General features: G+C 38.0%; 4 protein-coding genes and 2 pseudogenes across 6 annotated transcripts; 3 read left to right on the forward strand and 3 right to left on the reverse strand.

Annotated features, from left to right (window-relative positions):
* Positions 1–13,070: 13,070 nt before the first annotated feature.
* PNN (pinin, desmosome associated protein) lies at positions 13,071–22,496 on the reverse strand. Its single transcript, XM_036751641.1, has 9 exons — positions 22,299–22,496; positions 21,284–21,355; positions 20,313–20,381; positions 18,900–18,972; positions 18,716–18,810; positions 18,438–18,513; positions 16,849–17,004; positions 16,627–16,765; positions 13,071–15,572 (listed from the first exon to the last, which is right to left on the reverse strand). The coding sequence occupies exons 1-9, from the start codon at positions 22,409–22,411 to the stop codon at positions 14,221–14,223; spliced, it is 2,145 nt and encodes a 714-aa protein (XP_036607536.1). The 5' UTR covers positions 22,412–22,496; the 3' UTR covers positions 13,071–14,220.
* Positions 22,497–50,170: 27,674 nt separating this feature from the next.
* Positions 50,171–67,160, forward strand: TRAPPC6B (trafficking protein particle complex 6B). The gene is made up of 6 exons (XM_036748767.1): positions 50,171–50,517; positions 54,900–54,967; positions 55,914–56,031; positions 57,970–58,053; positions 65,055–65,148; positions 66,181–67,160. Exons 1-6 carry the CDS (start codon positions 50,437–50,439, stop codon positions 66,210–66,212), a joined length of 477 nt encoding a protein of 158 aa, XP_036604662.1. The 5' UTR covers positions 50,171–50,436; the 3' UTR covers positions 66,213–67,160.
* A 247-nt stretch (positions 67,161–67,407) lies between these two features.
* On the reverse strand, positions 67,408–90,658 carry GEMIN2 (gem nuclear organelle associated protein 2). 3 transcript variants are annotated; one of them, XM_036748764.1, is made up of 10 exons: positions 90,449–90,658; positions 89,991–90,075; positions 84,956–85,045; positions 84,431–84,490; positions 83,624–83,737; positions 80,219–80,263; positions 79,222–79,290; positions 69,220–69,330; positions 68,364–68,422; positions 67,408–67,748 (listed from the first exon to the last, which is right to left on the reverse strand). In XM_036748764.1, exons 1-10 carry the CDS (start codon positions 90,568–90,570, stop codon positions 67,709–67,711), a joined length of 795 nt encoding a protein of 264 aa, XP_036604659.1. In that variant the 5' UTR covers positions 90,571–90,658; the 3' UTR covers positions 67,408–67,708. The 3 variants fall into 3 exon arrangements, with proteins under 3 accessions (XP_036604659.1, XP_036604661.1, XP_036604660.1); XM_036748766.1 differs by lacking the exon at positions 90,449–90,658 and adding an exon at positions 90,169–90,253; XM_036748765.1 differs by lacking the exon at positions 79,222–79,290 and having other exon boundaries at positions 90,449–90,626.
* A 1,423-nt stretch (positions 90,659–92,081) lies between these two features.
* LOC118841992 lies at positions 92,082–95,920 on the reverse strand (annotated as a pseudogene).
* Positions 95,921–108,841: 12,921 nt separating this feature from the next.
* Positions 108,842–174,820, forward strand: SEC23A (Sec23 homolog A, COPII coat complex component). The gene is made up of 20 exons (XM_036749419.1): positions 108,842–108,991; positions 122,422–122,660; positions 126,915–126,972; positions 128,650–128,736; positions 129,495–129,731; positions 133,656–133,735; positions 134,771–134,915; positions 136,343–136,501; positions 138,742–138,857; positions 143,472–143,595; positions 146,778–146,858; positions 148,586–148,675; positions 151,378–151,484; positions 154,718–154,871; positions 158,670–158,747; positions 159,691–159,852; positions 160,869–160,955; positions 163,154–163,309; positions 168,249–168,314; positions 173,437–174,820. Exons 2-20 carry the CDS (start codon positions 122,440–122,442, stop codon positions 173,524–173,526), a joined length of 2,298 nt encoding a protein of 765 aa, XP_036605314.1. The 5' UTR covers positions 108,842–108,991; positions 122,422–122,439; the 3' UTR covers positions 173,527–174,820.
* A 58,391-nt stretch (positions 174,821–233,211) lies between these two features.
* On the forward strand, positions 233,212–234,194 carry LOC118844737 (annotated as a pseudogene).
* The last annotated feature ends 54,164 nt before the right edge of the window (positions 234,195–288,358 follow it).

Raw genomic sequence — 288,358 nt, forward strand, 5'->3', positions numbered from 1 at the left:
TAAAACATGGCAGGAAAAAAAATTTGAAAAACATTAGATCTGTGGAACTAAATAGAAGTACAGTGCCATGTTTCAATATCTGGGAAATGTTTTTAAAGACCCATTTTTCTTGCAAGATTTCAATATACTTGCTCAGGCTCTAACATACGAAATCAAAGTTTGTGGGATATCTCCATTAGTGTCTGAGAGAAGTAACTCATAAAGCTACAGTTCCCTCTAGCGTCTAAAACAGAACAAAACTACAACCACAAAAATGACAAATATAGTATTAGAAAAGCTAGGTGAGTTTTGTTTTGGGCTGAAAAGCTTGCAAGCCGGAAGTTATCTTGTTATATGTACAACCTCCAGTGCCACCAAAGGACCAATCCGTGACAAAGAGAAATAAATAATCCCAAACACCACCTACAAGTTCATCCATTTCCTGCTAAGGAAGAAGCATGTAGGTGAAGTCAGAAGCTTTTCAGGATCTGTGGCAAACAAAAAAAGGGCTGTGTCTTAAACAGGTAAGCTGCTTTTCTCCCCACAATGAAAAGGTAAACAACTTGATTGTGAATTCAATTCTAGGAACCATAGTCCTGAAAAGAAAAAATTCTGTTTTTCAAACTTGGGAAAGACTATTACAGGCTCCAAGTTGGGGCTAGCAGTGCTGCCATTCCAGGGGCTTTTTGACTGATTTGCAACAAAAAGAAGAGAGACAGGGAATCAAAGAGGGAAATTAGACACTTTGCACTGTTGTTTTGACATTAGTAGCAGCTCCTGAGGAAACAACTGTTGGTAGCTAAATTGCAGAGTAGATATGGATCCCTGGACTTGGAGTTAGGAAGACCTGAGTTCAAATTCTGCCTCAGACACTAACCAATTGACCCTGAGCAAGTCACTAAACCTCTCTCAGCCTCAGTTTCTTCATCTGTAAAATGGGATTAAAAATAGCACCTACCTTACAGTGCTGGGAAGATCAAATGAATGATATATGTAAGGCACTTTGCAAACCTTAAAACTCTACATAAATGCTAGCTTTTAAATTATTTTTATTATAACATACCAGGAAGCTAAATGCTGCAATGGATTGAGGGCTAGGCTTAGTGTCAGAACAGACCTGAGTTCAAATAGAGTCTCAGACACTTATTAGCTGTGTGACCCTGAGAACGTCACATAATTTGTTTTTCTCAACTCTAAAATGAGGCTAATAATAGCATCTACTTCCCAGGGTTGTTTTGAAAATCAAATTATCTTGCATAAAAGTGGCAAAAAAAATGCAGTTCTGTGGGAAGAGAAGAGAAGGCAGGTGAGGGGGAATGAGTGAATCTTGCTCTCATCAGATTTGGCATGAGGAGGGAATACCATACATACTCAATTGGGTATCTTACCCCACAGGAAAAAAGAAGGAAGAAGATAAAAAAAAAGGGGGGGATGATAGAAGGGAGGGTAGATGGGGCTGGAGGTAATCAAAAACAAACACTTTCAAAAGGGGACAGGGTCAAGGGAGAAAATTCAATAAAGGGGGATGGGTTAGGAAGGAGCAAAATATAGTTAGTCTTTCACAACATGAGTATTGTGGAAGGGTTATACACAATGATATGCATGTGGCCTATGTTGAATTGCTTGACTTCTTAGGGAGGGTGGGTGGGAAGGGAAGAGGGGAGAGAATTTGGAACTCAAAGTTTTAAAAACAGATGTTCAAAAACAAAGAAAAAAAGGGTTTTTTTGCATGCAACTAGAAAATAAGATACACAGGCAATGGGGTGTAGAAATTTATCTTGCCCTACAAGAAAGGAAGGGAAAAGGGGATGGGAGGGGAGTGGGGTGACAGAAGGGAGGGCTGACTGGGGAACAAGGCAATCAGAATATACGCCATCTTGGAGTGGGGGGGAGGGTAGAAATGGGGAGCAAATTTGTAATTCAAACTCTTGTGAAAATCAATGCTGAAAACTAAATATATTAAATAAAAAAAAGAAAAAAAGAAAATAAAAAAAAGAAAATCAAATGAGATAATATTTATGAAGTGTAAGCAGTGACTGGCACATAGTAGATGCTTAATAAATGTTTATTGGTTGATTGTTCTTTAAGTGTAAATATAACTCCTGATTTAATTTGCATCTTTGAAGACATCTTGCCCTTTCCAAAAGCTATTATCAATCATAACCATTTTGTGACACAGGAGAGGGAAGGAGAGTGTAATGGAGGAAGCTAGTGTCTAGTTTGGTATATACAGGAAAAAAAATAAGTCAAGGGATTAAAACCCTGTCCATATAGCCAGGATTTAATCTGGGCTTGGTTGATTGAAAGAGAATCTTATGGTTTTGGTTATTAGTCATTTTCAGTGTCTAAATGGCAGAGAAAGATTATCCAAGTCATTTCAGGCCTAGTGTGTGGATGAGAACTAGTGTCTCTGGGGAAAACTCCAGCTTCTGACACAATAGGGATGGAATAGCAGTGTGGACTAATTAGGTATGCCCTGTGGGAAAAGAAAGACTAAATCTTGTCTCACAGTGAAACCAACTGGTTCTAAGTAGGAAGTATTCTGGAATAATTTTTTTCCACTTGGGATTTTAGGTAATAATAATAATTAATAATAATGGCTAATATTTATATAATGCTTTAAGATTTGCAAAGCACTTTACAAATTGTTGACCAGTAAAAACCAATTTGGCTAATATGGCCAAATACCCCTAGAATGCAAGTATGCAAAAGCTAATAAACCCAGAATCTGGGCATTACTGCAAAGTACGTCTGCATCCTTATTGTATATCCTTGTTTTTAGAGCAAAGTAAACCTCCTTTGGTTAACTGTTCAATGATTGTAAGTGCCTCATTTTGTCCCGATATCTAACATGAAATGAAGATGCTAGCACTAAGTCCACCCCTAACAATAACCAAACAAGTATAATACAAGGAAAATTAGGAACCCCTGAGAAACCCCTAGCTACTGACAAGCACTCCCAGAAAGAATGGACTCAGATATCTTTGGCATTTAGCAAACCCCCTGGGACTCCATGACTCTACCAAGGAACGTCAATAGATAGGACCATCCCACTGAAGGATAACCTGGCAGACCCTTTCTAGCAGATATCCCTGGGGCTCCGTGACTCCACCAAGGAATGTAAATGAGATTATCCCACTAGTATGATAACCTGACTGAATCTTTTGATCAGCCAGGACCTTTGTTCCTGTTTCCCCCACCCCGTACCCCCACATATCCTATATAAGCCAACCTGTCACCCCAACACATTGCCATTGATTTGTGGTGCCGTACCCCAATGGCCGCCGGTTAATAAATTCTCCACTTAAAACTTATACTCTGTGGTGTGTCTCGCTCGCTTCTGGTACAACACAAGGGATAGAGAGGATCACAAAAGACAAAATGGACAATTTTAACTGAAATACTAAAAAAAATTTTTTTGCACAAACAAAACTAACATAGTTAAAATTAGAAGGAAAACAGGTTAACTTGGGGAAAAAATCTGTACAAGTTTCTCTGATTATATCCAAGCAAGACACATAAGGATGATTCAAATTTATAAGACTAAGAGCCCTGCCCCATAAATGATCAAAGGGTATAGGCAGTTTTCAAAGGAAGAAATTCAAGCTATTCCAAATCAATGATAATTAGAGAAATACAAATTAAAGCAACTCTGAGCTTCCATCTCATTCCCATCAGATTGGTAAAGACGACAAGAGAGGAAATAGACAAGTGTTGGAAAGGTCTGGGAAAAAAACCAAAATAATGCACTGTTGGTGGAGTTGTCTAGCCATTCTGGAAAGCAATTTGGAATTACTCCCCAAAAATCACTAAACTCTTTATGCTCTTTGATTTAGCAATACCAATGCTAGCTCTACATCCCAAAAAGATAAAAGAAAGAAGAAAAAATCCATATGTACAAAAAATAAGAAGAGCCACTTTTTACCTAATCCAAAAAAAAAAAATCAGTCTGGGAGGGGAAGACCTTCAGGGTTCCTGGCCAAAACAGAAACATTTACTATTTACATTCACTCTGAGCCATCAATGATCACTAAGTGGTGCTTGGGCTGGGACCTATTGATGGCCCATTGATGAGAGCCAGGGTGACTTGGGTTTAAGGCATGGTGTTTAAGAGAGAAATCTAGCCAGTAAACCCCAACATACCTTGCTAGTTTTCGGCCATCAAAATTCAGAGAAGGGAAAGGAAAAGAAAAGGGAAGAAGTCTGGAAAGAAGGAAGGAAGGAGGGAGGGAGGGAGGAAGGAAGAAATGAAGGAACGAAGGAAGGAAGGAAGGAGGAAGGGAGGGAGGGAGGGAAGGAAGGAAGGAAGGAAAAAAGGAAAGAAGAAGGAAGGAAGGAAGGAAGGAAGGAAGGAAGGAAGGAAGGAAGGAAGGAAGGAAGATATAAATTAGGATGACTGGAGATGGCCCCACCTACCCCCAGGTAGAGAACGAATGGACTCTCAGTGCAGTCTGGAAGATATTATTTTTTCTCTTTCTTTGTTTTTCTTACTTTTTTTTTCTGTAACATTGCTAATGTGGTAATGTTTCACATGATTTCATATGTATGACAGATATATTTCTTGCCTTTTCAATGGGTGGAGAAAGGGTGGAAGGACTTGGAATTGAAAATAAAAATTTTTTAAATTCAAAAAAATTATAGTACCTTCTTTCTGTTTTTCCTATTCATATAGCTTGCTATATAGCTTGTGTGCATGTTGTCTTCCCCATTATATAGTAAGCTCCTTAAGGGCAGAGGCTGTCTTATACCTCTTTTTGAGTCCCCAGTCTTTAGCATAGTGCTGGCACATAGAAGACATAGAAGGTGCTTAATGAATATTTGTTGATTGACAGAGCCTTAATTTGTGTGTGTGTGAAATACAAGACAAGATTCTCATTTTCCCCCCAACTCCGGAATGGTGGGGTTAGAGGGAGCTATTTTCATCTTTTTTTTGGTAATTTTTAAACTTTAAACTTAAATACAAAATTAAAAAAGGGAGAAAATATTGCCATGTACACAGCAGACATAAGAAAGTAAGTTTCCATTTCAAGAAAAACCATATAGGAAGATAGGTATGGACTTCATAATAACCTGGAAAGACCTACATGATGTGATGCTGAGTGAGAGGAGCAGAACCAGGAGAACATTGTACACAACCACAGACATACTGATTCTGTAATGACTAACTTTTATAGACTTGGCTCTTCTCGGCAATATAAGGCTCAAAGACAGCTCCAAAGGACTCATGATGAAAAAAGCTAGAAGAGAAAATGTGGCTGGTAACCTTGCACAGCTTTCCTTCACTTAAATCCAATTTACTTGCAAGTCATGGCATACGTTCCTGATACCATGGTCCTCTTAGAGAATGAAGGACAAACAAGAGCTGGGTGTCTTTCATCAAGAGTCCTATGGAATTGTGGATCAGTGAATTGATCAGTTACTGTCTTTCAGAGTTGATTATCATTACAATTCTGCTGTTACTGTGTACATTGGTCTACTCACTTCACTTTGCAACAGTTCATAGAATTCCTTTCAGGTTTTTCTGAAACCATCCATTTCACCAACGAGAAGACACTAGAATTAAGAGGGGTTGGGAAAAGCTTCCTGTAAAAGATGGGATTTTAGTTGGGACTTAAAGTAAGCCAGGGACATCAGTAGGTGGAGTTGAGGAGGGAGAGCATTCCAAGGCATGGGCAAGGGGGGGTAGGGGGGTGGATAGCCAGAGAAAGAGCTGGAGTGTGGTGCAACAGCCAGGAGGCCATTGTGGCTGGATTAAGGAGTAAGGTATAAGAAGACTGGAAAGGTAGGAGGGGCTTAAGTTATGAAAGGTTTTGAATGATAAATTATTTTGTGTTTTCTCCTGGAGCCAATAAGAAATCATTGAAGTCTGAGTAGGGGAGAGACACGAGACACAGCTGAACCTGTGCTTTAGGAAAATACTTTGGTGACTGAATGGAGAATGGATTGAAGTGGTGAGCGACTTTGGATAGTATTTTTTTTTTCTGATTATATGTAAAGACAATTTTTAGCATTCATTTTTACAAAATTTTGAGTTCCAAATTTTTCTCCTTCCCTCCCTTCCCTCCTCTCTTCCTAAAATGGTAAGCAATTTTACATAGGTTATTTATGTATAATCATGTAAAACATATTTCCATAGCTGTCACAGCTGTGAAAGAAGAAAGAAGTGGGGAGAGACTTAAGGCAGGCAGACCCACCAGCAGACTATTGCAATAGTCTAAGCATGAGGTAATGAGGGCTTGCACTAGAATGGTGGAAGTGTCAAGAGGAAAGAAGGGGGCATATAGGAGAGATGTTACAGAGGTGGAATAGGTAGGCCTTGGCAACAGCTTGAATATGGGGTATGAGGATAGGTTGGGAGACCAAGAGACTGGGAGGATACTGTTAGCCTCTACAGAATAACAGGTGGTGGGTTTAGGGGGCAAGAATAAGTTCTGTTTTGGGCATATTAAGTTTAATATGTCTACTGGACATCCAGTTTGAGATGTCTGAAAGCAGTTGGAGATGAGAGATTGAAGGTGAGCAGAGATGTTGGGGCAGGAAAGGTAGATTTGAGAATCATCAGCACAGAGACGGTAATTAAATCCATGGTCGATGATGAGATCACCAAGTGAAGTAGTGTAGGGAGAGAAAAGAAGAGGGCCCAGGACAGACGCTGAGGAATAGGGTTTTGTTCTGGATGGTGTGTGATCTGGATGAGGATCCAACAAAGGAGACTGAGGAGTGGTCAGATAGGAAGAAGAACCAGGAGAGAGTGGTGTCCTGAAAACCTATAAAAAAGGAGAACATCGATGAAGAAAGGATGATCAACAGTGCCAAAGGCTGCAGAGAGGTTGAGGAGAATGAGGCTTAAGAAAAGCTCATAGTAGGGTCAGCTAGGTGGTGAAGTGAGTGGAGCACCAGCTGTGGAGTCAGGAGGACCTGAATTCAAATCCAGCCTCAGACACTTGACATACTTACTAGCTGCATGACCTTGGGCAAGTCACTTAACCCCAATTTTCCTGCCTTCCCCCTCCAAAAAAAAAGAAAAGCTCATAGTATCTGACAACTAAGAGATCACTGGTAACTTTGCAGAGAGCAGTTTTGGTGGAATTAAAAGGTCAGAAGCCAGTGTGTAATAGGGGTGTGGAACCTGTGGCCTTGAACCTTCTAGGTTGTCAGTTGTGGCCTTTTGACTGAGTCCAAGTTTTACAGAACAAATCCTTTTATTAAGGGGATTTGTTCGTGAAGTTTGGATTCAGTCAAAGGGCTGCACTTGAGGACCTAGAAGGTTCAAGAGCAGGACTGTTTTTGCTTTTTGTCTTATATCTTAGCCCAATGCTTTGTACATAGTAAGTACTCTAAAGTATGTCTTTTGATTGGTTGATATATAGGATGAAAGCTCTGAGGGTGGTACTTTTGCATTTCCTCTTGTATTTATATGTAGCTAGCTACCTATCACAGTTCCCATATCAATTAGTATGAAGAAAGAGGAGGGAGGTAAGGAAACAGACATGAAGCTGTGATTAATGTGGCAGGGCTGGATGGCAAGATTGCTGGGGTGGATGGCTAGAAGCATGGTCTGGGACCAGCCAGGTCTACTGATTCACCAACTAAGACAGCTGAACTCTAGAAGAGAGTCTCGAAACTGAGAGATTAAGTACCTAAGGCCATACAGTACAATATAAAAAGTGACTACTATGTAGCACAGTGCCTAGCACATACTAAGTGACTAATAAATGTTTATTGAGTGTTGATTGACAGACATTGTGCTAAGCACCAAGGCTACAAATGACAAAAGGAAAGACAGTATCTACCATCAAGGAGCTTACAATCTAATGGGGGAAGACAACATACAAAAGGCTAATCCAAAGAGTACAACTGATAGGAAATGAAGAGTTCCCTTGGCTTCAGAGTCCTTTTTATATATAGGATTTGGAAGTTTTTTCCTCTGCCCACCAAGCAGAGGGGCAGAAACTACTGAGGGTTTTAATAAGGTGTGGGTACCAAAGCTGAAGCAATCTCCATGATGATGAGCTTTTCTGGGGAGTGGGAGAGGGTAGAGGTTTGTATTTGTCCGGATCATGGTGGAGTAGAATCCAAAACTGACGAGATGAACATAACCTTGTGGGGATGGGCTCAGAAATTCTGTTCACCAACACTCATATTAAGGAGCAGGCTTCTCAACCCATGGCTGATCCCTTTTCATAAATTTCCTGAGTCCAAAGAGGCAGAAAATTATACAAGAACTGCCCGTCTTACCCATGACTATAGTGAGCAAGATTGTGAAATGTGTCTTCATAGTTACCAGCACATTCCAGATATCCAGCTACTGCAAACCTCCCATCCATGGTCCCACACTGCATGCTGCTCTCTCCTATCTAGGTCTCCCATTGAATCTACCCATCCATACAGCCATATATTTTGTGTTTTCCAAAGAAATAACTCATCAACTTGGTAAGTTCATTTGAGCTAATAAGCAGAGGCAAGAAGATTCTCTTGAGTCTATTCTTCCTAGAACAGACCTTCAGGAGCTAACATTATATTCTCCCATATTCTCTAACCCAATGGTGACTTTAATAGTGGAAATAGAAGGAAAAGCTTCCAAACAAGGAGAGCCATTCAAAAGTGGAACAGGTTGCCTTAGGAGTGGTGGTCTTCAAGTAAAGATTAGACCAGGCATTTTGTAATTTCCTTGTGTTGGACTAGATGACGTCTGAGGTCCCTTACACCTGATATTCTGTGAAATAGTGATAATGAAATGTCTTGACTAAATAGTATTGGTAATGTACTACATAGTTTAAATTAGGTGACTTCAGAGGCCTATGACAAATTGAGTTTCTTATAATATAAAAATAGCTAGCATTTATATTGCACCTACTATGCGCCAGGCACTGTGGTAAGCACTTCACAAATATCTTTTCATTAGATCCTCAAAATAGCCCTGGGAGTTAGGACGCTATTATCTCCATTTTATAGTTGAGGAAACTGAGGCTAGCAGAGCTTAAGTGACTTACTTGCTCAGGATCACAATATATCTAAGGCTGGATTTGAACTCTGGGCTTCCTGACTCCCGGTCCAGCACTCTATCTCTGTGGGGTTTTTAAATTGTCCAGCCACTGAGGCAGAGCTCTGAGCCAAGGCACTTTATTAAAGGGTGCATGGTCCCCTCTAATGGAGTGGATCTCAGATCTTCCTCATGATCTGAGATGCCCCCTTCCTCCAGGGCCTTGTTTTTATAAAGTTTGATACCAAGTTTGATACCCTGAACATTCTAGAGGGGCTACACAAAATACAGGATCCCATTGGTTGATAGATCTTGCTTTGAGGGCCAAAAATGATGTATTAGCCCCCCAAAAATGGTTTATCGGCAGCGGGGTTTTGGATTGGGCAAAGCATGGGGCATTTCCACTGACTAAGTGGTTATAAGATGATGACCTGCTCAAGTTGGACAAAAGAGAGTGGTCCAAAGACACAAAAATAAGTTGGGGGACCTTCCATGTAATTGAGCCATCTGTGCCAAGTTGGGCTTTCTATAATTAAGCAAGTGAATTTACACTCTGTAGTTCATAGCTCTGGAGCTTAATATACAGAACTTATAATCACTAATCCTATGGAATCATATCAAACTTATTAATACCGATTGGAAGAGAGGTCCAAATGAATCATTTCTCATATCTGCCTCCAACAGTTCTGACAACAGAACATTGATAATCATTGGTTTCCAACCGGCAAGCTATGGATCTCTGGAGGGCTATGCAATTTCAAGGGGTCCCCAAATCCACTGTCACCCAGGGGTTGTCTTCTGTAGACAGAAGCAATGTCTAATATATATTACTTTTCAAATAAATGTATAGATGCTCCTGTGATAAATAAAATTGTTATTGAATTCATAGTACCATCATATATTTTCTCAGTTAACAGACACTACCAACAATTGACTTTTATATAGTATTTTAAGGTTTAAGTGTCCTTCATACATTATCTCATACGATCCACAACACTCTGGGGCAGCGGCTATTATCACCTTCATTTTATGAGGAAACACACTGGGAGAGGCAAAGTAACTCACCCAGTGTCACTCAGCTAGTACTTGTCTGTGATTATACTTGAACTCCTATCTTCTTGACTCCAAGCCCTGTATTCTAGCCATTAAGCCATGCCACTTCTCTAATAGGATACCGTCATGTAGAGTTCTGCAAATTTTTTACAGTAAAATGGGGATTCTTGGGAGTTTAAAAAGTTGGGAACCAAAAGGCTAGAGACTATGTTTGACTTTTATGTATCATTAAAAATTACAAACATAATAGAAAAATGGAATCTACTTGCCGACAAACAGTAGCTTATACTTGGTAGGGTGGCCTCCACTTAGTAAAGGGAAAGAGCCAAGCAAAGAATTGGTAACAATGTTATGGAATCCAACAGAGAAGAGAGTAATCTAGGGAAGCTGTTTGAAACGCTCCAAAGGTTATTAAACTACTATGAGTCAAGTGCTTGGGATACAAACACAAAGAACCTTTACTCTAAAGGAGTTAATATGAAAGGGAGACAAGTATGGATAGAAGTATATCAAGAATAAAGAGAATATAAAGTAGCTAAATAAAAGGGAATCTGAGAGCAAGGGTATTAGCAGTTATAGGGAAATCAGGAAAGGTTTCATGTAGGATTTAGCATCTTGAAGGAAGAGAGGAATTCTATGAAGTGAAGAAGTGCATTCCAGGCGTGGTGGACTGTTAGTACCAAGGCATAAAGAGAAATAGAGTATTGTGTGTGAGGAACAGAGAAAAAGCCTGGTTGGCTGGATTCCAAAGTGTATGATGGGAAGTAATGTATAATAGTACACTGAAAATAAAAGTTGGGAATAGGTTTTGAGGGCATTTAAAAGCAAACCTTTAAATTTTATACTATGGGCCACTTCGAATGTTTCATGTATAAAATTAGGGTTTTGGACTCAATGGCCTTCTTTCCTGCTGTAAGTGATAAGTGGGGAGGGAAACCAATTAAGCTGTTGCAATAATTTAGGTGAGATGTGATGAAAGATTGAAGTGGTAGCTTTATGAGTAGGAAGGGTCAGATGTGATAGATATTTTGGAGGTAAATAAAAGATCTGGCAACTGATTTAGATGAGTTAAAGGTGACTAAATTTGATAATTTATTGGTGACCTCAACAAAAGTTTTAGAATGGTAGGATTACAAGCCAGATAAAAGGAGTCAAAGTTTATAGGCACTGAGTGTTATCTATATCTTGACCTACCCAGTTTTAGATAATCATAGCTTGAGTTTGAAGCTTCCCAAGAAACATTGTGCCAACTTGTATCTTTATTTAATGCTGTTCTAATTGAAAATAACTGACATGAAGTAGGTTTAGATTGAACTACTCATTCATGACACAATTTAATACCAACTCATGTATATTATACTTTACATACACATATCATTTGGTCCTTAGGAACCAGTTTTATGGACAAGGAAATGGGGCCCCAGATCAGATTTATCAAAGTTCTAAATGAAAGCAGTTAAGTCCTTTAACCTTTCAGTCTGTTTTCTCATCTATGAAATAGGAATAATGGGAACTGGCTTCTAAAAGAATTATATAAACATAAAGGTTATTCTTGACAGTGCGGATGGACTCTTTACATGAGGAGGTCCAAGGTCCACGTTCAGTATGAAACCCGAAGGATTTCATCCTATCCGAAAACCAAGTGCTGGCTAGGATTCTGAAAGCAATTATGGTTTTGATAACGTAAAGTAGGTGAATTACAAAATTATAGATTATTGGTGCCGAAATCCAACCTCCCATCCAATGCCGAAATCTCTTCTAAAAATAACTGGATTTTGGATTTGGAGTCTGAGAAACTGGGTTCAAATGACTATACTTCCTGTTTTGAGAGCAAAACCACTCTGAGCCTGATTCTTTCATGTGCACTATGAGAGGTTGGACATGAAAATTTCTCAGATCCTTCCAGCTCCGAAGACAGTTAATTTATGGTATTCCAGCCTCTGCTTGAATACTGCCACTAGTTTACTGCCTTAACACTGCTGGAATGTAACCTTCTTTAAAGGATTGTTTCATTATATTGCAACTCCAGGGCTATCGAAATAACTTGGCATACAGGCGCTTAATGATTGCTTTGCTGCCAAGTCCCTAGGTATAAAAATCCAAATACTATTAGCTAGCTATTCACTTATAAATGAACATAATCTAAAGACCAGCACTCTCATCTTAATCTTCTCCTGACCATTTCCTTCAAGTCTTTGGCATGCATGACATAATTCACAGACCCTTTCAGATTTATGGCCCTGCTGATACACAGGATTACATTCAAATATCCCTCTTAAAGTACCTCCAGAAGTAAATACAATACTCCAAATTCAACCTGATGGAAAATGAAAATCTTTTTTTGAAAAGTGACTACCTTGGAAACACCCTGAAAAATAACGTATTACCACTACTATCAAAGTACATGAATCACATTTATCCCAGTATTACTCTCAACTGTCATTAATTTAATATAGGGAAAACATCTAATTCTTTTTTTGTAATTATGTAGCTAACTTGAAAATTCAGTGACACCTTACTTCATGAAAGAATTCAATGAAAAGCAAATTTAAGAATCTAGCCTACTTGAAATTCATACCATTCACTATGTTAAGACCAAATTAAAAAGCATAAATTACTTTTGTTATACATATATTAAATCTAATTCAATTCAAAGTGAATTGAGACCAAGATGCAAACAAAACACAGCAAACCACACACACAAACCATCAAATAGAGCAATTTATCTTAATGCACTCGATACTTTTAAGGTTATTTTTATGGCCCCTGTTAATTTTGTAATTTTAATTTCTTTTAAAGGATGTTCATTTCTTTAATGTGTTTGCTAATCTTATAAAAACAAACAATTATACAAACAGAATTAGAAACCAAAGAGATGAAAATATACAGAGCTTATTAACATTTCTATTGTAGCCTAGTTTTCCTTTAGTGATCTGACTCATGTTAGGCCTGGTTTCCAATAAGTAACACGGAATGAACTGTTAGAATCATTTGCACAATTAGCTATTTTAAGTTATATAAACCATTAAAAGAGAAGAGTTAATACAAACACTAGTCACATTAAGTCTAAGTCACATTTATTTGCACATGAACAGTATTGACCAACAGATACTAGGATCATACAAAATTATAAAATACAATTTGATCATCACTGTGTATTACCTTGTTTTGCATACATATTCAAGTCTAGACCCGAGTTCCCCTCATTTTGTAAACCTTCATACAACATGAAGAAAATTCTCAACACATATTGGCATTTGTCTTAACTATAGCCAACACAAGCCAGTCATATCCAATCTCCAAGGTTACATCTTAGACCACCATATCCAAAAACCAAGTTTAGAGGCTACTTTTGGTTCCTTCCCGCAGGGGAAATAAAGAAATAAATTTTTTTCTGCAAGAGGTATAAATTTATCATATGGATCACTAGAGGCAAGTGATGCTACCATGCTTGGGAAGACAAAAGTCAACCAAGTAACAATTAGCAGTATAATGTACCTAATGACACCTCATATTTGGTTTGAGGATCAGAAACAACAAAAAAGCTTGTTAAAATAAAAAGGGGGACAAAGAAAAGAGAAAAAATTATTTAAAAGAATGAGGAGAATGAACTACTTTCTTCCTCAAATTTTTATCTTCAGTGGTTTAGTCAAACCAAAAATAACCACCTAAAGGGGTAGGTTAAGGTTAACAGTTATTCATGTAAATAAAAACGGGGAAGAAAAAAGTGTTCCCCTAAGCACCTCCAGTAGATAGTGGGTAGTAGTTTGAAACTGATTCTGAGGAGATTACACAAGTGTCAACCAGGACATCTCAAAAAAAAATTCTTTAATGTACATTTATTTCTACAAAAACAATGTATGATACAGAATTAGAAGTGAACTCACAAACTTAAAGATTTACCTAGTAAAATATACAGATTCTTAATGTAGAGCATGGGATATTTAAAAAAGATGACAAGGGTTGTTAATCTTTTTTATTTTTTTTTACATGTTTTTTGGAACCTCACATAATTTTGATAAATAACTTTTACAAAATTATGTAAAAAGTACAAGAATGTCTGGTAAACAAAGTCTGTATTTTTCCAAAAAGAATTTTACAACATGCAATTCTTAAGGCAGCATTCTCCTTAAAAGGAAAGGTATCCTTTTACACATCAAGACATCTTCTGCTGCAAATAGGCTAAGGAAGCCTGTTTTCTTCCATTAACGCCTTTTGTCTTTCCTGTCTGATTTACGGTCTCTTTCACTTCTTGAAGATCTTTTGCCTGACCGACTACTTTCTGATATAGACCTTTTTCTGTCAGACCGAGAACTCTTATCCTTTGATCCTTTTGTATCTCTGCTACTACCTTTTGAAGACTTGTGATTGTGACTTCTTTCTAGTCCTGATGTATCCCTCCGCTTCCGATCCACACTCCTCCTGCGCTTTCTATCCCTGTTATGTCCCCGACCTCGGCTTCGACTCCTACTCTCACTGCTACTGGTGCTGCTACTACTACTGTCTCTGCTGCTGCTTCCACTAGTGCTAGTGCTGCTACTGGAACTACTCCGACTGCTACTGCTGCCACTGCTGGAGCTACTGCCACTACTACTACTAGTGGAACTACTACTTGAAGTGCTACTGCTACTGCTATGACTTCTACTCTTGCTAGTTTTGTTTCTGGCTCGACCCCTGCTTCTGCTCCTTGTTTTGGTTTTGGTTTTCCTCTCTGTAGGCATTGTCAAGATTGGCTCTATTTGCACCTCAGGAAGTCTGACAGGCTCTATAGCAAACTCTTTCCTCTCGGTCAGATGCCTTGGTTCCTGCATGACCTGAGGTGGTGGCTCTATAAGTGTTAAGGGTAAAGTCTCAGACTGAGGCAAGGACTGGGGCTGGAGTGAGGGCAAGGGATGAGACTGGGGCTGGGGTTGGGATTGGGGCTGGGGTTGAACCACAAACTCTGGCTGGGACTCAGGTTCTCTCTCTTGTTTCTCTTCAGATTCATTTTCAATTTCTGGAACATTAGCATTCTCCTTCACAGGAGAAATAGGCTTATACTCTTTCTTTGGCTGAGCCTCACCCTCCAACTCTGGTCCTATTTCTTTGCTATTCTCATTTTCTGAAGGCCCTACACTTTCACCTTGATTAGTTTCCATTTCCTCCAGTTCTGTATCTACATTTTTGACACTTTCTCCCTCCTCTTTCACATCCATAATTTCTTCAGGCTGACTATCCTGTTGCTTCTCTTTTTCCCTCACCTCATTCTCCTCCTCCATTTTAACCTCCATTTCCTTTTTATGATCCTCCTCCTGTTCTTTCTCTGTATCACTATGAACTGCACCTACTTCTTTTTCCTCTTCCTCTCCTGCATCCTCTATTTCTACATCATTGTGCTGATTACCTGTCTCCTCCATCTCTTCCTCACGCTGAGCCACCTTACCCTCTTCTTGCTCCGCCTTCTGTTCTTCATTATGCACCACCTGAGGTTCTTTTTCCTTCATTGATTGTCTTCTAGGCCTAGCCTCCATTTTATTTATTTGTTCTGCAAACTCATTTCGTCTACCTTCAAACATAGCTGAAGAACAAAGATATTTAAGTGTAAATTTAACACCTATGAACAAATACAGTTTAAACTACAATTTTACTTCATTTTCTGAATAAATTTTCATAGAACTCCTTCATTTATTTTAAACATAATTTACATTTTAAAAATTTATTTATAAATTTTAAAATTTTCTTCATTTATTTTAAATACCATAGGGGAATAGAGAACTGATTTTGGAGTTGAAAGACCAGGGTTTGCATCATGTATCTGACATACCTTGGTTGTGTGACCCAGGGTAAGTCACTTAAACTCTAAGTACCCCAGATAATTCTCTAAGACTAAGCAGCACTGGTAGAAGCAACTCCTCCCAGGGAGCTCCCTACAGCAGTGAAAATGCAAATTGAGAAGAAAAAGAAAATGTCCATATACTGGTATATAGATACAGGTTCATATTTTTGAGGGGGAAGAGGGTCAATAGATGGTAACAGATTGTATAGCAAAGAGTTATATATCAATGCACATGAAGTAAAAGACCCACTAAAATTGATTACAACGAAATTAGCAACATGGGCAAAATTAATATCACAATCTAAACGAAGGGAAAAAATTCTTTTGCTATGCAATTTTATGCTAGATGTGATAAACACCACAGCTTCTGTTTAACTGAACTAGTTCTGTGACAACACATATCGTGCTCTAGTTGTTCTGTTCCCAGGGAGACACAAGTCACTTAATCACCACCTTGGCAGTGTCTACATTTCCATAAGTACTCCCTCTATGCAATCTGTCTGCTTGCTCCTGGAACCCCACCCCCCAGTTTCATTAACATTCATAGGACCTGACTACTGGTGATAGGAGTATCAAGCAAAAAGATACAGGAATATACACAGTCATAATACATCAAGTTTCGGGTAAAATTCTGCATCAAATAAACCCACTTCCATTTCCAAACTCACTGTCACCTTTGGTAATTTTGGATATATCAATATCAAATCAAATTGTTAAAGGAAGCAAAATATACCAAATACACGTGTAAAGTTTCCCCAATGAGAAATTTTCAATTGGATTCTCCATGATAACCTACCGTTCATTTTTCTCTGTGACTCTTCTATCAGCTTTTGTGTAGCTGGGCACATTCTTCCAGGAATGTAGAACAAATGGGGCTTTGTCTTAGTTCTTATATATTTAATTATTTTGGAATTATGCTCATTCCATTCTTCTTGCTAAAGAAAGAGAAGGTAAACATCAGTATTTCTGAAAACATATAAGAACTCTGAGATCTGCATATTTTTCTGACAATACTCACCAACTGAGCAAGTTCAACCTTTTGTTCCAAAAGTCGCAGTTCTGTCTGTTTAGCACGCCTTTCTTCAAAAAGTTCTCTCCTTTCATTTTCAACTTGTTTTCTTTCTTCTTCTGCTTGCACTTCAAGTTTTTGTTCAATTTCTTGACGCCTCTTTTGCTAAAAATGAAGAAATTGTTTTAATATTTTTATTTTACAATGATACAAAGAACTAAGAAGGTTTCTGTTTCAACAAACAATGACAGAAGTTAATTTTAAGTAGCTGAAACTTGACATTTGAACTACGCAAGTAAATTTACAAAACTTACCCATGGCTACTAGCATCATTTTAAGTTTCTGAAATCTCTATTACTAAACAGGACATACTTGGAATTGACAACATTTTCCTATAAATCATGATTAAATATTTAATAGAAACTTCCACTTGGTTTTGCCATTCAAATAAAATACACTATTAAAGGGTACCTACACTTGCATATCATTCTCTTACCACACTGATAAAAATTACAGAATTTCAGAGTTAGAAGAGATCTCAGAGGTCATCTGGTCCAACACATCTGAAGTAGAATCTTTTCTAACACATCTCCAACAAAGTCATTTAGTCTCTCCTAGAAAGACCTCCAGCAAGGAGGGGGCCTCACTCCATTTTTGGACAGCTCCTTTTGTTAAGAAATTTTCCCTTAATCTTCCTTTCCTCTCTGCAGCTTCAACCTAGTTCTGCTTCCACAAAAATTAACCAGGGAGGTCAGTGTCTTCCTTTGCTATCTTTGAGACCTAAGACCAGACACTGAAAATCAGCCCCTAATCTACAAGACCCAAAAGGCCAAAATCATAAGCACCTCCCCTAATCAGAAATTCTTCTAAATGTCTCCTGGAAAATTCAAACTAGTCTCAGAGTGAGGAGACCCAACAACATTAGTCCAATTCTATCCCCTAATTTTTCCTACCTATAAAATGGGGTGTCATAACAGCAGCATCTGTGAGGATTAAATAGGATAATTAATATATGTAAAGTATTTTGCAAATCCTAAATCATTATAGAAACTGAGGCAGAGAGGCATAGTAGACATAAGGCCAGTCTCAAGAGTGAGGCTCTTGTCTCACTGGGCTCAGTGTCTCACACAACTCTGTAAGACCAAGTGGAAAAATAAGTGTCATCATACATTGGTAGAAAGAATGAACATTTTGATGGTATATAAAGCTCTACTAGTTGATGCTAGTGACTACCCCCCACAAGCACTATTTAGCAAAGCATTTCTCCAGGAACCATTTTGTGGTTTAAACAAACTTATCCTAAAGGTCAGAAATAAATTTCTTAAAAAATTTCTCTTAGATTCTTGCTTACCACTATATCCAAATAATGTCAGAAATAACTGACATCACCGCAGCTTCACAGAACAATATGATAAAAATCTTCACAGGTCAGTTCAACAGACATTTTAATCAGTTTTCGGTTACATTTTAAATTTGCCACAAAGTGCTTTCACTTAAAAAGTAACAAGAATCATATTCCAAATATTTTTCAATAAATAAATTATTATATTGACAATTCACACAAGATGAAATAATTAAAGAAAGAATTGTATACATACCCTTTCCGTAGCTACAGTGGATTCCTGTTTAAATTTCTGAAGGGTACCCATTAACAAGCCAAATATACGTCGATTCCTAAATGCCAGAAACAGTAATAAAATTTTAATTTAAAAGGATCACATTTATTAAATCCCCCCAAATCACACAAAAACAAAAAGCTAATTCTGTCCCCTTGAAATAATTAGAAAGAACATTTGTATTCCTCAAAGGAAAAATGCCAAGATATTTTTCAATGGAATTAATGCGATCTGGTCCAGTGTGCCAAGTAATTTAATACCTTTGCTTTCCCTTTTCATCCATATTTTGATCCTGAATAAGGTCTCGACGTGTACGCTCTTTGGAGGTAGCTACAACTGAAGACTGCAACGCTGGCTAGGAGAGAAAACAAAAACTTATCACAAATTACAATAACTATATACCTACTATATGTCCATTAACACAAATTCTTTCCATTGCAATACCTTTTTAACATCATCATCCTCTGCGTCGCTTTCTTGGCGTGATTCTCTTCTTGTCCGACGCTCCCCTCCCAGCCTAATTTTGAAGAAACAATTTAGGATGATCATTATTGAAACTGAGTTAAGTGAACACCAAAAGCCAAGATTTACATATTCTTCAGCAATAGCACTAGAATACCATTACTAATCGTGTCATTTCTCAATACCAATTTACCATATTATGAAAAGTCTCCATATGCTTATTTCACCTCCACATAACTATTCAAAACATTTATTCCATTTTGGATAAAATTTTTTGGTACTAACAATATCATCTTTTAAAAGAAACTTTTGAATTACTGATTTAAATATTTAAGTCTCCAAAAGAAAATAAAATTTTTGCCTATGCTCTATTCAATTTGTCTGTACTTATACAATGTTATACAACAACAAAAAACCTTAATGGTTAATCATCGAATTAGAAATGATTAATGAAGTAACATTTCCCCCTCCATTATCTTTCTTATGTAACCTCTTTGACGGTACAACACTTAAAATTGAATTAATGTTTATTTAAAGGTTATGGTAATGTTTCAGTAATAAACATTAAAAGACTTAAAAAAACAAAGCAAAGAAGTATTCCAGGTATTATATAATAATGAACTAGAAAAAAATGCCTTGATAAGCTCATGAACAACTATTACTATCTACAAATTACTTTTTATCACTCAGGCCCAATAATCAGAAAATTTTGGGGAAGAGACAGGAACCCAAGTTAACCAACTCAAATAAATTGATACTGAGAATTCGAGGGTTCCCACCCTGATAGTTCAACCAAGAAAGCAAAAAAGTGGGTAGGGGGCAGAAACATTTGAAAATATTTGTTTTTTTTTTTTTTAATATTTCAGTTTTTTCCAGGGAGTAGGTACCTCAAAAGGACTAGAATTTCTAAGGAATCCTGGTCAGAGGTTGCCTGCCTAGGTTCACTCAGACTCTTAGGTCTTAAAAGCAGCAAAGGGTACTTTGGAAACGTGTATACCAGGAGTGGGAAAACTGTGGCCCTAAAGCCATGTGGCCCTCTAGGTACTCAAGTCCTTTTGACTGAATCCAAACTTCACAGAACAAATCCCCTTAATAAAAAGATTTGTCCTGTAAAACTTGGACTCAGTCAAAAGATCAAACCTGAGGACTTAGGCGGCCATATGTGGCCTCAAGGCTGCAGGTTCCCCACCCCTGGTAAATACCACAAAGTCAATTCACCAAATAATAACAGCTGCTATTTATTTAGCCAAATTTATAAAGGCTTCACACACATTTCATTTGATCTTCAAAACAACTCTGATAATACAAGAATACTGAGCATCTATGACTAGTTGAAATTGATTTGGTATCGTATTTCGAGAAAATGGAATCTACAACTATCACTACTAAACATACCTACTGACTGCCCCTTCAAGGTCTCTCTGTTTGGCTGGGGGTCCTCCTCCACTATCTGAGAATCCACGCCTAAAATGGAAAAATACCAAGGTAAGTAGACATATGCCAGTTTTTATAATTTACAATAATTAGTTGAATAGATTATTTTAAAAATGTCCTTAGAATGGCCATACCTTTACCCAAGAAACTGCAAGAAAAAAGTCCTTACATAAGGTGAAGAGTGAAATATTTAATTCTAAAAAGTGAGATCTCTCCCCTACCAAAAGATGGTGGTAGAGAACCCCCAAATCTTAAAATGATATTGCATTTCATATTAGCTATTTCCATTTCTCATCAAACCTAATTTGTTATGTAACAGAATTTAAAGAGCTAAATCTTACTAGTTGTAAATCTTACAAAACACAGTTTCAAACTTCAAATACATTGAAATACCTGAAAATTTCACCACAGTGTTAGTACTCTTTTAAAAACCGCTCTAAATTTTAGTAAGTTCTATGTTAAACTCTTAACTAGTCTTTTAAAGACAAGAAGTCTAAAAAAGTGCTCATGGCACCTTCACTAGATATCTTGAGAGAATTTTAAAAATGAGATTTAAAGTATAAAGGATAGGGATTATACCAGTGATTTTACAAGTACAGGGAATTCGCAGGTGAGGAAACTCCCTCCCATCAATGCAAGTTGGCATCTTATCTGCAATTTACCCTCTTATAAAATTGTCTAGAGAGCAGAGAGGTTTAAGCAATTTGCCCAGGTTGACACAGCCAGCATTTGTCAGAAACAGAACTTGAATCGCTATCTTCTGGGTGTTGAAGCTAGATCTCTATCCACTAAGTCATGTGGCCTCATAAAACCAGACATAATTTTTTTTTTACATGAGAATCCACTTTGAATTTAAAACTTTAATGGCTATCATTTTTTTAATAAGGGCTAATAAATACTTCAGTTCAAGAGACACTAAAGGTGGCACTTACCTTAGCAATAAACTACCACGACCCCTACCTCCACCAGGGCCTGAGAGGGCCAGCAATCGAGCTTGGATGGGTCTGTAAAGAGATTAGGAAATTGGTATGTTGTGAAACAACGCTTAGAATACACATCGACGATAAAGGACCACTGAACCAATTGTAAAAGGAAACAAATTTTAAAAGAGGAAAATCACTAAAGTGAACCTTTTACTCGTCTTCGGTAGATGTTGGTGATTTTTGGCTTAAGTTTGGCCCATTAAGTATTTTCTTACAGATGTTAATTAGGGAGATGCATGGGTTGGAGACAACCTCGAAAACCCACAAATTCCAATGTCTGGGATGGCCTAGGCCAACTATGGTTTACAAATTCACCTCAATTAACATATTACCCCCCCATCCTTGTTTTATACAGGCCAAGGATTGGGCTGAAATGTCTTTTTATACACAAGGGTTGAGTCGAAAAATACCCAAATCTTCTTCATACACATATAGTGAGGTCAGGGAGGAAAACAAGCCCCTGCCGCCAACCTGCAGGAGAAACAGGAAGCCAAAACGTGGTCTGGAGGCTTCGCCGTGGACCGCCCAGCCCAGGGGTCCCGGGGACCTCCGGGGGTCTCTCAGCCCGGGGCGTGGACGAAGGACGAGGGAACGCCGTGGGCCTTTATGGCGCGCTCGGCGGGAGCTGCAGCACACCGTGGGGAAGGAAGCCGGGCCGGGAGCGGGAGGCAGGAGCACCGGGGCCTGGCCTTTCCGCAGGCCTCTCCTGCTGCAGCTCCAACATGACCCGCGTTCTCCTCACCCCTCTCCCTCCCCTGAAGACCCACGAAACCAACGCAGGGCAGCGACGGTCCCCCAGGGCCGCCCCTGCCCAGGGGGAGGAGGCCCTGCAGTCGCCCCCCAGAAAAGGTCCCGCTGCTCCTGCCCTCCCCCAGATGCGGCCCAGATTCGCCTCCTCCCCTGCCCCCACTTCGCCAAGGCCCCGCGTCCTCATGGTGCCCAGAATCCCTTAGGGGAAACTCACCTCACGTCATTAGGATCCCGGCCGGTGAGCTTCCGGATATTCTCGTCTACATTTTTTAAGCTCTCCTTGGCTTTTTCCAGCTGCTCCTGCAAAGTTCTCACTGCGACCGCCATCTTCTCCACCCGCGGCTGGTGCGGAGGCAGCTCTAAAGCCAGGTCGTCCCGCGTCGCGAGATCAGGCTGGGAGTGATAGTTGGGATTAGCCAATCAGGACGGGGGTTGCTCTAGGCTGTCGACCACTTAGAGGCTTCGGGGGCGGAACTAACTCTCTTAGTGAGTCTCGACCAATAAGTAAAGCCACAAGGCGTGAACCCGCGCAGCCAATGGAGCGACTTCCTTTTGGGAATAGTGATCCGGCCAGAGTTCGGGGGGAGGCGGGGCTGGAGGTCTTTTCATTTACTGGAGAACGGTATCTTCCAACCCCTAGAGGTTTCAAGTTCTCCAGACCCTTCTCCTTGTCCCCAGCAACATTTGATTTGGATGGGGGGTTATTTTCTTTATCATATTGTTATATTCTTTATTTGTTTTTTTCGTATTATTAAGGAGGAAGGACAAGTTGCCTTTCTATTATCAAAATAATCGAATGGGAATGAAGGCTGGAAGAAAGAATGGGACGGGAAAAGAGTCTGTACATGTGACTCAGACCCACATGCCCATCCCTCGTCACTCTCCTAAGCTTCATGTGAACATTTATGTTTCAGCAGGGGGCTAGGCTGTATGAAGAAAAGAAAAAGAAATTACCAGCTTTCAAGGAGGTTACGCTTAATGGGAAGACTATCACACATACAAGTATGGCTGACTGTGTCCATTGCACTGCCTTTGGGGTTGGCTGGGGGACAGCCCCATGAGCCTTCATAACTTTCTGCCATCATTGTCTGTTCATTAAAATCTCAGGGTTCAAAAGTAGTCTAGATGTACTCTGGAATGTTATCAGAAACGACCAAAATCGCAAAGACTTGTTAATTGGCCCTCGTTAATTGGAAATATCTTGTGCTTGATCCAACTTACGGACTTTGAGAAAAATCATTGCTAATGGCTACGTAATTTATTAATAGTGTCAAATAAGATGAATGTAGACCAAATCCACGTCATTTGGGTTTAGTGTTTTGATGAGTTTAATTTTTTTTAATTGAGTCAATCAGAACTTGTGAACAAGGCCTGTATACCCTGAAATAGTCAAGGCCATTGTGTGAAAGACTTGGGTCATGATGATAAAAGGGAGAAATTGTCTTAAAATTGCAGAAGACCTTTTTTTTTCTTAAATTAAGATATTTTGTTTTTATAACACTCAGTTCCGCATGATTTTGAGTTCCAGATTTTCTTCCCCTCCCCCTCCCTCCCTTCCCGCTCCAAGGGAAGAAGACATTTGGTCTGGATTCAACAGGTTGAAGCAAGGGCGGAGCCAAAAGAGTGATGAGCTATGGCAGAGAAGTATCGAGCAGGGAATATGTGGAGCAGAGAATATATTGAGTAGAATCCCCGAGTTCTACAGGTGTCACAGAGAGGAGGATCCAGGCTGAGAGAAGTTCTAGGAAAGGATGAGGTCTTTCCCCAACTTCCCTTTCCAATTCCTGATTCTTCGTAGATAATATATAATCTTCTGTTTCTTACCCAAATGTTACAGTAAATTGAATTTTGCCTCAACCACAAAAATGGCAGTGATTAACTAGACACAGATATAAACGTAAGGTTTGGCAGAGTATCTAGCTTCTGCCTAACATTTTAGTAACTTTTCCTGAGGTCTCAAAAAGATTATGACTGAAATCAGAACTTTTCATCTCAAGTAAACTCCCTGAAACTGAGCAAATTATTATAATAGGGTGTTACGTGAAGATGAATATATACAACAAAATATATGTCTGCAATGAGGCTTACAGTTAAGGTCACCTCTTTTTCCTATTCTCTACCCTAATCCCAGCTTGTGAAGGTGGGGGAGTCATTAAACAAAGGGTTCAAATTTGAACTTTTGAGTGAAATTTTCCCAGTACTACGTTCTAGAAAAAAAAGGTGAAGAAACCACTAACTCTACTTCTCTCACCAATTGCCATAATTTCCAGTGCAGCATGGTCTCAACTCCTCCTAGTCTCTGGTCCATATGCTTATCTACTTATATCATTCTTGCTTCTCTGTTGCCCCAAAACTTAAGCAGACATCTCTTAGTCAAGGCTATTAGACACCCCCAAACAAACAGCTCTCCTAAATGCCTAGGAATAGTCTAGCTCTAGGATGCTATTATCAAAGGAAGGTCCTCCAAATTCTCTATAATCTTAGAGAGATATTCCAAAGGCTCTGTGATCCTAGAAAGGATCTCCAAATTCTCTGTGATTCTTGGTCTTAGTTACTTGGGGCTACATAAGTTTACATAAAATAAATACATATAATGACACTTCCAGCACTGGTCCAGGGTGATTGTTTTCACCCACCAAGGGGTTCCTAAGTCTAGAACCATATGTACAAGCCAAGTGCAGTCCTGAGATGATCTCAACCTCTAAAGAAAGGGCTTAGACTCTTTGTCTCAAACTTTCTAGCTCTTTATACCCCACTTTGTACTGTGTGGGAAATTAAAGTTTTGGTTTGGCTTTTCATAAAAGAGAATAGGGTTGGAGCCAAGATGGCATATTAGGTGCAGCAAATCAGCTGAGACCACCCAACATTCCCATCTAAATAACTTTAAAATAATGCCTGAAATAAAATTTTGGAGTAGTAGAGCCAACAAAAGATTGGAGTGAAACATTTTTCCAGTCATAGAAAACCTAAACTGTTAGCAAGAGAAGTCTGTAACACTGGAGTGGAAGCCTGTCTGGAACCCACACACACGGTGGTGGCAACAGCATCTACAACAGCAGAAGCTTTGTGAACTCTCAGCCCAGAGACATAAAGGGGGTCAGAGGAATGCTCAGAAAGAAATTACAGGGACCCTTTGCTGGCACTGGGTGCAGCTAGTGTTGATCGGCAACTCTATGTCTATATGCAGTTCTGGTTCACAGTTCCAGGGCAGAGAGGAGGAAAGCTAGAGGTCAGACACAATGGAGCAGGGGCCTGGCTCACACAGTTCCAAAGCAAAGAGGAACACTAGGCTTGTAATTGCAGGGGACCAAGGACCATTCCTGTGTAAAGATCAGAGCCCTGACCAGGGAAACAGTGAACACACCTTTCCCAGGATCATACCAGCTTTGGGGGAACATTGTTGTTACAAGAACTGAGTTAAGATTATAAAAATAATAGCCAATTCCCTAACTGATAAAGGGCTCAAGGATATAACAGGCAGTTTTCAGAAGAAGAAATCAAAGCTATCTATAGTCATGTGAAAAAATGCTCTAAATCACTATTGATTAGAGAAATGCAAATTAGGAGTTACACTAATGAACTGCTGGTGGAGTAGTGAACAGGTCTAACCATTTTGGAGAACAATTTGGAACTATGCCCAAAGGGCTATCTATGAAGCTTTGACCCATAAATATTACTATTAGATCTGTATCCTAAAGAGAGCAAAGGAAAAGGACCTATATGTACAAAAAATATTTATAACAACTCTTATTGTAGTGACAGAGAATTGGAAATTGAGGGGATGCTCATCAATTAGGGAATGCCTGAACCAGTTGTGGCATGTTATGATGGAGCACTATTGGGCTACAAGAAATAGCAAGAGTATGGCTTCAGAAAAACATGGGAAGACCTATATGAACAGTGACATGAGCAGAACTAGGAGATCACTATACACAGTAACAACAATATTGTAATGATGATCAACTGTAAAAGACTTAGCTATATGGATCAATACAGTCATCCAAGATAATTACAAAGGATTCATGAAAAAATGTTATCCACTTTCAAACATTCACTTTCAAAGAGAGAACCAATGAACTCTGAATGCATCCTGAAGTATAATTTTCTCACTTCGTTTTTCTTACTTTTTTGTGATAAGGCTAATATGGAAATATATTTTACATGACTTCACATGTATAATTGATATAATACTGCTTTCCTTCTCAATGAGGGAAGAAAAGTACATGGGAGGGAGGGAGAAAATTTGTAACTCAAAATTTAAAAAAAGTTAAAGATAAGCAATAAATGTTAAAAAGAAAGAAAAAAATCAACAACATCTAATAACATAACCCATGAGGCAATAATAGAAAGGGTAAACCCATAAAATGCATATAGCTAAATGAAATATCTAATGATTAAACTAACAAAGGACACAAAATAGTTACAAAGATCAAATTACAAAGTGCTCCTTAAAGAAATAAAAAGCAATTTAAATAGCTGGTGGAAGATTCAGGCTTTCCCAAGTCCTAATCTACAGTAGACTATATCTATTCTACTGGTTGGTCTGCCTGCCACAAACCTTTCCTCACTCTAATCCTTTCTGCAATCCACTATGATTTTCTCACTTTCTTTGTTTTTCTTGCTTTTTTAAAGATGTGGCTAATATGGAAATACGTTTCACATGATTTCACATATGTAACTGACATATTGCTTGCTTTCTCAGTGAGTGGGAGAAGAGGTGGGAGGGAGGGAGAGAATTTGGAACTCAAAATCTTAAATGTTAAAAATAAATAATGAAATGTTTTTTAAAAACAAAAAAAGAGAAGTATAAAAGTATTTACTATTTAATGTACATCAAGTATTTCCTCCACACAAAAGAAATATGCAAAACACATGCAATAGGGGCCTGGCCAATGTGGGTCCAGTCTTTGGAGCATGCACAGTATCTCTTCCTAGTAGATGTTAACCATTAGCCTAGCACTGGGGATACAAAGAAAGGTAAAAAACAGTCCCTGTTCTCAAGGAGCTCACAATCTAATGGGGGGAAAACAATGAGACAATATTTATGTACATGTGTATTAATGTGATTAAAGATCTTCCCCACCCATTCAATAGGGCCTTTACTTACACCCTTTACTTACTAGGTGCAAAGCCCCAGGCCTACACCCTTTTGCTAATTATGTCACAAGAGGTGTGATGCCTTCAGGGCCCTAAGGAGAGGTGCTAAGACCAGAGCCAATTGTATGTGCACTGAGTTCTAGCCAATCAGATGTGCATGAATTCAGCCAACCAGAGACCTTAGTTCTAGCCAATCAGATGCCAGCTAGGACTGTATATAAAGGGACCCCAGAGTGTGAGAGCAGCAGAATTGAGAAGCAGACATCAAGAAGACATTGAGGCAGCAGACATTGAGAGAGAGCCAGCATCGAAAGAAACTGCAGAGCAGAGAGTGCAGACCAGAGAGTTGCAGAGATCAAAGAGCTGAGAATCTACAGCATTAAGAGATTGGAGAACTGAGAATCCAGGAGACAGCAAGGACTCTGAGAACTGCAAGGGCTTTCAGAACTGTGGGAGAGGATGCAGGCAAACAGACAGGATTCATGAGTGATTGTTTAGGGGAAGGCCCTAGCAGGGGGGAAAGTTATGGGATGACTTGGTTACTTGCTATAATACTGTGTTATAATTTTCTTGTTGCTACATTGAGGTGGGCTTACTGGTTTTAGAATATAATTACTACTATATGAATTGAAGTCATTGGTCTTGGAATTGGATACTCTGTTGTCTAAATAAATGTTGTACTTCCTCTGCCTTCTACCTAGAAGTTTGTCATACTTTGCAATTCTGAACCATACAGGCATGTTTCATGGTCATCCTTGAGGTCATGAATCTTGCCTTACTGATACAATACACATGATGAGAAGGGAGAGGATCCCAGGCAAGGGGTGTGGGGGGGTCAACTAGTGAAAATTAACAGAATCAGAAGATGAATTGTTTAATCTGATGAACAGCAAGGAGTGCAGTATCACTCGATCACTGAATACATAGAAAGGAGTAAGGTGTAAGAAGACTGGAAAGGTAAGAAGGCGCCAGGTTATGAGGGGCTTTGAAAGTCAAACAGGATTTAATATTTGATCCTGGAGGTAATAGAGGGACTTTGGAGTTTATTGAATAAGGAAGTGATGTCATCAGACTTCTGTTTTAGGAATATTAATTTAACAGCTGAATAGAAGATAGACTAGAGTGAAGAGAGACAAGACAAGGAAATCAACCAAAAGGCTATTGTAATAGTACAGGCATGAGGTGATGAAGCCCTGCACCAGGGTGTCAGGGGGGAAAAGGGAGCTTGTACTAGGGACGCTACAAAGGTGGATGTAGATATGAGGAGTGAGACACAGCCATGAGTCAAGGCTCAGTGAGCCCTCATCCAGATATGTGTGATGTAATGGAGGGACTCTTCCTAACTCAGAGCAGGAACTCAGGTATTCAACAACCGTTTCCTATCAGCTTACTGCCAGGTGATGAAAAACCTTTTAATTTCTTGCTAAACTAGAACTAAGTATGCATAAAAAAGTCACAAATAGATGAAACCTTTCTCTTCTCTCTTTCTCCTCTCTCTATCTCTCTCCTCTTTGTCTCTCTGTTTCTCTCTCTTCCCTTCCTCTCTGTCTGTCTGTCTGTCTCTCCCTCTGGTGATGACAGATAAAGAGTATGCTCTTGTTTTGGCGGTTTTTGTACTTCATCTCAATAAATATCCTTTAGTAAAAGTTAACTGATGTTATTAGTTAATCAATATTGAGGAGATAGCAACTGGTTATAAATGATATTGAAGAGATAATTGGTCAAATTGGTATTGGGGAGATGGTAATTGTAGGTGATACTAGGGGAATGCATTGTATGAGGCTTGTGAACTATAGGATTAGAGAAACCTCCTACAAGACCTACCTATCAGAGCTATCTTTAGAACCCTGAGGGTGAGAAGTGTCTTTGCTTTGGGGATCTGAACTTCCAATAACAGGATTTGGGAGGGTGTGCCCAAAGCCTATATGTATTCCACAAAGGACTCACAAGCACACTGACAAAGGTTTAAATATGAAGCAGTAATTTATAGCCATTAATATGCTCTCCTGGGAGGCTGATAGTTAAAACATCAAAACATGAGCAATTTAAAAAAGATTGCTGAGTCAGCATTTCATATTCACTCTCGGTCCTGTACTGTCCAAATGTCTCCAGCTAGTCCAAGCAGGGGTTGAGCTCCTCTTGTTGATGGTCATCTTTTCCAAAAATCTTTGTTAGTTAGTTGTTGTTCTTTGTTTTTGAAGAGGACCAAAATGACATTCCTATGTTGGGATCAAGATACAGTGTGTATGACTGTGGCTGATCAGGCCAATATGAGCTCAGAAGACTTTATCGCAGGTCATGGACTAATAGTCCATTTGAACATTTGGAGTGGAGAGATGTCTCTAAATTTGCACATCTCACGTTTCTTTTGAGCTATTCTAATTCTGTTTTGCTTATAGTGTATAGTACCAGTGTCTCCCATGTCTCACAATCAGTTCCAGAGTTTTCCAGAGAGACCTTAAGAGTGTTCTTGTATTGCTCCTTCTGACCTCCATGTGAGCACCTGTCTTGTGTAAGTTTTCTGCAAAATAGTCTTTTAGGCAATCATACTTTTGGCATTTGAACAGTATGGCCAGCCCATTGGAGTTATACTCTCTACAGTAGAGTTTGAATGTTTGGCAGTTCAGCTCAAGAAAGAACCTCGGTATCCAGACCCTTGTCTTGTCAGATCATCTTCAAAATCTTCTTAAGACAATTCAAATGGAAGCTATTCAGTTTCTTGGCATGGTGCTGGTATACTTTTCAGGTTTCATAGGCATACAACAATGAGGTCAGCACAATGGCTCTTTAGATCTTCAGTTTGGTAGTCAGTCTAATACCTCTTCTCTCCCACACTTTCCTTTGGAGCCTCCCAAACACTGAGCTAGCTCTGGCAATATGTGCAGCAACCTCCTCATCTATGTGTACATCACTGGAAAGTATACTGCCAAGATTAGCGAATTTATCCACAGTATTCAAAATTTCTCCATACATGGAACTCATGGTTTTACGTGTGTATGGTTGTGGTGCTGGTTGGTGGAAAACCTCTGTTTTCTTGGTGTTAATTATTAGGCCAAAATTAACACAATCAGCAGAGCATTGATCCATACTTTGTTACATTTCAACCTCAGAGGCTGCATTGAGAGCACAATCATCTGTGAACAGAGCTTGCACACCAACTCTTCCTCCACTTTAGTTTTGGCTTGTAGCCTTTTCAAGTTGAATAATTTACTGTCAATGTGGTAGCTGACCTTGATATCATTTTCATCCTTGTTGAAGGCATCAGATAACATCACAGAAAACATTATACTAAAAAGCATGGGAGAAAGCACACAGCCCTACTTCATTTCATTGGTGATTGGGAAAGCACGAGAGCATTTTCCATTATCCAGAACCTGGGCAAACATGTGATCATGAAACTGACAAACAATATTGATGAACTTTTCCAGGCAACCAAATTTTGCCATAATTTCCCACAAGCCATCACAACTGACAGTGTCAAAAGCTTTTATCAGATCAATGGATGTGGTGTCCAGACCTCTGTTCTGTACCTGGCATTTCTCCTGGAGTTGGTGAGCAACAAACACTTCTGCCCTTTCTGAAGCCACTGGCTCTCAGGCAGAAGACTATCTTCCAGGTGAAGGATTAGCCTATTAAGGAGGACTCTGGCAAGAATCTTGCTGGCAATAACTAAGAGAGAGATAGCTTGCCTCCCTCCCCACCCTCCCAGCCCTGTAATTGTCACAGGACCACCTATTTCCCTTTCCTTTAAAGAGATGGACAATGGAGACATCCTTGAATTCCTGGGGGAATAACCCCCTCTTGCCATATAAACTTGAAAATTTCTGTCAGCTTTCATATGAGCAGTGGACTCCTGCCTTGTAAACCTCAGCTAGAATAGAATCAGCACCAAGCATTTTGTCTAATGGGATTCAAAACCTCTTCTTCAGTTGGAATTTTGCCTAGAGAGGGATTGCATCAGCATTGAATGATGATGGTCTGTTGAGAAAACTATGGAAGTGTTCAACCCATCTCTCCAGGTTCATGTCCTTATCACTGATCAATGTGACTCTTTCAGCACTGAGTATCTGAGATGCATCAATGAACTATCTTGCTGGTAAACCCTGTGCAGTTCTTGTTTTTCATTTGGCAGCTTCTGAATTTCCCCATTTTTGTCAAACCAATCTTGATGTTTTCAAGTGTTCTGGCCCGGATGAGTAAATGCAGTGTTGTCACCCATATATGTTGGCTCAGCTTTTCCTTCAAGTTAGCAATGATCTGTTCACACTCTGAGAAGTACTCTAATCTGTTGATATTAAGTCTTCTGTAGTAGTCCTGCCTTTGGGCCACTGCTTTTGTTGAATGCGAATATTCAGCTTGGAAAGTAAAAGTCAATGATTGGTCCAGCACTCTGTTCCATACATCCCCTTCGTCACATTTACATCCTGTCTGTTTCTTTTCCTTATGATGACATAGTCTATTAAATGACAATATTTGCTGCAAGAGTGCATCCAAGAAGTTTTATTACATTTAGGTAAATGGAAGACAGTGTTGGTGATGAACCATGGAGACCTGGAATAAGAACAGGCTAAATTCATTTGGGAGAATCATATAAAGTAGTATGAAGCAGGGAAAGCAGCTTTGTGCTTAACAAACTATTTGCTCCCACAGTAGCTGCTGTTTTTGACCCATGTTTACCCATGGGTGGAGACCTGGAGAGCTGCACCTGTATATACTTACTGAATGTATTTAGTAAAGAGGTGGTTTTAAAAAAAATCTAATCACTTATAAATGAAGAAATTGAGGCTCAGAGAGGATAAGTAATATGCCTAAAGTCACAGGCAGGATTTGAACCCAGATCTTCTGAAGTCCAAGTCCACCACCTTATCAGCTATGCCACACTGCCTTTCTCTTTCTCTTTCTCTTTCTCTTTCTCTCCCTCTCCCTGTCCCTCTCCCTGTCCCTCTCCCTCTCCCTCTCCCTCTCCCTCTCCCTCTCCCTCTCCCTCTCCCTCTCCCTCTCCCTCTCCCTCCCTTCCTCCCTCCCTCTCTCTCTCTCCAAAAACCAAAGATTTAATTTATGTAGAAATATACATTTATAATTGGCTCTCTTTTAAAATAAAATAAATTTTACACAGAAATAAAAGAATATTTACATATCAAGCAACTGAATACATTACCTCAAAATATGAAAATACCCCTGACTGTTTTTATATAATATTATATTTTCCCCCAATTACATATTAAAACAATTTTTAACATTTTTGGGAGGGAGGTTGAGTTCTAAATTCTGTCTCTCCCTCCCTTTCTTCCTCTCCTCCACCCTCCTTGAGATGGTAAGCAATCTGATATGTTCTACACGTGAAATCATGTAAAATATTTCCATATTAGTCATTTTGTACAAGAAAACTAGAACAAAAAAGGAGAGGAAGTAAAAAATAGCATGTTTCAGTCTGTATTCAGACAATATCAGTTCTTTCTCTGGAAAGCATGGATAGCATGCTTCATCATGAGTCCTTTGGGATTGTCTTGGATCATTGTATTGATGAGAATAGTAATGTCGTTCACAGTTCTTCATCATACAATATTGCTGATATTCTGTACAACATTCTTGTGGTTCTGCTCACTTCACTTTGCATTAGTTCATGTAACTCTTTCCAGGCTTTTCTGAAATCATCTTGCTTGTCATTTCTTATACCACAATAATATTCTATCACAATCATATACCACACTTGTTCAGCTACCCTCCAGTTGATGGGCATCCTCTCAATTTCTAATTCTTAGCCACCCCAAAAAGAACTGCTATAAATATTTTTGAACAAATAGGTCCTTTTCCTTTTTGGGGGTATATTTGGGATTATAGATCTAGAAGTGGAAATGTCTCATTGTGAAAAGTAAGATAGTTATAAAAGCATATTGTCTTTGTCATATGAATAGCTGCTGTTTAATTCTCTAGATTTCTTAATCAGCACTCCTGTCTCTCCAGATCATGAACTTATATAATAAATACAAGACATTTTGGTGGGAGAAGCCCTAGAAACCGGGGTTAAGAAGGAATGGCCTCATGTAGGAGGTAGCATTTGAGCTGAAGTTTGAAGGAAACTAGGAATTCTAAGAGGCAGAGATAAAGAGGGAATACATTCTATGCCAGGGGGATGATAGCCTGTGAAAAGGATTAGTGACAGGAGATAGAATGTCATATGTGAGGAACAATAGAAAGATCAATTTGGCTGGAATGAAGGATATATGAAAAAGTGTAATAAATAATAAGCCTGGAAAGGTAGGTTGGAGCCAGCTTGTATAAAGCTTTAAATGCCAAACAGAGAAGTTTGTATTTGATTCTAGATGAAATAGGTGTCACTGGAGTTTACTGAGGAGGGATTTGGTCAGATCAGCACTATAGGAATATTTTTTGGCAATTATGTGGAGAATAGATTGGAGAGAGGAGAGACTTAAGACAGGGAGACTAGTTAGGAGGGTTTTGAAATAGTGAAGGTGAGAGATAATGAAAGCCTGATGTTGGGTAGTAGCCATGTGAGTGAAAGGGATAGATGAGGGAAATGTTGTAGAGGCAGGACTGATTAGACTTTTTTGCCATTTAAATCCAATTACTTTATTTTTTTAATATTATTTTATTTTTCCAATTTTATGTAAAGACAATTTTAGCACTCATTTTTACAAAATTTTGAGTTCCAAATATTTCTCCCTCTCTCCCCTCCCCTCTTCCTAAAACTGTAAGCAATTTGATATAGGTTATATATGTGCAATCACGTAAAGCACATTTCCATATTAGTCACAGTTGTGAAGAAGAAAGAGACCAAAAGGAAAAAAAAACACACAAAAAAATAAAGTGAAAATAGTTCAATCTGCATTCAGACTCCATCAGTTCTTTCTCTGGAGGTGGATAGCATTTTCCATCATGAGTCCTTTGGAATTGTCTTGGATTATTATATTGCTGAAAAGAACTAAGGCATTCACAATTGATCATCACACAAAGTTGCTGTTACTGTGTACAATGTTTTCTTGGTTCTATTCATTTCACTTTGCATCAGTTTATACAAGTCTTTCCAAGTTTTTCTGAAATCCACCTGCTCATCATTTCTTATTAGACAATAGTATTCCATTACATTCAAATACCACAGCTTATTCACCATTCATTGCCCAATTGATGGACACCCCCTCAATATCCATTTTTTTTGCCACCACAAAAAGAGCTGTTATAAATATTTTGGTACAGGTGGGTCCTTTCTCCTTTTTTATGATTTCTTTGGGATACAGACCTAGTAGTGATATTGCTGGATCAAACAGCATATCCAGTTTGGTTGCTCTTTGGGGATAGTTCCAAATTGGTCTCCAGAATGGTTGGATCAGTTCATAACTCCACCAACAGTGCATCAGTGTCCCAATTTTCTCATATCCTTTCCAACATTTATCATTTTCCTTTTTTTGTCAGGTGTGAGGTGGTACCTCAGAGTTATTTTAATTTGCATTTCTGTAATCAAAAGTAAGTTAGTGTACTTCTTTATATGACTAGAGATAGCTTTGACTTCTTTATCTGAAAATTGCCTGTTCACATCCTTTGATCATTTATCAATTGGGGAGTGCCTTTTATTCTTATAAATTTGACTCAGTTCTCTTTATATTTGAGAAATGAGGCCTTTATCAGAGATACTTGCTATAAAGATTGTTCCCCAGCTTTCTGCTTTCCTTCTAATCTTGGTTGCTCTATGCAACCAAGTTTTGTTTGTGCAAAAAAAAATTTAATTTAATATAATCAAAATTATCTAGTTTACATTTTGTAATGCTCTCTATCTCTTGTTTGGTCATAAATTTTTCCCTTCTCCATAGATCTGACAAGTAGACTATGCTTACTGTTCTAAGTTGCTTATGGTATCACCCTTTATGTCTAAATCATGGACCCATTTTGACCTTATCTTGGTACACGGTTGTAAGATGTTAGTCTATACCTAGTTTCTGCCTTATTATTTTCCAGTTTTCTCAGCAGTTTTCGTAAAACAGTGAGTCCTTATCCCAGATGCTGGGGAGTTTGGGTTTATCAAACACTAGGTTACTATGGTCATTTACTACTGTGTGTTGTGTAACTAATCAATTCCATTGATCCCCCACTCTATTTCTTAGCCTGTACCAGATAGTTTTGATGATTAATGCTTTATAATATAGTTGGACATCTGGTGTTGCTAGACTACCTTCTTTCACATTTGTTTCATCAGTTCCCTTGATATTCTTGACCTTTTGTTCTTCCAGATGAATTTTTTATTTTTTTCTAACTCTATCCAATAATTTTTGGTAGTTTGATTGGTATGGCACTGAATAAGTAAATTAGTTTAGGCAGAATTGTCATTTTTATTATATTGGCTCAGCCTACCCATGAGCAATTGATATTTTTCCAAGTGTTTAGATCTGAATTCATTTGTGTGAAAAGTGTTTTATAACTGTGTTTATATAGTTCCTGGGTTTGTCTTGGCCATTGTGGTGTTAATGTGATTAAAGATCTTCCACATCCATTCAATAGGCCTCAGGTGGAGCTAGTTAAGGAAAGCTTGATTAGGAGAGGCTTGATTGTAGGCAGGCCTACACCCTTTATTTATTAGGTGTGAAGCCACAGGCCCACACCTTTTGCTAATTAAGTCACAAGATGTGTGAAACCCTCAGGCCCTAAAAAGACTATGTATACCCAGAAGATAGCCATTGAGGTGTGAGAATTCAGGAGTCAGAAGAGAAGCCAGAATTCAGAATCAGCCCAAGGAGAAAGACTAAGAACTCCAAATCAACAGAGCTGCAGAGAGTGTGCAGAGCAGAGAGTGGAAACCAGGTTGATGTGGAGACCAGGGAACTGATGGGGGAGAGAACTCAGGCAAGCAGACAGTCAGGATTCAAAAGTGTTTACAGGGAGGCCCAAGAAGGTGGGGAAGGTTACAGATGACTTGGGTACCTGCTGTGATATTGTGCTTTAAGTTCTTTGCTGTTATGATGAAGTGGACTTACTGGTTTTGGGATATAATTGCTATATTGGATTGGAGCCATTGGTTTTGGGATTTGATCCTCTGGTGTTTGAATAAACGTTTTACTTTTTCTGCCTTCTATATGGAGAGTCTCTTATACCCTGCTATACAGAACTATACAGGCATATAATCACAAACATCATAGATGTTGTGTTTATTGCCTTAATGATACACAAGTAGACTCCCAGGTATTTTATATAGTTTACAGTTATTTTAAATGGAATTTCTCTTTCTATCTCTTGCTGCTAGGCTTTGTTGATAATATATAGAAAGGCTAATGATTTATGCGGATTAATTTTATGTTCTTCAACTTTGCTAAAGTTGTCAATTATTTCAACTTGATTTTTAGTTGATTCTCTAGGATTCTCTAAGTATATCGTCATTTCATCTTTGAAGAGTGATGGTTTTGCTTTCTCATTTCCTATTCCAATTCCTTCAATTTATTTTTCTCCTTTTATTGCTATACCTAACATTTCTAGCACAATATTGAATAATAATGATGATAATTGGTATCTTTGCTTCACCCCTGATTTTATTGGGAAGATTTCTAGCTTATCTCCATTACAAGTATTGCTTACTGATGGTTTTAGGTAGTTGCTACTTGTCATTTTAAGGAATGTTCCCTTTATTCCTTATGCTCTCTAGTGTTTCTAATAGGAATGAGTGCTGTATTTTGTCAAAAAAGCTTTATCTGCCTCTATTGAGATAATCATATAATTTCTTTTTTAAAAGATTCATATTTTTATTATTTAATATTTTTAGTTTTCAAGATTTATTTCCACAAGATTTTGAGTTACAAATTTTCTCCCCATTTCTACCCTCCCCCCACCTCAAGATGGCATATACTCTGATTGCCCCTTTTCCCAGTCTACCCTCCTTCTGTCACCCCACTCTCCCCCATCCCTTTACCCCTTACTTTCTTGTAGGGCAAGATAGATTTCTATACCCTATTGCCTGTACATCTTATTTCCCAGTTGCATGTTAAAAAAAAACCACTTTTTTTTTAGCACTTGTTTTTAGAACTTTGAGTTCCAAATTTTCTCCCTTCTTCCCTCCACACCCACCCTCCTTGAAAAGCCAAGCAATTCAACATAGGCCACATATGTATCATTATGCAAAACATGTCCGTAATAGTCATGTTGTGAAAGACTAACTATATTTCCCTCCATCCTATCCTGTCCCCCTTTATTCAATTTTCTCCCTTGACCCTGTCCCTTTTCAAAAGTGTTTGCTTTTGATTACCTCCTCCCCCAATATACCCTCCCTTCTATCACCCTCCCTCTGCTATCCCCTTCCCCCCTACTTTCTTGTGGGGTAAGATACCAAATTTAGTTTGTATGTTATTCCCTCCTTAAGTCAAATCTGATGAGAGCAAAATTCACTCATCCCTTTTCACCTGCCCCCTCTTCCCTTCCAACAGAACTGCTTTCTTGCCACTTTTATGCCTTTCTCCTTCTCCCAATATATTCCTTTCTCACCCCTTAATTTTATGTTTTAGATAACATAGATATTAGATAGATATTAGATATTCAACTCACTGTGTACCCTCTGTCTATATATATGTATATTCCCTTCAACTACCCTAATACTGAGAAAGGTTTCATGAGTAACAAATATCATCTTTCCATGTAGGAATGTAAACAAAACAGTTCAACTTTAGTTAAGTCCCTTATGATTTCTCTTTCTTGTTTACCTTTTCATGCTTCTCTTGATTCTTGTGTTTGAAAGTCAAATTTTCTATTCAGCTCTGGTCTTTTCATTGAGAAAGCTTGAAAGTCCTCTATGTTATTGAAAATCCACATTTTGCCCTGGAGTATTATATTCAGTTTTGCTGGGTAGGTGATTCTTGGTTTTAATCCTAGCTCTTTTGACCTCCAGAATATCATATTCCAAGCCCTTCAGTCCCTTAATGTAGAAGCTGCTAGATTCTGTGTTACCCTGATTGTGTTTCTACAATACTCAAATTGTTTCTTTCTGGCTGCTTGCAATATTTTCTCCTTGACCTGGAAACTCTGGAATTTTGTGACAATATTCCTAGGAGTTTTCTTTTGGGGATCTTTTTCAAGAGGTGATTGGTGGATTCTATCAATTTCTATTTTACCCTCTGGTTCTAGAATATCAGGGCAGTTTTCCTTGATAATTTCTTGAAAGATGATGTCTAGGCTCTTTTTTTGATCATGGCTTTCAGGTAGTCTGATAATTTTAAAATTATCTCTCCTGGATCTATTTTCTAGGTCAGTGGTTTTTCCAATGAGGTATTTCACATTGTCTTCTATTTTTTCATTCTTTTGGTTCTGTTTTATAATTTCTTGATTTCTCATAAAGTTACTAGCTTCCACTTGCTCCATTCTAATTTTTAGGGAAGTGTTTTTTTCAGTGGTCTTTTGGACCTCCTTTTCCATTTGGCTAATTCTGCCCTTTAAGGCATTCTTCTCCTCATTTGCTTTTTGGAGCTCTTTTGACATTTGGGTTAGTCTATTTTTTAAGGTGTTATTTTCTTCAGTATTTTTTTGGATCTCCTTTAGCAAGTCATTGACTTGTTTTTCATGGTTTTCTTGCATCACTCTCATTTCTCTTCCCAATTTTTCCTCTACTTTTCTTACTTGCTTTTCCCAAGCCTTTTTGAGTTCTTCCATGGCCTGAGACTAATTCATATTTTTCTTGGAGGCTTTTGATGTAGGATCTTTGACTTTGTTGACTTCTTCTGGCTGTATGTTTTGATCTTCTTTTTCACCAAAAAAAGATTCTATAGTCTGAGTCTGAGTCTGTTTACCCTTCCTCATGTTTCCAGACAACTACTTGACCCTTGAGCTTTTGGCCAGGTTATGACTGCCTTAAGAGCAGACACTGCCTTGCCCTAAGCTTCAGGGGCCTTGCGTTGCTGTTTTCAGAGCTACTTCTAAGCCACACTAGTGCTCTTCCTCCCCCAAAAACTGCCAACCAGGACTGCTACCCAGATCCAAGCAGGGCATAGCAAGAGAACCCTGACTCTGTGCTCCCTGCACTCCTGCTCTAGTCCACTGCTTCATTCCTCTCACTGGGTGAGCCAGGGACTCTGGAAGCAGCCTCAGGAGCTTCCTGCTTCTGTTGCCACTGTCCCCAAGGCTAGGGCCAGACCTGCACTTCTCTTCCCCAGATTCAGAAGTTTTCCCACTGCCCTGCTCTGTGGTCTTTGGCCTTTGTGGGTTGAGAAGTCTGGTAACTACAGCTCAGTGATTCCTGGCCCTGAGGGCCTGCTGGCACCATCTCCTCTGCCCTGGTCTATCCTGGCATGGACCACACTTGGCTGTGCTCTGCGCCAAACATGATGTGAAAGACCCTTCTCAGTGACCATCCAGGCCATCCCGGGCTGGAGACCTGCTTCCCTCTGTTATTTTGTGGGTTCTGTAGCTCTAGAATTTGTTCAGACCCATTTTTCATAGGAGTTTGGAGGGATTTGTGGGAGAGCTTAAGCAAGTCCCTGTTTTCTAGCTGCCACCTTGGCTCTGCCCCTGATGATCATATAATTTCTGTTGGTTTTATTATTGATATGGTTAATTATGCTGATAGTTTTCCTAATATTAAACCAACCCTGCATTCTTGCTATAAATCCCACATGGTCATAGTGTATGATCCTTGTGATATATTGCTATAATCTCCTTGCTAGTTTTTTATTTAAAATTTTTGTGTCAATATTCATTTGGGAAATTGGTCTATATTTTTTTTTCTCTGTTTTTACTCTTCTTGGGTTAGGTATAAGCACCATATTTATGTCATAAAAGGAATTTGGTAGGACTCCACCTTTTGTTTTTCCAAATAGTTTAATTTCTTTTTTAAGATAGGTTATTTAGGTATTCTATTTCCTCATTTGTTAATCTGGGTAATTTATATTTTTGTAAATATTCATTGATTTCACTCAGATTGTCAGATTTATTAGCAAATAATTGGGTAAAATATTTCCTAATGATTGTTTTAATTTCTTTTTAATTGGTGGTAAGTTCACCCTTTTCATTTTTGATATTGGATATTTGGGTTTTTTTTTTTAAATCAAATCAATGGCTTTTCTATCTTATTGGTTTTTTCATAAAGCCAGCTCCTACTTTTATTTATTGGTTCAATGGTTTTCTTACTTTCAATTTTACCAATCTCACCTTTGGTTTTCAGGATTTCCAATTTGGTGCTTAATTGAAAATTTTTAATTTGTTCTTTTTCTAGTTTTTCTTTTAGAGAAATAATTTTTCCCCTAAGTATTGCTTTGGCTGAATCCCATAAATTTTGGTATGTTGTCTTGTTGTTGTCATTCTTTTTAATGAAAGTACTGATTGTTTCTATGATTTGTTCTTTGACCTATTTATTCTTTAGGATTAGATTATTTAGTTTCCAATTATTTTTTTTTTTGCAGGGGAGAAGACTGGGCAATTGGGGTTAAGTCACTTGTCCAAGGTCACACAGCTAGTGTGTCAAGTGTCTGAGGCCGGATTTGAACTCCAGTCCTCCTGACTCTAGGGCTGGTTCTCTACTCACTGTGGTGAGTAGGTGGCTAGCTGCCCCTCCAATTAATTTTTAATCTATCTTTTCATTGCATTATGATCCAAAAATGATGCATTTAATCTTTTTGCCTTTCTACATTTGATTTTGAAGTTTTTATGCCCTAATATATGGTCAATTTTTGTATACGTGCCATATACTTCTGAGAAAAAGGTATATTCTTTGCTAGTCCCATTTAATTTTCTCCAAAGTTCTGTCATATCTAACTTTTCTAACATTTCATTCTCTTCCTTAGTTTCTTTCTTGTTTATTTTTTGGTTGGATTTATCAAGTTCTGATAGAGGAAAGTTGAGGTTCCCCACTAGTATAGTTTTGCTGTCTATTTTCCCCTGAAACTCACTTAACTTCTCCTTTAAGAATCTAAATGCTATACCATTTGGTGTATATTTATTTAGTATTGATATTGCTTTATTATCTATGGCACCTTTTAGAAAGATGTACTTTCCTTCCTTATCTCTCTCAATTAGGTCTTCTATATTCAATTGATTAAATATGTTATTACCTCTTTGAGCCAATTCTGATGAGACATGGTTCAAACGATGCCCACTGCCTTTCATTTTCCTCTTTGCTGTAATAGGTCTTCTGTGCCTCTTCATGTGAAACAATTTACCCCTTCCTACCTCTCCCTTCCTTTTGTCCTAGTGTAATATTCTTTCTCATCCTTTAGTTAATTTTTTCATGTCATTCCCTCAAATTCACCTAATACTCGTACTCTCCATTTATGCGTAGTCCTTCTAACTGAGCTATTAGTGGTACAATTTTTTATTTTTACTTTAATTAATTTATTTATTTTTAGTTTTCAGCATTCATTTTCATAAGATTTTGAGTTTTAAATTTTCTCCCTCTCCCTCTCCCTCTCCCTCTCCTCCCCAAGAGGGCATGCAATCTGATATAGGCTCTACATATACATTCATTAGTGATACAATTCTTAAGAATTAAAAGTATTATCTTCCCATGTTGGGAGGTAAACAGTTTAGCTCTCCTTATATTTTCTCTTTCCCTTTTAGCTTTTTATGCTTCTCTTGAGTTTTGATATTGGAAATCAAATTTTTTTTTCAGTTTTCTTTATGAAAGCTTGAAATCCTATTATATTGAGTGACCATTTTTTCCCTTGAAGGATTATGCTCAATTTTGCTGGGTAGGTGATTCTTGATTGTAGTCGTAGCTCCTTTGCCTTCTGGAGTATTATGTTCCATTACCTCCAGTCATTTAATTTTACAGCTGCTAAGTTCTGTGTAATCCCGACTTTGGCTCCACAATATTTGACTTGTCTCTTTCTGGCTGCTTGCAATATTTTTTCCTTGACCTGGCAGTTCAAGAATTTGGCTATATATTCCTTGGAGTTTTCTTTTTGCAATGTCTTTGAGGAGGTGATTGGTAGAGTCTTTCAATGTTTATCTACCCTCTGGTTCTAGAATATCAAGGTAGTTTTCTCTGATATTTTCTTGGAGTACGATGTTCCAATCCTCCTTCTAATTGTGGTTTTTAGGTAGTCCAATGATTCTTAAATTATCTCTCCTGGATCTATTTTCCAGTTCAGTTGTTTTTCCAATGAAGTATTTTACATTTTCTTCTATTTTTTCATTCTTTGATTTTGTTTGATTCATTCTTGATGTCTCATAGAGTCATTAGCTTCCACTTGTCCAATTCTAATTTTTAAGAAATTATTTTCCTCAGTTGGCTTTTGTATGTCCTTTTCCATTTGGTCAATTCTACTTTTTAAGGACTTGTTTTCTTTTTCCAAACTGTTGACTCTTTTTTCATGATTTTCTTGCATTGCTCTCATTTCTTTTCCCAATTTTTCTTCTACCTCTCTTAGTTTTAAACTCCTTTTTGAGCCCTTTCTTCCATGAGTTCTTTTTGGGCTTGAAACCAATTCCCATTTTTCTTTAGGGCTTTGCCCATAGGTATTTTGACATTGTTGTCCTCCTCTGAGTTTGTGTCTTGATCTTCCCTGCCACCATTATAATTTTCTATGGTCAGATTCTTTTTGGTTGTTAGTTTTTGCACATCTTTTCCAGCCTTTTCCTTTACTTTTAAATGTGGACTCTTCCTCTGCAGTGAAAGGGGCCCTGTCCCAAACTTCTTGTGCTGGGGGTTGTTTAATTGGTGCTGCCCTGAGGTCCATGGGGAATCCTCATATCTGGTGCTGTGCTGAGCAGATAGGGTGGGGGGCGGGTGGCTGGTATTGCTGGAGGTTGTAGGAGTCTGACAAATTACCTGGTTCTGAGCCAAGGTATGTGAGGGGTACCAGCACTAGCATATGCCTATTTACTGAGACATGTGTAGGGTCCCTGTGTTGGTGTCTGCCCATATGCTGAAGTACCTGGAAGAGAACCAAGAAAGAGTAATCCCATGAAATGCCATAGAAGGGGTAACCAGGAAAAAGTGTTCAATTAATCAATGAACAAACTTTTATTATTTTATTAAATAAATAAATTTCTATTCAGCTCTGCTCTTTTCATCAGGAATGCTTGAAAATCCTCTATTTCATTAAATACTTTTTTTCCTCTGAAGAATTACACTCAGTTTTGCTGGGTAGGTGATTCTTGGTTGTAATCCTAGCTCCTTTACCCTCCAGAATGGAGGAGCCCTCTGTTGCTTTTATATGGAAGCTGCTAAATATTGTGTGGTCCTGACTTGTGGTTCTACAGTATTTGAATTGTTTCTTTCTGGCTGCTTACAATATTTTCTCCTTGCTCTGAGAGCTCTGGAATTTGGCTATAATATTCCTTGGAGTTTTTATTTTAGGACCTCTTTCAGGAGGTGAGCAGTGGACACTTTCAATTTCTATTTTACCCTTTGATTCTAGGATGTCAGAGAAGTTTTCCTTGACAATTTCTTACAATATAATATCTAGGTTCTTTTTTTGATCATGGCTTTCAGGTAGTCCAATAATTCTTTAATTATGTCTCCTTGATCTATCTTCCAGGTCAGTTGGCTTTGCAATGAAATTTTTTTTTTTTTTTTTTTTTTGCTTTTTGGCAGGGCAATTTGGGTTAAGTGACTTGCCCAAGGTCACGCAGCTAGTACATGTGTCAAGTGTCTGAGGCTGGATTTGAACTCAGGTCGTCCTGACCCCAGGGCCAGTGCTCTACTCACTGCACCACCTAGCTGCCCCGGCAATGAAATATTTTATACTATCTTTTATTCTTTTCATTTTATTGTTTCTTGATGTCTCATGGAGTCATTAGCTTTCACTTGTCAAATTCTAATTTGATTAAGAAATTATTTTCTTCAGTGAGTTTGTTTGCCTCCTTTTCCATTTGACCACTTCTATTTTTTAAGGAGTTCTTTTTTTTTCAATTAATTTTTGTACCTCTTTTTCCATTTGGCTAATTCTGCTTTTTAATGAGTTCTCTTCAGTAGATTTTTGTGCCTCTTTTAACATTTGGCCTATTCTGTTTTTTAAGGTGTTATTTTCCTCAGTATTTTTTTGTACCTTCTTTACCAAGCAGTTGACTGTTTTTTTCCATAATTTTGTCGCATCACTCTCATTTCTTTTCCCAATTATTCCTCTTCCTCATCTCTTTGATTTTTAAAATCCTTTTTGAGTTCTTCCAGGAATTCTTTTTTTGGGTCAGAGATCATTCCATTTTTCTTTGAAGCTTTGCATGTAGCTCTTTTGACATTGTTGTCTTCTGAGTTTCTATTTTGATTTTCCCTATCGCCATAGTAACTTTCTATGGTCAGTTTTCTTTTTTGTTGTTTGCTCATTTTCCAGCCTATTTTGTGACTTTTAATTTCATGTTAAAGTTGGGCTCTGCTCCTAGGGTAGTGTGGGCACTGCCCCAATGTAAGGCCAATCAGTAAGTGAAAGATCTTTCCAGCCCATTGAATAGGCCTCAAATGGGGCCAACAAAGGGAGTCCTGATTAGAGGCATGCCCACACCCTTTCACTAACTAGGTGAGCCCCAGGCTCAAACCCTTTTGCTAGTTAAGCCTATGGGGGCATGAAGCCCTCAGGGCCCTAAGGCAAGTTGCTAAGACCAGAACCAATGGCATGTGCACGGAGTTCTAGTCAATCCAATGCCAGCTATGACTGTATAAAAAGAGAGCCCAGAACTGAGAGCAATAGAACTGGGAGCAGCGGAACTGAGAGCGGCAGAATTCAGGAACAGACATCAAGAAGACATTGAAGCAGCAGACTTTGAGGGACAGTCAGCATTGAGAGAGACTGAAGAGCAGAGAGTGCAGAACCAGAGAGAGTTGCAGAGATCAAAGAGCAATATCTGCAGAGAGCTACAGGAATTGGAATTCAGCCCAAGGAGACGGAGCAGGAACTTGGAGTCTACAGAGCTGCAGAAGAGAGAGAGTTAGGATTTGTGAGTGATTGTTTACAGGAAGGCCCTAGCAGGGGGGAGGGTTGCAAGATGGCTTGACTCCTCGCTAATAATATTGTGTTATAATTTCCTTGTTACTATATTGAGGTGGGCTTACTGGTTTTGTAACATTATTGCTACTATATGGAATTGGAATTACTGGTCCTGGGATTGGATTCTCTTGTGTCTAAATAAATGTTATACTTCCTCTGTCTTCTACTTAGAGAATTTCTTATACTTTGCGATTCTGAATCATTCAGGCATGCTCATGGTCATCCTTGAGGTCATGAATCTTGCCTTAATGTCAGGGTTTTTGTGCTGCTGTTTTCAGAGTTTCTTCTAGGTGTTTGTGAGTTTTCCAAGGTGGTATAATCTAAGGAGAGGTGTGGTCATTGCTTTCCTGGCCTGTGCTCTAGCCTATGAATGATCACAAGCAAAAGGTGTCCAGGTTCCCCACTTCTATTAGTGCTCCTTTTCACTCTGGGACAGTGACCCGGAAGCTCATATGGGCTATGCAACAGAGTCCTGCTCCCAGTGCCAGCAAAGGGTTTCCTGTAATGTCCTTATGACCAGTTGTCTGACCCCTTTATGTTCTGTAGGATGAGAGCTCTGGAAGTTCAGTCCCTCCCAAGGCTTCTGGCTAGCTTGCCCAGAAGCAGCCTTCCCCAGACTGTGCTCCACTCCACTGTGAGACAGATCTTTCCTGCCAACCTTCTAAGTTGTTTTGGGCAGAAAATTGTTTCACCCCTTACTTCTGTTGATTCTTCTGCTTCAGAACTCATTCTGAGGCATTATTTTAATGTTATTTGAGAGGAATTTGGGACAGTTCAGGCAAGTACCTGCTTTTATTCCCCCACTTTAGCCAACTAAGTTTTCAGGATGTGTCTCACTGATAACACACAAGAGGCACTGAAGTTTCTGGACTCCAACCTCTTGATCTGGTCAGATAGGCAGGCAGCTTCAGAGGGGTTAAATAATAAGTTTTATTCTAGTTTAGTCTCTTCACACCAGGGTTGCTGATAATGGAAGCCCTAACTCCTACAGCATTCCCTAATCACCCTTCTCACAAGAGTCTGCAAGAAGCGGGAGGCAACTACCCCTACATCTCAGGGTCAATCGAGACAGGAACAGTTTGTGCGCTCCCCTAAGTCCCCTAAAGCCTTGATGGGGGCCAGTCAAGGCACACACAGATTCCCCTATGGGTTCCCAGTGGTTTCCCCCCACTTGCTGACCAGTGTCCACTTGCTTTATAGGGCAAGAGACAAAGAAGGCATCTTGTCAATATTAAGCTCAAAGGTTAACTTTAGCAATATCGTCATTCTGTGCAAGTGTAGTAAATATCAATTATGTCATCCCCATATCTCACGGCGCAGCCTCAGTAGGACTCACTATGATTCTGAGAATTACTCTCTAGGATCCTTGGGGCTATTCTGGGAGTTACTATCTAACACCTGGAAACTAGACGTTGCCATGGCCGTGGATCCTGAGAAACTAAACTCTAAAAAGGATAACAAAATCCTCCTTACATACAGGATGATTTCAATAACTTTTAAAGAAAAGAAGTCTCTCCTTTTCCTTACCCTACACACATACAAACACACTCAGTAGGGGACTCTGATAACTATTTCTCCTACCAGAAATAAGAAGCCAAATTGGAAGGAGTTGAGAAGTGAGAGGAGAGAAAATGGAGGTAATACATTTGGAAACTTTTCTATGAGTTTGGTTTTCTTTTTTTTTTTTTGAGGGGGGAAGGCAGGGCAATCGGGGTTAAGTGATTTGCCCAAGTGTGTCAAGTATGTGAGGCCGCATTTGAACTCAGGTCCTCCTGACTCCAGGGCTGGTGCTCTACTCACTGTGCCACCTAGCTGCCCTTAGGAGTTTGGTTTTCAAAGGGAAAAACGAGGGGAAAAGTGAAGGTTTATTTTGGGCATATTTTTAGATTGTAGGAAAGAAGTCAATAAAAAGAGAATTAATGAAGATTTGAGAGAAATGGGATGATTGTGGTCTGCTTGAAGTTATTTAGGGGATGGAATCAAATGAAGATTGTCAGTGATGAAGGGAAGGGCTACCTACCACATCATCAGAGACTGGAGTAAAGGAAGAAAGAATGGAAGCTGATGTTAAGGTATTTTGAGGTGTAGAGTAAGGAAGGAATGGGAGTTCTGGGCAAATGGTCCCCATTTTCCAAATAAAGTGTGAGGCAAAGTCTTCTGTGGAAAGGGAATGGGAAGTGATAGCATGAGAGATCTGAGGGAAAAAGAGAAGGTTTGGAATAAATAGCTCATGTGGAAAATGGGATAGAGAGTTAATCAGGTAAGAATAAAGAGGGCCTAGTTGTAATTAGACAACATAATTTTCTTGTGGAACAAACCAACATGGTTTGGTGGCTTCCTTCCCCACATTTCCTCCTTAGAATGTAAGTTCCTGGAGAACAGAAACGGTTTCACTTTTCCATTTGTATCTCCAGGGCTTACTTAGCACAGTACTTTGAACAATGCTTTATTCATGCATTCTTAAATCATACTCTCCCAGTTCCTAGGGCCTGGGTACTTTACCTTCATGCAATCTAATGGCTGTTAAAAGCCTACACAAACTAAGCAGACAGCCATTATCAAATGGTGCCTGCTTTTTAGAGATAAAGTATAACTGTTTATCATCCTTGAATTGGATACCCCTTGGTAAAGTTCAAATATTAGTATCATGTTATCTTTTTCCCATCCATGCTGGGATGTTTGTCTCTTGACTCTATTTCTATTTGAATACTTGACAGGGGTGGGGGGTGGAGTCTGGGAGTGAAGGATGGAGAAGAGTCCTGCAGCAAGACAGTAGAGACAACCAGGAGAAGAGAGAAAGACCTAAAAAATAATTTCTACTTCATCTAAGATTAGAAGATACTATAAAGGGGAGATCTGGCTATCTGAAGAAACTGAGAATTTGGTGCCTGGATTAAAAAAAACAAAGCTATAGGAAGAAGGAGAGAGACAAGAGAAAAATACTCTTTCACTCAAGTGATAAGGAGTTAAGATGGGACTTTTTGGGAAGGAGTTCAATAACAGAGGAGTCTTCATGGGTCTATGACCCTGGGGATTTACATACATTTTGGGTACTAATGGTTGCGATTCCATGATTTTTATTTTATTTCTTCCCTTTTAATAAGACTTTCCTCTGTGATATTGGGAACTGTGTCCTTGCAAATGGGAAGTAGGCCTCAGTATTTTGAGGAATGAATACATTTATTACTATTATTAATATTATAAAATGTTATTATTGTTGTTTATTAAATTTATTATATGCTAAACACTGGAAGGTCCAGGACAGGAGTTTTGTGGTGTGTTAACCCAGGGGTGGGGAAGGAAGAAGTGATTTTCTCTCCTTCCCTGAATTCTGCCATGGTGCAGAGGGAACTATGGAGAACAAGAACTATGATTAAGAAAAGAAACACATGGTCTCCAGAAAGGTAGCAGCTCAAGGAAGGAAACAGCTCTAACCATCAGGATAATCTGAAGACACCAAGAAAGCCAACTATGGATTCGAGGGAAAATTAGTTCTTCCTGATGGGAGCTGATTTCCTGAGAGGAACAGATTGAGGAACTCCAGCTAGGTGACTTGACCAGAAGTGATACTGCAACCAGCTTGAGGACTCTCTACCGAGGGATGGGACACTGGTAAACCAGAGGAATGAGTTGCCTTAGTTATGTGTTTCCTACCACTGTACTCTGAGTTTGTAAGTTCGTACTAAGTCTTCCTACAGATGCAGCTTGTATTTGTGGGGGAGTGTGTTCCAGGTTCATGGAGCTGGAAACGTTTCGTAGCCACTGTTTTTACTATGATATCTTAGTAAACATCTTTGCTTTGAATCAGTTGTTTCTAATGGCTCACCAGGGGATATCATAAGTTATAAATTTAGGACTGCAGACCCACAAAGTATACCCTTGAACCTGAGGGTAGTAGCTATCTTTTAGGAGAGCTGACCACAGGGGACCTTACAAAATAACAGCAATGACATACTCTCCAAAACCACTGTAAAACAGAGGAAAATTAAAATTAAGCGGAATTGAAAATTAAAAAATTTAAGCTATGCACAAGACAAAGAGCTAGTTTTTTTTTTTTTTTTGTAATTGACTAATTTGATAAAAAGATACAGGACAAATTAGAGGTAATTTAAGAAGAAAGGCATTAAGATTAAGGAGCATTGGGAAAGACTTCCTGTAGAAGGCAGGACTTTACCTGAGACTTGTAGGGAGCCAGGGAAGCCAGGAGGTGGAGATGAAGAGGAAATTTCCAGGTATAGAATTTGGCCATTGGAAATGCCTGGGCTTGGACAATCTACTGTCACCAAATCACTGAGTACATGGATAGGAGTAAGGTACAAGAAAGCTGGAAAGGTAAGAAGGGAACAGGTTATAGAGGGCTTTAAAAGCCAAGCATAGTATTTTATATTTGATACTGGAGCCTCTTGGAGTTTATTGAATACGTGTGCACGTTATTGTCAGACCTGACTTTTAGAAAAATCCATGTAACGGCGGAGGGAAGATGGATTGGATTGGGGAAGCCACTTTAGCGGGGGGAGATCACCCAGCAGGATATTGTAATAGTCCAGGTATGAGGTGATGGGATCCTGCAGGGTCAGAGAAGGGGGCATGTAGGGAGAGGTATTGCTAAGGCAGAAACAGCAGGACTTGGAAGTTAATTACATATGGGAATTGAGGGTGAGGAATCAAGCACGCCGCGTGGGTTTCAAGCTTGGGTGACTGGAAGGATGGTGGTACCCTCAACAGTAGGGAAGACTGGAAGAGGGGAGGGTTGCAGGGGGCAGCGAATAATGATTTCTGCTTTGGACACGTGGAGTTTAAGATTTCCGTAGAAGATCCAGTTAGAGATGCCTAATGGGCAGTCGGAGATGTGACACTGGAGGTCAGGAGAGAGCTGGTTGTTGTTCGGTCGTGTCCAACTTGTGACCCCGTATGGGTAAGGAGGGAGAGAAAACAATGCTTGATTGAAAAAAACCAAACGATGACAACAACAACAAAAAGAAACAGCTGCAAAGAAGGGGAAGAGGACTAGCGGAGCCGCGGACCATAGAGCCGGCGGAATGCGGGGCTAGAGGCACCGGAAGTTGTTCCCTATTCGGGGCGGGGTCGGTCCGGCCGGCGGGGTTTGGGTCCGGGTGGTTTTTCTGCGCCTCGGGTCTCGGCCGCGCTTGCGGCTGGGCTTCCCGGCCGGGTGCCGGCACCTCGGAGGACGCGGTGACGCCCCTGCCCCCCGGCCGCCCGCGGGACCGGCCTCCGGCGCTGTGGGGCCGGACGGCGGCTCCGGAGGCTGCCGCATCCATCGCGGGGGCGGCCGTGCACGGGCCCTGACCTCCGCCCTCCCGGGGTCCCCGGAGCCCTAGAGAAGCGGCAGACATGGCAGACGAGGCGCTTTTCTTGCTCCTCCACAACGAGATGGTGACCGGCGTCTACAAGTCCGCCGATCAGGGGGAGGTGGTGAGTGACCGCTGCCCTGGCCCGGTGCCCTTCTGTCCCCGAGGCCCCTCTTCTTCCAGGCGTCCCCCGTCGCTCCTTTTTACTCCTTTCCTTTATGTTCTCGTTTCTCGTCCAGTCCGCAAACTTTACCCCAAATAGCCTCTTCCTGCGTCCTCCCAGCCCCTTCCTCGACTCCTCTCACCCCCGCCCCAGTCACTTGCCGAGTCCTACAGAGCCTCCCCTCGTAACATTTGTGGAGACCCGACCCTGCGCCCGCCGCGGTGCGGGCCCCCCCTCCCCCGCTCGTGGGTCTCCTCGCCTCCAGCCCCTCCTCCACTCGGCTGTCAGATTCATCTTTGTACAGCTCAGGTCTGACCGTGTCATCTCCCCTTATTCAGTCAATTCTAGTGGCCTCCGATCACGTTCAGTATCAAATACAAAAAGCCCCTCCTACGTAACCTCTCCAGTCTTTTATCCCCTCTCATACTCTGTCTCTTCCCGGGTCTCAGAGTCCGGGCACTTTTGTTGCCCTCCTCTATGCCTGGGACTCCCTCTCCGGCTGGCTTCCTTCAAATCTCAGCTAGAGTCCACAATTTTATGGGAAGCTTTTCTTGCTTCTTCTTAATCTTGGTTTCTTCTTTCTGAGACTGCCCCCAATTTTCTTGTATATATCTTGTTTGTACAATTTGTTTCCGTATTATCTGCCTTGTCAGATTGTGAACTTTTTGCTTTTTTTTTTTTCGTACCCTAGTGCTTCGTAGCACTTAGTGTGCATGGCACATGGCATGCATTTTAAAAAGTCTAGTTAATTCGCTATTTCCTCTTGTGGATTTTGCTTTAATGCCTCAGTCCATTCTTGATCCCACTCATTCTTGACATGCATGCCAACAAGACTCTGATTTTGAATTTCATTTCACAAGTAGTACTGTTATACCAGAAGCGAGTGAGACACGCCACAGAGTATAAGTTTTGAATGGAGAAGTTTATTAGCGGTCATTCGGGGAAATTATCCCAAATCAAATGACCACGTTTAAAGGGAGAGGGTAGTTTTTATAGAGAATACAGGATTCAGTGCTTAATTATCTCTTGAAATGTCATTTTGCAGACTCGGCACGCCTGTACCTTTTATGACCATGATCAAAGGAAACTCCTTAATAGATTGTAGATACAACATATCAGACAGCTGACTAAGTGTCAACTGAATTACAACCCAGAATCTCTGTGTCCAGTTTGCCATACATCCCACAACATGACTCATGAGATAAGAGCTAGGAACAGTCACATAATTCAAAAGAATATCTGGGGCTGAGGCTTTCATCCTTCAAGGCCATAGGCAGATTGAGGGATGCTCCAGCTGGCTTTGTTGAGATGAGAGATAGAGTTGTCTCTCAGCCCAGGACACTCACCAAACGGCAGGAACTCAGTCTGTTTTTTTTCTTATGCAGACTGGGGTTTGCAGTTAGTGGCTGGGGGCAGGGTTTTTCTAGCAATAGCTGGCTACTCAGGTATCACAGTACTTTCTTTCTAGTCAGTCAGCCATTATTTATTAAACACCTACTATGTGCCAGGCACTGTACAAAGTGCTGGAGATACAAAGAAAGACAAAAAAAGACTCTTCCCTTAAGGAGCTCACATACTAATGGGAGAGACGACATGCAAACAGCTATGTATATATAAGATATATATCTTTATAGAGACACAGATATAAGTAGATTGGACATAATCTCCATAGATAGAAAGATAAATAGATATAAATGTGGTATATTGGACAAATCTTAGAGGGAAAGGTACTAAGCACTGAGACAGATTTGGAAAGACCTCTTGGAGAAATTAGTATTAGAGTTGAGACTTGAAGGAAACCAGGAATCAGAAATAAGGAGGGAAAGTATTACTAGAATGGTGGACATCCAGTGAAAAGGCAAGGAGTCCTCTTTATACAGCCACTACTTAGTTGAGTCTCTCACATCTCTCTCTCACAGTAGTCTCCAGATTTATACCTTTGCCTCAGATCTCTCTGCTACAGTACAAGTGTGACTGTTATTCTCAATAAACTTCAGGGGCTCCTATTAAGTATAAACTTTATTTGACATTTAAAGCCCTTCACAATCTGGCCTCAACTCAGCTTTCCTATCTTATTAAACATTATTCTCCTTCTAGCACTCTATAGTTTGGCCAAAGTGTCCATTTTACTGGTCTTCTTACATCACATTACATCTCTGGTCTCCATGCTTTTGTACCAACTGTCCCCATGACTAGAATACATTCCCTTCTTACCACCATATTGTGAAAAATGGAAATAACATAATCCCTTGTTCTTTAAAAACTCTGTTTTGTACTTGAAGCCTTTCTTGATCTCTCCAGATGCTAGTACTTTCCCCCTCACAAGGACCTTGTATTTTGCATATATTTTTAACTATACATATATGTTGTCTCCTCTTTATCGAATATGATCTTCCTGAGGGCAGGAACAGTTTCACTTTTGCTTTTGCATCCCAGCCATAGTCATCCATATAGGATATTCCTGAGGTAACCAGGCACACCTTAATATCTCAAAAAAATGGTATTTTGGGACTCGTTTTGAAAGTTTTTATCTTTTAAAGTTTAGTTAATAAGTTAATAAATAATTTTAGTCAATAAATACATTTAGTTAAATTTTAATTTGAATTATGTATCATAATTCAATATATCTCTATGTAGTGCCAGAGTTGATGAGGCCCTGAACTTGGTGATAGATATGAATAGAGAAAGGGATAGATGTGACAGATGTTTAGAGGTAGGGTTAACTTGGCCACCAATTGGATATTTGAGGTTGAGGATGACAACAAGGTTGTAAATCTGGGTGACCACAAGAATGGTAGTACCCTTTACAGAAATAAGGAATGAGTAAAAGGAGTGGGGTGAGTATGGGGGGAAGGGAGGAGGAAGATAATGAGTTCTGTGTTTAAAAATGTCCAGTAGGCAGCTACAGATGTGTCACAGGAGCTCAAGACAAAAAGCCTAGGGCTGAATGTATAGGTTTAGTAGTTATCAGCATAAAGATGACAGTTAAATCCATGGGAGTTGGTGAGGTCAGTAAGAGAGAGATAGTGTAGAAAGAAATGGGAAGAGAGCTAACGACAGAGCCTTGGATATACTCACAGTTATTGGTTTTTTTTTTAAATTTTGTCAATGTCATCTTTGTTTTTTAAGATTTCTGTTTTGGTGTTTAATTGCTGTTTTTAAATTTGTTCATTTTCTGGTATTTTTTAGTTACAGTTCCAGTTCATTGATCTGTTCTTTCTCTTTTTTCATTAATGATAGTGTTTAGAAATAAAAAATTTTCCCTAAGGACTGCTTTGGTTGCATCCCAAAAATTTTGGTATGTTGTCTCATTGTTGTCATTATCTTTAATGAAATTAGCTATAGTTTCTCTGATTTATTCTTTGACCCACCAATTCTTTAGGATTAAATTATTTAGTCTAAAGTTGATTTTTAAAACTTTTTTCAGTGATGCTTTATTTAACAATTTATATTGCATTGTGATCAGTAAAGGATGTGTATGTTTCAGCTTTTCTGCATTTGTTTTTGAGAGTTTTGTGTCTAAAGGTACCGTGCATAGTTGAGGAGTGTGTGTGTATGTGTGTGTGTGTGTGTATATATATGTTTGTGTATATGTATGTATATACACATGCATATGTACATATATGTGTGTATAGATAGATATATACACACACACACACACATACTGGATATAAAAATTTCCATTCACTTACCATGAGAGGGCTATTGTATCTAATTTTCCTAAAATTCTATTCAGGTTCTTAACTTCTTGTTTATTTTTTAGTTAGATTTATCTAGGGCTGATGGATAAATTGAGGTCCCCAGTCATATAATTTTAATATTACTCTTTGTATTTAGAAGTGATACCATTAGGTTCATATATGTTAAGTTTTGAAATTAATTTATTGTGTACCTTTCAGCAAAATGTAGTTTTCTTCTTTATCTTTTCTAATTACATATTTTCTCATTTGGGAGATAGGAAAGAACTAAGGATAGAAATGAAATAGAGTAGGGAAGGGGAATGAGTTCATTCTGTTGATAGTTATAGGATATTATAATAGTTCAGAAAGGTAAGGTATTGAACATAAGTGCCCTTTGTATGTCAATGGCTAATGAAAATTATTGGAAATGTGAATAATAGAAAATCCCCTTTTGATAATTTTCTATAACTAGGTTCATTTTTAATTGAGAGGGAAAAATTAAAAACTTGTTCATAGTTTGAAGATACGGGGAACTATCATGAGTTTTGGAAGGGATTAACATTTTTAATTTTGGGGATTAGTTCAAAGTTCTGGCCTTCTGAAACTTGGAAATTAGATTTTTATTAATTAATAAGATTCAGAATCCTTTTTTGTATTTTATAGGAAAATGGAAGATGCATTACTAAGCTGGAGAACATGGGTTTTAGAGTAGGACAAGGATTGATAGAAAGGTAAGCTCAGTTTGAATAATAATAATAATAGCTGACATTTTACATTGGTTGGTTGTTGTCTTCTGTTCTTGAAGAGGACCAAAATGACATCACTGTGCTAGAATCAAGTTTCAATGTGTCTGACTGTGGCTGGTCAGACCAATAGGAGCTCAGAAGGCCCTACCACAGTTTGGGCACAAATAGTACGTGTGATTCTTTGGGGTGGATTCTCTAAATTTGTGCATCCTGCGTTTCCTTTGAGCTACTTCAATTCTGCTTTGCTCATGGAGCGCAGCACCTTCTCTGATGTGGGCACACCACGGTGCTGGGTGGTCCTGTACCAGTGTCTCCCATGTCACACAATCAATTCCAGAGTTCTTGAGAGAGACCTTTTATGTAGTGTTTTCAGGTTTGCAGCGTTCATTACCTGATTTCATTTGATCCCCACAACAGCCCTCTGAGGTCTTACAGGTATTACCAAAAACAGGTTCAGAAAGTTCAAGTGGCGTGTCCATGTTCATCACCTGTTCTTTTTTATATTCCTTATCTTGAAATATTTAATATTTATAATATTCTTTGTATCCTAATTCTGTTGTCCTTCTAAACATTTTTTTTATTTTAAATATGCCTAGGAATAAATAATGGCTGAATGTCAAATAGATTAAGCCATAAAATCAATACAGTATGACTTAGAAACATATTTGGCTTCCAGTTTTCAAAATTTCACCCATATTATTAAAATTTTAATTGCGATGTAAGTTGGGATCAGGATATAAATTCATTTTACCTGATATCTATCACTATGACATTTAAAATATTACATTATAAATAACTGTAACCTAATATATAATTATAATGATTAAATATATGCAATTTTTCCTTTTGGAAGTTAGATTTTTTATTTACATGTCTCGCTTACTTTGGAGGAAAATACTGTAAAATTATAACTTCTTTTTTATCTTTTTAGGTTTACAAAGGACACTGCAAGGTTCAAGGATGAATTAGATATCATGAAGTTCATTTGCAAAGATTTTTGGACCACTGTTTTCAAGAAACAAATTGATAATCTAAGGACAAACCATCAGGTATTATACAAATTAAGATTTGCTTTGTATGTCACTTTTACCTTGTTAGAGTAAAATTATTTCTGCTATTTACTTTTATTATTAAAATGTTAAAATGATGTTTTAAAGAGTTGTTTCTTTTAACTTTTAGATTGTGCTTTTCACTGAGTCATGATTTTTGTCATAAGTACATAAGCACATAAGCACATATACCAGATAAGAACAAAAGGGAAATCTTTAGCTGTAACAACTAGGTATTTTCTTTTTTAATTGAAAATAATACCTTTCCCTGCATAGTTTGTGGAACGTTGCATGTGATGTCAAATTTTTTTTCAATGTATTGATTGGTTTTGTTAATTTTCTCTTCCTTTTTCTTTTTTTACCCTTTATTATTAAAAAAATTGTCACTATATAGGATGTCTCTTTTGGAGAGATCAAAGGAAAGGATATAGGGAGAAATCTAGGCAATATGAAAACAACTGATATCAGTAAAAATCTACTTAAAAACATAATACTTTAAAAATGCAGCCAAATTCATTGTCAGAATTACTTTGGTGTTAGAACGTTTTATTGCTTAGTTATTATATTAGTTGTGGTAATATGTAAAATCTCAAATAAGAATCTTACAATTTCAGGTCTAGAAGAGACCTTAGAAACATGAATCCAAGTGTACCATGGATAGGTCACTTAACCTCATTGAGCCTCAGTTTTTTCAACAGTAAAATGAGGAGCAGTTTGCAAACCATAACGGGTTTATATGAGTTATTAGCCTAGCTATACATTTATTAGATATCTCATTTTTATGGGTGAGGAAACAATTATTGCCATCTTTATTGTTCATGTTTAGGGGTAGGGAAGTAGAATCAGTGGAAAATATTTCGATACATCTTCAGTTTTCTCCTTCCATACATCTTAAGTTTTCTCCTTCCATTCTCATAAATGAAACATTGTGGAGGGGTGAGGAGGGGGAGAGAATTGTTTTGAGACAATTTGAGAGAATTGAAGGCTTTTCCTCCTATTGTGTTTTAATACGTGAGATTTTTCATTTTAGGAATGTTTTATAAAAAGCTGATTAGTAAGGTAGAGCATATTAAAGAAGACTTTAAAACACTCATTCATTTTCTGTTCACCAAACTTTGTTACTGTAGCTATTAACCATATGTGACAAAGCAAGATTGTGTCTCCATTTAAAATAAACTCATGCTATATTTCATGAAATGTAAGAGTTATTAAACAGTAGGGTTGGCTTATTTTCTTAATTGGATAATATATATAACCAGTTACCTCAAAGTTATAGTAGTGTGTTTAGCAGGTATTAGAATATCTTAATATTCTGTCATTAAATATTGCCTACTACTTCCAAATCTTCAATTGTATTTTCATATATTTTACTTTGAATTGAAAAAGAAGGTGCATCTTTTGAATATACCTCCACAAGGTAATTAATGGATGATGAGTTGATGAGCATTAAATGACTAGTTATGTATGAGAGGCAGCGTTACTTTGGATAGAGGGCCAGCTAGCCTTGGAGTCAGGAAGGACTGGGTTCAAATGCTGCCCAGAGGACTTGAAGCCACATTAGCTGTGTTACCATATGCAAATCACTCAACATCTTGTCCTAGGCAACATTCTACAACCTATCAAGGTAAAGCTGATTTGCCAGTCTGTATCATTGTGGGGAGTTCTTAATACCATTGAAATTAAAGATCCAAAACAAAAATAAAATTAAATTTATGTGGATATTAGCACTGATATTGTGTGTAATTATAAGTAGCTAGTCTGATCTAGCTGTCAATCAGGCAACTGATATTTTCTGACCTGCTTTCTTGCGACAGATTTTTTTTTTATTAGTAAATGTACTTTGAATATAAAATATTTTCTTAAACTTTTAAAAAGTGTGATAATTATTTATTGCATGGTTGAGAATGAACAGAGGTTTCTTTTATTTTTTGGGGACAGGGCATATATGTGCTTCAAGACAACAAATTTCGACTCCTGACTCAGATGTCGGCAGGAAAACAGTATTTAGATCATGCTCCTAAGGTACTTCATAGAAGACTAATGATTTCTGTTGAAGTAAAAAATAATACAATTGGATGGACATGTTCAATGCTGGTCATGATGGATTTGTGAATTTAAAATAGGATAAAGATAACTTAGTCTCTAACACTTGAAAAAAATTATCACTTAAAGAGGTAATTCCCTGCAAAATAATTTGCTTTAAAAAAAGATTCACCACTGGGTGTAACTTGGGAGCTCAAGTATTAATTAGCAGAACTTTTCATGATGTTGCATAAAATAACGATTTCTGGAATCCTCATGGAAAATTTAGTAAAATGGGCAAATGCTTATCACTGTCTACATATTAGATTTCTGAAATATGTTCTTCGAAAATTTAATTCAAATTTTTCTTTTGAATGAAATGATTTTAAAAGTTGGGAAATAAAATTCGAGCTCTCATTTTATGTATTTGTCTCTAGAGCTCTCATTTTATGTATTCTGACCAAACAAGTCTAGAGAGGTCAAATGACTTGTCCTTAGTGTAAGATAAGGAGTGATAAGTAATTCTTTACACCTTGACTATTGTGTAAGTAAGTTTAATGCGAAGTTATATGTAGAAATGTATCGGATCCCATGCTGGAGGAGGGAGGAAGGGAGAGGGAGAAAATCTGGAAATCAAAATCATGTGGAACTGAGTGTTGTAAACTAAAAATAAAAAAATCTTAATGTAATTAAAAAAAAAGGAATGATAGCAGAGCCAAGATTCAGTCTGACTCCAAATTCAATATTCTTTCCACTGAGTCAAGCTCTAAAGTATAATCATGACATAGATATAATCCTGGATTCTCAAGGGTAGTGTTAGTGGAGCACAAACTCTGACAGGTCTTCACCAAGCCAGAAAGTCCTTGAGTACAGGTCTGGCACCTGGAGTGAATATTTGTTTTCTGAGGGCCAGGTTATCCAAATTGAGTGAGACATATAACTTGCAGGCTGACCAGCAGTTAATGAATTTTCCAGACATAACAAGTCTTGTTATGTATAGAATTTGAAATGTATAGAAGAGGATAAAAAGAGCTAGAAGAAAACAGAAGCAAAATAGCTCAGATTCATAGTTTTCATATACAGTCCTCTTTATCTGTTTTCTTTATATATGGAAATGTTCATTTAATGTTTAAGTTCAGAATAAAAAACATTTTTAAAAAATAAGTGTCACACAAATCTGATGTTAAAGTAGTCCTTTAGTACCAGAAATTACATCTTATCTTTGAAGTAAAATCAAGTCCCAGTTTTGAGTGCCACTAATTCAGAGTTTGCAGTGAACATAATATACCTAATTTTTTGTCAGTATACCTGATTAAAATTTGAAATAAATAGTACAACTTAGTAATTAATTGACATTTAAATAGGATTATTGTGAATTGACTTAAGGTTTTATTGATAGCTTTTTATGAGCCACAGTCATTTCTCCAATTATTCTTCAATAATTCTGTCCTCTAATAAAGAAAAAATTAAGCAAAACCCAACTTAAAAAAGTGACGACTTTGTCTAACATAATTGCTGTAATACCCACCTCTGTTTTCCAGAACCAGGATTGGTCAATGCAGTTTATTTAAGTTTAGTTTCTTTTTTGTTGCTTTTTGTGTAGTTTTTATTTATATCATTGTAGTTGTGTTTTTAATACTCTTAATTATACTCTTTACTCTGCATCATTTTGTACATCATTTTGAATTCCTAGTTTTTGTCATTTCTTATGGTGCTGTAATATTCTGCTGTGTTCATCCACCACAATTTGTTTCAAGTTACTTTTTTTTTAAACTTCATTTCACTTCTAAGTGCCAATTAATAATACACATTGTTGAGGGTCGAGGAAGATGAGGTCCAGAAACCCCAAGACTGGAGTTCCCAGATGGGGTCGTTGAGGGGGAGTGCCCCTCAAGGACCCGAGTACTGGAGAGGGTTGGGGCCGTGTGGAATGAATTCACAATCTCAAGCATTCTTTAAGTCAAGGTGGCAAAGATTTATTACGCTTTACAGCTGGTAAGCATTCTTAGGAAACCTGTAACCTTATAGGGATGCAGGAAAAGTTTTTATATGATACTTTGGGGGTGAAACATGTCAATTAGGTGTTTTGGCGTGGGATTAGGGAGTGGTTAAGGGGTGGTCAGTTCTTAAAGGAACATGTACTTTTTGTATCTACTGCACAGGTATCTTACCCAGAGTTCACTGGGAAATAGGTCAAGGAGGTGGGTGACCTGGAGGTGTGGTTTTGATTATGAAATGTCACCAAGTCAACTAATGGTCAGTGACTGGAAATATCCAGGTGGCTCTCATCAAATGTCTTGTTAGACAAGATGAATGTAAGGGAGTATACATTTGACTGTGTCTAGGATACATATAAGTAAGGTCAGTAAGTAGTAAATATCGTTATGGCCCAGTGCACAGCCAATTAGCACGTACACAGGGAGTCCAAACTAATAAATACTATAGGTGCAGCTGGCCACAGTATCAGGAGGAGAGACAAGTATTTTGCTAAGGCGCCCTTGAACTGGAGAGAAACTGCCTGAGACAGCATTTTGAGGCTAGGGAGAGATGTGATTTTGGAACTTGATGTGGTTTTGGAATTGGGGTCCAGGCACAGGCACCCAAGCAGAAGCTAAGGAAAAATGTGATGTTAGAATTAGCATCCAAGCACAAGCACCCCATCAACATTATTCTTTGTGTTAGCCATACTGAACTACCAGCTGTTCCCTAGAGTATTACATCTCTTACATCACAGAGATGGAATGCCTGGTTTGGAAAAGTGGAAGTTTGCTTTAAGCCTGTGATCAACTTTGTATCCTCTTCATCTCTCCTGTTTCGGATTTTTATCTTCTTTTAAGGGCTAATCTATGGAAATTGTTTCCCACTCCCCAGTGTTGTTGATACACCCTTTCTTCTCAAATTAGGTACTTCTTTTTAAATATTGTATACCCTCAGTAGGATGTAAATTCCTTAAGGGCAGAGACTGTTTCCTTTTGTCTTTGAATCCATAGTGCCTCACACTTGATAGGTTTGTTAAAGATGCTTATTAAATGAACAGTAGAGCTCCCTCCTGAAGTAAAGCTTCTTAAACCCCAGAATTTTGCTCTCCCTTCTAATTAGTTTCTGTTATTGATCCATTCTATTGTGTCTCACTTTGCAAATATCAGTACATGAGGGAAGTAAGGTAGATAGAAGCAGTGCCCCATAGTAGATATTATCCTGTTTTCCAAATTGTGTGATTAAATTCTACCCTTTGCCCTCCCCATGATCATTCTTTCCCGTGGTTATCCCATCTTATCTCTGTGATGCCACTTGCCTGTAGAGCTCTGAGGGAGATACAGGACATTATCTATGGAAGCACCTCCCACCATAGTTTTTTCCTGCTGGGAGTGCTCCTCAGTGGGACCTTCTTGACCTTAAACTGAGACTTTCCCCTTTCATTTCTCTAGTTTCAGTCCCTCTCTTCTGTTATCTCCTCCCATTCTCTTGCAGCTTCTCATCTTTTTGAGAGTTTATATGAATCATAAGACTTGATTAGGGTATATCACACCCCCGTCCTGTACCTTCCCTATGCCCATTTTTGTGTCTTCTGGGGTTTAGTCTATAGTACATATTGTTTAATTAGAGCTTATCAGATTTGGGGATTAAAAAGTATTGTAGTAGCTGAAGTCAGCATATTTCTTGTTCATTTTAGAGTGCATTTTTGCTTCTATCTCTTTTGAATTCTGCTTACATTTTTATCCCCTTGTGTACGTTAAAATTTTTTTTCTTAAAGGTTTTTTTACCCTATGGGTTAGTCTTTTTCTTTCTCTTTTTAAAATAATCTCTGGAAATGAGACAATTTTATTACTTATTCTGTAGTAATTATACATATTATCCTTCTTGTGTTTCTTTTGTTTGGGGGAGTGTTTGCAAGTGAAATATTTTTTCTGTCTTTTTTTTCCAGGCATGCCTCAAAGGCTCTTCTTTGTTTAAAGTACTGTTTTTTAGAAACTGCTGATTAAGCTCAGATTTGCTTATGCCATTTTGGTTTGCAACTTGAGTTTTTTGCTTTTTGGAATATATTTTTCCATTTTTTTTTCTGTGGTTTCTAGTGGGTGTGGAATTGTGTAGTATTAGAATTTTCTTTCCTCTATATTTGAAGGTCTTTTGCTACCTTGTAGAATTTGTAAAATTGTTAAGTTTAACAATTGTGTGTCTTAGGGAGCGTGAAGCCTAGTTTGTTCCCCGCCTCCTCCCTCTTGAATTGATCTGTGGTTTCCTTTGATTGTAGTTTGTTTCTGTATTCAGAATTTCTGTACAGTTTTCCTATACAGTCAATCCTCAACATTCCCATGCTTAACTCTTGCGACTTCAAATATTCATGTAATTTTATTAGTGACCTCATTTTCACTTTAGATATGGCAGTTGCACGCATTTGTGGCTATGTGCAATAGAAAAAAAAATGAGGCTCCATGGAGCAAGTTCACGGAGCAGCTGGTATCCTGTTAGGCATTTCATTGCTCTCTTATTCACCTTACTGTTTTCAGAGTAAAGAGCTCTTTGTGCTTTCTTAGCATATTTTCTTTGTTTACTTTTAAAACTCAAGTTCTGTTTTGCAGTTATGTCTCAAAAGCATGGTGCAAGTCTCATGGAGTCCTGTGAACAAGAACATTATATAAATATATCTCATTATCACATAGTACTTTTATAAAAGTAGGTTAGGATGCATAGAAATTATAAATAAATTTTAAAAATTAATTTATTTTAATTTTTCAGCATTCACTTTCAGAAGATTTTGAGTTCTAAATTTTTCCCTCCTTCTTGCCCCCCCCCAAGATGTCATGCAGTCTGATATAGGCTGTACATGTACAATTGTATTAAACATATTTCCACATTAGTCGTGTTGTGAAAGAATGTAAGGCTCAGAACAAAAGGGAAAAACCATGAGAAAGAAAAAACAAATAAAGGAGAAAATAGTATGCTTTGATCTGCATTCAGATCCCATAGTTCTGTATCCGCACGTGGATAGCATTTTCTATCATGAGTCTTTTGGAATTTTCTTAAATCATTGCATTGCTGAGAAGAGCTCAGTCTAACAAAATTGGTCATCGCACAGTGTTGCTGTTACTGTATATAATGTTTTTTTAAAAGGTATAAGTTCTAAATGCAACCTCTAAAGATTATATTGCAGTAAAATTGTAATCAATACTGGGATCACAAGATTCTGTAGCTTACAAAAGATATTTATTAAGCACTTAGTATATGTCAGACGTGGTGCTATGTGCTGGGAATACAAATACAAGCCAAAGGAAAGACAGCCCTTTGCCCTCAAGGAGCTTCAATTCTAATGAGAGAGAATAAGTAAAAGGGAACTAGAAAGGGCTGAGGGGAAGGTATCCACTGTGGGGGCATGGCAGAAAATTAGTGTAGAGAGTAGGGAACTAAGCTGTATCAGAAGTAATAATTTCAGCAATCTCTAGTGAAAGATATAGTCAAAGGAACTTCATACCCTATTTCCTATAGGTTCCATGTATCAATATTAGTGGTTGTTTTTTAACTTTCATTTACTGTATTATTTCCAACATTATTGTTTTTCTGTCTATCTGTTGTTTTTCTCTTTATCATATACTTCTGTGAGACCTGTCTGACCCATTGGTTCTCTCTGAATATCATACTGAGGTCAGTGGCTTTTGCTGATAGATTTTCCTCCATCTAAATATTTTTGCATTTCAGAAAAACCCGCCACTGCTGGGAATTTTATTCCTTTCTAATATCTTCCATAGAGATTTTATTTCTCCTTTGAACCATTCAGGAACATTCTGCTGTGGTCCCATGCTCCATTGGGATTCTATAAGGTTCTGTGTTTGACCATGTATTGGTTCACTCCTTCCTTTGCCTTGTAGTATTTAAGAACTTTGTACTCTCTTTGAGGGCTTAGTATTTATACTTTCTTCTCATTTAGGATTCACTGCTGATTTATTTGCTTGTGCTCTAGGTTTTTAATTGAATTTTTTTCCTCTTTAAATGTTTGGTGTTTCAGCCTTATTCATCACCCATCACTCACTTTCTGACTTACTCCTTCGGAGGTGGGTTACCCCAAGACTGAACTGCAAATCTTCCTCAGCTACTACCCATATTAGGAGATTTCTGTTTCACTAGTCTTGATCCTGTCATAAGTAGCATCTAGGGTGACAAGACTGGTGTCAGCTGAGTTTTGGTCCCCTTTCCTTCAGTCCTGGTGTAGCCCCTTCAAATCAGCTACTTGTCTTAGTTCCTCCTGGCTCTCATAGTTTCCTGGTTGCCTTAATGTGTGCCTCTCTTTCAGGGTTAGGAGCACAAGAGGGTGTTCTGTACAGTCTCTAAAGCCTAGAGAGCTCCCTAACCAAGAGGCCACCATAAAGCAGAAGACAGCTTAATTTTTGCCCTCACCCCCTTTCTCTTCCTCATGTGGCTGGGCAAATTAGTGTCTGCCCTTGTAGGGTATGCCAACAATCTCTGCAGTAGGAGAGGCTACTAATGTGGTTCCAAGACACAAACCTGTAAGTTGGGGGATTTACGGAGGCCAGCACAGGAGGGGTGCTGAATGCTTTAAGGTTTTAGCATTTAAGGTTTTAATTCATAAGGCTATCTTGTTGGGGTTCTTTCTGGTCATCTATATTCAGCTGTAATTGTTCTACACCTGCAACTAATTCCGCACCCCCCCCTTTTCTGAGTATTTTGGAAATGTGTAGGGGAAATGTCTAGTTTATAGTTTTGTTGGTCATGTGACACAGAAGTCATGCTTATTAGCTTTCAAGCTCCAAATCTGGTTTTACTCAAGCTTACCTTTATTTTTTTGCCCTTAGATCCTAAACAAAAATGATCTGGATAAACTTTAATCAAAATGGGTGACAGACTCTAGTCACATGAAGCTAGACTATAGCAAAATTTATAAGTCCACAGTTTCTCAACTCCTCTACAAGAAACAATATTATCATGTAATTTACTGTAGCTTGAATTTGTAAGAAGTATCATTTTTCACAATTTTTTTCCTTTTTTAGTATTTAGCATTTACATGTGGCTTAATCAGAGGTGGCTTATCAAATTTGGGAATAAAAAGTATTGTGACAGCTGAAGTGTCAGCAATGCCAGCATGTAAGTAAAGTTCCTCTTAATTTTTAAAGAGTGTATTTTTCATAAAAGATTTAATGTATTTGATAGAAGTTGAATTATACCATACTAGGTAAAAGCAAAAAAGAAATGAGGACTTATAAGAATTTAAGTTTAACTGTAAACTTAAGAGTGTAATTGTTTTTAAATGGGAGTCTCAACTCCAGTCTAATAAGTTGTGATACAAGGGTATGTGTTTCTCTAGTTTGTTTCTGGGGAAATTTAAACTACTAGAACAGTTTGATTTTACTTAAAACTGTAATAACAATTGGCAGTTGTATATGGCTTTGTCATTCACAAAGTGCTTTAACATCACCAACAGAATGCTAGTTTGGAAGGGAACTAGGTAACCAAACCATACTTGAAAAAGAATCCCCTTTACTTGAAGACCTCTGGTGAGGAAGTCCATGGTCTTCTAATTGCAACTCATTCCAATTTTGGATAGATCTTGTAGCTAGGAAATCTTTCCTTATGGCAAGTCCAAATTTTGCCTTTTTGCAACTCGTCATTCCTGGTTCTGCCCTCTGGGGTTGGCAGAACAGAATTTCTCCCTCTGAGTCTTTTCTTCTGCAGGCTAAATATTGCCACCTTGTAAGGTAGAAGTAATGAAAATATTGCTATTCCCATTCTACACATTAGGAACTAGAAGCCAGGAGATGTCAAGAGACTTGCCCAAAGTCACCCAAGTTCATAAATGGCAGATTTGATTCTGAATTCAGGTTTAAATGTGCCCAGATTTAGTGACATTCAACATAAAAGTCCAAACTAGAAAACAGATTAGGCAGTAATTCTTCATTTTACAGAAGGATTTTTTTCCCTGTGGGATTCCTTTATAAGGTAAATTCCTTTTCTATTTAAGATGATGATTTATGAGCAATTAAAAAAAATATCTCTTCTCCTAACAAACCTTTTGTCAGAGCTGCTAAAAAAGGAATAGGATTGAAAAGATAGAAAAATTGGTGTTCTGGCTTGTTTTCTTCATTTCAAAATGTTCAATAAATCTTTCTTTTTTTGTAGGTAAATTTCAAGTGATGATACAGAAGATGTAGCATGTACTCAAATGCTTCTACAATGTAAAGAGATTAAATTATTCACGTATAAAGATTTTTGAGTAGTAACTTTTGACTTACTGGCATTGTCATAAGTTTCTACAGTACACTGATTTCTGTAAGCTGTATGTTAATTTATTAGATGATGTAATATGCACTCTCAAATAACATTACCATAGTATATAACATATGTCATCTGATGGGAACAGGAGAGTATCAAAGAAAATTTTACTGAGACACTACAGTGTAGCTATATATCACATTATACCACATTTAAACTTTATTTCATTAAAAAATTTATTGAGTAAGCACAGCATCCAAGTAACATTTCTTTGTGCTTCTTCTCTACTGGTTCATGATAATATTTATTTGGCATTAAAAAGGAAGGCAAAATTAAAGTCTTAATCAATTGGCAGAGAGAAAAAGTTATCATTTGTACCCATTTTTTTCAGGTCCAGAAAAAAAGGACTAAATTGGATTTAAAAAAAGTTGGAAGTATATGTTAAAATGAGTAATTTTCATATTTGTATGAAGAGGCTTTGTATTTTAAGTCTGGTCATGGCACTACAAAAACTAAGACTGGAAGAGGAATTCTGGGATCAGCAAGAGTGCAAAGAAAGGAGGTAAATCTTTGAAAGAAATCAGATGAAGGAAACTAAATTGATAGGTTGGATACTAGATTAGATAAATGGTTAAAAGACTATCTCTAAAAATACACGAGATTAATCAGGATGACTCTTCACATGCAAAAGTTACTTGTCCAAGTCAATTTCACTACATTCAGGTAATGAATAATTGAGAATGTCCATTCTTCATACTAGGTAACAGGAATATTCAGTTCCAACAACTTTAAACATGTTGCACATGTTATCTCTTTTGTATTAAATACCGCCCCCACCATGGGTTTACCAGTGAGTGGTATGCAATAAATATTGTTTGAGTTCTTAATGTTGATGCATTTTTACTTTAAATCCAGGTTATTTTAACCCTATTACTAAGAATATGACGTTTTCATAAGTGGTTTCTGGTTTTGTTTTTTTTTTTTAACTTTATTTTGGTTAATGAGTTCTTAGTATCCAAATCTCACTTTCAGCAAAAGGAATTTTCAAACTTATTTCCACCACATATCTTCAGCATTCATTATTTAAGAATTTAATAAAATTTTATTACTTAAAAAAGGTTCTTATACAAGGCATTTCACTTATTGAATGACTTTTAATCTTTCTGAAAGGTTTGTAATTGAGAGACATTTTTGAGCAACACTAATTGCTAACTATGTGACATACCACCCAGCCACTTTAGTTTTTTAAAACACAACATTGATCTTGCTATGGACATCAATTTCAGTAACAGATATCAAATTTAAGATTCTTACACAACACTGAAACTTTGATGAAACCTGCCTTCATGGGGGCTGTTTGGCTTGCACAGAGATGTTATGTTGCTTGTTTTTTTTTTATATCGCAAGTACTCTACTATTGAAGATTGTTTTTGTATCAAGATGGTTCATCAGCCAGGTCCCGCTGATCAAAATACCTATTAAAAAGATAAATTTTAAGGACACATGGAGAACTTTGGCTCAAAATTTAGTTGATACCTAACCATCATACAAAGCAGGGACATAAAAATCACTAGTTACCCCAATAAGCTGGTATCCTGTTTAAAGGACTAGGATAATTTTGCACTTTAAAAAGTAAGTACATTCTAGACTCCCAAGCTGACATCCAATTAAAATGTTTGGTTTTATTTTGGAGGGGGGAAGGTAAGGCAATTGGGGTTAAGTTAATTGCCCAAGGTCGCACAGCTAGTAAATGTGTCAAGTGTCTGAGGCCAGATTTGAATTCAGGTCCTCCTGACTCCAGGGCCGGTGCTCTGCAAAACCTAGCTGCCCCTAAAATGTATTTCTTTTAAAACTCACAAAATGTTTTCTAACAGTATAATGCAGGCATGCCATTTTATGATTTCCCAATTTACTACTGACTAAACTTTCTCAACATTTGAGCTTCTTTAAAACGATCACATAGCCAAGATGTTTTAAAAAAATGAACACACATTTCAAATGTGTGTATACACGCACACACACACACACAATAGTAATCTGTAGCACTTTATATAAAGTACAAAATAAAAAACAAAAAGCTTTTACTATACCTGCTCACCAAACAGATTAATAAATTCAAAGCAGGTACTCGTTCATCTTCTTTACTCTCCTGGAAAAGAAAAAATAACTATTTTATTTCTGCTTTCTAAGTTCCACCAAATTTCCTTTTAAGATATAACAGACAAGCACTCTGCAGAAGAAGTTACTATTTATGCTATCACAGCATAGCAGAAAATCCTTGAAGGGGAAGGATAATGCTGCTGAGTCAACACCTTGTTTAATCAGGGTCCTGCAGGAAATCTCCTTATAGTTCTGGGCCTGAAAGCTTGAAAGGGAAGATATCTTCTAGCCTCTTGCTAAGGAGCTATAACTTAAAACCTCTTTCCTAATAAATGTTGTGTCATCTATATTTTGAAAATCAGTGGAGAGAGAGATTCATAATTCTGAAAATCTGGATCAGAAGTCCATGCAATCTAAGGGGGAGGAACCAAGAAGGGTTTGTCCTATCTTATAGCATAATACTTAACTGAGAAAGCACATGAAAACTTAGAGGACTTACTTCCTAATAAGGCAGACCAGGGACGGATGATTCATAATGATGTGGGGTAGAGTAGCTCAAGCATAAATGTTGCTACTCATGCATTAGTTGGACACTATAAGATTTTTATATATGTCAAACATTGTTTGATTATTCATAGAAGAGCAATGAAATAGCTAAGCCAGTGACTTTGTGAATTATGAAAAATTCCCATCTAATTGCATTCTTCATTTTGTTTTTTTCATTTAAATCATCACCATCTAGGGTAAATTAATTAGTATTTTTCTGTCAATATAAAACACATCAAATGCTTTGTAAAATAAAGCATTACACAAATTTAAGGTATCATTTGAAAAGTTGTAACTCACCACTAAGAATCTCACTTCAGAGCATCTTCTTGCAAGTTGCCTAATTAACGAATGAGCTTCAGGTAATAATGGTTTTTCAAGGCAAGCTAACAAAGCATAGAGCCATCTTCCCTGAATAAATTAAAAATTAGTTTTTTATATGTGTATATATACATATTTAACAAAGTACTATCAATAAGTTCTTATCAGATGTTTCACTGCTTTCTTCAGGGATATGTCTGTTATGGTGCACTGAATGGAGTGCTGGGCTTGAAATCAGGATACTTGGGTTTAAATCCTAACTGTCACTTATTGACTGTGTAACCGCACATGAATCACAACCTCCTTGAACCTCAGCTTCCTCATCTGCAAAATGTGGGGAAGAGGGGCTAGATGGAGAGAGAAAATGTTTTTGCCTTTTTTTAGATTTTCTCCAAGGCTTCTTCCATCTTGAACATTCTGATAATAATAATAAACAATAACGTTCTTTGCTACAAATAAATCATAGGAGATAGGGGATGGATCTCTGATTTCACTGATTTAAAGAACTCCCTAATGAGATAACTCCCTCTCCCTGTATAGATTGGCATCTTATCAGTAATTTGTAGATTTAGTTGCCTAGAGCACTGAGAAATTAAATGATTTTCCTGCGGTCATATAGCCATTTGGCAGCAAGACCTGAATCCACGTCTTCCAGGATCTAAGGCAAGACCTCTATTGACTAAAATAGAAGTGTCAGATCCATGGCCCACAACACTCTCAGGTAGCCTGAACCAGATTAATATATAATTGTGAAATATGTGACAAAATATAAAATAAAGTATGAATAATATTAACAGTTTTCTAAGACTATGTGCCCTGTGGGGATCCTTATATTCAGTTTAGTAGCCCTGTTTCTATTTGAGTTTGACACCACTGTCTTATGAATAAAATGTAAAATTTTAAAAGTTAGTTTAGATAATGACAGCTAAGTGAATCTCAGCAGGGGATCTAAATAACAGATTTAGTGATTGTGGTAAAGGGAAAATGGAAAAGTCAAAACATTTCCTTTCCCTTCTAGAGTTTCCTCCAAGGTTTCATACTAATTACAGGAACCTTTTGATTTCCCAGGGTAGGAAAGCCTTATCAGAGCACGTGTATACTTTAGCCATCAAAATTGGCCAAGTTTTCTTTAGTATCTATAGACAAAATCTGGATTAACTATCCCTAAGTCCAAGATGAAAATGTTATCCATGAAATTTTTTTGATATGTCTACTAATAAATTTCCTTGGGTCTGCCATATTTCATGCTGTTATCATGGAACCACTAGTGCAAAATTTAAATAAGTTTCTTCATTATTAGTTGCTGCAATATTAAACTGGTAAGAGACATGACTTTATTCTGTGAAAGTTTTGGTAATAAAACAACACAGAATATATATAATGACTGAGCTTTAAGTGAACAAGAACTAGCTATACCACAAGAGCAGACTGAATTAAAATGTCACAACTATAATTATGGTAGTGAATAATTTCTGAAAGAGGTCATCTGTAAGAAAATACTATTGTTGATATTTACAGGATCATAGATTTGGAGCTATAAATGACCTGAGAGCCACTGAGTTTAACCCTCTTATTTTACAGATGAATAAACCGAGGCCAAAGAGGTTAAGTTGCTTGCTAGAGTTGAACAGCTAGTGTCAGAAGCAGGATTTGAATTACAGTAATTATAAAATATTTAGAAATAATGACAACACTATATATGTAAAAAATAGAGCCATAAATAAGGTTTTGTTTGGTTGGCTTAGTAATAAAATGCAATCGTGCCCTGACTCTTACCTTGTACTCAGCGAAAGTATGAATAAGTGATCAGTTACTGAAATACAATTATTGTAGAGGAAACTACAAATTTAAGGGTAATGAGTGGGAGGTCATAGATCCAGAATTGGAAAGCACCTTAAGAGACCATCTGGGACAAGACTGGTTTAATAGCAGTCTGCTGGACTTGGAATGAGAGAGACCTGCATTCAAATGCAGCCTAAGCAATTTAGCTGTTTGATTTGGGGCAAGTCACATAAACCTCTCAACCATAGTTTCCTCATCTGTAAACTGGGAATGATGATAATATAATAAGCATGTACCTCATAGGGCTGTTGTGAAATCAAAGGGGATATATATGTTTAAAATAAGTACACACATGTACATATGTATGTATGTATATACGGGTGTATATATATCTAAATTGCTTTGCAGACCTCAAGACCCACAAATATTAATATCATCATTATTATCATCTAGTCACACCCCCTCATTTTATAAAAGAGGAAATCTGAGGCCTGGGCAAATTAAGTGACTTGCTCTGAGTCACACAGCTAGTAGGTGGCAGAGCCAAGGTTCAAACTCAGGTCTTATGACTCCAAGTTAAGCTTTCTTTCCACCAGACCAGGAGGTAAAATACTACAATAGAAAGAATTCTGGATTGGAGTTACAAATTCAGGTTTAAACCCTGGCTCTTAACTTTGGGTAAGTTGCCTGACCTTTCTGGGCCTCAGTAACCTTTTCTGTAAAATGAGATTGGTAATAAAATGAAATTCAACTTCAAAAAGCAAACACTCAAAACAGATATGATGTATACATTGTCAGACAAAGCTTTTGTAGTGGATGTTTTTGCTTATCAATTTTATCATAAGGGAGAATGCATGGCAAAGATGACAAATACTGGAGGAGCTGTGGAAAAACAGGTTCCCTTGGACAGTGATCTCAAACTCAAATAGAAACTAAGGCCACCAAATCAAACAGGAATCCCTGCAGGGCAAATACTGACTTAGATAACCCTGAATTAACATCATCTACTTTTTATTGTGTTTTATTTTAAGTATTTCCCAATACATTTTAATTGGGTTCTGGTGGAATGTTGTGGGCCCCATATTTGACACTTGTGTTCTAATGCATTATTCAATGTGAATTGGTCCAGCCATTCTGGAAAGCAATCAGGACCTATGAGGAAGAAATTACTAAATTGTGCATATGCTTTGACCCAGCTATAACATTTACTATGTTTACAGAAATCAAGAGAAACCAAAGAAAGAAGGAAAGAATATAAAATATAACAGCTTTTTTTTTGTTATACCTAAAAATTAGAAACTGAGCAGGTGTTCTATTGGGGAAATGACTAACCAAACTGAAGTATATAAATTTAATGGCATATAATTAGGCTATAAGAAATTAAAAAATGGACAATTTCAGAGGCAACTGGGAAGACCTTTATGAACTAATGCAGAAATTAAGACAATTTATACAGTACTGTAGAGGAAAACAACTTTGAAAAACTTTCGCACACTGATCAATGCAATGACAAACCAAAAAAATAAAGATGGAACACACCCTTTACCTCCTGATGAGGGATGAATTATAAATGCAGAAAGTACATTTTTGGACTTTACACACAAATACATAAAATATAAACACACTTATGCACACATATAATAACATATATATTCAACTGGTTAAGTGAAGAAGAGTCTGGAGGTCATGATGGAGTGATAATGACTACAAAAGGCAAATGGTATCAATAAAACTTTTAAAATAACCAAGTTAGATATCTGAGGTGCCTTCCTGTTTTATAATCTGCGACTCTAGTACAAAAAAATTATAGTGAAATTACTTTAAAAATCATGAGCCCCCTTAACTTACACACAACTTCTCAGGATAACATCTATTATGGTAAGCAACTATACCAATAAGGAAATCTATGTTCTCTAAAATCCCCTACAGGTTCAAATAAGGCAGTACTTCCCACCAGTGTATCTAGATATTTTGGTTCAGAAAATGAAAATATTATGAATGTGGGGTATCCCAAAGTTTTAGTGCAGTAAGATGCAACAGCTTAGAAGTTCAAGTATCTGCAAACATTCCACCCCCCCCCCCCAATCTATCCTATGCCTTTTCCCTTCAAAATAAAAAGATCTTTAGATATTTAACTTTTTTATTTCAGTATTGGTACTGCTAATATTTATGTGTTTACTGAAGAAAAGCAAACAAGACCCAAGGGATTAGCCAAGTTGCTAAAGTAATCTGTTACTTTAACCATAAAATTGTGTTTAGTAATAAATATGCTTATGGTTCTTGTAGAAAATGACTTTTAGTGACATACTTTTACTATGTAACAAGGGTAGCCAATTTTGTCATTTGGAAATATACCAGTATAGGAAAGTAGACAGGACACTAGGCTTGGGAGAATGAATACCTGATTATGAATTCTAGCATTGACACTAGCTTTCTCACCTTTGAGCTTCAGTTTCATCTGTAAAATACGTTTTTTTTTTAAGTACTTCACAGGTTTTTTTGTGAGGAAAGCACTTCCTAACCCTTTATACATATTTAAATGTAAGCATTATGAAGAGTTCTCATAATCAAGGAAGTTTATGCCCAAGGTACCTATAGATTAAGATTCTCATAGGGTTCTGGCTTTTACCAGAACGGCAAGGAGGCAGGATTATTTTATCTTGAGGGAAAAAAAAGCTTCTGCTTTGTCTCTCCAGAGTAGAAATCATTCTATTATCTTTCACCTCACTTTATGCCTGTGCTGCTATAGTCTCAACTAAGCCCCAAGATCGTCCACACAATTTTCTGCTTTTTAGATGGTTTTATCTGTATCAAAGCTAGAGCCCTGAGGACTTTTTTTTTTAAGTTGAAAGAAAAGGACATCTTGAACTATGATGTCAGGTGTCAATTTATTTTAAATTCTGCTAAGAGACAATTTGGCTCCTCTTTTATGCAAAATGACTATATTTGGCTAATGAAGAAATCTTTCAAGTTCCAAATTTACAATCCTCCAAGTAGAACCACATTTAGATGCTAAGCTAGTTTTAGGAGGCCAGCAAAAAATTTAACAAAGGAATGGGCTGGATTTCATTTGGTAAAGTGCTCTGTTTTAGCAGACTTAGGTCACCATGTATTTGTCTCCTTTCCCTAGATTGTAAACTTCTGGAGGGTAGCATCTATTTCACTTTTTTTTTTTGGTAGCCTCAGTGTGTACTTAATAAATGTTTGTTGGTTTTCTATAGCCACAGCCTACAATATTCCAGTGTCTGAAGGACCAAAGTTGCAATTTACCCAAAGGGCCTCGGGAAGGCATATGGTAAACATGAATAAGCTGCAATACATTCCAAGAAATTACACCGGAAAAGTATTATCCTCTTCCTAGACCATTGCAACAACCTTCTGACTGGTTTCCCTGTCCCCTCTCTCTCCTCTCCAATCCATCTTCCATTCTATTGCCAAAGTGAGTCTTCTAAAGAATAAGTCTGAGGATATCACTGTCATCCCCCCACCTTTCTCCCCAAGGCTCCATGAGCTCCATTGGCTCCTTATTACCAGGATTAAATATAAGCTCCTATAGTGCATTTATGCTCTTCAATAACCTAGTCCCTTCCTACCTTTCCAGGCATCCTTCACTTTCTACTCCCCTCCATATACCCCACAATATACCTATACAGCCTGCTTACAATTCTTTGAACATCACACTACAACTCTACGCTTTTGTACTTACTTGTCTCCCGTCACCTCCTGAGTTCCCCCACCACCCCCATCTCACTCCTTCCTCCTGGTTTTCTTCAAGACTCCGCTCTAGTTGGCCCTTACACATGAGGCCTTTTCTGATCTCCAGTAAGCTCCTTCCCTTCTCAGATTACTCTCTTTCATATGTACTTAGTTATTTACATGTTGACTCCATTGGAATGCAGAGTATACTTTGAAGGCAGAGAAGTTGTTTCAACCTTACTTTGTAGCACAGTGGCACATAGGAAACAATAAATCTTTGTTAAATGATAGGAAAGGATGTCATCAGAGAAACATGTGACCAGAATAAAAAGGGCTGATCAAAAAGAGAGAGAGAACTGATAGCCCCTTCCTTACTACCCAGATAGCTAAACATTCAGGGTCAAGCTATCTAGGGGTAGAGTACTTTATCTTTATTGTGTCACAGATCCTTTCTTAGGAAAAGGTTTTTAAACACATATAATACACAGGATTATAAAAGGAAACATTATATTGAAAATTATCAAAATATTTCTAAAAGTTCAGAAACCTCATGATCAAGATGAAGAATACCATCCCCATAGCACACTCAGTGAACACCTCCACCAGCAGAGTATTGGATAACACAGATACAAGTTGCAAAAGGTGAGCAACCATGGATGGGTTGTGATATGCAATCATGAAGGAGAAGCAAAAACTGAAATCACAGAATAATGAAGGCCTCAAAGAAATGATTCCATTCTTTTTGGTTTTGAATGTTTTTTTGAGTATGAGTTTACCAAATGGTAATCTCTTATATTGCATCACAGTCCATTTCTAGGGTCTCTGTTCTGTTCCATTCATCTTTTCTTCTTCTATTACCATTATCTATTTTAATCTATTGTTATTTTGATGGTTAATGCAGTCAATATGCAAATTAGTTTGAAATTTTTTGCCATTTTGTTTGACCAACCCATGAAGACCAGAAATATTCTTCCATTTATTAAGTTCTTCCTTGATGCCCAACAAAAATGATTTAGAAGTTCTCTGGAAATCTCATATACCAGTTAATGCCCAAATTTTTAATTCTGTCATCATAAGAGGTATTGCTATTTATCTTGATTTTTAGTGACATACAGAGATTCAGATAATTTTGGTGTGCTAATTTTAAATGTGCCCAACTAATCTGCCAAAATAATTTAATACAATTGTTTATCTTTCTTGACTATTTGGGGGTATGTGTTAAAGTTTACAATTTTAAGAGATATTTTAAATTTACTGCCAATGACTATTTCTTTATGCCTTATAAAAGGCCTAAGGGCCCTAAAACTATTAAATAGGAGCAGTGAGTAGATATATTCCTTTAATGCCTGTTTTTAATAGGAATGGTTTTAGTATTTCCTTATTGTATAGAATAATACCTTTTAATTTCACACATGAACTTATAAACATTATTCCTTTACAATATTTTCAAAAGAAAACTGCTGTATCAAAGGCTTTTTTTTGCATCTAATGATACCATATAGTCTTTATTTTTCCTCATTTATAAGTTTATATTGCTTATTTTAAGCTTTGATATTAAACCACTCTTTCATTATAAATTAATCAACAAGCATTTGTCTACTAAAATGCAGGCAATATGCTACTGTATTGTATTAAATAATTCAAAGTTCTCAAGGAGCTTACATTTTCTTGGGAAAGATAACATATACATATATGCCACATTGGCTACATCTGTATTATTTGTTTTATAACTTCCAATTAGATATTTAAATAGGTCATTTAGCTTCCAGAGAAGCTTATACTTTTTGTCTATTGCAATATTATTTATTACTAATTTTACTGCAGTATGTTTTGAAATGCATTATCTGGTACTTCTGCCTATGTTTTGAAGCTCAATATAACTGATTATCACCAGTTCCATAAATGCTAGAAAAGGCATTTTCTTTCTGTTCCATTAAGTCCTTTCTAAATACCTATGAGGCCTAATTTATTTAATACTCTTGACTGATCTTTTTGTGTGATTTATCACAGTGGATTTAAAAAATCCTCTCACCCTTATTAATTTTAAAAATATTTCTTTTTACTTATATAGATGACCTTATTGAGATTTTTTTATAGATGGGGGAAGTGGCATGTAAACTGGTAGCTGCTGTAATATGGTATCAGTAAGGTCAGTGATTTCCCCCACAACTCTGGTATCTTCTCCTCCTTTAGATATTTTATAAAGAGGGCCCCTCAGTTGCCTCTAACACAGATCTCTAATATACTTGATCCAATCCAGCTTCTCTTCAGTGGCATTTCTACTTCTTTTCTAAACACCTCAGGGGCTGTGATATTTAGGGTTCAAGTGTAGTAGGTTCTGTGGTTCTTGATGTGAGAAAAGTTATAATAGTTTTTCTGTTTGCGGTCTTCTTTTTGTTTTTATCCTTGAATGCTCTTGGGTGACTTTGCTTAGTTGGATATCTTCCCAAGTTTTTCAAGAGCAGAATGGATTGCTTTTGGGAACACTGTAAAGCACTTTTACTGATCCCAAACAGCCCATAACAGCAAAGATGCATCTGTTCAGTATATTTTACCATCTTTAAAATGCATGCACCCTATAATTCTACAACAAGACTGGGAAAAGGAAACCTTTTGGTCTTGCAAGAAAAAATGCTCAGATGGATCCTAAATTCTGATGCACCCTCCTGTGATGGCATTTCACAACCCACCCTTGACTGCTCATCCTGTGACTCTCATCCATGTACTCCCAAATATTTGCCACAGGTGATCCACCCCACGTAATGGAGGCCTTCCTCACTTTCTCCCAAAATAATGAAGGTGTAGTGGAACACTCTGGCTGTCCATTTAGCATTCTTCACTTTTGCCATGTGAACAACCCATTTTTTCTTTCTGTCATTACAGTTCCTTGATGACATCACTGAAAACTACTTTTCTTATTAAGAGTTCTTTGTTGGTTATATATTGCAGCCTGTTCATATCTACCATGTGCTTCTGTGCTCCTCTTTAGTTCTTACATTGGTGTTTCAGATTCTAATTCGAACCTGGATGACTAGAGAAGTGGTGGTGGCTAGAACAGAAATAAGAAAGTTTGGAAAGGGAGTGAATTTAGGGGTCAAAGAGGGAGGGAAGATATGAGTTCAGTTTCAGACCCATTGAGTTTATAATGCCTTTAAGACATCTGTATGGTGCTGGACGTCAGAAGGCTAGACTGGATATATAGACTTGGAAGTGATGGGCAAAGAAATGATAACGGGAGGGTGAATATAAGTCATTAAGAGTAAAAGATAAAAGAGAAGAAGGTCCATGATGGGAGTTTGTGGATGATGTTTTGGCAAAGGAGACTGAAGGGTCAAATAAGTAGGTGAAACACAAGGATAATATCACAAAAACAGAGTATTGAGCACATAAAGGAAGTGGGGGGTGGGTGATATGATCTGAACTTTGGCAAAATCAACTTGTCAACTGTGTGGAGAATGGACTGGAGTAAAGGGATTCTCCAGAGGAGTCAATTGTGTGAAATACTACATTAAGGCAAAAAAGGATCAGGATTGAGAAGAGGCCATTAGAGTTAACAACTAAAGAGACTATTGCTCTCCTCCCTGGCTATCCTTTCCAGTACTAGCTGTACCTCCTTTCATATTTTCCAAATCATTGGTCCTAGAGGGATAGTCAAAATACACTCACCACTGCCACTTCCAGACTCTCTTTATTACCATCACTCAGCAAAGTCTCCTCCACTGGAGGCCTAGGGGACAGTGCCCAAGGTCACACAAGTGTAAGGTTTAGAGGTAGGATTTCAATCCAGGTCTTCTGACTCCAGAACCAGCACTCTTTTCATTGTACTAAAAAATGCAGTGGATTCCATCTGCTAAAGATCTTTAAGGGATGCAAGGGAGGAGGACTTTGCATTCAAGTATGGGTTGTACTAGATAGTCTCTTACGGTAAAATTCTAAAGGCGACACTGGAAGAATATTGGATTTGGAGTCAGAGAAACTGGGTTTAAATCATGGCTGTTCCATTTATCAGCTGTGTGACACCGGGCAAGTCATTCACTTCTCTGGGCTTTGGTGTTCTCATCTGTAAAGTAAAGGAATTGGACTAGATGATCTAAGGCCCCTAGCACTAAAACCATGACACTTCGCTAAACTTACTTTCTTTAATGTATTTGATTTTTATAAACAATTCAAAGTTATTCAAAGTCTATTGAGGTGAATAAAGCCAATGACTTTACTTTCAGTCAAAAACAGTGCATAGATTTTGAAAAAAATAAAATGACTGACTTTTTTTGTGGAACTTGTATAAACTGGCTCTAAAGGCAGTTCCATATGAGGAGATCCAAAAATGTTTAAGAGTAACGCAGTGTCCTTTGAAACTATTTTGAAGAATGATACTTCATTTGGACATGTTGTTTTTAAAATACCAAATTATTTTACACCATACTGGGTACATAGACGGTATAATAACATAAAGGCTTATAACTAAAATGTGATCAACATTATTAAAATAGAAAAAAATAATACCAATTCAGGAGTAAAGTCTTTTTCTCCAAACCAGTTAATCAGGTACTCTAGGACACTAGTTATTGTTGCCTTTTAAAAACAAGAAATTTTATTAGTGTAAAAATATTGAATATCCAAGACATTTCAGCATATATGTTTTATACAGTTGAGTCAGTATTTTATGCAGAATATGTATTAATTCCTTATCAACTATCACTCAGGCTTAAGTTTCGTACTTTGGAAGGAGGAATACAGAGATATCTAAAGAAATCTATGTCTGTGACTTATATTTAACAGAATGATCTATTTCCTTTTTTCAAATGTTCTTTCTCCTTATAATACCTAATGCTAATGGGTAATGGAAATAAATGTCAAATTCTTACTGGATATGGCTTAGTAGTTAAAAAATTAAAAAGGAACATCAGTTTATGAGGATTTGAAAACCAAAGGATCAGCTTTTCCTTTATTAATGTAGAAACTATCAATAATTATAAATGAAATATAATTCATAGACACACATATGGATACATAAATACATATTTATGTGAATATTTATTTTGGTCTGGGCATATAGTTTTATTAGTGTAGGAAAACCCCAGGTAAGGAAACTCCTTTTACTCATGTAGACAATTTTGTAATTTATAGTCTTAGACAGTTAGTTGCCTGAAGCACTGAGAGGGTTAAATAATTTGGCCAGCATCACATAGCTATTATTTTAGAGGCAGGGCTCGAACCTGGTCTTCCTGACTACAAAGTCAGCTGTCTGTGTTATACTATGTCATTTTATAGTATACATGTAAGTTATATATGTGTGTGTGTATATATGTAAAATATTTAATTCTAAGTCTTTATGTCTATGGCTTAGTTCTCTCTCTCTCTACAGTTCTTTAAGACTATAAGGCTAAACTTTAATTGAACCATGTTTTCACCCAGTTCTACATATATACTGCAAACATAAGTTTGTATATATACGTGTATATACAAACACATTTTAAGAAAGATTTAAATTGAGTTTTACCTGATTCATCCTGCTCACAATACTAAGCAAGGGAGGAAACCCAATCTGTAAAAAAGAAATAAAAACAGCACTAAAATATGAAGAATGGCAGACAGCATAAAGTTTCTGTTTTTGCTGGGGAAATATCTATACATAGAAACAAAGAAAAATGTAAAAAAATGTTTTTCATATTCTATTGGTTTTCAGTTTATTACAACATGCTAATGATGCACAAGAAAACAATGACCTCTTGAAAATTAAGCATTTGTTTAAAAATACAGTATCTTTCTAGTAACCAAAAATAGCAACATGCAGGGACAAAAATGAAATATTCCTTGGAAAAGCAATAGTTTTCTATTTGAAGAATCCAATCAAAAAACCAACCTGCACTTAGATAAGCTGTGATATTTTCATTTTATATCAGGTGCTTACTTCCCCCCCCTTTGTATTACATAAGGCTTATATTTCACAGTCAATAATGGCTCATATCATGGCTTTATATATTTTTGATTTACAAAGTGTTTTTCTCACAAAAACCCTATGACATAAGTAGGTTAGATTCCATCAAGAAGTCTTCAAGTAAGGCTAAAATATACGAAGAAAGGCTTACATTAGAGATTTGGTTTGTCAATCTTGATGTGACTTACAAAAACTTTTGTTGTTCAGTCGTTTCTAACTCTTTGGAACACACCGTTTTGGGGTTTTCTTGGCAAAGATGCAGGAGTGGTTTGCCATTTCCTTCTCCAGCTCATTTTACAGATGAGAAAACTGAGGCAAACAGGGTTAAGTGATTTTCCCAGGCTCACACAACTAATAAGAGTCTGAGGCCACATCTGAATGCAGGTCTTCCTGATTCCAGGACTGGTACTCTATCCACTGGGCCACCTACCTGCCCACTAACAAAAACTACATAACATTAAGAGTTACAGAAAACTAAGTGACTGTTTCCTAAAAGTGTTTTGTTTATGTGTAACATAGTAAATAATTTCATAAAAACATAATGGTTTTTAAATGTTTTGAAGTGTTCTTTTGAAGGACAAGCCTTAGTAAACACAGAAGGTCATCTCTTAATAGGTTGGCCATGGCAACCCGACCTAAAGTGATGAAAGAACATAAGATTACAAATCAGTAAATATGGGATCTAGCTATGGCTTTACCACTAACTTGCTCTATGATCCTGGGCCAGTCATGACCTTGCTATGCATCAGTTTCTACATTGTAAAATGAAGATAAACACTTATTTATCATATGTCCTAGCACTGCTATTAGATAAAAGATGTGAAAGTGCTCTGAACTTAATCAAACACATATTAAGATATTAACATTAGAGTTATTAAAAGGCCTTAAAATTATTAAATGTAAAAAAAAATCATCTTTCTGGTTTTTTTTCCCCCAAATGGGTTTATTCAGTAGTAAGCAGCTTGGTTTCATCTATCTTAACTTTTCAAATAAGCATAAATATTCTGTTACATCCATTCTATAGCATAACTGTTCTCTAATTGTTTCTCCTGCATTAAGCATGTCTCCCTAAATATATTGTAGTTTCTGGGCAGAAGGGAATATATACTTTTTTGGGTATTTATCAACAGTGCTTAGCACAAAAAAGATATTCCCATTTATTTCTTGTTAATAAATCAACCATCTAGAACTCCTTAGATTTATAATAGTTCAAATCGGGGCAACTAGGTGGTGCAGTGAGTACAGCACCGGCCCTGGAGTCAGGAGGGCCTGAGTTCAAATCCCACCTCAGACACCTGACACACTTACTAGCTGTGTGACCTTGGGCAAGTCACTTAATCCTAATTGCCCTGCCTTCCCCCCTCCAAAAAAAAATGCAATAGCTCAAATCTACATAAACATATAAATGCAAGTCAGACTGGAACTAAAACACCCTGTCATGAATTATTTTGGGCAAGATAGCCTTTAAGGTTTCTTCTGTAATTCTGATTCTAAGGATCTGTTAAAAATGTGAGAAAGCATAAGTACTATATGATCTACTTAATATATGGTATAGTCATAATGACATATGTTGATCTAAATAGGTTGCTTTAATTAGATTTGATCAATATATAGACTTGAGAATCAGTAAAAGACAATATGATGAAAAGAGCATTAAGTCCTAAATTAAGTGGATTTTTTTTTCATTTCTTCTCTACTAATAATACTCTTTGATCAAGTCAAGTTGTTACTTAATCTTTCTATGACTAGTTTCCTTACGTTTTAAAGAAAGAACTCCCTTGGTCACCCTATCAACTTCATGTGAATACTGTAAAAATGAAATAAGAGACTGAAAACAACTGAAAACAAATTAGAAGAATTATATGTATGCCCCAATTTACTATCAGGGGTTAGTCATTTCAGTTACTGTCTGCGGTGATGATGGTGGAGAAGAATATCTGATACTCATAACAATCCTGGAAGATATGTGCTGTGATCATTCACATTTTTCAGTTGAGGAAACTGGGGCAAACAGAAGTCACTTGCTGTGTTGGTAAGCAAGATGGGCTGCTTAGCACTTAGTTCAACAAGTGCCCTTGAATAGTTTGGCTTTTATTCCCTTTGAGTAATTCACTGAACCTTACTAGGTGCTAAGCCTCAGGCCCAAACCCCTATTAGGTGTAAAACCTTAGTGGGTGTGGATTGGCAACTAAGGTGGGGCCCAAGGTGGGGCTAACTCCAGGGAGGGCCTAGTTTACACATCTGGGAAGAGCAGAGGCTTTTAGGCCACGAGGATTTAAGTCCGCCTCTTTGTGACGATTCTAGGTCACGTGGGTGAGTCGCATGTGTAACTCACCCCTGACATACACTGAAAAAGATATAAAAACCAGGGGTTGGCTGTCTGTTCCTTGGAGCTCTTTGCTGCAGCAGTGGTGGCGCCTGACTCTGGGCCAGCCCTTGTTCTGAGCTCCCGGGCTGAACCTAGATGTTGGTAACTATGAATCTGTATTGGGTCTGTCTGTTGATATTTGTACTTTGTTTGTAATTTGCTCTGAAGTTCAGGTTGCTGGCCTTCTCCCCTGAACTAAGTGACTGATATTTGTATGCTGAATTAAAGTGAGCTTGTCAGCCCCTTCACCTTGCTTTCCTTAGTTAAGCAGATCAAAAGAACCTGTGCTGTTGGCAGCTTTCCGGGTGCTGGCTGTGGGTGGATCTTACACCCCCACAGAAGCTGCTAGCTGGATTGTTGAAACACTTGCCCAAGATACAAAGCTAGTTAAGTATTTGATAGGCTCGTTCTGAACTCAGGAGTTCCTGCCTACAGGCCTAGTGCTCTATCCATTAAACCACCTTGCTGCTTCATGATAACTTGAAGTAGCTCATATATAACTTATTTTTGTTTTTAAAGTGTTCTTATTTAGAACACAAAACAAAATAGAAATTAGGGTCATCATGATTTTGCCATCTTAATTACATCACATCACGTACCTGCACATAGTCTATTCCTGGATTTTCACCTGTAGCTGTTGCAATAGACATTTCAGCACATAACCTTTCACCCAGACAAAACTTTTTCCAGCCTTCTTCATCTTCAGATTTTGGCTGAAAGATGTGGAAAAAGTTTACATTTAGCAAGTTATTAGGCACACTAACAACCTTCAGAATTTTGTAAGACAGAATAGGCCTTATTGTAATTTGTCAAATCTCATTTCTCATACTCAAACTGAGATGCCAATGCCTAAGTTTCCTTCATTGAAGCCTCTCAAACTTCTCCCTTCTTTCTATCCCTCTACAAAGGTAAGACATGTACTGAATAGCATTGGACTCTTGTTTAGGTGACAGGGTATGGAAAATGCCTCTTCCTCACCTACATGCTAAGTTTCACAAAGGTACTTGTTAGAACACCTGGTTCTTCTTTATGGCACTATCATTGAAATTTTAAAAATCCACTCAACAAGAAAACCTAAAAAATTATTTTAAGCCCTCTCTAAATTCTGGAGACACATTTCACATCTCAAAATAATGCCTAGCTACGAGGACATAAACATGAAGAAAAACCTATCAACCTCAAGATTTAAAGATGTTAGGTTGGGGGAAAAAATGCCATGGATTAAAATACTATACCACATCACTGATTTTTTACTTTTTCAGATTACTGATGCTTCCAATTTATAGATACAAAGAATGCAATGGTATGGGAAGAGAGTGAACATTTTGAATAAGTTAATTCTTTTTCAAGGTTGGTAATAAATACAAATTAACTTATAATAAGTGAATACTAAGAGAACCACATACCATGGTGACATTGCTGTCCAAATGTTGTGATTTCCAGTGATTTCTATGTTTGTTCACACTCTAAGAGAGAAAAAGATGACAATTTAAATTTTATATTTTAACTTATTTAATGCTAGTCAAACAGAATAGGTGCATATGAAGGAAATGATTGCATATAATAAAAAAATCAAGTTTTACAAAAACACTAGCAATTAAATTCAGTATTTGTTAGGTGCCTATGTGTAAGCCACTGTGCTTGGCCATGGGGAAACAAAACAAAAACATTTCTTGCTGTCAGAGAGTTTATATTCTACTGGGAGATAAGATACTTACAGAGATAAGTAAATCCAAGATAATTTGAGGAGGAAGGAAGAGTACTAACAGTTTGCAGTAAAACTTGCTTGCATAGCTTATAATTATGTAACAATTTACCATCTAATTTATAAATAAAACAATGACCTTTAGATTTAAAAGTCATGAATCCTATTTTCCTAATAAAGTATAAAGAAGAAATAAATCTGAGGTTTACCTGGACTATATAGTTACCTGGCGAATAGTTGAAAATTGAGCTACTTGCTGCTGCTGCCATTTAAGTGTTGGAGAGTATCCTTCCGGGGCAGGCTGGCATCCTGAAAGCTAGAAAAAATAGCCCCAAAATGTTACACCAGTAATGTTATAACAAGAATCTGATAACTTCAAGAACATTACCTAGTAAGAACATTACACATAAGTATTATTAAGTGCTTATCATGTGCCAAGTGCTATGCTACATGCTACAGGCTACAGATACAAAGAAAGGTAAGAACAGTTCCTGCCCTCAAAAGAATACATTCTAACGGAGGAATCAACACATAAGTAACTATATACATACAAGATATATCAATGTGAAGATGGAAGCTAACCTTCGAGGGTAAGGGACTTCGAGGTGGTGGTGGTGAGGTTTGGGGGAAGAACCAGGAAAGGTCTCCTACAGAAAGTAGGAGGAGGTGAACCCTAAAGGAAGCCATGGAAACCAAGGGGAGAGGTGAAGAGGCAGAGCATCCCTGGAATGGGGGGTGAGGAAGCAGGAGAAGAAAAGCTCAGGCAGTACAAAGGGATTGAGATGGAATGTTACGTTTGAGGAGTTCCACACGGGCCAGTGTAGTTGGATCATAGAGTGTGTGGAGAAGAGTAAAGAGTAATAAACCTGGAAAAGAAGGTATAGGCCAAGTTATAAAGAACTTCAAATGACCAAGAGGAATTTGATCCTGGAGGCAATAGGGAGCCACTGGAGCACATAGTGGGGGGCAGGAAAACACGCTCAGACCCATGCTTTAGACAAAAAAAATCACTTTGACAGCTGATAGGAAGATAGATTAAAGTGTGAAGAGATGTAAGACAGAAAGACCAATTACAAGGCTATTACAGTAGTCAAAGTGAGAGATGTTGGGGGGGAGGGTGGAGCAGGACTAGGGTTGTGGCTATTAACTCACTGGGGGGCTACTACGGTAGTGGCAAGACAGGGCATATATGAGATGTTGTAAAGATAGAAATGACAAAATAAGATGTGTGGAGTAAGGTGTTGAGGATGACGCTAAGGCTAGCCTGTGTGACTTGGGAGGATGCTGCTGCCTTTGACTGTAATAGAAAAGCTCAGAAGGGGGAAAGTTTTGAGGGAAAAGATAATGAGTTCTGTTTTGGACATGCTGAATCTGGGATGCTATGAGACAGTTGAAGACGTGCAAAGTGATGTAGGACTGTAATTCTGGAGAAAGACTAGAGCTGGAAATATAGACAGAATCATCTATATACAGATGGTAGTTGAATCCATGGGAGCCAATGAGGTCACCAGGTAAACCACTGGAGTGAAAAAAAGGGAGAGCCCAGGAGACACCCAAGGTTAGTGGGCAAGACACAAAGAACCAGCAAAGGAAACTGAGGAGTGTTCAGAATGGAGGAGAAACGGGAAACAGTAGTGTCATGAAAACCTTGGGGAGAGAGTATCAGAGAGGTCAAGAAGGATCAAGATGGAGAAAAGTCATTAAATCTGGTGATTCAGAGATCAGATAACTTTGGAGAGGGCAGTTCTGAGTGATAATGTCAGAAGTTAGATTGCAGGTTTAGAGGAGTGAAAGAGAAGTGAAGGAATTGAATGTAGATGACTTTCTCAAGGAGTTTAAGCCAGGAGATGAAAAAGATGGATGAATGGCAGGATCAAATGAAGGTTAAAGATGGAGGAGTGAGGAGCATGTTTGTAGGTATCAAATAAGGATATGTGTGTGTGTATGTATATTTATGTATATGTACACACGCACAACTATATACCTACAGATATCTATATAAAATGATATCTAGCAATACAGAAGAAAAAACAAAAAAATTAAGATAGGCTCAAAAATGAAAAGTGAAAAGGTACTTTAGAGGTCTCCAGTATAAGTCACTTATTTTTACAGATGAGGAAACTAAGGGCCAGAAATGTGAAGTGACTTGTCCAAGGTCAGGTACATAGTAAAGAGCCAAGCTAAGATTTAAATCCTGGTCCTCTGACTTTCAAATGTGGTACTCTTTTGAATATAGCGATTAAGTAAATACTTATGTTTTTATATTTCAAGAATCCATTAAGTTAAACCCTTATGTCTTCCTTCATAAACTGTCTGATTAGTTGTTACTGCAAAAAAAAGAAAAAAAAGGCAAACCCAAAAGACACTTGGTAGCCAACCTTATGACGAGCAAACTTGGCTAGGCTGGTCTTTGGATGACAGCTGCTGTCTGGATATATTAAGAGGCACTTAAAAATAGCATAAGTACCTCAAATGGTTAAAAAAAAAAAGATCCATGTTAACTTAAAAGAAAGCATAGAATGGCTTACATTTAGGAGCTCACCTGGAAGTAGAGAAATAGTCTAAACTACATGACCTCTTGAGAAGTAATACAGTTTTATGTTTCTTAAACACACACACTGACATAGACACACACTATCAAGGTCTAGCCTTAATAATAAATGCCCTAAATTTAATCCAACAGATTGAAAGTTTCTTTAAATGTTAACCTTCTATTTAGTAAGCTGTAAATTTGTAGTGTGGTTTAGTGGAAAGAAAGCTGACCTTGTCACGAAGATGTGGGTTCAAGTCCTATTTCTGACACAAATTGAATGTGTGACTCTGAGCAAGGTCCTTAACCTCTTCCTGTCCGAGGGTAACTCTCTTAGACTATAAAGTTAAAGAACAGTTGCATACCTACATTGATAAGGGGGATTCCTCACCCAGGAGTAATCTACAATAATGAAATCATATATTTAGTTTAAAAAACAACAACCCATAAAACTGTTATTATTTTCCTGATGGAACACAGAAATAGTTCATATAATTATTTAGAGAATTACTTGAAATGAAATGCTCCCACAGGGTAGATCAGCATGCTAACTTACTATTGTCCACTACTATTTTTTGAAAAGAAATTATAAAAAATTATAAAAGAAATTATAGGTTACGTTGGATTAAAATATCACTGATTAAAATACACACATATGGATGTGAAATATGAAGCAATTATTCAGAAAAGAAAATAAACTTGTGTTAAAATGACAAGAATTTATCTTAGGACATGGGGAGGGGGGGGAATCTTGCTACTAAAATGACATAGTTATGTAAGATGGCATACTGTTAAATGAGAGACTATACAACCAAATGTCTTTAATAACATCTTCCATCCAATAAACATTCCCTAAAAATGTAAGCCCTTGAAGGCAGGGACTATTTTTTGTCTTTGTTCTCCTAGTGCCTACCACAGTGCCTTGCACGTAACAGATGTATAATAGATATTTTAAAACTGAATTAGTATATTTATTGTACTGATTATAAAAATCAAGACTCACAAGATATACTTTACCTACGATCCACATGAAGTTTAAGTAAAAAGCCTCTTACCTTAATATTATATACCTGAAAGGGACCTTAGAGATCATGTGGCCTAATCTCTTTTTAGCTAAGAAAATAGGTCCAAAGAATGCCCCAGGTTACACTGGTAATAAGTAGCAGGGCTTGAATTTAAACTGTAGCCTTCTGACTCCATAGTCAATGCTTTTTCTAGAACTCAAAGTTTCTTCTGTAAATTATTACGGAAATTAATACAGAAGTCACTACTTCTGTATTGCCATACATCACACGGAAATAGGAAATAATATAAGTTTGCTGACCTATACAGCATATAGTCTTAATAGAACAAGAGTTTAATTCCCAAAACTGGCTTATTCTTTTGGGAGAAAAGCTTCCCACTCTGCTGTGTCTGCTGCAAATAGGACTATAAATCATCTGGGGAGGCAGAGATTGTGTTTTATTCATTTCTGTATCTATGCCTAGTTCAAGTAAATTGCTCAAAGGAGGAATCTAATACATCCTTGTTAAATGAAAAAAACCATCCTAAAAATAGTTACTTAAGATACAAAAGAAATTACTTTAAAAATAATGCACACACATACGATGCATTTAAGCCCCACACTCAGAGTTGCACAAATGGGTAAAGACTTTTAAAAAGTTCCTCTCTACAATGGAAATTGCACTAAACTTAGGATCTGAATTAAAATTCCAGTTCTGTCAATTACTAGCTGTGACCTTGAATATATCACATAACTTCTCTGAGCCTCAATTTCCTCCATCTGTTAAAGGTGAGAGGGAGGGATTAGAAGCCTCGAAGGTCCTGTGTATCTCTAGATCTACAACCCTAACAAAAGTAGGGTTATGTGCCAAAGCAAACACCACTGGAGTAATCAAAACTCACCTACCTTGCTACTATATTACCTAGCATTACAGGAAAAGTACAATGGAGCCGCTCGCATGTGTGTATGTTTAAATATGTACACATCTATCATTCATACTATCTGGAATAGTCTCCAACTAGGTTTAATTACTAAAAGTGCTAATATAATAATGATAACGACAGCTAGCATTTACAGTTTTTTGATATTGTATCTCACAAAAATACGGTAGGTTCTATTAATCCTCATTTTACAAATAAGTAAACTGAGGCAGAGGTTAAGTGACTTGCCCAGGGTTACATACAGTGTCTGAGCAGATTTGAACTAAAGTCTTCTTGACTCTAGGTCCAGCCTAACTGCCTCAAAGGACTTGATCCACTGAATGAAATTTTACAGCTGGAACAAAGCCTTCATAAAAAAAAAAAAAGACAACAATATTATGGCTGAGGAGAGCACGGAAGAACAGGGGCTTAAAAATCGTGAGCTCCTTGAGCGCAGGGCCTGTTTTTGCCTTTCTTTGTATCCCCAGGGGGTTAGCACAGTGCCAGGCACAGGACTCGTAAATACTCGATTTGACTTCCGTTCTAAATTCTCTTGACGCAAGCCCACAGACTACAACGATAGAGACTTCACAGGCGGTATTATTTTAAACCACTTATGTTAACTACACAGCTTCGAAGAGGGATGGTGATTTCTGAAGATACTTAAAGAACCTCTGGGACCTGATTATTCTGTAGGCTTTAAAAATGAACACATAAGAGGTCTAATATTTATGTTGTGCCTCCTTAAAGGGAGGCAAGTTTCCACTTAAGCGGAAAAATGCTTAATAACACATTATACAGAACTCACTGAAACATTCACTGTTTGCTTCCTTTTCAGCTTCTTTGGGTCAATGTGTGCCACCACAACATCTGGACATTGGGCTGCTTCAAGCCTACGAGTCAAATTAAAAAAAAAAAGAATTTAAAAACAATTTTTCGTTTCAGGACTAATTCGTTCCCTCGTTTTTATTTTTTGATGGACTAACGATTTGGGGAAGTTCCCTCGGCAGCACATCCAGTCCCCCCAGCAACCGAGTGGCTCCACCCCCGGGACGGGTCCCCACCCGCCTGGCCCAGGAAGGAGGCGCCCTGGGGCTAGGACGTGGCGGGCCTCCCCCACCCCGGGCCCCGCCCCGGCCACGTCGCCGAGGCCAGGAGGGAGAGTGGGGGGGGGGGGGCGCTAGGGCGACTCCACCCACGCCCCGGCCCTGAGTGGGGGAAGGGGGGACGCGTTGGAGGCCGCAGGCTCCGAGCCAAGCCACTCACTGGACCCTTTTCAGGTACTCCTGGGGCGTCCGAGGTGGCACGGAGGGGTCAAAGTCTTCCGCCAAGTCGCAGGGTTCCACAGGTAAGAGGCGGGGCATCAGCTCCTCCACAGCCGATTCCATAGCGCCTCGACCCCGGGGATGCGGTCGAGGTGGGCTGTGGGATTAGGCCAGGCAAGCTCCCCTCTGCACATGCGCCAAGCACAGGCCCAAGAGCATGCGCATAGAAGAGCTCCTTTCAGCTTCCTGCCCCCTTCTCTCCTTACCTTATCTCCCGTCCCCAGAAGGAGTGGTCTTACGTAGACTCCATAACTTCGCTCCATCGCTGTGTTGTAATAGAGTTTAAAGGATGCGGGTTACATTCTTTTCAATCTTTGGGGGCTCTCATGTGCCTTGACATGTAGGGTGGGGTTGGGTACGGGCACGGCGAGGCTGGCATAGCCATCCCCAGAGTCTCCCCTGCCCGCTTTTCCCCCAGGGAGACTAATTCCTGCCGGGAGGGGAAGCAGGAGATTGGCACCAGAGGCTGGCCGCCCCGCTGTCCTCAGAAAGAGGGGATGCGGACTAAGATTGTGTCAGTGTTACTGTGTTTCAGTCGTGCCCGACCCTCCCTGACCCCATGCGAGGTTTTCTTGGCAAAGATACTGGAGTGGTTTGCCAGTTCCTTCTCCGGCTCATTTTACAGATGAGGAAGCTCTTAATTAAGAAAACTGAGGCAAACAGGGTTTAAGTGACTCGCTCAGGGTTACACAAGTAGTAAGTGTCTGAGGCCACGTTGGAACTCAGGTCTCCTGCTTCTAAGGCTGGCACTATCTACTGTGCCACCTGGCTGCCATATACGTATATACAATTTATATCCCTAACCCCCCCCCCCATATATATATATGCACACATATAGCTCAGGGCTATTTATATGTATATGCACACACATACAACATATAGCCCATGGCTGTGATACATACACACATACGTATATGTATACAATATACAGGGGTTTCCTAAAGTCTGGACGCATAGGAAATGTGGAGTTGTTGCATCGAGTTCACATGAATCTTGAAAAGGGCATCAACCTTTGCATCACAAGTGATGGAAATCATATTGAAGATGTTATTTGTTAATATTCCAATTAAATGAAATGTTGAAAATTTCATTCATTTCATTTCTTGAAAATATGCATTTTTGCCTATGTGTCCAGACTTTAGGAACACCCTGTATTTTGCCAAGGCTTGACATATATATGTACATGTATAGCTATCATTCTGTTTCCAAGGTTTAACATGTATATTTCATCTCTATTTCTATCTCCAAAATTTGACTTCCTTTCCACTAAATGCCAGTTCCACAAAGACCATACCTAACAAATAGCAAATAAACCCATTTATCCAAACTGATAGCAAATAGAAATCAGAGAGGGTATACAGAGGACCTAGACAACACAGAGTGAATGAGCTCTCCCATTAGGAGAGAGAGAGCTCAGCAAAGAGGAATAGTTCAAGATCTTACCCAGTAGTGAATTCCCAGAAGTCTCTAGTGTGATAAGCTAAGGACTTGATCAAGGTGCCAGTAGCTTGAAGTTCTCAGAGTGCTCTCTCTCTCTCTCTCTTAATGGGAGAGCCAGGGAAATGGCTAGTCTTTTATTGGAGGGAAGAAAACGTAACACATCTCAAGTAAATCAGTTCAGGGGCTCCGTGGCTAAACTGGTGAGGTACCAGCTTGTAGTGGGTTCCACAGTTAGGGTAATGCTGTGTCTCGCCTTTGTGAAGCCAGAACCAGATGACTGCACTGTTGTCCTCTTCACAGATACAGCCCACTATTCGCTTGGCAGTGATGGAAGGGACCAGGTTGAGCTCCTTCTTAGTCCCTGGAGCTTCCTTTGGTGCTATTGTATGGATCCAAACAATTTCTTGAAGCCATCATAATCTCTCTCTCAAAGCCAATAGCCTGCTTTTCCACTCACCATGGAGTAAGCAGCCATCTGAGCGGGGCCAGAGGCTCTCAAGGCCTGGACTGCTGGTGCCCTGGCACCTCACAGTAACCTTGAAGCCAACCCATCTGAGACAACTACGACCAGTCGTAACAGCGGTGCTTCTGGCTCTCAGAGTCCTTGTCACTCTTCAGAGACCTCTCCTTGAAGACAGCCAGGAACACAAATGTCTTCTCTCTTAAAGCTGGAAACTGGAACAGGAGGATCTTACTCCAAAGCTCTGACCAAACCTGTCCTTCATGGCACACACAGAGCATCGAGTAAGCAAGCTCTACCAGTGAGCAAAGTCTTATGCAAATAGGCTTTGAAGCTGGGGTTTAAAAAGTGTGCCTACTTCAGAGGAATAATAATATTAATTAAAAGAACATGGATGAATTAATGAAAAAATGTATTTACTTATTAGGGGCATAACATGTCCCCAGGAATGAGCATGGTGTAATGGGAATTGCACTAGATTTGTAGTTAGAAGATCTGGGTTCTGACTAGAATGATCTGTAAGGTATTCAGATTGCTTCACTCCGGATGAAGATACATGATACAGTGGAAAGAAAACAGGTTCTAGAGTTAGAGGACCTGGGTGAAAAATCTCAGGTCTAGGTGCCTCATACAAAATCATGCCTTTATGCAAGTGATAAAATGTACTAAAATGCAGACATATTAAATACTGTGCCATGGTAATAAAGAGCCATGAAATGACAGGTAAAGTTAATGATAAAGTGCGTACAGTGCTATACAGTGAAGTTAACATAGGTGTACGTATGTTGCCCCTTCCAGTTGGCTGTACAGCTTTTTAAAAATAAAGTTATCGAGATGTTTGGACAGTGGCTCTCTTCTTTTCCTCATGTATTTGACTACTGTAAGCAATATTTTCTTCAACTAGCCTTTGAACTTTAAAAATCTCGAAGTATTTAGATCTGTCTTTTCAATACGAGAAAAAAATTCACTTAAATGATGAAAAGCTTCAGCCAGCTGTTTCATTGTGAATCTTTTTGGTTTGACCTCAGTTCTGAAGCTTCCCTTTCTTCTTCTGCAATCTTTGCAGCTAGCTACTCAATCAGATCCACATTCAAAATTTCTTCTCTATGAGATTCAATCAACTCCTCCACATCTTTCTCATCCACTGCTAGCTCCAGTTCTTGTGCTAATTTAACAATTTTGTTACTCACTTATTTCAATGTTTCATCTTTGTCAAATCCATGAAAATCAGGAATAAATTATGATTACACTTTTTTCTAAACTCACTTCATACATGTTTCTGTTACATCTTTCTATGCTTTAGCAATATTACAGATTGCATAGTAAATGTTATAGGACTTCCAGAAATCTCTCAATGTGAAGTCCTTATCTGCATCCAAAGTTGCAATTGCCTGGGCAAATGTAATGTGTAAACAATATGCCTTGAAATTTACAATCACTCCCTGATCCATAGGTTGTAATAGTGAGGTAGTGTTAGGGGGAAGGTACACCATTTTTACATTTTTTTTTAATTCTTTTTTCTAATTTGCAGGGGGGCAGGCAGGGCAGTTGGGGTTAAGTGACTTGCCCAAGATCACCCAGCTAGTGTGTCAAGTGTCTGAGGCTGGATTTGAACTCAGATACTCCTGACTCCAGGGCTGGTGCTCTACTCACAGAGCCACCTAGCTGTCCCTATTTTTACATTTTCATTAAAATCATCCAGATGGGGAGGGTGACCTGGGACATTACCCAAAATAAGTAGAATCTTGAAAAGGATGCCACTATTATTACAAAACTCCACTTCAGGAATGAAGCAGTGCACAAACCCTTGTTCAAAGATGATAAAGGTTTAAGGTTTAGGGTTTAGGGTTAGCAAAATAACGCACAGGTAGTGTTGCCTTGCTGATTCTTTCCAATGCTCTGGGACTTTCTGAGTGGTGTACAAGAGCAGGTTTTAATTTGCAAGTCCTAGATATGTGCCCTCCAAGCAAAAGAGTAACTCTGTTTTTTGAAGTTTTCTGTTCCAGCATAGTTTCCCACTTCCACCCAGATGTAAGTTTGAGATATTTGATAAAATAGGCCAGGTTCATCTACACCAGGCCTGCTCAATCTGTGGCCTGCCAAAAGATTGTGGGCAGCCTGCAAAAATTGTAGAGGCTATATTTCACAGGCCATCCAAAATCCTTTGTTCGGCTGCAGGTTGTGCAGGCCTGGTCCATATTAAAGATTTGCACCAGCAAGTAGGGTCCTTCATCTATTATTTTTTGCAGGAAATCTGGGAACTTCTTTGCTGCTTCAGTATCTATACTAGCAGCCTCTCCTGACATTTGCACATTATGAAATGCTGCAAGATTTTTAAATCATATAAACCATCCACTGCTTGTTGTAAATACTTGTGTTCCTTCAGGGTACTTGTAACAAGAGTGTTACTTGCAGCTACTGTGGGGGTGTAAGACTAATAACACCAGCACACAGTGGGGCTGGTAGCACAGCTTCTTTGATTTGCTTTTCTAAAGGAAAGCAACTTAAAAGGGGTCAACAATCTTAATCAAACATATATATATATATGTATATATATACATATAAACATATATATGTATACATGCATATCTATATATTTATATATATATATATCATTCACTTAGTTTAGGGGAAAAGTCAGCACCATGAACATCAGAGAAAATACAAACAAATTATAAGCAAAAATTATATAAACAGAGCAAATACAAACAGCAAAGACCAACAGACAGGGTTTCTAACTGTCTGACCAAAAGCAATACATATATAGTTACCAGAGAGAGAAGCACCAACACCTGGGTTTTTCAAAGTGGGGGGGAGGGGAGGATTCCTTAATGGCTACCCAAAATCTCATCTGGCTAAATCACATGAAGACTCTTCCCATGAATGATCCCCAAAGCAAAATGTTAACCTCAGAGTATATATATATCTACTTTTTCAGGGTCAGAGGGCATCACAACTGTTGTGACCCAGGCTCATGTGACTCAGGCTTCCATGTGACTCAGACAGGTTTACTAATAGATAGGAAAGATCTCCCCATTAAACAACTCCCATTAAGCAAAAATATATTAACAAAAATACAGTATTTTACCTTAAATCTTCAAAGAGGCTTTGAACCTTGGCTTGAATTTTCCCCAGACTCAAAGGGATATTCTGATTCTGGTCTTCTATCCACATAGTTAATAGGTTCTCCATCTCTAGAATAGCATCTTCTCTTTGTTTTGACAGATGAGCCAACTTCATGCAAGCATTTGCCTTTTGCAATGCTTTATTTGGGCACCATCTTTCACTGTGGTGTTTACAATTGATACCATAAGACTAAGTTCACATAATATCGATGACAATTTTGCCCTCCATATTTTCTAATATTTTCATTTTCATTTCTAAGTCTATTGGCTTATGTTTATGAGATGGTTCACTTTTCCCCTCAAGAACACGTTTGCTGCCAGTTACGGTGAAAATATAAGGATCACTGTTGAACACAGGGAGAGGTACAACATCATTGTATGCAGACATGCGGCACTAACTTAATGATACTTCTCAGCTTCCCACCACCATTTATGCTGTTTGTATCATACCTACAGTGTCGCCTTTGCATAAAGAATTTTCTAATATTTTTTTAGAATGTGTATTTCTTTCAGGGCTCAGTAAAGTTGAATTTGCAATGTAAATTTATGTAAAGCAAGATCTATTGGTATTTCCTATTGGTCAGTGCCAATGAAGAGGTGAGGAAAAGGGTAAAGGGCAAAAGGGACTGAGACAATCTATGCCTGGGGGCAAGTTATTAGTGCTGCTGGGTTTTTCCTAGCCTTTTCATATGCAAATGAATTACTCAAAACTTCAAATTTTTTATTAGGTCCGAATGACACTGTGGTACCAATGAAATATGAATGGAGCACACCCTTTTGCAGCTAAAATTTCCATAATTAAAATTTTAATATAGATATAAAGTCCTTTAAAAATGTGTAATAGGCTAAGGGACTAAATTCTTGAATGTTTTATAATTTAATGGAAGTATTAATGGGAAGGTAGGCCAACGATGGTCGGGTCCTTAAAGCATGCTTTAATTTATCCTTCCTTGTTGGTTCCGTTTCCATTCAGCATGTGGAGCCTAGTGACCAGGGGGCTGGTTCAAGAACTGCTGTGAGACACTGGTATATTGGGAATCAAGATGGGTTCTTAGCACTTATTCAACCAAGTGCCCTTGAAGAGTTTGGCTTTTGTTTCCTTGATTAAATTAGGAGTCTTTGATGACCTCCTTGCCTCAAGGGAAAGCCTAGTTTACATGGGTTTGAGTGACATGTTTGTGACATCAGAGACTCTTAGACCATGTGGGTCTAAATTGCATTTTTGTGACGATTTTAGGTCATGTGGGTGAACAAGAACAAGAAATATAAACGAGGGGTTGGCTTTCTTTTTTCGGAGCTCTGACCCACAGCAGGGGTATTGCGTGACTCTGGGCCAGCCCTTGTCGAGCTCCCAGCTGAACTCAGATGTTGTCAACTATGAATTGTATTTGCTCTGTCTGTTGATGTTTGTAATTTGTTCAGGGTGCTGGCTTTTACAACCCTGAACTAAGTGAATGATATTTGTATGCTGGATTAAAGTAAGATTGTTAACCCCTTAATGTTGCTTTCCTCAGTAAAGCAGATCAAAAGAACTTGGGCTTGCAGCGTTCTGTGAGCTGGTTGTTATTGGTTTTTCACCCCCACAGCAGCTACTAGCCGAATTGTTGAAACAACTGGGTGGGGTAGGGTGGGAGAGGCCATGGCAGTAGATGCTGCCCTGTCTTTCTACCCAGCTACAACATGTCCTTGAATACAAACCTCTCTTTTTTTCCTAGTTTGTGTTTATTCTTATTTACTAGTATTCTTAGAAGTGAGTGCCCAGGCAATCAATGTGTTCAGAGAGCCATCACAGAGTTCTTACCAGCAACCAGAGCCATATCACCTCATCAGCAATGGCAGCCAAGACTAGTAAGAATCAAGCATAGCAGCTGAGCAACCTGCTTGACCCAGGCAAGTAGTGGATTGACCTGTCAGCCAGGATACCAGCAAGGGACTGACTCATTTATCACTGACACAGTGCTCAGAAGCAAACCTGGTGGGAATTCAAAGGGAAGAAAAAGATTCCATAGGCCAGTATTTCTACATTGCAACTTTCCCCATCTTGGTTTAGATATATAACAGGTTGGCATAAGAAATTAAATGAAAATATTGGGGAATTTTGTGGAAGCCACAGATGACACATGAAGGCCAGCAGATGACACAAAAAGTTTAGAAACTCAGATATGCATAGAATATATGTATAGTATTATATATAGCAACATATTTTATTTTTAAATACCATAATAATTCAGACTTCTTCTCTGTCACTGTGAGAGGGCTAAAAAATTTACAGATTTTCCAGATCTCAGGGGCCCCACACCCCTAACCCTCACGATGTGGAAGGGACAATTGTAGTTGTAAGGTACCTCTGGACCCCACTTGTTTCCTTCCTGTGTGCTTCACACCTTTGTGCTCTAAGCTTGAGCATACTCTCTTCAAGGACTGTGCAGAGGGGAAAGTTTGGTTTGGAATTGGGGATGCTTTATAGTAACTTCTGTCTTTACTATACCTTCCCATTAAATATGTTTTCAAAATACTAATTTATATCAATTGGTTGATAGATATTGGGGAGCACACTGGATGGGGGCTCATGGGCAACAATATTAGAAATCCTAGCCCCTCAAGGTCACTCCTAGACTCCTGAGGAGAGTAAATTCTTTACCTTCTGGGGAACCTAATCTGCTGTCTAGTGTGAATTGTGAGAATTAGCACAGAAAGGGTGCTATAGAAGTACAATATATTTGAGGCTTCCTGAACAAATATTGGCCTTTGTTTTGCAAGCCTTTTGTTTGTTTTACAGTGGATTTAGCTGGCAAAAACTTGTCTCAAGAACCAGGATGTGGTCATTAGCCCTTACATTGAGAGATGATGAAATAGTACTTAGAAGCTGTAACTAGACAGTTGAGCTCTGTAGAGACACCCTGCCTAACTGCAAGAAATCTAGGTAGTCAATTTAGGAGAATTCCCATGGATTTTCTGTCAGCATAAATCTGAGAGAGAAGAAATAAAGGAGAAAATGTCTTAAACTTTTTGACAGTCAAGTACTGGAAGATTTGTTCATGATGTTTTTTTCTCGACATTTTGTAAGTGCATTTATTTTTCAGCACTGAATAATATATTAGCATATTTTTTTCCCTTTTTTCCCCACTGGAAACTAGGAAAAAGCAAAGAGGATTATCTATTTATAAGACTAACTGCAATATACAATGGCTATTGAATTAACAATGGAATCTGTGCAATATGTGGGAAAACATATGGTTCACAGGAAAAAGAAAAAAAATGGTCAGAATGGAGCACTTGTTTTCCCAAGCAATAATAATGAATTATTTTTCAAAAAAGGTAAGAAACAATTTATTTAAATGAATTAGCAGTTCTGAAAATTTGACATGATTTTGATTCAGATACTGAGAGAAGACATATAAATATGTTATAGTAGTAGTGTGTTACAGAGTGGTGGTAAATTAATTTTACAAAATTCAGAAAGATGATGATGGTTTGCTTTCATGGGCTACTGTAAATGACCTAAAGGCTAATTAAAAGATTTCATTGTATGCTTGTATGAGCACCCAGACCTTTGGTGAAATGTGTCTTGTAAGGCAATGTAAGGTTTTTGAGGATGTTGAGTGTGGCTGACTGGTTGAACAATTATTGGAGATTGTTGCTGTTTGTCTCTCACTGATTCTAACATTACCCTTGGTTGATGGCTGTTGTCTATGGACATGAAGTGAAAACCTAGACTTCTAACTGGCCAGAACTTTGATATCTTTTCTTATTTTACACTGTCCCTCTGCATGGAATATCTCTGGTGGACAGGCCATTCTGCTGGATTCCCTGGTCTGCTCTTTCCCACAGCCCAACTTGATTCCACTGCTGGACTATGAACTCTTTTCTGCTGGGCATGGAAATTCCTACTAGGCAAGTTGCTCAGCAGCAAGATGCCATTGCCAGGGATAGAGGGGAGGAAGAAATTCTCTCCCCACCCCTGCACAATGGAAGAGGTGCAAGACAAAAGTTAAATGCAATATCTCAACAGCTGAGTTCTCTTCCCCAGAGCTATCCCTCATCTCTAGCTAGATCTTTTGAACTATTGATTTTCTCCAGAGCTGTCTAGCCTTTTCTTTTAATGATCAGCTGATTACTAGATGTCTCCTATGTCCTTTAGCTTCATTCAAGGTCAGCACTCTCTCAGGTTGCTTAAGTAACTTTTTTAAACTTCTTAAAAACTTTACATTGGCCAAAGTCTGAAAAGGACACAGCCTTTAGAATCTGTGAATGCCTCTCAAGGCTTCATGTCCTTTACTATATCATCAGTATTATTAGTATATGTCTAGTAGCCCAATCTAATTAGATTTGAAAGAGAGACATATGAGGAAAAATTCTAAAATGGCCTTCGAATGTACCATTTGGTGTAGTAGAAAGTGCCCTGGACTTTGAATCAAAACATGGTTGGACTATGGACAAGTCATTTACTATTTCAAGTCCTCCGTTTCCTTACCTGTAAATTTTTTTTGGAGGGGGGTAGGCAGGGCAATTGAGGTTAAGTGATTTGCCCAAGGTCACACAGCTAGTAAGTCTGTCAAGAGTCTGAGGTCACATTTGAATTCACATCCTCCTGACTCCAGGGCTGGTGCTTTACTCACTGCGCCACCTAGCTGCCCCTCCTTACCTGTAAGTTGAGAGGACTGTGCTAGAATATTTTATTTTAAACTTTTTAAATTAAAATTTTATTTTCTTATTAGTTCCAAAATTATTATTGGTTATTATTATATATAAATATAACTATATATGTATAAACGTAGAATAATATAAATAATCAATAATACAAAATATAAAATATTATATATAAAATTATTAGTTATTATTAATTTTATTATTCCAAAATGTCTCTCTTCCAACTTCTCCTTTTCCATTCATTAAGAAAGCAAGAAAAACAAAGCTTGTTACAAATAGATATAGTTAAGCAAAGCAAATTTCCACATTAGACATGTCCAAAAAAATATGCTTCAGTCTGTACTCCAAGAACATCACCTGTTTATCTAGAAGTAAATACTATGTTTCATCATTAGTCCTCTGTAGCTCTGGTTGATTCCATTGTGTTGATCTGAGATACTAAGTCTTGCAAAGTTGTTTGTCCTTTAGAGTATTATTACTGTATAAATCATTCTCCTGGTTCTGTTCACTTCACTTTGTACCAATTCCTGTGCCTTCCCAGGTTTTTCTGAAACTATCTCATCATTTCTTAAAGCACAATAGTATTTTATATGTGTGTGTTTATGTATCAATACACCCATCTCTCCCTCTCCCTCTCCCTCCCTCTCTCCCTCCTCTCTCTCTCTCTCTCTCTCTCTCTCTCTCTCTCTCTCTCTCTCTCTCTCTCTCTCTCTCTCTCTCTCTCATAACTTGCTCATTCTTCAGTTGATGGGCATTCACTCAATTTCCAGTTCTTTGCCACTATGAAAAGACCTGCTACAAATATTTTTTGTACTAGATTATTTTAAGATCTCTTCCAGCTTTCTGGGAGTTATGGAATTGGAGTTGTTACTTTATGCACAGGTTCCCAAAGTGGGTGATACTGCTCACTAGAGACCTCTGGAATGATCCAGGGGGGGCAGTAGTACCCTTGGGTGCAACTGGGGGGCATCGAATAAAAATAAGGGGCTGTGGAATCATAAGGAAAGAAGAGAAGATAAGAACATTTTGAAAAACTGTATATGTTTCATCTGTTGTGTAAAAGAGTTAAAGTTGTAGTGATTACATTATTTTCTAAATAAACATATAAAATGCAGGTTATAATCTATCAGTGGTCAAGTCTGCTGACAGAACTTTACAAGCAAGTGTTGGCTGGTGAGCTTGTCATGCATTGTAGGGAAGTCCAGCATGAATTGGCAAGGAAATGTGTGTAATGACTTGTTTATAATATGATGCTATACAGTTACATGATGCAATATTGTGTCATCAAAATTTCAATGCAGGAAAAAACTCACAAATTTACAATAAATTGTTAAATTTAAGATATGTCATTTTAAAAATTATTTTTTTTGAAATGACCCAATTTAAAAAAAAAATTAAAAGGTTAAAGAAAGTGGATTTCCAGAGGGGCACTGAGTAATTTTTTTTTTTTTGTAAAAAGGGGCAGTAGGCCAAATAAGTTTGGGAACCTCTGCTTTATAGTCATGTCCATGACTATAAATCACATTGTTAATGCAGAATTCCATCAGTATAAGAGGCATAGCAGTGTAGATGTACTGAGCACAGTACCATAAGTAGCGTAAGGCTGGTTTTACTAGTAGGTTGAGTAGGTAGCCATCATGTAAGTGCTATTTAAGGGGCACTTAGAAAACCCTTTTTGTCCTTAAATCAATATATTAATCAGAAAGCATTTAAACTCTGTACCAAGTGATGAAGATATAAAGAGAAAAATGAAACAGTCTTGCCCTCAAGGAGCTGACACTGAGTTAGGAGAAATAACATAGCTCAGGCATAGCATCATTCCCCAACTCCCCTTAAAGAACTAGCTTGCTTATCCTATCTAAATCCATGCTGGCAGGTTGAGGGTAGTGTCCCTACAGTGAGTGGCAGTGCCTACTCAAACTTTCTCAGTATCCTAGGGCTATGTATATGTGTACATGTTTCTATGATACTCCTACTGTGTACCACTATAGCTACTGGGCATCTACCGTTGTGTTTCCCATTCATACACAATCAGTCATTGACTCTTAAACATTTACTGAACAAGAAAGTAAAAGCAGGAATAATCATAACATTTAATCATCAGAATGAGGGTGACAAAATAATCCAAATATATCAGTCCACCCATAAAACTGGATCAATCCTCTGTCATTTAACGGATACTCCCTGTTTCCTGTACTTTGCCACTAAAAAAAAAACAGATGTAAATATGAGAAATATGAAAAAATTCCCTCTTTCTTTCATCTCTTTGGGATAAGGCCTAGTAGTTGTATCATTGGATCAAGGGTTATTCACACTGTATTGACTTTTTGGGCATAGTTCCAAACTTTCTTTCCAGAATGACTATACAAATTCACAGCTCTGCCAGTGGTGAATTAAGGTAAATTCCTGTTTCCCCTGCAGCTTCCCTGACAGAATTGTTATAATTTGCAGTTATAATAATTCTCTAATTATTAGTGATCTGGAACATTTTCACATGGCTGTTGCTGGCTTGTATGCTATCTGTTTGTAACCTTTGACCATTTATCACTTGGGCAATGGCTCTTAGTCTTATATAAATTTAAATCAGTTATATCTTAGAAATGATAGCTTTGCCAGAGAAATCTCCTACAACATTTTTTTCCCCAGTTAACTCTTTACCTTCTTGTTTTGACAATATTGTTTTTGTTTGTGCAAAAATGTTTCACCTTTATATTAAGAAAAAATTGTCATTTTTCCCCATGATTCTATCCCTTGTTTCACTGTGAACTCTTTCCCTTTCCATAAATCTGAAAATAAGTTTCTTCCTTCTTCCTCTGATTTATGAAGTGATTTTTAAATCAGTGCCAACTCATTTGGTATATTACTGTTTTGTAGTATAGGTTGAGATCTAGTACTGCTAGGCTTTCTTCCTCACTTTTTTTTTCATATTTCCCTTGAGATTCTTGAGGTTCTTCCAGATAAATTTATAAATTTTTTTTCTAGCTCTACAAAGCAATCCTATGGTAGTTTGATTGGTATTATATTGCATAAATAAATAAATTTCATATTGTTTTGTTTATTATATTGGCTTGATCTGTCCATGAATAATGAATACTTGCAGAATGGTGATGCCAATAGATCCCTTTTCAGAATGTTTTTGAATGCACAAAACAAAACATATAGTATTATAAAGGAAACAAATTTATCAAAATATTAAAAAAAAAACCAGACCACAGGTCAAGAATCCCTGATGTAAAGAGTGTTTTGTACTTGTATTCATATAGTTTCTGTGTGTCTTAGGAGGTAGACTCCTAAATATTTTATATCTATCTATCTATCTATTTATCTACCTATCTTCTATTTGGATTTTATTGGTAAAATATAGAAATATTGATGTTTTCTGGTAATTTATTATGTATCCTGTAACTCTGCTGAATTTATTAACTGTTTCAATTAATTTTTAGTGGATCCTCTAGGTCCTCTAAGTAAACCAACCATATCTTTTGCAAAAAATGGTAATTGCATTTTCTCTGTGCCCATGCTTATTCCCTCTTGTTTTATTGTCTTATTTCGATAGCTAGCATTTGTAGCACTATATTAAATAGCAATGGTGACAATGGGCAGCCTTTTTTCACTTATGATCTTATTGGAAAGCCTCTAGTTTTCCCCTATTATATATAATGCTGACTCTTGGTTTTAGATAAATATTATTCCTATATTTTCTAGTGTTTTTTAAAACAGAAACAGATATTGTATCTTGTCAAAACCTTTTTCTGTATCTATTGACATAATCATATGATTTTTTTTGTTCTTGCTATTAATTTGGTCTATGGTGTTTACAGTTTTCCCGATATTGAACAAACCCTCCAATCCTAGTACAAACCTAACCTGATGATAATGTATGATTTTTTTCATAAAGCCTGTTTGCTGCATGCAGCCTTTTTACTAATGTTATATTTAGAATTTGTGCATTGGCATTCAATAGGCTTATTGGTCTATAGTTTTTTTTTGCTGTTTCGATTTCCTGCTTTATCAATCAATTAATAAACAATCAATAAACATTTATTAATCACCTACTTTATGCCAATGGCTGTGCTAAGCCCTGGGATATAAAAAGAGGCAAAAGAAAGTACCTGCCCTTAAGGAGATCACAATTTAATAGGGGAGACAACAAACAAGTGTATACAAGCAAGATATATACAGAATAGATAGAGAATAATTAATAGGGAGAAGGCATTAGAATTAAGAAGGGTTGGGAAGAAGTTGGTGTCATTACTTCCAGTATCATTCTCAACTCATCCCATGTATTCATAAGTTGCCAAATCTTGCCCTTTCTCCCCATATAATGCTTCTCATATATGTCCCTTTCACCCTATTTGTGTAATTGTAACCCTAGTCTAGGCTCTTGTCATCTCTTGCCTGAACTATTATAATAGCTTTCTAACTGGACTCCTGCCTTCTTGCCTCTTCTGGCCCCAGCTGATCTTCCACTCAGCTGCCCAAGCGATTTTTTTGAAGTGTAGGTCTGACCTTTTACCCTCCTGTTCCATGAACTCAAGTGGTTCCCAGTTACCTATAGGATCAAATATAAGGTCCTCTGTCATTTAGAGCTCTTCACAACCTGGCCCTTCCTTACCTTTCCAGTCTTTTTTTACACTTAATTCCCCATAATGTACTCTACAATCCAGCATCATGGGCTTACTTGCAATTCCATGAACAGAACATTTCATCTCGCATCTTTGTTCCTTTGCATTACCTCCATATCTACTATGCCTCTCACCCACACCTTTTAGTTTCTTTGGCTTCCCTCAAGACTTAACTCATCCAATATCCTGTGGGAGGCCTTTCCTGGTCTCCTTAGCTGATAATGCTTTCTCCTCCAATATTGCCTTCTATTTACTCTTTAGTGGTAAAAATTTACTATTTATCTTATTTGATCAAATGAAGTAACATGAAAAGTGCTTTGTAAACCTTAAAGTGCTGCATATATGTTTGCATATATTGTAAACAAACATATATATATAATATACACACATATATGTGTGTGTATATATGTATATATATATGTATGTATGTGTATATCTATCTATCTATATTTATATCTATATATATCTTGTATATATCTACTTCCTTCCATTAGAATGTAAGCTCCATGAGGACAGGAATTATTTTTGTCTTTCTTTGTATCTATACCACCTAGTACCATGCCTGGTACATAGGAAGTGCTTAATAAATGCTTGTTGCCTGATTAATTGACTGATTAAGAAGAAGGTGAAGCATAACTTACTGTGAGGAAAGCATAGTTGTAGGGAGTGTCTTTACAATCCAATAATGCAGAGGGACACACTAATCAAAGCAATTAAAAAAAATCTGCTTGTCCAATTGTCCTCCAGAAAATCCAGACCTGCTTTGTATCTTGTAGTTTGTTTTGTGGCTGCTCTCTTTTCCTTATTTGGACCAGCCACTTTAAGGACATGACCTCCAGAGGCCATGCTCCACTCTCCTCTTTCTCTTGGGAATTAATCCACACAGTTTTGGAACTCTGCCCTGAGACTGAACTGTACTGATGGTTAGGTGAGTGAATGCAAACTCATCTAACACAGTGTGTCTGGCCATCCACAGACCATTCTTCACATCTTGTCCATCCATCTTCTAGGAAACATGAACCTACTTGCTCTCTGTCCTGTCATTGCTTTGTACTTTTCACCCCCTCCTCCAAATTCTTCCACTTCCTCCTTTTTTCTAACTCTTTCTTTGGGTGTAATGATCAAATGAGTACTATGATTGTTTCTGGAAATAATGTGACAATAAGTTTATCTGTGACTCCCCGGACCAAAACTCTCTTCCGTGGCTACCACTGTCCTCCATGTAATGGATTGCCCCGTTGGAATATAAACTTCTTGAAGGCAGCGACTGATGGGACTCATTGGAAAAGACGTTAATATTGGGAAAGATTGAAAACAAAAGGAAAAGGGGATGGCAGAGGATGAGATGGATAGATAGTATCAGGGAAAAAAACATAACTTGGACATACTTCGAGAGATAGTGAGGGATAGAAGGGCCTGACATTACTGAACGACTGAACAATAACAACAGCTGTCTCACTTTTGTATTTGTATCACCAGTGACCAGTGCCTGGAACATATTAGGAATTTAAGAAATGCTTTTTCATTCATTCATTCCTTCCTTGTTGCCTAAAAATGTGGCCAGGCCTCTCCCATACTAAAAAAAATCCTCACTTGATATTTCCCCCTTACTTTCACAGCCAAATGCTTAAAAAAGCTGTTTATTCCTGTTGCCTGACTTCCTCTCTTTTGTTTACTTCTCAACCCTTGGTAATTGGCCTTCTGACCTCATCATTCAACTGAATTTGCTCTAATATTACTAATTGCCAAATCCAATGGTCTTTCCTCAATTCTCATCCTTAACACTGTTGAGTGTGTTTTCCTGCTGGATACTCTTTCCTCATTTGATTTTACTGACACTATTCTTGCTTGATTCTACTCCTCTCTGTTTGATTTTTCATTCCCAGGCTTCTTTGCTGGATCATCACATATTTGCAGTCTTCTAACTGTGGAAGTATCCCAAGGCCTCACCTTTTCATTCTGTAAATTTCCTCTCTTGGTGACCTAATTAGCTCCCCTAGGTTTAATTATCATCCCTATACTTATGACTCCCATATTTATATACCTAGCCCTATTCTCTCTTCTGAGTTATACTCTTCCATCACCGACTGCTTATTTGACATTTTAAAACATATATCCTGTAGGCCTCTCAAACTCAACATGTCCAGAATAGAACTTAATATCTTTTCCCCAAAACTGTCCTCTTCTAGTTTCCTTCCAATTTCTATCACGGGCACTACCATTCTTCCAGTCACCTAGGTTTGCAATCTCTTGACTTCTCATTATCCCTTATCTTACATCTAATCAGCTGCCAAATCTTGCTTCTGCTTTCACAAGATCTCTCACATCTGGCTCTTTCTACTCACATGCCTATCACACTATTTCAGGGCTTTATCACTTCTTTTCTGAATTATTGCAATAGCCTCTTCCTACTTGGTCTCTTCACTAGGATAAAATGAGATGTTTGTAAAGCACTCAGCTCAGTGCCTGGCATGCAGTAGGCACTATTATAAGTGCTTTTTCTCTTCTCATCCCTTCTGCAGCTTAAAGTCTCTCCTCAATCTCACTCAATTGCCAAAATGAGCTTCCTAAAGTGTAGGTCTGACTGTCATTCTGCTACTAAATAAACCCCAGTGGTTCCCTATCACAAAAAGAATTTATAATTCATACACATTGTTACCTTATGCAGATTTTATACAGATTTGTAAATTATATAAATACAAATGATTGAGTGCAACCTTCTCTGTTTGACATTTAAAGCCCTAGTTCCAACCTTTTTATATATCACTCCTCTTCCTGCAGTTTATCAGCTAACCATACTGGTCCTCTTGCTCTTTTTCACACAGAATACTCTATTTCCTGTGCAAGGTACTGTCCCTTTCATATGTGAACAGTTTGGCTGCTAAAAGGGGCGGAGAATGAACATTTGTATAAGGAATATGGATAAAATCCCCTTGTGAAGAAACAAATTGCCCTGGACAAAATGCTGAGAGATAATAGACTGTTCTGAATCTGGGATAGAGAACTGCCCCTCAGAAGAATGTACTGTGAGAGGACATATTCAAAGGCAGAGTGATGACTTGAGATATGATAGCTTAGGGGCATTTGGTCCATCAGCTCATTCGTATGTGACTTTTTAGATTTTTGAATTTTATAGCTGACAAAATTATAAATCAAGTGACTGACTGGGGACTATTATAGAAGGAGTTTTGACTTCATGACTGACATAAAATGAATTTCTTGGGTTTTAAAAACTGTCACTGACCACCAGGAAGTACTAAAATAAATTGTCTGTTCTCATATTTTAACTCAAGAAATTGTGTTTGTTTATACATGGATTTTTATCAGTTTTCCTTACAACAGATATTCTTTCTCTGCTCCCTTCAGTGCCCAAACTGCTATATCAGTCTCCATGTCTGCACAGTCCGGCCCCCATGCCTGGAATAACACAGAACTTCAAGGTTTGTACGTATCAACTCATCTGAGCCTCACAACAGCCCTAATGACCTAGGTGCCATTATTAACCCCATTTTACAGATGGGGAAACTAAGGTTTAGAGAGGTCAAGTGACTGGCCCAGGATTACACAGCTAGCAACCTCTCAAAGGCAGTATTTTGAGGAAGAATTGGAAATCAGGTCTTCTGACTCCAGGTCTAGCACGCTATCCACTAGTGCGAGCCAGTTCACCTTACCTCTACCTCGTAGAACCCCCCTCTTATCCGATCCCCCAAAGTGCTAGCGCCTTCCCTCCTTGCCTCTTTTGTACTTAATTCTTTCCTATTATTTTGTATATCGTGTTTACTTACATACTATATATACTTTCGTATTCTGTATGCATTTACCTACGTATATGTTCTCTTCCCCAACAGAACGAAAACTCTCGTGTTTGCCTTTGTACCCTAGCGCCCAGCCTGGCACAGATTTGGTGTAACAGTGTGTAATAAACGCTCCTCTCCTGGGCAGACTGATTGGGCGCCGGGTCTGGACCAGCCCGGGATAGTGAGCAGGGGGTGTGCTCTCCCCGGCTCTCCCGCACCGCCTCGCCCCTCCTCTCTACGTGGCAGAGGCCGCACCAGCCATGTTGCCTGGGTCCTGCGGCTCGGCCGGGGGAGGGGGCGGGGCGGCCGCGCCGTCTTGGGGGCGGGGCACTTGGGTTCGGGCTGCGGAGGAGGCTGCGGCAGACGCGGAGCAGACCCTGCAAGCAGGTAGGCGCCGTTGCGGGGACCCAGGTCCCACTTCCTTAGGGATGGGCGTGTGTCTAGACGCCGAGCCTGGGCGGGCTGGCTTCGGGGGCTCCCCCAACCCGGGTGGGTGGAGAAGCGCGGCGGGGCCCGCAGGGGAGCAGTGGAGGGCCTGGCGGCCTCTGGAAGCTCTTCCTGCCTTGGCTCGCCCACCCCTCGGGCAGCTTCGCTCCAGCCTTGGGTCAGGTTTTCTGGAAGGTGGCCCGGGGCGGGCGAAGCGGACCGCGGAGGTGAGCAGCCCCAGCCCCGGCTCGTAGCCGAGCCCGGCGCCGGATTCCCGTCCCCGCCCGCCCCGGGCCGCCTAGACTTTGTACCCGGGCGACCTGTCACCTGGAGCCCGGCTGGGCCGGGGGGCCGGGGCGGGGTGGGGGAGGGTGTAGGGAGGAGGGATGGCCGGTCTGCGTCTGGACCGTGCGGGATGGGTTGGTTTCCAAATAGCACCAAATTTATTCTGTGATGTAGAAGGAGTGAAACGACTCCTAGCGTTTGTGTGAAAGGTGCTGTTTTATGGAAAATCTATTACTATCTAATCTGTTGCTGGATTGATGTGTTCATCTTTTTCACGGGAATGAACCCTTCCCCCCCCCCCCATTTGTTTAGACTAACTTAACGAGAAAGTACCGATTTAAATATCATACTTACAGGCTTATTCTTTGTTTTCCAATAGAGGGACTCAATTTCATAATTCAGTTATAGAATTTTAGAGCCATGAGGGATCATAGGACCCTCAGGATTTAGTCAGTCGGTCAGTGAACTGACATTTATTAAGCACTTACTGTATGTCACTTAGTGCTAGGGACTTCCCTCTGAGATTATCCCCTAATTATCTTGTATGTATCGAGTTATTTGGTTGTTGCCATGTTGTCTTACATATTAGATTGTGAGCTCTTTGTGGGTAGGACATACACCCAGCATTTCCTAGGTTCAATAAATGACCTGTCCGGTTTTGTGCCAAGCTCTAGGCATACAAGAAAGGTCAAAGATAGTCCTTGCCCTCAAGGAGCTTACATTTTAATGGGGGAAGACGCTTAAGTAACTGCAAGATCTATTTCCAGGTTAAGTGGAAGGTACTTTGGAACTGGGAAGGGCCTGTGGAAGGTGGCATTTGAGCTGACACTTAGGGAAACAAGAGAAGTTAGCAGTCGGAGGTGAGGCGGGAGAGCACAGAGGACAGACAACTAATGAAAAGGCAGAATAAAGAGATAGGAGTGTTGTGGGGAGGGCGGCTGTCACTGCAATCAGAGCAAGTAAGGTCTAAAGAGACTGAAAAGGCAGGAAGGGGCCAGGCTGTGAAGCTCTTTAAAGGCCAAACAGAATTTTTTATTTGCTTCTAGAGGAGACAGATGCTGAAGTTCATTGAATCGAAGGGTGATATGGTCAGCTTTTTCAGCTGAGTAGAGGAGATACTGGAGTGGGGAGAGACTTGAAGCTGAAAGATCGACAGTTGGAAGGTTATTGCAGTAATCCAGGTATAAGTGTTGAAGGCTTGCCCCAGGATGAGGACTGTATGAGTGGAGAGGAGATGTGTAGGAGGAATGTTGTAAATGACAAGAGAGTCGCAGACTGGTTATCTGAGGTGAGTATGAGTGAGGAGTTAAGGACTCACTACAGTTGTGAGTCTGTGTGCCTGGGAAGATACCCTGGACAGTAATAGGAAGTTTGAGAGAGATGAGGGTTGATGGGAAAGATGGGTTTTGTTTTGGACATGTTTAGTTTGAAATGGAACGGGATGTCCACTTTGAGATGTCCAAGAGACAGTTGGAGGTGTGGGATAGGACTCTGGAGAGACTAGGGCTGGACTAAGAACTGAGACTCATTTGCATTGAGAAGATAATTCAACCCTTGGGAAATGATGACATCGCCACGCAAGACTGTACAGAGCAGGCATTTTTAATCTTTTTATGTGTCCTGGATCCTTGACATTCTTTTGGAATCTATGGACCCCTTGTCAGAATAATGTTTTTAAATGCTTAAAATACAGAAGATTACAAAGGAAACCAACAATTTTGAGGTATGGTTATCAAAACATTAAAAAAAAAAACCTAATGTCATTTACCCCAGGATTATAGAGGGAGAAGAGAGCTGCAAGGTGTTTTAGAGATCACCTGATTCAGCCTTTTCATTTCACAGATAAGGAAACTGAGGACTAGAAAGTTACAATGATTTGCCCAAAGTCACATAGATTAGAGCAAGAACCAGGATTCTAGCCTTAGAGTCATTGGGTTTGGCAACAGACATTTATTAAGGGCCCTCTCCAAGGATACAAAGACAGATACAAAACAGTTCCTGTCCTGGAGCTTATCTTACCTGTGACCTTGCCTGTGACACAGGCAATTATGTACACATAATTCAGGGTATCTTAAGGATAGAGAAATCTGCCAGTCTGGTGGAGATGGGATGAGGAGGGGATTAGAGAAAGACTGTGGTGGTAAGGCGGCATTTGAGGAAGATAATAAATTCAGGAAAACCGGAGTTCAAATCCAGTTTCAGACTAGCTTACTAGCTGTGTGATCCTGGACAAGTCACTCTGGTTTGCCTCCATTTCCTCATCTGAAAAATGAGGATGATCATAGCATCCACCTCCCAGGGTTGTTGTGAGAATCAAATGAGATGATAATTGTGAAGTGCTTAGAACAGTGCTTGGCACCCACAGAGTAAGTGCTGTATAAAATGTTCGTGATGATGATGATTCTGAAAATCAGAGATGAGGGGTATTAAGTTGTGCAGTGCACAGAGGAGGGAGATGAAAGGATGATTTAAAGTAAGGCTGGAAAGATACAGTAGTGTGCTGATTAGTTGGGATAGGCAATTTTGATGCTGTTTCAAGTGTGAGAGCAATGGTCTTGTCCTCTGTTAGCGAGGCAGCTCACACTAGGCCGACTTTTACGTCCAGCCTTAATCAGATGAAAACAGATTGAGCTGCTTTCCCCACTTTCATTTACTTCTCTGTTAGTTGGTTGCTGGATTTCCTACCACACAGATGTTTTCATTGGTTTTGTTGTTGTTGTGTACTAAATTCTATAGTTTTAATTTAAGAGTAGTTGTCACTCCAAAGAAATGTGCAAAAGTTAACGGCTCTTCAAAGATATTACAGTGGATGTTGCTGTGGGGAAATCAGTCATTTCAAGGATCAGTTTAATCCTCAGTGAAATAAGATGGGTTTTACCGTAAAAAGGAAAGTGTGGTTGAAAATAAAAAACAACACCAAGAACTGGCTATTACTATGAGGCAGCCTAAATAATCCTCAGAAAGAAAAAGTGAGACTCTTAGAGGGCTTCTTGAAGTTGGAAGAACAAGAAAATTAGTAAAACAAAACAGGTACCAACTGGTACTATGAAGAAAGAATGCTTGTCATAGGTAAGAAAGTTCAAACTCTGGAGTACTAAAGATTGGGAAAAGATAATTTTTACTGCAGAAGTTCCCTTTTTCATTCAAGGCTATACCAAGACTGTTTTTAGAAGTCCAGATGAGTCTGTAAGATCTGTCCATCTTCACAAATACTATAAAACATCTGTTCTCCAGAATGTTTTGAGGAATTTTTGCTTCTGAAGGGCCAGAAAGTCTTGTCTTCACTGAGGGAATGGTGGACTCTAATGTTGGTATGTTGGTGTATTAAAAAGCAAAATTGTTCCAGAACTATAGAAATTCCCCAGTGGAAATGGAGTACCACCAGCATGGCCTTATACTATGCCATGTGTCATCAAATATTAAGAAATTTATCTAAGAGATGGAGAAAAAATTACTTTAGTGGTCAGGCTTTGCCTGATTAAAATCCCGTTGAAAACCAGTTGACTGTAATCAAGGCTAGACTTGAAAAAGATGGGCTGTTTGCTACATATAATGCTTAATATCCAGTGTCTGTGGTTTCACAATGAAGAATTTAAAAATATATGTCAAAGTCTTGTGAACTCAGTTTCAAATGATATAAAAAAAATGGTTGGAGCAAAAGGACATGTTGCATATTAAAAGATTTTTTGAAGATGTAAAAAGTTCTAAACATAATTTTATAAGGCAATAAAATTAATTATTTTACTTTACCCCAGTTATTTTGCACATCGTTGTAGGTTAAAGTTAGATTGTGGAGGACTTCAATGCCAGGTTGAGGTGTTTGTATTTAATTCTGGAGATAATGGGGAATCACTGTAGGTTACTGAATGATATGACCTACATGTCACTAAGATCATTTTGACCAGTGTATGAAGAGGATGCATTGGAGAGAGAACAGGCTCTTTTTATCCTATGATTAGAGATTAGATTAGAGATTGTGTAATTCAAATCCTCTCCCTCTTCTCCCCCCCCCCCCATTTTACTTATGAGAAAGCAGTCCCAGAGATGGTAGCATGCTTTTTTTTTTTTTGGAGGGGGGAATTGGGGTTAAGTGACTTGTTCAAGGTTACACAGCTAGTAAGTGTGTCATGTGTCTGAGGCTGGATTTGAACTCAGGTCCTCCTGACTCCAGGGCAAGTGCTCTACTCACTGCACCACCTAGCTGCCCCTAACTTAACATGCTTAAAGTCATACAGTTATTCTATCAATCCCTGACAGTTTATTAAATGCTTTTATGAGCCAGGCACCGTGCTATGTGCTAGAGCTACAAAGACAAAAATGAAACAGTCTCTGTGCTCAGGAACTTACATTTTATAAAAGTGTTAGACAGATGAGGCACTGGAGGTTTGGACTCCAGCCTCCAACAGGTTTGCTCTTGATTTGGTCAGACAGGAAAGACAGCTTCAAAGGGGTTAAAAATAAGCTTTATTCTAGTCTAGTTTTCTCTAACAGTATTGCTGATGACAGAAGCACTACAAACTCCTACAGTATTCCCCAATCACCCTTCTTGCAGGGGCCGGCAAGGAGCGGGGGGCAGCTATCCCTACGTCTTGATGGGGTCAATCGAGACAGGCACAACTTGTGCATTTAACCCTAAAGGGTTCCCCTAAATCCCCTCAAGCCTCAATGGGGGCCGGTTGAGGCAAACACAGATCCCCCCACTCCTGATCCTTGATGGGGGCCGATCAAGGCGCACAGCATCCCAGCTTGTGCATTCAGCCATAAAGTTTCCCCAACTCACCGACCACTGACCACCTGTTTTATAGGGCAACAGACACAGAAGGCATATTGCCAGCAATAGCCTCCCAAGTTTACATCACCTCATTCCTACATCTCACCGTGCAGTCGCGGTGGATGTTTACAGTTTCAGCACATATGTTTATATTATTTATCCTTACATAATGCTGCGCAAGTGTGGTAGAGATGTTTTGAACCATGGGCCTGGGAGCTCATGTCTAGTACCTGGGAAACAGAGATTGTTATGGCCACGGATCCTGGGAAACTGAACTCTAAGAAATAATAACAAAAATCCACTTTACACACACTAAAATCTACCTTACACCAAAATTCATCTTACTTACATTCCACCCCTCCAGGATCCTGGCCTTTACAATCTAAACAGGTGACATTTGACCCGTACAGTCTGCACAGATGACACTTGGCCCTTACAGTCTACACAGGTGATACCTTCTGGAGTCCTCAAGCCAAGGAACTAAAGTATAACATTCACAATCCATAACAATATAGCAACAAGATATAAACGGCAACAATATACATGCTACAGCAACGCAGACATTGTTTTGGGCATCACTTATGTAATAACAGTATACTGCAATAACATAAACATTGCGTTGGGCATTAGGTACACAAACATAGCATATTACCAGAGTGGCCACAGACCTCAAACAGATGCAAAAGTAACTTGCCCTTTTCCCAACAAGTATGGCCACAAGACCTAAAACAAAGCACATCATTCAGCATATAACATAACATGACACACAGTATGTTAACGTAGCACACAGTATTTAATATTGCATTCAATATGTAACACAGCATTCAGTGTATGACATAGCACATGGTATGTAACATAATATTCAACAGGTGACATAGCGCGGTATATAACATAGTATACCTCTACACTTATACATTCTTTGGGGCCAAACTCTTGGAGATTGAGCAGCCAGCTCCTTTTCACTTCAGCTGCTGTTCGGGTACTGCTAATACATTGGGGAAGGGGTGGTGGTGTCGCAGGCTAACATCTGAAGTACTTCGCACTCCTGCAGGGCAGCATTCTCAGTAAATGGCCACCCTCATGCCCAGACTATAATTCCTGGGGTTACTGAAGCTGCACCCACCCCCATCACAAGTCAGGGGCTTCCCTTAACACAGTACATCCCCAGGGGTGGAGAACACAACACACTCCACCTCTAGGTCACAGTTGGTTACAATCATCTCAATCAAAGCAGAGGGTCCAAGTCCTGAAAGTCCTCTTGGGTTTGTGTCCTTCTTTCCATGCTGCTGTTACAGGCTTCCATCTGGTACTCTCAGGTGCACATATGCTCTAATGAGCCAAAAAAGTCCAAGTCTTATTACTGCTCCAGTTCCTGCCACAAGGTCTGGGGTGCAGCTAGGCAGCAAAGCCAACAGGGTAGGTCCCCGGGGGTTATGGCACTTCCTGCATCCCACCGTAGATAGCTCCACCCCTAGGTCCCACCCTAACCCAGGGGGATGTGGCAGAAAAGCAAGCATAGTGCTCCTGCCTTTCTGCAGAGTTTTCATCTTGACCCAGGGCTGGATCCCAAGCGTAGTGTCTCCTCTTCCTCTTCCTGCTGGTCCAGGGGAGGACAGCTCTCTGCTCTTGACAGAGTCCAGATGAAGGCAGCTCTCTGCTGCTGCTCTATGTTTCACCTCATGGGGGGAGGCACAGCCCCTACACATTTCCAGGGCTCCCATCCCTCCAGCAGAGTTAAGGGTCTCACCTTGCAGGGTGGGGCTCTCTCTGTTCCTGCCTGGGTCCAGGCACAGCAGGCTCCAGGGGTCTTTGCCCCCAGCTTCTGTCTCTGGCCCATACCACCCCAACTGCAGGGCAGCTCGACCTCCCCCAGCCTCACATGAGGCGGGGCCACTCCGGCCTGGGCTCTGGGCACAACGCAATTCCAGGGCCTCCACCCCTCTGGCACAGCAAAGGGAGGGGCTACTCCAACCTGGGCTGTCTCTAGCAGAGCCTTCCTCACGCTGCCCTGGCTCTGGCCCTGGCCTTGACTCTGAGGAGTTCAAAAGAAACTTCTCCTCTGGCTCTTATCTCTATAGGAGCATTAACTCTTTCCTGTATTCCAGGCTTCTCCTTTAGCTCAGAGAAATTCAGAAGGAACTTCTGCTTCCACTTCTCAAAGGACTCTGCTTTTGAGTCAGTGACTAACAATTCTGGGAGGTTTAAGAGGAACTTCTCCCATGCACCTTTTCCCTTCACTACAACACAAGAAACTGAATCACCCACTCAGCTCCCCCACCTCCCAAGGTCATCTTTTCCTCCTGTGGCTGCTGTTCCAGCCTGTCTCTTCAGGAGTACTGGTGGGGAAAGGAGGGGTTGTCTCCCAGGGGCCCTGCTCTGGGCACCTGGGAAACCGCTCCTGCTGCTTCTGCTTCTCTTTGCTTGGCTTCTGCTCCTTGCTTGGTTTCTCTCAGGTTGTGGCTGCTTGCTCCACCGCCACTGCTTCCACCGCTGGGTCAAGGTCTTTCTGGACTGGTCCAGAACACTGCTGCGTCTGTCAGTGAACACTGACTCTTCCACACCTTTGGGACTAAGTCTGGGTCTCCCACAACATTTCTACAACTCCCGCAGCCTTTCTAGCTCCCTTCTTATCAAGAGTACCCCCAATTTTCATCAAAACTTTCTCAAAGTCTCTAGCAGTAGGGGGCACATTCTCCCACTTCTGGGAAGGGGTACATACTCCATTCTCCCATCCTTTGGGAGGGCTCCATAGAACCATAGCTACAAAAAAAATAACATAAAAGTCCCATAAAACCCCATACTTTCCTTTAGTCTGCACAAATCCTGCCAACTACGCCAGTTGTTATACAGATAATACACAGGAAGCCCTGGAGGTTTGGACTTCAGCCTATAACAGGTTTGCTCTTGATTTGGTCAGACAGGAAAGACGGCTTCAAAGGGGTTAATAATAAGCTTTATTCTAGTCTAGTTTCTCTAACAGTATTGCTGATGGTGGAAGCACTTCAAACTCCTACAGTATTCCCCAATCACCTTTCTTGCAGGGGCCGGCAAGGAGGGGGTGCAACTATCCCTACGTCTCTATGGGGTCAATCGGGACAGGTACAACTTGTGCATTCAACCCTAAAGGGTACCCCTAAATCCCCTCAAGCCTCAGTGGGGGCCAGTTGAGGCAAACACAGATCCCCCCACTCCTGATCCTTTATGGGGGCCGATCAAGGTGCGCAGCATCCCAGCTTGTGCTATTCAACCATAAAGTTTCCCCAACTCACTGACCACTGACCACCTATTTTATAGGGCAACAGACAAAGAAGGCATATTACCAGCAATAGCCTCACAAGTTTATATCACCTCATCCCTACATCTCGCAGTGGATGTTTACAGTTTCAGCACATATGTTTATATTATTTATCCTTACATAATGCTGCGCAAGTGTGGTAGAGATGTTTTGAACCATGGGCCTGGGAACTCTCATCTAGTACCTGGGAAACAGAGATTGTTATGGCCATGGATGCTGGGAAACTGAGGTTATTATGGCCATAGATCCTGGGAAACTGAACTCTAAGAAATAATAACAAAAATCCACTTTACACACACTAAAATCTACCTTGCTTACACTAAAATTCATCTTACTTATAAAAAGTATATATAAAATAATGCAAGATAATTTTGATGGTGGCGGAGAGAGGGTGTTGGTGGTCAGGTTTGAGGAGAACTAGACATTCTGAGAGACAGAGGTGAGGAGGGAGTGGACAGGCATGGGCACAGGGCAAAGGCAGAGATGGGTGGAAGAAGGTCATGGGGGAAGAGTGTTAAGGCCAGTTTAACTGGATCATTTTTGTGGTTGGTTAGTCATTTTTAAGTAATGTCAGACTGTCCATGACCCCATTTGGGATTTTTCTTAGGAAAGATATTGGAGTAGTTTTCCATTTCCTTCTCTAACTCCTTTTATAGATGAGGAAACTGAGGTATACAGGGTTAAATGACTTGCCTAGGGTCACACAGCTAATAAGTGTCTGCGGTTAAATTTGAACTCGGGTCTTCCTGACTCAGGTCTTCCTGTACTCTATCCCCTGTGCCACTTAGCTGGATCATTAGAGTATGTAAAGAGAAATAATGTATAATTAGACTAGAAAAGTAGGTTTGAATTAGGCTGTGAAAGTCCTTAAATGCTAGAGGTGTTAATATTTGACTTTAGAATACGGGTTCTTAACTTTCTGATGTGGACCCTTTTGAAAAGTCTACCTAGTGAAGCCTGTTGACCCCATAATATCATAATATTTTAAAATAAATAAAATAAAATACATAATATTTCAAAGAAAATCAGTTACTGAAACATAGTTATCAATACATTTTTTAAAAAAGTTCATGGATTCCAGATTACGGAACCATTGGAGTTTATTGAGTAGAGAAGTGATATGGCGAGACTGTGTTTATTGAGAGGGGAGAGGCTTGAGGCAAGGAGACTGATTGGAAGGAAAGTTGTAATTGACTTTTGATCTTTGATCCATCTCCTAACCTTTATCCTAGCTATTTACTATACTTGGAATATACTCCCATCTGTTCCTTAGAATCCCTAGTTTCCTTCTCAAGCAAAACTTGCTACATGAAATCTTTCCTTATCCTCCCAATTGTTCATTCATCTTCCCACAAATTTACCTTATATTTGTTTTACGTATATTTTCTATATACTAATGCACATAATGTTTTCCCTAATAGTATGTAAGCTCCTTTGGTACTTTTCTAATACAAAAACAAATCTGTTTAGAGGGAACTGTTATTTTAGAATGCAGTCCAGGACTAAGAACAATTTTACTAGTCATTTCATAACTGTGCAAATGTTGGAATATTAAAATTTATAACATGGAAAAATAATCCACAACAGTTTCGCTGTTGTGAGGACTCTCTCCACTAATACTGATAGTTGGTCTTTGAGTGTTGCCACAGCCCTCAAATTATTTATCCTCTCATCCTTTTGAGGGAGAGAAAGAAACCCAGGGATGTAGGAATTCCAAACCAAAGTTCCCAGGTCTCCTGGAATGAATTCATGGACCCAAGCATTCTTTAAGTCAAGAAGGCAAAGATTTATTACACTTTACAATGGGCAAGAGTTCTTAGGGAACCTGTAACCATACAGGACTACAGGGAAAGTTTAAGTACAAGATTTAGGGGTGAAGCCTGTCAATTAGGTGTTTTGGGGTGGGATTAGGGAGTGGTTAAGGGATGGTCACTTCTTATAGAGAACATGCACTTTTTGTATCTGCTGCACAGGTATCTTACCCAGAGTTCACTGGGAAATAGCTCAAGGCGGGGGGGGGGGCGGGGGCCTACCTGTGGGTGTGATTTTTTTTTCTTTTTCTTTTTAGTTTACAACACATACTTCTACATAATTTTGAGTTCCAGATTTTCTTCCCTCCCTCCCCCTTCCCTCCCCAAGATGGCATGGAATCCCATATAACTTCCATGTATAATTTCGCATTGAATTAATTTACACACTAGTCAAGTTGTGGAGAAGAATTATGATCAATGGAATGAATCATGAGAAAGAAGAAACAGAACCAAAAAAAAAACCACAACCCAAAAACAAATACAAAAGAGAGAAAAAAAGGGGGGAGAAAAAGACGAGCATGAAGTGTGCCTCAATCTGCGTTCATACTTCATAGTTCTTTCTCTGGATGTAGATAGCATTCTCCATCGTGAGTCCTTTGGAGTTGTCTTTGCATATTGTATTGCTGAGAAGAGCAAAGTCTGTCAGGGTTAGTCCTCACAGAATCCATATATCTGTGGTTGAGTATAATGTTCTCCTGGCTCTGCTCCGCTTACTCAGCATTATGTCGTGTAGGTTTTTCGAGGTTGTTATGAAGTCCGTATCATCCCCATTTCTTATAGCACAATATACTACAGCTTGTTCAGCCATTCCCCAATTGATGGGCATCCCTTTGATTTCCAATTCTTATCTGTGTGGGTGTGATTTTTACTGTGAAGCGTTGCTAAGTCACCAAAAGTTCGCAGCTGGCTGGGAATATCCAGGTGGATTCCATTACATATCTTGTTAGTGAAGATTAATGTAGGGGAGTATACATTTGACTATGTCTAGGATATATATTAGACTCAATTATCAGCATCTGGCATCAATCTATAATTGGGAATAGCTGCTTACTGAGGAAGAAGCAGAGATAAGTTTGGGGCATGCTGCCCTTTAGCTATAGAGAGGCTGCCTGGGAAAGAATATGTTTTGAGAACTAGATGTGTTTTGGAATTGGAATTCTGCCACAGGCACCCAAGCAGAGGCTGTTAAAGTTAGGGTCCAAGCACAAGCACCCCATCAGTCCCTCTTGCGGTGAGCCTCTCTGTACTTTGCTAGGGAGATATTTGATCAGTAGATGTATAATTATTATCCTTTCCAGTTTGCTAGCACCTTTCATAGCTTTTCTACCATGGGTATTAAGTTTGAGAGATCGGGGTCATCTCCACAACATGTTTGAAGATATCTTACTAGAACTTTAGTGAGTGATGTGATATGATAATAGGATCATAGATTTGTGGCCAAAAGGGACCTTAGTAGTAAATCTTGTCTACAACCCTCATTTTACATGAGAAGAAACTGAGAGGCTAAGTGATTTACACAGCTAGTAAAGTCTCAGAAGTGGGATTTGAGCCCAGGTCCCTCCTGCCCATAAGTCCAGCTAGCATTCTGTCCACTATATCAGGACTGTCCAACCTTAGGTTTTTATTGAAACAATAGACAGTATATTTTGATTTGCCATTTTAGTGAGAGCTCTGCTCGGCTTCGTTTACTAAAGCATTTATGTAAATTTCTGTGCTTGTAGATGGGCCTCATTTTGGACAGCCCTGAACTATATGATGTTGCTTCCACATTATATGTTTAAAAACTGTCAAAATATTATTTGCAATATCTTTTGAGTTTTTTAATAAACAAAAATTTTTCTCTCCTTTTCACCTTTCCCTGCAGTGAAAAAAAAGCAAAAAGCAAAATCTTTCAGACAAATATGCATATTTAAACAAAACATTCCCTCATTGGCCATTTTCAAAAATGACCTTGAATCTGTTACCTCTCTGTTAGGAGTTGCGTATCATGCTTTATTATTAGTCATCTGGACCTGGGGATGATCATTTGTTCATGAGAGTTCTTAAGTCTTTCGCTCTTACTGTATAAATTCTTCTACTAGTTCTGCTCACTTCACTCTGCATCAGTTCATATAAATCTTCTAGGTTTCTCTGCAGCTGCCCCATTTGTTATTTCTTACAGCATAATAGCATTCCATTACATTCATGAACCGTAATTTGTTCAGTCTAATTGATAGGCATACCTTTAGGTTTCTGGTTCTTTGCCACTATGAAAGAGCTGTTATAAATGTTTTTATACATGTGAGTCCTTTTCCTTTTTATTTAATGTCATTTGGGTATAGGGCTAGTAATGGTATTGCTGGTTGAAAGAGTATGCACGATTTAGTGACTTTTTGGATATGATTCCAAATTTCTTCCTAGGATGCCTGGACATAGTTGCACCAACAGTGTATCGATACAGTGGTGTCAAGCTCAAAACAGAAATGGCATAATAAACATCAAATAGGACCAGATATTAACATAAAAGCTACAAATTAAAGTGATCTTTATTGTATTGTATTTTTATTTTGTTAAACATTTTCCAATTGCATTTTAATCTGTTTTGGAAAGCGAGTTTGACACCTCTGCATCAATATACCTGTTTTCCCCTACGAGCATTAGTTGTTTTACTTTTTTGACGACTTTACCAATCTGATGGGTGTGAGGTAGAATCTCAGAGTAGCTTTAATTTGCATTTCTGTGAATGTTAGTGATTTGGATCATTTTTTCATGTGGCTATTCATAGTGTAGTTTTCTTCCTTTGAAAACTGACTATCCTTTGACCACAGTAACTTTCTTTAGAAGGTACTACACCCACATATCTTACTGATCTCAAATTACAAGTTTATTTTAATAATGATTTTGTTTTTTATATTTAAATAATTTTAAAATTTTGAACTAAAGAATGCTCAAAAATGAGCATTTCCATATACAAAACAGAATAGAAAAGGCATTGCACATAAAATTGTGAATATCTAATCTATGCTGCTTGCTTTTTTAAAAAAGCATATAATAAATTCAATAGGGAATTTGGGGGCATTAATTAGTTATTAATTTGGTAAGTTTAAGGGACATGTTTTTTCTCCTCATTCGTTTTCATTTCATGATTATTTTTAATTGATAAGAATATTTTGAAAGTCACACATGTTGTATAATCTGCCCTTTAAATAACGCCTGAATTCTACGTTAATTTATTTCCATTTTGTTGCAGAAATAAATAACGTTTACAATGACAACCTTCCTGGAATTCATCCAGCAGAATGAAGATCGAGATGGAGTTCGATTTAGTTGGAATGTTTGGCCTTCAAGTCGTCTTGAAGCTACAAGAATGGTTGTTCCAGTGGCATCCCTATTTACGCCACTGAAAGAGAGACCTGATTTACCTCCAATTCAGTATGAACCTGTCCTCTGCAGCAGATCCACCTGTCGAGCAGTTTTGAATCCTTTATGGTAGGTTCTTTTTTTTTCCTAAAGGAAAAAGCAGTTAATTGTTTTTCTTCTATAGTATTTATTTCTTGAATTAAGTTAATCACAAAGATTTGTATGTTTTAAAGTTGTCGAAAGCACCATTCTGACTTGAAGAGTTGTTAGTAGTATTGTAATACCATAATGGGCACTCATATGGAATGTTGTTTCAATAAACGTAATTATTTGTTGTCAGTTTACTAATTAAGTTTTTCAGGTTCAGTCATGAAGCAGTTGATTAAACACAAAATGCTGCGTTTACTATGTTGGTATGCCCATATTGAATGGCATTATTGTTGTGCCAGTGGTTATAAGATTTTGGAGATTCTCATAGAAGCTCAAGTTCTCTAGATTTAAATCTAAAATTTCTGATCCCTTTCTATAGCAAAAATATTTTTTGTCATTAAAACAATTAAAACCAGTATTTCAGATAAATGCTTTTAGCACTTTTTAAAGAGCTAAGCTAAATGATAACCTGCCTGTTTTATTTAACCATAACATTTATCAATCAGTTTAATCTAACCATATCACATAGATTATATAAACATTATAAAAATGATTTTTTTAAACAAATACACAAAAACTTATATCCTGGAATGAGTGTTGTGTTCTTCAAAGTAGTCTCCTAGTAAGGTTATGTATTCATTTTTTCCATCAACACCACATTTGCTTAAAGCATTTTAAAATTTGCAGTCAGTCTTCAGCTCAGTATTTTGAATCACTTCATTGGTTCTGACCATTATTTGTCCTTTGGGGGGCAGATCTGAGTTTTCAAAGTAGCCCTGAATCCTTCAGAAACACATCTAGTGAATAAGGTGATTAAACAGGCTGGTAATAATAAGTCTCTCTTCAGTGTTCCAAAGATCCCTTTTTGGAAGTGTTCATCCACTCCCTGGGGTAAGATCAGGAGCTTTTCCTTGGATTTTGAGATTAAGTATTTAGACGAAACAGTCATTTGGATGAATTTTTTTTCTGTGTATTAGAAAAAAATGTCATTACTTAATTGTCATACTTCAGACCTTGATTATAATGTTATTATATAACTCACTTTGAATTGTAATTAGATTTCTAAACCCTCCAGGGATTGAAATGTCTGTCCAGACTTAATTACTGTGATTGCTTTTTGTCAGACTATTCTCTTACAGTAACTGCTGCTGGATATTATGATATTCAGCTACCTTCCTTAACTTTTTCTCTAATCAGGGACTCTCCCCGTCTTGGTAAAACCATTTCTTTTGTGAAATCTTTAACCATAACTTCCTTTCCTTTCTTTTTTATTTCTTCTTTACTTCATTTTTAAGCACTTACTATTTGCATTTTACCAGATCCCTTGGAGATAACTCAGATAAATAAGATTAGCTTGTGAGCTCCTTCAGGACAGGAACTGTCTTTTGCCTCTTTGCTCCTCAGTGCTTAGCACAGTGCCTGGCACATAGTAAGTGCTTAATAAATATTTATTGATTGATTGAAATAAGATGATTTTTGTCTTTAAGGAGCTAATAGTTGAATAGGAATACTTGGATATATAAATAATTACAAAAATACAAATTAGAGAGTATGATAAATTCATAACAAGAGTATAAAATGCTATGAAATCAGTTGAGGGAGAGAGATTAGTTTGAGGGGGAAGGGTGAAGAATAGAGGAGCCCCTGTAGGAAGTTGGCTCCCTCAGGAGCTGCACTTTGGAGAATATGCAAGTTTGTACCAACAAATAGAAACAAGTGCTGTAGTGGGGAAAAGGCAGAGAGGAGGATAGCTCCTTCCAGGTGTTTGAAACAGGGAACTATTAAAAATCAGTGCTTTTCACTCAATGATCCTAACAGGCTTTTCTGCCTTCTCTAGGAAATTTTTACATTTTTTTTTCTCTTTTAAAGAAAAATGGAACTACCCCTTATTTCTCTTACTTAACTTTTTAGCTGGAACTTGTCCTTTGCTTTTCCTACAATTGTGTCATCAATTGCCTATCAGCCTATTGCATACAAATTAACTCAGTTAAAAAGACTTTATCCTTAACTGGGATATAACAATTTAAGCATAAATGTCTTTGAAAGCTTTATTTGTTTCCTTTTATTTTTATACCACAGTAATTTATCCTTCACTCTTTATTGAACCATTCTGAGTTGGACACTTAAATTCCTTTAAATGTAAAATCCTTACCTCATACTACCTTTTTTGTTGTTTATTCTTCTCCATGCACACTATGATCTATGCAGCTGGTCTACTTGCTGTTCCTCATGCATGGTACTCCCATTATCCATGTTAGTACCTTTGTACTAACTATCCCGCATGCTTTAAGTGCCTTCCTTTCTCACCTTGATGTCTTAGAATTCCTAATTTCTTTCAGGTTTCAGCTCAAGCTCAAGCCTCTACGTGAGACTTTTCTTGATTTCCGGAGCCTGCTGCTAGCCCCTTTCCTGCTGCTAGTTCCTTTCCTTCAGAATCAGCTTCTGTCTGTTTTGTATGTACCTAAATATGCAGAGGTTCCCAGAGTGGGTGATACTGCCCCCTGGGGGGCACTGGAACGATCCGGGGGGTGGTAGTAGCCTCCGGTGCAATTTGGGGGGCATTGAATAAAAATAAGGGGATGGCGGAAGAATAAGGAAAGAAGAGAATTTTGAAAAACTGTCCATACATGTTTCATTTGTTTTATAACAGAATTAAAATCCTAGTGATTAACATTATTTTCTAAATAAACACACAAAATGCAAGTTATAATTGATCAGTGGTCAAGTCTGCTGACAGTCTTAACAACCAAATGTTGTCAGGCAAGCTTGTGGTGCATTGTCAGGAAGTCCAGCATACATCAACAGGAATATGTGTATGTAATGACTTGTTTACAATATGATAGTATATGGATTTCAATGCTGGAAAACCCTCACAAATTTACACTAAATTATTAAATTTAAGATGTCATTTTAAAAAAATTTAATATTTTTTTGAAATGATGCAAATTAAAAAAAACATTAAAGGGCTCTGGGGTGGGGGTGTTAATTTTTTTTTTTAAGTGGGGCAGTAGGCCAAATAAGTTTGGGAACCTCTGTATATATGCATGTGTTGTCTCTTCCAGCCAGAATGTAAGTTCCTTTAGGACAGGGACTGTTTTTGCATGTCTCTGTATCCACAGTGCCTGGCATGGAGTAAGTATTTAATAAATGCTTATTTATTCATTAATTCCTGTGAACAAGAAGAACTTTTGAACCAATCAAGCTAAAATAGTAGGCTTGTTTCACAGTACACAGCCATATCACTCATATCCTTATTGAGAAAAGGAAGGTGTCACCTCATCTACAGAAATTTGGAAAAATTTAAAAACTTGATTTTATAACACTGCTCTAGTTGTCAGGAATTTGTTGTTGCTCAGTTACCCTGTGGACCGTTTCATGTCAATACTGGCCCTGGGATTTTCTTGGCAAAGATAACTGTAGTGGTTTGCCATTTCCTTCTCCAGTGGATTAAAGCAAGCAGAGATTAAGTGATTTGCCCACAGTCACACAGCTAGTAAGTGTGAAGCTGGATTTGAACTCAGATCTTTCTGACTCCAGGCCCAGCACTGTATCCACTGAGCCACCTAGCTGCCTCTGAGCCTAGAGCATCTGGGCTTGATCAGCTGTGGCTCTACTGTTTATTCTCTGCATTGATGTAGCTTCAGTTTTCTGAATCTAATCTGTAAAATGGGGAGGTTGGACTAGATGACCTCTAAGGGCCCTTCCAGCTCTAAATCTCTGATCCATTTACCGTTTCAATTTCATTTGGCATTTGATGTAGAACAGAAAAGTTGCTATGTTACTTTTTCCATTTGAATGAACTGTTTATCATATTAGAGGAGTTGTTGGTTTTTATGCTTTATCTCCCTTAGCTGTGGTTCCTTTAGATTCGGTTCAATATGTAGTAGCTAGTATTTAGTTTTGGGGAGTATGATAATTAAAAATATGCCTATTTATCTTATTTTATATTTATGTTAATTTGTACAAGTTGTTAATATGAGTTAATATGTAGAATGAGATTTAGGTACCTGCTGGAATATGAAACTAAAGACTTATTTTTTAAAAATCACCTTGTTACCTGTTTCTACTGTTTTTATTTCTTGAATATGGAAATAATTTTATTCTGATTATTTGAAAAAATGCTTTTGAAAATTATAAAAATAATTTTACTAAAGTAAAAATCAGCATAATAAAGTGAAGTATTGTTAAATGAATAATTATATACCATTTCTTATATCTTTTTTCCAAAAATAGTCAAGTGGATTACCGAGCAAAACTGTGGGCTTGCAATTTTTGTTATCAAAGGAATCAGGTAAGAAAATCATTATTTTGCAAGATAAATCTATTACTATTTAGGTATTTAAGAATACCTTATGGCAGAATTAATACATGAATATTTATATTTAAGAGTAATTAAATGAACAAAAACATCTTTATTGGTTTAATTAAAATATCATTTATGAATCCCTGCCATAATTAAACCATTGTTCTTAGCTTTGGGTATGCAAACATAAAGATGGAAAGTTGGGGGTGGTGAAGGCCTGGGATGAGGAGATCTGGGAATGTCCAAAGGAGGCTAGGGCTGGGAGACAATTTCTGCCGAGAGGGAGGGGAACTGAGGTGGGATGATCTCAGATCACTAGGTATGGGCAGGGAGAGTTGCTGGGGAGATCCTGGGATTATGAGAGTGTCCAAAGTGAGAGAGGGGTTAAGAAAGAAACCCTGGCTGGGGAGTTGAGAGCTTTGAAAGAAGTGGGGCCAGAGAGGCAAGAGGTCTGGGTAAAGAGAACAGAGGTAGAATCTAAGAGGCAGGACATTCCAGGTATTGTAACAGAACAAAGGGGTTGGAGCAGGTATATCTGGTTGCTAGGAGTGGAGCTGGTACTGGGGAAAGGGCATACCTGGGTTTCTAAGGTAAAGCTGGCCCATGTAGCAAAGAGGTTTGTGTCCCTACAGGGGAACTTGGAATATAGGGGTTCTAGGCTGGGAGGCAGGATTACTGGGTCCCTGTGGTGGAGCTGGGTCTAATAAGGCAGGGGTTTCTCTTTTTTTCTGATTCTTTTGTAAAGTATCTATCATGGGCAGGAGTAGAGTTCCTCAGCCCTGGACAGTGCTCAAAGGCAGGCTAATAAGAGGTTTTCTTTGCCTTCCAATCAATAGCTCCTTGGCTATTGGTATGGTAGCTGTCTTTAAGTGTTTGAAGGGGTATCATGGGAATGAATAGACTTGTTCTGAGATGGGGTTCTCTAGACCCCAGGGGCTATCCCCTCTTTTGCTGTGCTTTGGGACAGCCCTGACATCTCTGCCAAACAGGGGAGGGAAAAGGATCCATGAAGAAGAATGGTCTTTCCTTCACCTCCCAGATGGGAAGCTGGCTATTCCTACAAAGATCTACAGAGGGTGCAAAGCACCTGACCCTGCTCTTGGGGGAAGAGTCTCAAACCTAAAGGGGAGGAAAATGTAAAGGGCTTGGCCCTAGAGCTAAGTGGATCCACTCTCTAGTTTGGAGTGTTTTCTCCTGGTGATAAGATACAAGTGGTGGCAAATAGCTGGCGAGAGGCTCCCACTGGCTAGGCTTCTGTGGCCTGGTCGAATAGTACTGTGCTAAGCCCTGGTACTGCAGAGATGAAGTAAAGCCTGGTCCTGCCCTCAAAGGAGCCTCCAGTGTGGAAAGAGGAACATGTGACAAGTGCATAAATGTTGAACAGAGAATAAGAGACTTATGTTGTGGGGGTCAGGGGAGAATCACCTCTAGCTAAGGAGAAGGTTTTCGGAGGTATATAGGCCATGAGCTGGAACTTTTAAGAAAGAGAAGATTTAAATAAAGACAGCTGGAGGGAGTTTCTTCTAGGTATGGGCAATGGCTTGCTTAAATCCGAGGAGGTGTTCTTTTCTGAGTAAACAATCAGGAAAACATTTATCTTTTCAGTTTCTTAATTCTTTTTTTTGGAAAACACTGTTCTAAATTTTGCTTTTTTCTTCCCTTTAGTTTCCACCTACATATGCTGGCATATCTGAACTCAATCAACCTGCTGAACTTTTACCTCAATTTTCAAGCATCGAATATGTAGTATTGGTAAGACCATCAGGACACAACTTTAGGATCATAAGATTTGGAGATGGAAAGCCAGTCCCATCATGTTTTCCAAATTCCTCATTTTGCAAATTAGAACCTTGAACCCCATAGTGACTTCACAGAAATACAGGATCTGTTGGAGGGGGCTGTAGCAGTTATCTAATCTGAACCCTAACTAAACATGAATTCCCTTTACAATAACTACAAAATAGCTGTTAGAATGAATTAATGTTTCACTTGGTGAAATCATAATCCTTTACCCCCCACAAATTGAATTTGTTAATATTTTAGTCAGAACCTTTTAAGGTCAGTGTAACAAGACGAAATCTAATTTTTGGATTTCTGAATGTGACCAATAAAGCATTAATAATCTTGACATGTTACTAAAATGTCAGTTTACTCATATTCATAAAAAATGATTTTTAAATGCTGGTTGGCATCTTTAATTTTAATTAATAGTTAAACATGACCTAGTTAAACTGTTTATAAATTGGTCCCTTGTAAAACTCAGAAATTTTGTAATTTCTGTGTGTATTTATTTGCCCAAGTACTTAAGGCATAGAAATAATAGTTTTACTTCTGAATATTACAGAGAGCTCAAGAGGTTGAGTTGAGTCTGTTCTATCCTGGCATAGTTTTAATGCTTTGAAAATAAAGAAGAATGTGTAAATCTCTGCAAAGGGAAAAAAGTCTAGTCATTTAAAAAAAAGCAACAACATACTTTCCTCCCCTCATTCTGATCATTTGTCTTTTTAAAGCGTGGTCCTCAGATGCCTTTGATATTTCTGTATGTGGTGGATACTTGCATGGAAGATGAAGATTTACAAGCTTTGAAAGAATCTATGCAGATGTCACTCAGTCTTTTACCACCTACAGCCTTGGTCGGACTAATTACCTTTGGGAGAATGGTGCAGGTCCATGAGCTTGGTTGTGAGGGCATTTCAAAAAGCTATGTTTTCAGAGGAACAAAAGATTTAACTGCAAAACAATTGCAGGTAAGTAGGCAATGGTGGAAATTCTAAGTGTGCATGGGAACAAAGATGATCACTTACTGTAAAATGTAAATGCTTCCTTCAAATAACTTTCCAGAAAAAGATTTTATAGGGGATGGCTGTTATTGTCATTATGACATAATGAACATTTTAATGTGTGTATTTCCATTCTAGTCTTTTCTCTCTATTTGCCTGATTTCAATAGTTTCAAAATGTTGAAGTTTAGTAAATTAAGTTGTCCAGTATTTTAAATTTGCTGTTGCAGTATTTTATATTTTTAAATTTTAAGTTTAGAATGAAAATTAGATGTTTGAGTCTAATACTACAAACTTCAAAATTTTGATCAGGCAACAGTAATTATTTAATAATATAAATTAACATATTGTTTAATAATATAAGTCAATAATATGATAATAAGTAATAATAATAGCCTCCTACTTTGCTAATAAGAATCAACATTGCACAATGGACAGAGGGTTTGGCCTTGGAACTAGGAAGACCCGGAGCTCGAGTCCTGAGTCCTGCCTCTGACGCATCTTGGCTGTGTAACCTTGTATAAACTACTTGACCTGTCAGTGCTGCAGGCAACCTGGTACGGGTCCAAGTTCCAGTCCTGCATTGGTAGAGAAAGTTTCCTTATCTTTATATCAAAAAAGTTACAGGTCCAGTCCATTTTTGAGTCTGTGCTTTACTTATGGGCAGTCCGATCCTGTGATCAGTATTTCAGTTGTATCATGTATCATGTATGACTGATAATCTTTCTATAAATAAAGAAGCATACACTCTGTCCACCAATGGAAAGGAACTCTACCAGATGCCTTTTTTTTTTTAACCAACAGCAAGGTTAATTTTTAATGAATTTATTTTGACACAGCAGACCCTTTCCAAGAAAATCCTAGACAGGCCCCTTATGCAGTACTTTCCTTGAAAATAGTTAAGTAAAACCTCTTACTAGTATGATTTCAACTAATGATACATGGCACTTTCTCTCTTTGTAATTTACTGATTATTAATGGGAAGGAAGGCCGTGAGCTTGTAACTTTACTAGCGTGGCATTAGTATTTTCTCTTTTATTTGACCTGAGTTTTGTTGCTCCTTTGTAGTGTCTGTATTTATATTATCATTGTATATATTGTTTTTTGGCCCTGCTTTCTATTTTCTGTATCGTTTTATACATGTCTTCCCATGAGTGTCTAAATGTTTTATATTTGTCATTCCATTTGGCAGAGTAATACTCCATAACATTCACATACCATAGTTCTTTCATTTCTGAATATTTGAGCACATATTTTATTTCCAGCTTTTTGTTATCATGTCATAATAGATATTTTTTTCTTGCTATCACACTCTTTGGGGCATAATCACAATATTTCGATCTCTGGGTTAGAGAATATGAATAAAATAACCTTATTGGCATAGTTCTAAATTGCTTTGCAGAATGGTTGAATCAGTTCACAGCTCCTCCAGCAGTAACTTAACATGTCTATGTGGCGTCATGGATAGAGAGAGAGCTGACTTTGGAGTCAGGAGGGCCTGAATTCAAATCCAGCCTCAGATATACTAGCTGTGTGACCCTGGGCAAGTCACTTAACCCTGTTTGCCTCAGTCCTCATCTGTAAAATGAGCTGGGGAAGAAATAGCAAGCCATTCCTGCATTGAAAACCCCGTCGGGTCATGGAGAGTCAGAAAAGACTGAAACAATTCAACAAAACCACTTTGTCTTACGATCACTCCAACATTAAATTGACCCAAATGTCAGCATTTCTACTAGCTTGATGCAAATGAAATAATAACTTGGGGTCATTTTAACCTTTGTTTCTCTGATTATTATTGGTTTTGAACAATTTTTTGCATGGTTATTATTTTCTTTTTCTTTTGAAAACTGCTAAAATATCCTTGACTGCTTGTCTCTTCCATTTATATGAATTCTTAATAGACTTTAGATGTCACTTTTTAAAAAATTGCACAATGTCAGGATTTTGTCAGAAATATCTTAATGCAGAATTTTTCTCCCAATTTTTGATTCTCATTCTTGCTGCATTGATTTTACTTGTGCAGAAGCTTTTAAATTTTGTATAATTGAGCTTGTTTGTTTTGTTTTTTATAATCTCTTCTTCCGTCCCTTTCCCAATTACAAATTCTTCTTTATCCAGAATTATGAAATATATAAATTGGAAGGTAATATTCTTTTTAAAAAATTTTTTAGAAAGGTAATATTCTTATGTAACCATTATTATCTAACTGATAAAAAAAAGACAGAATAAAAAGTGTAAAATTATCGGCATTTTGGCTCCATGATGTCTAAGAGAGCTGACCTAGGTACTCATGGAATTGCAGGAAGTGGAATATGAACTTAGGAACATAATGGATATATAGAGAGGATGTTTGGGGTCTAAGAATGGGTAAAAAATCATTTATTAGCTACTTACTATGTGCTCAACCTTGAGGCTGTAAATACAAAAGATAGTCCCTATCATCAATGAGCTTATGTGCTAATGTGAAAACAACACATAAAGGCTTGTGGTGGTAGTCAGGGGGGGTCATTTTAGCCTGGAAAGTTACAGGGATGGACTTGAGGAAATCTGGCGAGGCTGACCTCACCCCTCCCTCCTGTCAGCTCCCACATATGTACTCCAGCAAAACTCTGAAATTTGTGCCAGACTAAATAACAATTAAGAAGTCCAATGATAAACTATAATAAGTGACTTCTTGCACCTCAGAACTGCATAGAAAGTCAGCCAGAAGCCCAAAGGTATTAGGAAAGAGCTCCTCCTAGCAAAACCAGCGTAGGTAAACCAGTAACCTCCCAGAACCAGAAACACATATAGCCTGCACAATTCTGTAACTGGAGGCAACAAGAATGGGGAGATTGCTTGGAAAGCTCCCAAGAGCTCAGAAAGCCCCAGAACAGGGACCTTAGAAACCATAGGAAACATCACAGCAGCTTTCAGATTAGTACAGCTCAGGCCCTGGGGCTGTGACATCCCTGACACTCTATACTGAGATGCCATGGAGGGTCCTGAATACACAACACTCTGAACTTCAGAGGCCCAGGTGGACCTCACCATGACAGGGGCAGGCCAGCACGAAAACTCAGGAAGCCCTCAGTGAGACCAAAGTACTCTAAAGCAGTGGGTGATGATCCCACTCCTAGCCGCATTTCAGGAAGTAAAGTCAGAGAAATGAATAAATCAAACAAAATACTAACCAGTGTCAAATATTATTATAGATTTAGAGATTTCCCAAAAGAAGATGTTAGCCAAAGATGGGTGGGTTGGGATTTTCCCAATTGGCCAAATTGAATGCTGGGATTTTTAAGCACACATTAATATTTTCCATTTAAAAATTCTCACCTTATTCCTCTTTTCATTTTAGAAATTCCTGTTAGTAAACTTGTTTTCTATAATATATACATTCGTGCAGAGGCAGCATGGAATAGTGGACTGATTGTTGGGCTTAATGTTGGGAATGCCTGGGTTCAGATCTTGACTTTTGATACTTCCTAGCTGCCACCCTGGGCAAATAATCTTTTTATCCCTTTTTGTACAGTTTCCTAGGACTTTTCCCTAGTAAAAGGATTTCTATACTTGAATTCCCTAGATTGATGAAGTCATGAATCTGTTGCCTATTTCATACTTCATATATATTATATACTTCATATATAGTTCATAGTGTTTTTCTTTTACTTCAATAGTAAGTAGTTAAAAATCCAGGAAAACTCTAATAAAGGAAGCATTTTACATGGTAAATGAAAAGCAAAACTAAGAATTCTATATGACGAATGGATTTCTTCAGTGTTTTTGGAAGAAGGCAAGATGTTGGCATAAGTTGCACCGTAATTTGTTTTAACTAGTTATGAGATATAATTGTCTTTTATGATTCATCATATGGATTTCACCTTTATGAATGATTTCACCTCTACAACAGGAGATGTTGGGACTCTCTAAAGTACCCATTACCCAGGCAGCTCGTGGTCCTCAGGTGCAGCAACCACCTCCATCAAACAGGTAATAATTGAATATAGCCCAGAGAATTTGATATGGATGACCATTTTATTTTTTCCTTGAATTTAAAGGATTTGAGGTTCTAGGAAGAGTGATTCAAAGGAAAAGGTATACTTCTTTAATTGCTAACTCTTTATTTTCAGGTCAGAGCTCTTTACTGGGTTCCAAATCGGTATTTTAAATCATTACTGACCAGTAGTAGTACAAAGTCTCAACTGGCACTTCAGACTGCATAGGTCCAAAGTTGAACTAAATATCACATCTACCTCCTCCCCCCACCTCCTACCCTTTATCTCTTATTTCTTCTGACTTAGATTCTTCTGGTGACTAATCTTTATATGATATTTATGCTTACTTTCCCCCCAGATCAGTTAGTTACCAAGTTTTAGCAATTCTGTCTCTACAGTATATTTCTCTGCAAAGGTTTCTCTAATCCACTTTCCCTTCCTCTGTCCTGTCTCAGAAGTGATATTTTCTACCTTTGAACTCTCCAGTGCATTTTCACACTTCTGCTTCTATGTGAACATATAACCTCCCGAATAGATTGTTGTTAGTTCGTTGAATGTAGGACTGCCCTGTTGTTCATCTGTTTATCTCACTCCTTGCTTAGCAGGTGCTCAGTAAAGGTGTGATTGAATTGCCTGATGTTTGATGCCTGACTTTGTGTATATGCATAGTGCTTATTACGTTTTATTATAAAGAATTTTTGACATACATGCATGTTATATATTTTCAAGGGCATTAGTTTGTCTTTTGTAAGAATTTTTTTGATGTAAGTAAGAGGAAAAGGGTACTGAATTTGACTTCTATACATTGCTAGTTTCTGCTCTTTCCCTATAAAAATATCAAAGGGAAACTAACAGTGCCATGTTTCACTTAATAGGAAAGTGGGAGATTAAGCCCTGAAGTGTGTAGTGTTTAGATCATGAATTTTGTGTCTAGTCTACTAAGATATGTTTTACAAACCAATCTATTTTTTAGGGTGGGTGTTGGAAAAAAATTAAACAGAGTTCATTTTTATTTAATTTTCTTTTGCAGATTTTTACAGCCAGTACAGAAAATAGACATGAATCTTACAGACCTTCTGGGAGAACTCCAGCGAGACCCTTGGCCTGTGCCCCAGGGCAAGAGACCTTTGCGTTCTTCAGGGGTGGCTCTTTCCATAGCTGTAGGACTGCTTGAGGTAATGATTATACCTTTTTTCCTGTTGATGCTTTTTCTTTTTTTATGTCATTCTCAAGTCTCGATGACTCTGGGGTAGCTAGTAGAGCACTGGCCCTGGACTCAGGAGGACCTGAGTTCAAATTCGGCCTCAGACACTTGACACACTTACTAGCTGTGTGACCTTGGGCAAGTCACTTAATCCCAAATTGCCCTGCCTTCTCCCCTAAAAAAAAGAATTAAAAAAAAGTCTCAATGATTCTCTCCTCTTATTCCTAATAGTAGTATCACTTGTAACAAATAGGTATTATTAAGCAAAAAAAAAACCCAACACAGAGCCAAAAAACCAAACCAAAACATACATCAGAGTTCTGAAGTCTTTCATTGTTGTTTTCCTTTACATTACTGTGGTCGCCATGTAAAAATTGTTCTCCTGATTCTGCTTATTTTGTTCTGTAAGTTTGTATCTTAAAACTTTTTAATATATGAAGTAACCTCTCTGTCATCTCTCCCTTTTTACTGCCAGCATAAGAGTTAGATGACAAGGAAGAATGCTTATTTATGGGGATTACATTTATATTTGCAGATTTTAAAAGTTGAGACTATTTTTTCTTTTATGGTAGGTGTTTTTTTGAAAAGGAAATACTTGGGTTTGTTTCCTTTTTAGAACTGAATTTTTGGAAGCTTGATTTGTAGCATTTTAGATGTAAAAAAAGAAATTATTTCTTTTGGCGTCAATTAATTTGAACATCTATAAATCTTTTTATTTATATATGTTTTCTTTCTTCCATTGAAATCTTATTCCAGTGGCTTTTTGTGGGATGAAAGTGAAACTGTTCTTGAAGGCCATGTCAGCTTAGCCTAAGGCTCTTGACGTGACAAGGTCTACCAGCCTGGAAAGTCTGGAAAGTACATAGTAACCTAGTCTTTCAGGCCTGTTGTCTGAAAGTCAACTGGGCTAAGGTCAGAGAAGATTACCATTACTAGTAATGAATTTTTTTGGCCACAGCAGCTCATGAATACAAGTTTCTAAATTATAGAGGTATTTTGAACTTTGACAATGGAGAGAGTATCTATAATGATAAAATCATTGACCCTTGATTTATTTTTACTTGTGTAATTTATTATTGTCACTACTCACTGATCCTATCCCTCTATTCCCTCAGGGAGCCCCTCTTGCAACACATAAGTGTAGTCAAGCAAACCAATCAACATGTTGGCTGTGGCTGAAAATATATGCTTCATTTTGTACTGCTGATCTGTCCCTTGTCTCTTGAGAGGCAATAGGCATGCCTCACCATCAGTCTTCTGAAGTCATTGCTGGTCTTTGTATTGGTTAGAGTTCTGAAGTCTTTTATTGTTGGTTTTTTAAAAAATTATTATTATCCTTGAAGTATTATTTTATTTTTTTTATTAAACTATTTTTGATATTTTGCTTTCTTCTAACAGTGCACTTTCCCAAACACTGGTGCTCGTATTATGATGTTCATTGGTGGTCCAGCTACTCAGGGGCCTGGAATGGTGGTTGGAGATGAGCTAAAGACGCCTATAAGATCTTGGCATGACATTGAAAAAGACAATGCCAAATATGTTAAAAAAGGAACTAAAGTAAGTTTTGGTTTTTATTAATTTTACTTAATGGAAATATTTTATGGTTTTTTCCTCCAAATTTGACACATAGCTTTATATTTGAATTTGTATAGATATGGGTTGATTTGGGAGACAGTATATCAGTAAAAAAAAGAGATTAAGTAAATGAGCAATCTTAGTTAATTGGAATTTGCTGATTTTTCTTTTTTCTGAAACTTGAGTGCTTAGACTCGACAAGATCAGAAAAGTTTGTCTTTGCAACTTTCTCTAAAACAATCAAATGGATATATTTTACACAGAGAGAAGGCTGGTCCTTAGACAGTCATTTAAAGATATGCCACCTGTCTCCATCAGGAGCACATGAAAAAGTGGCATAAAGAGTAGAATAATAATGGCTAACATTTATATAGTACTTATTAAGTGCCAAGCACTGTGCTAAGTGTTTTACAATCATTATCTCATACTTTTTTTTCCTTAGATGTTCATTGGAATCTAGGAAAATATCGGCATTAGACTTCTTGCTTCTAAATTTGATGATTATTTTAACTGGAAGGAGAGGGAATAGTTTTTCTAGTGTTGCCATGACAGAATGTAGAGAGGAAAATTAATATTTAATTTCACATTTTAAAATAATATCCATAATAATGTGTATACATGTATATTACTGTATGCTTATTATATGATTATTTAAGTAGAAGTTAGAAATTCAAAATCTTTATACCTTTTGTATTTCACACCAGTGTATATTAATGTTGCTAACATAAAATTTTAAGTTTATCAAATCCTTTAGAGTGCTTAGTTGTATTTCTATAACTTATAATAATGGTATTTTTCTTTATGTTAGTAGCAATCTGATGGTGGAGAGTATGCCACAGAAAAATGTTATCTCTATTATATTATAGTATGTCTTTAGTTACTATTAAGATTCATTAGCAGTTTCTTCTAATGGAAACACTTAGAGATGGAGTAGAAAATACTTTATTTTAAACCAAAAAAAGCTGTATTTAGCTCATCTTCCAATTTCACTTTACCTTTTGAGTATATTAGAAAGGATTAAACGCATGAAAAATTATTTTCTCATTCCCCTAGTATCAGATACTGTCTGGGAAGTAAGTCCCTTTAAGAGAAATGAGAAGGATGGGAAGCTCTTTTTACCTGCAGAACTTCATCATTTTCATTTGCCTCTGACCATGTCCGAGCCTGTTTCATCTGCCTTCTCCTCTCTAGAACCTGTCTCGTACCACATTTCCCCCTTGGAATGTCCCTCTTGTTTCTGACAACTGTTTTTTGGTAACTCTTTTGCTTCTCATTGGATCTCCTGATTTTTAGAACATCCAGTTATCATCATTTCTACTTTGCTGCAGGTAGAATGGACTAGTTATCATGCAGACACAGTCTTAGTTGCTTTCTGCTGTGACTTAAAATACCAGCTCTTTTGTTTCCCTTTGCTGTTCAGTCGTTTTTCAGTTGTGTCTGACTCTAAGTGACCCAATTCCTTCTCCAGGTCGTTTATAGATGAGAAAATTGAACAAATAGGGTTAAGTGACTTGTTCAGGGTGACAAAGCTAGTAAGTGTCTGAGACAGGATTTGAAATCACCAAGGTGAGGCCTCCTGACTCCAGGCCTGGTACTCTGTCCTCTGTGCCACCTAGCTGCTTCCCTTTAGACCTGTGTCAATCCCTGGGTTCCCTCCAGTTATGATTTAGAATCTTTAGGCCAAAAGGGATCTCACAGATCTAGTTCAGGCTCATTTTATGTATGAGGAAACAAACAGAGCTGGGACTAAAATTCAGGTCTTTTATTCAAGGCTTTTTTTGGCTTCACCATTCAGATAGCATCATGGAAAACTCTACGTGAAGGGTAAATCAGAACTACAGAAATTATCATATTATTTTATAAGACATTCATGGAGGTAAAAACTACATTAAGTGCAAAACACAAATCCTTGACAGCTTGCCTGAGTTTTCATAAAATCATAAATTTAAAGCTAGTAAGGACCTTAGAGGTCACCTAATCTAGCCTGCTCATTTTACGTGTTGGAAACAAGGGCCCAGAAAAATTAAATGATTTGTTCAAGGTCCCATAGGTACTAAGTGACAGACGTATTTTGTGAACCTAGGTTCTCTGACTCCAAATCCAATGCTTTTGCTCCATGTCACACTATCAACATTTTGACCTGGCTATAATACATACACATACCTATGAATGTCAAGTGTATATACTATTTTGATTTAATTTTTTAAAAATTTTGTCTTTAGCATTTTGAAGCATTGGCTAATCGAGCTGCTACAACAGGTCATGTCATTGATATTTATGCATGTGCATTGGATCAGACTGGTCTTTTGGAGATGAAATGCTGTCCTAACCTCACTGGGTATGTATCTAGAATCCGAGACCCACTGTAGGCTCTTGAAATACAGAAGTGAGCTAAAAGAACAAGTTCTCGAACTATTTTGGGGAAAAACTCATTTTGATCTTTCTGCCATTTATTATATTTGATTTTTCAGACAATTCTTAACCTGAATCCCAGCTAAGAGTTTTACCTTCATACTCCAGTTTTTCTATTATCAGCTATTATAAGTGGGTTTCAGTTTTTTGGCAGTGATAACTAAGTAACTTTGAATATATATAACCTAGACATAGAAACAGTTGGGTACAGTAGTGTTAGATTAATAATATTTGATGTTATTGGATCAGGATTTTATGTACTTATGTTTTGTAATAAAAATATAAACATTTAAATTAAAAATAAGAAAACTAATATTAACTAAACAGAAATTGCTTCCCTAGGACAACAAAATGGTAAAAGTAATATCTATTGAGCTATATATTTGTCATTTTACTTTGTGTAATTATTTTCTTAATAATTCTGAGAGATAACTCTTTCAAAATTTGGCTTAATCTGTCACACTCTAGCTGTCAGAATATTTACTACAATGTGCTGATGTTCGACAGTTGACTTTCAACCTTTCTGGGCCTTAATTTCCTCATCATCATTAAAATGTTGATTTCTCGGTTCTCTTCTAGTTGAAAAAATCTTATGCTATTTTGATGGTTGTTCATTGTTAGCTGTTTATAATCAAGTACTTAAATGAATTTGTGATTTCATTGATACGGATGTTCCCTCCAGTGGTGTAGGTTGAAATAAATTTTAACCAGCCTATTTTATGTGACTCAAGGCTTGTGTGACAGGAGTCTATCCAACATGCTTGGGGGCTTCCCTATTTTCTCCTGACATCTCAAGGATACCAGTAGAGCACACAGACAAACCATTAGTTATTGCTTGTCTTTGCCATGTGACCCGCTTATATTTTTTTTTTGTTATACGTTTCTTTGACAGCATTCTTTTCTCTTGTTTTTCTTTGTATTTCTTTATTTGTTATGTTTTGCAATCTGTTTACATCCATTGTGTACCTCTCCATTGTTCCTGTGTGATATTTTCTATTAGTTCTTTGGGTATTGTATGGTTTCATGATTTGTAGCCTTACAGTAATACTTAATAGAGATTGGAAACCATTTTGTGATCTTCTGAAGGCAACCCATCTTACTCTCCTTTCCCTGGTTAATTCGGCACCTAACTTGTTGTCTAGCCAGGATTTATATATGTTGGTGGATATGCTCTGTACATTGTTCATCTGACTGGATTTCATTATGAATTTTCAATAGATATTCTCCATCCATTCCTGTGTGGATGGTTGGGCCAAACTATTTAAAGTGCTTATGTATTTTGTCTAGGAGGCACTACAGCATTCTGGGAGCTGACATAACCAGTATTTGTGTTATCCACAACATTTAACTGAATAGCTTTTGTCATAGGGATAGAGATAGGGATTTAGACTCATGGTTTTGTTGGTATAGGAGACTCCTTTCGCCAGTGCAGATCGTCATTTTCTCTGCATCTTACACCTCAAGAGAGTTGCCTGAGCACTTAAGGATAAGTGATTTGTCTAGGTTCACACAGCCAGTCTATGTTAGAAACTTGAACTCAGGTCTTCATGGCTTCCTGCTTTAAGGTTAGCACTTTATCTGCAGGCAGCCAAGTGGCATTGTGGATAAACTGCTGCACCTAGAGTTGGGAGGGCCTGAGTTAAAATCCTGTCTCAAACACTTAGTAGTTGTGTGACCTTGGGCAGGTCACTTAATTTCTCTCGTCCTCAGCTTCTTCATCTGCAAAAAGGTGATAGTAAAGGCACTTTCCTTACTGGGTTGTTGCGAGGAGTAAGGGAGATGACATATGTAAGGTACTTTGCCAACAAATCACTATCTAAATGTTAGCTTTCATCATCGTGATCTCCTCCTCTCCCTTTCCCCCACCTTTGTCACACCCATTTATGCTGTCATTTTTGTGGCACTTGAAAGTGTATAAAGCACTTCACATACTTAAGTCATTTACTCTTTAATTCTTTGATAAAAGTATTATAGATGTTGTTCCTATTTTTCAGGTGAGCATACTGAGGATCAGAGAGGTTTTGGCTTATCTACGGATAGCTATTATTGGAAAAGATTACAAAATTTAGAGATTCATATGGTTTTAAATTTAACTGTATACCTTATCAGTGTTTACACATTTAATACAAGTGTTATAGGTCCAATTTTTAAAATTGTTATGAAATAGAAGTCATTTGTAATAGACTCAATAGAATTTAGATTTGGAAGGTACCTTAGAGGTTATCTAGTAGTACTCTGCTCCCTTTTATAAACGAAGAAAGTGATAGATGATTTGGAGGTATACTAAACTTTTAAGCAACAGAAATTTTTTAGGGATTATAACTACATCAGAAGAGAAATTGCGTATAAAACAATATTATAGTTAGGAAATTAATGTTTTGACTAAATACCAAATGCTGGCTAATGGTCACAGTAAGGGATGAGCAGTTAGCAAATTATGAATTGCCTAGTCAGCCTTGTATTGTCAGGAATAATTGTTTATTCTGCATTGATTTTTACTTGTTGATATTTAGCTACATTTGTTCAGCCTGGTTTATTAATGTGAAATATAAGACTTGTTATATTCTAACTACGCTTATCTGTTACCATGGAGCTGACCATCTGTTATCCCTGAACTCCTTATATGGCTGGCCCACCCCTTTTTTTGCTTAGATATCTCAAATACAGGTTTCATTTATTAATATCAGTAATCGAGGCCAGCATCTTCTCTTAAATCAGTTAGCCTTGACAGTAGATGTCTATAAAGGAAAACGGTTCTTGGACTTGCTAAATGTTTTTCCTTCACTGCTATATTTTTAGCTGTAACATATGCATATCTCTTGTGCTCTGCATTTATTTAAAAGTAGCTTTACATAAAGCATTATTTTCTTTCTAGTAGCCAGCTGAACTGGATAATTCTTTTCATTAAGTATCCAGTGTTTACCATTATTATTTTGGAATTTTTTTCCATCTCTCTTAGAAATACTAAGCCTTTTCCCATCAGTAAAGCCAATTCTTAGATATTATAAACTTATTTGTATTTATCCTACATCCTTCTGTTAGTAGTAGTATACAAATTGATGAATAGAAGATCATTATATAACTTTCAAAGCTTTCCTGTTTGTCTATATTTACTTCTAATCTTCTGTTCCTTAATCTGCATTTTAAAAAATGGATCTTTTTTCTTTTCTTTTTTGGCAACCTTATTGCTAAGCTCCCTTTTCCCTGTCACATCAGAAAAAAAGAATAACAAATTTGTAACAAATATACATATTCAAGCAAAACTAATCTCCACATTGGTCATGTTCAAACATATGCATATACATACATATACAATATACATATGTGTGTATATATGTACACACATATATATGTGTATATATATATTATATATATGTATACATATGTGTGTGTATGTATGATTTGACACCTTGAGTCCCTTACCCTCTGACAGGAAGAGGATAGTGTGCATCATCATATTTGTCCTTTGGAGTTGTGATTGGTCATCACATTGGTCAAAATTCTTAAGTTTTTCAGGGTTACTTTTCTTTACAAAGTTGATGACATTGTATAAATTTTTCTCTGTGTTTTGCTGACTTTACTCTCCATCAATTCACAAAAATCTTCCAAAATTTCTTTGAAATGATCCCTGTCATTATTTCTCATAATCCGAGAATATTCCATTATATTTTTCTACCATGATTTGTTCATTCTCCAATTAATGGGCACCGCCCCCCCCCCCCACCTTTAGTTATTTTCTTATAACAAAGCAAGCTGTTGTAAATTTTTTTTTTTGTGCACATGGGTCCCTTTCCTCTCTCTTTGATCTCTTTGGAGTATAGGCCTAGTAGTGGTATCTTTAGATCAAAGAGTATGCACAGTTTAGTGACTTTTAGGGTATAGTTCTAAATAGCTTTCCAGAATGCCAGTATCATTTATAGCTCCACCAAAAGGGCATTAGTGTGTCTATTTTCCTGCAGCCCCTCCAATAACTCTCATTTTCCTTTTTGGTTAGTTTATCCAACTTAATGGGAATGAATGGGAATTTCAGTAGGTCAGTTCAATTTAATTAACGTTTATTAAGAACTTGTTTTGTGCCAGGCACTCTGCTAACTGCTGGAAATAGAAGTAAAAGCAGCAAACGGTCTTTGACCTCCTATGTGCAAGTGGGGAAGACAACATGTAAATAACTAGTTACATACAAAAATCTGCTTAGTGTATTATGTAATCCTTGTTTACACTTAGCTCAGTGCCTGTCATGTAGAAGGTGCTTATTGACTGACTCGTTTATTTGTTTGGTGACTATATTCTTTAAGCTTATTTTAGAAATGGATAAAAAGACTCTGGATCTCAGTTTCCTCACCTGTAAAATGGGAGCTTTAGGCTAGATAATATCTAAAGTCCTTTTTGGCTTTAATAGTGTATAAGTCTGTGAATAGAAATTTAATATTATCTTGTGTTTTTGAGATGAAGCCTGAACTTGTCTCATTTCGTTCAATTATGGCATATGTTGTTTCAGCAAATGTGCTTCTTACAGTGCTTTTTTGGTCTTTTCATTCAGAGGGTACATGGTGATGGGAGATTCTTTCAATACTTCCTTATTCAAGCAGACCTTTCAGAGAGTCTTTACCAAAGATATGCAAGGACAATTTAAAATGGGCTTTGGAGGCACACTAGAAATAAAGGTAAGAATGAAAACTGAAGAAATATATACAAAATGTCTCCAAGAAAGGAACATGATTAATACAGTTATCCCTTCCACATCATGACTTTCCCCATCATGGTTTTGATATACCATGGGTTGGCACGAGAAATCCAATGGGAATTTTTTGGGAGTTCTGCAGAAGCTGCAGATGACATGTGAAGGCCACCACACAACACAGAAAAAGTTTAGAAACTCAGAAATGCATAAATATATGCATAGCGTTGTATAATATCAACATTTTATCTTTTAATACCTTACTAATTCAGACTTCTCTGGTATGAAGGGAAGACCAAAAAATCTTGTGGATTTTCCAGATGGTGGGGGCACCACACACCTAACTCCTGTGATGTGGAAGGGATAACTGTACTATTTTTAAAGTGTCATTAAAGAAGGTAAAGTATATAATTTGAAAAAAGTTCCAAATGTTGAACAGCTCTAAAGAGTTTTTAGAAACTGTCAAAAAATCTATCATCATTAAAAACAGAATTAAATGTTAAGGAAGTTTTTCCTTGTATCAACCCCAAATCTGCTTCTCTGTAACTCTCATCCATTGTTATAGTTCTGCCCTGTGGGGCCATGATGAGCAAGCCTAATTTCTCTTCCATATGATAGTCCTTCAGATACATATGAAAGACAGCTCTCATAGGGAATGATCTCAAGGCCCTTCACTATACTATTTGGATACCCTTTCTGATTTATTAATGTCCTTCCTAAATTGTGGTCCCCTGAGCTAAATGCAAGACTCAAGATGCGATATTTCTGTAATTTTGTGCTACATCTGTCTTTAGGGTAGCCCGAGATCATGATATAAAGATGTAAGTGACGCAGCCCCTGTTGTCAAGGAGTCTAACATCTAGTAATATTAGGGCATATATGCAAAACTCTGTGATACAAGTTAGAATTTAATAAGTGAAGAAGAGAAACAAAGTAATGAGATAAGAAACTTAAAGCATGAGGAATCATTTTTGTTTGGGAGAGGTTATAGAAGGCTCAACTGAAGAGGCAGTTCCTGAGTGTGGTCTTGAAAGGAAGGAAGTATTTCAGTAGGTGGGACTCTGGGGTCCTTGTATTCGGTAATTACAAATATATGAAAATGAGAAAAAACTAGGATAAGGACAGGACAACAAATAGTTTGGTTTCACTGGAATGGAGATGATTCGAAGGCAAAATAGTTTGAAATAATGCTGGACAGAAACATTAAAGCTAATAGTAGGTTAAGAGGTTTGTATTTTATTTACTAAGTAATAAGGAGCTGCCTCTGATTGTTTAATGAGGAGAGTAAAGTAATTAGGTTTGTACATTAGAATTTAACCCATATTCAATGCAGCAGGTCTTGTGCTAGGTGCTTGAGATTCATAGACAGTTTCTGTCCTTAAAGGGCTTATATTTTATTGGCGGAAACAACATGTGCTAGATAATTAAATACTGTGTGTGTGTGTGTGTGTGTGTGTGTGTATGTATGTTTGTATGTATGTATATGTGTGTGTGTATATATATGAATATTTTCTAGGGGGAGAGCCCTAGCAGCTATTTCTAGGAGAAGCTTCTTGGAGGAGATAGGCCTTAAGGTGCACTTTGAAGGAAGCTACAGACTATGTGAAGCGGGAGGAAGGGGCATAGTGTATTCCAAAGTCAGAGACAACAGGGACAGAATGTAAAGGGAACAGCAGGCGGTTCATTTTGGCCAGAATATAGAGTTTGTGAAAAAGAGTAATATGTATTAGGGTTGGAAATGCAGGCTGGAGCCAGATTTTGAAGGGCTTTAAGCCCAATACAAGAATTTCTATTGATCCTAGAGGCCAGAGTGTGCCATGGGAATTTCTCATGCGCAAGAGTGACGTGGTCGATAAATATAAATTTGGCAGCTAGATATGTGCAAGAAGGCTTGGAGAAGGGAATCCAGTTAGGAGGCTGTTGCAGTAGTCAAGGTGAGAGGTGATCAGAGCCTGAACTAGAGTGGTGAAGGCCCTTCTTCCCTGAGCTCTACTGGACATCTCCGCCTGAATGAACTGCTAACATGATTTGAATGTCCTAAGCTAAAAATAACAGCATTATACCCAAAACTTGGGAACAGATGAGAGATATATTGTGAGTGCAAAGTTAATAAGATGTGACAACTGATTGGATGTGAGGGGTAGGGGAGAGCGTGGAATCAATCAGGGATGATGATGAGGTTGCCAACTTGGGTGATTAAAAAGGTGGTGGTACCCTCAACAAAAATCGAGAAGTTAGGAAGAGGGTGGGACTTTTGGGGAAATGTAATAGATTATATTTTAGACTTGCTAAATTTGAGGTGCTTATTGGACATGTAGTTGAAAGTTCAAGTGTGTGACTGGTGGTATGGGACTGGAATCCATGGGAGAGACCAAGGTTGTATATGGGAATAACCTACAGATGGGTAGGTGACCATTGAGTCCATGAATGGTGATAAGAGTGTAGAGAGGAAAGATAAGTGGGGCCTGGACTGAATTCTAAGCTCTAAGTTAGAGGGTCTCATCCACGTATAGTGACAAAGATGATGATTCTGTAAAGGAAACTGGGAAGGACCAGTTTGACAGTTAAGAAGAGAATTGGGAGAGGAAGATGGCTGGCAGCTTTGTGAAGGCTGCATGCGAGGAGAGAGGCTGTAGGGAGAGAATCTCATTAGGAGGCTATTACAGATGTTCTAATAGGAGCTAATGAGACCCAGGGCCTTGGCTATGGTGGTAGAGAGGAACGGCCAGATGTAAGAGCTATTTTAGAGATAGAATTAATAGGATTCATTACTTAACTGATTTGGAGTGATAAAGGGGTGAAGGAAAGAATACTCAGAAGTACTTAGGTTTCAGGCCTATTTCCCTAGTAGAACAGTGGCACCACCAATAGAAAGAGGAAAGTTAGGAAGAAGGGCAGATTTGAGGTATAATGCTTTTATATTTGGTTTGGGACATATTGTGAATCATGTCAGCAGTGCATTCCGATGGTGATATCCAGTAGGCAGTTATAAATGCAGGACTGGAGAAGTTGAGCCAGAGATATAGATTTAGAATCCTTTGCATAGAGGTGACAGTTGATAACTTTCTTGAATATGAGCATGTTATCTTTTCTTCTCAGAGTAAAATAAAGAACTTAAATATTGTTTAATATTAACCATACCTCAACATGTCATTTGCTTTTATGCAGACCTCGAGAGAAATAAAGATTTCAGGAGCAATTGGACCCTGTGTGTCTCTCAATTCTAAAGGACCCTGTGTGTCAGAAAATGTAAGTTAGCTTTGAAATAGAAAACACAACTAACTCTTGGGCCCTAACTAATATAGCGAAGGTTAGAGGTTTTCTCTTTGGGCCTTGTGAGGTGACTATTGCACATTTTGTACCAAGTGCAGTGGAACATACTTATATGACATATAGATAGATACCTTCTTCTGTCCACCTGCAATAGGTATTAATGTCATAGATTCTGGAAGTATAAGAAGAGCAAGAATTTTCTTATTCATTATAGTGAAAAGAGAGCTGAATTTGAAGTTAGGGGACCTGGGTTTAAATCTCAGCTCTGTCTCTTACTTGCCTGTCCTTGGACAAGTCACTTAACCTTTCTGGGACTCAGTTTCCTTCTTTGTAAAATGAGCGGGCTGGACTAGATGACTTCTTGAGACCCTTATCCCTTTCCATCTATGCTCTTATGATCCTTGTGAATATGTTTACCTCTGTTTTTGCTTCTTCCTCTGGAAGAATGAGTGTTTAGTTATCACACTCCTTTTGAAGATCACTTCAACATGCCTGAAGAATAGAATTGCCAACTTGTTATCCCACTTTTAAAATGTTGTTGACCCTTAATTGACATAATTTAAATTCACAGTCAGCATAAAACTAATTTTAAATAAGTTTTGATTCCTTACCCAGCTGTTTTCAGGACTATATCAACTTAGCCAAGTTTGATAAATTTGAATTTTATCTTTTTTCATTTTCCTTTCCCATTTTCTAGTAGAGGTACTAAAGAACAGTAAAATGGCTTAAGTCAGACAGAAGAGGAGAAACAGCTTCAGAGTACATAATCAGTTTCTGAATAATTGGAATCAGGCATTAAGTTTTACATTGAATTTAACAAAACTTCATCAAGCACCTGCTCTGTGCAGGGCCTTGTACTAAACATTGGGGATACAAAAATGGTGCATGCCTTCAGGGACCTTACATTGTATTGAGAGGTACAGCATTTACACAGAATGTAATTTGGGAAGAGAGAGAACATTAACAATTTTGGGAATTAGGGAAGGCCTGTAACTGAGCGATCTCCAAGTTAGTTCAAGTCAAACTGTATGTCAAGACCTTGAAACTATCAGTTCCCTTTTTGAGCAGAGTGCCAACGTTTCTCCTGAAAGTCAGACTCACCATATTATGTGTTCCTATTCTAGTTCGTCTAGATATCTAGATGTTCCTTAAGTACTAGACCGTTTAGGGTTAAACATTTTATTTTTTATAAAAGAATAGTTATAATTGCTCTTTGAAATGTTGCTTGCAAAGAACATATTGGAACACATGTTATGCCAGTAGTTCTTGTAGAGGTTGCCATGGTTGTTACTTACCTCTAAAATACACGTTACTACATACTGTCATTACAGTATCTGAATATGTTGTACCTAGTTTCTGCAATATGGAGTTGGCAGTGTTTTTGCTCAAGTTTTTGAAATAAAGTATTTTGAAGGTTGTGTGTGAATTCTTCTTATAAACTTCTCGTTATTTATAATTCTGAAACATTTTTCAGGTTTACCGTGTGAGAACTATTTTACTTGTTTTATAATTAACTGAGTGCAGTAGAGTTTAATCTACTGAATTCCAAGCATTTTATGTTTGTCATAATTTTCTAGAAGGAATTATATATTACATTTTTTTCTTTGGATTTTTGTGCTTATGTTATGGCTTAGTATGTACTTTATTGCTACATAATATTTGTTTATTCTTATTTTTAAACTTATTGCTTTTTATACTTTTAGGAAATAGGAACAGGTGGCACCTGCCAGTGGAAAATATGTGGACTCAATCCTAATACAACTTTAGCTCTGTATTTTGAAGTTGTCAACCAGGTATGAATTTTTGTAACCCCACTGTCAAAATGATGCCTGATAAGGTTCTAAACTTTTGATATTTTCTTCCCTATGGTGAATAATGGAGTTATATGACAAGCCATCTTTCTTTTATGAGCCTTCGTTTTCTCATGTAATTTAGTCATAATATTCATAATTTTAATTTACATAGCTCATTAATCTTTACAAAAGACTTAGTTTACATACCAAAAATAGCTCTTCAAGAAAATCGGACTAGTAATTTTTGAAGATCCTTCCCATTCTAAATGGCAGTTTATGATTTTGTGATTCTTGGACCTTTCTAAATTCCTATTAAAGGAATCTTTTGATAGAGCATATCTGTGAACTGTCACAGTAGTTCCTTCCTCCACTGAGGCAGATTGCAACCCATTCTTGCCTATGTAATTCTCGTCTATGTCTCTCCCTAAATCTTCTGCAGAGGATCTAGCTAATATACGGGAGGCTTTCCTGTAGGACTTGTAACATTCTGTGAGTACCATCAATGTAGTACTTCTTGTTCAGAAACCATCATTGGTAATGCTCATCATTCGTGTCTCTATTGCCCTCTGGGTCTCCTAAAGTTATTACTCTTTGGAGATTATAGTTGTCTGTGATTCATGGAGTGTTAAAAAAGAGTTTTTGTATCAGGAAGCAGATTAAGATTGTTCAAAGTGCTGTACAATTTCTAAAATGCAAGTCAGCCTCCTTTCTTCCTCCTATGAATTAATGTACTTAGATTTAGCTGTAAGTTTAGTTTTCCTTAGAAATTTAAGTGTCAGTGTAGACATTAGTAATATGGCTACTTAGGATATTAATGATGATGATAAAGATCATCACCATAATGTAACCAAATGCTGTTCACATACTTTTCGGAGCACTTAAACACGAATTATTGTATTTGATCTTTCCACAGCTGTCTTGTGAGGTTGGCAGGGTGGCTCTGTTTGTCTTCATTTTACAAATAGGAAATTAGCACTGAGAGGAATGAAATGATTGTCCAAGGTTATGCAGTGAGGAGTGGGGCTGGCCCTAGGATTTTAGGTCTTCTGAATCTTGTTAATGCTCTTTACATGTTATTCCCTTTCTCTCTGAAGAAACCTCTTGAAAGACATGTCATTTCTTCTTTGAAGACTCATTTAGTGCTGATGCCCTTGAACTTAGGATACTATGGCATTCAAACTACCATATAGTCTCCAGATCAAGTGGCTGAATTATGCAAGATCCTTTTGGGAGATGACTATAATTAGTTTTCATTTAAAGTCATCTGTGTAGTATCTTCAGAATTTAGTGGGCACTTTTTTTTTGTCTCAAACATTTCGTTTTAGAATTTTTAGCCTCTTTTTGAATGGGCTATTTGTTTTGTGTTTATTTTTCCCATTTTGAATTGGTAGATTCAAGTAAGATGAACGTTTCCATTTTTTCACTTTTGTTTAAAATGCATACGTATCTTCTATTTTACAGTTTGACTTTATTATGTCTCTACTGATGTCCTACTCTTATGCCTCATGGAGGCATGGGGGAGTCTGAATGACTATTCTAGTAAACTCTGAAAGATTGTAACTGAGAAAACTTTGAATAAGTCTTGTTGATGTACACAATAATCAAAACTTTTCTTCTCTAGCATCTGTAGAACCTCTCTTCTCCAGGGTTGTTGTGGAGTTCAGATGAGGTAATATGTATAAAGTGTTTTGAAAACCTTAAAGTGGTATGTGAATATCTGCTATTACTATTTATAGAAAATAAGTAGGTTTTTTTTAAGTTCATAATGATTTATTGTAGATGACTTGTAGAAAATGATACTCTCTTATCCTAATACTACTTGACTTGACGGCCATTTAATTTTATGAACTTATTTACAAGAATGTTAATTATTATTGTAGAAAATTTCTACTTTTAGTTGCTGTTAATTGAATGTACATTTACTCAATGATTCCTGTCCTTTAAGAACTTAAATGTTAATATTACATGTCATATGTTGTATATATTGATACCTGCTTTTTTGCTTAAATATATATATAATTAACAAGCAGTATCAGTATATACATGTGACATATATATGTACATATATCTACACACACTGATATACATGTATACTGATACTGCTTTGTTGATTAAGTATATGTAATCAACAAAGCAGTATATGTGTCTGTGTGTATAATATTTTTATCCATATCTATCTGTATATATATGGTATTTTTTTATCTCTTTGGTAGTTTTCATATAGGACATGTATTTATTTACAAAGCTTCTTTCTCCTTTTTTATTAGCAGAGCATTGGCAAAGTCTTCGTGGTTGGGCCTCTCCCAGTCCATTCTTCTGCATTAGAACTTTTATCTATTCCTGAACACCAGTCTGTCCTGACTGTATTTGCCTTCCCATTCTTCTTGCTCTCTTTTTCTTATCTTCTTCATCTCTGTCTTTTCTACCCTTTATTTTTTTTAGTCTCCCCTTACCTGATTTATATTGTACATTCTATTGAATTCGCTTTGATGGCTTTCTTTTGCCCTTTATCATTTCTTCTTCCCTTTTCCTCACCTGTTCATTCCTCTTATATACATTCAAATGTCCGGCTTCATTTTGTTGGCCCTGCAGTATGACATACTACAGGTTCAATTTAGAATGAATTTTGGTAGTAGTAGGATTTTGTGGTTGACAGTTTTTTTATTCAACTTTTGTTCAATTTTTACTCTTTTTAAATTTAGCATAATGCTCCAATTCCTCAAGGTGGACGTGGTGCTATCCAGTTTGTGACTCAGTACCAGCATTCAAGTGGGCAGAGACGTATCAGAGTAACCACAGTGGCTAGGAAGTAAGTTGGGTTCTTTTTTTTTGAGAGATTTAACTTAATAGCCTAAATTAATATGTTGATCATGCATGTCTCCAAGCTGACTTTCCATGCTTTGATGACCAGGCCTGGAATTAACAGTTTTTTTTGACAAACAGCTGACATGATAAGATTGCCTATTAGAAAGAACTCCAGTGAGCACTCTATCAATTTAAATTGAAATGCAAATACTTTTTTCTTCCTTTCTTGGAGAAGAAAATGTAAAATGGACTTGAAATTGTAATATAGAAAGATGCTTTTTATATTTGTAATTTTTTTAACTAAAAAAAGAAGTGTGGTCTCTGTCTTGAGAAGCCTTTAATTCATAGGTAACACACCTAAAAAAATTAGAGGAAAAGTTACAGGGTAGAATTTAGAAAGTGCATGCTGATTATATCCCATAAATTTCAATGTGGAAAGAATTCTAAACTTCAAGTTAAGGACCTGGATTTGAATCCTTGTTCTCTTACTTCATGCATGACGTTAGAACTAAGCAGCATAATGTTGTTGGATTTGGCTTCAGGGTTGTCAGCTCAGTGTCTGTGAGACAGCTAGGTGGCACAGTGGATAGAGACTCGGACCTGGGTCAGAAAGTCCTAAGTTCAAATCTGGCCTCAGACACAAGCTTTGTGACCCTAGGCAAGTCATTTAACTGCTCTCTGCTTCAGTTTCCTCATCCGTATAATGGGACAAGAGTAGCACCCATCTCCTAGGGTTGTCATGAAGATAAAACAAGATTCCTTTGCACTTTGGAAACCACAAAGTTCTGTTGTAAATGCTAGCAATAATAATGATGGCACTTTCTATAACCTGGGAAGATTTGGACTCGGTCTCTCTGGGCCTCAGTTTCCTCCTCCATGGAATGAGGAAGTTGGAGTAACTGGTGTTTCTAGCTTGCTTAAGGTCACAGATAAGGTTTTATGTCAGAGGCAAGACTGGAACCTGAATGAACTAGTTTGCTTCTGTGCAATCACACTGCTCTTCATCATTTTAAATAAATTTTGAATTACTTATATAGGATGGTCTTTAACCCATGCATTCATTATTGAACATAGCATTTTTTGTCTCTATTTAAGTCCACATTTTTAATTGTATTTGTTTTCTTGATGACTTTTTGCTTCATCCGTAAACGCGTTTAACATTTTTGCCACGTTGCGTTGATGGAGCTTCTTGGTATCCTAGGACAAAGTCACTTTTTTGGTTCATGCTTTATTTGAATTTGAAAAAAAAATATGTATATAATGTATTATATACATACATACATTTTCCCTACTTTTTCTGTTAATTTCTCTTCATCTGTTTATCAAATATAGTTTTTAACATTCTCCTGTCTGTTTGATAATTTGATAATTCTATTAATAAAATATTTAGCATATCCAGCTAATGGTGTGTTGAAATCAATCAACAAGTATTACACACTTATGTAACAGTAAGGCAACAAACACAATGTCAACGATAATCGTGAATATGCCTGTGTAGTTCTGTATCACAAGGTATGAGAGACTCTCCATAAAGAAGGTAAAAGAAGTATAACATTTATTCAGACACCAGAAAACCATATCCCGTAACCAAACGTTCAGCTCCCACAGCCAGTCATCCCACTTTATCACAACAACAAGGAACTTAAAACACCATATAACAGCCTGGAGCCTCAGCATCCCAAAACCTCTCTGACCCCCTGCTGGGGTCTTCCCCAAAACAAACTCTCACAGTACAGCTAAGTCAGCCTGTTCAGGTCTAACAATCAGGGCAGCGGCCATTAGCAGCCATTAATAGCCATAACATCTTTCTCTCTCCCTCAGCATTTCCTGTGACATAACTTCCTTTTCCTCTCAGGAGTCTCCTCCCACCACATGTGACTCAGGCTTCCTGTGATGTAAGCAGGTCACATGGCCTATTAATGGGTGGGAAAGATCTTCAAATCTCATTGCTACTACAACTTCCTATGTGCCAGACACTGCTAGAAGGTAGACATATAAATATGATTAATGAAACAATCCCTGCTCATAAAGAGCTTATATACCAATGGAAGAAACAACAAGGATGTATATAAGAATGTATAAAATATAAAGAAATTAAATATAAATAAATATGAAATAATTTAATACATGATAGATTGTGTTCAGTAGCCATTCTTTCCTCTTTCCTCTGTGTGACATTCTATTGTCCTCCAGTCTCCTGACACTTTCATCTCTTCTGGATCTTTTTTTTCTTGGTTTTCAAAATTATTCTTGATCCTCTGGCTCCAAGTTGGATATAGTCTCGGAGGGAAGGCACCATGATTAAAGAGGACCAGCGAAGGCTTCTTGCAGAAGATGGGACTTTAACTGACTCTTGAAGGAAGCCAGGAAAGCTAGGAAGTGGAGATGAGAAAGAAGAGAATTCTGGGCCAGTCCTGGGGACAGCCAGTGAAAATGCTCAGAGCCAAAAGATGGTGTGTTGGAACAGCAAGGAGGCCAGTAGCACTGGATTGCGAAGTGTATGAAGGGGATAGTAAGGTGTAAGAAGACTGGATACCTTCGTAATTAGGTTATTAAGGACTTTATAAGCCAAACAAAGGATTTATCTTAAAAGGTTAATAGGATAGCAACTGGTGGTGATTTAAAGGAAAAACATTCTATGTAGTACAAATGATGGGCAAAGGTCCTGAGGTAGAAAATCTTGAGTTCGTTAAGACATGTTGAATAAATCAGTTTTACTGGAGTGTATATGAAATTGTATATGGAGATGTATATGAAGACAGAAAGACTGGCTGGATTGAATAATAAGCCAGAGTTTCTTCTTTATTTGGTAGGCCATAGGAGATCCTTGAAAATAATTTTCCAAAATTTTCACTTATAAAATGTTCATTTCTCCTTTGCCAGTTTACTAGTACCATTTTCTCTTCCTTGTAGCTTTCCTCCTTCCTTTCCTAGGGCTATCTCATTATAATGAGAATACGTGGTAAAAATGTACCATATGCTACTAGAGATATTTTACCCGAAAACTTAAGATATCTTGTCCATAATTTTGGAAATTTAGCAGTGCTACAGTGAAATCGCTTTGTATGTGTTTTAACAAATTAATTATCTCTGTTAATCTTAAAATTGCAAAATAGAGCTGTTTCTGATAGTATTATTGAAATGATATTTACTTTCTTTTATTTCTCTGAACTAACCATTGATCAAATTACTAATGTAATAACAGAGCAACATTGTTGTGTTTCTTTTTGTCTTTAGCTGGGCAGATGCTCAAACCCAAATACAAAACATTGCTGCTTCTTTTGATCAGGAGGCAGCTGCCATTCTTATGGCCAGATTGGCAGTGTATAGGGCAGAGACAGAGGAAGGCCCAGATGTGCTCAGATGGCTGGACAGACAGCTCATTCGCTTGGTAAGAACAAAAATCACGTGCACTCTTAAATATTACAAAATATTTTTTGTAGAACTGAACAATTAGTTTATATTTCTCATGATGCTTACTGTGAAAAGTCGCCTCGAAATTGCTTAGTAGACACTGAAGCAGTTAAGATTGAGGAAGAATAATTCAGGAGAAAACATCATTAATAAGTCATAAATTGTACTTCTGCACTTACTGTCATAAGTAGTACAGTAATAACACAGTAAACTCTTGATCATTTAGAACCAGTTTTCAAGTTTTTAAGTCTGTCATTGCAAATATTACTTTCTGGTTTATGAAAAGCAACAACTCAAATGTCTTTTTGACATATCATCTTGTATTTATACCATATGTGTGTGTGTGTGTGTGTGTATGTGTATATGTGTGTGTTTATGCCTTAGATTTACTTTGTGATTTAAACACACAGACATACACACACACATATACCTATACACACATACGTGTGTGTGTGTGTGTGTGTGTGTATGTGTATTTATGTATGCTTGTATGTACGGGTCCTCTCCCTTGACAGATTGCAAAATTGTTGAGGGCAGGGACTCTTTAATTTTTGTCTGCGTATTTCTAGCACCTAGAACAGTTCCTGACATACAGATGTCCCCAAAGTCTTAGTGTAGTTTTAAGCTATTGGGGCCATATAAGTTCTTAATAAATACTTGTTTGTTAATTGATTGACTCAGGGACTCACCAGTGACAGTTATGACTAAGTATCCTAAATTAAAGCTTTGTGGTCTTGATACTCTGTGTTTATTTTTTCTTTTACTTCTTTCTCTTCTTCCATCTTCTTTGCCTGCAACTTCTCCCATATTTGTTGGCTGTCATGCCAGCAGCTTTTATTATCATCCCCAGCCAATGAAAATCTGGTTGGTATACCAGCTGGTTCTATTGAAGGAGAGTATAATCTTTAGGTCTTTTGTTCTTTTTCACAATTTTTTTCTTTGTCTACCCGTTCAGGGATTCTTTGTCATTAGAAACTTTAAAAAATGTTTTTGTTTATTAAAGCTCACCTTCCAGCCAAGTGAAACTAGGGGAAAATTCTTTGTAAAACTTTCTGACTTGCTTCTGTACTTCAGGTTTGTTTTGTTGGGCAAAATTTCCTTTGGCATTCTGTAATTGATGATTTTGTATCAGGCCAGTTCTTTGCTACTAGAAAAATGCTGAGGGATAGTAAGATGGCGCAGTGAATACAGCACAGGCCCTGGAGTCAGGAGGACCTGACACTTGACAGACTTACTAGCTGTTTGGCCTTGGGCAAGTCACTTAACCCCAATTGCCCTGCCTTCCCCTCTCCAAAAAAAAAAAAAAGAAAAATGCTGATATCACAGTTTTTATTTATATAGATTTTTTTGTACATGTAGGACCTTTCTGCCTTTCTTTGATTCCTTTGTGCTATATACCCAGGAGTGGGATCTTTGGTTAAAAGGGAGGGAATAGTTTAGTGGTGTTTTAGTATCAATCAAATCAATCCGTGAACAAATCTTTATTTCCTACAATGTACCAGGCACTGTGTAAAGTGATGAAAATACAAATATAAAAGTGAGATTGTCTCTGCCCGCAAGGAACTTTAAGAGGGAGAGACAGTATATGAATAGATCTGTAAATGCAAGACATACGTAAAACAAAAACAAAAAGTTAAGTATAATATAAATACAAATAATATAAAATATAAAATGATATAGAGTAATTAAAAATTATTAGCTAGGTGGGTTAGACTAGGTTAAATTCATTAATGTGTCTGTTTTTCCACACCGCATCCAACCCTCGCCTTTTTTATGAGCATCTTTGCCAATTTGATGAGTGTGAAGTGAAAACTCGCAGGTGGTTTAATTTTTATTTCTGTCTTTATTAGTAACTTAGAGCCTTCCTTCATCTAGTTGCATTTCTTCTTTTGAATACTATTCACATCATCTGACCAGACGTCAGTGTAGGAAATGATTGTTGTTCTGTTACGTTTGTATCATTCAGTATATATCTTGGATACATACCTTTGTTAGAAGTACTTGCTGTGAAGAATTTTTTTTTAGTCGACTGATTCTTCAGATTGTGATACAATAGATAAAAAGATAAGCAGATGGAAAAAAAGAAAGAATAATAATGATAATTATGTGCTTACTGTGTGCTGGGCACTACGTAAGCATTGGGGATATAAAATACAAGTCAGCAAGACATCATTTTCCCTCAAGGAGCTTACAGTCTAACGGGGAAGACAACACGTAAGGGGAGTTGGGGAAGAAGGGAGAACAGCATGGAGATATTTAGCGAATCCTGTTTCTAGGCAAGGTGAAGTGAAGACAGCATGCACTTATTCAGTATGTGCCAGGCATCACATTAAATGCTGGGGATGCAAAAAAATGACAAAAACAATCCCTGCCTTTCTGAAAAGGTTGGAGGGGCCAGGTTGTGAAGGACTTTAAAAGCCAAACTGAGGATTTATATTTGACTCTGGAGGTAGGAGAGAGTAATCGGGTTTTATTGAGTAGGGGAATGGAATGGCCTGATCTGCATTTCAGGAAGATCATATTGATGGCTGAGTGGAGGATGGGCAGGAGTGGGCGGGGAGACAGGGAAACCAGTTTGAAGGCGATTGCATTGGTCCAGGTGAGAAGTGATGAGGGTCTGTGCCTGGGTCATGACTGTGTCAAGAAAGAAAGGGACATATATGATGTTTAAGTATGTATTATGTATCTATTATGTGTACATGTATCTCTCTGTGTATATGTATATATAGTGAGTACATGTGTATGAACACCTGTATACACACATACATATGTACACACATACATACATGGTGAAGATAGAAAAGACAGGACTTGATAATGGATTAGATGAGATGTCAAGGATTGGGAGGATTGTGGTGCCCTCAGAAGTGATAAGGAAGTTTAGGAGACAGAAGCGTTTTTGAAGATAGATGTGAATTCAGTTTTGGAGGGATTGGGTTTAACATCAAAACTCAGCATGGTTACATAGATTCTGGTTGGGAGGAGACGAGAATAATAACCAAAGTAGAGGGTGCATGGGGTGATGGTGTGAAGAGTGAGCTGGAAAGTATTTGAAAGAGTTGGATTTGGAATCAGAAGACTTTGGTGCCCTTCAGCAGGTTATTTAAACTTCCTAGGCTTCAGTTTCCACCTTTATAAAATGGAGTTGAACTAGATGAACTCTAAAATCTTGTAGGACCCTAAATCCATGATCCAATGTTCTCAACACTTATTCTAGCTACATCAGTTTTGTTTGTGCAAAAACTTTTTTTGTTTTATGTGACCAGGATTGTCTACTTCATCTTGTATGATTATTTTTGTCACATGGTTAGTTAAGAATTTTTATCCTATTTTAAATATCGCTGTTCAGAGTTCCTGTTTCTGTTGTCCCATTTTTTATGATGTGAGTTTTTATTTCTTAGGACATTTGTCAGTTTGAGCTCATTGTCCTATGTGCCATAAGAAGTTAATCGAAGCCTAGTTTCTGACAATTTGCTTTCCAGTTTTGTCAGACGAGTAGTACTTACAACCACAGTGAGTGTTCATGGGTGATTGTTCTATCATATTCCCAGTGGGACATAGTAAAAGAATATTTGGGGAGAAAGGTTAAAAGTCCTAAACTAAGTGGTAAGTAATATTTCAATTTTACCCTGATGATTACTCTACCAGAGTCACAGACCATGTCATTCCCCTGCTCATTCCCCATTGTAAGTGATTCAGTACATACGGTTTCAGCAGTAACATTTTTTAGCAATGCCAGGAAGTACTTTACTAATTTAGATTTTATTTTATCCAGTGTCAGAAATTTGGAGAGTATCACAAAGATGATCCAAGTTCATTCAGATTTTCAGAAACCTTCTCCCTTTACCCACAGGTAAGAATAAAACAGATATACTTACTATAATTATTATAGAATTTCAGTTCCATTATTCCTTTGTGTTTGTTCCATTAATCTGAATCTGTAGTTCCCATTTAGTGGTTCAGCAAACCCTTGGGGGTTTGAGATAATGACCCATGGGATTTGTGCTTAAAAATCTTTAATGGCACTTTAAGCAGTAAATAACTGCCTAATTGTTTTATATATATTTTGTATGTATACAGTCACCCTTCCCCTAGAGGTTTGTAAGACTTTTTTGGTTGATGAAATGAAATGCTTTTGAATTGGGAAAAACGTTGGAAGGAATTTGTTCAATTGGTACTACAGAAATTCTCTTTATAATACAGTTGTATCAGATTACTTAAATAGAATATTTACCAGCTTCTCTTCAATAGTGAGATAGTAGATTGGCTATCTTATTTGAGTTATATTTTTTAATTATAGAAATTGTGCCTTTTTTATCATCACTGTGGTAAAGTTGTTTTGATTGCATTTTGTGGTCCACCAGTGCCACATTACATTCTAACCTGTAGCCTGAAACATTGGCCTGTCTTGAATTAGGCCTGACCTAGGTTATTTAATAAATACACTCTTTAGGAGAAGTTATGCTTTTGAGTAGAAAAAGATGATTTGAATTCTTTGACTTTTTTTTACTTTTTTTCGGTGGAGGTATTAATGAGTAGTAAAAAGGCCAAAAGACAGAAAACCTAAGAGAAGAAGAGAGGAAAAACAAAGCATATGGATAATCCACAGCCTAGGAAATTAGCCTTAGAATATCTTAGAATTGAGGGAGGAAATTCTATATATATTTTTGTTAATTCATATTATTTTATAGTGAATTTAATAATTTGTTACAGTCATAGTTTGATGTACTTATGTTATTATGAGAAAAGATGAGCAACATATTATTTAAAGTTATCCATTATGTTTTATTTTGTAGTTTATGTTCCATTTAAGAAGGTCTCCTTTCTTGCAAGTTTTTAACAACAGTCCTGATGAGAGTTCATATTATCGTCATCATTTTATGCGTCAAGATCTGACCCAGTCATTAATCATGATTCAGCCTATTCTCTATGCCTACTCTTTTAGTGGACCTCCAGAGGTAAGGAATAATGATGGCACTGTTCATGTTCCTCCTGTGGTAATAAGATTTGGAACTGGAAAGAATTCTAGAAAGTTTCTAGTTTAATTCTTAACATCATTTTTATTTGCTTATTTTAGTAGATGTCTTTTGAAAAGCAAAACAAAAGAGTAACTGAATGCTATTAAAAATAAAACTCTGGGGGGCAGCTAGGTGGCGCAGTGAGTAGAGCACCGGCCCTGGAGTCAGAAGGACCTGAGTTCAGATGTGGCCTCAGACACTTAACCGTGTACTAGCTGTGTGACCTTGGGCAAGTCACTTAACCCCAATTGCCCTGCCAAAAAGCAAAAATAAGTAAATAAATAAAACTTGTGTTCCATATAAAACACTTCTAAAATACTAGTCATATCTATGACTATATTGTAGTATAGCCATATTGTAGTAAGCATAGAATCATAAAATAATTTAACTGCAAGAGAGTTCAAGAGAAAATGTGATTGAATGCTGTTCCTTCATGCAAGTTAATAAGCAACCATTTATCTTGGAAAATTTGGTATTCTCTCTTAACGATTTAGTTTTCCCCTTAAAATCTCCAGATAAGATGGCGATTCTTGGGTAATCTTGGATAGCTTACTTCTACTTACTGGGCCTTAGTGTCCACATTTGTAAAAGGAAGGTTTTGGATTAGATCCTGACTTCTAGATATGATTCTTTGAATGCCTTATATTTAGCTAATGTTGTTTCTTATACAATATTTCCACATACATGGCATCATTTGATCCTCACAATAACTCTGATTTTGACAATGTTGCATTGACTATATATTCTCATTGTAGTTTCTAATAGTTGTTTTCATGAGTTCAGAAATTTTATACAAAACCAAATTAGAAAATCATTTTATGTCATGTAGGAAATCTGTACACAGTCTCGGAAAGATCTCTCTGCATAAGAGTAAGTTTGTTTTCTTCATTCCTTTTCTTTCCTGTCCTTTTTGTTTTTTTCATTTTTTTCCTTCATTTGTTTTCCCTTCACTTCAGCCTGTTCTTCTTGATAGCAGCAGCATCCTGGCAGATCGCATTCTTCTGATGGACACATTCTTCCAGATTTTGATTTATCATGGGGAGGTAAGATTTAATTAATTTCAAATTAGCACGTCTGCTTGTAGCAGAATATTTTATTAAAAAAAGTTTCTGGCCTCTGCGATATAAAACTGTAGATTTAGGTCTCCTTTATGATAAACTTTGACTTTCTTCTTATAATAATAATTTAAGATTTATATAAGAGTCTCTACCAGTTTTTTTAGATCACTTTTACTCCACCCATACATATGACCACATGTATAGTGGGAACAGTAAATGTGAAAACCAGATACTCATTTCTCACCAGTTGTACCCACTGCTATTGTGAGGGGATCAGTTTACCTTTTTTAAAGGGTAGTATTCACATTTAATTTTTTTCAAATAACCCTTGTGCCATTGCAAGAAGGTAGTTAGGTGGCTAATTTTTACTGCTCTGGAAATTCTCAGTACTTATGTAGGGTGAAGGTTTAGGTAGGAAATTGCCTCTTTAGATGTTTTTAGTGGTATAAGCAGGCCCTGATTCTACCTGATACTAAAGGTCTTGCTTAAAGGTATCTGTTTGAAGTGTAGTGTATCAGTCAGGATTTGTTAACTCTTTAACTGTTAACTTAATTACAGCTTCTAACTGCATTTTGTTTGATAAATAAAACTTTTGTAGTACTGATTGAGCCAAGAAGGGCTGTTTTGTCATTTTAGTTTCAGCTTTTTCTTAATGCAGCTTGGCAGTATGCTTAAAGAAGCATTAAATATGCAGTTGATAGTACTTTGTACTGCTTTTGATATTTCTACATGTAAAACTATATTGAGTGAACCTGGTTTTAGGGAGATTGATCTATCAAATTAAAGTATCTGATGGTAATGCTGTAAACTACCAAGGTGCATTTAACTCTGGTTGATTCACTAGGTTTGCATGGTATTTTGAATACTTGGAAAAAAGCTTATATTACAGTCATTTCTTGAAGACATTAGTAATGTAGCTAATTTTAAAAATTCCATTTTTGTTTTCTTATGTGAAATAATTTTTGCCCCAACAGATTCCTCCTAACCTGTTCCCCCCTAAACTAAATATATATTGGCTGGTAGTAGGGAGAGAAGAGAGAAATGGTGTGTTCTAGGGAAAACAGATAATACAGAACTGACAGATCAGTAGCTATTGGTGTGGTTCTCTGACAACTGGATCTCAATTAAGAAATCTAGTTAACTCTCAGCTCTGTAGATCATAGGTGTCAAACATGCAGCCTGCAACAGTCCTGAGTATATCCTGAATCAAATTAAAATGTAATTGGGAAATATTTAATAAAATAAATAAAAATGAAATAAAATCTAGATAATGCTAGTATGTGATTTTCTAAGTCAACATGTACCTTCAGAGATCCTTATATATGGCTTAGTGGCCCCCATTTCCATTTGAGTTTGATACCAATGCTATAGATGATCCTAACCTTAATCAGATTTGGCCTTTTGAACACCATTTTAAATCTTGATCATAGGCAAAGTGATCTTCAGGGACTTGAGGAGTTAGCTCTTTGCCAAGATGACAGTGAAAATGACATTCTTCATGGGGAGTATCAACCACTTGAGCATTTCTTTTATTAATTTTTTTTAAATCTCCACAGTCTACAAAATGCTAATTATTTGATAAAATTTTTCTAATAAAGCATTGGCTTGAAGTACCTGGGAAACCTCTCATAAAAGAATATTCTTTCCAAGTTAAGAATAAAGAAGTGGCCCTTCTGCAAAAGGCATTGAACTGGTATTATTTTAGTCTCACATATCACTTTAATCAGAGGGGAATGTTCGAAAAGGCTAGTCTGATTAGTTTTTTATTTTGTGCTTTTAAAAAAGCAGAAAAAAGAGAGAAGAAACTTAAGAACTTTCTATCTTCATTTAATCCATGAACTTTTATTTAATTTCATGGACTTTTCTGACAGTCTGGCGAGGCCTTTGAATGTATAAAACAAAATTCATAGAAATGTAAAGGAAACCAATTATGTTGAAATAGAATTGTCAGAATATGAAAAAACAAAAAAACAACTTCACAAATCCCAGGTTAAGAGCCCCAGTTTTTGGAACTGGACCTTCAAAATTTTACACTAGATAGATAAAAATGGTTTTATAAGCAGTAGGTAAATTTTTCCCATTATCTTTTCCAAAGTTGTTTCCCTTGAACACTCTCTTCTCCTTTAGAATACTTGATGCACCAGACATGGAAATGAAAATTTACCCCCTGTTTTTTAACTTAGACCATAGCACAGTGGCGCAAGTCAGGCTACCAAGACATGCCAGAATATGAAAATTTCCGCCATCTCCTGCAAGCTCCAGTAGATGACGCCCAAGAAATTCTCCATTCCAGGTTTCCAATGCCACGGTACATCGATACAGAACATGGAGGTAGCCAGGTAAATAGTTTTATTTTACAGATGTAGCTGTTCATAGCATAGAAATTTTCTTTTTTCAGTTAACAAAAATTTATTTTCTTTTCCTCTTCCTACCTTCATTGGGGGAAAAAAAAGAAAAAGAAAACCCTTGTAATAAAAGTATAGTCACGCAAACAAATTGGCACATTGGCCATGTCTGAAAACATATGTCTCATTCTGCATCTGGAATACAATAATTGTCTTTTTGGAGGTGGTTCATCATTCATCCTCTAGAACCATGGTTCTTTATGCATTTATCAGAGTTCTTAAATCTTCCAAAGTTTTCTTTACAGTAGTGGTGTTACATAAATTGTTCTCCTGGCTCTTATGACTTCTTCAGTTTATACATGTTTTCTCAGGTTTCTCTGAAACTATCTTTTTTGTAATTTCTTACAAAGCAGCAATATTCCATTATATTCTTATAACTTAATTTGTTTAGTCATTTCCCAGTTGAACAGTTTTGTTTCTACAAAAATAAAGATGTGCTGTAAATATCAGGCAGCTAGTTGGCTTAGTCTATAGTGTTGAATGTGGCACTGGAAAGACCTGAGTTCAATCCTAACTTGGACATTTACTAGCTGTGTAACTTTGGTCAAGTCACTTAACCCTTTTCAGCCTCAGTTTTTTTATCCGTTAAATGGGGATAGTAATAGCACCTGCCTCACAGGGATGTTACGTAGATCAAATGAGATAATTTCTATAAATTGCTTTGCAAACCTCAAGACACTCTCTATATAAGTGCTAGCTATCATCATCATCACCATTTCTTTAAAAATTTTAAACCTGATCCTTAAATGCTGAGTCACCTTGTTATTCCTTGGAATCCTTCTAATTCTAAGTTATCTAGACCTTAATTCCTGCATGTCTTCAAGCCCGAATTATAGGAATTGTCCTAATTACTTGGACTTTTCCAAGTCCACAATTTAGGTCCTGTTTGAATTAACCTGGACTTATTCCCATCCAAATTTTACTGAGTCCTGCTTGATCAGTAAAGGTTTAGCCTCATTTGCCTATGGGGAATCTGTCTAAAGTGCTAGGATACCAGGTTCAGCCCAAGAGAATTACTGAGTCGGTGTGCCACCTCTTGCTTGCTTTGATCCGACCAGGATAGTTACTCTTACTGTTGTCAATAACTAGAGACAAATCAAAGAGTCCCTTTCCTCTGGGTCACAGTGTTGGCTGACCACCCATTGAGCTATCTAGACATTTGATCATTCTGACCTGCTTCCAGACCCCTGTAAGTGTCTAGTGGTCAGTTACTCTTACATCTGGTCAGCAAAGTTAAAAGTATTCTGAGTTTGTCTCAGGTATTGCTGTCTAACATAATTAATGTAAGGTGTGGGAACTGACACAGGGCAACTTTCCTCACTTTCCAGATAGGAGCTGATTTAACTTTTATAAACTCTTTGCAACTCAGAAGCCCCTACCCTAGGAACAGTGAGAAAACTAGACCAAGTAGGATACCACCAGGCCTAAAATTCTTTAAATCCTTTTAGGAAACCTGGTCCACCAGTAACTCTGTGGACTCTCTTTTAGTAAACACTTTGTGGGGTCATTACTGAGCTCAGTTAAGCCAAAACAGTGAGCAGTGACGTAAAATTGATCTCAACTCAGTGGCCCATCACTCAGAAAAAAAAAAACAAAAAACTTTGCACTTCCTAATTCCTAAAAAAGAACCCCTTAAATACCTTCTCTCCCCTTCTGAAGTGATCTGTCTGTTTAGGAAACAGAAACCTTGTTCTGCAGAATACAGAGCTGGTGAGCATTACAGATCACAGTGAAATATTTAAAAATTGGGGATTAAAACTACTACTGATTGGCAGATCAGAATTGTTCATAGCTTATTAAAGCATCTAGATGATCGCTCTAATTTTGAGAAGTTGGTTAGAGTCTGGATCTAAGCTTATTTCTATGAGAATAGGGAGTTTTTCTTTCTTTAGTATTTTATTTTTTCAATTACATGGAAAGACAATTTTTAACATTCATTTAAAAATTTTTTTTGAGTTCCAAATTTTTCTTCCTCCTCCTCCTTCCCTACAATGGTAAGCAATTTGATATGGGTTATATGTGTGCAGTCATGTAAAACATATTTCTGGATTATTACTGCTGTGAAAGAAGAAACAGACCAAAAGGAAAAAAAAACACAAAAAATAAGGTGAAAATAGCATGCTTCGACGCATTCAGCCTCCATCAGTTCTTTCTCTGGATATGGATAGCATTTTCTTTCTTAGGATTGTCTTTGATATTGCTGAGAAGAGTTAAGTCATTCACAGTTGTTCATCGCAAAATGTTGCTGTTACTATGTATAATAGAACAGGGAATTTTTTCATGAATGGTCTCTATTATCTCAGTAAAATAAGCAGTAGGGAAAGTTGTATGTGCAGGAAGGAAGAGGGGATAGCGTTGGAGGCTTGAAGAAAGAAGAGAAGGTTGGAACACATCCTGTGGAGAGGGAAATAGAGAGTCCTTCAGAGAAGGAAGAATAAAAGGGTTGCTGAGCTGCAGTTAGAGCTCAGTTGAGATTAGCTAATGTAACTTTGTAGTGTATTCTGTTGGTAAAATTTTGTGATTCTTCTAGCAACCCTCCAATAAGAGCAGAAAAACAGATGATGTGGTAAGTCAAGGCAGGGCTTTGCCAAGGCTTGAGTGATGATTGCACAAAGATGTAAGGCTGTCAGAGTAACTGAACTGGTTAACCATTGGGGCAGAAAATGAATTTGGTATTATTTGGACTGAGAGAGTTGGGAGAAGGGCATGCCTAGAGATTAGTGTGAGGACAGATAGTAGGTTTAGGAAGGGTAAGACTGAGGGAGATTTGGAAGGACAGGAGTTTGTGATCTGACAGAGGAATTTCAGAGTTTTAGATTATGAAGATAGAACTTCTGTAGAAGGTAGAAGGTAGGGGTGGTGTGTGTAGGCTTTAGATCAATTGAAGAAAAAGTCCTTGATTAATGTAAACATCTTCGAAAATTGGTGGATAAACTAGAGTGACGTTGCCTAGGAAGAGTATTTGGACTGGTTGAGCAACATGGTTATGCCCTGCGGGGCTTGTGTGAAACCAGGGGGCTAGTTTGCATTAGGGATTTGAGTGCCTGCAGCAGAGGAAAGATTGCTGCTCCTGAGAAAGAATCGATTGAGGAGAGGAAAGCTAACACCTCAGCTCCTACCTTCTGGACTAGAGGAGGATGTAGTGAACTTTGCAGGAGCAATGAGAAGTGGGCTTAAGTGAGTTTGAAGAGCGCTTGTGGTAATGAGGTAACATGGACTCTCCTTTGTAGGGCACTTATGAAGTTCTCCTTCTGTATAATAAAGCATTTCTGTTAGGCTGCTTGGAGAGCTTTGAATCTTCCTTTGCTCATCATGTTCAGTGTGCCCTCAGCTCCTAGTGCAGATATTGCCACCCAGTGCTCCTGTCCCAGGACATTGCCAGGATGCTGATGAAAAGTCCAAATCCTCTGAAGCTCTCTAGATCTCTCCCTTGACTGCTATTAGGTAGTAATTATAATAATAATAGCCAACATTGATAAAGTGCTTTAAGATTTACAAAGTAGGGGCAGCTAGGTGGCACAGTGAATGGAGCATTGGGCCCTGGAGTCAGGAGGACCTGAGTTCATATTTGACCTCAGACATTTAACATTAGCTGTGTGACCTTGGGCAAGTCACTTAACCCCCTAATTTTCTCACCTTCCCCCCCCCCAAAAAAAAAGATTTACAGAGTGCCTTATATATGTTAACCCAAAACCAAGGCCAAGAGAGGGGCCCAGAATTGCATAGCTAGTAAAGTGTCTGAGGCAGGATTTGAACTCATGAGGACGAATCTTCCTGATTCCAAGCCCAGTTCTCTACCCACCGCATCACCTAGCTGCTGCTGTCGTTGCTTGTCCTTTATTCTTGAAGAGGGCCGTTAAGGAGGTGATGTCGTGACTTGAAGCGAATTGGATTTAAGTGAGGGAGGACAGTGCGGAGTCACCAGCCTCACTCTGTCCTTCAGAACCATCTGTGTCCCTTGGCAGGACATAGATCAGGAAGACTGGAGATGGCCTGGGACTCAGTGGGAGACCTTGGCCCTTTTCAGTTTTTTCCCAGGTCTCAGTTTGACTGAGGCAATGCCCATTCAGTGATTAAGGCTAAGTAAGATATGAGGCAATGAATGGCCTCTTTTACCTAGAAAATAAAATCAATCTGGGAAGTGAAGACCCTCAGTTTCTGGCCAAAATGGAAACAATTGCTATTTACACTCCCTCTGAGCCACTGGGGCCCAAAGACCAAGTGAGCTGCTGTTTGTCTACTGAAGAAGAACAAAATCTCTTCTCATCTTCCAGTTGAATGGCAAGTTTCTTGATAGTTAAGTGTTGGCCCTTTTAAAGGAGTGGCAAATTCAAGGCAGTTCAGCCTTGTTAACAATACTGCCCTTTCAGTCCAACCACGTGACCGTTATTGTTCCCTTTCTGAGACTTCTTGTTCTGGTGGGAGCCAAGTAAGTGAGTGAAGTATGCATTATTATGTCCCCCTCCAGACAGGTAAGAGATAATTAGATGTCAGGTGATATTTTAAAAATGACATTACCAAGCATGGCTAAACCATCATGCTTTCGACAGTTTTAAGCTTCTGATAATATTTTAGACTAGTACTGATTCTTTCCTAATTGGACAACACATTTTTTGACATAAGAGATATTCTTTGTAACTGTACATATATTTGATTTTGGGGGAAGAAAATATTTGGGGAATGGAAAATACTTGTAAATGTTAAAGTGATCTTGAGCTCACAGTATTATTGATTGTCACTAAAGCAACTAAAAATAACCCCTCAAGAAAATCTTTTAAGGAAAATTATCCTAGGCAGTGTCACAATGTACTAACATCTTTTAAAAAACTAAGAATTTTTTGTTTGATGACATTTTTTCATCTTTGTTTGAAAGGCACGGTTCCTGCTTTCAAAAGTCAATCCTTCACAGACGCATAACAATATGTATGCTTGGGGACAGGTAAGTGTAAATAACATATCTTTTAAAAATATCTTGTATGTACATTATTTTTTAGTATTTTATTTTTAATTAATTTTTAACATTTAGTTTTTTAAAATGTTGAGTTCCAAATTCTCTCCGTTCTGTTCCTCTCTCAAGAAATATGATATCAATTATACATGTGAAGTCATGCAAAACATATTTCCATATTTGCAAGGTTGCAAAGAAAAAACCCAATAAAAACAAGAAACATAAAAAGGAGAAAAAGTATCCTTCAATCTGTGTTCAGAGTTCTGCAGTTTTTTCTCTGGAGGTGCATAGCATTTTTCATCGTGGGTTCTTTGGAATTGTCTTGGATCATTGTATTAATCAGAGTAGCTAATCTTTCACATTTGATCATCCTTAAAATATTGCTGTTAATGTGTACAATGGTCCCATGGTTCTGCTCATTTCAGTGTGTGTGAATTCATGTAGGGCTTCCCAGGTTTTTCTGAAAGCATCCTACTAATCATTTCTTATAGCACAGTAGTATTGCACCACAATCATATGCCACAACTTATTCAGCCATTCCCCAACTGATGGGTATCCTCTCTATTTCCACTTCTTTGCCTTCATTAAAAAAGCTGCTATAAATATTGTTGTACAGGCAGGTCCTCCCCCCTCCCTTTTTTTTTTTTTAAATCTCTTCGGGATACAGACCTGGTCATGGTATTGCTGGATCAAAAGGTATGCCCAGTTTTACAGCCCTTTGGACATAGTTTCAAATCGTTATCCAGATTGGTTGGATCAGTTCACAACTCTACAAATACTTCATTAGTGTACCTAGTAAGTAGCTTATCTTGAAAATGATTTTTTTGTATGTTTATACGGTTTCTTTTTTATGGTAAGAGTACATCCTTTCTTTTCCCCTTCCCACACTCTCCCCTCATGTCCCCTCTTTTTAAATATGTTAATATGAATGATACCTACATTAGAAGAAATATGAAAAAAATTAGAAAACATGATTAGTTTTTAGCACAACCATAAAAATGGAGAATTGTTTAGGATAAACAGATGGAACTTTAGTCAGACAAGTATGGGGTAGCATACATTGGGGGGAAATGAGACATTATAAATACAACCTAAAGAATAACTGACTAGTATAACTAGTCCTGGGGCTTGAGAAAGAACAAGACAGTCTGGTCAGGAGAGGCGAGGGTGCATAATTATCAGGCTTGGCTAAGCAGACACTCTCTATCTAGGTAGATGTCTGAAGGCCACTGAGATTGAATTGGTATCACTTGTCTACTCAAGTTACTTTGGTCAAGTCAGTGGTCGCTCTCCACTGGACTGTCAAAGTTTATTTTCTGATACTTGGCATTTGTGAGTTTTTTAATGTCTGTTTTATTTCTCTGAGGGGAATATAAACTTCTGTAAAGACATGTATGAAACAAAGTCTAAAACTTTTTGTATTCTAAGTACCTAGAATGGTGCCTTACACATAGTAGTCACTCATTTAATGTTTCTTACTGATGCACTCAACAAGCTTCAAGGGAATCAGGGCTAAAGGCAGGGAGGAAAAGGTAGAGACTGTAGATTCCAGTAGGTAAGTTGAATCTGAGGTATTGAAGTCCAGCTATGGAAAATACAATGTTGTGTCAGAAAGGAAGGGGCACTAATAGGAATGCATTTAGTAATAATCTTTCATCATTATTTCATGGATAAGATTAACCAGGTATCCATTTTTCTTAAGTGCTAAATGAGAGAGAATGGGTTTAAACTGGAACAAAGTTTAGTTCAGCTGTTAGGGAGAAGTTTTTTTGGTTGTTAAATAAGATAATGAGTTTTAATAGAGAAGGTTTTCCTGAAAGTCTTTTAAAATAGAACAGTTGATTGCTTTTGACAGTTTTCAGGGGTGGGGAACCTGCGGCCTTGAGGCCACATGTGTCCCTCTAGGTCCTCAAGTGTAGTCCTTTGACTGAATCCAAACTTCACAGAACAAATCCCCTTAATAAAAGAATTCGTTCTGTAAAACTTGGACTCAGTCAAAAGGCCTCCGCAAGGACGTAGAAGGCCACATGTGGCCTCGAGGCCACAGGTTCCCCATCCCTGTTTTATATACTATTTCCAGCTACAAGAATATACTTAGCTGGCTTTTAAGGTCCTCTCTGGCATATGATACAGTGAGAGAATTATGCTTGTCGTACTGTTTTAGGTAGGAGAATGTTTCATACTGCCTTTTAAAAAACGATATCTATTGAAAATGTCACCTTTTATAACAGAATTATCTTATTTTGGTAGTCAAGTTAACTGGAACTTACAGCATTGGGAATCTGATATTCAATCTGTAATCATTGAATCAAATAACATAACTATCTTTTGCGAAAGGGATGAAGTAAAAATTGCATGTCAGCTTTGCATACATTTATAATCTCTTCTATAAAATCCCCATCAGTGAAATGGAGATAATGATAGCATCTACATTTGTTTGAGAGGATTGAATGAGGTAAAGAAAGCGCTATTTAAATATGAACAATTACCACTGGGTAATTTTGAAATTTAAAATTCTAATTATTATCTACTATTGGCCTATAGAGGGCACTGACATGACAGTGATCCTGTGGTAGTATGTAGTGTGCTGGTGATATCACGGTGTTTTAAAAACTACATGGCTTTAGGCTTCTTTTTTTCGTATGGCAATACGCAGCATGCTATGCTTTATAAGTGATCTTGCTAAATTTTTTTTTTAAATTGACCTTTGTTCTTAAGCCTATTTAACAAGAAGAGAAAAATGAATTTCTCTTTTATTTATGAAATAAGAGTCTAATATTGGCATGGACATTCTTAGAATGGGATATTTAAAATAAATGGGAAAAATCCATGGCTCTACACTTGCCTTGTCCAGGTGGCAACATGAATAAATCTGGGAGCATGGTGAGATTTGTGGAGAAAGGAAGAAAAATGTGTAATAGTATAATATGTATTTTGTGTGTGTGTGTGTGTATACAGTATATGTATAATAGGAAAAGCAAAAGAAAAGCAAGAGAAGAATGATGTGAAGGACTACCATCAGTTATTTCCAAGTCATTGACTCTCAAACCATATTTTGGAGAATATTGTTTCAACTATTTTATGTAATGTTATTTTGTGTGAAGCTGATTTTGGTGACTTCTTTGTATTTTGTGTAGAATAAAGAAAATTAACATCACCGTTATAAAATATATTTTTACAAATTTGAGTCACATGAAATCATTCAAGTTTTTATATATTATATGTATGTATGAAATTCTATGAAATGAAATGGTCATAATACTGATTTTCATTCATTTAGATAGCAGCATAGCAATGTCTAAGTGTCAGATTGGAAGCATAAGAGGAATAAATTTTAATTCCAGGTTCTAGCCATGATGTTGCTGTTACCCTTTAATAATTATTATGAGGGAGTTATAATAGATGACCTCTAAGGTCCTTTCCAGTTCTGTGGTTCTCTAATGCTTTAGAATGTCATGAAAAGAAACCATAGCTCACACTATTCAATATAGATTAACATAGAAAATGGACAAATGTAACAGTGGGAGGACTTCTTAAAGAAAGGAATTCTTCCTGCTCTCCTCTTGTCCTCCCCACCTTCCCTCCATGAAGAGGTCTTTTATATACTATTTTTAAAAGTACTTAGTTTCTATTTTTGTTACCTTGCAGTTGGGCTTTTCTTTTCAGCCTTGATGTAGAACTGTATTACAGCCTACAGTAGCACTGTCCACATTTATCAGCCTACTAACAAGGATGGAGATGAGGAAAATCTCAAGGACTATGATTCCTACTTGCTTTTAATAGAAGGGAGGCCAGTTTCTAAGATGGAATTACTCACGTCAAAAAATAGTCTGTATAGTTAATAGAAATAATCTAAATAACTTAGGTGGTATGAAATTATTTTTAAAATGATTGTTCATATATTAAAAGCTCATTTTTTATGAAATGTGTTGTATGTGTCTGTTTCCAAGACTTGAATGATTCTGTTCTATCAAAATGGCTTTAAAAATTTAAATTAGAAATTTCAGTATTATTGAAAAGGGTATTTTTGAAAAATTAGGGAGATCAAACATGATAATGTGCCTTTCCTCTTTAATAATTTCTAAATCATTAAATGTTTTCAATCTCAGAAGCTCAGTACTGAAATAGATCTTGTGATCTTCTTGATGTGAATATTCCCTCCAGTGATCCAGATGGATAGATTATCCATGCCTGCACTTCTGTGAAATTCTTGCCTGTATCCTCCCATAAATCCTTCCTTCACAGGGTGTCTACCTCACTATGACTTTCTCCTGGTATTGCAAACATCATTGCTTAACCCTTTCTTTTGATACATGAGCAGTCCATCTGCCTTCTCATTGAAACATTTCTTTGATGCTATGCTTTACTCCATGCCTGCTTAATCCTCTGTTATGATTTATGATAGCCCTTTGGGTGATTCTCATTTTTAGTTTTCACTGTTCAATGACTTTCAGCCATACTGCGAATCCTGTAAGCGCTATTTATAAAAAGAAACTCGACATTACTGATTAGATATTGATTTCATTTCATAAATTTTATTTTAAAAAATCATTTAAATATGATTTTACTGTAACAATAAGTAATAAAATCTTTGTACATTGACTACTTAACAGTGATGATAATAGCAATAATAAATTCAGGTTGTTTATAAGAAGGAAAGTAATTCACTTAAACACAGCAGGCATTTTTAAAGTGTTTACTCTGTGATTGGCCCCACCTCCAAAGAGCTTATGTCCTGCTGCAGTTCAACAAAGACCTCTGAAAACTATTTGTTGCACAGATTTTTTTGGAAAACATGACAAAAGAAAGAAAATTGACAAATATTTTCTTAGTGTATTCAATTCAAAGTTCTATCTAGCAGTTGCTTTAAGTCCACAAAAAGGACTTAGTTTTGAGAGATTTCTATTTGAAATAATTAGGTAAATATTCTCTGAGAAGGGTTTTAAAATATTATGAATTAGATTATTCCACTTCTTTAAAGATTGGGATGGGATCTGGAAAAAGTGGTGCTTAAAAATATGTCATTGAATATAGTGATCATTTTTAAGTTGGACTTTCTCAAACACTATCTTTTTCTGGAACCATAGTGACTTCATTTTTCTTTTTTTGGTAGGAATCGGGAGCACCTATTCTCACAGATGATGTTAGTTTACAAGTCTTTATGGATCATCTAAAGAAACTTGCTGTGTCAAGTGCTGCTTGAAGCTGCTGAACATATCCGAGGATGCAAAATATGAAGTGATAGTTCAATGTCATTTCTTCCCCTTTCCAGTTTCTTTGAACCAAGAGAGAACTCTTGTGTCCTTAGATTGGATCATTATGATTTATGAGACAGTTCATGGAGGGGAGAGTTCCTTTTTATATATTATGTTGGAGTTTAATTAGAGCAATAAGAACAAATTTACTTTGCTTGCCACAGTGTTATAACCAATTTTAGAGATTTAAAATCTTTGTAACTTGATTTTTTAAAGGTTGAAAATATAATTTTGCCTTGAATTATAGAGCTATGACCCATGGTACATGGCAGACAAATCCAAAGTATAACTGAGTTACGGATGACCTCATGAAAACTTTTGTGTTTCTTAGATTTTCACAAAAGGTGAACAAAAACAAATTAAGACCTTGAACTTTTCCGTCAACTCATTGAATATATATTTGCAATAATGTGTATTTTGTGTCTAGTTTGCTTTCTGCTAAATCAATGGGTCTACTTTTAAAATAGCCTGTTTTGGAATTATTTAATTTTGTGTGTGTTGTATAATTTTTTGATAATTGTTTTTTGCTTTTTAAAATATGAACAAAAATTGTTAGTAAAAAGTAACCTTTGCAGCAACTACCCACAAAAAGCACATGGAACTCCCACAAAAAGCACATGGAACTCCCACAAAGCATTCTTCCTTGGGATTAAACACTACATAAACATTTGAAAAAGTAGGAGGTTAAGAAATAAGCCACTTTTAGACTGGACGTGGGCAAACAATCCGTGACTGTTATAGCTAGATTAACCAAACTTAGTTTTGACCCCATAGTCCATGGTTTTCTATGTTTTTCATATGTAAAATTTTATTTTTATTATAGTCTTTACTATTTTAATGCTGTTGTGGAAGTTTACACCTATTCTTTGTTTCCACTTCATTTATATGATAAATTCATTGAGGTTGTCTTTTTGTTGAAACAGTATTGTATGGCATTTTACTTAATTACAATGTCTGGTTCAGCTGGGGTCTATCCCAATTTATAAATTAATATTCATCTTACCAACTAAAGTTTACTTGTAGTAAATAAGTTTGAATTACTAAATCCAGATGAGTTTCAGCAATGAATTTGAATTTGCTGTGTCAAATAAAGATTGTGTAATGTCAAATGTTTAGAAAGGCAATTTTGATGGCTACACTTGTATGAACCTGGTTGTATTTCAGTAAGATAGGGTTTTTGTTTTTTGTTTTTTTCTGGTTATATATTCTGTAAACTCTGATAAAAACAATTGCTCTCTTCCAGTTTGTTTCAAAGATACTGAGCTCCTTTGAATCTGAAAATCAGTAAATATGTATTTCTCTTTCCTTTTCTCTCTCTGCCGTTTCCTCTTCCCCTCTTTCCTCTTCTTTCTCCTCTTTCCTCACTTCCCCTTACTTGGTGTCTGTTAGTTTGATATCAGGTAAAGGCTAAAATGATGCGCAGTCCAAATTAAGAAACAGTGTTAATAGCATTCATTTTTAGTTTAAAGAAATTAATGCTTAGATGTTTGCAATCTTGAAATATTGATTCGGTTGACTTTTATTGCTCACAAACTATACATTTTTAATTTGTCTGAGACTCTTAAGTAGCCTACATTTATTTCTCTCTTTTCTTTAATAAATGAATGAAAAAGCCATTTATTAAGCACTTACTTTAAGTAAGTCAGTAAACATTTATTAAGTGCCTGCTCTGGGCTAGGCACTGTGTAAAGTGTTGGGGATGCAAAAGACAGATGCTGTCCTTAAGTAGCTCACAATCTACCAAGCTGTATACTGGGGATACAAATAGAAAACTAAGATGATCCCTGTCCTCAAGGATTTTACATTCTAACACATGAAAAAGTTTTCAGCTACATGTCAGATGGTCCTTAGGGTACAGTGACAAAACAGTGGTAATGCATCATCTTTATCATTTCCACTGACAAATCCATACGAGTTTCTGATGCTGAATCATCTAACAGCGCCAAGGACTTTGTTGGCAACAACTTTTTTTCCCTCTTGGTCTTCAGTAGCTGTGGCAACATCTCCATGGTAATTGCTTTCCAGGAGGATGGCTATCAGAGCTGGTTTGGAAGTAGGACTGGTGGTCTGGGTGCTACCCCCACTGTTGGGGTTCTTAGACTTTCCTGCCTATTGATGGCAGTTGATGTTGGTAGTGTCATAAAAGGTAGCTAGCTGGTGCAGTGGATAGAGCACTGGTCCTGGAGTCAGGAGGACCTGAGTTCAAATCCAGTCTCAGACACTGACTAGCTGTGTGACTCTGGGCAGGTCACTTAACCCCAGTTGCCTCAAAAAAAAAATTACCTAGCAAGACTGGAACCCAAGTCTTCCTGAGTCTTGGTTTCTATCCACTACAGCACACTGCTTTTGTACTTCAAATAAGTTCATGAATTCATTTCTGAGATAAAATAATTTTCCTACTTAAAAAAGGGGAGGCAGCTAGGTGGTGTAGTGAATAGAGCACTGGCCTTGTAGTCAGGAGGACCTGAGTTCAAATCTGGCCTCAGACACTATAGCTGCGTGACCTTGGGCAAGTCACTTAACTCAGATTGCCTTGCCTCCCCCTCCAAAAACAAACAAAACTGTATGTGTAACCCCTCTCTACAGTTAGTTCTCCCCTCAATGATGACTGAAATAATGGAGCTGGGGCTAGAAATAGAACCAGTGATCTAAAGGGCACTGCTACTCTCAAGGCTTGGGTTCAGGGTCCTAGGCTATTCTCCATAGTTATTTGAAGGAAGAAAGTGGTCAAGGTGGTGGCTGCTTGATTTTGTTTGGCACCAACTATCTCTTGTTTCTCCCCTGAAGTGTCCCACTGCTTCAGCTAGGCTGGCTTGCCTGCTCCTTAAGTGGCAGTTAGCAGTTTGCGGGTGATGGTGTGGCTATCCCTTTTTGCACAGGTGTTGCTTTTCTGAACGATGGCTGGGGGGGAATAGTCTAGAAGCAGAATTGGCACAAACTGCCTCCCTTCCCTCCCTCAGGTGCCTTGAATTGATTAATGGTGTTTAAACTCTTGCTGACAGATGTTCTCACTTCTGACTCCATTATTTTTTGGAAAAGGTACTGCTGTTCCTTTATGTTCACAGGATTAAAAATGAGGAAATGCCTATTTACACTTGTAAATAGCTTGACTTTAAATCTAAAATCACCATAGGTTAATTTTAGTATTGTATGTAGTATTAACTATGTAACTAGTCTATCAAAAGTCCTCAACCTTAAAAAGAATTTTTCTTTTTTAAATAAAAGCATGGTGAAGGAGACAAGCCAAGATGGTGTAGGAGGAAGCAGCTCCTCCACCCACTACACTAACAGATCTCAGATGAATGCCAGTAGTGATCAAAAAGCTAGGAAGAAACCACCTTTTTCTAACACAAGATTACAAGTTTGATCCACATGCAAGTGTCTAGCTTAGAAACTATGGAAAAGAGGAGGAATAAGGTCTCAAAACTAGACCCCAAGAGAAGGATTATGATATCTAATTTAGTCCCAGGGCGCTGGCGTCACAGCACTGTCCTTATAACCCAGGAGTAGAGACCTCAGACTGAACCCCTTAAAAATAACAGAGACTTGGTGCTCTCTCAGCTTCCTGGAGGGAAGATCTAAGAGCTGGGTCTTACCTTGTGGATGTAGGGGCTGAAGTCACTTGTACTTATTCCCTAGTTGAAGAACAGGGTCTCAGCACTATCCCTCAGATCCCCAGAGTAGGGATCGGAGTGGCCAATAGCTCTTTCACTGCAGTTAGATCCATGTGGGTTACAGGGAGAATCTAAGATAGCTCTTGTGCTTCACTGCTGTTGCTCTGTCTGGTAGATGATACCTCAAAGCCAGGCCTCTGGAGTAGAAGAGGTCTACTCTGACCCCAGCAGCACAATAACAGGTGAGACAGGCCGGGACTAAGGTCACAACAGATCTACCAGAATTGTGTAGAGCCTAGCCTTAGCACAAAAGTCCCAACCCAGGAAGTAAGACTTGGAGCATGAGTAAAACAACAACCACAACAAAAAAACTATCATGATGCAAGGGATGCCCAAAACAAATCTCTCAAAGGAGAATATTTCCAAAACACAAAGCTTCAAAGAAAAAAATGGCACAATATGACTTGGAATTACCAGAAGAAATTATTCAAGAGGTTAAATTTTTTTAATGATATAAATGAAATGAAGGTGCTAGAGAAAAAAAAGTGGAAAATAAATGAGAACTATGAAGGAGACTTGGAGAATTAACAGCTTAGCACAAAGGGTATACAACTTTATCTAATAGGCTCCCTGAAAATTACACTGGACCAAATGGAAGTTAGCGACTCCATAAGACAATAAGATACTGAAACAAAGTCAAAAGATTGAAAAATAGAAGAAAATGTAAGATAATCCAAATCAGCAGGTATTTATTAAATGCCTACTGGGCTATGTGACAGACACTGTGCTAAGTGCTGGGCAAAGGCAAAAACAGTCCTTGCTTGCATGGAGCTCTAATAGGAGAAACAAGATTTATAGATATGTAAGGTAGCATATCAGAACAACTGATCTAGGAACATCAGAGAGAAAATTTAAGAATCATTTAACTGTCTGGAAGCCATAATTGAAAAAATACAATATCATTTCAAGATAAAGCTGGCCAAACATATTTGAAGAAGAGGAAGACAAAATAGAATCCACCAATCCCGTGGTAGATACCCCAAAATGAAAACTCCCAGGAATATCAGCCAAAATCCAGAGCTTCCAGGTAAAGAAAAAAAAATACTACAAGCAGCTGAAAGCAGAGAGTTCATGTATCAAAGAGCCAGTCAGATCCACACAAGATTTGACTGCTGCCAATGGGGAGCCTGGAATGTGATATTCTAAAAGCAGAAGATCGAGCCTACAACCAAGAACAATTTACCCAGTCAAACTGAGTACAGGGGGGAAATGATTTTTTGATGAAATAAAGGACTTAAAAGCATTTCTGATGAAAGGACAAGAGCTGAATATAATTTTCAAATAAAATCATGGGAGTCAAGAAACAAAAAGGGAAGTGCAAAGAAAACACTCTGAAGGAGTGTTATAAGGATAAATTACATATATTCTAAGGAAAGGGGAGTTGGAGGAAGGGCTCTTTGAGAACACTAATGTCAGGGATAGTAGAATGAGTCAAGTGTCTGGGAATAGTTTATGTTTCAATGCTCTTGAAACAAGAAAGGAAAAGATGGAAAATACACTAAGAAAAAAAGGGAGAGGGAACTTGTCTCACATAATAGGAGTATGCAAGCAGAAGTCTATTCAAATGTGAAAGGGGTTGGGAGAGGGGGATTCATTTGGTGATCACTTTCATCTGAATTGGTCAAAAGAGAATAGTATATACACGTGAAGTTTTTGGTGTTGAAAATCTAACTCAACAGGGGAAGAGGAGGGAAGGGAGAAGAGAAAGGGAATAAGAGGGCAAATCCAGGGAGGGATAAGCAAAACAAACCCTAAGGTCAGAAAAGGGATCATAAAGAGGGTTTAAAAGAAAGGTTAAATACTAGTGATAAAAGGGGGCAGAAAACAAAGAGGAAAAAACAGAAGAGGATAGGATGGGGGGAAATCAACAATCATAACTGAATGTGGATGAGATGGACTCATCCATGAAACAGGATAACAATGGGTTAAAAAGCAGAATATATCAATGTTATTTGCCAGAAACATTTCAAAATAAAGAAGCACACAGTTAAGGGTTGGAGCAAAATTCATTTTTTTATATTTGAATTTAGCCTCAGTTGAAGCAGATTATTGCTCACATAAGACAACAGCAAAAATAGATTTAATTAAACAGGGAAATTGCAAAAGTTGGATATGATAGGTGTTTAATGACATGTGGGAGTAGAAAAGTATATATAGATACATACATGTATATATGTTCACAATTTCAATTGTGCTTGGCAACTTTACAAACTTTACAAAAATCTGTCATATACTAAAGGCATAAAAACATTAGAAATGTAGAAAAGCAGTACTATGAAACACATTCTTTATCAAACAGGGCAATAAAAATTATAGTCAATAAAGGGCTCTCGAAGAAAGGATAATATATCAACCAGAGATGTAATAATCCTAAAGTATCGATAACTCAAAGGAATATTAATTTCATTAAAGATAATGAACAATGAAATGATATGCCCAAATTTTTGAGATGTAGCTGAAACAGTCATTAGAGAGAAATTTATATCTCTAAATAATTTGATTAAGAAAATAACAAATTGGGCATGCAACTAACAAAAACCTAAAAACTGAACCCAAATTTAAAAAAATAACAAAATAGAAGTACCAAAAGTCAAAGAAGAGAATAATAAAACTGGAAGCAAAAAACCCCATTAAATTAATGAATAAAACTAGGAGCTATTTTTTCAAAAAATTGAAGAATTGTTAGCTAATTTTGCTTAAAAAGAAAAAAAGAGGAAGACCAAATTGCCAGTATTGAAAATAAAAAAGGAAAACTCCAAACAAAAGATGAAGGATATTTAAAGAAACTTTTGTCCAGTCACATGCCAACAAAACTTGCACTTTAAATGAAGTGAATGAATATTTACAAAAATATAAAATACCTATATCAACAGAAGAAGAAATAGAGAGTTTAAGCAACCCAATCTCGGGAAGAAAAAATTGAACAAGCTATAAATGAATTCCCAAAGAAAAAACCCCAGGACCAGATGGATTCACAAGTGAATTCTAATCAACATTTTAAAAACCATCAATTCCAACATTGCACAAAATAGCAAAAGAAAGGATGCCACCAAATACCTCCTATGACATAAATTTGGTCTTGAAACCTAAAACAAGAAGAGTCCAAACAAAGCAACATATCTACAGACCAATATTCCCAATAAGAATTGTTAAAAAAAGTTTAAGTAAAATATTAGCAAAGAGGCTATAGCAACATATTACCAAGATTATGCACCATGACCAGACTGGATTTATACTAGGAATGCCTATAAATATGTTGATTATATTAAAAAACAAAAAACATATGATTATGTCAATAGAGGCAAAAGCTTTGTATACAATAGCCATTTCTGTTAAACACACACACACTCAAGAATAAATGGACTTAAGTGATAAATAGGATATGTCTAAATCAAGAACCAGCACAAAGTTAATTCAGTTAAAATTAGAAGAAAAATGGGTAACTGGGAAAAATCTTTGCAGCAAGTTTCTCTGGTTTTCAAGTCTCATTTTCAAAATACGTAAAGAATCAATTCAAATTTATTCGAATAAGATTTATTCCCCAATTGATAAATCACCAAAAAATATGAACAGGAAAGGAAGAAATCCAAGTTATCTATAGCCATATGAAAAACGCCCTATACTTTCTAGTGTTTTTTTTTTTTAAACAGGAGTGTCATATTTTGTAAAAAGTTTTTTCTACATCCATTGAAATGATTATAATACTTTGGTGGCATTATTAATATGGTCAATTATGTTTATAGTTTTCCTAATATTCAACCAGCTTGCATTCATGGTATAAATGCAGCCCAGATATAATGTATGATCCTTGTAACATATTGCCAACTTAAAGGAAAAATCCTATGAGCAGCCAAAAAGAAAATTCACAAGACTTGTAAACTCAATTTTAAAGGAGTAGTAAGCTTGGAATATGATATTCCAAAATGCAAAAGATAAACGATTAACAACCAAGAAAAACCTATCTGGAAAATCTGATGGGAAAAATGGATTTTTAATGAAATAGAGGACTGCCAATCATTCCACATGAAAAGAGGGCAAAAGAGTAGACATCTACAATTGTGAAATGCAAATTCAGTGGTCAAAAGAAACATGGAAAGAAGATGGCGGCTGGTACGCATGGACTAGAGTGAGCTCCGTACCTGAGTCCCTCCAAAAACCTATAAAAATGTCTCTGAACCAATTCTAGAACGGCAGAACCCACAGAACAGCAGAGGGAAGCAGGGCTCCAGCCCAGGACAGCCTGGATGGTCTCTGGGTGAGGTCTATTCCACACGGAGCTGGGAGCTGGGAACGGAGTGGAGCAGAGCCCAGCCTGAGCAGCGTGGACGATCCAGACCAGAAGCCGGGCGGAGGGGGCCCTAGCGCCCTGAATATGTGAGCTGCGGCAGTTACCAGACCCCTCAACCCACAAACACCAAAGACTGCGGAGAAGGTTAGTGGGAAAAGCTGCAGGAGTGGAAGGAGTTCGCGGTTTGGCTTCCAGCCCCGGGGGCAGCAGAGGTGCGGCAGCTACAGCTGTTGTTACTTCCGGCTCCAGGCCCACCTGGTGGGAGGAATTAAGTGGCGGATCAGAGCAGGAGTGCAACAGCCTGCTGAAGATCTAAGCCCAGTCTGGACTGGGGGTCCTTGGGGAAGGAGGAGTGCGGCTCTGACAGAGCTGGCACCTCCCCCCCAAACGTAGAACATAGAACTCGTTAGTCTACAAGCAGTCATACCCCACTGAAAAACTCAAGGGTCAAGTTAGTTGGTTGGGAATATGGCCAGGCAGCGAAAACGCGCCCAGATTCAGTCTCAGACTTTGGATTCTTTCTTTGGTGACAAAGAAGACCAAAACATACAGCCTAAAGAAGACAACAAAGTCATAGAGCCTACAACCAAAGCCTCCAAGAAAAACATGAACTGGCCCCAGGCCATAGAAGAACTCAAAAAGGATTTGGAAAAGCAAGTTAGAGAAGTAGAGGAAAAATTGGGAAGAGAAATGAGAAGGATGCGAGAAAACCATGAAAAACAAGTCAATGACTTGCTAAAGGAGACCCAAAAAAATACTGAAAAATACACTGAAGAAAACAACACCTTAAAAAACAGACTAACTCAAATGGCAAAAGAGCTCCAAAAAGCCAATGAGGAGAAGAATGTCTTGAAAGGCAGAATTAGCCAAATGGAAAAGGAGGTCCAAAAGACCACTGAAGAAAATACTACTTTAAAAATTAGATTGGAGCAAGTGGAAGCTAGTGACTTTATGAGAAATCAGGATATTATAAAACAGAACCAGAGGAATGAAAAAATGGAAGACAATGTGAAATATCTCCTTGGAAAAACCACTGACCTGGAAAATAGATCCAGGAGAGATAATTTAAAAATTATTGGACTACCTGAAAGCCATGATCAAAAAAAGAGCCTAGATACCATCTTTCAGGAAATTATCAAGGAGAACTGCCCTGATATTCTAGAGCCACAGGGCAAAATAGAAATTGAAAGAATCCATCGATCACCTCCCCAAATAGATCCCAAAAAGAAATCTCCTAGGAATATTGTTGCCAAATTCCAGAGCTCCCAGATCAAGGAGAAAATACTGCAAGCAGCCAGAAAGAAACAATTTGAGTATTGTGGAAACCCAATCAGAATAACCCAAGATCTGGCAACTTCTACATTAAGAGATCGAAGGGCTTGGAATGCGATATTCCGGAGGTCAATGGAGCTAGGATTAAAACCTAGAATCACCTACCCAGCAAAACTGAGTATCATGTTCCACGGCAAAATATGGAGTTTCAATAAAATAGAGGACTTTCAAGCTTTCTCAGTGAAAAGACCAGAACTGAATAGAAAATTTGACTTTCAAACACAAGAATCAAGAGAAGCATGAAAAGGTAATCAAGAAACGGAAATTGCAAGGGACTTACTAAAGTTGAACTGTTTAGTTTACATTCCTACATGGAAAGATGATGAGTATGATTCATGAGACCTCAGTATTAGGGTGGTTGAAGGGAATATGCATATATATATATATATATATATGTATATATATATATATATATGCATATATATATATATGTGTGTGTGTGTGTGTGTGTATGTATATATATATGTTTATGTATATATATAAGTGAATGTGTATGTATGTATATATCTATGTGTATGTGTATGTATGTGTATATATATATGTGTGTTTATATATATATATATATATATATATATATATATGTAAAAGAGAGAGAGCAGACACAGGGTGAGTTGAAGATGAAGGGAACATATCTAAAAGAAATAAAATCAAATTAAGGGATGAGAGAGGAACATACTGAGAGAGGGAGATAGGGAGAGATAGAATGGGGTGGATTATCTCGCATAAAGGTGGCAAGAGGAAGCAGTTCTATGGGAGGAAGGGAGAGGGCAGGTGAGGGGGGAATGAGTGAACCTTGCTCTCATCAGATTCGGCCTGAGGGGGAATACCATACATACTCAGTTGGGTATCTTACCCCACAGGAAAGAAGAGGGAGGAAGATAAAAAAAAAATAAAAGGCAGGGGGGGATGAGGGAGGGGAGGGCAGATGGGGGTGGAGGTAATCAAAACAAACACTTTGGAAAGGGGACAGGGTCAAGGGAGAAAATTCAATAAAGCGGGATGGGTTGGGAAGGAGCAAAATGTAGTTAGCCTTTCACAACATGAGTATTGTGGAAGGGTTATACATAATAATACATGTGTGGCCTAGGTTGAATTGCTCAACTTCTTAGGGAGGATGGGTGGGAAGGGAAGAGGGAAGAGAATTTGGAACTCAAAGTTTTAAAATCAGATGTTCAAAAACAAAAAAAGTTTTTGTATGCAACTAAAAAATAAGATACACAGGCAATGGGGCGTAGAAATTTATCTTGCCCTACAAGAAAGGAAGGGAAAAGGGGATGAGAGGGGAGGGGGGGGTGATAGAGGGGAGGGCTGACTGGGGAACAGGGCAACCAGAATATAAGCCATCTTGGAGTGGGGGGGAGGGTAGAAATGGGGAGAAAATTTGTAATTCAAAATGTTGTGAAAATCAATGCTGAAAACCAAATATGTTAAATAAATAAATTGCATTTAAAAAAAAAAAGAAACATGGAAAGGTAAATACATTTGATTAATTGGAAGGAACTAGGTGATAAAGAACTGCTTACATGCAAGGGAGATGAACCAATTGTTCTCTCAGAACCCTATTTTCTTCAGGGGTCATAGAGAAAGTTATAGGTAAGGGGCAGAGCCAAGAAGGTGGCTTGAAAACAGGGACTTACTTAAGTTCTCCCCCAAACCCCTCCAAACCCCTGTAAAAAATGATTCTGAACAAATTCTAGAGCTACAGAACCCACTAAATAACAGAGGGAAACAAGTCTCCAGCCCAAGATGGCCTGGATGGTCACTGGGAAGGGTCTATCACACCATGATGAGAGAGGAGTGCAGCCCAGCTTGGGCCACCTGAAGAGACCAGGCTGGGAGTAGAGCAGGCAGAGCAGGCCTTAGGGATCTGAACTACTGAGCTGTGGCAGTTACCAGACTTCTCAACCCACAAACACCAAAGACAATGGAGCTTTAACCCAGGGGTTCTGGGTTAAAGAAGTACATGGTCTGGCCCTAGCCCCAGGGGTGGTGGAGACGGTGAGGTGGCAGCAGGAGGAAGCTCAGGGAGCTGCTTCCAGAACTTCAGTCTGCTTCTGGAGCCCCTGGTCCACATGGTGGGAAGAATCAAGTGGTGGATCAGAGCAGGAGTGCAGGGAGCACTTTGCTGGCACAGAGGCAGGGTTCTCTTGCTTTGCCCTGCTTTGATCTGGGTTGCAGTCCTGGTTGGTGGTTCTTGGGGGAGGAGTGCTGGTATGGCAGAGCTTGCAGTGACTATGAAGAGGGAGTCCTCCTGGTAGTTACATGGCAGAAAGGAGTGCTTGCACTCACAGACCAGAGCACAGGAGAGGAGCATCATACCACCTCAGAATAGAAGTAGCTCTGAAAACAGCAGTGCAAAACCCCTGAAGCTTGGGACAAAGCACTCCCCACTCTTGACTCAAAAGTCAAGTAATTGGCTGGGAAAATGAGCAAGCAGTGTAAAAGGACTCAGACTCAGACTATAGAATCTTTTTTTGGTGACAAAGAAGATCAAAATATACAGCCAGAAGAAGTCAATAAAGTAAAAGATCCTACATCAAACGACTCCAAGAAAAATATGAATTGGTCTCAGGCCATGAAAGAACTTAAAAAGGATTTGGAAAATCAAGTAAGAGAATTAGAGGAAAAACTGGGAAGAGAAATGAGGGTGATGCAAGAAAATCATGAAAAACAAATCAATTGACTTGCTAAAGGAGACCCAAAAAATACTGAAGAAAATAACACCTTAAAAATAGATTATTTCAAATGGCAAAAGAGCTACAAAAAGCCAATGAGGAGAAGAATGCCTTGAAAGGCAGAATTAGCCAAATGCAAAAGGAGGTCTAAAAGACCCCTGAAGAAAATACCACCTTAAAAATTAGAATGGAGCAAGTCAAAGCTAATGACTTTATGAGAAATCGAGAAATTATAAAACAGAACCAAAAGAATGAAAAAATGGAAGATGATGTGAAATATCTCATTGGAAAAACTACTGACCTGGACAATAGACCCAGGAGAGAAAATTTAAAAATTGTTGGACTACCTGAAAGCCATGATCAAAAAAAGAACCTAGACATCATCTTTCAAGAAATTATCAAGGAAAACTGCCCTGATATTCTAGAGCCAGAGGATAAAATAGAAATTGAAAGAATCCACTGATCACCTCTTTAAAAAGATATCAAAAAGAAAACTCCTAGGAATATTGTAGCCAAATTCCAGAGTTCCCAGGTAAAGGAGGAAATATTGCAAGCAGCCAGAAAGAAACAATTCGAGTATTGTGGAAACACAATCAGGATGACACAAGATCTAGCAGCTTCTACATTAAGGGATCAAAGGTCTTGGAATATGATATTCTGGAGGTCAAAGGAGCTAGGATTAAAACCAAGAATCACCTACCCAAAAAAACTGAGTATAATATTCCAGGGCAAAATATGGATTTTCAATAAAATAGATGACTTTCAAGCATTCTTGATGAAAAGACCAGAGCTAAATAGAAAATTTGGCTTTCAAATACAGGAATTAAGAGAAGCATGAAAAGGTAAACAGGAAAGAGACATCATAAGGGACTTACTAAAGTTGAACTGGAAAGATGATATTTGTAACCCATGAGACCTTTCTCAGTATTAGGGTAGTTGAAGGGAATATACAGATATACATACACACACACACAAACACACACACACACACACACACACACACACACACATATATAGGCAGAAGGCACAGGGTGATTGAATATGAAAGGATGATATCTAAAAAAAATTAAATTAAGGGGTGGGAGAGGAATATATTGGGAGAAGAAGAAAGGGAGAGATAGAATGGGGTAAGTTATCTTACATAAAAGTGGCAAGAAAAAGTAGTTATAATGGAAGGGAAGAGGGGGCAGGTGAAAGGGAATAAATGAATCTTGCTCTCATTGGATTCAACTTAAGGAGGGAATAACACACTCAACTGGGTATCTTACCCTACAGGAAAGTAGGGGGGAAGGGGATAAGAAGGGGGTATGATAAAAGGGAGGGTAGATTGGGGGAGGAGGTAGTCAAGAGCAAACACTTTTGAAAAGGGACAGGGTCAAGAGATAAAACTGAATAAAGGGGAACAGGATAGGATGGAGGGAAATATAGTTAGTCTTTCATAACATGACTATTATAGAAGTGTTTTGCATAATGATACATGTGTGGCCTATGTTGAATTGCTTGCTTTCTCAAGGAGGATGGGTGGGGGGGGAAGAAGGGAGAGAATTTGGAACTCAAAGTTCCAAAAACAAATGTTTAAAAAAAGTTGTTTTTGCATGCAACTGGGAAATAAGGTATATAGGCAATGGGGTATAGAAATCTATCTTGCCCTGCAAGAAAGTAAGAGGAAAGGAGATAAGGTGGGAGGGGGAGTGGGGTGACAGAGGGGAGGGCAGACTGGGGAAAGGGGCAATCAGAGTATACGCCATCTTGGGTTGGGGGGAGGGTAGAAATGGGGAGAAAATTTGTAATACAAAATCTTGTGGAAATCACTGTTGAAAACTAAAAATATTAAACAATAAAATTTGCATGAAAATAAAAAAAAGATAGGCAAGGAGACTTAGGGGTAGTTTTGTTCTGTTTTGATCAGTTTGATCTGTTTTGGTCTTGGGAGGAGAAGGAATGATAGAGAAAGGAGGCTATAGCAGGAAAGAAAAGAGCAGGAAGGAGAGGTAGCTTACTATCACATAATAGGATGCATGAGACAAAGTGAATACAAACATAAAAGGGTTGGGGTTAGTGGGCAAACATCCCATGAAACTTTCATCGGAACCCAGCAAAGGAAGGACACACATGTAGAGTATGGTGTAAAAATACATTAAATTCAATAGGAAAATATGTGGGGATGAGGAGAGGGGAGGGAAGTTTAAGTGGATGGACTTGGATAAATAGATAAGAAGGTAGTCATAAACAGAAAACCTGTGTTGGGGGTGGAGCAAACATAACAGAAAAGGGACCATAGAAAGGAAATAGATTGTTTCAGTTATAGATTGTGTTAGGCAAATTCCTTCTCTTTCACCACTTTCTTTTTGGTAAAGTAGGGGGTCAGACAAAGAGTGGAAAAAATCCAAATTGACAAATTAGAGAGAAATCATTTTCTAAAAAAGCTCTATTTTTTATCTTTTTCTAGTGGGGAATGTGGCGCAAGGAAGAAGGGGAACAGGGACAGGGTAACAAAAAACAAAAATAAAAAGAAAAGAGAGTCACTGAGGCATCTTTTTTTAAAAAGTGGACAGAAAAGCATAAAGTCCAGAAAAAACCGTGGAGAAGCAGGATAATTTGAAAACTACCAAAACTAACTTGAAAACTTTTGGTTGAATTAACTATAAATTTAAAAAGAAAAGCAAGATTTATACAATTGAGACCTAAAATTTCAAGTACAATGTTCTTTTTTTGTATTCTCCTATGTATGTGAGAATGCCCACCTTACTTGGTGCTAGTTACATAATAGAAGTAAATTAAAATGAAAAAGGTGACTTGATAATGCAGTTTGGTGATGGAGATATTTTTCACTCAACTAAGAAGTTACAGGTTTAACATCAAGTCCTCAGGAAATATGATAATATTTATAGTGGGGAGAGCATGGGCCTTAGTTCTAAATCCAAAGTATTTGTTCTAAGATCATTACAAATTTCAATGGATTTTTTTTTCTTTTTGTAAAAGATTTATACCTCTATTTTAAAGAGAAGATGCTTTGAAAAATATTTTAAAACTAGTTAAAGACCAAAAGCAGGATTTTATATCCAACAGAGACAGAACTCACAGGGTTATTGTGTTTGGGGGAACTAATTATTCTCCTAAGAAACAGAAAGTTTTTTGATTTTTTTTAATGGGTACCATAATGAGGGTGAATGTCAATAGTTAGCCACCAGGGGCAACATTACTCACAGACTCTTTCTGCTGTTATGATGTCCTTTATACTGGAATCCGACCTAGATAAAAAAAAGAAATTCTGGGTACAGACTACATCTATGGCAGGCGCTGTGCAGCTTTCAGATATAATAAGAAATATAGCTGTCTGTATTTTGCCAGAGTTGATGTGACTAAAGAGGGAATGGTTGAGCCACTTCCTGCATTGCCAGATCCTTTGTCATTTGGAAATCTATCTAGTTTTTTAGCAGAAGGCTCTAGCAAAGTCTGGGGCAATGTCTTGCCAAGATCATAAATAGGCTGTTATAAGTACATAGTTGCCCAGGAGTGGGAATTTAAGGGCATAGGCTGCACAGAGCAATTTGTGTAGCAACTTAGTTCATTGCACATAATTCAAAATCTTATGGTGGATACTTGACAATTTGACAGCTATTCCTTGAGAAAATGAAACTGGAGTTCCTACTAAGGGGCAAAAAACACTGAATAGAGAACGAAGCCTTAAATATCTATTTTAAACTTTTTAAATTCTCTGCCAATGAAGCTGAGTAAGATTCCAAAGGCACTAAGTTTTCCTCGGAGCAAAGGTTCATTCCCTACATTTTTTCAGTGTAGGATTATGCTGGGCATTTGTCTGATTTAAAATATTGTGTATCTGATCAGCTGATTCCTTCGAAGAGTTATGGTACTGCTGTAAGCAGAACATGCAGATCCTAAAACAGGAATGGGTGCTGCATTGCTCTGAGATCACAGTCATGACCCAGAAGTATGATTTTTATCTATTCGGAGGGATACATCTGACACACATTGATTCTATCAGAAGAAAAATATTAAAATTATACTGTGTTGTAAGCACTATGTTAAGCACTGAAGATGCAAAGAAAGGCAGAAACACAGACTTTGCCCTCAAGGAGAGTACATTAATAAGGGAGAAAACCGGCAGATAATTATACATGCAAAACATATATGATAATCTCACAGAGAAGGCATTGAGGGTAAGGAGGAGGAGGACTGGGAAAAAAGGCCTCTTACAGAAAATGGGACTTGAGCTAAATCTTGAAGAAATCTGGGGAAGGTGAGAAGGAAAACCTTTTCAGGTACGAGGACAAGTCAATGAAAAGGCACAGAACTGGTAGATGAAATGTAGTGTTCAATGGCGTGGAGAGCACAGAGGAGAGTAAAATATAAGAAGGCTGGAAAAATAGAAAGGAGTTGAGTTGTGAGAAGTTTTAAAAGCCAAATTTTATATTTGATTCTGAAGGTGAAAGGGAGCCACTTGAAGATTAACAAAGTATTCCAGGAGGGCTGTACCAGGGTGGGGACGTTGTGAGTAGAGAGTAAGAGACCTATACGAGAAATGTTGCGAAGGCAGAAATGACAATCTTTAACAACACATTGGATATGAGAGATGAGTTTGAGTGAGGAGTTGAGAATGACACTGAGGTTTCGAACCTGGGTGACTAGAATGGTGGTACCACGGACTGTAACGGGGAAGTTCAGAAGGTTTTTTCAGATAATGACCTGTTAAAATGAGACATGTTGAGTTTGAGATGTCTATGGGAAAATCCTATCGAGGTGTTCAAACGGCAATTGGTGGTGCAAGACTGGCACTCGGGAGAGAGAGGTTAGATCTGGGAATCATCTGCAGAGAAATGATCGTTGAACTTACAGGAGCTGATGAGATCACCAAGTAAGGCAATAGAGAAGGAGAAGAGAAAAGAGCCCAGGACAGAACCTTGGGAAATACCCATGGTTCATAGTCATGATTTGAATAGAAGGGCCAATAAAGGAGACTGAAAAGGAAAGATCAGACAGGTAAGAGAAAAGCCAGACTAGAACTATGTCACAAAAACCTAGAGAGAGAGAAAGAGAGAGAGAGAGAGAGAGACTGACTATCCAGGCCCATTTTCTTTCTTATTCTTCATCAGTAACTGGCTTTGACCTTGGCCTATTTTTTAACCCAGCCAGGACAGCCAAAGACCAGTATGTATTCAGGCTTCAGAATATCCACAGGCTTTGGGATATCTACTTGTGCAGTCCTAGACTGCTTGGCAGAGCTCACTAGCGTTTTCCTTTGGTTTTATTCACGGGAACTATATGAAGACAATTATAAAACATTCTTTACACAAATATAAACCAATCTAAATAATTGAGGACGTATTAATTGCTCATGAGTAGGCCGAGATAACATAAAAATGATAATACTACCTAAATAAATTTATTTATTTGGTGCCATACTGATTAAACTGTCAAAGAATTACTTTATAGTGGAAGGAAAACATAATAACAAAATTAATCTGGAGGAACAAAAGGTCAGGAACATCAAGGAAATCAATAAAAAAATGGGAGGGTTGCCTAGCAGTACCAGATCTTGAACTATACTACAAAGCAGTAATTGCCAAAACTACTTGGTAGCGGGTAAGAAACCGAGAAGTTAATTGGTGGAGTAGATTATGTGCACAATATAAAGGGAGGAGGGGAGGGAATAAGCATTGTTTATAAGCACCTTCTACTATGTTACAGGCACACTGTGCTGGGAAATTTACAAATAGTGCTGGAGGCAGAGGTTAAATGACTTGCCCAGGGTCACACAGCTAGTAAGTGTCTGAGAATGGATTTGAACTCAGGTTTTCCTGACTCCAGATCCAGCTCTCCATCCACTGCTTTACCTAGCTGCCCACAGAAATAAATAATCACAGTAACCTAGGGTTTGAAAAACTCCCAAATCCCAGCTATTGGGACAAGAACTTATCTTTCAACAAAAACTGTTGGGAGAACTCAAAAATAGTCTGAGAGAAACTTATTCTGTATACCAAGATAAGCTCAAAATGTGTATATGATTTAGACATAAAGGGTGACATCGTAAACAAATTAGTAAAACATGGAAGAAATTGCCTGTCAGATCTATGGATATAGGAAGAGTACATGAAAACAAAAGGTAGAGAGGTTCATAGGAAGTAAAATGGAAAATTTTGACTACACAAAATTAAAAAGTTTTTACACAAGCAACAACAAAGCAGCTAAAATGAGAAGAGAAACTGGAAATTGGGGAAATATTTACAGCAAATTTCTCTGATAAAAGTCTTATTTTTAAGATATATAGGGAATTGAGTCAAATTTGTAAGAATAAGAGCCATTCCCCAATTGATAAACTATCAATGGATATAAATAGTTTCAGAAGAAGAAATCCAATTTATCAGTAACCCTATAGAAAAATGCTCTAAATCACTAATAATTAGAAAAATGCCAATTAAAGTAACCCTGAGGTCCCACTTTTTACCCATCAAATTGACTTAGTTAACAAAAAAAGGAAAATGACAAATTCTGGAGGGCTATGGGAAAACAGGTGTATTAATGTGCTGTTGGTAAAGTTGTGAACTGGTTCAACTATTCTGGAAAGCACTTTGGAAGTATAACCTAAAAGTTATTAAATTGTACATACCATTTGACCCAGTCACTATAAGGTCAATACCCCAAAGAGAGCAAAGAAAGAGGAAAAGACTCATATGTACAAAAATATTTATAGCAGCACTTTTTTGGTAGCAAAGAATTGGAAACTGAGGGGTACCCATTAATTGGAATGACTGATCAATTGGTGAAAGACAAAACAAGTTATGGTATATAAGATGGAACACTATTGTGCTATAAGAAATGATGAAGGGGATGGCTTCTAAAAAACCTGGAAAGACTTATATGAACTGATACAGAGTGAAATGAGCAGAACCAGGAGAACAATTTCTATAATACCAACAATATTGTAAGGGAAATCAACTCTGAAAGTCTTAGGAATTTTGATCAACGTAATAACCAACCAGGATTCCAAAGGACTCATGATATAATATATTATCCACCTTCAGATAAAGAAGCAATGGACTCAGAGTATAGATTGAAGCATATTTTCTTTTCCTTCTTTTTCTTTCTTTGACATAGCTCATATGTGAATTTGTTTTGTATGACTATACATTTTTATAATAGGCTTTGTTTTTCTTGCTTTCTCAATGGGTTGGAGAGGGACAGAATTTGGAACTGAAAATAAAATTGAACATATTGTAAATACATATATATATATGTACTATGGAGTACATATATAGATATATACTATATATTATATATAGCAATGAGGGGTTACTCTGCTTTACTATATATGTTAATATATTTATAACATTTAATATAACATATTAACAATATAATATTTATTTTTGCAATTTAAAAAAATAATTTTGTTCTCTTTAAATAAAAATAAAATACAATCATATAATTAGATTCTACTCCACCAACTCCTTTCCAGACATAGGTATGAAAAAGGTGGGGTTGTAGGAAAATATCAAAACTTATTGCACCAGGACATCAGTTGCAGGAGGAAGGGGAGTCATTGGCTAATTTGACCAGCCAATCTCTCCCCTTTTTGCTTCTTCTTTTCCCTTTCCCTTCTTCTCCCATCTTCCATTTTCTCTTTCAGCTTTTAACCAGTTTAAGGGTTATGATCAGTAGAAAGCAGCTTACTTATGGGCTGGCCCAAACAAGACCATCCCCAAATACAACAAGCCACCTGCCCTGGGCTGATGCCATGCAAATATTCTGAGACCCCCACACTGGAGACCTTTCATGGACTGTGATGACCTTTGGTCTGACTATCATGGCTATTTGGTATTGGTGTACTGATCAGGCAAATGTAAACATGACCTCCCTTCCTCCTGTCCCTTATGTCAAATATACAACATTGCAGTTCTACCATCCAAAGTCCAAGCAGCATGGTTTAAGAATACTTGTATTATCAGAGTTTAGTTTCAGGAGCTCCAAAGAAAAGAATGAGCTCCTCTGGGCTGAGCAAGAAAGGCCCTGCTGTTAATATACATATATATATGCATATATATATTAAACATGAAAATATATATTTATATACATATTTAGGCAAAACAAATTCCCACATTAGCTATGTCTATCCCAAAATATTCCTCAATCTGCACTGAGTCCATTGCCTATCTATCTGACGGTGGGTAGCATGTTTCATCAGGAATCCCCTGGAATCATGGTGGATTATTGTATTGATGAGTTCCTGAGTCATGTTGTTCTGGTTCTGCTCATTTCACTTTGGTCTGGTTCATATAGGTCTTCCCAGATTTCTCCAAAAACTTCCGATTCATCTTCTCTTACAGCATGTCTCAGAGAGTTTTTACTTTAATTCTTGGTTAACCAACAACAGCAGATGCATGGTGTAGTAGAAAGAACACTGGGTTAGAAGTTAGAAGGCCTGACTTCGAATCCTAGCTCTAACCTTAAGTAGCTGTGTGATCTTGGGCAAGTCACTCTCTGGATCTCAGCCTCCTCTTGGAAAAGTGAGAGTATTGGAATGGATGGTGTGCAATATCCCTTCCAACTTTATAAGAATATTTGTGTATATACATATATATACACACATATGTATATATGTATACACACATATTTTTTTGAGTTCCATTTTTGTCTCAAGGGGAAATTTTCCTCTTTTCTTCATGAAAAAAATCAAGGTGTCATCATTAAGGGTCAAAAAGAGATCATCACCATCAATTTGTGAACCAATCAGTCCATTAGCACTTATAAAGCAATACAGAGTATGCTAGACAATAGGCTAGGCACTGGAGATACGAAGATAAAAAATGAGCAATTCCTGCCCTCAAGTAGATTATATTCTATTGGGCCTTTGTGGTTTTCATTGGGAAAACAGTTGTCAAAACTACTAATGAAACCTATTTGCATTCTTGTCTTGATGTCATCATCATAAACACTCTAAACAGGAAGAACCTGAATTTCTTTCTTAGCTCATATATGATCTCTTGAGGCCTTTGCCTGGGGAAGGAAAAAGATTGTATTGAAACTTCCATTTCCATGAACTACTCCTAAGCCCTTTTCACCAGATGATCAGATATTTGCCATATTTAAGTGTACCATATAATCTCCAAATTCATTTCCACTTTTATCCATTTATCCATTCATTTTTATGTTCTTAACTTATTCTTATAACTCCTTCCACATATATGTGTTTTCACTGGCTGTCTTCCATGCCTGGAAAGCTCTCCCTCCTTATCACCATCTTTTGGCTCCCTGGCTTCTGTCAAGTCTCTGCTAAAGTCCTACTTTCTGCAAGAAGTCTCTTTAATTCTAGTGAATTCCCTGTGTTGATTATATGTGTACACACACACACACACACATTTGTAAACAGTTGTTTGCCTGTTGTCTCTCCCATTAGACTGGAAGCCCCTTGAGAGCAGGGACTGGTTTTTGGCCTTTCTCTGTATCCCTAGTGCTTAGCACATTATAGGTGATTAATAAACAATTGTGGGCCTGACTTTACTACCTTCACCCTGCCCTTCCACACTAAAAAGGGAAATGACTATCTTGGTTAAGAAACTCTGAAACTTGGAAATTCAAAATAAAAAGTCAGGAGAACAGGAAGTGTATCATGCTTATTATAAGGTATTTAGGAATAAAAATATTTCGTCCAAATATGTTCCCAAGTTTCAGATTTTTGGGGTAATAGGGACCCTTTGGGACAAGGGGAAGGGAATAGGCGAATTGACATTTCTTGTAAATTGATTTTCTTTCGTTGTGAGGTCAACACTCATTTTCTATATTAAATTCAATTTATCCTATCACACTGTCAAATTAAAGCATTTGCTTAACTAGTTCAGTTTCAAGTATCGCCATTACTATCATTAGCTTGAGGAAATTACAGAGATAATATTGATGAAGAATGTCAAGGGTTTCACTTTTTCAATTTTCAGTGTGTCTAATTGCCCAGCACTGTGTAGCATATTAGCAATAGGAGCTATCCTGAGATATGCGTATGCGTGTGGGCTTTAGCACCTGACTTTGATAGGTTCCCATCCCCACTTCCATTCTGAGGCATTTCAGCTTGCTGTCGCCTTATAGATTTCTTTTCATAGTTGTCTTTCTGAAGAAGCAATTTTTCCCGAGTAAATATTATTGAAAACATCGATAAATGTCAGAGTAATGAAAACAGCATCCTACTGGTTGAGACACCTGTCTTCCAGGAAATGGACTATTTCCACAGGGACCCTCAAAACTCAGTTTCATGTTACTCACTTGGCCAAGGTCTCAATTAGTAGACTAGAGCCACAAATTCATGATCAAATTCCTGTTTAGTTCTCTAGGAAAATCTTTCATTAAGGCATGACTTTGTTAATAGGCAGGTTCATACAGGAAAGTTAGGGCCTGAAACTGAAGGCTACCCTATAGCAAAATATTCTAAATAACACATGAGTGGCCTGAAAGAATTAACGAACCTACAGAAGTATCTCTGTCCTCAGAAGAATTTCATTCATGAAGGGGATCTAATTAAGAGACAAATAGGAAAGAATCATAGAACCTTAAACCTGAATGGAAACTTAGAGGTAATCTAATAATGGTAATAGCAACCGATATTCATTTACTGCTTTGTAGGTTATAAAGTACTTTACATTTATCTCACTGGAACCTTACAACAAGTGGTCAGTTCTAGAAGGTCTAAAATGTAAGAATAAGGGCAGAAATAAAAGCATCGGTCTCTAATGAATCATTTTTAATTTTACGGTTCAAGATTGACTTCCAAAGGTATATGCAAGAATCGAATTTCCCCACCCCCTTGAAGAGATTGCAGCTCTGTGTAGCTGGCAGTGAACTCAGTGAGGCAAGGTATGACATGACCATTAAATCAGCGAAGCAGGACCTGGATAATGAACTTAGCAATCCTCCTTTCTCTACTCAGCCCGTCATTTTATCTTATTTCACTCCTCTGACCTCTGCATCAGTGATTCATTTTACTAGTAAGAAGAAAATAATTCCAGAGCAGGTTTAACCTTTGGCAGAACATTCTCTATCCCTTTCTATTTTTGTCTATGCCTAATAGTGTGATGTCTTTGTGCTTTGTTCTGAGAAGAAGTGGGAGAAAAAAAATCTTTTCACTATTCAAAAAGTGGCTGTATATGTAAGGCATTTTATGTTTACAAAGCACTTTGTAACCATTATCTTTGTAACTGGAGTTTGGACTGCCCCTTCCCTGAGAAAGGTTGCCATGGAGACTTGGCGTGCTGGGAGAAGTATCTGGTAGCAAGCACACATTACGCAGACTTCCTCATGTTCCCATGGGCTTTTGACCTTGAAAGAACTTCCTTCTGGGGAGAAGCCAGGTGGAGAGATGGAGAAGGAGGATATGTGAACATATCTGGCTCCGTGCTTCTCTTGCCAACTCTACAGTGAATTTGGGATGGGCTTAGTCTGCTGCTGAAGGCAGGGAATCCGGGGAGATGATCAGTCTGTGAGTGAAAGTAATCTGCTAACCAGACCATAGTGAGAGCTGAGAGCAGATTGCTTTTTGTGGCTGAGTGGGACCAGTAGAGGAACAGGGAGCAATTAGGATCAGAACAGCAGATGTGTGGTTGAGGAGGCCACCAGAGTGTTAGTCAATAAGCATTTATTAAGTGTCTACTATGTTCCAATCACTATGTAAAGCACTGGGGATATAAAGAAAGGCCAAAAAAAACCCAGTCCCTGCTCTCAAAGAGTTCCCAGTCTAATGGGGGAAGACAATATGCAAAGAATTATTTACAACAGCATAATATACATGATAAATTGGAAATAATTGCCAAAGGAGGGCACTGGTATTAAAGGGAATAGGGAAAAGCTTCTTGCAGAAAATGGGATTTTAGCTGGGATAGCCACCCCAACCCCTGGGAAACTCCCTTTCTTTTACCCACCAGACCACGATTTTTCTGATTTCCCTTTTCTGACCAGTGGGGGAGGCGGAAACGACAGTGGCAAGAAAGTATACATGCAAATCCTGTTTACAAGCCACATATACCTTGTTTTACTGCCTTTCTGTAAAAGTTCTTTAAACTCAAGAATTTAATAAAGATCAACAAGCACGAATATTTCTGCACAAAGGAAAACAAGGGTATTGCATATAGAACCAAGATCTTTTGTTTGTGGTTTTTTTCCTCTTTTTTGTACAATTTTTTTTTGTATGTGTAATAAGATAAGGCTTGCCCCCATATATAAGGAGAATTAAGGGCTGCCCTTCACTTAGGAAAGTAATAAGACTCCGTGGGAGGTGGCCTCCACTTGTAAATACTGGTGGTGGGTGTGAGTCCTGAAAGAGCTCTTCGTTGTAAATATCCTCATCCATAGATATGGGGAGGGAAGTGGAAATAGGGGGTGTCTCAGATAAGCCCTAGTAAGAAATTCAAAAAGGACCAACCCACTGTCCATAGAAGGTATTTTCCTTTCTTCCCTTCTCTCAGGTTTGCTCACCTGTGCCTAGGCTAGGGGACTTTTGATTTACTTTAGCTTATTAATCTCTCTGTTTACAATCCCTCTAGTAAACCAACTTTGAGCTGGCTAGTGAATATGATTGCAGAGTGATCATAAAGTTTTGTTATCTTCCTGGGAGAAATTATTACCCCACCACCTCACTGTGGGCCTTTGGCTAGGCATCCTCAGCTTTTCCCAGACTAACCAGTTTTCCAGTGTCCATGCACTAACATCGCTTAGGAAACAAGAGTTAGTCATTGCCAGTTTCTCTTTTATAAAGACAACATAATCATAGGGGAGAGAATAAAAAAGTGAGGGGCAGTTTATTGGATATACAGTGGCTAGTGGCAGGCACTTATGACAGCATAAGCAAGAAGTGGATTTTCTTTTATTAGATTCCTTTTCTTATCATGTGAAGAATGGAGAGACAGACCACAAAAGACCTGTTCTGGCACCTTTCCCTGACTCAGGCAGGGACTAGGAGGTGCTAGGGCTTGTTCATTAATCATCGTTCTCATCTGTGCAGCAAAACACCCTCATGAGCTTTAGGAGCAAACTTGGTGCATCAGCTTGGTGCATGCAATCTCTGAAAAAGGAGTTGAGGAGGCAGAACTCTTGGGTGGCTAGGCTCTCCCCACATGGCATCAAGATGGAGGGAACCTTACACTAAGTTCAAACCTGCTTCCTTTCTAGTGTCTTCCTTTCAGAATTTTCTATTAAGAACCTTCCCAGCAGTCCCCATTTCTTATTTTATTACGCATCCAAAAAAAGTACAGAATAGAGAAAAAAACACAAGCAGAAGTTCTCAGTTTTGTATGCAATACCCTCATTTTCCTTTGTATGCAGAAATGTTGTTGCTTGTTGATATTTACTAAATTACACCACCGACTGATGGATATGTGTTGGTATCTGCATGGCCAATGTAGCCTGTACATTTATATAATTCAAATTTAAAAAGGTAGTTACAATACTGCCTTGCTTATCTTCACTTTCTGGACTTCCTTCTGCTCTCATCTGTTTATTTATTTAACTAAACTTATTTAGTTTATACACATTTATTATTTCTCCTTCCTTTTCTCCACTACTGAACAATAGAATATAAATAAACACTTTTGAACAACTATGCATAGCTTACTTAGCAAGACAAATTCCTACGCTGACCAAGCAAAAATGTATTTCAAGTTTTGATTCAGAATTTCAGTCCATCACCATCAGAAGGTGAGTCGCATGTTTCATCTTTAATCCTCTGACATTATGATTTGTCATTTCTAGATCAGAGTTCTAAAGTCTTTCAAAGTTGGTCTTCTTTAAAAAGTTCTTGTTATTATAAAAATTATTTTCTTACTTCTGTTCATTTTGTTCTGAATCAGTTACTAGAAGTCTTTCCAATTTCCCTTCTATCTGTAAATTTCATCATTTCTCATGGCATAAAAATGTGTATTGCAAAAATGATTATTTATGCTCTTTTTTCTCTTTTCTCCATTTTTTAAAATATTGCTCACACTACCCCATTCTCTCCCTCCTTTCCCTTACAAAAAAGAAAAAGAAAAACCCAACATTGTATAGTATAATCAAGCAAAACAAGATTTCCTACATTCGCTAGTGATCTTTGTGGGACCAATGCTATGAACAATTCTAAGCCCTTTCTCCCTGGCTACTGAGGTGGTATAGGAATGTATTAGGTGTTAGGGTGTTAGGGGAAATGTATACACTTCCATTCTTGCATACTTGTTTTGTTCTGTATCTAATTAGTGTTTACAAAGGGATATTTATTTAAAATTCATTTCCAATACAAAAATCTTCTTAGCAGAGAAAACTGATTCAGCCCAGGATCAAGTCCCCTCACCTATTTTTAAAAATAATTTTTATTTATTTTGTTGAGTATTTCCAATTACGTCTAATTTTAAAAAATAATCATATTTTAGAATTTTGAGTTCCAAATTCTTTCTCTCCTTCCTCTCTACTACCTTTAGAAGCAAACAATTTAATGTCAATTATATGTGTGAAGTCACACAAAACATATTTCCATATTAGCCATGTTGCAAGAGAAAACATAAACAAAACAAAACAACAAAAATAAAGCAAAAAATGTTGTTTTAATCTGCCTTCAGAATTCAATCAGTTTTCTCTATGGAGGTGGATGGTATTTTTCATCATGGCTCCTTTGCAATTATCTCAGATCACTGTATTGATCTGAGTAGCTAAGTCTTTTACAGTTGATTATCCTAACAATAATACTGTATACGATGTTCTCGTGGTTCTGCTCACTTCACTTTGTATCAGTTCATATAAGTCTTCCCAGGTTTTTCTGAAACCATTCCACTCATCATTTCTTATAGCGCAATAGTATTTCATCATAATCACATACCATAACTTATTCAGCCATTTCCCAATTGATGGGTATCCCCTCAATTTCCAATTATTTGCTACCACAAGCAGAGCTGCTATAATTATTTTTGTACAAATAGGTCTTTTCCCCTTTTCTCTGATGTCTTTCGGATACAGACCCTAGTAGTTGTATTGCTGGGTCAAAGGGTATGCAAAGTTTTATAACTCTTTGGGTATAGTTCTAAATTGTTCTCCAGAATAGTTGGACTAGTTCATAACTCTGCCAACAATATGTGTCCCCATTTTTCCACATCCCTTCCAGTATTTGTCATTTTCCTTTTCTGTAATGTTAGTCCCATCTGATAGATGTGAAGTGGTATCTCAGAGTTGTTTTAATGTGCATTTCTCTTGTCAGTAGTGATTTAGAGCATTTTTTCATGTGACTATTGATAGCTTTGATTTCTTCTGAAAACTGTCTGTTCACATCCCTTGACAGGTCTGACAGGTTCATTTTTCCATGCTCCCTTATTTTACTTATAATAATAAACTTTTGTGTCTAAATCATTTATCCTTTTTGACCTTTTCTTGTTATATAGTGTGAGATGCTGGTGTATGCCTAATTACTCCAAATTGCTTTCCAGTTTGCCCAGGAGTTTTTGTCAAATGTTGAGTTCTTAACCTAAAAGCTTGGATATTTGGGTTTATCAAATACTAGATTACTATGGTTGATACTAGATTATTATGGGCTATGCTAGATTTGCTATTGTGTATCTAAACAATTTCACTGATTCACCACTCGATTTCTTAGTTGGTACCAAATTGTTTTGATGATTACTGCTTTGTAATATAGTTTGAAATATGGAACTGCTAGGCTGTCTTCCTTCCCATTTTTTTTCATTGATACCCTTGATATTCTTGACCTAAGTTCTTCCAGATTAATTTTTTAATTATTTTTTTTCTAGCTCTATAAAAATAATTATTTGGTAGTTTGGTAGTTTTTCATGGCACTGAATAAGTAAATTAACTTAGGTGGAATTGTCATTTTTATTATATTGGCTCAGCCTACCCATGAGCAATTAGTATTTTTCCAGTTATTTAGATCTGTCTTTACATGTGCAAAAAGTGCTTTGTGATTTTGTTCATACACTCTCTGGGTTTCTCTGGGAAGGTAGATGCCCAAATATTTTATATTGTCTATAGTTATTTTAAATGAAATTTCTTTTTCAGTATCTTCCTTCTGTGTTTTCTTGGTTGTATATAGAAATGCTGATGATTTATGTGGGTTTATTTTAAATCCTGAAACCATTGAAATTAGTTGTTTTCACCAGTTGTTTGAGCATTCTGATTATACCTGGCAAATATTTTCTTATGAGTCTTAGGTATACTCCACCTCTGTCCATTAATCTGTCATTCTTATATTTTAAGCCATGGTCCACAAGTATGAATTATCACCCATTATCTGACCCCCACCTTCTTAACTAGCTATTTGCTTACCAAATTAATCTTTCTCTTTTGTGATCCCTTGATTACAATGAGGAAAATGGAACCACTATTCCCTGTGGTCTCCAATTTCTTGCCTAAGACTTCATATTTGTTGACAATGCTTTTTGGGCTCCTAAATAATTAACAGAAGGAAGGCACTAGAATTAAGAGGGGTTGGGAAAGGTTTCATGTAGAAAGTGGGATTTTAGTTGGGACTTAAAGGAAGCAGAGATCTCAGTAGACTGCGGAGACATGATGTGTAAATTTAGAATGTGGAGGTAACAGTATGTAGCAAGAATATTCCCACTCCAGGACAACTGTGGGTTAAGGTATAGCCACTGGTGAAGATGAGGGCCAGAAATGTAATTGGGGTAGGAAGAAATAAGAGGGAAGAGAGTCAGGACAACAAAGATCTCATTAAGAGATAGGGGCTCTCTTCCCATCTTACCTGGTAGCTTGATTCTTCTGCTCTTGGGTATATATATCCCCACCCAGGAGCAAATTCACACTAGAGTTGTAAGGAAAAGTATGAGAAAAAAATAGAAGGACTTGACCCAGATAAGGAGAGGGTCCCACCTACCTGATATAGGTAGATGATTTGGAGAGGTTCAGACTAGTGAAGCAGGTCAGAGGTTGAATTGGGGAACAAGAAATTTGGCAAAATTGGGGACATATTGAGGGAAATTAGAAGGAGAATAATCTCCAGGTCCAAATTCTAAAGAGACCAGGATCAAGGACAATTAAAGAGCATTTGAAGAGAAGGTAGTTGGCTGGCAAAACAAGGTAAACAAGGAAAAGTAGACAACTAGAGGATAAAGTAAATTGATGTATCAGATTGATAGGTGGGTGGAAGATAACTACTCTTCCCCGTAGGAGTTAGGCTATTGTTGATGTTGTTTGTCCTTGGTTTTCAAAGAGGACCGGTGGGGTTTCTTCACTTGCATGTGAATTGGATTGAAGTGAGGCAGAGTTGCCTAAAGTCCTTAGCCTCACTTTTTCTTCCAGAGTCATCAAAATCCAGTGGCAAGACAAAAGTCAGTATGACTGATGATGCCCTGGATACAGTGGATGGCCTTGGCATCTGTGATGTCTGACCAAGTTCTAAGCACTCCATAGCACCTGCTTCTGCTCCCTTCATGTCTATTAGAACATATCGTTCTTATATGTCCATTCCACTGGGGGATATCTCCACATTTTGGGGTACACATCCCCCTAAATCACTGATGGGTTCACCAATTTTTCCTTGAAAGACAACAAAGCTATTTTCAGGACTTGATTGACCCAGTGACTAAGGTTCAAGTTGTTCTTCTATTGATGAAGCTTCCTGGTGGTCTCTGGACATGTTTACATGGCTTCCTGACCTTTCCATTGGACATTGCCATATGTTCATGGATGATGGAGGGGTGGGTAATGTCACAGGAGTTTTCAGGGTCCTGGCTAGCCACTGAATGAATAAATCAGCACAGGCTACAGACAGATACACTGCAGCTTAGTTATCCACACATAATAGGTGTTACATAGTAGATGGTGGATATATGTGCCTCTTAATTCCACTGATCACACACACACACACACACACACACACACACACACACACCTCTCTTCCTGAGCCACATCACCCAGGAAATTTGGATAAGATCAGGTAGAGTATGTAGATAGGAAACTGTTAGCTAAACTTTAGCATAGCTACTTATACCAGACCAAAGAAAAATGTTTTCTTTATCAATCACTTAGTTAATTGTCACCTTTTAAGTTCTTGCTATGTGACTTATTAGATAGGATAGAGAGAAGTGGGTGAGTTCCTGGAACTATTCAAAGCCCTGTGAATTTTCTTTTGCAATTGTAAAGTATTTGGAGGAAAGAAGGTATGTACTGAAGGAGACATTCAGTACATTCAGTGTCACAGAAAAAGAAAGAACTACAATAATAGCAAATAGAGCACAAAATAGAGTCATGTTTTCCTAAAAATCCACTTTCAACAGGAAGGAGAGAGATCTCACCTGGCTTGGGGTGCACAAGTCATTCTGAGCTTTGCTGTTGTTGATGGTCATCTTAGACTCTGAGTCTCCATTTGGGGTTTTATTGCAAAGATGCTGTAGTGGTTTGCTGTTTTCTTCTCCAGCTCATTTTACCGATGAAGAAACTGAGGCAAACAGGGTGAAGTGTCTAAAGCCACACAGGTAGTAGGTGTTGAGGCTCTGTTTGAATTCAGGAAGATGAGTCATCCTGACTTTAGGCCTGGTGCTCTACCTACTGCACCACCTAGCTGCCCTCATTAAGAGATAGGGGCTCTCTTCCCAACTTACCTGGTAGTTTGATTCTTCTGCTCTTGGGTATATATATATATCCCTACCCAGGAGCAAATTCACAGCATCTGCCAATTTCCTGGATTTTTCATATGCAAATAGAACAAATGCTGAAAACAGCATACCCTTGACTAGGTGCAAATATGCCAATCAAAGTCTGAAAGGGGGATACTGATATATTTTTCTTACCTGCTCCTTATATCCTTTAATTTAATCTGTAGATTTGGAGATTCAGTTGATTAGGGGTCCTTGATCAACATCTCCATGCCCCTTCCCCCCTTATAAAAAAATACCAAGAGTGAGAAGAGAGATCGTGTGTGAAAGATGAGGGAAAAGAAGTGGAAAGAGGATTGGGGTTTGAATGCAACCTAGATCCACCTACCTTGTAGGATACATGTGGTAAAGTTTGTGAGGTTCAGGAGTTGGGTCATCCGGAAAGAATTCAAGAGGCAGATATTCTCCTAGTCAAGAGGGCTTTATTGATGCAAAAGCAGCAGGCTAGTCCTTAGGGGCACTAGCAATTTGGAGAAGGACAGGGGCTTGCTTTTATACACAAGTCTTAGATACTCAGCCAGAAGTGGGGTATGTTCCTGCACAGGGAAGGATGTCAGGAATAGGGAAAGCAGGTGTGTAAGGGGAGGCAGGAAAGGGAAAGCAGGTGTGTTGGATACTTTTCAAAACAGTTCAGGGATGTGGTCACAAAACAGGGAACTTTGCTGCAACATTAGAGGATATGATCACAAACCATAGGGGTTAGTCAACAGATAGAGTCCCCTGTTACTGGGCAGATTTAGATTTAGGCAAGGCTGTCATTGTTGCTGGGCAGAAGTCAGCCTTCAGATGAGATGGGTAAGGTCATAAATGGGCATTTTGGAAAGTTAAAATCACTATACCGTTGTAACGTATTATTGTCATTACTACCAAAAATATTTTGCATATAAAGAATTTATTATTATATCCTGTTTATTGCTGCCAGCGGCTGTGGTGCCGAAATGGCCAGAGATGGCTGAATGCCTCGAAGAGTGAAAAGAAAAACATAAAACATGGGCCAGGCGGAGGAGTAAAGAACAGTTCCATTTATTAATCTGAGGGGCAGGGCCTATATACCCTTTAAGGCAAGCAGAATCAACAAATCCACGTGCAAGGCATTTGCATAACGCATGACTTCCTCTTGCTTTTGTTCCCCTTTTGCCATAAACAATATTGTGTTAATAACCCACACGTGGTATTTAGCACGTGTGTGCTGTAGGGGTATCGGAGAGAGCACATGTATACCGAGGAGGCTTGAAGAGCCTTCATCCTGATCAGCATGTGTATGCCGAGGTGGGGGATGGAGAGCCCACGTGCTGAGTTATCAGCCCAAGGGCAAGAATAGGCCTCTGGCCTGTATCTTATCCCAGAACGGACTTTCTCAGAGCTGGCCCTCTACAGTTTATTATTAAAGTATCACAAAACATAAAAGAGATGCCCCCCAAGCAACAAAACTATATTGAAAATTGACAAGTGGATGTTCTCTAAATAAAGACTGTTTCATTTTTCGTAGTTGTATTACCAGCACTTAGCAAAGTGCCTGGCATAGGTGTTTAATAAATGTTTGTTGACTTGATTTGTACTCTAGAAATTCTTTACAATACATAATTCACCATTTCTAATGCTTCCTAACTTGTTCTTCTTTCACTACTTTTAGATGTTTGAAGAATCAGGTCATGTTATCAAGGCCAAAAGACAATATAAGAATAGTATGTAGTTAATACTAGTTGTACGGCCATTATAAGACCAAGTTTCTCAGAAAGGTTGTATCATTTATGTTTTTTCCTTCATGTAGAAGACTGAAATTTCAGTGGTGTTTGAGGCTGTATCCTAATATATCTTATTCGTTGCTTAGTGAAATGAGCCCTGTTATAACTGATTCAATTATGTACTCAAAATGCCATAGAACTGATCAATCAACAGCCATTTATTGAAGACTTACTACATACCAGGCACTATGCTTAGGTTCTAAGGATACAGCTCTAAAAAATGAAACAATCCTTCCCCACAAGGAGCTTACATTCTAAGGAGGAGAAAGAAGTACATAAGAAAGTATGCATGGCATAAGCATAAAGTGAATAAACATAAATATAGATGAAATAGTTAAATATAAAGTACTTCAAAGCGGGGGATGGTACTAGTAGTTGTGGGGATCAGGAAAGGCTTCATGCAGAAGATGGTGCCTAAGCTGCATCTCAAAGGAAGAGAGGGATTCTTTGAGGTGGAAGGAATGCATTCCAAGGCATGGGGGATGGCCAGTGTAACTTTAAGGATGTTGTTGCTGAAGAGTAAAGCTATACATCTCAATAATTATCAGTGAATTTTTATTACATCTTTGTTAAATAGTATTTACGCTTAGATTTTATATATATATATATATATATACATATATATATAAAATGTATATATAATAATTACTGTTATTACCTACTCCTACTCCCAGGATTTAAAACAGATATTGGTACTTGTCACAAAATGTCATTTAATTTTTTTGACTAATCTACATAAATTAACAGCTATCCAAACAGCTGATCTCATACCCTCTATCCACTTAAGAAAAATCAATGAATTTCTGCTCTATGTTGGATTAAATCTGTTCTAAGTGGCTTAGTGTGTTACTATTTAATATTTACATACCCTTGTATATACATAAATACATATAACTGTCTACCATAGATATAAAACTGTCTACATATAACTAGCTACATGAAAATATGTGTGTGTGTAATATGTGTATGTGTACGTGTATCTATATCTGTATCTATAAAATGTCTACCACGTATATAACCAGTTTATAGGTTCTTTTATAATGGGAACATTTGGCCAATGAGAGCTCATTCCATTGGCGTATACTTGGCCTGATACAATCTCCCTGTGAAGCTTTGTGATGACTCAGAATAGAGAGACCTGGCTCTCTACTTCTTAATACGAATAGGTATCTGATGACTGTTTTCAGGTGAATGATGGTACTGCAAAGAGAAGCCTTTTGTTGGCTTCTTGGCCAGGAATTGGGTTTGCATACAAAAGGTCCACTAACTGGCCAAACTGCTCTCTTTTCTTGACTTCATTCAAGTCAGGAGGACAAAAGGCCTGTGGCCTGTGAGTGCACGACTCTGCTTTTGCTTTTGCTTACTGTTTGTGTTGCCTTTCCTTTGAAACAGGGTCTTGTGAACTTCAAAACATCAAAAGAATCCCAAAGGTCCAAGAATTGAAGTATATACCAGAGTTTCTCAGCATCCTAGCATGTAGAGAGTGCAGACTTGGGGAATGATCTCTGCGATTTAATCCACCAGTGAACCAACCCTGTCACCAAGATGCATGACTTGTACTAAAAGAGCAACTTGTCCACTGGCTAATGAAGTTAACTTGGTGGGGCTAATGCTTTGTAGCAACTGTTTTAAGATTGAGACTATTCTCTCTAGTTACTGATGTGGCAGAGGGATAAATTCCCCTAGTTTTGCATGGGGGTGTTTTTGTACTTTGGTTCTTTGCTATATCTTTTCAATAAATATGTCTTTGAAAAAAATTTATATTAGTTAAATGATATTGCTATAGCGATTACTAACAATTTAATTTGGGAGAATGAACACTGGAATGTGGGGGCTCAAGTCTATAGTACGATAATGATATCCCCAGTCTTTCAGGGGTATATTTAAAATCCTGAGGTGGAGATACAGCTAGTCACCTCCCAGGAATCTGACCTGTTATCGTGGGTCTAAAGAGTAAGTCTAGAGTCTTAATATCCTTTTTTTTTAAAAGCTTCAATTTTGCACCCTGAACTTTTCAAAGAACAGAAAATAAAGCACAGTTAGTTGAAAGAAATTCCTAGGAGCAAGGCTTATATTAAAAGCAATTTAGTTCAAGATGTCCCTAGTAGTACCGAGAAAGAAGAAAAGCTGTGAGTCCTGTATCCACAATTTGCTTCCCATCCTAAATGAGTCATCTCAGGTGAATGCCATTTTATGTGACCATAATAAGCACTGATGGCCTGGGGGGTTGGGGTATTCTACCCTCTCCCTCACTAACAATGTTCTCTTAGTTTTGGACCCACTCATGCAAATTAGGTTCGGTCCTAAACTTAAGAAAAAGAGCACTTAGAATAAGGGTCAGACTCTTTTTCTTGAGTTCTTTGGCCCCTTACATCCCTATCCTGGAACTCCTGGGAAAATAACTGAAAGCTTAGGTTTTGGCTCATGCCTAAGATCTCTTCAAAAAGGGGACAGTAGAAAGGCATTCAATACATAGTGTAGATTAGGTGTAGGACAGCTATTTCTTTCCTTTACATAAAACAAACACTAATCATAAAACACTCATAAATGTGCATTGACAAAAAATATTAAACAATCAGCTGTCATATTTTCCTGAGAGGTTGAACTTTAAACCCATCAAAACATAAAGCAGTTTTCAGGGCAGCTAAATTGATATTTCGCAATTCACTTTTGCTCTGTTAACAATCCCCTTCCTTCCGTTCCATGTTTTGGAGTCAAGTCAAGTTAGAGGTTGTCCTTATCTTTCTGGTAATAGTTATTTTCTCTCAGAAGTGCTGTAATGGATGTAGAAAGGGTACCTTCTCCAAAACAGCTGACACTGTCAACCGTTCACAGAGTTTGTTCTAAAAAGAGATGAACAAAATTAGGTTGTGTCCATGTGTCTAATTTCTCTCAAACTGGTGATACACATGCATTGCATGGGAGTTACAGTGCAGAACTGGGCTCCCCTGAGGGAGCCAGTCCAGAACTGGCTCATTTTGGGAGTTGGGATTGCCAACCCCAAAATGCACCTGGATCTAAGAAAGACAAATGAAATTAGGTTGTCCGAGTCCGCATTTTTATTTTTCTCAGGATGGCTTGCATGCATGTGAAGCTCCAGTCAAAGATTGAGTTCCCCTAAGGGAGCCATCCTAGAACTGGGCTTGATTTGGGTGTTGGGCTGCCCGGTTTATATACCTTTTCAACAGGGGCTATCATCCCATCATTGTTTTAGAGGAAATCTCTCTTCTATCAGACCACCCTCCAACCATACCAGGCTACTCCCAGTGTACCTTTGATAACATCAATTCAGGCTGGGATTGGGGTCTGACTAGGATAAGAAGATTCAATGCAATTTCATTTTCAGTAATGTCCTTCTAAAGAAGAGATTGAACTTTAGAAGAAGGGGTGGTGGTGGGTGGGGGGTGAAGCTCTGAGTCTCCAACATACTAAGAAAAATCATTTTTCACAGTACCAACTGAACACCCAGGATCTGCCAACCTCTCTAACCCATAAGCCTGGCTCCAAGCCTAGATATAGTCATTTTGGTATTATTGCTTAATTATCTGTAATCAGGCAAAGAAACGAAAGATAGAAGAGGCAGTCCAAGGCCCAGGCTCAAGATTGCCTAGCTGAGTTTCAGCTCTAGCTACTATGTGGGAGCAGATGTAATGTTGTTGGGGGAGAGAAAGCCACATCTCTTCAACCCTCACTGAAAGTCCTAAAGTTATATGATGACATCTAGAGTTTCCAAGGAAGAGAGAGAACCACAGGGCAGGCTTGTGCCTTTTTAAAGGTCCACTGAGACAGTGGCTCTTCCTGCTTAATGACCAATGAGGGGTTTGCTTCATCATCTCAAAGTGCTAAATCATTTCAGCATTGAGTCATACCCTGGAGTTCAGTGAAATTTCCAGGGAGAGCTTTGACGCACATTCTCTGGGATAGTCCTTATAGGTCTATTCCCACATATACTCCATGACGTACAACCCCGAATACATTTAAAATGTCACTAATGCAGTCTGATTACAGAGTAGCAACTTTAGACTATATTTCAGAGTTTACTGAATCAAGAGAATAGGTAAATAGTCCTTGATATGCACATAAAATGCCAAGAAAATGTCAGTTAGGGACTGCCATTTTCAGCCTCTGGCAGCCCCTTGTATTAATTTAAATTACAAATCAATATTTAAAATTTCATTAGGCAACCTTAATTTGTTAAACATTCTTATTCAGCTAGGAGCTAGAAGCTGAATACAATGTTTAGATTAAAAATTCCTAAAAACATACTAAATACTTTAAAAAGTGAGACTTAAAAGGAATTCACCATTCTTTAAAGGGCAAGTATTCAAAGCAAAACAAAAACAAAACAGTGGTTTCAGTGTGAGTTCCAGTTGAGCAGGGAACCAAGAAATCAAAAAATGTTCTTCCTCTAATGCAAGGAAAGTCCCCATAGAGGAAACTCAAGAAGAACTCTATGAACAAAAGGAAAAATTTGGGAAGAGGAGTTTCATACACAAAGTGGGGAATATCTTTCATGTAATGGGCAGGGCTGGAGACAGAGAGAAAAGTAGATAATTCTTATCTTGATCTATGCTTCTAACAACAACCACCACCCTCTCAAAGCCCTATCAACTGTTCATGTCATAGGGTAGTATGGGAATGGCAAAATAAAGAAATCTCAGCTACCGTAATGCGCCATCTCGATTTAGTGTGACCTGAAACTGAAATGAGTAGCTGAGAAGGCCTGGTGGAGGTCAGTGGCCTATGAGTTCATGAGGGGAGGGTGAGAGTGGGAGATGGGAGAGTAGAGAGCTCCTGTCTCTTTAGTCAGGCTCGTCAAGAACCTTGAATCTCTTCAGGCTCTGTAGTCACTTCAGGTACTTCTAGCTTCCAGTTTTGAGAAAGAAGATGAATGAGGCCAAGCCCACTTCAGGTTGCTGAAGAGAGAATAAGATTCTGGGAGGAAGACTACATGAGGAGAGGTTGGTAGTTTCCATCATGTTTGTATTTCCAGCTTGCTACACAAGAGACTTCAGGGAATTTCCTCTTGGATGAAATCTAGGACTCTCTCTTGGTTGAGCTGAATTGCCTCACTCAATGGGAAGGCTCCTTCACTCTGTATTATCTCTAGGATCTAGTTTCCTATGTGTGTTTTCTCTGATTTCTGTTTTACTCTCCACTTGGATAAATAGATTTCTTGGCTACTTCCTATGTAAGTTCATTGTAGAACTGGTATTAGGTGGGAAGGGAGTCAAGCCTTGCACGTAAAGTTTGGAGTCCTTCTTTCCCCGTTAATGACTAGGGATCAGAAGTTTAGCTTGAGTCTAAATATCACATTCCCTAGATTAATAATATATAAGGGAGCAGATAGCTATAATTGCAGCCTGGCATCCCTTTCTCTGAGGAGAGCAGAGTGGCCAAGCTTCTGGCTCCAACCCCTTGCTTTTCCTCTTGGCAGAAAATGAAGCCTCCCTTGGTGAAGGGTGGGAGAAGAAGAGCCTGGAGATGTCTCTTCTGCCTCCTTAAACCCACACATGATACCCCTATGCTACATGTGGTAGAGACAGCCCTCACTCCATTGTTATAGTCCTAGAAATGCTAGCAATGACAGTAAGGCAAGAAAAAGAAATTGAAGGAATACATATAGGCAAAAAGGAGATAAAATTATCTCTATTTGCTGATCACATGATGGTTTACTTAGAAAATCCTAGGGAATTACTAGAGAAACTAATTGAGACAACTAATAGCCTCAGCAAAATTGCAGGCTACAAAATAAACCCACAAAAATCAACATCGTTTCTATGTTATAATAGCAAAATACATAGGAAGGGATAGTCTCATTCAAAATAACTACAAAATGCATTAAATATTTGGAAACCAAACTACCAAAGGCAGTCTACAATAGGTATTTCCATTTCCTATCCTCTCAATCTCTTCTCTGGTTTCCAACCTCATTATTCAACCAAAACTGTTCTCTCCAAAGTTATTGACATTCTCTTAATTTTTTTAATTTATTTTTTAAATTTTTTGTTTATTTTTAGTTTACAACATTCGGTTCTACATAATTTTGAGTTCCAGATTTTCTTCCCTCCCTCCCCCCGCTCCCTCCCCAAGACGGCATGGAATTCCATATAGCTTCCACGTATAACTTCGCATTGAATTAATTTACACACTAGTCAAGTTACGGAGAAGAACTGTGATCAATGAAATGAATCATGCGAAATAAGAAACAGGACCAAAAAAAAAAACCAACCCAAAAACAAAAACAAAAGAGAGGAAAAGAAAAAAAAAGTGGGGGGGGGAAGGCTAGCATGAAGTGTGCCTCAATCTGCATTCATACTTCATAGTTCTTTCTCTGGATGTAGATAGCGTCGTGAGTCCTTTGGAGTTGTCTTTGTACCTTGTGTTGCTGAGAAGAGCAAAGTCTGTCAGGGTTGGTTCTCACAGAATCCATATATCTGTGGTTGTGTATAATGTTCTCCTGGCTCTGCTCCGCACACTCAGCATTATGTCGTGTAGGTTTTTCCAGGTTGTTATGAAGTCCGTATCCTCCCCATTTCTTATAGCACAATAGTATTCCATTACCTTCATATACCACAACTTGTTCAGCCATTCCCCAATTGATGGGCATCCCTGTGATTTCCAATTCTTACCTACTACAAAAAGAGCTGCTGTAAATATTTTTGTACATATGGGTCCTTTTCCTGCTTGTGTGATTTCTTTGGGATACAACCCTAGAAGTGGTATTGCTGGGTCAAAGGGTATAAACAATCTATGAACAATCTCTTAATTGAAATCTATAGCCTTTTCTCGACCCTTATTTTTTTGGTCTTATCACCCTCTTTTTGATATTCTCTTCTTTCTAGGTTTTCTGGGAGATTGTTCTCTTCTGGTTCCCCTCCTACTTATTTGACTGCTCCTTCTCAGTTTCCTTTGCTGGATCTTCATACAGGCCATTCCCACTAACCATGGGCTTTCCACAGGGCTCTCTCTGGGGTCCTCTTCTCTTCTCCCTCTATACTACTTCACTTGGTGATTTCATTAGCTCTCATGGGTTCAATTATCATATCTATACTGATGATTCATAAATCCACTTATCTAGCCCTAATCTTCCCACTAATCTCCCTTACTACCAGCCTATTAGATAAATTGAATTGTATATCCTATAGACATTTTAAACTCAATATGTCCAAAGTTGAACTTATTTTTTCTCCTCCCCTAAATTCCCCCCTTCCAAACTTTCCTATTACCGTTGAAGGTACCACCATACTCCCAGTCACCCAGACTCTCAATCTAGGTAGGTGTTATTCTCAACTCTTCACTCTCTTTCACATACCTTTTCCAATCTGTTGCCAAGGTCTATTGATTTTACCTTCATAGCATCTCTTGTATATACCCCTTTTTCACCACTGACACTGCTATACTGTATCACCTCATGCCTGGGTTTGTCTCTCTGTCTCAGGTCTCTCCTCAATCTAGTCCATTGTGATGTATAGAAAGTTCAAGAGAAATAGTTTCCGGGTAATTCATGAAAGCATATTATTAATAAAAGGGGTCAATGACATTCTCCAATGCCAAAGACACCTCATGGAACCCACTCAATACTTATATGCCCTTGGAAGAATAGGTGTTCCTGAGGGTGGTAATCAACTCTGATTGGTTAACAAGTAATGAGAAGAATGAATATTATAATGAGAGGTGGACCTATTCTAATGAGGGGTTGAGGGAGTGTGTGACTTTGGTTATGTCATTTACTTGCAAACCACCCCCAGCCTTGGGCAACCTAATCAAAGAATTTATCCCCACCTAAACCAGAGTAGAACATTTAGAAAAAAGGAAAAAAATACTTCTTTGCCCAAAAAAAGAGGAAGATTGATAGAAATTCTTAAAGCATATGGTAAACAAATAAAAAACTCATGGGAACAAGCAGTTATTTTTCTGAGTAGTAATAAAGACTAATAATAGTTTTATGCCATTGGGTGTATCAAACATGACTGAAAGTTGTTTACCTACAGGTGGAGCTCATGAAATAACTAAGATCTAAAAATGGAATTGCATGAACTCAGCCAACAATACATCAACAACAACACAGAAAGCATTTAACAAATGCCATGAAATTTCTTTTTGAAAACAGATGGTAATTCAGGACCCAGGTCCTTGTTACCAGGAACCATAGAAGGGTTATCTTTAAGGAGACTTGACCAGGAAGGGTTATATTTGGAGGAAGCTAGATGTAGTACTCAATGTAGATTATCCAAAGAAATAGTAGAGATAGTGCAATACATCACTGCAGAATGTAAAAATTCTGCACCTGCCGAATATATAGAGAGTAATGGCCTGGTTTCTAGAACTATGCATCAGAAGCTTGCTATCTTTTGTGGAGTGACAGATAACGAATCTCCTTAGTACAAATACAGACCTCAGAATTTCCTTGAGGAATCAATGACCAACCTCTACCAGAACCAGAGTATTATTCTAGACAATGCCATTGTCTACAATCAACCTGCTATAATAAGATCCATAAAAATGCATGTCAACTGTTAAAATAGATTTTGTCATATTCAAACACTCAGCATTGCTAAGCTGCATGGATAGAAAAGCTTTTAAAATACTGAGTCCTAGCAGAAATAATCAAAATTATGTGGAAACAAGAAGAGATGCCAATCATTCCCATTGTTCTGAGGTCATACTTTCAGTGAGCCCACTGAAGATGAGCTTACAACCTAAATACTTTTACTCAACTACAAAAAGCCATCATTTTATCAACCTTGCAGCACTAAATTAAAAGAATAATAGGAGAATGATTTGTCCCAGGACCATTTATACCTGAGTTCCATTGAACAAGATGAGAATGATTTTTTTCCTGTAATAATGATAACAATTATATCTTAGGTTCATCTGTCACTTTTGCAGCCATTTGATTTTCAGAATAGACTAGAAACATGGCAGAGCAGGGCAGTTTTTTTTTATCTTTTTCAATGAAAAAATTGAGTTTTAAGTGACAGGCAAAATCATACTTCTACTTATGCTAAGTGGCAAAATCACCTGAATCTGGACGCATACTGTCTCACACTCCCTTATCAATTAACACCTATTTATTGGGTACTTACTATGTCAGGGGTCAGCAGCCTTTGAAAAGGTGAATGACACAGTTCCTACAGTGCGGGAGCTGGTAATAGTTCAAGCTATGTGTACTAATTGCTGATATTAGAAATACAAACAAAAAGAGACAGATCTTGCTCTCAAGAAATTTGCATTTTAATGGGTGAAGACCAAACCTAAAAGGAAGCTGAATGGGAAAGGGGAGAGAGGAAAGTATCTTCATGGGGGCATAATAGATAAAGAAATCTGGAAATCTAGGAGTCTAGAGAGCCAGAGAGGAATGAAATGAAGATGCCTAACCTGGGTACTTTCCTCAAAATGGAGGTTTTGGGAGGAGCTGGCCAATCAGAAGAAGAGGCTGCAGGGTACAATGATCTTCCAGGGTGAGAAGGCTGCTGGGTTATGACGGAGGAAGAAGTCTGGAGAATGAGGAGCAGAGTCTAGTCTTATTCTTTGTCCTGGGTTTGAAGGGATAATTTCAGAAACTGGAGAGGTGATAAGTCTCTCCCGCATTTTCTTCAACATTTAGCAGTAAATACTCTCTAAATGGATAGTTATGCAGTAAGTGTTATTTTTGCATTACTAAACAGTGAAAGCATAGTCCAACACATAGCTTATGTATTCAGAGAGGAGTTTATTAGAAGACAGAACAACTGACCAGCTCTCAAGGTGATAAAGAATAGTGCAACTATTTACCCAGGTTCCTTCTGGGCTTGTGGGTCTCCATGTCTATGAAGGGTAAGAAACAATTTATCTTCAGCAGTAGTTATCTTGTGGATAAATTCACTTACCTTGGTAGTGTACTTTCCAGTGATGTACACATTGATAATGAGGTTGACACGTGCATTGCCAGAACTAGCTCAGTGTTTGGGAGGATCTGAAGGCTCTGTATGAGAGAGAAGAAGTATTAGACTGATTACCAAAATGAAGGTCTACAGAGCTGTCATGCTGACCTCATTGTTGTATGGCTATGAAACCTGGACAGCCTACCAGCTCCATGCCAGGAAACTGAATCACTTCCGTTTGAATTGTCTTAGGAAGATTCTGAAGATCGCTTGGCAGGATAAAGTACCAGCCACTGAGGTCCTTACTCGCACTAAACTGCCAAGAAATCAAACTCTGCTTCAGAGAGCACAACTCTGATGGGCTGGCCATGTTGTTCAAATGCAAAATGTATGCTTGCCAAAAAGACAATTTTATGGAGAACTCACACAGGGCAAGCGTTCACATGGTGGTCAGAAGAAGCGATACAAGGACACTCTCAAGGTCTCTCTCAAAAACTTTGGAATTGATTTTGTGACATGAGAGACACTGGCACAGGACTGCTCAGCATGATGTGCCCACCATCAGAGAAGGTGCTGTGCTCTATGAGCAAAGCAGAATTGAAACAGCTCAAAGGAAATGCAGGAACATCCACCTCAAATGTTCACATGGACTATTTGTGCCTGACCTGTGGTAGAGCATTCTGAGCTCATATTGGCCGAATCAGCCACAGTTGGACACACTGGATCTTGACTCTAGCATAGTGATGTCGTTTGGTCCTCTTCCAGAACGAAGAACAGCAACCATCTTTGGCAGCAGTTTGCCTTTGGCAGAGTGCAATTTGAGATGGATTAGATCTAATGTACAGAAAAAGCCTTGCATCTTATTCCACTTATCAATGTTATCATGTTTTATAATCTGGCTTTAGGATCATAGGATCATAGATCCAGAACTTCAGACATTATGATCTAACTCCATTTAAAAAAATTAGGAAACGGAGGCCCAAAGATTATGTGAATTTCCCAAGGCTACATAGATAATAAGTGGCAGAGGCAGGATTCATATTCTGACAGTTCAAAATAGGCAGCCTTTCTACTGAACCATGTTGTATCCCATAAAAGGTTTTGGGAACACTGATTGGACGGGGTGCACATGACTGAGCTCATTGTCTTTCTGAATTTATGGTTGCTCTTTACAACTGACTTGATGTCCATTCGAAACCCTCAGTGACATTAAATTCAGGTGACCTGCTTTCCGGAGGGGACACTTGTATCTGCCGTTTTTCATAAGTATCCTAAGGATGACACAAATTCACTAACCTTGGGAGGTGGCTGTTACCTCAGGGTGCCCAGGGAAGGTGGTAGTAATTATCCTGAGAGTGATCTTGGAGGGATGTGCTACTATTATCTCAGAGTGGGGATTCTCACAAAAATTAGAAAGGGGGAGGAAAGTCTTTTGGAATCCTCATAGGCCAGTAAAGAGGTTGTGAATGGTTATGTTCTACTTTAAAAACTTTTAATTCTTAACATGAAAGCAGAAAAACGTTATAAATGTTTCTTTTACTTGGATTTTTTTTGCATTGATTCCGGGATTTTATAGGTTTGGGGAACTCCTACAAATTTAGATTACCACCTGCTCTGAAATTTATATTCTGAAAGTGTTGCATAGGGGCATATATTTTAAACTATCATTTAAGTGATTTACCCAGTGATTTATTAAACTGTTGTTTAAGTGATTTACCCAGGATCCCATGGTCAATTTGTGTCAGCGGCTGAACTTGAATTCAGGCCTCCCTTATTCCTAAGTCAGGTTTCCATCCACTCTGTTATGTCTCCTCTTTCAACCAGGAAGACAATTTGCCAAAATTGGGTTACACTAGAAGTTTCAATATGTAATGAGAAACAAATGGATTAAATCCTACATAGTGACTTCATTTACACTTAGCCTTATTTCGTCGATTAAAAAATTACATTAAAACTTTTTTCAATTCATAAAAAAATTATTTTCTTTCTCTCCTTCATGGGATTAGGGAGGACACAAAACCTTTATAACAAATATGCAGTCAAGCAAAACAAATTCCCACAGTAGCCATATCCAAAACCCAATCTATACCCTGAGTCTGTTAACCTCTCTGACAGGAAGTGAGTAGCATATTTCCAAATGGGTCTTCTGGAATTGTGGTTGGTTGTTGTGTTGATCAGAGTTTTTCAAAGTTGTTTTTCTTTACAGTGTTGTTATTATATAAATTGTTCTCTTGGTTCTATTCATTTCACTCTGTATCAGTTCATACATGTCTTTGCAGGTTTGTCTGAGACCATTTCCTTCATCATTTCTTATAGTAAAATAATATTTCATCATATTCCTAGGCCATAACTTGTTCAGCCATTCCCTAGTTTGTGGGCACCTACTTCAGTCTTATTTCTGTAGGTAGATTCTTATCTGAATATTCTCCCTTAAATAAAAGCTTTCTTTACTTTCCTCAGAAAAATAGAAACGCTCTTCACCGTTGTTGCTGCTCTTAGATATATTTCCTTGTTTCTTCTTCTTGATGTCTCAACATGAAATTATAGTTGGGTTTTGAAAGATGAAAAGTGCTCTGGCTCCTGAACTCGCTATAGCCTTGACTTCCCCTGCATGACCATCCCAGATGCTAACAGAATTGTACAATATCGATAGTAGTTAATGATGAACTGTTTGGGTCTTGGGGAATCCCCACAGTATAAAGCAGGTTCTTATTTATTTCCATTTTAAAGTCTGATTTTTTTTTATTAATCACAAGTACAACACTCTAGTTCCTTAATAGACACAGAAAAAATTCACTTCCCAAGGGATGAGATGCAAGTTGTTAGTCATATTGGTAACTATTGATCACTAAATGCTTTCTTTTCACTCTTGTTCAGAAATGCTGTGCCCTGTGGAAGCTTTCACATTGTCCATCTCTTTGTATCTGTGAACACAAAATAAGAAAGGACTTAAAGTAACAATGAAAACCCAACTTTTTGGTGTGGCATGTGCTGAATGAAGCAACAGAGAAAAAGGAGCAAAGGAATATTTTAAATGTTTTCCGGGCTTATCAGAAATCCTAGGACTATTTTACTTAGTGTTAGCTATGACAGAAGTAAATACGAAAACAGGGACTTGTGGAGTGTAAGCAAGCCACAGCATTATTAATGCATCCATAGAGTCCAGCAGTGAAGAATAAAGCCAGTTGTTAAGTGACAGTTCTGAATGTCATCATTTTTACCAACCGAAAATTTTACTAACTGCAAATGCTTGACTGCTTTTTTAAAAAAATATTTTTAATTTGTGGAATAAAACAAGCATTTCTATAACACAGTATAATAAAAAGGATGATTGCACATGAAATGGCAAATCTACTATATATAATTTGCTATTCCTTTTAAATATGTAACAAAGTTATCATGCAAATTTTTTTACTTTATGGTTCTTTTTTCTTCCTCCTCCGCCCCAGCCCTAGAGAGGGCCACCATTGGACACAAATAGGTGGATATACATAAAATTATTCTATACATAATTCTATTTAACAGTTATTTTTCTGGATGCAGATAGCATCTTTCTTTATATGTCCTTTATAGTTAATTTGGGTATTTGTAATAGCTAAAATAACTTAAACACTCAAAGTCATTCTTTTTTCACATTAGTCATGTTGTATGGAAGAATTAGAATGAATGGGAAGAACCGTGAGAAAGAAAAAACAAAACAAAGTAAAACAAAAAAAGAAAATAGTCTGCTCTGCTCTGCATTCAGACTCCACAGTTCTTTCTTTGGATGTGGATGGCATTTTCCATCATGAGTCTTTTGGAACTGTTTTAAGTCTTGCATTGCTGAGAAGGGTTAAGTCTACTAAAGTCAGTCATGTGGCTGTTACTATGTACAATGTTCTCCTGGTTCTGCTCACTTCACTCAGCATCAGTTCATATAAGTCTTTCCAGGTTTTTCTGAAGTCTGCCTGTTCATCATTTCTTATAGCACAATAGTATTTCATTACATTCTTATACCACAACTTGTTCGGCCATTCACCAATTGATGGGCATCCCCTCAATTTCCAGTTCTTGGCCGCCACAAAAATAACTGTTATAAATATTTTGGTACATGTGAGTCCTTTCCCTGTTTTTATAATCTCTTTGGGGTACAGCCCTAGAAGTGGTATTGCTGGGCCAAAGGTATGCACATTTTTATAGTCCTTTGGGCATAGTTCCAAATTGCTCTCCAGAATGGTTAGATTGGTTTACAACTCCACCAACAATGAATTAAGTGTTTCAATTGTTTCTTTCTGGCTGCTTGCAGTATTTTCTCTTTGACCTGGAATTTGGCTACAATATTCCTTGGTGTTTTCAATTTGGAATCTCTTTCAGGAGGTGATCAATGGATTCTTTTGATGACTATTTTACCCTCTGGTTCTAGGATCTTGGGGCAATTTTCCTTGATGATTTCTTGGTAGATATTGTCCAAGCTCTTTTTTTCATCATAGCTTTCCAGTAGACCACTAATTCTTAAATTATCTCTCCTGGATGTATTTTCCAGGTCAGTTGTTTTTCCATTGAGGTATTTTATGTTTTCTTCTATTTTTTTCATTCTTTTTATTTTGTTTTACTGATTCTTTATGCCTCATACAGTCATTAGCTTCTACTTGCCCAATTTTAATTTTTAACGATTTGTTTTCGTCAGTTAGCTTTTGTACCTCCTTTTCCATTTGGCCAATTTTACTTTTAAAGAGTTGTTTTCTTCAGTGAATTTTTTTTCCATTTTGTCAATTGTATTTTTTAAAGGAATTGTTCAATTTTTCTTCTACCTCTCTAATTTGACTTTTAAAATCCTTCTTGAGCTCTTCCAAGAAGACTTTTTTGGGCTTGAGACCAGTTCAAACCCTGTGAGGTTTCAGATGTGGTTATAGTGATAATGTTGTCTTCTAAATTTGTATTTTGATCTTCCCTGTACCCATAGTAAGAATCTATGGTCTTTTCTAAGTTGATTTTTGCTCGCTGTGTTTGCCTTTCTCCTGGCTTTTAAAGTGTATCTCTTCTTCTGGGCGATAGGGTGCTCTGTCCCATGCTTCTTGTACTGGGGGTTAGGGGTCTGGTTCCTGGCTTCGTGTGCTGTGGCTTCAGGTCCTGGCAGCTGGAAGCTGTATAATGCTGTAGCTTACCTGGTGCTGAGCTGCAGCTGGTGTGTGCCAAGGACAGGTGAGGTCTTTCTGCATTTCCCAGGGGTTACACTGAAGCTCACATGCATGAGGAGTCGGGGAGAGGTGGTCTGGCTGCTGGAGGTCTTCTCCTCCCCAAGGACTGAGCCAGAGCATGGGTAGGCTCAGCCACTGGTGGACACCCATTCTTGGTGTAAGTGGTGGTTTTCTGCGCTGGTGTCTGTTGATTCCCCTGGCTATTGGAAGTCATGTAGGGAAGGGGGGTGGGTGGGCTGGTGTTGGCACTTGCTGGCTCCACCACCCTGGGGTTCAGGATATCCTGCTGGTTTGCTGAGGTGGGGCTTGCTGCTGACTTGCCTGGATGGCTCCCATCCTGTACTGGGTCCCTTCAGCCACAGCAAGAGGGACCTTTTCTGTTAATCCCCCTAACCTCTGAAGATAAAAAACTGCTGCACCCATCTTTCTGCTGGCTACGCTGTTCCAGAACTTTTCCTGGGGGGGGGTATTTTCTGGATTTTTTAAGGTTAGTAAAGGAGAGTGAGAGCAACTTACTGCTTACTCTGCCATCTTGGTCTCAAAGTCATTCTTAAAACAATATTGCTGTACTGTATACAATGTTTTCTTGGTTCTGCTCATTTCACTCTTCATTATTTTGCTCAAGCCTTCCCATGTTTTTCTAAGATCACTGAGCTCACCATTTCTTATAGAATGGTAATATTCTTTCACAATCATATACCATAACTTGTTCAGCCATTCCCTAGTTGGCAGGCAACCCTACAATTTCCAGTTCTTTGCCACCACAAAGAGAGCTGATATAATCTTTTTAGAACATAGAGGTCCTTTTCCTTTTTCCCTAGTCATCTTTGGAAATAGACCACTAGGTCTATTATTAATTAATTAATAAATAATTAACAGTTAATTAATTAATATTATTAATAGGTGTATTACTAAATGGTGTTGCTGGGTCGATTAATTTAAGTAGTTTAATAACTCTTTGGGCATAATTCCAGATTGCTCTCCAAATTGGTTGGAACATTTCACAATTCCACCAACAATGAACTAGTGTCTCAATTTTTCCACATCCCCTCCAACATTTGTTGCTTCCCTCTTCAATCATTTTAACCACTCTGGTAGGTATAAAATGATATCTTAAGGTTGTTTTAATTTGCTTTTCTATGTCAATGATGATTTAGAGCATTTTTTTCATATGACTATAAATTGTTTTTATTTCTTCTTTGGAAAACTACCTGTTCATATCCTTTGACCATTTATCAATTGGGGAGTGGCTGATATTTTTATAGAGTTGACAAAGTTCTTTATATATGTTAGATATGAAGCCTTTATTTGAGAAAATGCCTATAATTTTTTCCCTCAATTTTCTGCTTTCCTTTTGATCTTGGCTACATTTGTTTTATTTATACAAAACCTTTTTAATTTAATGTAATCAAAATTATCCATTTTATACCTAACTTTGTTCTCTATCTCTTGTTTATCCACAAACTGTTCACCTATTCATATCTGATAAGTAATATACTCCATGTTCTTCTAATTTGCTTGCACTCTCTCTCTTTATATCTAGGTCACGCGTCCATTTTGGCCTTATCTTCATAAATGGTGTAAGATGCTAGTCTATGCCCAGTTTCTGCCATATGGCTTTCCAATTTTCTCAACAATTTTTACCAAAAAATGAATTCTTATCCCAAAATCTCAGGTCTTTACACTTGTCAAATATAAGGTTATTTTGTTTATTTGCTGCTGTAAATTGCATGTCTACTCTATTCCATTGATCTACCTTTCTATTTCTTAGCCAATACCAGATGATTTTGATAATTACTGCCTTATAATTTAGTTTAAGATCTGGTACTACTAAACTTCCTTCCTTTACATTTTTCCATTATTTCCTTTGATATTCTTAACTTTTTGCTCTTTCAAATGAATTTTGTTACTTTTTCTATTTCATTAAAAATGTTTTGGTAATTTGACTGTTACTTTTAATTCTTAGAATTCTAGAGACATCCTCACAACCCACACAAAGTATTTCTCTAGCTAACAGTATCCTTGGGTACATGCTTTCTCATTTTGGATAAAATGGAAGGCAGTTTCTGAGATGGACCTACTTGTATTAAAAAAAAAAACAAATAAACCCCAAAACAAAACCAAAACCAAAATAACAACCAACCTGTAGGGAATTAGTTACATGGTTGTCCCTTTTTTTAGTCCTCACATTTCCCTTTGTGAAGCTATAATAAGCTTTACTCAGAGTTTTTCAACTCCAGAAGTCACACAGATTCAGGGCCAAGATTTGGAGTCTCAAGGGCAGAAGCTGGGGAAGAAATTGAACAGTATTATTAGTCTTATTATAGCAGAAGCTTCTCATCACACACAATGAAGAGTCTGCACACTGCTCAAAACCTCTAACTATACATACACTGACCAGTCCAGAATTACAGAAACCAACCTTCCCATTATCTAGGGCCTCCTACGTTGCTTACACTAGTTGACAAAAATTTACATAGGCTGGACCCTATTCTCTTGGTTCCTTAACTTGTGGATCTCACCCTGGATCCAGGACTGTAGGATGAGGGGAAAAATGTAAAAGAACAATAGTCATTTAATTTAATGTTTGGATGATGTTGCAGACTCAAGGGTTTGCTTGAGGAAAGTGTTGATGGTTCATCCTACAGACAAAAATCACAGAATATATGATAAAATACACAGAACAGCACAAAAGAGAGAAAACAATTACTGAATTATACTTTATTTAGTTCAGTTATGTATGCAATCTTTGGCTCCCAGGCTACTGCCTAGAGACTGTTACTATAGAGATGTCAGACTCTGGAACTGGCGATAGGCTGTCCCAGAGCTCACCAGTTTGGTAATATCTTTTTGAACCTGACTTTTAGAGACTCGTGGGAAGGATAAACCAGAAAAGATTGTCTATCTTTGTGTGTGCTCCATCTGATTTATGATTACTTACTCCCTTGCCACCCTTACTCCTGAATTCTGGAAGACTACTGTTTTAGGATGGAGATATTCAAAACTTATGGGATACTCACTACCACCTCCCCCAGACTTCCTGATTAGTTAGAGGAAGAAGAGATGGAAGGAAACACAGAGGTTTGACCATCTTAGCTACTAGCCAAAAAACTAGCCAATGCTTTTATGTTGTTTACTCCCAATTGAGTCTCCCCTTTGTATTATCATGTATGTTCCCCATGTTCAAAAGGCGACTGTACACATGGACATCACCAAATATTCAATATAGAAATCAGACTGATTATATACTTTGCAGCCAAAGGTGGAAAAACTCTTATACTGTCACTTAAAACAAGACCTGGGAGCTGACTGTGGCTCAGATCACAAGCTTCTTATTGTAAAATTCAGACTTAAATTGAAGAAAGTAGGGAAACCTTCAGGCCATATAGGTATGGCATAAATAACATCACTTATTAGTATGAAGTAGAAGTGAGGAATAGATTGAAAGGATTAGATCTGGTAGATAGAGTGCATGAAGAACTATGGAGAGAGGTTCACAATAGTGAGTAAGAGGCAGGAACAAAAAAAAAATCCCAAAGAAAAAGAAAAGCAAGAAAGCAAAATAGCTTTCTGATGAGGCTTCACAAATAGCTGAAGAAAGAAGGAAAGCAAATGGTAAAAGAAAAAGGGAAAGATACAATCAACTGAATGCAGAATTTCAGAGAATACCAAAGAGAGTTAAGGTTTTCTTAAATGTGCAAATGCAAAGAAATAAAAAAAAATAATAGAATGGTAAAGTTAAGAGATCTCTTCAAGAAAATTAGAGATATTGAGGGAATGTTTCATGAAAAATAGCAACGATAAAAGACAAAAATGGTAGAGACTTAACAGAAGTAGAAGAGATTAAGAAAAGGTGGCAAGAATCCACAAAAGAACTATACAAGAAAGATCTTAACTTCACTGTTAACCACGATGATGTGGTTACTGATCTAGAGCCAGACATCCTGGAGAATGAAATCAAGTGGGCCTTAGGAAGCATTGTTAACGATAAGGCTGGCAGAGGTGATGGAATTCCAGCTGAACTATTGAAAATCATAAAAGTTAATGCTGTTTAAGTACTGCACTCAATATGCCAGCAAACTTGGAAAACTCAGCAGTGGCCATTGGATTGGAAAAGATCAGTTTTCATCCCAGTCTTAGAGAAGGGCAATGCCAAACAAAGTTCAAATTACCAAACAGTCACATTCATTTCATATGCCAGAAAGGTTATGCTTAAGATTCTGCAAATGAAGCTTCAGCAATATGTGAACCAAGAATTATATGAAGAGCAGGCTGGCTTTTGAAGACACAGAAAAACTAGAAACCAAATTGCCAATATTTACTGGGTTATGGACGAAGCAAGGGAGTTCTAGAAAAAGCATCTATTTCTGCTTCATTGACTACACTAAAGCTTTTGAGTGTGAATCATAGCAAAATTGGCAAGTCCTCAAAGAAATGGGAGTACCATATCATCTTACTTGTCTCTCAATTGGGAGTAAACAACATAAAAGCATTGGCTAATTTTTTGGCTAGTAGCTAAGAGGGACAAACCTCTGTCTGTTCTTCCATATCTTCTTCCTCTAACTAATCAGGAAGTCTGGTGGAGGTGGTAGTGAGTATCCCATAAGTTTTGAATGTGGGTCAAGAAGCAACAGAACCAAACATGGAACAACTGATTGGTTTAAGATCTGAAAAGGAGTATGACAAGGCTGTATGTTGTCACCTTATTTATTTAACTTATAACATGTGAAATGCCAGGCTGGATGAATTAAGAGCTAGAATTAAGGTTGCCAGGAGTAATATCAACAATTTCAGATGTGCAGACAATACTACTCTGATGGCAGAAAGTAAAGCAGAATTAAGAAGCTTTTCGATAAGAGTGAAAGAGGAGAGTGGAAAAGCTGACTTGAAGCTTAGCATTAACAAAACCCAAGATCTTGGCAAATGGTCCCATTACTTCCTGGCAAAGAGAGGGAGAAGAAATGGAAGCAGTTTCAGATTTTATATTCTTAGGCCCAAAGATCGTTGCAAAAGGTGATTGAAGCTATGAAATTAAAAGATGCTTGCTTCTTGGAAGGAAAGCAATGGCAAATCTGGACAGTATTCTAAAAAGTAGAAATTCCACCTTCCTGACAGAGGTCCATATAGTCAAAGCTATCATTTTTCCAGATGGCTGTGAGAGTGGAACCAGAAGGAAAGCTGAGTGCTGCAGAACTGATGTTTTAGAATTGTGGTGCTGGAGAAGATCTTTGAAAGTCCCTTGTACAGAAAGGAGATCAAATCAGTCAATACTTAAAGAAATTAATTAAGATTATTCGCGGGAAGTCAAATACTTAAGCTGAAGCTTAAATAGTTTGCTCACATAATGAAAAGATGGAACTCACTGGAAAAGACCATGGGCTAACTGACCAGGTCTAGTCAACCATTACACATATAAAACGGGTTTAGCAGCACATGTTGAGAAAGATTGAAAGCAAAAGGAAAAGGGCATGACAGAGGATGAGATGTTGAGATAGTGTCATGGAAATGACAAACATGAACTTGAACAGACTTTGAGAGATAGTGGAGGATAAAGGGGCCTGGGTCACGAAGAGTCAGACATGACTAGAAAATGGAACAAAAACAACATAATTATAAACAAAAACTCTGACAGTTGCTAAATACTTTTTATATGTGTAATAGTTGACTGGACCTAGCCAATGAACCCAGTCCTCATAAGCTGCAGGATTGGTTGCTGTACCCCCACCTACAAGACCATAGCAGGTTGTCCTCCAGTGACAATCAAGTTAGAAAGAACCAGAGCCAAGAGACTTGTCCAGGATGGCTAGTGCCTTTTGAAAGCACCTCTGTTCTGGCTCCACAGATTTCAAAAAAGTTCCTCTTTACCACATGATCAGAAGTCTGTTACCAGTTATAGAATATCTGTGCCTGCTCCAAAGTCCCATCAGTCGATTATGATGTACATGCTCATAAGGACTGGGCTCACTGGCCAGGACCAGGCTTTCTTTACATGTTTAGCTCCAGAATGGATAGAGATTTGAGAAGAAGTTTCGATACCTTTAATAAGATGGGAAACATTATCTCTGATCCAGAGATAATAAATTTAAAGGCAGAAGAGGAGGGGTTGACACTGATCATCGTTGGATTTCCCACAAGCAAGAGAAATATTATAATCATATCCCTAAGCAAACACAAGTTTCCCATAAACAACAATGTATATAAGGGGACACTATAATTTGTATACCTTTAGATTGTAATGGGAATTTTTAATTTTTTGATTTTCTTTTATTCCACCTCCAATTTTTGGTTAACTGAAAACCTGTCTTCTCTTAATATTAACCTCACCTGACCAAAATCTGTCCTATGGGATGTGAAAACTTACTTATAACCTTAGACATTCCCTAGAAAAGAAGTCAGAAGAAGACTCTCAACTGTCCCTGACTTCTTAGCCCCTTTCTTGACTCTTAAATATGCCTCTTCAATTAGTCTATTTGTGAACTCTCTAAATGTAGTTTAATCTGTAACTTGATTTAATTTACCTATGGAGCTTGTTTCCTCAGGGATATATGAGATTATGACTCTTTAACTGTGTTTGTTCAACTTTTGTAGCATTGAAGGAAGTATGGGATTATGGATCTATCTTTTCTTTAACTTTTATGGCCTAAGAAATACATACAAGATTGCAATATGTAAAAGAATTATTTCTCTGTCATTATGATATAATTTTGACTATAAGAGGGCTTGTTAATGATTGTTCAGGTTTTCTCTATGGCCTGAACCTATGTTTAAGGATAATAGTACAACCTAGGTTTTTACCTCTATAATTTTTGTATTGTGGTAAATATATTTTGGCAGCAATTACCTACTCCATGAACTCAGAGAGGATCTATTTTTCCCACAAGACTTAACATAGATAAATCCTTGAGGCACACAAAAGTCCAGTCAGGAAAAACCTCACAGGGGAGCATTCTGAGACAACCTCCAGGGAATCAGGAAGCTGCCTCACTCCTCATCCTTATTTCTCTCAGTCCCATTTATTGCTATTTTTGGAGCACAGTGGGATGGAATATCTATTACATATAGAATTCCCAAGGGGTTGGGAAAGATAAAATTTTCATCTAAGATCTAATCTAGATACCATTGCTAAGACTATAATGAACAGGAAAAAGAAACAATCAGGAGTAAACACACGAGTTTTTTGCTCTCCTTTCCTGTAGATGCGTATCCACCAATCAGTCAGGACAGAGGGCCCCCTTTAACCAAAGGGATGCTAAGGAGCATTGTAGTGTAGAGAAAGGGGCAGAAATGTCCAGGTCCAGAGATAGAAGAATATCTTTGCATCTGAATAGGTCAATATCTGGTGGCCTTGGAAGCTAAACTGCCAAGTTTTTTTTTGCTAGCCAGTAAGGTCTAGAATAGGCCTTTCCAATGAGGTTGGAGGGCATCCCTTTGTTGATGGTCCTCCACAAAGATTCAGTCTTCTGACTGAATATTGTGGCAGGGAAAATCAAGCAGTCAGGGCAAAACTTCCAGTACATGTTGGTGAATAGACTTAGCAGATCTTGTTAGTGCCTTATAATAATTATTTGATTACACTTGTAAATAGAAAGTCTATATGACACAGGGCATCTGGAGATCTGCTGGCCTTCTTGTAAATTGAATGTGAACCAGCAGTGGAGAAGATAGTGGCAGAAGGCATGAGTGAAGTGAAATGAGGTGAGGAGAAGATAGGCAGCTCTTGGTAAATGGCCTCAGTATTTTTTTCAGTAAAATATTAGGCAAATTCCTCAGCTAAGAGGGGAGGGGAGGGGGAGCCATGGGAGGTTTGAGAAAAAATTGAAAGATTTGAAAGAACTGTGGTGAATGAGGTAGTGAATTAATTAGGGATATGTAAAAGGTTTGCCTTTCAATAGTGAGGTACAGTTGAGGTTATCTAATATGAATTTGTAGTGGACTCAATCAGCATGATTTTGTGTTTCTCTTGATTCATTTGGTAGCACTATGTAGGAAGAAAGTCAGCAAATTGTGGGAGCAATTCAAAGCTGAGGCTTATCAGGTCAAGATCAGTGGTAGGATGGCGGGCTAAGGATGGGGACTCAGGAGCAGAAGACAATGTAGAGTTGAACTGGTTCACCAAAGAGTCAAGATGAAGAAAGGAGGGAGGGGTAGTGGCCTGGGAGAGAACTGAGGGATGGAGGTATTGGAGGCCGCAGTGTGGATAAAGAACTTTGGGGTTGCAAGGCAGAGGGAGAGGTGGAATGACAACAGATTGTGATCAGGTAAGAGAGAGTCAGAGTTCACAAACATGAAAGTGATGTCTTTGTGGGTGATAGCAAAATCAAGAGCATGACTATTTTTGTGTGTAGCTGAGGTGGGTTAAAGGAGTGGGTCATGTGAAATGAGCAAGCTTAGGAACTGTGAGGGTAGGGTGTTTGAGGGAGTATCAAAAGGTAGGTTGTATGCTAATTGCTTTATATATCTTCAATTAGGTGATCTGTGAAATATGTTCCACTGTCATAAATCCCAGCAAAACCGATCCCAGCAGGTGCCCCTCTGACCTCTGGTGCAGTTACCTATGAGCAAAAGCTACACTTCCCCCGCCCCCCTGCCTCCCCGGAGTAATTCATACAGGATGAATAGGCATGAATGCACTGGGATTTTCATGGAAGATTTCATGACATCATCTTTCCTCCTCCAAATCCACTTCTATTCTGAACTTTCTTAGTACTGCCCAGGGCACTAAGGTCCTTCCCATGTTTATAACATAGGTCACAAATACCTTGACTCCTCACATTCATTCACCCCACATATTTAAGCAGTTGCAGATTTTGTTATTTTTCTCTCTATAACATTGTTCAAATTTGTCCCCCCATCTTCAGTCTCCTCCAGGACCATTACTCTAACCCCTTAATTGGTCTCTCCATCTTGGGTATCTCCACATTCTAATCCACTGAGCCACCTCGCTGCCTCCGTTGACCATGTTTCTCCCTACTTAATAAACTGGTAGAATCTGACACAAACTGTTTGGTGTTTAAGTCTTTCACAGCCTGACCTTTCTAGCCTACTTCCCTTCCTGTACTTGATGGTCCAGCCAAAAAGACCTTTTTGTTGTTCCTCATGCTCATACAAAAATACAGAAAATACCCATATATGAGTAGGATAACATCCATTAAGTAGAACCACATCAAACAGAATGGAATTATATTGAAATCTTTCTGCTGAATTAAAATCAGTAACAATTCACTTTTGCTTACTGGTTTGGCATTGTAGTTAATGCTGTATTTTCACATAGGAAGACATGACTCTTGCTGAGAAGCTGTTATGTTTACTGACTGTTATGAGCTATTAGATTATTGTAATTAAATAGGATCTAAAAAAAGAAATTCATTTGCTTGGCTAGCTACATTGATCAAATTAACTGAGAAATTAATTACTAACAATTATAATCTATAAGTTGGCCCAATCTCTCAAGACATACACAGGGATTTTTCAGAAATGATGAAACATACTGCTCATTAAAGAATATCAATAGAATTTTTAATAAGCACAAAGGGTTAAAAATAAAAATTTAAATTTAAAATATTTGTTTATCTCTATTTCATCCCTTTAAATAAAATATCTATTTTGTGTTTAATAAGATATATAATGCTAGAACAATAGCATATATGTCTATAATTTACAAATAAATTTATTATAAACATATATTAGAGGTACATGATCATTTTTTTAATTGATAGAGGTTTGTAATCTAAGATGTTTGGTCGCCACTGGTATAGACTAAACAAGGATGTTTCATATTGTCAAGAAAAAAATGGCAAAATTTTAAAAGTACAAGCACAAGTGAAGAATATGTGTTTCCTCATTTTGGATGAAATGGAAATAGTTTCTAAGATGGAGTCATTCGTGTTAAGAAAAACCATTGGGAGTTACTTGGCTCACCCTTTTTTTTGACTCTACAAATGAGATGATTTTGAAGTTCCTTTGACAGCTTTAAATTCCATGATCCCTTTTCTCTAGTGACACACATTTTTTTTTGTCATACGTATATATTAAAAACGTTTTAAAATTCCTCTTCTGCAACCTTAACCTATCTGTGGAGAACCTGAAAGTTCCACTTCATCAACACCATGTGCTAACCAACTGGATTAAGTGGTTTAGTTGTATGACAATCAGTTTAATAATCACCCCCTTCCCCAGGCCTCTCCCCTCCCATTTATCTACTCTCATTAGAGTGTTCTTTTCTTACACCCCTTATCTCACTTGATGAGGTTTTTTATTATGTTATGATGTTAACACCCTCTTATCCCTTTCTGTCTGAAGGGAGCAATAGCATGAAATAACTAATGATTGGCCACATCACTTGGTGACCATTTAAAAGCACAGTCAAATGAGTTAGAGGCAGTTGAGGCAGCACTTCTTTGGGGGGAATAGAGGATTTCCCCATTCCATTTCCCTTTCCTTCTCTTCTTCCCCTATCAGTAGAGCTACTCATTCTGGAGGAGACACTCCATCGAGCAGTTAAAAGAGTCGGGTAGACAGTCACACGAAAGAGTTTGAAGCAAACAGGTTAATGGAGACATGTGGATACAGAGAGACAAACACTTGTGGCTGGAAGCAGCTTGAAGGAGTGTGACCTCTGGTAGCAGTGAACAGAGAGCTCGTTAGGGATGCAAGAAGGAGGTTAAGAACCCTGGCAACTAAGAGTTGAATTTTGTGAAGACTCCATCAGGAGGGAAAGAAATTCAAAGAGCAGCAATACTATGTAGAGTTGTGAGTAGCTAGGAGAGATGTGTGCCCGTAATAAACGAACTCCCAAAGAAAATAGCTTGAAGACCAGATGATTATACAAGTGAATGCTATCAAATATTCAAAAAAATTCCAATACTACTTAAATGATTTGTAAAAACAGAAAAAGAAGGGATTCCTACCAAATTCCTTCTATGGTAGAAATGTAGATGATACCTAAACAAAGGAGAGAAAATGCAAAGAAAGAAAAATGTAGGCTAATATACCTAAGCCATATTGATACAAAATTTAATAAAATAGCACAAAGCTATAAAAACATATTAAAAAGATTATATACTATGACCAGGCTGGCTTTATACCGGGGATTCAGGGTTAGTTCATTGTGCAAATTAAATGTAAATTAAAATATCTCTGAGGTTGGCACATCAGGTTGGCAAAGAAGGTAACAAGGAAAATGCCAGTTGTTGGAGGGGTTGTAGGGGCATAAGAGGATGCTGCCGGTAAAGCTATGATGGAGCTTTCCTGGAAGGCAGTTAGGGTCTGACCCAAAAGTCACTCAACAATGCCACAAGGAAGCGTATACCTCAGAGAGATTAAGAAAAGAGGGGATGGACCTACACGTACACAACTACTTAAAGCTACATCTTTTACTACAGCAAGCCACAAAGTGGGTGCCCATCAATTGGGGAATGACTGAACAAATTATGGTATACGAACGTAATAAAACATTATGGTGCTCTAAGAATGTGATGAGTTCAGAGACACTTGGGAAACCTCTGTGAACTGATGAAGAGTTCAGCTAGGATAGAGTAATAAGGACTCGGAATCAGGAAGACCCGAGTTTGAATCCTGCCTTGGCTACTTACCACCTGAATTACTCTGGGTCTTAATCTCTCAATTTAAGTTTCCTCATCCATCACAGATTGTTGTACTTGAATGAGATCATCTATGTAAAGCACTTTGCGACCTTTAATCACCATATGTGTTTGCTTTTTTTGTCTTCCTTTTCTTCCTCTTCCTCCTTCTCCTCTCTCCCTCCTCCTCCTTCTCCTTTCTCTTTTTCTTTTTATTGTCATTATTATTAACTAACAATTACATAATAGTCGTTTTCATTTGTGCCCAACTCTTTGCGATCCCATTTGAGGTTTTCTTGGCAAACATACTGGAGTAGTTTACCATTTTCTTCTCCAGCTCATTTTATAGATGAAGAAACTGAGGCAAACAGGGGTAAGCACTTGCCTGGGGTCATACAACGAGTATGTATCTGAAGCCACATTTGAATTCAGAAGATGAGTCTTCCTGACTTCAGGCTTGGCACTCTGTCTACTGTTCCATTTCGCCACCCTTACAGAAGTGCTTGAACATTGAAAATAGAAACAACTCTAAAATACTTGCTCTGATCAGTGCAATGACCCACGATGAAGCTCACCACCTGTCTGAGAAGTGAGGGGCTTGTCTGCCTGAACAGCCCAACTAGCTCCCTGCTCTCCTAGTGCTTAGTGCAGCTTCTTTCATGATGTCTACAGTTGATGAAATTTCATACAAGCTCAATTTGGAGGGTGACCATATGGCTCTGTCGGGGCTTATGACAACTTTGATGCCGAGAGGGATGCTATAAACATCGAGGCAGCCATCAAGACCAAAGGGGTGGATGAAGTTACCATCATCCACATTATGACAAATCACAGCAATGATCCGAGGCAGGACATTGCCTTCGCTTATCAGAGAAGGACCAAAAAGGAACTTGGATTAGCACTGAAATCTGCCTTATCTGGCCACCTGGAGACAGTGATTTAAAACCTTTTAAAGACACCTGCTCAGTAGAGTTGAAAGTCTCCATGAAGGGCCTGGGTACTGGTGAAGATTCCCTCATCGAGATCATCTGCTCATGGGTAAACCAGAAGCTCTGTGAAATTAACAAAGTCTACAGAGAAATGTACAAGACAGTGTTGGAGAAGGACATTACTTCAGATTCAACTGGTGACTTCTGCAAATTGATGGTTGGTTGCCCTGGCAAAGGGCGAATGGGCAGAGGATGGGTCTGTGATTGATTATGAGCTAGTTGACAAACATGCTTGGGAACTCTATGATGCAGGAATGAAGTGGAAGGGAACTGATGTACCCGAATGGATCAGTATTATAACCAAGAGAAGTGTGTGCCACCTCCAGAAAGTATTTGAAAGGTACAAGAGCTACAGCCCTTATGACTTGTTGGAGAGTATCAAGAAAAAAATCAGAGACCTCGAAAATGCCTTCCTCAACCTGGTCCAGTGCATTCAGAACAAGCCCTGGTATTTCACTGTCTGACTTCGTGATTCCATGAAGGGCAAGGGGACCCACGACAAGGTCCTGATCATGGTCTTCTGCAGTGAGATGGACATGCTGAAATTTAGATCTGAATTTAATAGGAAGTATGGAAAATCTCTGTATGACTTCATCCAGCAAGATACAAAAGGAGACTACCAGAGGCACTCCTGTGGAGGAGATGACTAAAAACCCTGTGGAAAGAAATGACCAAAGCAGTTATAATAGCCAGAAAGAATGCTTTCTGCTCCTTCCCCTTGTAATTTCAGAAAATCAGCTTGTGGTAACTTAGAACTAATAGTAACTCATATTAGTCCTTATTAGGGTGATGTTATTTGCTTTCTTGTACTTTTTTAGTCATGTATGCATTGCTTGGCTTTCCTCAGGTTTTCTCCTTAGCCAAAGGAATGAACATTCCAAGGGAATGGAAGTGAAATCTCCGATGCGAAACACTTGGCTTCTTGTGTACTGTGTTGTCAAAAGGCAAATAAGCTGGATTTTTACTTTAAAAAAAAGAAGTGAGAGGCTCAAGGTGTGGGTTTTAACATATTTTGGACATGTCAATGTGTGCATTTGTTTCACCTATGATTATTTGTTGCAAAGTTTTTTTTTAAATTAGGGAAAATGTGAGAGTGAGATGAGGATTATTGATAGTGAAGGGGAGAGATAGAGAGACAGACAGAAGTGGGCCATCAAACATTAAAAAATAGACAGAGGAGAGAACAGAAGACTGTTTGGAGGGAGAATAGAAAAGAAGGAAGATTTGCAAATAGTGTGTTGAATTTATTATGTAATTTTAAAAAGAAATGTAAGCTGCACATAATGAAAATTTGTGGTTTCATTACTCTTGACAATAGTTAGCAAAAATCTGCCAAAAAAAGAGATGTAGCTACCAAATGAAACATCAATTTAGAATGTAAGACCTTGTGAAGAAGGATCATGGATGATTATTAGTGTCATAAAGCTGAGAGAAGCAGTGGAGAAAGCTTATCAAAATATTCAATTAAAGCCTTCTAAGAATGAAAATGGAAGGAAGTGTAAAGTATTAACAAAAGAAAAGATTTGCAAGATGTCATTATAATAAATTGTTTTCTCTATTAAGGATCATATGGTAACCCTAATATCACAGTTTTAGATGCACTTATAGAAAGCATGTGTTTATAGATAGTACCTAAGGGAGCAAAAATTGGAAAAGCAGCCAGATTAGACCCCATGTATATAGAAGAAATCAAAGCCATAAGGTATCATCATTATAAGATGCTGAAGGAACAACATGGAAAGTACCTATAGAAGGGAAAAATGTTAAAGGCATGGGAAAAAATCAGACCTTTTAATAGAGAAAAAGTGGTGGCTGAGAACATCAATAACTCTTGATATGTATGTATGCTCTCCTCTCTATGCCACATAGTTATGAGAGTCTTGTATATAAATTAGAAGCATTCTCAATGAGAGTATTAGGATGGAACAATGGGCTTTTGCAAGTAATATCTAAAAGTGGGCCACATCTTTACCATGTAGTAATTAACTAAAAATGTAGAGAATAAAATGTCCATTGTTTTTTGATTATGGAAAAGCATTCAATTCAGAAGAACCAAAATGTCACTTTAATATATGTGTCTCTAAACATCCTATGAAAGCAAAGCCCATCTTTTTAATTACAAACAAAAACTATCCTTTATGAATTGTCTAATTTGCTGAAGTTTTTACAGTTGTAGTGATATTCCTTAAGTCAGTCAATGAGCATTGTGGTGATCATTTTTCACCTTTTATTACCTTTTATTAGAATTTATTATGCCATTCCTCATGGAACATTTTGTCTAATTGAAATCTATTTTCTGTTAATTAATCTCACTTTGCTAAAACTTGACTCATGGAATGATAATATTAAGGGAATACTGAGGGAAAGCTTTTTGACACTCTTCAGATAAGAAGCCAAAGGACCTTACTAGGTGATTTAGCTAACTATTTGCAAGAAGACTCTATGGGTTCTGACTCTGTGGTTATCTTTGAGGCATAAAAGTTTCCTTTCGCAATCAACCCATTGTAAATCCTCTAAATGTAATTTAGTCTGTAACCTGACTTAGTTTACCTGAAAAGTCTGTTTAACTAGGTTTATTTCTTTAGGAGATGTATGAGATGACTTCTATACATTATGGTTCAATTAAGTTTGTTCAGTTTTTATGGCCTAAGAGGATATACTAGATTGTTGTATGTAAAAAGTTATTTCTCTGTCTCTCTGACATAATTTTGTCTATAAAAAACCTCCTTAGAATCCTAATCTTTGTTCGGGGTTATTTTTCTACCTCTTCAACCTGTGCTTAAGCATAATAAAAATTAGGTTTTTGCCTCTATAATTTCTGCATTGTGATAAGTTTATTCTGCAGTAGTAATCTACTGCATGAACTCAAAGAGGAGACATTTCTCCCATAACAGTATTTATTAAGCACCTACTATGTACCAGGTACTGTGCTAGACAGTGTACATGCAAAGAAAGGCAAAACCAAACACAAACAAGAATAACCAAGTCCTGTCCTTATGGTACTCATGGTCTAATTGGAGAGATAACATGTAAACAGCTATGTACAAACAGGATGTCTAGAGAGTAAATCAGAGATGAAATTAAAGAGGACGGAGGAGGAGGAGGGGAGAGAGAGAAAGAGAGAGAGAGAGAGAGAGAGAGAGAGAGAGAGAGAGAGAGAGAGAGAGAGAGAGAGAGAGAGTTCTAGGTACGGGGGACAGCCAGTGAAAATTGGTTACAAAGGAGGGTTTTGGGTGGAGGGGGCACATAGGGAAATTATTGTAATGTAAAAAAACCATAGAGACATTAAAAATTGAAAATAAACTACACATGAACTGTTTGAGAGGACTGTATTTTGTAAGAGGGGGTTTGGGTATTTGTCATTAAGAATCTATCATATAAAAACAAAAATTAATCAGCAAAATGGCAGTTAAAAGAAAACTAAACAAATAAAACAGAAACGTGATAAAAAAATGTGTAGACTGCAAAGCTAACTGTTATTTAGTAGGAATCCTGCCTTATACCTTGTTCCTTTAAGTAAAAAGCATTTTTAAACAAATCTATTGTCTTGCGTCCAATAGGTAATAGATGCTAGTTTTAAATTATAAACCAGACATAAGGAACACTAAATCACAAGGGACCAAAACTAAAGAGCTTCATGATCACTAAAGGTATTTTCATATGTTAAAGAAAGAAACATATTGAAGGTTTGGTACTCTGTAGTTAAAACTGTTAAAAGGAATGCATTTGCTAATTATAGAGATGCTCACAAGAAAATTATTCACATATGCTGAGTGTTTTGAAAAGAGGAACAACATAAGGAGAGAGAGAGGGAAAAAAAACCTCTTGTAGTACCTAGGGTGTGTCGAGCACAACCAACAGATGTCTGAAGTGACTGGAGCTCATCATTGGGATGATGTCAGATGGGGATGCTTGGAGTGTGTAGGTGAAAGAAGCAGGTATTTAATGCCATTCACATTCAAGGCAGTTCTTCCTCTGTTGTCTATTGTCAGATTGTGCTGTGGGGGCATGGTATTTGACCTGCATCCTGTGCTTCAGTATCAGACCCTGAGCAAGTGGGACCTGGGCAGCACAGTACAGAGAACAGGTCCCATGTAGGCAAGCCAAGGAGAAGTTTTATTGAGGTATTAGGGCTCTTGCCGATCTAAGGATAATAAATGAGAAGTCTAACTTCTGGCTATAGACAATCATGGCAAAAAATTATATATCTGTATATGTAGATAAATACATCTCTTTATGTATATATATATGCATATGTGTATATATATGTACATACACACACATACATATATTTCCTGAGAACAGAACAGAACACAACCTCTGGGTCATCTCTCATCCCTGGGCTGGGAGGCAAGAGAGAGGAAGATAGATTTGAGCTCTGAAAGTTTCTGCTTTTGGTGAAGGATGGAGGGAGTAGATATGAGGATCAAATGGAATGCACCATCTAGGTGTATATTATAAGCTGAGTAGTGCTTCCATTTTTACTAATGTAGATCTAATTTGATTACATGTATATTGTATTCCAAGAATCGGAGGTGAATTGATGAGCACAAGCATTAATGTAGTGAATGGGAAGATGGTGGGGCAGGAGCCTGATTCATGATCTGATTGGTGGAAACACTTTAGTTAGGAGACATATAGCCTGCAAAGGGGTGGAATACAAAGGCTAATGGTAGAAGCCAGAGGAGGTACAGGAAGCTTGTCAATAAACTCAAAGTATCCTCTAGTTTGGAGTGGGGTGCATTACAGTGGGCCTGAGACTTGAGTGACAGCTGCATGCCTAAGGTCCTGATTATGGAATACTTCCTATGGTATTGCACTCCCAAACAAGTCTTTGCTGCGTTCTATGACCTAGCTAATCCTCTGTTACTGACATCCACTGTGACAGAATGAGGATCATGCCCCCATCTGATGTGGTAGTAGTTTTATGCCTTCTTAACTAGGTGGCACAGTAAATGGAGTGTCGGGGCTGGAGTCAGGAAGACTCATCTTCCTGAGCTCAAATCTGACCTTAGATACTTACTACCTCTGTGACCCTGGGAAAGTCACTTAACCCTGTTTGCCCAAGTTTCCTTATCTATAAAATGAGCTGGAGAAGTAAGTGGGGAGCTACTCCAGTATCTTCACCAAGAAAACCCCAAATGGGGTCACCAAGAGTTGGATATGACTGAATCCGACTATCTGATAGATAGGTTGATAGACAGACAGATAGATAGACAGACAGACAGATAGATGATAGGTAGATAGTTAGAGACAGACAGACAGGTAGACAGGCAGATAGATAGAAGATAGACAGGTAGAAAGATAGATAGACAGACAGATAGATAGACAGACAGATAGATGATAGACAGGTAGATAGATAGAGACAGACAGACAGATAGATAGATAGACAGGTAGATAGATTTATAGACAGCATCGCCTTTGGTATCATCTCCCTATCACCTAGCCTAGCTGAGGGTACCATCTAAGCACTCTGACTCATTATTAATGTTCCTGCTTCAAGGTTTGGCTGCGGAGGAGAAAGTGAGGCTGGTGACTTTGCACAGCCCTCCTTCACTTAAATCCAATTTACTTGCCAGTCATGGTGTCACCTTCCTGACACCACGGTCTTCTTCAAGAAGAAAGGACAAACAACATCAACAATGTGTTTAAAGGCAACCCCCACTACAACTTTCAAAATACTTAAAACTCTACATTTTAATTTTAGGACAAATGCCCTCCATCATTGCTACTCTAACACTCCATCAGTCCCTTGTGGGTAGTGTAATAGAGAATCTATGAAGGAAGAATAAAGGGACTGTCATACAGCAAGTGGGGCGCAGTTGACCTTATGTGAAAACTTTGTAGTGAGTTAATTCAGCATGGTTGTGTGATACCTTCCAGTGTGATTAAGAGGGGCAAAGGTGAATATTAGGAGTAATTCAGGATTAGGATTTGGAAAGGGATAAGCAGCTATAGTACAGGAGGGCGAGGAATTCAAGGGCAGAAGATATTATAAAATTGAACTTTTAAACTACATGGTTAAGACTCGGAAGAGAGGAAAGTGAGACCAGACACTTTCAAAGGGAGATAATGAAGCATGGGAAAACAGGGAAGGTTGAAATTATCGGAGCCTGCCTCAAAGATAGAAAATATGTTTAGGAGGGGTGAGGCATAGGGAAAAATTGAAGGAAAAGAGTCATGACCAGATAGATAAACTGCAGTTTTGGCTTGCAGAAGTGGAACACTTATAGACAATGATGAGACTTAGGTTATTACTGTATTTGTATGTATCTGAGGTGAAGTGAAGATGCAGGTAATAGGAGTTGAGACTGAGAGTCAGAGAAGAAAGGATGCTTGAGGGGACATCAGCTAGTATATTAAAGTCCCCAAGTATAAGGATATGGGTTAGTGTGAAGAGGAGGACTGAATTTAGTATTGAACTTGAGCAAAAAACATGAGAATAACTTGCAGAGGGAGGCTTTAGATAACTACCACCAGATTCTAGATAGGGAGAGACCCTCGAAGGAGGAGATATTGCTGAATGATGGGGGCAGAAAGGAGATCTGGAAGAAGCCCCTCTTCCTGTTTCTGGCTTAGTGCTACAGTGGACAGGAGACAAGGTACATCTAGAATTGGAGAGGGTTGCAGTATCTTCTGGGGTGGTGCCAGGTACCTTGGTAGTGAGGGGCACAAGATAGTGGTCAGGTGGCAGGAGGCCTGGTGTATTGGTCCTTGTCCTGGCCTTTGTAGCCAGGTGGTCTTGTTCAATAAAAGGTCAAGAATGTCAAGGGAACTAAGTCATGTCAGGTAAGAAAAGGTATAAATGAAGAGCTCAATATTATCTACTTTCAAGTGACATTTAAAAGAACTATTTATTTAAAAAACATTTTAAATTTGCATTTCTCTAATTATTAGTGATTTGGAACTTTTTTCATATTGACAACTTGGATTTCGTCCTCTGAAAACTGTCTGTTTATATACTTTGGCCACTAATGATTGAGGAATGTATCTTATTCTTACAAATTTGAATAAATTCCCTGTGTATCTTAGAAATGAGACCCTTGTCAGAGAAAGTTGCTATAAAGATTTTTTTCCAAGTTACCATCTCCTAATTTTAGACAAATTGGATTTGTTTGTGTAAAAACTTTTAAATTTTATTTGATCATTTTTGTGTAAACATTTTGTCTTTTGTGATCCTTTCTATCTTTCCCCATCCATAGATCTGAAAGGTATTTTCTTCCTGGCTCCTCTAACTTGCTTAGGGTGTTACCCTTTATGTCTAAGCCATTTGGATCTTATTTTGGGGTATATCGTGAGTTGTTGGTATACACTTAGTTTCTGAGAGACTGCTTTTCATTTTTCCCAGAAGTTTTTGTCAATAGTGAGTTCTTATTCTAATGGCTGGGATCTCGGAGTTTATCAAACAGTAGGTTCATTTGCTTCAGTTCATTGTGTTGTGTAATCAATCTGTTCCACTGATAGACTTCTCTATTTCTTAATGAGTACTGAATAATTTTGATGATTACCATTTTGCAATGTAGTTTGAGATCTGGTACTGCTAGGTCCCTTTTATGTCCTCCCCATCTCCATCCCTGCCTCGCATCATTTCCCTCAAGATTTTTTATGTTTTGTCCCTCTGGATGTATTTTGTTATTACTTTTCCTAGCTTTATAAAATAATCCTTTGGTAGTTTGATTGGTTTGATGGTAATGAATAGGGAAGTTAATTTAGACAGAATTGCCACTTTTATTATATTGGCTTAGCCTACCCATGAGCAATTAATATTGCCCCAATTATTTAGATATGTCTTTATTTGTGTAAAGAGTGTTTTGTAGTTTTATTGGTATAGTTCCCATGTTTGTCTTAGCAAATAGACTCAAGTATTTTATACATTCTGTAGTTATTTTATATATAATTTCTTTTTACATTTCTTCCTTCTGGGTTTTGTTTGTAATACAGAGAAATACTGATGATTTATGTGGGTTTATTTTCTATCCTGGGTACTGCTAAAAGTTATTATTTCAATTAGTTTTTCAGTTGATTCTCTACAATTCTCTAAAACATTTTTATATCATTTGCAAAAAATAGTACTTTTGTTTCTTTGCCTATGCTTGTTATATCAAATTTTTCTTGTCTTATAATTATAGTTACCACTTCTAGTACTGTATTAAATAATTATGGTGACAATAGACATTCTTCCTTCTCTCCTAATCTTCTCAGAAAAGCTACTAGTTTATTCCAAATATAAAAATGCTGGCTTGGTTTTAGATAGATATTACTTATGATGTAAAAGAAAGATTTGTTTATTCCTATGCTTTCTACTGTTTTTTACAGGAATGACTGTTATATCTAAAGAGGTGTGTGTGTGTGTGTGTGTGTGTGTGTGTGTGTGTGTGTGTGAGTATTGGTAGAATCATATGATTTTTGTTGTTATTTTTATTAATATGGTCAATTATGATCCTAAGATTGAACCAGTCTTACATTACTGGTATAGATCCAACCTGGCCATAGTGAATAATCATTATGATATGTTGCTTTAGTCTCCTTGTTAATATTTAACTACTTATTATTTATTTATTTTTACATTGATATTCTTTATAGATGTTGGTCTATAATTTTCTTTTTCCTGTTTTGACTTTCTCTGGTTTAGGTATAAAGACTATATTTATATCATAGAAGGAATATAGTCAGGCTCCTCTTTCTTTTTTTTCCAACAGTCTATATAATGTTGGAATGAATTTTTCTTTAAAGTTTGACAGAATCTGCTCATAAACAATCTGGTTCCTGGTTTTTCCACCCTTTCATAACTCATTTATGGCTCGTTCAATTTCCTTTTCTATTTATGGTGCAATTAATATGGGCATTTTATGTTTTTGTTAACATTAGTTTCATTTTGATCATCGGTTTTATTGGTATATAACCGGACAAAATATTTCCAATAATTTTCTTTACTTCAGCTTTATTTGATGGTAATTCAACTTTTTCATTTTTGATGCTGGTAATTTGGTTTCCCTCTTTGCAATATGAGCCTATGATTAATTATTGTTCTTTTTTTAGAAAAATAGCTCCTAATTTTGTTATTGATACTTTTATTTTGCTTTCAATTTTGTTAATCTTTCCTTTGATTTTTATGAATTTATATTTTGGTGTTTAGTAGGGGTTTTTTAGTTGCTTGCCCAACTCAGATATGTTCTTTTTTTTAATGGAAGGGTTTGAGATATATATTTTCCCCTAAAAACTGCTTTGTCTGCATCCCCCAAATTTTGGTGTGTTGTCTCACTATTGTCATTATCTTCAATGAAATTATCTATTGTTTCTCTGATTTTTTTGGATACACTTGTTCATTAGGATTAAGTTACTTAGTCTCAAATCTTAATAGATTCTTCAGATGTCCTTTATTGAAGATAATTTTATTATGTATTCATAAAAGATATGTTTAATATTTATGTTTTTCTCCATTTATTTGTGAAGATTTTATTCCTTAATAAAGTTTTCATAAAGATGCAGGCTCAGGTGAGAAATAAATGTATTATTTTGTATTCTCATTCAATAATCATCAGAAGTCTATCATATCTTATTTTTCTAAAACCAATTCACATCCTTAGCTTCTTTCTTGTTTATTTTTTGGTTAGATTTTATATATGTCTGAAATGGATATATTGAGCTCAACCACTATTTATAGTTTTACTATCTATTTCTCCATGTAACTCACTTAACTTATTCTTTAAGTAGTTAGATACCATGTCATTACACACATACATATACATATATACATACATGCATATGTATGTATATATGCATATACATGTGCACACACACATATGTCATTTGATCCTTGTCATTCCAACTTTTCAGCAAAATGTATCATCCTGGTTTACCTCTTTTAACTATTTTTTTCATACAGACTTGTCTGAGTCCATCATTGCTACTCTTGCCTTTGAAAGTTCAGTCGGAACATAATAATTTTGCTCCAACCCCTTATTTTAACTCTTTGTGAATCCTTGTTTTATGTGTGTTACTTATAAACAATATACTATTGGATCCTGCTTTCTAATTCATGCTGCTCTCCTCTTCTATTTTATGGGTGAATTCACCCTATTCACATTCACAGTTATAATCACTAATTGTGTATTTCTCTCTGTCCTATTCTCATACTTTACCTTTTCTTTGTTTCTTGCCTCTTCTCCATAAAGCAGACGGTGATGAGGGAGAAACAGTGTTCTTAGCACCATTGCTCTAAGTTTGATGAAATCTGCTTCTGCTCACCTGCCCCTTCTTCTTTTTTCCTAGGAAACAGCCGTATCACAGGATAGTATTCTTTTTTTTTTAAAAGCCTTCTTTGAGATCAACCCTCCTGAAGTTCTAAGGCCACTAGTCCATCATTCAAAAATCTCTCTTTCTTTCTGTCCCCTCCTTTCCTGGAGGTTCCTTTCTCCACATGTGTCTCCAAAGTGTCTCTTCAAAGTCTCTGTAATAAATTGTAACAAGTCTGTTACACAGGTATTAAGTGTCATGCTCAGCATTCTCTTTGCCAATCAAGTCACGTCTCCCTCCAAAAGATCAACGCACAAAACAGGGCTTTGCATCTGCGAAACTGCTTCAGATAAGTGGGAGAAGAGTTGAATTTCTCCCCTGCACTGAAATTTTTGAAGTCCCTTGCAAAAATCAGGCAGGGTAAGCTCGAAATCTGTGAATTATACAGGATAAAAACAAACATCAGCACTTTAAGACAACAAGAGTGATTTTCCTAGCATCCCAGGTAACCAACCTTCAGAATTGTTGGAAACAAAAGAAAACAAATGCTCACTAACAATACAGACAGTATACATGACAATATACAAAGTACCACCAGACAGAGTACTTCAGTGACAACACACCTAAATTGTTGCTATTTGGCAAAATGGACAGATCACTCTGCCTGGTGTCCAAAAGGCCTGAGTTCAAGACTTGTCTCAGATACCAGCTTTGTGATCCTGAGCATATCACTTAACCTCTGTCTGCCTTAGTTTACTCAACCGTAAATGAGGATAGTAATAGAACTTACCTCCCAAGGTTCTTGTAAGGCTCAAATGAGATAATATTTTTAAGCATTTAGCAGAGTCTGGCATAGAGCAGATGCTTAATAAACAGAACACAGTAAATTCACATCTCAAGAGTACAAGCATATCTGCTGCACATAACAATTAATGATAAACTACAAAGCAAAACTGGCTAATTAACAAAGAAAAATTAGCTAGCTGTAAGAATAACACCACCAGTTTTTCTAAACACCTTAGCTTTAAGGATTAGAACATATACAAACAGTGAGCAAAACAATTAAGAAAGAGACATTGCTTATAGGATGAACTTAACACAAAACAGACAACAACAAAATAAGAAATAAGCATACTTAATACACAGTAATTTTTTTTTTTTGCTTTTTTCGACAGGGCAATTGGGGTTAAGTGACTTGCCCAAGATCACACAGCTAGTACATGTGTCAAGTGTCTGAGGCCATATTTGAACTCAGGTCCTCCTGACTTCAATTGGGGTTAAGTGACTTGCCCAAGATCACACAGCTAGTACATGTGTCAAGTGTCTGAGGCCATATTTGAACTCAGGTCCTCCTGACTTCAGGGCCAGTGCTCTACTCACTGCGCCACCTAGCTGCCCAATACACAGTAATTAACAGCTATTGGTGCAGCAAGAAACACGCTATTAATTAGATGTAAGGCACATAATAAGGCACACACAGCAAGAAACACACTATTAATTAGATGTAAGGCACACAGAGGCAATCTTCAGAATTGTTTCCTGGTTTCATGTATAACTCTTTCTTCAGGTTCACCTGTAATATCATTATTTAGTTTAGTGACTTGTTTAATGTGTCTAGTTCCCCTTGTCACTGGCTGAACTCGTTGCTACAATATCTTACCTCACTACAGATGACATGGGCTGACCATCAGGATCATCATGTACTTGTTTGTCTACACCTGGGCTGACAACAAGGAGAGATTGGATATCAATGTGTTTGTGTCATACAAGATTTTTTGTGTGAAAAGAAGAGAACATGGGGCAGAAAGATAGCAAGAGTGAAAGTGAGAAGCCAGAATTTTTCACTGGGACCCTGACAATATCAGGAGAATTTGAGGAAGGCCCCCAGCACATTGAGTGGACGTCCTTTGCTGACTTTATGATAAGACATGGACAAAAGTCCCACAGGAAGCACAGGTGTGGATGTTTGTATCACTGCGGGGAATTCCAGACCCATTTGAGTATTCAGGCATGTTTCCTAACACCACAGGTAATGCAAGGAACAATTCCTTTCAGACCTTTCTGCTTCATTCCTGCTAAACATGTATAAAAGGCTTATCTTTTACCACTGTTGTAACTGAATCGCCAAACTACTCATGGCTTCTGTAATCTCTCATCCACTTAAATTTTAGACCATCTGTCTTCCTGATTACTCCTCTATGAATTTCTTCTGTTTTACCATAATGTATCAGAGGCTAAAAATTAGGCTCATCAGAATGGTCTGATGCCTGGTATTTAGTAGACTTCATTATTAAACAATAACAAGCAGTAACAAGCGAGGAGCCCCACCCCTTTCCAGGTTAGGGAGCAGGTTATGCTACAAGGTTTGCTGTTCACTTAATGTCTTGAAGGTGTATTCTTGCCTCCCAGATTTCTTTCTCATGCTAAATGTGTCTTTCAAATTAAATTTTCTCCAGGTTTGTTAGTTCCTTTTGTGTTGTGCTTCAGTGTTTGGGCATAATTGAGCTGATTTGAGCTACAGCTGGCTGATATATTCAGGAAAAATCTGGAATGTGTCAGACTGATTGCTGTAACTATTTTTCTTTTCTCTTTTTTTTGCTAGGTCCGTAGATAAATGTGGCTAAATTGCTTTCTTAGCAAAGACCACCTAAAATCTCCAAGTCACGGTCAATAATAGTTTTTTTTTTAAAAAGTCTCCACATCAGTTCCTTCTGTCCAAAGTGGCTTCATATTTGAACTAATTCATTGTCGTCAGGTGATTTTGACTTAAGCTGCTCAAGGTGAAAGAAGGCCAAGACAAGTGCCCCTTTCCAAAAAGAATTTCTCTCACCCTCTTCATTCCCCACCCTTCATTTCTGTCTACTTCAGACCCTCATTCTCTGATTCATGGGTCCTACAATTATCTGGTCTCTCTCTAGTCTCTGTATTCCCCATGCAACCAAAACTTGCAAGGTATTCATTCTAGGCTCTCCTCTCTGGCTGGTTTCTGCCACTGCCTTGTAGAGTTTGTCCTGTGGATTCTCTTTTTTCATTGTGCTCATTCCCAGAATGATGCCAATTATTGCAGATGCCCCACCCCTACCACAACCGTGGTTATGCAATCCACTACTGATCTATACCCTCTCCTGATTACCTCTTCCCCCCTTTGGCCTCAAAATCTCTTCCTTGATTCCATGTTCTTCCCCTTCCCCAGGTTCTAGTTGTCCTCAGGAGTTCTAACTCCCTCTCTCCACTTTTCAAGCATCAAATCCCCCACACCATATGCAGCATAAGGTCTCCACCTTCCTTCACAATCTCTCTTCACTCATAGGAACATTCATCAGTGGAGCCCCACCTCCCACCACCAAAGCACAGCCTCCTTCCTTTCTTCCACTTTTAAATATTTCCTCCCTCATCCTCCCTCACGCCCCTATAGATTCTTCTTTCTGAGGCCACAGGGATCACCTTCCCCTCATTGCTAACCTTTGATTTGACCCCATCACACATTCTTTTCTATCCACTTGCTTCCCTTCCCATCCTCATGTACCCTCCCATGTTGTAATATAGTCCCACAAAAAGCATCTATTTACCTGGAGATACGGTGTTGCCAGTTTCTGTCCATAATGTCCCAGATCCACCTCTTCACTGTTACTTCCACCAGATATCCCCCTTCAACTGTCTCTTTGTGTACACTTAGAAAGACATCTCTTATTGATTTCTCTGGTGTTACTCTGTTGCTGTTGCTGTCCTTGTCTGCTGCATTTATTTACTCTTACATTTTTGTTGTTTGGGGTGTTGTAACAACATTGCTACTTGCCGCTACTGTGCCTGTGTAAGAACAATAACACCAGCACACAGGAGGGATGCTAGCACTAGTTCTTTGATCTGCTTTTCTAAGGAAAGCAACTTTAAGGGGTTTACAATCTCACTTTAATTAAACATCTGTTTATCATTCACTTAGTTCAGGGGAAAAAAGTCAGCATCTTGAACTTCAGAGAAAACACAGACAGAAATTATATAAACAGAGCAAATAATATAAAATAGCAGACAGGCTTCTATCCGTCCATAGCAATACATAGAGTTACCAGAGAGAGAAGCACCAACATCTGGGTTTTCAAAGCTGGGGGGCTCCTTAACGGCTACCCAGAGTCTCATCTTGTAAAATCACATGATACTCTTCCAGTGAGTGAGCTCCAAGCAAAATTCTAACCTCATAGTATCTATACACTTCTTCAGGGTCAGAGGGTGTCACAACCATGTGACTCAAACCCATGTGACCTAGGCCTTCCTGTGACTTAAGCAGGTCATCAAAGACTTCCGATTCAATCAAAGACTCTTGATTGAAACAAAGGCAAGATTCAATCAAAGACACTGGTTTGCTTAGTGCTGAGAAGCACTCAAACAAAAAACAGCAAAAAGTCCCACCCTGCTTGCCGTTACAGGTGTTCAAGAAACAAATAATTTTTTCAGTTCTGGTTTTCTTTATAAAAATGTTTCAAACATCTCTTTGTTATTGAATATCCATTTATATTTCATTCATTTAAGCTCAAATCTGCGGGATAGGTCACTCTGGGCTTCATCCTGAGCCCCATTGCTCTTTGGAACACATTATTCCATTCCCTCCTACATTTTCTGATGAGTTCAGAGAGTCTTTTGTTATTCAAATTTCCTTTCCCTTGCATTTGATGGTCTTTCTTCTTATCGTTTGTAGAACTTGTTTCTGAATCAAATTGTTAAATTTAACCACTATATGTCTTGGAGTTTACAGCCTTGGCTTTTTTTCTTGAAGGTCATTTATAAATTTTTTCAATTGGTATTTCATTTTCTATGTTCAGAAGTTCTGGGCATTTCTCTTCTATTATTTCAGGCATTATGCTGTTAAGGTCTTCTGGAAGACCTATGATCTCTACACATGCTGTCATTGAGGTCAGTATGTTTTGTTTCCATAGTGAGCATGTTTTCTTCTAATCTTACTGTTTATTTGCTTCTCTTCTAGATTGTGCTTCACTTCTGTATGTTTGATTCCTAATCTATTATTTTCTCTTTTGTTTCTGTGGTGAAACTTGTCATTGAAGATTCTAGTTTTCCTATTCTGCTTATTATTTTTGATGTGCAGGCCATAAATCTAATCCCATAATTCTCATTTTTTCTTTTAAATCAGTTTGTTTTGTTGTGGTTTATGGTCTCCTCATATTCCACAGGTCCTCTGCCTCAAGTATTGAATCATTTTCCCTTGTTTTATGGTATTTTTTAATAGATGCCTGAACTTGTTTACTAGACCTATAGGCTATATTTTATTTTGTTATTAATGTTTTTCTTGATTTACCTGCTTATGTTTAAGATCTTTGAGTGTATTTCTTCCTGAGATCTTTGGTAATTTCAGTTTCTCCCCCTTCCCCATTTCCCTCTATTATTCATGTTTTGACTTTGTCCCCTTTGATAGTGGTTTCGTTGGGGGCTGCATCTCAAAGCACCTCAGCTTTCTCCCATGCTGGGCAATTCATAGTTCACCGGTCTATGCCCCAAGGAACTTTTGGATTGACAGAACTGGTCACAGTTGGATGCTGTGCTGATTCCCTTATGTGTAATGGACTGCTGCACAGCCCTCCTCCCCCCAACCCCACATTTCAACCACCCTACCCCCAACCCCCATATGTGTTTTGTTCTGGTGTCCTGTCTCACTTCTTCTGTCCCTAAGTTCTCTGGCCTGACACTAACAGTTCTGCTCATACTTACTTCATCTCTTACCTACAAACCCTATTAGACATGAAGTAAGTCAACATATGACTCTACAATATCCTCCCTAAGGGAGTTGATTCTAGACTGTAACCCCTCTGAGTTACTACCACATAGTTGTAATACAAAGGGTACTGGACTTGGTGTAAGGACTGCTTGCTTCAAGTGCTAGTTTCATACTAGCCTATGTGATGCTGGGCAAGGTGTAAATCAACAATCATGGTGTCCAGAAAAGATCACTGAGTAAGCAGCTAGAGGACCTCTGTTTGAATTCCAACTCTGCTACTTACTGCCTGTATGAACTTGGGCAAGTTACTGACATTTTATAGACCTCAGTTTTGCCATCTTTAAAATGATGGCAAATGAGACTAAGGTCTAAATATCTAACTCTACTATAGAAGCCTTATGAAACTTTATTGCTTGGTACTTCTTTTGTATCTGTACTTTTAAAAACAGGCTGAATTACATCTTTCTCCTATGTTAAGTTGGAAATAAAAAATAAACTTAATTTAGACCTCAACTAAGCCAAAGAAATGGCAGTCTGAAAGGGAGAGATATGAGAAAGTGGTAATTTAGATGAATTTGTTCCTTGCAGCTGTGTTTATGCTCTTAGCATAATGTCAAGGCTTCCATCAAAGAAATCAGGATAGCTGTAGTTCAGGCTTTTCTTAAACTACCCCAAATCCAAATTTAAGACAAATAGCTATACTTGTCTTAAACTACCCCAAATCCAAATTTAAGACAAATAGCTATACTTGTCTTCCTCCTTTGGGTTTCATATGTAGGGCTTAGAGAATTGACTAGTATCCTGGGATTTGTAGTTCAGAGGGACAAGCATTCCTTCTCAGTCCTGAGAGTGATTTGGGAACATCACAATCTGGAAGTAAGACTTGAGTCGTACTTGGGACTTCTTAAAGGGACATACAATATTCAAGGAAGGGAACGCAAGGATGGAGTGAAATTCTGAAGAACTGAAGAGCAGCAGCAATGAGGAGACAATGTCTCCAGCTATACCTGGCTGGACAGAAAAAGTAAAAGGAAGAGCTGCAGTAGACAAAAGAGAAATCAAGGATGGCTATTGGACCTCTCAAGCATTTCAGAGCAACAGATTTGCTATCAACCTCTTCAAGGACCAAGGGTCATATGTAACAGATGTTGTAAAGGTAGAAACGATAGGATTTGGTAACTGTTTAGATGGGGGTGGGGCAGTGAGAGAGAGTGAGAAGTTAAGGTTGACACCTAGATTTCCACTATGGGTAACTGGAAGTATGGTGGTGTCCTTCATAGTAATAGGTAAGTTAGGAAGAGAAAAGGTTTTGGGGAAAGATGGGTTTAGTTTTGACCATGTTGATTTCAAGATGTCTATGAGACATTTAAAGCTATCTAATAGGACTGGATAAATAGATCTGAGACATCTGTATAGAGATGATAACTGGACCCATGGGAGGTGATGAGATCACCAAGTGAGATAGCATGTAAGGAGAAGAAGAGGTCCTAGAAGAGGACTCTTGGGAAATAAATACCAAGAGGGTGGTATCCAAAGATCATACTATAAACCACCACCCATGGAGGAGATAGGGAAGAATTCGAGTTTGTGCCTATTGAGAATAAGAAACAAAGGAACTAAAAAACAAGTGTCTGATAAACCCAGAAACATAAATTACTTAGAAAATAACTCCTATTTGATTAAAAAAACTATTGGGAAAACTGAAAAACAGTCGGAGAGGAATTAGACTTAGATCAATATCTTATGACAAATTCTACAATAAATTCAAAATGGATATGTGACCCGAATGTTAAAAATCATGCCATAAAGAAGTAGAGAAGCAGATTATGTACTTTTCTCAGCTATGAATTGGAGATGTATTCTTATCCAAACAAAAGAAGGAGAAGTAGGAGGTAGAGGAGGAAAACTGCAATCTATTAACAACCATATGAAAGAATGCTCTAAATCACTAATGTAAATGGGACCCAAAGTCCATTGGTATGGGACTCTCTTACTCAATGTCCTGAGCATGTTTCAGGGGTGAGGAGGAATTGTCAGAAGAGAATCTAGAATCTTCACTCCCTTTGGCTTCTTCAGTCTCTTCTGACTTCCAACTTTGAAAGATAAGATAGCCAATGCCAACCCTTCTTCAGGTCACTGAAGGGAGCAAAATGCTCTGGGAAGAAGGCAACATGTAGAACTTCTATCATGTCCTGATTTTCAGCTTGCTACACCAGGGATTTTTGGGGAATATTTACTTTGGGTAAAATCTGGGACTCTCTCAATAGAGCTGAGATGTTATGCATCCCATGGGAGAGCTCCTTCAATCTGTATTGTCTAGTATGTATTCTCCTATGTATACTTTCTCTTATTCTGTTTGTACGTTGACTTGTGTAATGAGTTTATTTATTTGCTATGTATTCATTGTAGGATTGGCATTTTGTGGGAAGGGAATCAAGCTTTGGATACAAGACTTGGGGTTCTTTTTTCCCCCAATACAGAACAGCAATCAGGAGTTTATCGTGAGCCAAAACAATTACATTCCCTACAATATTTAAGGGATAAGATAGATATAATTCTAACCTTGTACCTTCTCTCTCTGAGGAGAGCAGAGTGGACAACTGTGATTTTTCTCCAGGCAGGAATTAAAATCTCCCTTGGAGAAGGGTTGCAGAGGGAAGATAATCTTTCCTCCCTTTGAAGTACACTATAATAAGAGAAATGCAAATCAAAACCTTATAACTTACAAATCAAAGATGATGAAAGATAGGAATAGTTAATCTTGGAAAGGCTGTGGGAAGATAGGCATACCAATGCATTGTTGGTGGAATTGTAATCAGCATAATCATTTGTCAAGACAATTTGGAATTTTTCAAATAAAGTAACTGAAATGTATATACCCATTGACCCAGAGATTCCACCATTAGGTTAATATACCATGGAGGTCATTGGTAAGAAGAAAGTCTCCATATATATTAAAATATTTATAGCAGCTCCTTTTGTCATAGCAAAGAACTGGGGACAAATTATATCCTCATCAATTGGGAAATAGTTAACTTAATTGTGGTACATGAATGTAATTATTGTTGATTATTGTGCAGTAAGAAGAAACCAAAGATAATGAATGTAGAGAAGCACAGAAAGATTTAGAGGAACTGATAGAGTGAAGTAAGCAGAGTCAAGAAAACACTATACACAATGACTTGTTCGTTCATTTCAGTCCTGTCTGACTCTTTGTGACCCTATTTGGGATTTTCTTGGCAAAGATATAGGAGTGGTTTGCCATTTCCTTCTCCCCCTTATTTTATAGATGAGAAACTGAGGCAAACAGGATTAAGTAACTTGCCCAGGGTCACACAGCTAGTAAGTGCCTGAGGCCATATTTGAACTCAGGTCTTCCTGATTCTAGGCCCTGCTCTCTGTCTACACTGCATTACCTAGCTTCCCCATACACAATGACTACAAAAATGTAAATGGAAAGGACAGCAATCACAAAACAATCAAAAATGAACGTTGCAGAATTACAAAGAACAAGCTTGGTCCCAAAGAAGAGATATGAGTAGATGCCTTCTGCCATTTCTTCACAGAGCAGAAGGTCCACAGGTATAGGACACTGCAAAAATTCTCCAAAATTTTTCATGTTTTGATTAGTTTTGCTAATTTTTCTTTTCTTCTTTATCCTTTCCTTAAAAATATTGTTATGGGGATAGCTTTCTGGGAGGGGGAAAGAAGAAGTATTGGGAGAAATTTAGATAATGTAAAAACAAAAGATACAAATAAAAATTTAAAAACATAATAAAAATAAAATCTTCCCCTATTCAGCAGGGAGGAAGGAGCAGAAAAAATTGAATAAACAGGCAGTCAATCCTTCCTTCCACAGTTACGCCCACTGGTGTTACACATATAAACATGTATTACTCATAAAGCAATTTATGAAAACAGCCTCTTAAAATCAACGAGCCTTCAGTTAATTCCCCTCATATTCCAGTAATCAGCTACAGAATCAAGTATTATATGAAAAAACATCCATATACTAATTTTGGCTTGTGTGTTCTGGGTTGGAGGGGAAAGAGTTTGGTGGCTTCTCAGTTTGGTTAAGAAGAGTGAATTCTGAAAGATAAAAAGCCTAAAGCATAGTACCAGGCTTCAAAGGTTATGAAAAAGGTATTTTCAAATGTTTACCCTGAACACTATGAACGATAAAATTTGACAGCTCGGATGTTTTGAAAAAGTAATTGGAAGTTGATTATCTGTTTGTCTTAAAGCTTGATGACAGAGAGAACAGCCAAGTGGTGCTAGCCAGCTGTATCCTCTAAAGGCTAGGCATGTAACTAACTGTATGCAGGGATTAAGGCTACCTTACACACCAGACAGCTCAAATCAGAGAGCTGCAGCAGTTATCTAAATAATTCAGGCTAAAAGACCTTGCTACATCTGTATGAACAAAATTAAAGGGATCAGGATTAAGACGGAAGAGAATTTACAGATCATTTAGTTCAATCTCATTTTATTTTGAATCTTTATTTATTGATATCTTTTGTTCTTGTCGCCTTAATTTTCTAATATATCTCTCCCCTTCCCCTCTTCTTTCCAGCAAGTAGTCCATGGTGACAAATACTAAACAAAAGCAGGTTAGCAAAACCAACCAATGCAGCAATCCTATCTGAAAGTTTAAGCTTATATTCCATACACACAGTACCCCTACCTTTGCAAGGAGGGGAAGGAGGTACATTGTCTAATGTCTTCTTGAAGGGCCAGTTTTAGCCCCCTTATTTTGTGAATGAAGAAACTGAGGTCGAGAGGCTAAATGACCTATGCGACTTCACATAGGTACTAAGTAGCAGATGTCTAGCTCCTAATTCAATTCTTTTTTTACCATACCACTATGACTCTCGAATACCAATGAATTTGATTAAATAGGCATCCAACCTAAATAGCTCAGACTCCAAACTCCGCCTTCTTGAATGGCGGTAGGACTTCTCAGGAGAAGACATTGATTCTCAGCTGTCAAACTGATCTTCTTGAAGTGCAGGTCTGACCACATAACCCTTCTCTTCTCCACCTCTTTCCCCATCCCATTCAATAAACGCTAGTGGTTCCCTATTACCTCTAGGATGAAAAAGAAAACCTGGTTTTTAAAGCCTGATCCCTTCCTGTCTTTCCAGTCTTATACTATATTCCTCTCTATATACTCTATGATTCAGTAACTGAAGCCTCCTTACTGTCCTTTGCACAAAACATTGCACCTCCTACCTCCATGCATTTTCATTGGGAAGATTTGATTTTTATTACGCTTAAAAACTTTTTAAAATAAAAATTTCATTTGTACTTTTTGTTTTTTGTATCATCTAAATTTCTCCCAATACATCTTCCTTCCCCTTCCCATGCCAAGAATTCTCTTCCTTTTCATTTCCTCTTTCTGACTTCCTTGGCTTTAAGTTTCAGCTAAAATCTCACCTTATGCAGGAAGCTTTTCCTAATACTCCTTAATGCTAGTGCCTTCCCTCTGTGGTTTTCTCCAATTTTTCCTGTATGTATCTTGTTTACACACTGTTTTTTGCATGTTGACTACCTGCTTAGACTGAGGGTTCCTTGAGATCAGGAATGGTTTTTTTTTTTTGCCTTTTTTTTGTATAACCATGATTCTCTGGTTTCCACACTGCCTGACAGCTAGTTGTGTTGCATTTCATCCCTCCCCCATCAAGACTCACTGGCACCATTAGGGGTTCAGGGAGTTTCTTGTCCCTGCTATTGGCTCAAACCCTCTCCAATTGTGTTATCCCAATTTTTAGGGGCTCTGTGCACCCCAGTTGCATTTAAGCATCAATTTATGTATTTACAAGGTAATATTTACTTTAAAGGTATAGCAAGAACAAATGTATAAATATTTACCCCCTACCACGTCAGGAGCATAATCCTCCTTGGTCACTGGAGAGGAGAAGGGGATTGGGTTCACAGTTTAGGTTAGTTTCCATATAGCATGAATTCCAACAAGATCCAAGTCCAAAGTCGCTACCAGGGCTTGTGTTGGACCTTGGCTTCTCGAGGCTTCCTTGACAGGCTGATTGTAACATCAGGTCTAGATGTTACATCAGTCTAGAGGTCTAGGCTCCAAGGTCCCCATGGCTCGAGCTTCCTGGTCTGGGACTCCACTCATTGTATCTTGAGCTAGAAGGCCAAAATTCCAAGCCCATTTCACAGGGCCTACAGGGTGGAGAAGGTGACTCTCAGGCTTTTTCTTTTCCCAGCTTACCATATGGTGAATAAGTCTTTTACCCGTGGATGCTGCTGGAATGAGAGAGTGACTGTGCCTCAGTCAGGTAGATTAAAAGACACACACTGTTCTGTCTATAAGGCCAATTGAAAGAGTCTGCCATCAACTATCTGGGAAACCAACACACAACATCTTCTCTCAGAAGCTGGTCCCTGGTATCTCCCAAGTGGGTGCCTTCATCTTAGATGACCTGGGCATGGGCCAAAGCCCCATTACATTTTTATCTCTAGCACTCATTACAATGTCCGGTATACAATAGATGTTTAATAAATGCTTGTTGACTTGAGTATCACAGTACTTACCTCAAATTTTTATTTTAATTGAAGAGTAGCATAGTGGATAGAGCACTGGATTTGGAGCCAGGAAGACTTATATTCAAGTCCTGCTTCAAATAGCTATCTAACTATGGGCAAGCCACTTTACCTCTTTATACTTGAAATAACTCATCTGTAAAATAAAGTAAATAGCGGTTACTTCATAGAGTTTTATGAAGCTCAAATTATGTAAAGTATTTTGCAAAATTTAAGACATTATATAAATTCAGCTTTATTATTGCTAAGACCTGCCTTCTGCACCCCCACACTACCCCAATTTGTTCCTGTTTTTGGAAAGGAGACATAGTTTGCTTCCTCTTCATCAGTATATGCTAACCTTAATCCTTTAGAATGTAAGACTCATTTCTCTTTTGAGACTCAGTTCCTTTAACTATGGATCCACATACTTTGTGCAAATTCAGATGACCACTGGTGACATGACAGGGTAGGAGTGGGTTTTCTACGATATTATCATTCCTGCACATGTTTTTTGAGGTCATGGAAACTGAGGAGCTTGAAAAACTGGGAAGCTAATTTAAGGAGACAGTGGCTGGATGGAGAAGACAACTCTAAACCAGGGTCTCTATATATTAGGGAGGAGGGAGAGTGACCACAAATGTTGGCAACATGGACCTGTACCGGATGAAGTTTACCATTACTTAGAAACCTCTTTCCCTCAATTCTATACTTGCCAACTTTCTCAACATCTCTCCCCTCCCTCAGTCCTGCACATACTTCTCCCCTCAGTTCTATACTTCCCTTTAGTAACATACACATAGAATAATTCCTTGCCTTTCTACCACTCACATAATGTATAGTAAGGATTCTGTTGGGTTGATCAACTTTACTTTGAGGTCACCCTTCAGGTGGCAAATAGGAGACTCTTCACCAGACTGACTCTTCATAGAATTCTATTCATAATGTTTCTAAACAATAAAACAACTGAGGCAGTTCTAACAAAAAGGAAGTTTCTCTCAGAGTCAGGGGATGAAGTCTCTCGTGCAAGAAACAGCAAGGAAGCCGGGGTCACTGTATCAATTTGTGGAGGGCAGTAAGGTTTAAGAAGACTGGAAGGATCAAACAAGACCAAGTTATTAAGAACTTTAAAAACCAAAATATGTATTTTCTATTTGATCCTGAAGAAAAAAGGAGCTGAAGAAATTTATTGAATGGGGTGAAGGGATTTATATTCTCAGTCCTGATTTTTAGGAAGGTCAGTTTGACAGCTGAGCGAAAGATAGATTGGAAGGGACAGAGATTTGAGGCAGGGAGACCAACTAGCAGACTATTACAGTAGTCTAGGAATGAGGCGATGAAGGCCTGCACCAGAGTGGTGGCAGTGTCAGAGGAGAGACGGGGACATTTGTCTTCTTACGTACAGTTTATGGTTCTTGCTCCAGGTGCAAAAATTCCTAGGCTTTGATCCCTAGACAGATTTCATATATGACATGGTAGGTTCTGAGCATTCTATAGTCTCCAGAAGAAACAGAAACCACTCAAGGAAAAGCAATATAGACCTAGAACAATAGGGGGAATGTATGCATTTGTGGTCTGATTTTAAGACTGTCCCTAAGTCTAAAATACATAGAAAGGAGGAGGGAGAGAATTCTAGGTTGGGAAAATAGCATAAAGAAAGGTTCAGTGGTGGGCTTATATATGTTGAGCTCATGGGCCAGAGGAGAAGCTGATATGGAGATATGAATATTAAATATTCTACCACTTTGTAGCCCTATTCCTTCAATATTGCTGCTCTAGTCTGCTCATCAGAGTTAAACTGACTCACAGAAATTGCATTCTTTAGGTCAGGGTTGTCCAACCTTAGGTTATCTTAGGGCCGCATTAAAATAAAATAATTATTCAAGGGCCGCGCCCAGAATAAAAAATACACTACACTAATAGAAAGTGGGGGAACGCACATCATCAATACGGTAGGCAAAGGCACGAAGTGCGAAAGCAAACAAAAACAACAAAGCGACAACACAACAGTATAAAGGTAGGCACATACTGACTAGTCTGCATCATATAGACGGAATGCATCCCACAGATCTATTGAAAATTCCATGCGATATGTTCCGTTCATAATACTGTATAAAAACACCAAAGAAAATTAACATCAATGAGATTATTTATTAGTGATGGAATTAAAAATCTAATACGTATTCCATGAAAATTATTATTTTATTTTTTCGCTCGTGAAAATTAAAACCCACAGGCAGGCTGCATAAAATCACACGGTGGGCCAAATGCAGCCCTAGGACAGTATTTTGGACAGCCCTGCTTTAGGTAAAGCTGCTTATCAGCTTTGTGTGGTTGTATCATTTGCAAATTCTTTCCAATTTCTGAAGGCCTTATGATCTTCTTGGAGGCTGCTACATTAGGTTAATAAATCATCACACCCAAGTGTAATTATAAATATTTTTGTACTTCTCTCCCATGTTATACTGATCTCCTCCCCACTCCTCTCCCGCTCCCAAGGCCTCTTAACTTGGTAAAGCAGATATAAAAGTGAGCAGGCTTTCTTTATACAATTCTTAATCCCAAATGACCCATGGAAATCAAATCATCTAATTCTCTGCTTTTTAACACAGGACTGTTCTACCATGGCATTTCCTAGTTCTTTAGCCAACCTAATTTCAAATGACATGAATCATTTGTTTCATAATCTCTAACCATTAAAGGTCTTTCTCTGCAACATCCTGTTTGTTTTTTTTTTTTTAAAGAGAAGCCTGAGGTTTAATCAATGGGCTGAAGACTAATTCAATAGACCATGACCCACATGATGCTGCTGAGCTCATGGTTTAAAAGGTATATTCAATAAGTATTTGATATTTACTGTCTTACTGAGTAAATAAATAGCATCAATAAAATCTATACTACAGCTAACCAGGAGTTTTCAATACTAATTTGGTCATGTTATCATAAAACAACAAGGTCCAGAGGACCTTGAAACATCTAAGAAGACAAGTCAAACTACCTACAGGAAATCACTTCATCCACTTTTAGGACAAAGAACCTCATTCACAGATCTGCACAAACAACAGGAACAGCAGGCAGAAAGTCATGCAGGGTATCCTGAACTGATGGTTAATTCTTCTTTGTTGTAAATATTTGCACCTCAGAAATAAGCAAATACTACAAACTAGAGCTTGATTTATTGTTTTGTTGACTGTCTAGGTGAACAAAATGTCACTAGTGCAGATTAGACTTTAAAGTGTGTCATGGACACATTTTTCTCCTGGAAATCCAGTTAAACATTACCAGTGCATTACTACTAAAGGAAATAGTCAAGTGTCAATTGTATGCTTCTGTTACCCCTAAAGATATTGCTATAATACTCATATAGGGTAGCTTGGTGGTGCAGTGGATAGACTGCCAGGTCTGGAGTCAGGAATACTCATCGTCCTGAGTTCAAATCTGGTCTCAGACTTTTAATAGCTGTGTCACCCTGGGCAAGTCACTTAATGCTATTTGCCTCAGTTTCCTCATTTGTAAAATGAACTGGAGAAGGAAATGACAAACCACTCCAGTATCTCTACCAAGAAAACCCCAAATAGGGTCACGAAGAGTCTGACATGACTGAAAAATGACTGAACAGCAAATGTTCTTAGAGGTAGAGGGACAATGGTACTATATAGCAAAAAGAGGCCCAAATAATGTGGACAAATCCTTTCTCCTAAGTTCAGCAACTCATCTAAGAATCATTACAAAGAACTTAAAAAATTTGCATAGAGGTAAAAATAAACAACACTCAAGTTATTCTCACATCTGCCAAGAAGAGCCTTACTTAAGCTGAGTAACTATTAGCATTTCCGTTGGTATAATTGGCTTTGCACAAGATCACGTGAGTACAAATCAGCAACATAACCTCAATAAAAAATGGAAGGTTTTAGGTTCACAGGTACATTCTGAGTACCTGTGCAACGTTACATGTTGTAAACATGTAGGTGTATTTCTTTCTTGATAACCAAAAGGAGAAGGAAAAGAACAAATTAATTCCCATGAGTAAAATGACACTCTCTTCAGATATAAATATGTCTAAGAACATAATTATTTGATGGGTCATTTTTTTCTTTGCTGTGTTTGATGACAATAAAACTGAGTGAGAACATGAAATCAAACACATAATTTAAGAGTCCTTACTTCAGACTATGCTAATTTAAAGCCTGCCATAATCTGAGCAGTGCTTGGCTGAAATTTATTTTGGAGTAAAGAGGAAAAGTTCAATACCTGAGCTTGAGATGGCAAACAAATTTATAGTAGAAATGTTTAAACTATAAACTATTCAAAGGAGATTCATCCTTCCTATGAAAATGGCTCTGCTAATTGGAAATAAGTTTTATTTACAAAAAACATGTTGTGGAAGGGTCTACTTCCCTAGACTTTGCTAGTGGTTAGCTCAAGTTATTATAGGTGACTGGCTCTTACTTCTGTGCCAAATCACACAAAGATTTAGCATCTCCCATGTGTAACAACAATGCTACTTGCCCCTACTGTGGCTGTGTAAGACCAATAACACTAGCACACAGGAGGGCTGCTAGAACAGGTTCTTTGATCTGCTTTTCTAAGGAAAGCAACTTTAAGGGGTTCAGAGTCTCACTTAAATTAAAATAAAATTAAATACATGTATCATCCACTTAGTTCAGGGAAAAAAAGTCAGCACTTTGAACTTGAGAGAAAACACAAACAGAAATTACAAGAAGAAATTATATAAACAGAGCAAAATAGCACAAATCAGCAGACAGGCTTCTAGCTATCTGTCCAAGACATTACATACATAGTTACCAGAGAGAGAAGCGCTAACATCTATGTTTTTCAAAGCTGGGGGGCTCCAATGGCTACCCAGACTTTCATCTGGTCAAATCACAGGACACTCTTCCAGTGAGAGAGCACCCCAGCAAAATGCTAACCTCAGAATAAATATACACTTCTTCAGGGTCAGAGGGCATCACAGCCACGCGACTCAAACCCAGGTGACCTAAGCCCTCCCGTGACTTAAGCAGGTCACCAAAGACTTCCGATTCAATCAAAGACTTGACTGAAACAAAGGCAAAACTCAAAGGCACCTGATTGCCATACTGCTGAGAAGCACTCCGAAACAAGAGACAACAAAAAGTCCCACTTTACTTGCCGTTACACCATGTTAAAGGAGCAGAGGACTTGGAATATGATATTCTGGAATGCAAAGGAGTTAGGATTACAACCAAGAATAATTCATTCAGCAAAACTGAGTATAATCCTTCAGGGGAAAAACCATGGATATTTAATAAAATAAATAGAGGACTTTTTAAGAGTTCCTGATAAAAAGACCTGAGTTTAATAGAAAATTTGACATATAAACATTCAAGAAAAACATAAAAAGGTAAACATGAAAGAGAAATATAGAGAGAGACTCAATAAAATTCAACTGTTTATAAAAGAGGCTCAATAAAATTAAACTTTTTATATTTCTATATGGAACTATACATGTAACTTCTAAGAAATTTATCATTATTAGAGCAGTTAGAAGGAGTCTACATTGACAGAGGGCTTGGGTGAGAGTCAATTATGTTGGAATTATCTCCAAAAATATGGAGGGGTAAGAAAGAGGGATGCACTGGGAGAAAGGGAAAGGGAGAAGTAGGATGTAAAATTTTTTTTTACATAAAAAGCTTTTTAGTAAAAGCATAAAAGCTTTTTTAGTGGAAGGGGAAATGGGAGTGGGTGGGCAATGCTTGAACCTCAGTCTCATCTAAATTGGTTCAAAGAGGGAAGAATATATACATACACTCAATTGAGTATAGAAATCTATTTTACCCAAAAGAGAAAATGGAAGGAAAAGGAATGAGAGAAAGGACAAGGGGTGATAAGAGAGATTGGAGGAGGCAGTAGTCAGATGCAGAATGGACTTTTGAAGAGGGACAGGATAAAATGAGAGAAAATGATAAACAGAAGAAAATGGGATAGAAAGATATGCACAGTCAGAATTGTGAATGTGAATGGGATGAAACGGAAATGGATAGCAGAATGGATTAAAAACTAGAATCTAATAATATGTTGTTTACAAGAGACACACTTGAAACAGAAAAATACACACACAGAGTTAAAATAAGCACTGGAACAGAATCTATTATGCTTCAGCTGAAGTAAAAAGGCAGAGGTAGCAATCATAATCTCAGACAAAAGCAAAAATAGGTCTAATTAAAAAAGATAATCAGGGAAACTACATTTTGATAAAAGGTACCATAGACAATGAAATAAATATTTACAAGTTACTTTGATAAGGGCCTCATTTCTCAAATATATACTGAGTATAGAACTAAGTCAAATTTATAAAAAACAAGAGCCATTTTCTGATTGATAGATGGTCAAAGGACATGAACACGTAGTTTTCAGAAGAAGAGATCAGAAACTTATCTATAGTCATATGGAAAAATGTCTAAATCACTATTGATTAGAGAAATGCAAATTAAAACAGCTCTTAGGTACCATCTCACACCTATCAAAAATGACAAATGCTTAGAGGGGATAAGGGAAAATAGGTTGGAGCGGTGAACTAGTCCAACCATTCTGGAGAATGCCCAAACTATGCCCAAAGGACTATAAAACTATGCATATTGCGTGATCCAGCAATATCACTACAAGGTCTGTATCCAAAAGAGATTAAAGAAAAAAGAAAAATGACTTATATGTACAAAAATATTTGTAGCAGCTTTATTTGTGGTGGCAAAGAATTGGAAAGTGAGGAGAAGCTCATCAATTGGGTGGTGCTTGAAAAAGCTGTAGCATGTGATTGTTATGGGGTAGTATTGTGCTACAAGAAATGGCAAGGGCCATAGTTTCAGAAAAACATAGGAAGACATATGTGAACTGACACAAAGTGAAGCCAGCAGAACCAGGAGGTCATTGTATACAGAAATAGCAATATTGCAACGATGATCGATTGTGAAAGATTTAGCTACTACACTGATCAATTGAGTGTAGGACTCATGAGACTCCAGAGAGAAAATTGATGAACTCTGACTGCAAATTGAAATATGATTTTCTCATCTTCTTTGTTTTTCTTACCTTTTTTGTGACAAGGCTAATATGGAAATATTTTACAGGACTTCACATATAAAATTGATATCACGTTGCTTGTCTTCTCCATGGCAGGGGAGGGACAAAAGAAAGGGAGAGAATTTGGGACTCAAAATTTAAAAAAAAAGTTGAAATAAATAATTAATACATTTTAAAAAGAAAGAAAGAAAAAAGTCAATAGTATATAATAGCACAACCCATGAGGCAATTAATAGAAAGGGTAAACCCATTTAAAATATCTATAAATTGCATATAGTTAAATGAAATACTTAAGGATCAGACTAACAAAAGACACAAAATACTTACAAAGATCCAATTACAAAGTGCTCCTTAAAGAAATAAAAAGCAATTTAAACAGGTGGATGAATGTTCAGTCTTTTCCGAATGATACTCTATAGTAGACATGGTCTATTGGTTGTTCTGCCTGCAACAAGCCTCTCCTCACTCCAGTCCTTCCTCCACTCAGCTACCAAAGTGAGCAATCATGTCACCTCTCTCTTTCAAGAAACTCCAGTGGCTCCCTATCACCTCCAGGACCAGATATGATATCCTCTGTTTGGCATTCAAGTTCTTCATCACCTAGCCCTCCTACCCTACTTTCCAGTCTTCTTATACCTTTCCAACCCCTGCACCCTTATCTCTATGACCTCTTTGATCCAGGGGCACTGGCCCCTGTGCTGTTCCTTGAACAAGACACTCCATCTCTAGACTCCAGGCATTTTCACAGGCTGTTTCTCAGGCCTGGAATGCTCTCCCTCTTCATCTCTATCCCTTGGCTTCACTGGTTTTCTTTGAGTTCCTTCTAAATTCCTATCTTCTACAGGAAACCTTTCTGAATCTTAATTCTAGTGCCTTTGTTGATTATTTTCTGTTATCTTGTATACAGCTTGTTTGTGTACGGTTGTTCGCATATTGTCTCTCTCATTAGACTGTGAGCTCCTTGAATGCAGGGGCTATCTTTCAGCCTTCTTTGTATCCCTAGTCTTGGCACAGGGCCTGGCACATAGTAGGTGCTTATAAATTTTTATTGACTGGTAGAATTGGCCAAAAGATTCAGTTCAGATGCACTTATTAAATGAAGGGGATTTAATAATAAATTTTTGGTAGTATGTTACAATTACTTCAGATATACACCCTCTTTGGCCCCAGTATTTTAATCCTTTCTTTCTAGAAAGAAATATCAGTTAGCTAGGATATGTTAAAATTAGTCCTAGCAGTGTCTGACACAAATGATTGTTGACTTGACTGTGTTCTGCTAAAGTCTAGCACTGTATCTTATCCAGACCTAGGTTAATTGTGGTGGTGTGCACGCTGCAATGAAAGAATGTTGTTGTTCAGTCATACCCAACTCTTTAGGACCCCATTTTGGGGGTTTTCTTGGCAAAAATATTGAAGTTGTTTGCCATTTCCTTCTCCAGCTCATTTTACAGATGAGGAACTGAGGCAAACAGAGTTAAGTGACTTGCCCGGGGTCACATAGCTAGTAAGTTTCTGAGGCTGGATTTGTTACTCATGAGGATATTTCCCAATTCCAAGCACATTGATCTTTTCGCTGCACCACCTAGTTGCCCACAATGAAAGAACAGGAAATATATGGAGCCCCAAGGCCCACTTTACGCCCTTCAGAAATGTGGAACAATTTAGCAGAGCTCACTGAAAGTAAATTTAACATTTTGTATACTTGAAATTCTCTGTAGTCTTAATTGCAAAACCTCTCTCCTAAACTCCAGACTCCCATCTCCAACTATGACACATCTCAAACTAGACATTCCATTGACATTTTAAACTCAACATGTTCAAAACTAAATTCATTATCTTTCCTCCCAAATCCCACCCCCTCCCTTTCAAACTTCCCTATTCCTGTCAAATTACCACCATCTTCCCAGTCACCCGGGTTGAACACCTAGTTATTCTCAACTTCTCATTCTCTCCCATTGTATTCAAACTGTTGTGAGCGCCTGTCAATTTTACCTTCACAACATCTTTCATACGTGCCCCCTTCTCTTCTCTGCTACTGCCACCATCTTGGCATAGGTCCTCATCACTTTACACCGGATTACTGAAGTAGCTTACTGGTTAGTCTCCCTGCCTCAAGTCTGTCCTCGCTCCAGCCCATCCTCCCTTCAACTGTTAAATTAATGTTCATGTCACCCCACTCCAATGGCTCCCTCTTATTACCAAAATCAAATATAAAATTCTCTATTCAATTAATTCTCCGTTCAAAGTCCTTCACAAACTTACTCCCTCTTACCTTTCTAGTCTATGTATTACCCCTCACACACTTCCATAGACTTTTGGATCTAGAGACACTGGCCTCTGTACTGTTTCTCTCACAAGTCACTCTTTCTCCAGACTCTAAGCATCTTCACTGGCTATTCCCTATGTCTGGAATATTCTGCCTCCTCATCTTTGCCTCCTAAATGCTTTTTGACAGACTGACATAATACTAGTTATAATTGCTTTTTAATGTGCTGTTTTAAAGTTTGTAACATGTATTGCACAAAGCATCTCGCTTGAGTCTAACAACAATCTTGTCAAGTAAGTACTATATATGTTATTGTCCCCATGGTATAAATGAAGCAACCGAGACCCAGAGGTTAGGTGGCTAGTATGGTTATACAGATGGTGTCAATGGCAGGATGGTAATCTAGGTCCTACAGACTTCAAGTAAACACTATCCGCTAGCCACCACCTGGGAGAGTTGATTGTGCAAGACATTTGCCTTCCTTAGAGAATTGTAACTAATTTACTGAAACCATCATAAATATCATGATTAAGAAAAAGTTCTAAAATCCCTCAAGGAAAGAGAACTTTGGTGTTATTTTAAAAATGAATGATGAAGTAAGTCTGCCAGGTTGACTAATAGTTTGGAAAGGAAATAACACTATTTTATGAAAAATGAAAATGAGTGGCCACTGATTTTCTAAAAAAAATGATTGTTGTTGATTTTGCACAGCTTGAAACACCTGCTTAGGCAAGAACAGAACATCTTCAAACATCCTAAGAAGTTAAAAATTAAAAATAAAAATTAAAGGTGATCAATAAAGCAGAAAGATAATACATAGTTTCCCAAGCAAATGTTATGCTTACCACCAATTCTCACAAATGTTTTAAGGGGGTGTTGCAAAGTTGATGTTGTCTTTTCAACCCACAAAACTGAAAGTAAGATCTTTAGCATTAATGTTTATTTGGTTACTCATAAGGGGCTCTAGCAGCGGTCGTATGGGCAAAGACATAGGCCCAGGAGATAGGGCCCCATCATGGACAATTGCACAGGCAGGACCAGCTTAATTACCCTCCATTTTATTTTTACTGTAATTTGGAACATTGCTGCCATATTATGGGACAACTCTACCTCAGGCAGTGCTTAGAGGATCAAGGGGATGGCTTTGCTGGGAGGTGGTTTGCTTTCTGATGATAGGTGTAAAGGGAACTATCTACTCAGCCCCCTGTGGAAAAGGTGGGGCATTCTCTTGGAAGAGGACTATAATTAGGTAAAGATTTGGTGTATTCTCCTTCCCCACGGTGTCCCCAGGAAGGGTAAGGTCCTCACTATTGGGCCAGGGAAACATTAAGTGGATGATGGGACAGCAAGGAAGCTCTTGGTATCAACCCTGGACTAGCACAGGCTGCATGTAAGATGCATGTAGTTAGCTTACTACAACTGACTCTGACCTGTGAGGAAGTTTTATGATTGTGCAAGAGGTGAAATCATCCTTATTGTGTTCCTGCTTTTTTTACCTGCTCATCATCACTTCTTTGCAGTGGGGAGACACATTATAAACTATATATATTTTGCATCACCCTCAATGTAGCCCAGATAATTTAGATTTAGGATTTAGTCCATTTGAAATTGAAATCCAAACCCTGTGAGTCCTGCTCTTAATTTCTCATATTCCATTATTCTTTTGAAGGTAGGGGGCTGTTTGCATTACTATCTTTTGTTTGAATTTGTTTTTGTTATCATTATGATTTAGTTTTTCCTCTTCCAGGGCTGCCTATGCCAGACTCTTCATATTCCCAATTTCAGGCTTGCTGAGTAACAGCCCTAAATCTATGTAAGGGGTAGAATTTCCTCTAGACAATTTTTGTGGCCTTGCCAATATGGCATGAAATGTGGTGGGAATAATTTACTAAGATCCATTCCAGGCAAGTCAGGCTGGTTTCTTCTTACGAGGTATTGAAGTACTTCCTGCCAAGATAGATGCTTCCACATATCTACTCCAAAGAAACACTGAAGTTTATACAATATTGAATAATGATCAAGAAATCAAGTAAGAAACTACAGTAGATGACTTTTTCCATCTCAGAACAGTATAAAAAGTCAGAAAGAAGTCCAACAGTTAAGGAACTCTTCTAGTAAATTGGTGCCAGTGCTGAGAAGCCTGCCAGGGTGACTGTGGATGGAATATTATCTATCTGTAGGCTGAAAGACTATATGTTTCTTTGTTTTAATTCCTGTCATCTTTGATAATGTGCTGAGTGTGAAGGAAAAACCTCATAATTTTTTGAATTTGCATTTCCCTTATTAATAATTTGGAGCATTCACATATAGGTCATAGTTTGCACTTCTTTTGAGAACTGTTTGTTCTTAAAAATGGTCATTTTTTAACCATTATCCATTAAGGAGTGACTTTCTGTCTTATATATTTATCTTAATACTCTACATAGCTTGTATATCAAGCCCTTATCAGAGAATTTAACACAAAGGTTTTTTCCCCCCAGTTGAACATTTCCCTTAACGGTATAAATTGTTGTTCTAACCCTAATTTCTGTTAGATAGATACCCAGTTTTCCCAGAAATTCTTGTCAAAAAAGTTCTTTCTTAAATAATTTATGTGTCTACTTTTATGGTTTTTTAACTAATACCAAATAGTTTAGATGATTATTGCTTCATAATATAATGAGACCCAGAAACCTTCTCTGGCACTTAATGTCTTAGAGACTTGCCTAGAATACTTAGAGGTTAAGGGATTTTTCCAAGGGTTATATAGCCAACATGGATCATAAATAGGATTTGAATCCAGGTTGTCTTGATTCCTAGGCCATGTCATGCATGTCATGAATCCTCTCAATGTAATGAAATACTCTAAGGATTTAAGTTGGACAAATATGAAGAATGTAGACATCTAGGGAAGGCTTTGTGAAAAAATTGGATAGTCAAGAAAAAGCAGAATCAGAAGAATGTCATATATACTATAATCATACAATGTGAGAAAAAGTGAATGAGGACAAATGGATAAAGCACTGTGGTGGAAATTTAGAGGAAAAGGCTGAAAAATATTGTGAAACATTATGCATTGAAATTAATATAAATACAAATCATTGCTAGATAAGTTTAGGTATTTGTATTGATATGTAAGGTTAAGTTTCTAGTAAAATATTTAATTTTGATAAAAAGCATTATAAATAACTTTTTTAAAAAAATGACTAAAATATACCCCTGACTCTAAATTTTCTATTGTCCTATTATCTATGATTCAGAACTTGTTGACCTCCTTTAGGTTCTAGCACGGCACAATTAAATATCTGACACTAGCCACACTGAAAAGGATTAATTTTTATTTATTTACTTATTGCATTATTTAATTGATTATTATTATTTTTATTTCTTTCCTTTATTTCCTTAAAAATCATTTTTATTTCCTTCCACTTAAAATTTAGGCATGGGAACATGGGAACATTATGGGAACATTCTAGTGCTTTTTCATTTTAACAGTTTGAAAAAAGTGCATTTTTCTGATCATCAAAATACTCACCAGGCATTTTGTCATTCAGGACAAGAAGGCAAAAATGGTATTTTAGGGCAAACTACGCTAAATTGACCCTCAAATTTTCTGTGTGTGGAGAAACTGACATTGGCCCCATTGGAGAAGAGAAGCAGTTTCTAGGAAAGCCGCCACCAGAGGAAAGCCGCCACCAGAGGAAGAACAGGGAACGACAGGTCAGGGAGCTCCACGGTCAGTATGTTCTCGCAACAGCTCAGATGGAAACACGCTCATCATCAAAGTTTAGTTTTTGCCTGTGTCCTTACAAGACCTATTTATCCGAACTTTAAAGGAAAAACATGGAGACAATTTCATGCATTCTGCCTCTTAGATGGCCTGACTTTTATATACAACAATCTTGAAGATCATTTGACCTTTAGTACAGGTTGATATGTTTTTCATTTTGAAAGCAAAACTATCTTTTTGTGAAAACGTAGGTCATTTGTAAATGTTGAAGTCCATGGAATGTCTTTACGATTATGTTGGTTGAAAATATTGGTTCATAAATAAAATTCACTAGACATGCTTTATTTTCTTTAATACAAAATCTGCCCTAACCAGAGTTTTGCTGAGTAAAAAAAAAAAAAAAGCAATAAAATGAAACACAGTTCCCAGATCTTTTTAAAGTATTTAAAATGGACAATAAAACATGAGAAGAGCAAAAAAAGTATGAAATGGATCATTGATTCATATCTTTGAAATAAGGATTTCTCTCTCCAAATATTAACATCCACCATTAGCTTGTGTGATTGTCAAGCAATGAGGATTTCAATGGAATACTTTCTGGATAAACAGATTGGAGTTCAATGAAGCTAGGAAGAAAACTGAATCATTTCTAGCTATATTCTCCATGACTTGAAAACAAATATATGTTTTTTTTTTAAAAGAGAATGAGGCTTTCTATTCAGCTAGATTGTGGTCACAGACATTAACATTTAGTTGTGTTCATTACATGGCACAAAGGACAAATGGGGTTTTAAATATCTTCAATACTTCAAGAAGCAGTAATTTCATTAAGGTAACATTAATTGCAATCCCTTTATACCTTAGCAATTGGTCTTTAAGAATTGCTACAATCAAAAAATTTATTACCCTGTGGCCAATTCACTGATAATCTTCTCTGAACTTAACTGGAATGGTTCTCAGAAAAGACACATAAGGTCCATACTTAAAGGTTTTCCAGATTGGTGTTTTCTGTCAGACCTTGAGCTCCATTCACAATGTCTACTGAAGGTGTAAAAAAGATCTAACAACACATAGATATTGAAAAGGCAACCTAGAGAAGATCAATAATTACCAATTTATATGCCCACTTTCCTATCAATACCAAAACTTTATGAAATTCATCCAAATATATATCAAGTATATCCATAATAAGAGTATTAGTAAGAACAGGTAAACTTTCACAAGTTGTAGTGCATAATGGATTATACAGTAACCATCATGGAACTGATTGAAAGATACAGGATATTATTGTCTATTATCTAGGAAAAATTTTTGATTTAGTAGAGCAAAAAACTTTCTGGAAAAGGCTCTCTTCCAACAAGGAATTTCCTAAGTGTATATTGGAATCATTCATGAGCCCTTGAAAGATAAAACAACAGAATTAACTTTGTTTAATGGCCCTTCACACATAAGCATTAGATGAGGCATAAAACAGAGAAGATACATGCTCACCAAAGGTATTTTACACTGTGGTGGAAGATATCCAGTATAGAGTTCGAGTTTATGAAGGATTCATTGTGATTGATGAGGTCCTTCAAATGTTTCTGTCTGCACATTATTCTGGTTGCATCAAGCTCCAGGATATTGCAATCTCATGGAAAAGATCTGTAACCCATTCAAAAGAATTTGGTTTGGCTATCCACAAAGGGAAAACGGAATGAGTGAAAAATGTTCATTGCCTAGACTATGACATGCAGCTGGACAGTCAATCTATAGAGCATGTCCATTAGTTTGAATATTTAGGACAGACAGTTCAAATAAACAAGTTGGGCCCAGAATTAAACAGGTGAAGAACATGAAATTGCCTTCAGGAAATTGCGAAGTTCCTTTAGTGATCCCAAGCTTCTCCTGGAAACAAAGGCCCACCTTTTTAATATCATACTTCTACTAGTGTTGTTGTCTGGCTATGAGCCATAGAATACTTGGAAGAACTTGGAAGAACTGAAAATGAATACCAAACAGAGGGCAAGGAGAAGAGCATGTTGGGTATGAGCAGACTATAACATAACCATAAGGAACTTAGAAGAATAGGAGTGAAAGATAATATCAGAGAAATGTATGATAGGGAAAGACTTGGGGAGCCCAAGTGCTCCAATGGTGTCCTTGATATGTCAGGAAAAAGTAAGACAGGCCTACAGTATGTTGGGTGGATGCCTTGTTGTAAATATATGAGAGGGCATGCATAAGAGTTGCAACAGGGTGGGTAGACATGGATGGGCTGTAAATCGTATCACTGGAGGAAACACTCAGATCAATGAAGTTGCAGATCAATTTGAATATTTGAGTAATATTTTTGTTGTTTTGGGGAGAACAACAGGGAAAAGTGCATATATCTTTTAGTTCTTGGTACTAAATATGTATATGATATGTTATGCTATAGATATGATATTGATATGTATATGTATATGATATGTTATGCTATAGATATGATATTGATATGTTAGCTATAGGATGAGTATTGGACTAGGAGTGAGAGATCTGCAAGTGTGCAACCTTAGGTGATTAGTAACCTCTCTGAGCCTCAGTTCTTTTTCTGGCTGAGAAGGGGCTTAGACTAATTCCTTCTAACATGAAAATTTTGTGATTCTGTGAAAGCAGAGATCAAAGCAGCCATATCTCAAATTCTCAAGGATAGATTATTTATTTAGTGGATTATGCATATATTTTTGTTGTTGCCTTTCCAACCCAAGTCACTTTTTTGTCAGTTGACTCTTCATAAAAGGCAAGGTCCCAAAAGAGGTGGGGATTTAGATTGAAGACTAGGGCATGAAAGAGACAGGAGTTTGTGTGGGGTGGCAGGGGTGGGGTGGAGTGGGGGGTAGAGATGTGGGGAAGTGTTGGGAAGACTTTCATCATCGCAATTTTTTACCTTCTTAATTTTTTTTAAGTGGAGCCCATGAGAATAATTTGCCTAGATCAGGTGTTCAATTAGAATTAAGTGTAATTTTATGATTATAATGCACATAAGGGTTAAACTGGGAGAGTCAGAGAAGGCAGCAGTAGAGAACAACCTACTTAAAACAGACTGTATGATTAAGGGCTATCCCTGGTCAGATGCTTAGGTGTAGCTATATGGAGCCTGAAACTGGAAAAAAAATAAATGGGTGTAAGCTATGCATGTGGGTTTTCTGAGTATATAGATAGAAGTGACTCGTGGGTGGCATCAGTGGTTATGATTTGGAATCTGGCCTGACTTTCAAAAGAGTAGGAGAAGGGCCATACTTGCACTGCCAGTATGGTAGCTGGGGGAGGGGCAGGCGAAGTCAGGAATAGCTGAGGCTGGGTAATCACTCCTTCAGTCTCCGAGAGAGGTATTGGACTAGAATTATATCCATCTGCTATCTCTCAGATAGCTCTGGTATAGGCCTATGAATCTGGGTTCAAAAGGAAAACCATTTCCTTTATGACTTTTAAGGGAAGGGTAGCTCTTAGCTTACACTTATCAATATAGCTTTTTCCTATAAATACTAGTTATACAAAAGACCACCACAAATAGCAAAAAGAAAGTAAACCCATTTATCTAAAAAAAGCAAGTAGAAGAAGTTCTGCACATAAGAATATAGCAAGAAATATACAAGAGGAAATCTGCTCATCATCTGGGAGCAAGATAAGATCTTAGCTCAAACCAGGAGAGAGAATAATTTATGTCATTCAATGATTTTGCTCCTCTTTCATTAAGTAATCTCTAGAATAGAAGGCTATGGAGGTCAGGAACATGATAGGAACAGCTTTCATACCTGTCTATGGCTTGGAGAACTGTGGTTCGCCATTTAAAATCTTTTGCCATTAATTCCCAGGAGATCCTTTTAGCTTATGTCTCTCACAAGTCTGGAATCAACTGAAGTCCCTTAAGGCTGGAGTGCAGCATTACAATCAGCATTCTTTCAGGCAATGAGAAATCATGTTTTACACAGTATACATCACCCCAAACTGCCCCAGACTTTGGTGGGATCTGGGTTACGTTAGGGCTGTGAGCTTTTCAGGGCTGAAAGCTCCTTCAATCCACCCTCTAATGTCTCAGACCAGTAGAGAGAAGCATAAATATTAAACAGAGTGGAGTATGGCAGAGAAACAGAGAAGCAGAAGAACCTAGCTCAGTGGAGAAGGCAGCTCTCCTAATGATATCACCAGAGGTCATCCATGGCTCTGCAGAGGAAAGTGCGAGTTGCCCAAGCCACGTGTGAGCATGGTCACACATACGCTTCCTTCCTAGGTGGGCTTTGACCACATGTGTTCTCTGACACATGTGTTTCCCAGGCATGTGTATTTCCTATCTTTGTCCCTTCCCCAACTGGTTGGGAGAGTATATCCCCGTGTATATAGACAAAATCTTTCTTTTAACTTGTCTTGAAAATTGAATTTAATGAAATTAATTAAATGGAAAAGGAGGTAGGACAAACATGTGGTGAGAATAAGGGATAACTGATGGACTGTCCACATATTCCGTTGACGTCTATGGAAGGTCAAGAAAGCTAAAGGAAGATGCCATCACATCAGAACTTCCTGGATCTCTGTGAAGGTCTATGAGAAAATATGGACAAGAGATATTCAGGATAAGAAGGCACAGATAGGCTGTGATTTGTATTATTGGAGGGAATATTCACATTTATTTGACCCCCTGAAGTATTGAAATAAGACTGATAACATTTTATTTATTCTTATCATTAATTAAATTATTTATTTATTTATTTGACCCACTGAAGTATTGAAATGACTGATAACATTTTTTCTACAATGACTAAAATGTTAACAGCAACATTTAATGCAGTTTAAGAGAATAACGATCCTTCTACTTCATGAATATGCCTCTTTTAGACTGGTAAATTTTTGGGAATAAGGGGCAAGTAACAGAGACAGCAAAATGTAGAGGTGAATTGTTTTTAGAAGTGGATCATTCTATGCCCCTTTTGATAGCATGTGCATGTAGTGAGATCCTTTTAGGTGTGAGTGGATTATTCTACATCTTCTAAAACATGTAAAACTTTGAGAAAACTGAAGAACCCTGAACCCCAGAGCTGTTTGGTGATTATTGGGCAAATGACCATTCCTTGGTTATAGCTTAGGAAATGTAGTGGATAGTTACTAAAAGTTAGGGTGAGGTCTCTCACTGAGACCATCCAGACTGGGGAGAGTTACTAAATGATTGTATATGTACATCTCTATTTTAAAACTTCTTGCCTGTGAAGTGACAATCATTCGAGCCAAAGTCCCGAAGGAACAAAATGTGAGAGCTTTCTTCTACTCCTAGGTCAAGGGTCTCTTTTCTTTCTGAGTGAGCATAGTAGTGCCCTGAATAAAGTCAGCAGCTGCAGCTGAAGCTGAAGGTGGTGGGGACTAGAGCTGACCTTTGAGGATCAAGCCCAGTGAATCTGCAGATCGCTGGGAGCAGATCAAACAGTCCAACAGAGACACTGGGGAGCAGACCCAGTCTAGCAGCAAAGAGACTCACCATGCCCAGACATAAACTTGTGAGGACTCTATGAAGGAAGAAAGGACACTGAGGCCCTGCAGTCCCAGAGAAAGGATATTAAGACTATGGTAGGAGGAATATCTATCAGAATTTCCAGTTCTGTGGGATGAGCTAGTTTTCCTTAAGTTTTGATTGTTGAAAGGGATTGGAGATTGGGTCATTGATGGGGCTTCCTGGTCACCTAAATACAAAAAGAGCTAGAGTTGTGAGGAATTCCTCCTTCAAGCTATGGAGAATCACAGGACAACCCAGAGGCAAGGCAGCTGTACTAAACAGAATCAAGATTACATCCTTTTTGAGTGTCCTTTCTGGGCTATGAAAGTTCTTCCCTAACTATGGCCAAGTAAAGTTCCTTTTGTTAACTATTAGAAGGGTATAAATATTTCATTTCACACCAATCTCAAACCTGAAGTACCAGACTAGCCTGAGTCAGCCTACTACAGAACCTTTTTGGATTGGCCTGTTGTTTCAACAATCCGGCTAGCAGCTTCTGTGGGGGTGTAAGATCCACCCACAGCCAGCACCCAGAAAGCTGCCAACAGCACAGGTTCTTTTGATCTGCTTAACTAAGGAAAGCAAGGTGAAGGGGCTGACAAGCTCACTTTAATTCAGCATACAAATATCAGTCACTTAGTTCAGGGGAGAAGGCCAGCACCCTGAACTTCAGAGCAAATTACAAACAAAGTACAAACATCAACAGACAGACCCAATACAGATTCATAGTTACCAACATCTAGGTTCAGCCCGGGAGCTCAGAACAAGGGCTGGCCCAGAGTCAGGCGCCACCACTGCTGTAAGAAGGAGCTCCAAGGAACAGACAGCCAACCCCTGGTTTTTATATCTTTTTCAGCGTCAGGGGTGAGTCACACATGCGACTCACCCATGTAACCTAGAATCGTCACAAAGAGGTGGACTTAAACCCATGTGGTCTAAAAACCTCTGCTTTCCCAGACATGTAAACTAGGCCCTCCCTGGAGTTAGCCCCACCTTGGGGCCTACCTTAGTTGCCAATCCACACCCACTAAGGTTTTATACCTAATAGGGGTTTGGGCCTGGGTCTTAGCACCTATTAAGGCTCAATGAATTACCCAAAGGGAACAAAAGCCAAACCATTCAAGCCAAGATACCACCCCCTAGGAGGAAGAAGCCTAGCTGAGATGTTAGTCCATTAGAAATATTGCATCCTACAAAGATCCAGTCCTCAGGAGAGCCAACCCAGGTGAACAGTAGAATGACTTGTAGTAAACTGTGTAAGGATTCTTGGGAGAGAGAAAGGCATCAAGAACTAGTACTGGAGTCGTGACTTGCCTTGGCTACATGTGTTACCTGCTAAGTGTTGTATTTTTGTGAGTGTGCCCCAGGTTTATGGTAGAATAATTTGTAACTATTGTTCTTTATTATTATTATTATTATTTATTTAATATTTTTAGTTTTCAGCATTGATTTCCACAAGATTTTGAATTACAAATTTTCTCCCCATTTCTACCCTCCCGTCCACTCCAAGATGGCATACATTCTGATTGCCCAGTTCCCCAGTCAGCCCTCCCTTCTGTCATCCCACTCCCCTCCATCCCATTTCCCCTTACTTTCTTGTAGGGCAAGATAGATTTTTATGCCCCATTGCCTGTATATCTTATTTCCCAGTTGCATGCAAAACCAACTTTTTTTTTTGAACATCTGCTTTTAAAACTTTGAGTTCCAAATTCTCTCCCCTCTTCCCTCCCCACCCACCCTCACTAAGAAGGCAAGCAATTCAACATAGGCCACACATGTATCATTAAGTAAAACCCTTCCACAATACTCATGTTGTGAAAGACTAACTCCCTCCTATCCTGTCCCCGCTTATTCAATTTTCTCCTTTGACCCTGTCCCTTTTCGAAAGTGTTTGCTTTTGATTACCTCCTCTCCCTATCTGCCCTCCCTTCTATCGTCTCCCCTTTTTTATCCCCTTCCTCCTTCTTTCCTGTGGGGCAAGATACCCAATTGAGTGCGTATGTTATTCCCTTCTCAAGTCAAATCTGATGAGAGCAAGATTCACTCATTCCCCCTCACCTGCCCCCTCTTCCCTTCCAATGAACTACTTTTTCTTGCCACTTTTATGTGAGATAATTTACCCCATTCTATCTCTCCCTTTCTCCCTCAATATATTCCTCTCTCATCCCTTCATTTGATTTTATTTTTTTAGATATCATCCCTTCATATTCAATTCACCCTGTGCCCTCTGCCTATACATATATATTTCCTTCAGCTGCCCTAATACTGAGGTCTCATGAAATACACACATCATCTTTCCCTGTAGGAATGTAAGCAAAACAGTTCAACTTTAGTAAGTCCCTTATGACTTCTCTTTTTCGTTTACCTTTTCATGCTTCTCTTGATTCTTCTGTTTGAAAGTCAAATTTTCTATTCAGCTCTGGTCTTCTCACTGAGAAAGCTTGAAAGTCCTCTATTTTATTGAAAATCCATATTTTACCTTGGAGCATAGCATGATACTCAGTTTTGCTGGGTAGGTGATTCTTGGTTTTAATCCTAGCTCCATTGACCTCCAGAATATCATGTTCCAAGCCCTTTGATCCCTTAATGTAGAAGCTGCTAGATCTTGTATTATCTTGATTGTGTTTCCACAATATTCAAATTGTTTCTTTCTGGCTGCTTGCAGTATTTTCTCCTTGATCTAGGAGCTTTGGAATTTGGTGACAATATTCCTAAGAGTTTTCTTTTTGGGATCTTTTTCGGGAGGCAAACAGTGGATTCTTTCAATTTCTATTTTATCCTCTGGCTCTCGAATTGCAGGGCAATTTTCCTGGATAATTTCTTGAAAGATGATATCTAGGCTCTTTTTTTGATCGTGGCTTTCAGGTAGTCCAATAATTTTTAAATCATCTCTCCTGCATCTATTTTCTAGGTCAGTGGTTTTTCCAGTGAGATATTTGACATTGTCTTCCATTTTTTTCATTCCTTTCATTCTGTTTTATAATATCTTGATTTCTCATCAAGTCACTAGCTTCCACTTGGTCCAATCTCATTTTTAAGGTTGTATTTTCTTCAGTGGTCTTCTGGACCTCCTTTTCCATTTGGCTAATTCTGCCTTTCAAGGCATTCTTCTCCTCATTGGCTTTTTGGAGCTCTTTTGCCATTTGAGTTAATCTATTTTTTAAGGTGTTGTTTTCTTCAGAATTTTTTTTTGGGTTTCCTTTAGCAAGTCATTGAGTTGTTTTTCATGGTTTTCTTGCATCACTCTCATTTCTCTTCCCAATTTTTCCTCTACTTCTCTTACTTGCTTTTCCAAATCCTTTTTGGGCTTTTCCATGGCCTGAGACCAATTCATATTTTTCTTGGAGGCTTTTGATGTAGGCCCTTTGACTTTGTTGACTTCTGACTGTATGCTTTGGTCTTCTTTGTCACCAAAAAAAGATTCTAAAGTCTGAGTCTGAATCTGAGTCCATTTTCGTTGCCTGTTCGTGTTCCCAGCCAGCTACTTGACCCTTGAGCTTTTTGTTGGGGTATGACTACTTGTAGAGTATAGAGTACTTTGTTCCAAGCTTGAGGGGATGTGCTGCTATTTTCAGAGCTACTTCTACACAGCAAGCTCTGCCACACCAGTGCTCCTTCTCCCCCAAGAACTGCCAACCGGGATTGTGGCCCAGATCCAGGCAGGGCAACGCAGGCTTTGCACTGGTCCTGGGGCCAGAGGCAACTGCAGCTGTAGCTCTGGAAGCAGCCTCAGAGCTGCACCACCTCTGCTGCCTCTGGGATGGTGGCCGAACCATGAGCTCCTTTCACTCTGTCCCAGCAGCTTTTCCCACTAACCTTCTCTGTTGTTGTTGGGGTTTGTGGGTTGAGAAGTCTGGTAACTGCCACAGCTCATTGATTCAGGGTGCTGTGCCTGTTCTGCCCGGCTCCTTATCTGTTTGGTCCTGGCGTGGCCCACCTTGGGCTGTGCTCCACTCCACTCCCAGATCCGTGAGACAGACCCTTTCCAGCGATCATCCAGGGTGTCCTGGGCTGGAGCCCTGCTTCCCTTTGCTATTTTGTGGGTTCTGAAGCTCTAGAATATGTTCAGAGCCATTTTTGTAGGTGTTTGGAGGGACCTGGAGGGGAGCTTAAGGAAGTCCTTGCTTTCCAGCTGCCATCTTGGCTCCATCCCTTGTAAGTACTGTTCTTGTTATGCCATTTGAGCAAATGCTTTTGTTATAAGAGCTAATTGAATCCATTGTCTGCATGGGTGGGCTTTGAGCTATAATAGTAGAAGTCTGAACCCATAGGATTAGCCCTAGAGCCCAAGGTTGCATAGCTCATTTGGGGATCCAACCCTAGAATGCAAGTACAAGTTGAGACAGTAGTCCAGAAGTGGTGCTACACTATAAATTCCAACCTCCTCTTTCCACCCTCCCCACACCCCCATTCAAAGTATTTCTTAGACCTTTAAAATAACTTCTGGGAACTTAGATTTGTCTGAGGCCTGATAAATTAAATCAGTTGCTGTTTTATCATGCTGTTGTGCCATGTGTCAGTTACCATTTTGCATATCCACTTTAATTCAAAACATTAGAATTCTGTTTCTTCTAAAGTACTCTTATGTGGGTACTTTGCATCTTGCAAATTCTAATGATCATTTTTGGAGCACCACACAAATTTCTAAATGGCTGTCAAGTACTTATACACATTTTCCCTTTCAAACTGTTATAATATGAATGAAAATTCAATCAAATTGAAGCAGTGAATAGTAAATACAGTGTTCCCAGAAGGAAACTTTCTAGCAGATGATGCAGGACCTTGAAATCCCTTTCTCAAGTGAGCCTTAGTGCATAAGAATAAGACTATTATATTGGTTTGGGGAATATGATATATAATGAAGATATACTTCCAAAGCAAGAAAATGATGATCTACACAGAGATCTCACACAATTACATCATATTTGTTTTTGTTTTTACTATGAAGGATTTAGTATACCCATAGGGTAATGACCAGCTGGCTAATGTGCTTCAAGACCCTTTGAGATCACTAAAACAACATTGTTTGAACCAGCATTCTTCATATACCCAGAAGCTTCTATAAACCTTCAAACAAGAGAAAAGCAAGTGGACCCTAAAATACTTAATCAAAAAGTATAAATATGCAAGTTTAGCACTGAACTTTCATTGGGTGACTAATATATTCCCAATTTTTTGGCTTTTTATGGCTTAGCATCTAAACTAAATTTGTCATTTTCATAATCATATTTTAAAAGCTAGACTAAATTTGCCATTTTAATAGGCATATTTTAAAAAGATTGCCAAAACATTGCTTTCCATCTTTATAATCACATCCCTATAGTATTCTTAGCCTGATAGTATCTCAATTCTAACCCTACATGGCCCGCAAAGCAAATAGTCACAGCTGTCCTAAGCCTCAGGGGGTGACCATTAATTCCAAACCTTCCTTAATTATAGTCATTTCTGGTTCCTCTCATTATACTGGCTAGTCCAATGTTCCAGCTGAAACTCTGCCATCCCTAGCATACACTCTCCATTATACCCTTGTATTTATAATAAAGTAATACTCTCTTCTCCCAATATTCATGCCAAGGCCTAACCACAATGGCAAATTAATGCTCAATTTACGTTATAAACATTTGTAATTTGGCCATGGACTTTCACCCCTTGCATGATTTTCTCTCCTCATTTTATTGCTGTTCTCTCATTCAATCTTATCCCATTCAGATGTCTTCTACGTTAAATAGGTGTCAGTATTACAAAGGGCTGGGTTCAGAAGCTCTTCACCGTTGCCACTATCAGGTTTATATTGTAGTTCCACTCTACCTTCAAATGTTAGTGACAGGATGCTAATTGAATATGTTTTGTCAAAGAAGGGGAAAGATGATTTAAGAGGCAAAATTTCCTGTTTTGATCACTTAGAACATAACAAGTCATAAAATTGGAAGGATCTCAAGATGTCAGCTGGTTTGGCTATCAGCCAATTTCTTCAAGATCTTCAGGGCTAGAAACTATACCAGCATTTTATCAAAGAATGAGTTCTTACTTATATTGAACTGTAATCTTTCATGCTTTAAATTAAATCCATTTTCTCTAATTAAGTTTTCCACAGACTTAGAGAACAGATGGTTGGCAATTCCATCATAAAAAACCCCTTCATATACCAGAAGACTGTAATCAAATCATCCATTAATCATCTCTTCTCTAGGCTCACCAGTCTCAATCATATAACTTTTCCCCATAGGAAATATTTTCCACCCTTTTATTCATCTTTGATGTATTTTACCGTATCATCTCCACATTCTCCAATGTCATTTTTAGAGTGGGTATATAGCATGGACCAAAGTAAAATTCTCTCCTGGTTTTATTAGGTGAAAGAGTTTAAGCCCCTATATATAACACCTACTATTTTCCCGGCACGGTGCTAAATGCTTTACAAATATCATCTATCCTAATAGCCTTGCCTCACCCCCTCTCCAAGAGCAGCATAGTGCTTATTCATTTTTATCTTGTGGTTGACTATAACTTCAGTGTCTTTTGCATCTGTACTTGTGTCCAACCAACAATTATCCATCCTGGATTTGGATTATTGAGTTATTGTACCTAATTGTTCCACTTTTATATGTGTCTCTACATAATTTTTTTCCTGTTGTAGGAAATTTTTTAAGTGGTTAAAGTAATTTTAAATTTTATTTCTCTTTTCCAAGGTATAGAATCTCCACCTAATTTACTATCTGCAGTATGTCATGTGAAATTATTTTGAGAAATAGAAGTTATTTTTATTTACAAATAAACACAAATATTTGTTTTTATTGATCTAGTAATACTTGACAATTTATGTGATTGCTATTCTCATTAAATATTATCCCCCTCTCCCTCTCTCCTATGCCATTCCCTTCCCTCCCACCTTCCCTCTCTCTTCCCTTTCTTCCCTCCCTCTTTGCCTGCTTACCCTCTCCTCCCCACACCCTTTCTCTCTCTCCCACAGAATATTGGGTCTGTTTTAATTGAGCTTAAGCCCACCCAAAGCAGTCTAGGGGCCAAAGGAGAGATAATAAAGAGGTGAATTCAGCTGTACGCCAGTCCCTGACCAGAGCAATATTCTTAAAACTGAACTTTAAACATATCCTTAGAATATGAGGCAGCACTTAAAATTCTTGACCAGAGAAGCAGGGCTCCTTCATCTAGTTTTTACATACATCAAGACAGAAATTAAGACATTAATGCCGTGGTATAGGAGAAGAGCACCAGAATTGGAATCAGAAGATCTGCTACATTTACCATCTTCATGACTCGGGGCAAGCCACCCTCTTTTCTGGTCCTCAGTCTTATCCTTATCTGTAAAGTGAGAAGATTGGTCTAGATGACTTGAACATTCTCTTTCATCTTCAGATCCTGGCATCCTAGGATTGTGCTTTCTTGTCTCTCTTTCCTGAATAATTTAAGCCCTTCTAGGCTGCCCATGAAAACTATTTTATATGGTCTCAAATATTATTTTAATATCATGACTGCGGTCTTAAACCCAAGGTCCCTACTTCATGCTACTTATCACATGATCCTCACATTTGTTTATATGCATTTAAGGAAGACATGATGTGGGCAGGGTTATCCCATTTAGGCTAAAAATTGGATTGAAATGTGGCATCTATAATCCATCTAGCAGTTAACAAAAGGAAGTTTACTTAACTATAGCAGGAGAAGGGCATCCAGAGAGGGAAGGGAAGTTCATTAGGATTTACCCTTGATTTAGCTGAGCACAGATCTCCTGTATTGATCATCTGGCTATACTTCCATCGGAGGCCTGAGGGAGGAGCTTCTCCTCCCCCTCCTCCCACCTTTCTGGCTGTCTTTGTACTCAAGCAATGTCTTTGACCTTAATCCCTTGAGCCAATTACATCTTAAGCTCAGTTTCAATGTCTTTTAAGGGAAAGCTAACCTAACTTGAGTGTGGGGGTGGGGGGATGGGTAGAATGGTTTATAAGATAGATGAGTGAAAAATTCTAGCTAAACCATGCTCTCTCTACCTCCGCTTCCCCCTCCCATACTGTAAGAAATATTGTTGTTGTGTTTGTCCTTTGTTTTCGAAGAGGACCATGACATCAGGGAAATGATGACATGACTTGCAGTTGACTTTGATTTGGGTGAGGGAGGGCTGTGCAAGGTGACCAGCCTCACTTTCTCCTCCAGAGCCATCTGGGTCCAGTGGCCAGATATTCATCAGGATGACTGGAGACGGCCCAGGATGCATTGGGAGACCCTGGCCCTTTTAGGCTAAGGCCTTTTTATGTACTCACTTAGAGTGAGGTAATGCCCATTCAGTGAATAGGCCTCTTTAAGGAGTGAGTCAAGGGATAGACCCTTTAATTAGAAAAAAAAAGTCAAGCAGGGAGGGGAAGATCCCCAGTGTTGCTGTTCCAAAGAGAAACAGTTACTGTTGACATTCACTCTAAGCCGGCAGGGCCCAAAATACAGTCGTTAAGTAGAGCTTGGGCAGGGGGACCTATTGTGTAAGAAACAGGCAGAACAATCAAAAGTTTACCCAAGGAAATCTCATCAAAACGACAGCAACAATTGAAACACTGTAGTATCAGCTCCAGCCCCTCACCTAAGTCTTTCCCAGGTACTTTTGCAGGAGCTGGCCCCTGCTCCACAGCCCAAGTCTGGGCCAAGACACTGGGCCCAGGTTTATCAGTTAATAAACCGAAGAAAGATTGAAGCTAGCTGTGGATGGGGTGGATAATCACAAATGTCCTTTACCAGCTATCCCTAAACGTCCCCTCTACGCAATGATGCAAGAAGAGTCCTCCACCTCTCAACGTGGAGAAGTTTGAAAGAAGAATGAAGCTTCTAAGGAAATGATCAAAGAATGAAAAATTAATGGAATGCAGAAATACTATGGGGTAAGATGGCCCCAAGGTCTAACTTCAGAAAAAAAGATAATAATTCTGCAGTAATTACAACTAGGAACGGAAGACAGTATGTAAGAACAGCAGTAAGGATTACAAGAGAAGTTGGAAGAGCTAATGAAAACTTAAGGAAAATGGTAAGGAGTAGAATAAATGGCTTAGGACAGAATCCGGGAAACCTTAATGTGTACCCTGAAAAAAAAAGAAATGAGGAGAAAGACACAAAAATGCAATAATACAAAATGAAATGTTATAGCAAAATCAAAAGACAGAAAATTTAGAACATGTGAGGTTTCTACTATGAAGATGACCAACTTGGAAAACAGTAAGTGAAGAGATGTATCATCAGATATATATCCACAGAACTGGAAGGGACTTTTGAGGCTGTGATAGGAACAATATCTACTTAAATAGGCAAGGCTAGTTTTTTCCTTAAAAAGTCCATGAAACTTAATTGATCCAGATGATTAAGGCGTATATCATTGGCACAGCTTCCTGGTAGCTTAAGGAAGCTTAGGAAGAGAAGGGGCTTCTCAGTCCTGAGGAGGAGGGAGGAGGAGTCCTACCACCATGTGAGTCAACACACCCACCTGACAGTTGGTCTGAATTAATGTTATAAATATCTTTCCATGCAACTGGTAAGTAAGTTTCTTGTGTTATATGCTCTCTGGTCTATATATGTCTCATTTCATCCCATTCCCAAACCTGAACGCCCAGACTAGCCTGAGTCATGCCTCAGTCATCCCAAATGAGGTATCTCTCTCTTTAATTGTGTACCTAAAATGATAGAATGGCTTTCCTGGGAATGTATTGTTAAGTATCCAATTCAGCTCAGTTAACATTCATTAATTATCTGCTTTGTGCTACACACTGTGCTAGACCTGAGAATAAGAAGAAGAAAGCTAAAAAATTCTAAGCTCAAGGGGCTTACCATCCTCTTGGAGAGATATGATAAGTACACAAATAATGGAGGTAGCAAAGGAGGTATTCTTCAAGGGAATCTGGGGATTCTATGAAGTAGAGTTAAGGAGTGTGTTCTATGTATAGGGAGACCACTTGTGCAAAGACATGGAGGAAGGAGAAGAAATGTTGTATATGAGGAAGAGGTAGCAGGCCGGTTTGGCTTGAATAGAGCAGGCATTGGTGGGGTGGTGTTGGGGAGAGGGCAGGGAGGAGAAGGGAATGAGCATTTATTAAGTGCTGACTGTGTGCCAGATATTGTGCTCTAATATCAGATTGGAAAGCTAGGTAGCAGTGTGTATGAATAATGTTAGAGCACAGAGCACATAATTTTGATGAGACTGACAAATCATTCCCCAAATTGAATCAGCATTCATCATTAAAAACTTAATGAAAAAAGCAGTATAAAATGTGGAGAAAATAGATGATTAAAACATTAAAAACTGATATGATTTTTTTTGTCAGAGAATATGAGTTAATCCTCACCTTCCCCCAGCTGTTAAAACTTGTTAACATATAACTTTTTCCCCAGGGAGCCCAGAGGACTTTAAGATGTATCTTGAAAGGATAGAGGAATTCCCTTTCCCTAACCTTGTAGAACATTTGTTTTGTAAAAATGCACTTGAACTATTGCAACTTTAACCAAATATCTAGCTTCTAGAAATCTCACTGAGTGTGCCCTTGTATGTGCTGTGTGATGAAGTCAGAGTCGGGAGAGCTGGTTCATCAAATGTGAAAGAATTCACTTAGACCTTCTCTGTAGCCATTGGGAGCTTTATTGATGCAAAAGCAGCGGGCCTGAGATTTAGCAAGGAGCTGAACAAAGGCACTGATGTGGGGAAGGGACCCGACTTGTATAGATCAAAAGCTATACAGCCTGTAGGATGATTTTAGGGTTTCTTATGGGGGTTGGAGATTTAGGGATAGGATAAGTCTTGACACAAGATACGGAAATTTTATGACCCAGGGTGGGGTAGGAGACAAAGAATTCCATGGTCCAGGATAAGGGGGAAGTTATGTGGTAACTCAAGATAAGGGGAGGAGACTTTAGGGCACCAGGGAGAGAGAAACTCATCCCTTAGGGCACCTTTGTATCAAGAGACTTTAAGACATCTCCAAGTTAGAGGACAAACCAGGGAAAAGGCAATTTAGCCCTTAGGGCACTGTTTGCGTCCACATCACTGTGTGTTCAGATGATTATAAAAATGAAGGAAAAGATAAGGGAATACTTGATTGAAGGATTCATTGCCCCTCAATTTCTTAAACACTCTATAGAGATTCAATAAATGATCATCTTAGAAAACAACTCATTTTCTTATTTTAAATTTAATTGATTGCATAGAAATGAAACTTTGGGCTTCTGTGGATCTATGTTTAATTTTAGGAACTTCTCAGCAGTTTAAATATTCCCTTATGGCTATGCATCTAGAGCCAGGTTCTTAACCTGGGAATCCATAGACTTCCCAAGAGTCTGTGGATAGATTTTAGGGGATCAGTGAGCTTGAATGGGAAAAATTACATCTTTAATTCAATACAATTGGTTTCTTTTGGAATTCTATTTAATTTTATACATTTAAAAACATTGTTCTGAAAAGGGGTTCACAAGTTTCGTTGGACTGCCAAGGTATCCATGACAAAAAACGGTTAAGAACTAAGATTTAGAGAGTTTCCTTCCTGTGAGCATCAGAATGTGCTTCATTTTAACTCTCCCTTAAAGATATTCAATTCCAGACTTCCGGGGGTGGAGCCAAGATGGCGCTGGAAAGCAGGGACTTGCGTGATCTCCCCACCACGTCCCTCCAAAAAACCTATAAAAAATGGCTCTGAACAAATTCCAGAACTGCAGAACCCACAAAATAGCAGAGGGAAGCAGGGATCCAGCCCAGGACAACCTGGATGGTCACTGGATGAGGTCTATCGTGCACAGAGTGGAGGGGAACGGAGCTCAGCACGGGAGGCAGCAGGACCAACCAGACCAGGAGCCAGACAGAACAGGCCCTAGCACCCTGAATCAGTGAGCTGTGGCAGTTACCAGACTTCTCAACCAACAAACACCAAAGGCAACAGAGAAGGTTAGTGGGAAAAGCTGTGGGGGACAGAGTTCTCCCTTCGGCCACCGCCCCAGGGGCAGTGGGGGAGGTGCGGCTACAGAACTACAGCTGCAGTTCCTTCCGGCCCCAGGCCCACATGGTGGGAGGAATTAAGTGGTGGATCAGAGCAGGAGTGAAGAGTCTGCTGAAAATTTGCGTCAGGTCCGGGTTGGTGGTTCTTGAGGAAGGAGGAGTGCTGGGGTGGCAGAGCTGGCTATATAGAAATAGCTCTGAAATCAACGGTGCATCCCTTCAAGCTTGGAACAAAGTATTCTTTGCTCTCAAGCAGTCATACCTCAACGAAAAACTCAATGGTCAAGTAAGTTGGCTGGGAAGCCAGGCAGCAAAAATGCACCCAGATTTAGTCTCAGACTTTGGAATCTTTCTTTGGTGACAAAGAAGACCAAAACATATGGCCTGAAGAAGTCAACAAAGTCCAAGAGCCTACAACAAAAGCCTCCAAGAAAAACATGAACTGGTCTCAGACCATGGAAGAGCTCAAAAAGGAGTTGGAAAAGCAAGTTAGAGAAGTAGAGGCAAAATTGGGAAGAGAAATGAGAATGATGCAAGAAAACCATGAAAAACAAGTCAATGACTTGCTAAAGGAGACCCAAGAAAATACTGAAAAAAATATTGAAGAAAACAAGACTTTAAAAAATAGACTAATTCAACTGGCAAAAGAGCTCCAAAAAGCCAATGAGGAGAAGAATGCCTTGAAAGGCAGAATTAGGCAAATGGAAAAGGAGGTCCAAAAGACCACTGAAGAAAATACAACCTTAAAAATGAGATTGGACCAAGTGGAAGCTAGTGACTTGATAAGAAATCAAGATATTATGAAACAGAACCAAAGGAATGGAAAAAATGGGAGACAATGTCAAATATCTCATTGGAAAAACCACTGACCTAGAAAATAGATCCAGGAGCGATAATTTAAATATTATTGGACTACCTGAAAGTCATGATCAAAAAAAGAGCCTAGATATCATCTTTCAAGAAATCATCAAGGAGAATTGCCCTGATATTCTAGAGCCACAGGGTAAAATAGAAATTGAAAGAATCCACAGATCGCCTCCTCAAATAGATCCCAAAAAGAAAACTCCTAGGAACATTGTCACCAAATTCCAGAGCTCCCAGATCAAGGAGAAAATACTGCAAGCAGCCAGAAAGAAACAATTTGAATATTGTGGAAAAACAATCAGGATAACACAGGATCTGGCAGCTTCCACATTAAGGGACCGAAGGGCTTGGAATACGATATTCTGGAGGTCAATGGAGCTAGGATTAAAACCAAGAATCACCTACCCAGCAAAACTGAGTATCATGCTCCAAGGCAAAATATGGATTTTCAATAAAATAGAGGACTTTCAAGCTTTCTCAGTGAAAAGACCAGAGCTGAATAGAAAATTTGACTTTCAAACACGACAATCAAGAGAAGCATGAAAAGGTAAACAAGAAGGAGAAATCATAAGGGACTTACTAAAGTTGAACTGTTTTGTTTACATTCCTACATAGAAAGATGATGTGTATGATTCATGAGACCTCAATATCATAGTAGCTGAAAGGAATATGCATATATATATGTGTATACATACATATACATATGTGTGTGTCTATGTATGTGTATGTGTAGGTGTGTATATATATATATATATGTATATGCATATATATATATACACACAAAGGGCACAGGGTGAGTTGAATATGAAGGGATGATATCTAAAAAAATAAAATCAAATTAAGGGATAAGAGAGGAATATATTGAGAGAGGGAGAAAGGGAGAGATAGAATGGGGTAAATTATCTTGCACAATAGTGGCAAAAACAAGTGGTTCTGTAGGA

Source organism: Trichosurus vulpecula, chromosome 3, assembly GCF_011100635.1.
Source record: "Trichosurus vulpecula isolate mTriVul1 chromosome 3, mTriVul1.pri, whole genome shotgun sequence".
NCBI classification, from domain to species: Eukaryota; Metazoa; Chordata; class Mammalia; order Diprotodontia; family Phalangeridae; genus Trichosurus; species Trichosurus vulpecula.

Bases quoted from the DNA above. Each gene is read 5' to 3' on its own strand.
- PNN (XM_036751641.1), bottom strand. From the start codon at position 22,411: ATGGCGGTCGCAGTGAGAACTTTGCAGGAGCAGCTGGAAAAAGCCAAG. The intron at 17,005-18,437 runs GTATGTATACAA...CTTCATTTTTAG, and splicing joins CCACTGTAGCTACGGAAAGG to CAAAAGAGGCGTCAAGAAAT. The intron at 15,573-16,626 runs GTAGGTTATCAT...TTTGTTCTTCAG, and splicing joins GTCACAGAGAAAAATGAACG to CTATGTTTGAAGGTAGACGA.
- TRAPPC6B (XM_036748767.1), top strand. From the start codon at position 50,437: ATGGCAGACGAGGCGCTTTTCTTGCTCCTCCACAACGAGATGGTGACC. The intron at 54,968-55,913 runs GTAAGCTCAGTT...TTATCTTTTTAG, and splicing joins GGACAAGGATTGATAGAAAG to GTTTACAAAGGACACTGCAA. The intron at 58,054-65,054 runs GTACTTCATAGA...TTCCTTTTTTAG, and splicing joins ATTTAGATCATGCTCCTAAG to TATTTAGCATTTACATGTGG.
- GEMIN2 (XM_036748764.1), bottom strand. From the start codon at position 90,570: ATGGAATCGGCTGTGGAGGAGCTGATGCCCCGCCTCTTACCTGTGGAA. The intron at 85,046-89,990 runs GTGAGTTCTGTA...TATTTTTTCTAG, and splicing joins AGCAAACAGTGAATGTTTCA to CTTTCAGGATGCCAGCCTGC. The intron at 80,264-83,623 runs GTACGTGATGTG...TCTTTTTTACAG, and splicing joins CAGGAATAGACTATGTGCAG to ATTGGGTTTCCTCCCTTGCT.
- SEC23A (XM_036749419.1), top strand. From the start codon at position 122,440: ATGACAACCTTCCTGGAATTCATCCAGCAGAATGAAGATCGAGATGGA. The intron at 146,859-148,585 runs GTAAGTTAGCTT...TTATACTTTTAG, and splicing joins GACCCTGTGTGTCAGAAAAT to GAAATAGGAACAGGTGGCAC. The intron at 159,853-160,868 runs GTAAGGAATAAT...CCTTCACTTCAG, and splicing joins CTTTTAGTGGACCTCCAGAG to CCTGTTCTTCTTGATAGCAG.